The 287,331-nt window shown below is 48.5% G+C and overlaps 2 protein-coding genes across 2 annotated transcripts; both read right to left on the reverse strand.

Moving 5' to 3' along the window:
- Window positions 1-11,632: 11,632 nt before the first annotated feature.
- espn (espin) lies at window positions 11,633-210,656 on the reverse strand. The gene is given in 15 exon segments (XM_072477998.1): window positions 11,633-13,669; window positions 28,541-28,552; window positions 28,661-28,740; window positions 68,237-68,667; window positions 86,467-86,665; window positions 93,306-93,458; window positions 108,162-108,177; window positions 126,876-127,059; window positions 127,062-127,112; window positions 137,827-138,064; window positions 149,660-149,791; window positions 161,722-161,904; window positions 164,245-164,431; window positions 194,147-194,340; window positions 210,163-210,656. Coding segments are annotated over 15 exon segments (2,544 nt in total). The 5' UTR covers window positions 210,496-210,656; the 3' UTR covers window positions 11,633-13,518.
- On the reverse strand, window positions 41,773-47,285 carry LOC140392472 (espin-like protein). The gene is made up of 4 exons (XM_072477713.1): window positions 47,265-47,285; window positions 43,201-43,572; window positions 42,043-43,161; window positions 41,773-41,973 (listed from the first exon to the last, which is right to left on the reverse strand). Exons 1-4 carry the CDS (start codon window positions 47,283-47,285, stop codon window positions 41,773-41,775), a joined length of 1,713 nt encoding a protein of 570 aa, XP_072333814.1.
- Window positions 210,657-287,331: the final 76,675 nt, after the last annotated feature.

The raw sequence follows: 287,331 nt of genomic DNA on the forward strand, positions 1-287,331 counted from the left end.
AGCAGCGGGACTTCGGCCTATCCGGGCCAGAGGATCGCGGGGGGGGGGGCCGCCAAGCGGCGCGGCGTGATTCCCACCCTCGCTGAATCTCCGGTGCCGGAGAATTTGGCAACCGGCGGGGGCGGGATTCACGCCAGCCCCTGCCGATTCTCCGACCCGGCGGGGGGTTGGAGAATCTCGCCCCTGGTTCTAACCCACAAAGCCGGCGGGAAACAGCTCAATGTTTTGGGAGAATCGCCCCCTCCATCTTTATTGCAGTGCCCCGCCCTTTCTATTTTTACGGTCCTCCAAACAGGGATGCCACAGCAGGATTATAAATTATGTAATTAACAAAGTTGAATAAGACATTAATTTCTTGCCCTAATGGCTGCAGTGTGTATCATTCACTCTGATGGGCAGCACGGTAGCATTGTGGATAGCACAATTGCATTGTGGTTAGCACAATTGCTTCACAGCTCCAGGGTCCCAGGTTCGATCCTGGCTTGGGTCACTGTCTGTGCGGAGTCTGCACATCCTCCCCGTGTGTGCGTGGGTTTCCTCCGGGTGCTCCGGTTTCCTCCCACAGTCCGAAGATGTGCAGGTTAGATGGATTGGCCATGCTAAATTGCCCTTAGTGTCCAAAATTGCCCATAATGTTGGGTGGGGTTACTGGGTTATGGGAATAGGGTGGAGGTGTGGACCTTGGGTAGGTTGCTCTTTCCAAGAGCCGGTGCAGACTCAATGGGCCGAATGGTCTCCTTCTGCACTGTAAATTCTATGAAATGGTGTAAATCAAGAAAATAGCACAATCAGCTGTGATTTCACTGGGGGCCTCAAGGACCCAAAAGGACTTTGATCGGATTTGATGGAACTCGGGATGGAGAAATGCAAATTGTCCAGCAATTTGTGGAGAATCTGAAATCATGGCCAATTCTTTATACTCCATGGATTTTCATTTTTACGAATTGCTAACTGAGTGTTCATGCCTCATTCCAAAAGTGTGACCATATCGCGATTTCCCATTCCAAACCTATCATTCCAATTGACCACAGCCACTGTGGTTGGGAAAGGGGAAGGGGCCAGGAGGTTTTTTTTTCATAGAATTTACAGTGCAGAAGGAGGCCATTCGGCCCATCGAGTCTGCACTGGCTCTTAGAAAGAGCACCCTACCCAAGCCCACACCTCCACCCTATCCCCATTACCCAGTAACCCCACCTATCCCCATTACCCAGTAACCCCACCCACCACGAATGGCAATTTTGGACACTAAGGACAATTTAGCATGGCCAATCCACCTAACCCGCACATCTTGAAACTGTGAGAGGAAACCGGAGCACCCGGAGGAAACCCACGCAGACACGGGGAGAACGTGCAGACTCCACACAGACAGTGACCCAAGCCAGGAATCGAACCTGGGACCCTGGAGCTGTGAAGCAATTGTGCTAACCACAATGCTACCGTGCTGCCCATATTTTGAAATATCACAACATCACAGGTCTGCTCACCTGTAACCCTGTGGAGAGAGTAAACCCAGGCCGGGTTCCCATCATTGATTTCCAAGGCTTCCCTGCTGCAAAGTTGTGATTTTTCGGCCCACACTTGAACAGCGTCCATGCCTGATGGGTACCGCAGCGACTGGGGTGCATTGTCGATCCTTTTTAATCACATTTTGTTTTGATATTTGAAGTTTCCTTTGAGGTCCTGCTTATTTTGATGCAGTGTCCCTTTAAGGAACTGCATTTTTAATTAATCCCCCAGTTTGTTGCTTTAGTTTATTTGGTAAACGAACAGAAGCAACACTTAAACAATGGCTGACGGGTATCCAGGTTGATGCATGACGAAGAGACATTTATATACAAGTACCAAAATGCTAGATGTGGAGTTCCATTTCTTATCTTTAATTCATTCACAGGACATGGGCAAGGGCCAGTATTTATTGGCCAATGCTAATTGCCTTTGAGAAAGTGAGCGTCAGTTTCTTTTTCCAGTGGCTGTAGTGCATGTGATGAAGAACCTCTTGCAGTGCTTTTTGGGAGGGAGTGCCAGGATTTTGACACCCTTGACGATGAAGGAACTGCAATATATTTTCAAGTGAGGGTGGGAAGCTGGAGATGATGTTCCCATGCATCTCCTGCCCTTACCTTTCAAGGACGTGAATTTGGAAGGTGCCCAAAATGTTTTGACCTTCCACGAATCAGAATGTTACTGTGGAAAAGTTATGTGAGGAACTGCCAGTCAAATGAAAAACTGATATATGTCTGAAATCCCAATATGTTTAAGCAATGCTTGGCCTGCCAGTACTTTGGTGTGGTTCACTGCAGGAACTCTCCAAATATTCAACTGACATGCTTTTTGACTGTTCTGATGTGTACCACTGCTGCCTCAGTGCCAGGGACCCAAGTTCGATTCCAACCTCGGGTGACTGTGTGGAGTTTGCACGCTCTCCCCCTGTCAGCGTGGGTTTCCTCCGGGTGCTCCAGTTTCCTCTCAGTCCAAATGTGCAGGTTAGGTGGATTGGCTGAGCTAAATTGCCACTTAGTGTCCAAAGGGTTTAGGCGGGGTTGCGGGGATAGGCTGGGGGAGTGGGCCTAGGTGGAGTGCTCTTTCAGAGGGTTGGTGCAGACTCGATGGGCAGAATAACCGCCTGCACTGTAGGGATTCTACGATTCTATGTGACACGTCACAAAATGTAAATAAACAAACTGCTGTGTAGTTGATATAAAATTTCAATAAATTACTTTGTTTTTAATCTAAATCAAGAGTGTTGAAAATGTGAGCAACCAACATAGTCCAAACCAGTTCAAGTCTCCGAATGTCCCTTAATGCCATGCTATCATATCTCTCCGTAGCATCCAAGGATACGGACCACGTACTGGAAAATGGGGTTAGAATAGGTAGGTACTTGATGGACGCCACCTTATGACTCTAATGTCTCTCAGAGATCACCAACTTGAAACATTAACTCCCCCTGCTGAATATTTTGGCTATTTTCTATTGATATCCCGGCAATAGTACTGAATACTTGTGCTCCAGAACTTGCCGCGCCCCTAGCCAAGCTGTTCCAGTACAGCTGCAACACTGGCATCTACCCAGCAATGTGGAAAATTGCCCAGGCAAAAAACAGGACAAATCCAACCCAGCCAATTCCCACCCTATCCATCTACTCTCCATCATTAGTAAAGTGATGGAAGGAACCAATGACTGTGCTATCAAGCGGCACTTACTCAGCAATAACCTGCTCACGGACACTCAGTTTGGGTTCCGCCAGGGTCACTCCTGACCTCATTACAGCCTTGGTTCAAACATGGACAAAGGAGCTGAATGATAGAGGTAAGGTGAGAGTGACTGCCCTTGACATCAAGGCAGCATTTGACCGAGTATGGCATCAAGAGGCTCTCGCTAAACTGGGAATGAGAATCAGGGGAAAACTCTCCTAGTCACACCTGGCACAAAGGAAGATGGTTGTGGTGGTTGGAGGTCAATCATTTCAATTCCAGGACATCACTACAGGAGTTCCTCAGGATATGTCCTGGCCCAACCATCTTCAGCTGCTTCATCAATGACTTCCCTTCCATCATAAGGTCAGAAGTGGGGTGACTGCACAATGTTCAGCACCATTCGTGACTCCTCGGATAATGAAGCAGTCCATGTCCAAATGCAACAAGACGTGGACACTATCCAGGCTTGGGCTGACCAGTGGCAAGTTACATTATTGGCACACAAATGCCAGACAATGGCCAAGTCCTACAAGAGAGGATCTAATGAACTACTGCCCATTGACATTCAATGGCATTATCATCGCTGAATCCCCCACAATCGACATCCTGTGGGTTACCATTGGTCAGAAACTGAACTGAACTAGCCACATTAATACTGTGGCTACCAGGGCAGGTCAAAGGCTAGGAATCTTACGGCAAGTAACTCACCTCCTGACTCCCCAAAGCCTATCAACCATCTACAAGGCACAAGTCAGGAGTGTAATGGAATACTCTCCACTGGCCTGGATGAGTGCAGCTCCAACAACACTCAAAGAGCTTGACACCATCCAGGACAAAGCAGGCCACTTGATTGCTCCCTCTTCCACAAACATTCAAACCCTCTACCACCACATCACAATTGCTTCTTTTGTAAATCAATTTAAATCTGTCAATGATTCTCTTTCTCCCTTTTCCTCCCCTTCACTCTCTGCTGCAATCACCTCACTTTATTGCTTCTTTTCAGTTCTCTCCATCAGTCTAATAATCACAAGCCATTGCCTTCAGGCCCAACGCAAACAGCGGTCCCTAGACACCGACTCCATCCCTCTCCTTGGCAGCAGTCAAACTGTTACTGATCCTGAAATAGTTCTCCAATCCCGTATCCATGGCATCACCATGACTGCCTCTATCCAGCTGCGTTGCATCCCTCGCTCTGTCCCTGCCTGTTTATCTGCTGCTGATATCCTCCTCTGCACCTTTGTTATCTCCAGATTTGCCGTCTCCAACACACTCCTGGTTGGCCTTCTGCCCTCCATAAACCTGAACTCATCCAAGACTCTTTCATCCCATTCCTGACTTGTGCCTAGGATATGGTGGACAGGCTTTGAGAGTCAGGAGGTGTGTTATTTGCCTCAGAATTCCCAGCTCCATGACCTGCTCCTGTAGCCACACTATGGCAACACAATGGTTACCACTGCTGCCTCACTGCACCGGGGACCTGGGTTTGATTCTGGCCTCGGGTGACTGTGTGGTGTTTGCACGTTCTCCTTGTGTCTGCGTGGGTTTCCTCTGGGTGCTCCAGTTTCCTCTCACAGTCCAAATATGTGCAGGTTAGGTGGATTGGCCATGCTAAATTGGCCCGTGGTGTCTAAGGATGTGCAGGTTTGGTGGATTGGCCATGATCAAGGCGCACGTTTACAAGGATAGATCGGGGGAGTGGGCGTAGGTAGAGTGCTGTTTTGGAGGGTCAGCACAGACTCCATGGGCCAAATGGCTTCCTTCTGCATTGTTTTCTATGGGTTCACAAGGGATTTTATGGATTCTTCCATGGACAGAGGCAAAATACTTGCTCAATGTCTCTGCTATTTCCTCCTTCTCCATAATCATTTTACCTGTCTATGCTTCTAAGGGTCCAGGTTCAAGTCTCACTCCGGGCTCATGCCCACGGAAGCTACATTTGTAACACGGCGTTTCAACTTGTAAATTCTTCCAAGATCTGCCAATGGCAAGCAGTAAGAGTTGGGAGAGATTTCTGGTCAGCCGCTTGATGGAAGTTACTAAGAATGTCTGTTTCCACCTCTGCAACATCGGCCAACTCTGCTGAATTTCTCATTCATGCCTTTGTTACCTCTCGACTTGGCTATTCCATTACACTCCTGGCTGCTCTCCCATTTTCTATCCTCCGTAAATTAGAGATCATCCCAGACTTTGCGGGCCATGTGTGGACTCCCATCAAGTCCCATTAGCCTATCACCTCCGTGCATGTCCGCCGACAGTGGCTGCTGGCCAAGCAACATCTTGATTTTAAAATTTGCATTCTCATTTTCAAATCCCTCCATATCTCTGCTATCTCCTCCAGCCCGACAACCCTTTGAGATATCTGTGCTCCTCTAATACTGGCTTATTGAGCATTCTTCACCCCCCCCCCCCGCCCCCATTGATAGCCGTGTCTTCAGCTGCCTAACCCCTAGCTCTGGAATATCCTCCCTACTTCTCGCCACCTCTCTTTGCTCTTTTAAGACACTCCTTAAAACCTACCTCTTTGGCCAAGACGTTGGTCATCTCCTTATGAGTCTCGATGTCATATTTTATTTGATATTGCTCCTGTGAAATGCCTCAGAACACTCTACTCCATTGAAGGTGTCATGTAAAGGCAAGTTGTTGCTGTGTGCCTTTTCTAGTGTGGTCTGGCCTATTTAAATGTCCTGGCTCAGTGGGCCGTACCATTGCCTCTTTAGTCAGAAGTTTGTGGGCCTAAGCACCACCCCACACTTGGACACAAATTCTAATCTGTCGCTCGGTGCTGCACTGTTGGAGCAACTGTATTTCGAATGAAATGTTAAACTGTTGGCCCTCTCTGCCTCGTCAGAATGTAAAAGATCCCATGGCACTATTCAGCAAAGAGCACTGGACACCCTTTGGTCCGAGGCAATTTTTATCCTTCAATCAATATCCCTTAAAAACAGATTGCCCCACCTTCTGGCTGTTTGTGGAAGCTTGATCTGTGTAAATATGTTTGCCACGTTGCCGATATTACAACGGTGAATACGTCCCAAAAGTATTTCATTTGCTGTAAAGTGCTTCTGGACATCATAAGGTTGTGAAAGTTGCTATTTAAATGAAAGCTCTTTTTCTGAAAAAGACACTTTATTATTTTTTTTTAATGTATTTTATTTCTGAAAAAGACACTTTAGAACCTATTCCTGTTAACTTCTGTTTAACTGTTAACTGTTTTTTCACCTGAGGAAGGAGCAGTGCTCCGAAAGCTAGTGTTTGAAACAAACCTGTTGGACTTTAACCTGGTGTTGTAAGACTTCTTACTGTGCTCACCCCAGGCCAACACCGGCATCTCCACATTATTCCTGTTAAGGTAGAACTCGTAAGTGCATTTGAAGGGGAAGTTATATGACTTTTAGAAAATAAACACTCAGAGGAAGAACAGGCAGGGTGTGGATGCTGATCAAAGAGGGTCTGGTGGACTGAAGTGCATTTGTTTCAATGCGAGAAGTGTAACAGGTAAGGCAGCTGAACTTAGAGCTTGGATTAGTACTCGGAACTTTGATGTTGTTGTCATTACAGAGACTTGGTTAAGGGAAGGACAGGATTGGCAGCTTAACGTTCCAGGATACAGATGTTTCAGGTGAGATAGAGGGGGATGTACAAAGAATGGGGGAGTTGCTCCACTGGTTAAGGAGAATATCACAGCTGTACTGCGGGTGGACACCTTAGAGTGCTCAAACAACGAGGCAATATGAGCTCAGGAATAGGAAGGGCCTAGTTACATGTTGGAGGTTTACTATAGGCCTCCCAACAGCCAGCGGGAGATAGAGGAACAGATATGTAGGCAGATTTTGGCAAGGTGTAAAAGTAACAGAGTTGTTGTGGTGGGTGATTTTAACTTCCCCAATATTGACTGGATTCAGTTAGTGCTACGGGTGTGATTGGGGCATAGTTTGTAATGAGCATGCAAGAGGACTTCGTGAAATGGTATGTAGATAGTCCAACTAGGGAAGGGTTGGGGATATTGGGGAATGAGCCCGGCCAGGTGATCGATGTTTCAGTATGAAAATCGCTTATTGTCACAAGTAGGCTTCAAATGAAGTTACTGTGAAAAGCCCCTAGTCGCCACATTCCGTCGCCTGTTCGGGAAGCTGGTACGGGAATTGAACCGTGCTGGTGGCCTGCCTTGGCCTGCTTTCAAAGCCAGCGATTTAGCCCAGTGTGCTAAACCAGCCCCTTAGGGGAGCAGTTTGGGAACAGTGACCACAATTCAGTAAGCTTTAAGGTTCTGATGAATAAAGATAAGTGTAGTCCTCAGCTGAAGGTGCTAAATTGAGGGAAGGCTAATCACAACAATCTTAGGCAGGAACTGAAGAATGTAGATTGGGATCGAGGGAAAATCAACATCTGCCATGTGGTAGGCTTTCAAGTGCAAGTTGATAGGAATTCAGGACCGGCACATTCCTGTAAGGATGAAGGATAAGTATGGCAGGTTTCAGGAACCTTAGATAACGAGCGATACTATGAGCCTCATCAAAAAGAAAAAGGGAGTATTTGTCAAGGCTAGGCGGCTGGGAACACATGAAGCAAGTGTGGAATACAACAAAAGTAGAATGAAACTTAAGCGAGGAGTCAGGAGGGCTAAAAGGGGTCACAGAAAGTCATTTGCCAGCAGAATTAAGGAAAATCCCAAGGCTTTTTATACATATATAAAGAGCAGGAGGGTAGCCAGGATGGGCCACTCAAGGACAGGGGAGGGAATGTATGTGTGGAGCCAGAGGAACTGGGCGAGGTATTAAATGACTACTTTGCATCAGTATTCACCAAAGAGAAGGACTTGGTGGATGATGAGTCTGGGGAAGAGTGTGTAGATAGTTTGGGTCATGTTGAGATCAAAAAGGAGGTATTGGAGGTCTTGAAAAACATTAAGGTAGACAAGTCCCCAGGGCCTGATGTGATATACCCCAGAATACCGAGAGAGGCAAGGGAGGAAATTGCTGGGGGCCTTGAGAGAAATCTTTGTATCCTCACTGGCTGCAGGGGAGGTCCCAAAGGATTGGAGAATAGCCAATGTTGTTCCTTTGTTTAAGAAGGGTAGCAAGGATAATCCACGTAATTACAGGCCAGTGAGCCTTACGTCAGTGGCTGGGAAATTATTGGAGAGATTTCTTCGAGACAGGATTTATTCCCACTTGGAAATAAGTGGACGTATTAATGATAGGCAACATGATTTTGTGAAGGGGAGGTCGTGTCTCACTAATTTGACGAATGTTTCGAGAAAGTGACGAAGATGGTTGATGAGGTTAGGGCAGTGAATGTTGTCTACGTGGACTTCAGTAAGGCCTTTGACAAGGTCCTCATGGCAGACTGGTACAGAAGGTGAAGTTGCGTGGGATTAGAGTCAAGATGCATGCAGAACTGGCTCGGTCATAGAAGACAGATGGTAGCAGTGGAAGGGTGAGTTTGTAATATATATAAATAACTTGGAAGAAAATGTAACTGGTTTAATTAGTAAGTTTGCGGACGACACACAGGTTGGTGGAATTGTGGATAGCGATGAAGACAGTCAGAGAATACAGTAGGGATATAGATCGGTTGGAGACTTGGCTGGAGAGATGGTAGATGGAGTTTAATCTGGGCAAATGTGAGGTAATGCATTTTGGAAGGTCTAATACAGATGGGAAATACAGTAAATGGCAGAACCCTTAAGATTATTGATAGGCAGATGGATCAATGTGTATAGGAACACAGGTCACTGAAAGTGGCAAAGCAGGTGGAGAAGGTAGTCAAGAAGGCATACGGCATGCTTGCCTTCATTGGCTGGGCATTGAATTTAAAAATTAGCAAGTCAAGTTGCAACTTTATAGAACCTTAGTTAGGCCGCACATGGAATATAGTGTTCAATTCTGGTCGCCACACTACCAGAAGGATGTGGAGGCTTTGGAAAAGGTACAGAAAAGATTTACCAGGATGTTGCCTGGTATGGAGGGCATTAGCTATGAGGAGAGGTTGGAGAAACTTGGTTTGTTCTCACTGGAATAACAGAGGTTGAGGGGGCGACCTGATAGAGGTCTACAAGATTATGAGGGGCATGGATAGGGTGGATAGTCAGAAGCTTTTTCCGAGGGTGGAAGAGTCAATTACTGGGGGCATAGGTTTAAGGTGCGAGGGGCAAAGTTTAAAGGAGATGTACGAGGCAGGTTTTTTTACACAGAGGGTAGTGGGAGCCTGGAACTCCTGCCGGAGGAGGTAGTGGAAGCAGATACGTCAGTGACTTTAAGGGGTGTCTTGACAAATAAATGAATAGGATGGGAATAGAGGGATATGGTTCCGGAAGGATAGGGTTTTTTAATTCAGACAGGCAGCATGGTCAGTGCAGGCGTGGAGGGCTAAAGGACCTATTCCTGTGCTGTAATTGTCTTTGTTTGTTTAAGGGTAAGGCGAGCAGGTGGGAAAGTGCAACTAGATAAGGTAGCTTCTGAAGCGAAAACACTAATGGACAGGGAGGATGAATATTCTGTTGATGGGTGGCACATCCTGTGAAGCTATGAAAGTCCATGAATTGGAAATCTAAAGCCCCTTTCGGAGTAATGCGGAATGATATGCTTGGCGACTGCACTGGGCAGCCCAAAACATCGTCACAGTCACATATATTTTGTGGAGAATATGCAAAACTATTGTTAAGCTCTCAAAAGCGGAATTTTCTTAAAATTGTGACGTGCAGAATTCGGAATAGTATATTTTTGCCCTCTGCTGAACTGAAGGAATCAGTGTCACAGGAATGAGACAAGTTACCTTTGATGTGAATGAGAGTGAAAGTGGTTAGGTTGAGGTTAGGTGCTGCATGCAGTGTGCAAGTCCCCAGAATACTTACCGAGCAGGGGCGAGACTGTGATCTAAGATCGAGCGTCCGATCAAGCCCAGGGTGAGGTGCAATGTCAGCTTGTTTGTCTCTCCTCTGGAGACCATGAACTGGGACTCAATTTGAATTTGAACTGTTTTTTGGAGCAAGCAATGAGATGGATCAAGGGATTGCCCTGCCCACCCTGCGCATTTGTAAATTTAAGAATGGAATAAAATTCCAGGGGGAGGCTAACCCATTGCACTCCAGGTGCGCTGAGACGTGCAATGTTGCCAAACATGGGATATTTCACTGCATGATTTCTGATAGTGGGGGACTTCGTCAGCACTTTCCCCTTGCTTATAAATAACGATAGAAGCAATTCTGCATCATATGTATTGAACGAGAATATTAAAGATGCAAAGTTCCCATCGCATTCATAATTCTTTTTTCTCGAGGGGTTGGGGTGTTGCATTCCGCAGTCAATACCATTCCGTTCCAATAGGGGAGCAGGTGTTCACCAAAAGTCATCCTGGACAAAACACAGGTTCCCCAGCGGTTATTTTGCTCAGATTGGAACCACCCAGATTTTAAGTTTAATTAGTGCCCTTCCAACTTTAACCCGAAGGGCGGGGTTCTCCGATTCACCAGCCGTGTTTCTCGGTGGGGCGCTGCTCGCTGGCGGCGGGAGTATAGAATCATTAATGGGAAACCACCCCATGCCTATGGGTGAGGGTGCGTTGCCAGCGGGAGAAGTGAATCCCGACGACAGAAGAATTCTGGATAAAATTCCAAGCATTGCTGTTTTTTAAATCTCTTACAATTATAAGCACTTGCATTTAGAAGGCACCGTTTAACATTTTATAGTGCATGGCTCATCCGGCCGGCCCCGGGGGTACCCACCGCAGGGGAGTGTTCGCCCTATGTGACGCCTTGTTCTGCATTACAAGCCAGCTGTTTAGCCCACTGTGCTAAGCCAGCCCCGATGTGCGTATTTCTCCAATTTTCCCTCTTCAAGGTTCTAACTCATGCTGGGGTGGGGTATCCATAGAAGCCTCAACTGAGAGTGATAACATAGACATCATAATTGACCCCAGTGCCTCCTGGGGAGGAATGGGTTTCCCATTCCTGATATTGCCCCCGAATAGCAAGTGTGTGCATGGCTGGGAGAGGATGGGGTCTAATTGGCTAGGATGCCCTCTTCTATCCCCTTTCTTTCCCTTATCGTGTCTCTTCCCCTCCCACTCAGCGACCAGTGCAGCGCAGAAGGCCATTTGGCCCATCGAAATTATACCAAAATACCTACTGATGAATCAATGAGTATTGAATAAAGAAAGACTTTGCATTGTGCAGTGTCTTTTATGATATTGCCAAAGTGCTTTGCAGTCATTTGGGAATGGCTCGCTTTTGAAATGTGGGGAAACGGGGCAATCAATTTGCACACAGCAAGGATCCACAAACAGCAATGCTCCACCGGCCCGGTCTTTAGGATTAGTGATGTTTAGTGATTGTAGTGCATTGAGCATTTAACGCTGCCTCAGTAAAGCCCTTCATTCCCTTCACTCTCTGGTGGCTCTCACTGAAAATGGTGCAAAAACAAAATGGTTATCAGGGAGTTTCTTAAGTGGTTTATTTTAAATGGTCAAGACCCTTCGGGAAATGAAGACATGGTGCTGAGAAACTAACTGCATAGGGTGCAAATAAATTGGTGCACAAAGATCTACAGATGTGGAAAATAGGCTAATGGCAATGTCACCTGCACCACCTCTTTCCATTACATTGTTATGGCATCCAAGAAAATATATAACATTCCATGAACTGTGTTTTAAGGAACATCACGCACATTTCTTTACAAGAGATACATCCCCTCTGTTCACAATAAGGTCTGGAGAACAGGTAAATTGAGTGGCCGTTCCTTGATTATATACAAGATCGATAGGTATGCAATATTCCAGGGTTTCGACAGGAGTTTCTGCAATTGTGTTTGTCATGTCATCACTGATCAGAGGTAAACCAGTCCATTATATTAGGTCGCTAACAGAGTAGTGCTGTGCGGTAAGGTGTTCATGCGTACGCAATTTAATTAACTTGTTTCAGCTACCCATACCTGCTGAACTGCGGCACAAAGCATATTATACATTCAAAAATTGCCTGGCCATTGATATTTCTTTCCCCTCTTGGTGCCCTCGCAAGCTTCTGGCCAATCTGGGGCAGGCAGTGATGTAGCGGTGTTGTCGCCGAGCTGGTAATCCAAAGACCCAGAGTCATACTCTGGGGACCCAGGTTCGAATCCCACCATGTCAGATGGCGACATTTGAATTTAATATTTTCAAAAAAGTCTGGAATTAAAAGTCTTGACGATGAAAGTATTCTCGATTGCTGCGAAAATCCATCTGGTTCTTTAATGCCCTTTAGAGAAGGAAATCAATCCCCCAGACCCAAAGCAATGTGGTTGACTCTTCAAAGCCCTGGGCAATTAATGTTGGCTCAGCTAACGACATCCACATCCCATGAAAGAATAATGATTTTTTTAAAAGAGCCTGGCCACACCTCTTTGCCTTTCAACCCCACTGGGAGCCAGGTAGGGAGCCGCAGACACGTTTCTCAGCTCGGTTCAGATGCCAGCAGCAGTCACAGAGCCCATCCTTACTGGCCACCCGGGTCCACCCATGTCAACGTGCCGCTCTCATGTGTGGCCCTCGGTGGGGTAAATGACAGACCATGGCAGGTTTTGCGACCGATCCTGCTCGGAAGCACGCTCAAGAGGCTTCACAAGAGGCTGATTTTTCCCATCAGCATGCCCGAGGTGTTGGGTCTGTTCCCAGCAGCGTGACCTATGGCAGACCCAGCTGAGATCAACTAACACGGCGCGGACTGTCTTGCTTGTCCAGCTGGGTAGTGCACTCGTCAACTGAGTCAGCGCATGCTCGAATAAACCTTCACTTTGCCCCACCCATTAGCAAATGCAAACTGGATCAATTAGCCAATATTCTCAATGCGCAGCACTGTACTGTGGGCCAGTTGTGTGTGTTTCGCCAGCACTCCCCATGATTTAGAATTGCACTGCCAAATTTTACTGATGGAGAAAGGGATTGATATTACACCTGGAAAACATTAAATCAGAAGTGGGGTTTGTTTTATGTGTTGCAGATCTACAGACTATTATCGCCACAATAGTAGAGAGGTCTGGAACATTTTTCCCACACAAATCATTCTGCCCAAGCAATTAGCCAGGGAATGCTGAGGAATAAGTAGGGGGTAACAGGACAGGTGTGACAGAGGTGAGAGCAGGTAAAAGCATGAAAGGACCCCCTCAAACTGGGAATGTTGGCCTGTGTATTACACGGGTGATACGATCTGAAGAAAGAGCTTCTAACTAGCAATGGGCCCTGCGGCGCCGGCCCGGCATGTTTAGCGGTGAATTAACCCCTCGGATCTGCCTCCTACTGAACAGCACAATCTACGCTACAGCAGAATGGAAGAATGCTCCGAGGGCCCGTTTTATTCCTGCTTTGCCCCGTCTCCTTTCTTCAGGATGATTTGCCGTTGCCATGGTGCCAGTTTCGATTCGTCGTAGCCAAGAGTCCGCAGCATCTCCGACTGCTCCTTAATTTTATCCTCTTCATCCTTCTTCACCTTCTCCTCCTCTTTCCTAATGTACAGGTCACAAAGCGTTACCATCAATCATGTAAAGAGTACCTCTGAGGAAGGTGCATGAACTGGTCCTGAAATCTAGTCATTAATACCTTTGATCAACATTCTTGTGAAACTTCCCTTTCCACCCCCCCCCCCCCCCAAACTAACTTTCTCTCCTCCTCTCCTCAAAGGTCACACTCGGTGAAGCGACCACTTCTCATGTCCAAGTTTCACCAAAGGGTAGCTGAAGGCTTCTTGACTTTGGAACTGGGAGGAACAGGTGACCGTTAACTTATGATTCCCAAAGCTCTCCATTGCCGTGGGATTTCCTCACCTCATGTCTGGGCCTGTTATAGACTAATTATAATCAGCCACGATCACAATGAATGGCGGAGTAGGCTCGAAAGGCCGAATGGCCTCCTCCTGCTTCTATTTTCTATGTCTGTAATTGATGGGAGACTGGTCGCTATGATTACCAACAACCCAATTGTCATTGGATCATGTAATTACCAGGTTGGACTAAATGGACATTGGCCTAAATTTGTCAAACGATTCCTCTGTTTCTATGGAAACACTGGACTGGATTTAGTGCTCCCAACAGGTTGGAGGTTGTAGGCCCGATATGCAGCCTCCTCTGATATTATGCAGGCCTGCCCATCACATTGTCTGCTCCGCTGGGCTTTGTTAAATCCAACCCAATCCTAGTGGCAGAAATCAGACCCCCACAAGACCAACTATCTCCGTGAGGTACTGGCCAATCAGGGGGCTGGCAACTTGCATTTCCCTGTGAGTGCAACTGGGAGCCACTGTTGGTAATGCTACAGGTTGATCAGGGCAAGGTGGGGTTCGGGGGAAAGGGATTGTCGAGGAGAGAGAGGAGTAAGGCGGTTTGGATGATAAGGCTGTATGGTGGGTGTCAGTGGGCAACCCCCCCCCCCTTCCTAATGCCAAATCCCTCCATCAGGCACTAAGTGCTCCTGAAAGAGGCCTTGGGTGGCCTTCAGGTGGCCCGTAAAACCCATGTGACTAAGGAAGGAATCCTCAAGACAACTCAGGGATAATTAAATGGCCTGTTAATGAGCCAAGTTAACCAGTGGATGAGTTCCCTCCATTACCCCACTCCCATCTCTGACTTATGGGGAGGTCAACATCCCCCACCCCCACCGGTGATTATTCAGGCCTGCCCGCCAAACTGCCCGCTCTGGTGGATTCCATTACATCCAGCCCATTGTAACAGCCAGTTTAGCTAAATCCTCTCTTTACCCAATGTTTTCACATGTACATTTCCCAATGGTGATCTACATGAACCCTGGATGTTGCATTCTTTTCTGTAGCCCTTGCCCTAATCTTTGTGCTATTATATCGGAATATCACATTGAGGCCTCTTGGGAGAATTGGGGGTGGTAGTGGTAATGTCACTAGACTAGTAATCTAGCAGCCCAGGCTAATGCTCTGGCGCCAGGCGTTCAAATCCCAACGCGGCAGTGAATGTAATTTAAATTAATAGGTCTGGAATTGAAAGCCAGTCTCAGTAATGGTAAACCCGATAACTATCATCGATTGTTGTAAAAACCCATCTGGTTCACTAATGTCCCTTTAGGGGAGGAAATCTGTGTCCTTACCTGCTCTAGCCTACATGATTCTCCAGACCAGTGGTTGACTTTGAACCACTCTCAATGGATGGACAATAAATTCTTGCCTTGCCGCCGATGTCCACATCACATGAATGAATAAATGATATCATTCACTCTCTCAACCACCCTGAATTAAATGGCCTTGTTATGAAAAAGACCACTGACAATTTTTATTTCAGTTTAGAAGGGGGGAGGAAATGCAATCAATACAAACAGATCACAAAGAATGGGCGGAATTCTCTGTCCCGGGATGCTGAGATCTCCTCCCTGATGGGATGGAGGATCCGGCGTCGAGACAAAATCGGGATCGACGCCGAGTGCTGACCTGAGCACGGTGCTCCGACAACACCGTTGGTGGCAGTAATGAGGTCCATGCCACAAGCCGGCGGGGGGATGTAAATACATGCAAAAGGATCTTAAAGACCCATTTGCACCATTTAGCGGACCTGGCACACCATGCTCCAGCCTTCCATGAATCTCCAGTCCCCGTGGCCGGGAATCATGAGGACGTGAACCACTTGTGGTCTCTACCAGCATGCCCACCCCCGCAACATTTCACTGCCTGCCCACACCTCTGTGGTATTATCATAACTATCAGCATTGCAAGGGTTAATGTAGTATCGGGAGTAGCCTCTAGGGGGAGCTACAGTTACAACTATATAAGGCAGTGATGCTAGACGTTAGGGGAGGAGTGTATGCGGGAGTTAGCTCGTGGAGGTCAGAAGAGCAGATGGTGCAAGTAACGTTAGATTATAGTTTGTACCAGTAGTGAGATTATCAGTAGATGAGTGTAGTTAGATGTTATTGATCACTTGTGTATTCTTAAGGACCACGTGTTGAATCCCAGTTTAGTAGTGCAAACAAAATCATAGCTTTGTTTAAGTTAAAGCTATTTTGTGGACTACGCCAACCATCCTGAAATAAGCAACACAAAAGACATCGCATGGTACCAGGTATCCAATTCTTATAAGAAACAACAGTTAGATTAGGTTGGAATAGCATTGGAGATTGAAGAAGCAATCCAGAAGCTACAACTCAGAAAAAAATCTATGGTAAAGACTGATCAAAAGATGAAAGGTCTCAAGAAGTCTGACCACAGTAAACTATGCCAGAACTGGGCTTTCTTTAAGCAACAGTTTGAAGATTTTATTTCTGCCTCCGTGCTTGAAAATGCCTCAGAGCAACGGAAAATAGCATTCCGACTAAATTTGGCTGGACTGAAAGCATTGGAACTCTTGAATTCATTTGAATTTAGTGCAGATGAGGATAAAAATAAATACAGCATGGTGCTTCAAAAGTTCGATACACACTGTAATAAACAGGTGAATGAGACCTATGAGTGCTACATGTTTCAGAAAAGACTACAGTTAAGGGGAGAGTCTGTAGATTCCTTCATCACAGCTCTAAAGCTGTGAGCGCAGTCCTGTAATTTTTCCTCAGCCTCTGATTCTATATTGCGGGATCAAGTTGTGTTCGGAATAACGATGAACGTTTGCGTGATAAAATGTTAAGAAGACCGGTTTTATCGATTGAAGATGCTATTAATATGTGTAAGGCCAGCGAACAGGCATCGAGCGAATATGCTGAATTTGTGGCAAAGGAAAAGAGCCCGAAATCGGGAAACTTGGCTGACGCCATTAATGCTGTGTCGCAGCAAAGAAAACAGCGTACAACGGCAGGTGGCCATTTTGAAAGTGATGTCACGAGCGTGACGATGTGCACACGCTGTGGACGCGCTTAACAGGTCCTATAGTGATTTCAGACGGATCCAACGTGTACAGAGTGCAGAGAAAATATCCAACATCGTAGCAGATAGGGAGGATTGCTCACTATATTCCCTTTCGGATAGCTTCATGATAGAAGCTATCACTAGGATTGATTTACCTGATCACAAGGAAAGACCAGTAAAAGCACTCTCAAAGATAATTAAAGAGTGGACTGTCTCATTAGAAATAAATAGAGGAGGCCAGCATGGTGGCGCAGTGGTTAGCACTGCTGCTTCACGGTGCCAAAGTCCCAGGTTCGATCCCGGCTCTGGGTCACTGTCCATGTGGAGTTTGTACATTCTCCCCGTGTTTGTGTGGGTTTCGCCTCCACAACCCAAAAGATGTGCACGGTAGGTGGATTGGCCACGCTAAATTGCCTCTTAATTGGAAAAAAATAATTGGGTACTCTAAATTTATTTAAAAAAAGAAATAAATGGAGAATTAATACCATTTAAAATTGACACAGGAGCGCTCACAAATATTATCACCAAACGATCTTTAAAGCAAGCCACTAACAAACCACTAATAAAGCAATCCGCTTGTAGGCTCAAACATTACAATGGTAACAAGATAGTCTTGTTGTTAAGAATGGGAAAATCGAGATACCCATCGACTTCAAGATGGTAGAGGGTGAGAAATCATCATTAATTGGAGTCGATACTTGTGAAACGTTGCAGCTCGTTGAAAGCATTCACTCAACCAGTACTTCAGCTGACCAAGATGAAGAGTCCAGGGAAGACATAGAGGTGTTGTGAACGACCTCTCCAAAACTACCACTGATGCTGACACATCAGAATCCAGGGCAACCACTGATGCTGAAACACCAGAACCCGAGTTAGTCCAAATAGTGGCATCTCAAGCTCGTTTAATTACTGAGATACGTCCAGTGTCTCACCGCAAATTACAGACCATAAAAGTCGAAACTGAAAAGGACTTGATGCTCCAGAAGGTGAAACGATACCTAAAAGAAGGATGGCCTGCTGGATGTCAATCTTTCTTTCAAGATATAAGAGATGATCTTTCTACAGTAGATGGGTTCCTGCTCAAGGGAGATAGGATAGTGATTCTGCAGCAAATTTACGAGGGTCATCAAGGCATCGAAAAGTGTCATAGGAGAGCCAGACAGTTGGTCTATTGGCCGGGAATAAACAGAGATATCGACCAATGTGTTCAAGCATGTACGATTTGTCAGGTGCATCAACCTGCACAGAGCAAAGAAACCATTCAACGGGTGGAAATCGTTACCAGTTCATGGAACAAAGTGGGTGTGAATCTATTCTATTTCCAGGCCATGACTACTTGATAGTCATAGATTTTATTACTCCAACTTTCCAGAGGTGATGATGCTAAAAGATTTGACTTCCAGATCGGTGACAAAGGCAACAAAATCAATTTTTGCACGCCATGGGATACCTCTCAACATTGTTTGTTTCTGACAATGGTCCGCGTTTCTCGCAATGGGAATAGATACAGTTTGCAGAGTAGTATCACTTCAATCATGTTACTTCTAGCCCATGTTATCCTCAGTCTAATGGGAAAGCAGAGAAAGGAGGAGGGAGAATTAAGAAGTTATTTTGCCAAGTGAGTGAAGGTGGTCAAGACATATCGTTAGCGTTGTCAGCATACCGAGCAACACCGTTATCAACTGGTCTATCCCCTGCTCAAATGTTGATGGGTAGACGGCTAAGAACCACTTTACCCAGAGATCACCAGTCATGAAACTGATAATAAAGAGATACGTGAACGAATTACGGCAACTAAAAATAAGCAACAAGAGGCCTACAATAGACAAACCAAACCTCTGTCTGAACTGCGAGAAGGTGACTTCGTGAGAATTCAGGGGCGAAATTCTCCGTTATCGGCGGAAAGTCCGCTGATCGGCGCAAAAAACGGCGCAAATCCCACTTGCGTCACGTCATAAAAATGGGACGATAGTCTCCGGCCCGAAATGGGCTAGCAGCGACGTAACGGGATCTGCGCTTGCGCAGTGGTTCACACCGTGCAGCGTTATACGCGCTGCACGGCGTGACGGCTCATAAGGCCGCGCAGCTCCCCCCCACCCGACCAGAACACCCGACCGCAACACCCGACTGGATGGCTGGCCGTCGCTCAGCCCCGAGGTTCGAGTCACGCGATGTGGAGGCGCTCCTGGACGCGGTGGAGCAGAGGAGGGACGCCCTGTATCCCGGGCACGGCCGCAGAGTTGCCCCACGCCACAGCCGGCGTCTGTGGAGGGAAGTGGCAGAGGCCGTCACAGCTGTGGCCCTGACACCACGGACAGGCACCCAGTGCCACAAGAAGGTGAACAACCTCGTCAGAGCAGGCAGGGTGAGCCTCCCCCATATCCCCCCTCTCCCATATCCCCCCCCATATACCCCCTCCCCCATCCCCCATATCCCCCCTCCCCCATATCCCCCATATCCCCCTCCCCATATCCCCCCTCCCCCATATCCCCCCCTCCCCCATATCCCCCCTCCCCCATATCCCCCCTCCCCCATATCCCCCCTCCCCCATATCCCCTATATACCCCCTCCCCCATATCCCCCCTCCCCCATATCCCCCGTCCCCCATAATCCCCCATATCCCCAAGTGAATCCAGCCCTAACCTTAACCTCTGCAATGCACGCGCAACCGATGGCGTGCATTCATATACCTGCCTAACACTGTTGCCTTTTACCCCTGCCACCCCCCCCCCCCCACAGGAGAAGCGCGCACACAACAATAGGGAGCATGTGAGGACTGGAGGAGGGCCCGCTGATGAGAGGCCACTGACCGTACACGAGGAAAGGGCCCTGGAACTGGCTGGCGGACCTGAGGACCGGGAGGTTGCTGATGCAGAGGTCGGGGGCCCACGAGCAAGTGAGCCACCAACAGCCCGTCCCCATATCCCCCCTCCCCTATATCCCCCTCCCCGTATCACCTGATCACTGCCTGATGTCTAACCATGCATGCTTCATTGTGTATCGCAGGACCAAACGTCCAGGCACCCATCCCCGCAGATGCACACCGCCCGCAGGATGCCCATCGGAGACCACAGGAGACGGAGAGACCCGCACCCTCCAGCATGCGACGCCCGCAGGATGCCCCTCGGAGACCACGGGAGACGGAGAGACCTGCACCCTCCAGCATGCGACGCCCGCAGGATGCCCCTCGCACACCACGGGAGACGGAGAGACCCGGACCCTCCAGCATGCGACGGCCGCAGGATGCCCCTCGGAGACCACGGGAGACGGAGAGACCCGGACCCTCCAGCATGCGACGCCCGCAGGATGCCCCTTGCACACCACGGGAGACGGAGAGACCTGGAGCAACAGGGAGACGACACCCCCGTCACGTGTGGGAGCGACCACCCAGCGATGAGGGGGGCAGCCACAGGCCCCCGTCACATCCGAGCCAGGACACCACTACCCAGGACACCACTATCCAGGACACCCCTACCCGGGACAGCACTACCCGGGACAGCACTACCCGGGACAGCACTACCCGGGACAGCACTACCCGGGACAGCACTACCCAGGACACCCCTACCCGGGACAGCACTACCCGGGACAGCACTACCCGGGACAGCACTACCCGGGACAGCACTACCCAGGACACCCCTACCCGGGAAGACGAAATACCGGACAGTGACTCAGAGTGGATGGGTGGAGACGAATCCCCACCCCAAAGTCCCATGGAGTCAGAGTGGGACGAAGAGCACGACACAACGCCACTGCTGTCACCAACACCCTCCACTATCGCAGAAACACTCACCACGGTTGGGCACTTTAGTGATGAGGCGTCTGGTACACTCACTGGTGCGCACAACACAGCCGTCCCGGTACAGCAGGTGGAGGTAGGAGCAGCAGAGGGACCGGGCGGTCGGAGGGCAGCCCAGGCCAAGCGAACATCTGCCGCCCAGATGGATCCCGGGTTCCTGCAGTTACCACACCCACACATAGATCCGATGCAACCACCGACACGGAGACGAGCGAATAGGGTGACGGGTGGCTTGCGGCAGCTGCGGTCGCAGGTGGAGGAATCCACCCGCGTCCAGGAGCTGGGAGTGGTCCCGGTCATGCGTGCCACCCAGGCTGACACCGCACGGGTGGCGTCCGCGGTGGAGGCAATGGGTGCGACGGTGTCAGACATGGGGAACGGTTTGCGAGGCCTGGGGCCTTCAGTGCAGGCGGCGTCTGTGGCCCAGGAAATGGCTGCCCTCTCACAGGAGGCCATGAGCCAGTGCCAGCGCCAGATGGCAGAGGCGCTCAACGCCATAGCCCAGTCTCAGCAGGCCATGGCCCAGTCTCTGCAGGCCATGGCCCAGTCTCAGCAGGCCATGGCCCAGTCTCAGCAGGCCATCGCTGAGGGCATCGGCGCCAGTGGCCATGTGCGAGCCGGCGTCGCACTGTCACAGACAGGGTTTGACAACCCCCTGGGCTCCATGGCTGCAAACCTGCAGACCCCTGTCGATACCAGCACGGGCCTCCAGGACTGGCAGCGCCAGATGTCGGGGGCGCGTCGGATGGCCAGTCCGTTCGCATCCCCCACCCATGTAGAGGCCTGGGGGCCATCGGGCACCCCGAGGGAGGAGGAGGTGGTGTGGTCCGTCCCGGCTCCCTCTGTAGGGGAGGTCCCGGTACACCGCGACACCTCGGACTCCCCCCCTTCCGTCCCAGGTGCATCGGGTGGGCAACGGGCAGGACAGGCTGGCAGCTCGCCATCCCAGTCGCCCGGGCCGCAGCCTGGCCCATCTAGGCCAGGACGCCCAGGAAACGGCCGCCAAAGGGATCCAGTGTCAGAGGGCAGGAATCACAGGAGTCCACCTCCAGTTCTGCTGTACCGTCTGGGGAACCACGTAGACGTAGTCAAAGGGCCCGTAAGGCCAAACAATTAGACACTGAGTAAGTTGGCACGGGTGCAGGGCACAGATGAGTTTTAGGGGCTAGGGCACGTGCATGAACTCCTTTGGTTATTAAAGTCAATGTTACACCTACCGAAGCTGCCTTTGTGCTCTGTCCAAAGTGTGCGGGCGTGTCATGTACGTTGAGCGCAAGTGTGTGTGTGACGGGTGGTCTTACCTCAGCCCCAGGTGAGTCTGCCCCCTTCCCCCTGGGCCGCCATCAACATCCCCCGGGCAGAGGACGGGACCGTGCGCTGCAGTGTCACAGCCGCATGCAGGGATGGTCCGGGTGGATGGTGGTACTGTGGCCATGGGTCAGACATAGTCCAACGATGTAGAGCCAGGAGCTCATCGCAGGGCGGGTTGTCATCATCCTCCATGGCCTGCGATAGACACGCGTCCACCCGCAACTGGGTGAGCCCGGCCCGTTGTGCCGCCGGTGGATCGGCAATTGGGGGGGGGGGTGGTGTGCATGCGGGTGGGGTGTGTGGGGTTGGGGAGGGGGGTGAGGGTGCTGGGTGGGTGGATGGGTGGGGGGTGTGGGTGGTCAGCTGTTGCCATGGTGTGCGGTCTGTAGCCATACTACCCGATTCCCACGCCCATCTAGTCAGTGAAGCGGGCGGCTATCAGTCTGTCCCGTGCCCGCTGGGCCAGCCGGTAATGGTGGACAGCCACCCGCCTGTGTCTACCCCGTCTGCCCTGACCATTGCCCCCATTCCCCTCATCTGGGGAGGACTGCGCCTCTTCCTGCTGCTCCTCCACTCCGCCCTCCTCTGCCTGCGGCACATCGCCCCTCTGCTGGGCTATGTTGTGCAGGACGCAGCACACCACAATGATGCGGCCGACCCTATCTGACCGATACTGGAGGGCGCCCCCAGAGAGGTCCAGGCACCTGAAACGCATCTTCAGCACGCCAAAGCACCTCTCGATCGCTCCCCTTGACGCTACATGGGCATCATTGTAGCGGTTCTCCGCCTCATTGCGTGGCCTCCGTATAGGCGTCATCAGCCACGATCGCAATGGGTAGCCCGTCGCCCAGCAACCAGCCCCTCAGCCGGGGATGGCGTCCCTCGTACATGCCGGGGATGGATGACCGCGACAACACGAATGAGTCGTGTACACTGCCTGGGTGACGGGCGCAGACGTGCAGGATCATCATGCGGTGGTCGCAGACCACCTGTACGTTCATCGAATAGGTCCCCTTCCTATTAGTGAACACGGCCCTGTTATCTGCAGGTGGCCGCACGGCGACGTGCATCCCATCGATCGCGCCCTGGACCATGGGGAACCCGGCAACGACAGAGAAGCCCACGGCCCGGGCATCTTGGCTGGCCCGGTCCACGGGGAAGCGGATGTAGCGGTGCGCCATGGCATGAAGGGCATCTGTCACTGCCCGGATGCACCGATATCTGCGATATGCCGGACAGGTCCCCACTCGGTGCCTGGAATGACCCCGTTGCATAAAGGTTCAGGGCCACCGTAACCTTGACGGACACGGGGAGAGGGTGTCCCCCGCCAGTGCCACGCGGTGACAGGTGTGCCAGCAGGTGGCAGATGTGTGCCACGGTTTCCCGGCTCATCCGGAGTCTCCTCCTGCATTCCCGGTCCGTGAGTTCCTGGTATGACTGCCGGGGCCGGTACACACGGGGCGCCCTCGGTTGCCTCCGTTGCCGTGGGGCCGCGACGTCCTCCTCCCCCTCCTCGTCCTGTAGGTCAGGTGTCCCTCCAGCCTGGGCGGCTGCCGCCTGCCCCTCTGCGGCAGCCTGCGCCGCCTCTCTGGCACGCTCCTCCTCCTCCTCCTCCTCCTCATCCAGGGCAACATAGACATGAGCGGCTGCCACCACGGCGGCCAACATCGCTGGATGGTCTGAAAACATGATGGCCTGGTGGGGGGGAGGGGAACGACGACATGTCATCATTGCCCATATCCCCTCCTCCCCCCAGCCAGGTGGCATGAACCGCATGGGTCCAACTGTTGGAGGCTGGCACCTGGCCAGGTGGACCAACTCATTTGCCCTCCCATCACCCTCCTCGGCACGGACCACCTCACCAACCCCCAACCTCCACCCCGGCACGGAACCCCCCCCAACCTCCACCCCAGCACGGACCCCCCCCCAACCTCCACCCCGGCATGGACCCCCTCCCCAACCCCCAACCTCCACCCCGGCACGGACCCCCCCCAACCCCCAACCTCCACCCCGGCACGGACCCCCCCCCCAACCCCCAACCTCCACCCCGGCACGGACCCCCCCCCAACCCCCAACCTCCACCCCGGCACGGACCCCCCCCCAACCTCCACCCCGGCACGGACCCCCTCCCCAACCTCCACCCCAGCACGGACCCCCCCCAACCCCCAACCTCCACCCCGGCACGGAACCCCCCCCAACCTCCACCCCAGCACGGACCCCCCCCAACCCCCAACCTCCACCCCAGCACGGACCCCCCCCCCAACCTCCACCCCGGCATGGACCCCCTCCCCAACCCCCAACCTCCACCCCGGCACGGACCCCCCCCAACCCCCAACCTCCACCCCGGCACGGACCCCCCCCCAACCCCCAACCTCCACCCCGGCACGGACCCCCCCCCAACCCCCAACCTCCACCCCGGCACGGACCCCCCCCAACCTCCACCCCGGCACGGACCCCCTCCCCAACCTCCACCCCAGCACGGACCCCCCCCAACCCCCAACCTCCACCCCAGCACGGACCGCCCCCCCAACCCCCAACCTCCACCCCGGCACGGACCCCCCCCAACCTCCACCCTGGCACGGACCCCCTCCCCAACCTCCACCCCAGCACGGACCCCCCCCAACCACCAACCTCCACCCCAGCACGGACCCCCCCCAACCTCCACCCCGGCACGGACCCCCTCCCCAACCCCCAACCTCCACCCCGGCACGGACCCCCCCCAACCCCCAACCTCCACCCCAGCACGGACCCCCCCCAACCCCCAACCTCCACCCCAGCACGGACCCCCCCCCAACCCCCAACCTCCACCCCAGCACGGACCCCCTCCCGGCACTCCCCCGGAGCCCAGCCTACTCTAACCACCCCCCCCCCGCCGCACACACACACACACACACAAGCCGAGACACACCTCTCCTCACGCAATCAGTCTGCGGCCACGCCATTTCCTGCCCAGAGCCAACCCCCCAGGCCGTCACTCACCTCCTCGCTGGTCGGCGTGAGCCTGGAGCACCGGGTCACGCCGATGAAAAGGAGGTTTGATTCACGTCGACGTGAACGGTCATCACGTCGACGGGACTTCGGCCCATCCGGAAGGGAGAATATCGGCAGGCCGAAAATCGGCTGCCTTGCGCAGACCCGTGACATTCTCCGCGGCAGCGGCGCCATTAACGCCCCGCCGACTTTTCTCCCTTCGGAGACTTCGGCGGGGGCGGGGGCGGGATTCACGGCGGCCAACGGCCATTCTCCGACCCGGCGGGGGGTCGGAGAATGACGCCCCAGAATCCAAAAGGAGGATGGCAAAACGTTGCAAAGGTTCTGAAACAGGTAGCACCTAGGTCGTACTTAGTAAAAACAGAACAGGGATCACTGTTCAGGAGAAACAGACGGACATTGCTGTGTGTCAAGTATAAGGTTCAACCTCAGCTTTCGGATGTTGTATCACGTGGTAACATATTCAAGGACATTGCCTTTCCAGATCCTTACTTAGCGTAGCCACAGCAAGAAGATGTGGCAGAGCAATCCAACGCCTTAAACATTCCACTGAGGCGATCTACGAGAAAAAGATGACCGCCAGAGAGACTTAATTTGTGATGACTGTAAAATGAAACTTTGATCATCTAAGTGATGTCACAGTTATTACGAATTAATGTACTGTATTATAGTGAGTTAGTGATAGTAACTGTCTAATAGTCAGAATAACACCTGTAAGTTCAGGGTTAAAGAAAATATCACAACCAATGATATAATAATTTTCTTTTACAAAGGGGGATGTGATATTATCATAACTATCAGCATTGCACGCGTTAATGTAGTGTCGAGGGTAGCCACTAGAGGGAGCTACAGTTACAACTATACAAGGCAGTGATGCTAGACCTTAGGATAAGTGTGTATGCAGGAGTTAGCAAGTGAATGTCAGAAGAGCAGATGGTGCAAGTAAGATTAGATTATAGTTTATACAAGTAGTGAGATTAGCAGTAGATGAGTGTAGTTAGATGTTATTGATCAATTGTGTATTTAAAAAAAATAATTAATTTAGAGTACCCAATAATTATCTTTTTCCAATTAAGGGGCAATTTAGCGTGGCCAATCCACCTAACCTGCACATCTTTGGATTGTGGGGTGAAACCACGCAGAACCGGGGAGAATGTGCAAACATCACACAGACAGTGACCCAGGGCCGGGATTCGAACCCGGGTCCTCAGCGCCGTAGTCCCAGTGCTAACCACTGCGCCACGTGCGGCCCTCAATTGTGTATTCTTAAGGACTACGTGTTGAATCCCAGTTTAGCGGTGGACATAAAATCATTGCTTTGTGTAAGTTAAAGCTATTTTGTGGTCTTTGTGAATACTATGCCAACCATCCTGAAATAAGCAAGACAAAGAACACCACACCCTCCTCTACCAGACCCTCACATCCCCACATAGGGACCCCTGAAATAGGAAAAACCCCTGGGATGCCTGTAATAGGGCCACGCCCTCCCAGTTACCCCAGTAATAGGGGGACCCCCAGGGAGCCCTGTAATAAGGGGACACATGTAATAGGAAGACCCCCCCACAGGGACCCCTGTAATAGGGGGATGCCCCACAGGGACACCCTGCCTAAAGGGACCAACCCCACAGACTTACCTTTCAGCTCCATGTGAAATCACACGCTTGAGTGATTGGAATGCATGTAGTCTTTGTAATGCACTTACCTCTCTTTGATGTGGTCAATATTTACAAATATTGGCATTTCAACACTAAGGCCACTGAACAGTTCGTGCATTCCAATCACTCAAGTATGTCATTTCACATGCCTCTGAATCATGAAATGAACGATTGAAAGCTGCAGATGGTTTGTCGAAGCTGCCAATCACAGATCACTACTAGAAAGCTATGAATTATTTGCAGCGAATGGATCTGTGGGAACCAGGCGCAGGTCACAGCTGCTCTCCTTCCAGGAATGGAGATGATGAGCTGCAAGGCAAGTGTTACAGCTGTAATCCCTCTCGCCGCCCTGTCTGGACTGCTCTCTAGCTTCCAGACAGGAGTCTCTCTTCTTATGAGGGTGGGGCGGAGCATCTGTGGGGGGGGGTGCCTTTAGGCAGAGGGTCCCTGTGGGGGGGTGCCTATTACAAGGGTCCCTGGGGGGGGGGGGGGGTCACACTATTACAGGGGCCCCTGGGGGCATCTTCCCCATGCTTGGGGGTAGGGGACACACCCAGGCAATTCGGGCATGGGGGGCTATCGGGCACCCCGAAAGTGGGATTCCCTTGGAATTCCTTGTATTCCATGCCATGTGTAAATTGGCATGGCGTGGAACATCGAATCACTTGCCAGTTTGCGCTCCCAGTAGGATTGTAAGCCAGTTGCAATTCAGCTCCGGCGGGAGAACATAGGGCAGGATTTTCCGTGACACCGATTTTGAAATCGGTGATCGGACGGAGAATCCCTTTTTACGACCATATTGGGGGCGGTGCCTGTTTTCACACGCTCCGCCCCCTCCAAAATGGCATCATCGAGGAACACGGAGCACGTTGTTGGGGCAGCTTCAGGATGTTACCTGAAGGCCCTCCCCCCAATAGGCTAAGTTCCCGACTGCGCAGTTGACTCATGGTCTCAGCGATCGGGGACCCAATGTGGCGTCTGCGGACTGTATCCAGTGCCTCCAACAGTCGGGCGGAGGCCATGCTGCTGGCCGGGGCAGTGGGGGAGCTTCAGCGAGGGCTGGGGGGACTGGTGCAGGGTGGCCTGGGGGTGGCGAGGGGTGTCCGGGGGGCGCACAGCCGGTGCTATGTTGCACGGCGCGGGCGCTGCAGGTCGTCGTCATGCGCATGCACGGCCATGGATCCAGCAATTCTCCAGGCGTTTATATCGGGAAGGCTGGGCCCCTCACCAGTCGAAGGATCGGGGCTGGTGCGGCGCAACTTTTTTTTTTTTAATTTAGAGTACCCAATTAATTTTTAAGGAACAACTTAGCGTGGCCAATCCACCTAACCTGCACATTTTTGGGTTGTGGGGGCGAAACCCACGCAAACAAGGGGAGAATGTGCAAACTCCACACGGACAGTGACCCAGAGCCGGGATCGAACCTGGGACCTCGGTGCCGTGAGGCAGCAATGCTAACCCACTGCGCCACCCTGGCGCTGATTTTTTTAACGTAAAACGCCACGGATCCTCCGGACCTAGCCTGAAAATCATAGAATCTAGCCCATAGTCTCCCAAACGGAGAATCCTGCCGAATAACGTACGGATTTTGCGGTCGCCGCACCCCCCCCCCAACCACAAGACCAAGATCAATGGTCTGTCAAATTGTCCGTCCCACCTGCGACAATTCCCACGGCCGACGGGATCACTAAATCTAGCCCAGTTTCAACAACAGAGGTTTCCGTTCACTATTTTATATCAAAATGCAGAAAATTAGTAAACAAACACTAACCTCTTCTGCTCCCTGGGAGGAAGTGAAAGAAAACAAAACATGAAGTTAGATGTTACAAAATGTTTCAGTCAGATTACAATTTTGGACAAAAGATTCTCTTAATGTCTCGGGAACGTGTACCTTTCATCATCCCGTTTCTTTTTCACTATGTCTCTCTTCCATGCAGGCATATTAGCGAAACGAGCCACTTCTTGCTCTTCCTGCACAGAAAAATGGAGACAAGGTGAGTATTGACCTTCCTTTGGTTTGAATCAAAGGTGGAGGCCATTCAGCCTATCCTCCCTGTGCCGGCTCCTCGAAAGAGCTGTCCAATTGGTCACATTCTTTTTCTCTTTGCTCATCACCTTTCGAATATTTCCTTTTCAAGTCTTTGTCCAATTCCTTTTTAACAGTTACCACTGAAACTGCTTCCAACGCTTTCAGCATTCCAGATCATGACAACTCACGATTTAAAGAAAAATCTCACCTCCACTTTTGCCAATTTTCTCAAGTCCACATCTGGAGAACATGTAAAGTACCAAGTGCTCAAGACAGTAATGGCTTGACCCAATAGTTTCACCTGGTGTTTTCAGTCTTTGGTCAAAATGGCCGCCATTTTGGTGACAAGTCATCGAGCTGAAATGTCAACTCTGTCACTCTCTCCACAAATGCTGCCTGACCTGCTGATCACCTGCAGTATTTTGGATTTGAAATAACATTTTCTTAACATTTCCTACATTACAACAGTGGCCACACTTCAAAAAGAACTTCATTGGCTGCAAGGAAACTTGGGATGCCCAGGCGCTAAATAAATGGAAATTCTTTCTTTCTTATCTGCCAAGCCCTACTATATTGAGTAGTTACACTGCACATGTGACATCTCTGAAAAGCAATTTCAGCTGCTCAGCTATGTAACCCGGTGCCGTGTAACTGGGTTTGAGTTTGAACTTCTTCCCTCTGGCGTGGGATTACTTCAACAAGGTTCAGCTTCACACAAATGGACAAAAACTTGCAAATTGTGCAATAATTTTTTCAAAGTTCTCTCAGACCTAAAAGGTTTCCAAGTGGTCTGCTGGATACTGGATAAGAGGCTTCTAGTGTAATTGAAACACCCAAACGAGAAAACATACAACTTGCATTTATATAGCGCCTTTCATGGCTTCGGGTTGCTCCAAAGCTATACAGCCAATGAGGTACTTCTGAAGATGTGATGCAGGAAACGCAGTGATCAATTTGCACACAGCAAGCTCCCAGATACAGCAATGTGATAATAAACAAATAAAAATCGTCCAGAATAAGGGGAATATCCCCCTTGCTCTTCTTTGAAACAGTGCCGTGGGATCATTTACATCCACTTTAATCGATTCATCATCTCATCTGAAAGACAGCACCTCCAACAGAGCAGCACTCCCTCAATAATGCACTGGCGAGTCAGCCTCAACACCTTGCTGAATTCACTGCAATGGCACTTAACCCATCACAATGTTCCGACTCCGAGACAAGGGTGCAATCCACCGTCCCACAGCTGAGCTGTCCTGTAAACTCTTTTCCAACTCTAGGAATATCCCTGCCTTTGGGCATTGGTTAGCAGAGCTCCATTTAAATTATCGCACTCTCACTGTTGGCGTGGAATCAGCAATATAGCCCAGGGGACCACACCCAACTGAGAAAAAGTTACAGCTCCTTAAAAAGCGATGTTTTGACACAGAGAAGTTCGGGTTTGCTGAGCCGCTTAGCCTGATAAACTTAAGGGACCCGCACACAAATACACCTTTTCTACCTTACCTAGTTCCCGTGTGCATGCCTATTTTATGGATAGTTTTATTTCTGAAACCTAAGCTAATAAATTATATGAGGAAACGCTGCGAGGAAGAATGCTGGAGACAACCTTCGAAGATATACACCAAGCTGCCTCTAAACGTAATTCACCATTATCAGTAAATGGGGTTGGTTTAGCACAGTGGGCTAAACAGCTGGCTTGTAATGCAGAACAAGGCCAGCAGCGCGGGTTCAATTCCCGTACCGGCCTCCCCGAACAGGCACCGGAATGTGGCGACTAGGGGCTTTTCACAGTAACTTCATTGAAGTCTTCTTGTGACAATAAGCTTTTATTATTATACTTGCATCAAGTTACGTGACGCAATTTAGTGATATTCGTTGTGTTTTCATTTCAAAAATGTGGTATATATGAACGCTAGGCCAATACAGGGTTTTAAATGCCCTAAATAATAGAGAACGCTCTCATTAATGAGGTACTTCTGAAAGATGAGAACTGGACGCCAAGCCTCCATGCTGTGAGCACTGAATGACTCTGCCTCAAGTGGCAGTGATCGGACCTGGAGAGTCGCGACTCCATTTTGACGGATTAATTTTCAGTTTCCAGTAAGAAAAGCCAGGATTTCAATAATTAATGATTCCCCTGGGAATTACAGCAATGTAAAAAAAAGACACGAGTGAAGACCTTGAGCAGCTTGGCAAAAGCCACCAGACAGGCAGTGCTTTATTTCAGAATGCAAGTTACACACCATCGCTACGTCAAGTGACTGCCAATTCGCTACAAAACATCATGAATAATAAATAGCTTCTTCATGCAACTTCAGTAAGACATTATATTACTGCTACTGTATAAATAGAATCATAGTTGTCGGTTAAATGAAAATTCCCCTTTCCCCCAAAGGATACGTTTTGGTTTAAACGTATCACACACCTGACCCACACTCTCTCGTTTATGAGGTATCTTGATTATAAAGAGATATTCTCATGTTTCGCAAGTTTGGAAATCGATGCCCTACTGAAGGTTACTTAAAGTGTTAGTACCAGATCTGTCATTGTTACTTAGATGTCAGCTTTGGCTCAATGGTAGCACTCCCCCCCTCCAGGAGGTTGTGAGTTTAAACTCCACTCCAGGGGAACTCAGAATAAAATCTAGGATGACACCAGTGCAGGAAGGAAGGAGCACTGCACTGTCAGAGGTGTCACCTCCCGGGGGAGACGCTAAGCCAGTTGAAGGTGTAGGATTCTGTGACACTATTCGAAGGAGAGCAGGAAAGTTCTCTCAGTGTCCTGGCCAATATTTATCCCTCAATCAACAACTTTGGACTCCAGGCAGGCCGATCAGCAAACTTAGTTTGGGTCCCTCGATTTATCTTAGTCTACTAGAACTTGAACGTAGTGACACCTTCGATTTCTGAATAAATAAAAATCATTCTTTGCTAATCTTATTTTTTGTTTGTTGCATAATATAGACTATATTGATAGGAAATAGAGCAGCAGAGACGAAAGATTGAACACATTGTCCTATTGTACCTATATTGTTGTCCTGACAAAGGAAGACTGGAGATAGGTTATAACTCTAGGACTATATGGCAAATCCATGCTAAAAGGTTGAGAAGTCCATGCATTACTCCTAGGGAAAAGTATAATCATTCACAGTTGTCCTGGAGACTCCTACATGGAGCTCCATATTATGGCACCAGGAATCCGCTCAAGACAGTGGAGAACACCAGCTCACGCCTAAAAGAAGTTACGATACTTCCGCGTAGATATGAGTCGGGAGACCTATAGAAAAAAGAAATTGTTGGGATTATTAGGGAATATCGATTTGCTTCTCCAAATAGAACGTGATGTAGATAGAACATTAGATAGAATGTTGTTGTTTATTGCGAGGGGAGTAAAATGGCAAAAGTAGGGAGGTTATGCTTCAGTTCTACAAGGCATTAGTGAGACCCCATCTGGAGTACTGTGTCCAGTATTGGTCTCCTTATTAAAGGAAGGATGTAAATGCGTTGGAAACAGTTCAGAGAAGGTTTACCGGGCTAATACCAGGAATCGGAGGGTTGTTTAATGAGGAAAGACTGAACAGACTAGATTTGTATCCACTGGAGTTTAGAAAAGTAGGGAGTGACTTGATTTAGAAATGGCAAATGGAGTTTAATCCAGACAAATGTGAGTTAATGCATTTTGGTAGGTCTAAAATAGAGGAGAAATACACAGTAAATGGCAAACCTCTTAGGAATATAGAAAGTCAGAAAGATCTGGGCGTGCAAGTCCACAGATTGTTGAAAGTGGCAACAAGTGGACAGGGTAGTCAAGCTCGCATAACGGAATGCTTACCTTCATTGGATGGGGCATCGAGTATAAAACCTGCCAAGTCGAGCTACAGTTGTATAGAAGCTTGGTAAGGTCGCACTTGGAATATTGCGCACAATTCTGGTCGCCACACTATCAGAAGGATGTGGAAGATTTGGAGGTACAGAGGAGGTTTACCAGGATGTTGCCTGGTCTGGAGGGTGTTAGCTATGTGGAGAGGCTGAATAGACTTGGACTGTTTTCATTAGAAAGACGGAGGTTGAGGGCTGACCTGATAGAGGTCTACAAGATCATGAGGGGCATGAATAGATTGGATGGGCAGGCACTCTTTCTCAGGGTGGAGGAGTCAGTCACCAGGGGCCGTAGGTTTAAGGTCCATGGGGCAAAGTTTAGAGGAGATGTGCGAGGCAGGGTTTTTACACAGAGGGTGGTGAGTGCCTGGAACGCGTTGCCAGGGGAGGTTGTGGAAGCAGATACATTGACAGCGTTCAAAAGGCATCTCAACAAACATGTATAGGACGGGTTTAGAGGGATACGGCACAAGGAAGTGCTGAGGGTTTTGGCCAAGGGTGGTATCATGACCGGTACAGGCTTGGAGGGGTGAAGGGCCTGTTCCTGTGCTGTATTGTTCTTTGAAACATGTAAGATCCTGAGGGGTATTGACAGGGTGGATATGGAAAGGCTGTTTTGTCTTGTGGGAGAATCTAGAACTAGAGGTCACTGTTTAAAAATAAGGGGCAAAATTCTCCGGTACCAGCGCGATGTCCGCTGACCGGCGCCAAAAACGGCGCAAATCAGTCCGGCATCGCGCCGCCCCAAAGGTGCGGAGTCCACCACCCCTGACCGGCCGAGTCCTAACATTGAGGGGCTAGGCCCGCGGCGGACTGATTTCCGCCCCGCCAGCTGGCGGAAGTGCCCCGCCAGCTGGCGCGGAAATGTCACTGCCGGGCGGCGCATGCGCGGGAGCGTTAGCGGCCGCTCACAGCATCCCCGCACATGCGCTGTGGAGGGAGTCTCTTCCGCCTCCACCATGGTGGAGACCGTGGCGAAGGCGGAAGGAAAAGAGTGCCCCCACGGCACAGGCCCGCCCGCGGATCGGTGGGCCCCGATCGCGGGCCAGGCCACTGTGGGGGCACCTCCCGGGGCCAGATCGCCCCGTGCCCCCCCCAGGACCCCGGAGTCCGCCCGCGCCGCCTTGTCCCGCCGGTAAGAGAGGTGGTTTAATCCACGCCGGCGGGACAGGCATCCTAGCAGCGGGACTTCGGCCCATCCGGGACGGAGAATCATGGGGGGGAGGGGCCCGCCAACCGGCGCTGCGCGATTCCCGCCCCGCCGAATCTCCGGTGCCGGAGAATTCGGCAACCGGCGGGGGCGGGATTTGTCTCGGAGAGGATTCTGAATTTTTGAATTCCCTCCCTCAAAGGGCGGCAAACGTAGAGGCTTTGAATATTTTTAAGGCAGAGGTAGAGAGATTCTTCGTAAGCCAGGGGGTGAAAGGTTATCGGGGATAGGCAGGAATATGGAGTTGAGGTTACAATCAGGTCATTCCTGCCCCTAATTTATATGTTCATAGTCTTTAGTGGAAACTATTGACAAGTGTTTTCTACAGCCAATGTTGCCCGGCACAATTTCTGGTCACATAAGCAAATTATTCAGCTTTCTTGTCATTTCTCACATCAAAGTTTCAAATATCAAACAAGCCCAGGATCGGGTAGGATCTGCACCATTTTTCCCCTGAAGTGCTCGGTAAGGCATTACTTTGATCTTGTCTTCTGTGTGACCTTTTCATTTGGAAGGTCTGCTTTTTACCACATTTGCTCTGTCAAGTTGGTTCCGTTGTGCTCTTTGTATTGTTCTTCAGGATGGTGAAGGTTGTAGTGTTGAGAAAGAACAGCAAGCAGTGTTTAACAAACAAAGCTAATTTATTACACTACACTTAATTAGATTCGAACATTTGCTAAGGAATTAGATAAGTAAAGAATACACTACACTTCTACAATATTAAACTATGCTGTCAGCTAAACTATTTCACAACTACTCAGTCTGGCTCCGTTCCAGTCTCTCTTGCCTCTCTCCCAGAAGTTAAGGAGGCATGTGATATTTATATGGTTGCTCTATAGCACCATCTAGTGACTGGAGTAGTAACATTACATTAACCCTTTATGTTCCTTACAATATCCACATATTGTGACAGGTTCTGCTCCAGCTGCTCTCCCCTTTCTATAGACAGTTCCAGGGAGCCATCTCAAGGTGTTCCGTCCTGCCATTGATCTCTGAATAAATAAACCTGCTGAGGAAGTCCTTTCCCCTTCCATGTGCATTCCATGACCAGCCTTCGCCGTAGATAGTCCCTTTTTGTTTCTATATCCCAGAACCTGGGAATGGTATATGAGGAAAGATTGACGACCTTGCGTCTTTCCCCACCAGAAATGAGAAGACGAAGATGGGATATGACACGAGTGTTTAAAATGATGAGCAACTTGGATCCAATCAGGCATTTTCGCTCTCATGAAGAATTTAAGTGCAAAGGGTCATGCACACAAATGAAGGCTAGCACAAAAAAAAAGAAATGCAGGAGGATCTTGTTTTGACGACAGGGTGGCAAGAATGTGGAACCATTTTCCATTACTGTTCATGAAACAAGGAACAACAGATTTCAAGGAGGAACTACTCAGATTCTTATCAACAATTGGCATTCAGGGCACTGGTCAGGCATATAATGCTTTATCAATCACTACACTAGGTAGTTTAAAAATGGTTTCCTTATCACTGAGTTTCCTGCCAACGCAAGATTGCCGAACAAGATTGCCACCAAAATCAGTGTGTGCTTTGTTGCTCTCTGCTTTAATTTACCTGGATGGCTTGGATGTGTAATGTAGAACAAAGAACAACAAGCTTTGTAAACAAACAATTTATTAACACTACTAAATAAGATTTGTACGTATTCCTAAAATATAAGGCTATTGAATTAAACTATGCTATCTCTAGCTACAGAGTCTCAAAAACACAACTGATCTCTCTCATGCCGAACCATCTTCTGCCCCTTCTACCCAGAATCCCATAAGTCACATGATATATTTGGATGACTGTTCTGTGGTTCCCTCTCGTGGTAAGAAGCATTATCATTAACTTGTTAACTTTTACATCCCAGTCAATATAAATATCATGACATGTGCGTGTTCGATGGTCAGCGCATGTGCAAAAATTCAATGATGTCACCCTGCTGCGCCCAACCTGCTAGAAAGGAACAAAATGCTGGGGTGACAGTTTAATTGACAGACACATGGGCGCAATAGGCTGTTGGGGGCAGGGGGAGGGAGCCAATGGGCAGGAGGCAGGGGCGCTATCCAAGTTCGGCCTCAGTTATTAAGCTGTCCCAAACCAGGATTTTTTTTTTTTTGAAGCGCTGCGGTAGGCGGCCTCGTCCAGAGATCACCGAGGAGAACTTGGCCGAAAATATGTTTGTGTATGTGCTGCCACCTTCCGCCAGCCCCCATTAACTGGTTAGTTTGAAGCTCCCAGATGGACTTCACTCTGGCAGTGAAGGCAGGCCCGGGGAGGGGACAGGGCAGACAAGGACGGAGGTAGGCAGAGGCATCTCCACAAAGAGGGTGAGGAGAGGAGGAACATTCCAGTTTCCTGCTCTTCGCTTCCCTAAAGAGGCCAAGTGGCCATGTTGCTCCTTGGTTATTTATGGCCGCTGCCGCTCTGTCACTCGCAGGGACATAACAGAGTAAAACACTAAAGCTCCACGGGCACATCATGAACAACAAATGTAGCCTTTTCTTATCCACTGCCAGAGCTCACTGTGCACAATTCAAACCTAACCAGTTCCATAAACAGCAGTTGCTAAATACCAGCTCCATGAGGCAGTGAACAGTTCTCTAATCATGCTGGCCTTGGACAGATGTGGTAAATCACAAAGTATGGGTTTGATTCTAATAGGGCTGATGGGACAATAGGTGCAGTCAACAAATCCCATTGCACTTTGAGTTAGTAATATTGTGCCTATTTTTGAAAGTTGGTTCTTGGGATGGGAGGAGGACCAGAACCTATTGGCCATCCCTAATTGCCCCGAAGAGGTGTTGGTGAGCCATCTGCAACTGACTAGCTTGCGCGACCCTTTCAAAGGGCAGTTAAGAATCAACCATTCAATCAACGGGAGTCACACATAGGCCAGACCGGGTCAGGATGGTAGTGAACTGGATGGATTTTTGCAGCCATTTTGTAGGTTCATTAATAAGACCGGCATTTAGTTCCAGAATTATGAATTAATTGAATTTAAATTCTAAGCGCTGGGTCCTGGAATTTAAACCAATATCTCCGGAGTATTAGTCCAGGCTTCTGGATTGTCAGTCCAGGAATAGTAGCACCGCATCCCATTCTCCATACATGTATACAGCCATGGAGGGCGGCGCGGTAGAGCACAGTGGTTAGCACTGTTGCTTCACAAGTCCAGAGTCCCAGGTTCGACTCCCGGCTTTTTGAAAGGAGTGTAAAAACCCCGAGTGTGATTCTGTGCCAGGGCAGTAGCAATCTAACTGATCAATGGTGACCTGATCAATGTTTATTCCTTAACCATTATCACTGGAATAGGTTATCTGTAATTCCCACACCAACATTTATAAGTTACATTACAAGTGATCAAACTGTTCATCTTAAAGGAATGCACTGAGATCGTGAAAGGTGCTATACAGATGCAAGTCTTTCTTTTTTTAACAATCTGTAATATCAGGGATTCTCACACATTTGCTTCATCTTCCTGTGGAGGTGACCAACCAAAGGTCAAAGGGAACTCTTCTACTCTGCTGCCATTAAAGCGGCTGAGGAAAGACTGCAGGGTGCCAAACTTCTGGGAGCGGTGGTCTGGCAGCGGATGGGTGGCAGAGCGGAACTGCCCTCCCACCGAAAAGGGACACAGACCCTGTCTCAATTTACAAGGTCAGAGGTTATTAACCTCGTCAGGAGTGGGCAGCCCACACCAGGGGTGCGGCAATTCCACACCAGCTCCACTCAGGGAACCCTGCGGCCCTTCCTGGACTGAAGCAAGCAGTAAATAATTTGTTCTTCGGATCCTGAGGGAGTCATTAAGCATTTAAATAAAGGTAAGCAAACCCCTCTGGGATCGGCTTAGAATATTCTGCAGCTTTGCCAATGGCCTCTGTGGAACTTGTGTCGGCTTGCAGCTGATGAGAGCTGTATTGAGGCCTTACAAGGACATAATGGACACGGTTTCCATGGTACTGTGAGAACTGTCCCAGACGCGCAGTCTTAAGATCATAATCTTGATGCAAGAGGGATGGACAGAAGTCTCACCTGCACCACCACGCTGACGAATCCCGGTTAGAATTTAGGGTGGATTAGGCAAAATTGGGTTTCCACCACAAGTTCCACTAGAAGGCAAGCAATGGGTTCTTTGGCCACCCTCTCTGACCCCCGAACTTCCAGATCCCAGGCCTTACGTATCATTATCACTTTGGAAGCAGCTGCGCACCGATGCAACGGGGAGCATTGTTTTTGTCAACAATGACTGAACATTGGAGACGCTAAATTCAAGAAAAACACTGGGTGGCAGCAATGGCACTAGAAATATCCTCAAACTGCGTGGGTTAGGAAGAGGAACAAATTTAGCTCAATGCTACCCCTAAGAGGCATCTGGTGACCAGAGCGGATAAGGTGTAGGCGGGGACATTGGACAACAACCGGTTCAAATCAACTTACGATTTACTAATTCATAGCAACCGACACATGACCAAGCCTCATGTTTGAGGAATGGTCATTGGGGTGGGATTGGCCAGAATTTAACCAACGCAACAACAATGGTCCCAGGCAACAAGCTTCAAAGGCTTTATCCTTTTACTGTTTGGAATGGATTCAAATCTTAGTGCCTGCAGTATATAACCCACATTATAAGACACATAGGAAAACGGAGCATGCTCCCTCCAGCATTCACATATGATCATAGCTGATTTTCAACCTCGACTCTGCCTTCTGGTCTGCTGCCATATCCAAAGCCCTAACTCATAACATTGAGCTTTGTAAGGCTCCAAAGTAATCTGGACTGCACCATTGGTAGAGGCTTAGATCGCTAGAATGCATCAGGCCAAAAGGAGTTTGTGGCAAGTGTGTGTCAGGAGAAAAATCCAGAAGTGAAGCAAAGTATTTGGGTCAATTTTGCATTTCAGGTACACTTTGAAAGATACTTTGCTTTATATTCCATGTTGACTCTTTGGGCAGTTTTTGTGTTTAAAAAACAAAGTAAATTAACCAAAACTGAACATGTTTTAGAGGAGATGAAGGTTAAACAGACTTCAGAAGAATTGGAAACAGATTCTCCGACCCCCCGGCCGAGCGGCCGTCGGTTTCTGGCCAGTCCCACCGGTGTGGTTTGGACATGGTCCCACACGGCGGGACCTGGCTGGGAGGCCGGCTGGTGCGGTCGTCGGGGGGGGGGGGGGCAAGGGGGATCCGGCCCTGGGGTGGCCCCCACGGTGGCCTGGCCCGCGATCGGGGCCCACCGCTCTGCGGGCGGGCCTGTGCCGTGGGGGCACTCTTTCCTTCCGCGCCGGCCTCTGTAGGGCACTGCCATGGCCGGCGTGGAGACGGCCCCCCCCCCCCTGCGCATGCGCTAGAATACGCCGGCCGATCTGCGCATGCGCGGATCCACGCCGGCGGTTCTGCGCATGCGCTACTCGCACGCCCCTTTGGCACTGGTTGGCGCGGCGCCAACCCCTCCGGCGCCGGCCTAGCCTCCGGGAGTGTGGAGGATTCCGCAACTTCCGGCGGGCCCAACGCCGGAGTGGTTCACACCGCTATTTACGCCGGCATCGGGCCATCGCGGGGATTCAGGAGAAATCCCGCTGCATGATTTCCAATTAAAACCAGAGCAAACATGCAGCCAAATTATGATTTGAAAATTAAGCACTTGGGCTGAGCTGGGTCTTCGATGAGAGCAGACACCATTACAAACATGCAAAAAGGTAATATTCAAAACAGACCCTGATTGCAAACACAGTCACGTTCTATGTCATTGCTCTCCTGATGATGCTCATTTAACCTAAACATGTTTTACAAATCTTCAGTAACAGGGAAGTTGGGAATGGGCTGTTCATTGTGAGGGTGAAACAAGGAGTAAAAAGTGGAGGCGGGTAAATGCAGGTGAATTCTTGACCTTTTACAGGCTGACCCCTTTATTTTTTGTTGCTAATAATAGCATTAATTGCTCCTTTTTCTCTTTGTTATTGGTTTTTTTTCGTCCTCACTTTTCTCCATTCCCTCTCCTGGCAGCATAGGCTATATACAGGAAGAAAATCACCCTCTCACAACTTGCCCACGTGGCTTGCATGTGACAATGGATGTGGGGGTTTGGCAAGTAAATGAAGTACATCCTGGACAAGAGTGACCTCATATCCCGCCCATCCCTCCAGAGCTGAGGCACTGGGAGAGACGATTTGCTCTTTTAACAATTATTTTCACATCAATACCACTTCTTTATTCCTTTAACTTGAGATGTAATTGTCAGCATTCATCATCTAAAGATATGCTTTCACTTACCCTGGGCATGTTGCAAAGCCAGTCCAAGACTGCCACGTTAAGAAACTTTAAGTCTGAATCAAAGGAATGTATCCCTCTCTGCACAACACAAGGTCAGTTCGCTACCTAGAAGACCTTCCTCGTATATCGGCAAATGAGTGCATTAGTACAAGGTCAGGAGACTGCATCAGGAAAATACAATACCTTCAGTCGAAAGCAAACTACAACAAATATGTGAGGCAAATAAAAGTTTCTGGAAAAATGTTATATGGGTTGCTATTTAATCAGAAAAAAAAACCCTATTAAATTGGTGCCAGTGGGAGGCCCGAGCTATACCCTCAGACCATCATGTAATTCAACATCACTTCCGCCATTTAAGATGGGGAACTTCTGCTTTGCAAGATTACGTGATGGAAATTTGCACAAATTGTGGTTACTTCTTCAAGTCGGAATATTTTAATACTGCTGGAGCTTCAAACCTACCAGTGAGTAGCACAAGAGAACCAAACTAACTGCTGGTGGTTGAATATTGAGAGCAATGGTTACATATTTCAAAAAAAGGCCATGGCCAAGTTGTTAGACTGATTCATGGCCCTCTACCTGCAAAGGGGGGGGGGGGGGAGAGGGGAAGGAGTTGCCATTTCACTCCCATCGTACAAGAATACCGCACTAGCCTAGCATTCAGAGGCCACCGCTCTCAAGCACTTTCTGTAGATTTTGGTTAGAGATCCTGCTGGTCTGATCTTCCAGTCCCAGCGGTGGAGGAGGGTGCAAACAATGGGAAACGCCGTCGGCGACGGTGCACTGGCAGATCCCACCTCCAGCCAATGGCAGGCTGTCTCCACCACTGCCATTCACACCACTGGTGGGGGTTAGGAAACCCTCCCCACACATACCAACCTTGCAACAAGAAGCAATTAATCTTACTCTTAAATGCGACAGGAATAAGTAACTGCACGCTAGATTGGGGCTCTGTGGTGGTACAATCCAACTGTAGGCAAAAGATGAAAGCCCACCCAGAGCTCAGCAGATCCACTGTTTGTCTTCATAAGGAGCAAATTATTAAGGAAGAGGGGAAAATTGCTGGAATAGTGATGGACTAGAAACCCTGGAGTGGTGGTTGCCAAAGAAATTCACACCAAGCCATGCACAAGTTGTATTTTCCGACAGAGACTGGGTTCTCTCAGTAAACCAATGAGAAGTTTTACTCTCTTCCTGATAATGATTTTAAACTTGGATATCCTGGGGTCAGGTGCTTGGCTTCTTGGCTCACTGACAACTTTAAACACACATTCCAATTGATGTCAGTGATTGGAGATAAAATCACAGGATTATTTTTTTACTCAGAAGATAAATACACTTTGCAAGTTACAATATTTGTTCTTGCGTAACTCTATGCAAGCAGTTTAATCTACTACAAATCAATCAATATTTGAAAATGATGTGCCCCAAAGTGTCTGATTATCCAGCTCAGTCTTGCCCCCGGATAACCGAGTGCAAACTGGTTTGGAGTTCATCTGCTAACACTTACAATACCACCTCCTCTCATCTGTCGCTTGAAAAGCAGTTATCTCCCCTTGGACACCAAAGAGGCATTAGCTTCATAACCTAAAAAATACCGATTCATCAGTTTAAATAACAAATAACTCTGCTTCTTTCTCCTTCCAAAATGAAAAACTACGGTCAATGTATCGACAGATCTCTTGGTTGCAGAATTCTCCAAGTTCGGAGATGAGTTGAATCGATTCTTTTCTAATTTTGTTCCTTCGCCTCTCCTCGTCCACTGTATTGTCACTGACTGGGAAACGGGTGGAGTTACTCGTGAGTGACTCCTGTCGGGATAATTCCACAGGCTCCGATTCTGTTTGCTCATCCTGGACTGCGGCATTGTGCTGGTGGACCTCAACTCTGTCACCAAAGAACTCCTGCTTAATATCCTCGAATCCATCGGCCCAATCTCGTTTCCCAGACTCAACCTCTTCCATGACGACTTTGTGGAATTTTCGGATCAGTTCCCAACTGTGGCTTCCCAGGCGGTCAAACATCTCGTAGCAAAGGATGTGTCGGAATTTCCGCTCGGCGCGAGCAATGTTCATTTCCAATAACTGGAAGTAGCCAAGCATGAAAAGGTCAAGGCTCAGGCTACTGTAATCGACGGGAGTGCCATTAACATGAGGAAGAAAGTGTTCAGGCCAGTACATCTCGTGATGCCGACTCAATCGTCTGATTTGCCGAGTTGGGACCTGGGAGATAATGGTCCTCCAGTGGCCTAACAGCTTGCCAACCACTTGCCTCTGCTTCATGAAGAAAAGAAGGCGATCATCATCGCTTCTCCCTCTCATCATTTCAGACTGTAATTCCGATGGTTTATACAACAGCCCATCAGCGTGCTGTATGTCTTTGAAGTCCTCAGCTAAAGCACCCGAAAGACTTGACGCCATTTGCTTTTGTCTGAAAGATTCGGTAAATGTCCATTTCCTCCAGTGTTCAAGGAAGAGGAACACGATCCGTTCCTTCCTCGTGTCTATGTACTGCTGCACGCAGCTGAGGTCTGTCTGGACTGGGAGACTTCTGGTCATGAAGTCTGGACTAAATAAAGTTTCACTGTCTTGACTTAAACATTGGCCTACATCATTCTTGTCTGTTGAACCAGAATACATTAATGGTGCATGCGAAGGCATGATTAATGGTTCTTCCACCACCATTGGCCGATGATTGCCAGGATACTGTTGTTGTACTCTGTGTTCAATGCCTCGAGTTTCATTGATACTAAAGTTATAGGGTTCTTCCAAAATGGTTCCTGTATCATGAGGTACAACAGGCAACGATCTCTTCCTTTTATAAACTCTATGCTGCATGTCATCAGTCATTTTTGATTGCAGTTGCAACTCGTAGTTTGCTTTTATGTTTTTGACTGACACACCACATTGCAGGATTTCTTTCTGGACATCCTCCCTAGTCGAACTGAATGACTGAGACCTTCCTATATTAATTTCCTTAGCTGGAGCAACCTTCATTGGCTCAGCCGCCGGGCCCCCAAATTGGTCACGGGAAGTCACTGTGTCCAGAATGTCTATCTCCTTCCCACCGAGACTAGCCAAAAGGATAGCCATGCTCTTCAATAGGGTCGAAATCTTGTTGCACCAGGCGGGTAGGTCATCTGCCTGTCCGTGGACCTGTTTCGGGTTCACAGTAAAATGGTCAGGGGCCAAGGCCACAGACATGGGCAAGAGTTGCTGAAGCTCAAGCTCGAGCTGCTCCAGCTCCGTCTCCACTTCCTGCACTTTGTGCATGACTTGGAGGTTTTCGATCTGCTTTTCTATACGGATGATATCGTCTTCCGTCATAAGTTCTCCAAATGGTCCCAGAATAGCATTGTGTGCATGGGAGTACCTCCACCCCTCAGGTTGGCAATAGTTACTGCCGTAAAACTGCCTCAGGAGAAAGCACAGGGCACAAATATCTCTCTGAGCAAACAAAAGACCCAATATTCTCTTCTATCTATACGTCTTCAATCCTTCACAGGTTAGTGGTGCAATGGGGTGATATACTAGACATCTCTTCCTTATTTCCATGTTTAGCTGTGCATGGTCAAATTTAAGTGAATTTAGCTTAAATACAACTTTCTGCTGGCTACAACTCAATTAGTCATTCTTCGTTCCAATTGATTGTTCATTATAGGTAATGCAATCAAAGACGCTTTATGGCCTTTGAGCTAATCTTCTGTCAAAAGATGTTTCTATCAGAAGAAAGAAATTGGTACCCAATCAATAATGAATAAGGAAATATGATTTTCCAATAAAAACATTCATTGCACCACTCATCGTGTTAAAGCATTTAAAGTCGAAGTACCCGTTTTGTATGTCTACATGGATGAGCAAGCGCACTGCATTTTTCTCTTGAAATGTTAGCATGTCAAAATTTAATGTGCAGCAAACATATTGCATTAGGATCTTAGTTTACATTATGTCCATAGTTGATGCTCGCAGGGAAATACATTCCTACAAAGCGCTATAAAAGTAGTCCCATACACTGGGGTGGATTCTAACTTTGCACCCACTTCAGATCAATACTATTTGGGTACGTGAGCTTTAGGGTTGTGTCAGTAAACAACATGGTAGCTATTCCAAAGAGAATCATTCGCTAATCCTCTCGGCCTCAGCCACCAAGAATCCTCCATGAGAAAGTTATCATGTTTGATAACCCATACGAGATACTGAAAAGTAGGCATACGAGTGCTACATGGAAGTATCAGCATTCGTGAATGCATTAAAGGGAAGCACAGTTAAATTCAGGAGGGGACGGCCTCCAAATTTCTGAGTCCAGACCCGGGTTGCCAACCCTCCAGGATTGGTCTGGAGTCTCCAGAAATTGAAGATCAATATTCAGGATGCTGCTGTGTGCGACCCTGGGGAAACTGATTTTTGTTTTGTCATTTTTCTTGATCATTTTGCTTTGCAAGTTCTAAAGTTATTGAAATTTGGGGGTGGGGGGGGGCGGGGGGAGAGGCTGTTTGGATGACATTCAAGCATTATAGAATTTACAGTGCAGAAGGAGGCCATCAGCCCATTGTGTCTGCACCGGCCCTTGGAAAGAGTGCCCCTCCTAAGCCCCCCACCTCCACCCTAATCCCCGTAACCCAACCTAATCGTTTTGGACACTAAGGGCAATTTAGAATAGCCAATCCACCTAACCTGCACATCTTTGGACTGTGGTAGGAAACTGGAGAACCCAGAGGAAACCCACACAGACACGGGGAGAACGTGCAGACTCCGCACAGACAGTGACCCAAGCTGGGAATCGAACCTGGGACCCTGGAGCTATGAAGCAACTGTGCTAACCACTATGCTACCATGCTTTTCAGTTATGTAGAAAGGCAGTGTGTCACAAGGAAAATGAAATAATGAAAATCGCTTATTGTCACAAGTAGACTTCAAATGAAGTTACTGTGAAAAGCCCCAAGTCGCCACATTCCGGCGCCTGTTCGGGGAGACTGTTACGGGAATTGAACCGTGCTGCTGGCCTGCCTTGGCCCATTTAATCGCGATTGGCAACTCTCATCCAGACCATTGAGTACGCCAAGAATGCGCAATGAGAGGTTTTGAACTGCATGCTTTGAAGACTCCCAAGTGTCTTCTTAATGTTTTACAAAGCTTATGGTTTTTTCCACACAATTAACAATGGGAAATAAACTGTACTCGTGTCGGGTTTTTTAATGGTCCCGAATGGAAGTGAACTGGAAAACGAGGCAGGAGGCTGAGAACACCTCTGGCCTCGATTAAATCCCTAGATGTTGGCTGGTCTCCTCCACTGGGAAAGCCCCAGTAAATAAATTAAAGAAATAGAGATGCAGTTATCTGGGTTTCTTCCCTATTCTGTGCTCTCAAGAAACTCGGGGCAATTATATCATCCCTGTTTCAGCTCCCCCCCCCCCCCCCCCCCCCATGCTGCCTTCCACAGCAGCACAATGGTCAAGGAATCAGGTTCTTGATTAATCTATTGTTCTGCTTTCCGGGTCATTTTTAGTCAGCGTTCAGAATGTTGGACCCCACTAGCATCAAGTATGCTGGGATTGAATAGGTCTTCATAATGATGGGTGAATTCAATGCACACCACACCAAATGCTGGAAGGTCATGTGCAACACAATATAAAATGGATACTGCAGCTTTATCTTAGCAACACTCCAAACAGCATCGAACCCTCAAACACATGCAATGCAAACACACAATTTGATCTTAACAACAATCGATTGAATAGGTGCTAAAGCATTACAAACTTGGGTCTGAAGTAGACAATGGGCAATAGGAGAATGCATCTTGCAGGTTCCCTGTCTTTATGCCAACATTTCTTTGGGCCCAGTCTGAAGCAGCAACCTCTAATTATTGGGTTGCCAACCCTCTAGGATTGTCCTGGAGCCTCTAGAAATTAAAGCTTCATCCCCTGGGACACAACTGCAGGCAATCCCAGAGAAAATTCATCCGGTCATTGGGGAAAATAGCTTTTGCTCTTAATCTTCCTCGAAGCTTACTTTTTTTTTGCCGTAGTAAAGAAAACTGGGGAGATGTAACAGCTTGGTGAATCCTGTTACGCAACTGGAATTGGTAACCCTGTTTATTAACAGTTTCTGGTCCCTCTCCAAAACAAAAACTACCCCAGCAGCTTTGGAGAAACTGCATGGATGTTCTTGTTGCTTTCACTTAGCCCACAATACAAATAGGAGGGTAGGTGGTTGCTCTCTGGGCCAGGCCTTACCTGCTGGAAGTGCATTATGGGAAACCATAGCCACCGCCCCCCCCCCCCCCCCCACCCCGTCCCACACCTACTATTCTCTGTCCAATTAAAGATTGCAAAGCGTTGAAGTGTGGTCCTGCAATTTCCCAGTATGCACCTCATACTGGTAACTCCCTGCTGGGGGATGAGTTAAGGACAACCAATGGTAAACAATGTAGCAATCCAGTAGACACGAATATTGTGGTTTAACTAATTTTATTTTAAACTCAAAAGTAAAGCCCCCCCGCCCCCCCTCCCTGCATAGCGTACGAGACAATTATTCCAGCCTGGGACTAACGGAATTCCCGGTCCGGGTCTGGCATTTAAAGGGCTCAATAACAAATCCCAGCTGGGTGAGCCTCCACCCGTTACCATGGGAACTTGTGCAACACGAGTCCCACGGGGAGTCACTCCCCGTGGTCCTCGTGAGGTTCTCACAAAAAGGAATGGATTTCGGAAGAGTCTTAAATTACAGCATCCAGCAAATTCACGACAGGCAGATATCTAAGAGCCCTCCAGATCTATAAACCCTTCCAAGAAGCATTGCATACCAAGAACCCTAAAGAATGCAAATATTCTTATGTTTTGTCAAATTATAAAGGAATAAAAATATAGTTCCCGATTAATTTCTTCAAGAGAACATAAATGTACGGTGAATTACGGATACTGGTGAATTTATCCATTTACTGTATTAAATATAATCTCCTGAAAGACTGAAGGCTGTAATATATCCAATGTAGACTTTTTACTGATATGTTAAAATATACAGCCCTGAGGCAGGCCACCGGCCCACGTGCCCTGTGCTTGTCTTTATGGTCCATACGAGCAATCTCCTATCCCTCGTCATCTTACCCCATCAGCATCTCCTTCCATTCCGGCCACTCCTATTTACCTATCTAGCTTCTCCTTCAATGTATCAATGTTATTTGTTCAGCTATTCCTTGTCGTATTAAATTCCACATTCTAAACTCTCTTGGGGAACAAGTTTCCCCTGAACTCCTTATTGAATTTATTAACGCCTATGCTACATTTACTAGTTGGGCCGGTTCCGCTGCCCGTAAACGGAGGCTCGGAGTACCAATTTCCTCCTGCCGTTGGGAGGCAGAAGGCCCGAAGGAAAGTTCTGCCCATCTTCTCTAGATCTATCCTCTTGACTTGCTTCACAATGTTGAAAACCCCGGACTCCTCCTCTCACTTCTCTAAACAAAAGAGTATCAGGACAGAACTTTCCAGTTATTGACGCCAGCGGGATCTTCCGGTCCCGCCAATGGCGCATCCCCACTGCGGGTTTCCCGGTGGCGAGGGGAGCATTCAATGGGAAACCTCATTGACAATGGCAAGACCAGAAGATCCTGCCACTGGCCAATAGCAGGCCGCTTCCCACCACCGCAAAACACAAGGCGGGTTGCGTGGTAAATCCCGCCCCTAGTCTTTTCAGTGATTCCTAGTAGTGGGATCACCCCAACTGCCATCCCAGTTCATGCTAAATTATTTAATTACAATTGGGCTGGTGTCACAGATGGCCGTGTCCTAGAGCTATAACAGCGAGTATAGAATCAGTCACAGTATCTTCCCAGATCTTGAAGAGCATGCTTCTCCCTTCTCCTCAATAATAATAGTAGTAATAATAATCTTTATTGTCACAAGTAGGCTTACATTAACACTGCAATTAAGTTAGGGCAGCAATGTGGCGCCGTGGTTAGCATTGCTGCCTCACGGCTCCGAGGTCCCAGGTTCGATCCTGGCTCTGGGTCACTTTCCGTGTGGAGTTTGCACATTCTCCCCCACGTTTGCGTGGGTTTCGGCCCCCACAACCCAAAGATGTGCAGAGTAGGCCACACTAAATTGCCCCTTAATTGGAAATAATTAATTGGGCACTCAGAATTTATTTTTAAATAAACTCTGGAATGAAGTTACTGTGAAAAGCCCCCAGTCGCCACATTCCGCCGGCTGTTCGGATACACTGAGGGAGAATTCAGAATGTCCAAATTACCTAACAGCACGCCTTTCGGGACTTGTGGGAGGAAACCGGAGCACCCGGCGGAAACCCACGCAGACACGGGGAGAACGTGCAGACTCCACACAGACAGTGACCCAAGCCGGAAATCGGCACTGTGCTACCATGCCACCAGTTATTACACTGTTATTATTCAATCAAACAGGCCACCTCTGAAACTTACTCAAGCCCTACTCTTGTTCTCTCTGCTGTTCCATTTCAGGGCTACTAAACATTCCCTAACCCCTCCCCTACTGGCTGAACCAGCAATCATTATATCATCTGCAATCTAGACATTGCTCTCTAAACCCCTTGACACTTCCATATATCTTCTCATGACAACAACTTGCATCCAGGGCAGCACGGCAGCATGGTGGATAGCACAATTGCTTCACAGCTCCAGGGTCCCAGGTTCGATTTCCAGCTTGGGTCACTGTGCGCAGTCTGCACGTTCTCCCCGTGTGTGCGTGGGTTTCCTCCGGGTTCTCCGGTTTCCTCCCACAGTCCAAAGATGTGCGGGTTAGGTGGATTGGCCTTGCTAAATTGCCCTTAGTGACCAAAAAAGGTTAAATGGGGGTTCCTGGGTTACGGGGATAGGGTAGATACGTGGGCTTGAGTAGGGTGCTCTTTGTAAGGGCCGGTGCAGACTCGATGGGCCAAATGGCCTCCTTCTGCACTGTAAATTCTATGATTCTATAATTCTATGATTTGACACTGGGCATCACAGGGAGATATATGGTAGGTGACCAAAAACCCAAAAGGCAAGTTGCATCTTAAAGGTGGAGGGTGTGAGATATGTAATCAGTGTTAAACATACAGGTTTGTGTCCAGGTGGCTCAACTGATCTCATGGAGGACTTAGCCATACCATGCAGGCTTGAATGCTGACTTGTGCCAGATTAGCTGCCCCGAGTTAGAGCAGGGGTTGTGAGAGCACTAAATTACTTCAGCTCATCTGACAGCAGCCTTGCTTTCTCCTTGCTAATTTCCAACAAACTCTGCTAAAAGCTGAACGAGAGTGCCCGTCACGCAGTGTTAGCTGCTGTGTACCAAGTATGTGCACAAAGAAAAAGTCACAACATAAATCATTGATAAAGACCATTCCCCAAGCTGAGTGAACACTTTCAGATGAGGGGAAAAGATTTGAAAGAAATAAAATAAAATAAGCTAAGGACGTTGAAGCCACTAGCATGAACAAACAAAACTAATGTTTATAGCAATGTTTACAGAATGGAAGAAAGCCTTTGTTTACACTTCAGTCTCTAATTTCTATTAATAGGGGCATAGAATCCAAGAGCATGGAGATTCTGCTGAACTTAAACAAGACACTAGTTCGACCTCAACTGGAATATTGTATAGAGTTCTGCGTTCCACACTATAGGATGTGAACACATTAGAGAGAGTGTAGAAAAGGTTCACAAGAATGGTTCGAGGGATGAAATACTTCAGTTATGAGGATAGATTGGCGAGTTTGGGACTGTTCCCCTTGGAGAGAAGGCGGCCAAGAGGGGGCTGGACAGAGTAGTCAGGGAGAAACTGTTCCCACTCGTAAAAGGATCAAGAACAAGGGGACACAGATTTCAAGTGATTTGCAAATAAAAAACCCAAAGCAAACGTGATGTGAGAAAAAACTTTTTCACACAATGGGTGGTTTGGATCTGGAATTCTCTGCCTGGAAATGTGGTGGAGGCAGGTTCAATCGAGGCATTCAAGAGGGCGTTAGCTGATTATTTGAATAGAAACAATGTCTAGGGGCACTGGGAAAAGGCAGGGGAACGAGTCATGGTGCCCATTTGGAGAGCTCGTGCAGACACGGTGGGCCAAGTGGCCCTGTTACAATTCTGTGATTCGGTAACTTATTCACCAGAGCAAACGGCCACATTATTTATTAATATTTCAGCCGGTTTGTGGACATGTCTCCAAAAATTCATGCCCTGCCCCATATGTCGCAGCACATAGTTTGCAAACCAATGTGCAATGTATGTCTTGCATCTGGACAAAAGGTATTAAAAGCCTTGGACCAATTAAAGGTGCGACGCGAATGCAAGTTGTTGTTGTAGTAACTGTGCGCATTGTTTTTGTTTCTGTTGGCAGCGGATTTTTCCACGTAAACATACCCCAGGTGGTATTATTAAACTAAGCAAAAAACAACTGGCCCAGTCCTGGTGACCAAACCGGCACCCGTGTTTACCGAGTGTAATTTTTAATTTGGCACTGATTTAAATAGATTCCCAAGGCTGTTTGTTTTCAACGTGGAGCAGCCTGTTTTCATGCACACTGTCTTTTTCTTTAATCATTCCTCGGATGTGGCCATCGCTGGCTGGGCCAGCAGTTATTGCCCATCCCCAGTTGCCCTGAGTGGTTTGCTAGGTCAAGGGTCAACCATATTGACTTACTTATACGAAATAGCCGACGGGGTCCCCATTCTTTTCCGGGTTCCAGAGCGAGATCCTTCTGCAGACTTTTAAAGTGACTGGTCGGCCTGGTGGCCAACAATACTGGGGACCAACGTCGTAAATTTAGGGCATGCCGTGAGAATGGATCACGCTTTGAAGCACCAATAAAACTTAACATTCCCTTGAAAAATAAAACCCGACGAGTAAAGCGGTGGAGCTGCAGGGAGGATTTACAGTTTGTGCAGAGGGGAACTGCTTCCTAATGAACGGGTGCACAATGTTGCTGTGTCCAGTGCAGAGGAAACCTGACCCCTCACTGTCACAACGTGTATTCAAACCTCACAGCGACATTGCGGCCCACGAGCACAACACATTTACCTTGATACCAAGCAAGAGTAACCAGCAGCTAAGGTCAGTGACGGTCTTTGCCCAATGCAACTCCAGCTCTACAGATTCCAAACTCTTCAGAATGTGGACCCCTCCCGCCAACTGAAAATGTTACCACACTCCAGAGACCATTCCCCCCCCAAGCTCAGGCAAATGTTAGCACGCTCCAGAGACCCTCTGAAAATGTTAGCGCACTCCAGAGACCATTCCCCTCCAAGCCCCGGCAAATGTTAGCACGCTCCAGAGAAACCCCTCCGCAAACGTTATCACACTCCCATGGACCCCCCCCCCCCACAAATGCCATCCCAATCCAGGGACTCCCAGCAAACGTTATCACACTCCCACTGACCCCGTGCAAAGGCACACACACTCTCAGGAACCCCCTCAGTAATATTAACATGTTCCCAGGGACTCCTTGCACTAGTGTCCAGCAGACATGCATGTCTACCTCACCATGACAGAAAATGTATTGAAATCCACAGAGATAGCTGAGCTGTACTGGGTGGGATCAAGCCCCAGGTGGAGCAAATGTACCATCACAGGCCAGCTGGGCCGAATGGTCCGTCTCTATGCTGCAACTTCTATGGGCGTCGGTGGAAAAGAAATAATGAACCTGAAAAAGGATGGGCAGGAATCTGTGAAACCAGTGCTCTCTACTTTGTTCTGCTAATGGCCCTTTTGAAGAAGCTAACGCAGCCATTAAATATCAAGAAGGTAACTTGGGAATGAATTTCTGCAGCGGATTTCCCACTTGCCCGCCGTAACTTTGGTGTCTCTCCTAGCTTTCTTTGGCCCTTTTGCCAAACTCACGGAGATTGGGTCGCAGAATTCCCACGGAAATTCAACTCCTCGAAGATTGTAACAGCCATTTGGCACATCAATCCACTTCTTCCTCAGACACGCAGCATAGATTGAACCATACGTGTTTAATCTTCACATGGCAAGCTCCACATGAACCTTGTCTCCATGATTATCATGCTAGACCTCCAAAATATTTATCTGTTGCACTCCTCCATTAGCCAACCCTGGTCTGTTACCAGCTCAGCCATGATCTCATTGAATGGTGCGACAGTATGATTCCGACAACAGTACTGAAGACCTGTGCTCCTGAACAAGCCGTGCCCCTCGGCAAGCTGTGCCAGTGCAACTGCAATGCTGGCATCTAACTGGCAACGTGGACAATTGCCCAGGTATGGCCCATACACAAAAATCAGGACAAATCCCGACTTACTCCTGCCACATCAGTCTACTCTCGATATCAGTGGTGGAAGAAGTCATCGACAGTGCTATCAAACGGCACTTACTCAGAAACAACCTGAACACTGATGCTCAGTTTGGGCTGTATCAGGACCAATTAGCTCCTGGCCTCATTACAGCCTTGGTCCAAGCATTGACAAAAGAATGCAAGAGGTGAAGTGAGAGTGACTGCCCTTGAAGGCAGCATTTCTCAGAGTGTGTTATCGTGGTGTCCAAGCAAAATTGGTCAATGGGAATCGGGGGAAATTCTTCCCTGGTTGAAGTGATACTTACAGGAAGGTAGGAACAGGAGTAAGTCATTCAGCCTGCATGCTCTTCCATTCTATCAGATAATAACTGATCACCTACCACCAGCCACTTTCCGGCGCTATCCTTATATCCCTTGATGTCATTGGCATCAGACTGGAACATGATCAATGACTGAGCTTCCACAACCGCCTGGGGCAGAGAATTCCAAAACTTCACCACCATCTGATGTGAAGAAATTCCTCCTCATCTCAGTGTTGAATGACCTGCCTCTTGTACTGAGATTGTGTCCCCTGGTTCTAGGTTGACCAGCCAATGGAAACATTCTATCCACATACAAAATTCTTACAGGGCACAACAGGATGTAAGTTTCAATAAGATCACTCCTCATTCCTTGAAACTCTGAAGAATGCAGACAGTCTCCCCAATCTTCTCCTCATAAAACCATCCTGTTGTCCCAGGGATTAGTCTGGAGAACCTTTGTTGCACTCCCTCTCTGCAAGAATATCCCTCCTTAGATAAGGGGGCTAAAACTGTGCACAATAGACCAGGTATGGTCTCACCAAGGCTCCATATAACTGCAGCAAGACATCTTGACTCCTGTACTCAAATCCCCTCACGACGAAGGCCAACATACCATTTGCCTTCTGAACTGCCTGCTGCATCCACATGGTCATTTTTAGTGACTCTTGAACAAGGACACCCAGGTTCCTTTGGACATCAGCCCTTCCCAATCTTTCACCATTGACAAAATTCTCTGCTTTTCTGTTCGTTGGTTGTGGTCAACTATCAGGACCGTGTGCTGGGCTCAACCCTCTTCAGCTGCTTCATCAATGACCTTCCTTCCATCAAGAGGTCAAGGGTGGGATGTTCATTGATGATTGTACAATGTTCAGCACTATTCATGACGCCCCAGATTCCAAAGCAGTCCACGCCCACATGCATCAAAACCTGGACAACATTCAAGCTTGGGCTGATAAGGGGGAAATTAGATTTTCACCACTCAAGTGCCAGGCAATGACCATCTCCAACAAGAGTCAATATAGCCCTCTCCCCATGACATTCAATAGCATTACCGTCACTGAATCCCCCACTATCTACATCCTGGGGGCTACCATTGACCAGAAACTGAAATGGACCTTCATATAAATACTGTGCTGCAAGAGGAGGTCAGAGATTGGGCATTCTGCTGCAAGTAACTTACCTCCTAGCTAACTAAAACCTGCCCACTATCTAAACAGCTGGCTTGCAATGCAGAACAATGCCAGCAGCGCGGGTTCAATTCCTGCACCGGCCTCCCCGAACAGGCACCGGAATGTGGCGACTAGGGGCTTTTCACAGTTACTTTATTGAAGCCTACTTGTGATAATAAGTGATTATTATTATTATTATTATAAGGCACATGTCAGGACTGCGATGGAATACTCGCCACTTGCCTGGATGTGCGCATCTCCAATAAGACTCAAAGAGCTCGATGACAGAGCAGCCCATTTGTGTGGCACCTCAAACACCACCTTGAACATTCACTCCATTCACAACCGACACACTGTGGCAACAGTATGTACTGTTAATTTTGGAGTTGCGCTGCAATGGAGAACATGCTTTAAGTTGATAATTAAGGACAACTTCCCTAATTGAGGATGCATCAGGACTTTATTACTCGAGTTTAAAAGGGAGTTCACACTGGGTGGTTGGTGAACTGGAAGGGTCTGTATTTACACTGCCGTCTTGGTAATAACTGTCTGAAGGTATAGGCTGCCTGCAGACTCAGTCTTTCCTCAGCCTCCATGTGGTGGATTTAGCAATGTACCGTCTACAAAACACACTGCAGAAACTCCCCAAGGCTCCTTCATCAGCACCTTCCAAACCCACGGCCACTATCATCTAGAAGGACAAGGACAGCAAACACATGGGAACACCACCACCTGGACGGTCCCCTCCAAACCACACACCATTCTGGTTTGGAAATATATTGGCCGTTCCTTCACTGGCACTGGATCAAAATCCTGGAACTCCCTTCCTAACAGCACAATGGGTGTACCTACACCATATAGACAGCAGTGGTTCAAGAAGGCAGCTCACCGCCCCCTTCTCGAGGGCAATTAAGGATGGGCAATAAATGCTGGCCTAGCCAGCTAAGTCCACAGCCCATGAATTAATTTTTTTTAAAGGGTCGAAGAGTCGAATGGCTCACTGCCACCCGTGGCAGCACGGTAGCACAGTGGTTAGCACTATGGCTTCACAGCGCCAGGGTCCCAGGTTCGATTCCCGCTTGGGTCACTGACTGTGCGGAGACTGCATGTTCTTCCCGTGTCTGCGAGGGCTTCCTCCGGGTGCCGTTTCCTCCCACAGTCCAAAGATGTGCAGGTTAGCTGGACTGGCCATGCGAAATTGCCCTTAGATTAGATAGGGTTGCGCGGATAGGGTGTAGCTGTGGGCTTAAGTAGGGTGCACTTTCCAAGAGCTGGTGCAGACTCAATGGGCCGAAGGGCCTCCTTCTGCACTGTAAGTTCTAGGATTCTATGATTATCTCGTATGTGCTTATGATCCATAGACAACTTCTGTCCCAGTGTCAGCAGTTCAGGAACCTGCACCACCTGTACGCTATTATAGAACATAGAATATAGAACATTACAGCGCAGTACAGGCCCTTTGGCCCTCGATGTTGCTCCGACCTGTGAAACCACTCTAAAGTCCATCTACACCATTCCCTTATCGTCCATATGTCTATCCAATGACCATTTGAATGCCCTTAGTGCTGGCGAGTCCACTACTGTTGCAGGCAGGGCATTCCACGCCTTTACTATTCTCTGAGTAAAGAACCTAACCCTGACATCTGTCTTATATCTATCTCCCCTCAATTTAAAGTTATGTCCCCTCGTGCTAGACATCACCATGCGAGGAAAAATGCTCTCACTGTCCACCCTATTCAATCCTCTGATCACCTTGTATGCCTCAATTAAGTCACCTCTTAACCTTCTTCTCTCTGACGAAAACAGCCTCAAGTCCCTCAGCCTTCCCTCATAAGATCTTCCCTCCATACCAGGCAACATTCTGGTAATCTCCTCTGCACCCTTTCCAATGCTTCCACATCCTTCCTATAATGCGGTGACCAGAATTGCACGCAATACTCCAAATGCGGCCGCACCAGAGTTTTGTACAGCTGCAACATGACCTCATGGCTCCGAAACTCAATCCCTCCACCAATAAAAGCTAACACACCGTACGCCTTCTTAATTAATTAGAGATAGCTGGTCAGGTGATGTGCTTGAGCTGCTTGATGTGGGAGCTGGCAGATCCCATTGCGAGCTGCAGCGACCACATCTGCAGTAAGTGTTGGCTGCTCGAAGAGCTCCGGCTCAGAGTTGATGAGCTGGAGTCTGAGCTTCAAACACTGAGGCACATCCGGGAGGGGGAGACTTACCTGGACACTGTGTTTCAGGAGGCAGTCACACCTGTCAGAGTAAGTAGTTTAAATCCTGCCAGTGGCCAGGGACAGCAGGGTGTGACTGCAAGTCAGGCAGGTAAAGGGAACCAGCAGTCAGGATCTCAGGAGCCTCAGCCCTTGACCCTGTCCAACAGGTATGAGGCACTTGCTCCCTGTGTGGATGGCGAACAGGGCTGCAGGAAGGATGAGTCAGCTGACCAAGGCACCATGGTTCAGCAGGCCATTCAAGGGGAGGGAGTAAATAGGCAAGCTGTAGTTGTAGGGGATTCTATTATCAGGGGGATAGATAGTATCCTTTGTGAGCAGGATAAATAGTCCTGCATGGTATGTTGCCTGCCCGGTGCCAGGGAGCTTGAAAGGATACTGGAGAGGGAGGATCCAGTTGTTGTGGTCCATGTCGGTACCAACAACATAGGCAAGTCTAGGAAAGAGGACCTGTTTTGAGATTATAAAGAGCTAGGATTCAAATTAAAAAACAGGTCCTCAAGGGTCATAATCTCTGGATTACTGCCCGAGCCACGTGCAAATTGGCATAGGGAGGCAAGAATAAGGGAAGTTAACACGTGGCTGAAAGAGTGGTGTGGGAAAGAGGGTTTCCTTTTCATGGGACACTGGCATCAGTTTTGGGACAGGGGGGACCTATACCGTTGGGATGGTCTCCACCTGAACCGAGCTGGGACCAGTGTTCTGGCGAAAAGAGTAAATAGGGTGGTCAATAGGACTTTAAACTAGAGATTGGGGGGGAAGGGAAAGTCAGGGAACCAAGAGGTGAAGTAATCAGTGGGAAGCGTAGCTGCTTAGGAATACAAAAAAGCACGAAAAGACAAAACTCAGGAGAGGTTACGATAGTCCCCATCCCACAAAATATGACACAGTGTATGGAAAGGCTCAGTAAACCAAGGTCCACCACACTAAGAAAACAAAAAGGGACGGTCAATAGAGAATTAAAGGTGCTATATTTAAATGCGCGCAGTGTACGGAACAAGGTAGATGAGCTTGTGGCCCAGATTGTGACTGGCAGGTATGATGTGGTAGGCATCACAGAGATGTGGTTGCAGGGGGTTCAGGACTGGCATTTAAACATCCAGGGATTCACAAGCCATCGAAAAGACAGAGAGGTGGGCAGAGGGGGCGGGGTTGCCTTGTTAATTAGGAATGAAATTAAATCAATAGCACTAAACGACATAGGGTCAGATGATGTAGAGTCTGTGTGGGTAGAGTTGAGGAACCACAAAGGCAAAAAACCATAATGGGAGTTATGTACAGGCCTCCTAGCAGTGGTCAGGACCAGGGGCACAAAATGCACCACAAAATAGAAAGTGCATGTCAGAAAGGCAAGGTCACAGTGATCATGGGGGACTTCAATATGCAGGTGGACTGGGTAAATAATGCTGCCAGTGGACCCAAGGAAAGGGAATTCATTGAATGTTTACAGGAGGGCTTTTTGGAACAGCTTGTGATGGAGTCCACGAGGGAACAGGCCATTCTGGACTTAGTGTTATGTAATGAGCCAGACTTGATTAAAGATCTTAAAGTAAGGGAACACTTAGGAGGCAGTGATCATAATATGGTAGAATTCAATCTGCAATTTGAAAGAAAGGTAGAATCAGATGTAAAGGTGTTACAGTTAAATAAAGGTAACTACAGGGGCATGAGGGAGGAACTGACGAAAATCGACTGGGAGCAGAGCCTAGTGGGAAAGACAGTAGAACAGCAATGGCAGGAGTTTCTGGGAGTAATTGAGGACACAGTACAGAGGTTCATCCCAAAGAAAAGAAAGGTTATCAGAGGGGGGATTAGGCAGCCATGGCTGACAAAGGAAGTTAGGGAATGCATCAAAGCAAAAGAGAAAGCCTATAATGTGGCAAAGAGTAGTGGGAAGTCAGAAGATTGGGAAGGCTACAAAAACAAACAGAGGATAACAAAGAGAGAAATAAGAAAAGAGAGGATCAAATATGAAGGTAGGCTAGCCAGTAACATTAGGAATGATAGTAAAAGTTTATTTAAATACATTAAAAACAAACGGGAGGCAAAAGTAGACATTGGGCCGCTCCAAAATGATGCTGGTAATCAAGTGATGGGAGACAAGGAAATAGCTGAGGAACTAAATAAGTACTTTGCGTCAGTCTTCACAGTAGAAGACATGAGTAATATCCCAACAATTCAGGAGTGTAAGGGGGCAGAGTTGAATATGGTAGCCATCATAAAGGAGAAAGTGCTAGAGAAACTAAGAGGTCTAAAAATTGATAAATCTCTGGGCCCAGATGGGCTACATCCTAGAGTTCTAAAGGAGATAGCTGAAGAAATAGTGGAGGCGTTAGTTATGATCTTTCAAAAGTCACTGGAGTCAGGGAAAGTCCCAGAGGATTGGAAAATCGCTGTTGTAACCCCCCTGTTCAAGAAGGGAACAGGGGCGTTATAGGCCAATTAGCCTAACCTCGGTTGTTGGCAAGATTCTAGAATCCATTGTTAAGGATGAGATTTCTAAATTCTTGGAAGTGCAGGGTCGGATTAGGACAAGTCAGCATGGATTTAGTAAGGGGAGGTCGTGCCTGACAAACCTGTTAGAGTTCCTTGAAGAGATAACAAATAGGTTAGACCAAGGAGAGCCAATGGATGTTATCTATCTTGACTTCCAAAAGGCCTTTGATAAGGTGCCTCACGGGAGACTGCTGAGTAAAATAAGGGCCCATGGTATTCGAGGCAAGGTACTAACATGGATTGACGATTGGCTGTCAGGCAGAAGGCAGAGAGTTGGGATAAAAGGTTCTTTTTCGGAATGGCAACTGGTGACGAGTGGTGTCCCGCAGAGTTCAATTTTGGGGCCACTGCTGTTCTCTTTATATATTAACGATCTAGATGACGGGACTGGGGACATTCTGGCTAAGTTTGCCGATGATACAAAGATCGGTGGAGGGGCAGGTAGTATGGAGGAGGTGGGGAGGCTGCAGAAAGATTTAGACAGTTTAGGAGAGTGGTCCAAGAAATGGCTGATGAAATTCAATGTGGGCAAGTGCGAGGTCTTGCACTTTGGAAAAAAGAATAGAGGCATGGACTATTTTCTAAACGGTGACAAAATTCATAATGCTGAAGTGCAAAGGGACTTGGGAGTCCTAGTCCAGGATTCTCGAAAGGTAAACTTGCAGGTTGAGTCTGTAATTAAGAAAGCAAATGCGATGTTGTCATTTATCTCAAGAGGCTTGGAATATAAAAGCAGGGATGTACTTCTGAAGCTTTATAAAGCATTAGTTAGGCCCCATTTAGAATACTGTGAGCAATTTTGGACCCCACACCTCAGGAAGGACATACTGGCACTGGAGCGGGTCCAACGGAGATTCACACGGATGATCCCAGGAATGGTACGCCTAACATACGATGAACGTCTGAGGATCCTGGGATTATATTCATTGGAGTTTAGGAGGTTGAGGGGAGATCTAATAGAAACTTACAAGATAATGAATGGCTTAGATAGGGTGGACGTAGGGAAGTTGTTTCCATTAGCTGGGGAGACTAGGACCCGGGGGCACAGCCTTAGAATAAAAGAGAGTCACTTTAGAACAGAGATGAGGAGAAATTTCTTCAGCCAGAGAGTGGTGGGTCTGTGGAATTCATTGCCACAGAGGGCGGTGGAGGCCAGGACATTGAGTGTCTTTAAGACAGAAGTTGATAAATTCTTGATTTCTCAAGGAATTAAGGGCTATGGAGAGAGAGCGGGTAAATGCAGTTGAAATCTGCCATGATTGAATGGTGGAGTGGACTCGATGGGCCGAATGGCCTTACTTCCACTCCTATGTCTTATGGTCTTAACAACCCTCTCAACCTGGGTGGCAACTTTAAGGGATCTATGTACATGGACACTGAGATCTCTCTGCTCATCCACACTGCCAAGAATCTTACCATTAGCCCAGTACTCTGTCTTCCTGTTCTTCCTTCCAAAATGAATCACCTCACACTTTTCTGCATTAAACTCAATTTGCCACCTCTCAGCCCAGCGCTGCAGCTTATCTATGTCCCTCTGTAACTTGTAACATCCTTCCGCACTGTCCACAACTCCACCGACTTTAATGTCATCTGCAAATTTACTCACCCATCCTTCTACGCCCTCCTCCAGGTCATTTATAAAAATGACAAACAGCAGTGGCCCCAAAACAGATCCTTGTGGTACACCACTAGTAACTGGACTCCAGTCTGAACATTTCCCATCAACTACCACTCTTTGTCTTCTTCCAGCTAGCCAATTTCTGATCCAAACTGCTAAATCACCCTGAATCCCATGCCTCCGTACTTTCTGCAGTAGCCTACCGTGGGGAACCTTATCAAACGCTTTACTGAAATCCATATACACCACATCAACTGCTTTACCCTCTTCCACTTGTTTGGGCACCTTCTCAAAGAACTCAATAAGGTTTGTGAGGTACGACCTACCCTTCACAAAACCGTGTTGACTATCTCTAATCAAATTATTCCTTTCCAGATGATTATGCATCCTATCTCTTATAAACTTTTCCAAGATTTTGCCCACACAGAAGTAAGGCTCACTGGTCTATAGTTACTGGGGTTGTCTCTACTCCCCTTCTTGAACAAGGGGACAACATTTGCTATCCTCCAGTCTTCTGGTGGTATTCCTGTAGACAAAGATGACTTAAAGATCAAAGCCAAAGGCTCAGCAATCTCCTCCCTAGCTTCCCAGAGAATCCTAGGATAAATCCCTTCCGGCCCAGGGGACTTATCTATTTTCACACTTTCCAGAATTGCGAACAACTCCTCCTTATGAACCTCAAGCCCTTCTGGTCTAGTAGCCTGAATCTCAGTATTCTCCTCGACAACATTGTCTTTTTCCTGTGTGAATACTGATGAAAAATATTCATTTAGCACCTCTCCTATCTCCTCGGACTCCAAGCACAGCTTCCCACTACTGTCCTTAACTGACCCTACTCTTACCCTAGTCATTCGTTTATTCCTGACATATCTGTAGAAAGCTTTAGGGTTATCCTTGATCCTACCTGCCAAAGACTTCTCATGTCCCCTCCTGGCTCTTCTTAGCTCTCTCTTTAGGTCCTTCCTCGCTAACTTGTAACTCTCGAGCGCCCTAACTGAACCTTCATGTCTCATCTTTACATAAGCCTCCTTCTTCCTCTTGACAAGTGTTTCGACTGCTTTAGTAAACCATGGTTCCTTTGCTCGACCACTTCCTCCCTGCCTGACAAGTACATACTTATCAAGGACACGCAGTAGCTGTTCCTTGAACAAGCTCCCCATTTCCATTGTGCCCATCCCCTGCAGTTTTCCTCTCCATCCGATGCATCCTAAGTCATGCCTCATCGCATCATAATTGCCTTTCCCCCAGATATAACTCTTGCCCTGCGGTATATACCTATCCCTTTCCATCACTAAAGTAAACGTAATCGAATTGTGGTCACTATCACCAAAGTGCTCACCTACCTCCAAATCTAATACCTGTCCTGGTTCATTACCCAGTACCAAATCCAATATGGCCTCGCCTCTCGTTGGCCTATCTACATACTGTGTCAGGAAACCCTCCTGCAAATATTGGACAGAAAAGGACCCATTTAAAGTACTCAAACTATAGTGTTTCCAGTCAACATTTGGAAAGTTAAAGTCCCCCATAACAACTACCCTGTTTCTTTCGCTCCGAGCCAGAATCATCTTTGCAATCCTTTCCTCTCCATCTCTGGAACTTTTCGGAGGCCAGTCTATAACCTCTCTTACAACCCTTCCGTTCATTTTCCACCCAAATATTTGTGAATTTGGGGACAGCAATTGGCCATTCAGCCACTTAAGCCTATTTGGTCATCCAAAATGATAGTTGCTTTGCACCTCAACTCCATTTACCCATCGCGAGATCCTTACCTGATGAAAATCTGTTGTTATTGGTCAATTAACTCGGAATCCACAGCCTTTGGGATTTTCCCCACCCTTTGTGTGAAACAATTCTTCCTGATTTTACTCCGGAATGGCCTGGATCTAATAGTAGATTTTGTTCCCTTGTCCTGGATTCCAGAAAAATACTTTCTCTTTATCCCCGCTATTAAATCCTAAAGCAGCTTAATTAGATCAACCCTGAATCTTCTAAACTTGAGCCAGGTTTGTACAATCTGTCTTCATAATTTATTCTTTTAAAACCCTGGTGTTATTCTGGTTTAATCTACATGATTCTCTCTCATGGAATCCCTACAGTGCAATAGGAAGCCACTCGGCCCATCAAGTCTGCACAACCCCACCCAGGCCCACTCCCCCCACCCTATCCCCGCAACCCAGCAATCCCAATGAACCTTTGGACAAAATGGGCAATTGATCACGGTCAATACACCTAACCAACACATCTTTCGACTGTAGGAGGAAACCCACGCAGACACAGAGAGAAAGTGCAAACTCCACACGGACAGTCACCCAAGGTCGGAATTGGACCAGGGTGCCTGGTGCTGTGAAGCAGCAGGTGCTAACCACTGTGTCACCGTGCCGTTAGATATCGGAGGCTAAATATCCTTCCTGATTGTTGGGGCCCAAAACTTATTTTTTTAATTTAATCTTTCACAGGGTGTGGGCATTGCTGGCTGGGTCAGCATTTCTTGTCCATCCCTAATTGTCCTTGAACTGAGTGGCTTGCCCAGGCATTTCAGAGGGTCATTAAGAATCAACCACATTGCTGTGATTCTGGAGTTACATGTCGGCCAGACCAGGTAAGGATGGCAGATTTCCTTCCCCGATGGACATTAATGGACTTTTGTAAGTTACTATGGAATCAGCCTTCACCACAACAACACATTGTGCAAAAGAATTTACATTTCCTCTTGGATCGTTTTGCCAATTATCTCAAATCTGTGTCCCCCGGTTACCGACCCTTCTGCCAGTGGGAAACAAATCTTCCCTATCAACAACCCTTTATATTAAATCCCCCCCTTAACTTCCTCTGCTCGAAAGAGGAGAATCCGGCTTCTCAAATCTCTCCATACAACTGAAGTCTCTCATTCGGGTATCATTCTGGCAAGTCTCCTTCACACCCTCCCCAAGGCCATGACATTCTTTCTAAAGTGTAATGCCCAGAATGAATACTCCAGCTGAAGCTAAGTCAGTGATTTATGCGCGTGGTGAAGAACTGAGGGCCCTGTGTAGTTGCTGGGGGAACATCTCGTGTCACATCCCACAATCAGGGTCCAGTCCCATTATCTTTGCTCCTTGTCTCCCAATCGCAGCCTAAGTCAGGTAGGCCGCTTCCATTTGCTTCATTTCAAATTTATATCAAAGAGTCGGATTATGTTTCCCCCTCAGTATTCTTTGATGCCATGAAAATAGGTCCAGTTCTAAAAGTGTCTGCTCAATACCTGAAGCCTAGGTCCCAGAATCAGAATGCCACACAATTTTGAAAGCTTCACGCTGATTTACACGAAGCTTGGATAAATTATTTTAGTTTAGAGTTCAATGCTGATAGACATTCCCATACTCAATTGGGCTTATTACTAACAGCCTCGGATTGAGAAGACAATGTTGGTATATATTTATTAATCACACCAAATCACATCCTTTTTACCTTTACTCATTGATACCCTTTATCACACACATATTTGCTGTCTCCGCTCCTGCATGTATTACCTCTTGTTTATCTACATTAAGCTCTGTATGCCGTTCCTTGGGCTAACGTCTTAAGTGCTTTTTAATCAGCCTGAAAGCTGCTACCATTTCTCATATCAGAGATTAACTCTGGGCACTGATTCCTGCAAAATGCCAAGCGATCCTGGTCTTGAAGTGAAAAATTGTGTGGTTTGTACTCCCAACACCATCATATTGTGAAGAAGTGCATGAGGTTTTGCAATCGCACCGACTATACACAACCAGGAATTTTCCTTACATTTCTAATACTCAAATATATTTTATAATTTGATAAATGGGTCATACTTTCAGCATCTCAGGCACTGACACTGTTTGAATAACCTTTAAACATTGGTTTTAGGTCAATCCTTTCAACTGTACGGTGTAAAAGGCGCATTCAGGTACATTTTTATGTCGATGAATTGGGACCAGCACGGAATATATTTTGTGAAAGATGAACATTAATAATTTAGAATTGGCGTGCAATGGATTCAAGCTAATGCTTGCTATTTGTAATCAATAAAATAAAATGCAATATTTAAAATATCTAATTACTGAAATGTTACACACGTACACAGCAATCCAATTCACACTAGCTATGCCAAGCAAGTTTTGTCAGATAAATTCTCAGCAGCTAGCCCTGTGCTCCACATGTTTAAACTGTGAATAGCTTATCCTTTCCAAATGATTCGGTGAATTTATTTAGTTAATGCTATTGTCTGAAAGGCATAAAAAACTGGATATTTGGAAGTTTGCAAGAAGTATCCAGGTTAAATTCCTTAAAAGTAAATGTTAAGGAATGCTAGATTTCAGTGCAACAGTCGCCTCGTGAACAACTCTCTAGTGCAAGAAAGTGCAAGAAGAGACATTGGAACAGAAAATTTTGACGCAACCAGAGTGTACAAACGAGGTAACATTTTCTACTGAGGAAATTTGGGTGTGATTGGTTGCAGCTGGATTTACACTGAAATGTTGCTGCCTATGAATTTCCTCAGAGTTCTGGAACCTGTGACTTCTTCGCTGAATATTTCTTACCGAGGTTTGCACGACGCTCAACCAAAGTGTTGTCAGTCTCAGAACATCCTTGATTTTTGGGGAAGCCCCTCTGTCATGCGTTCTGAAGGAATATTCAGGTGGATTGGCCTTACCAATGGGAATACCCTTGTTCCACAGAGGAAACAGAGGGAGAAGTGAAGCAGGAGGTCCGAATTTCAGTCAGTGGGTACAGGCTGAGATAGGAGTCGGGGTGGGCAACCCTGGAACAAGTGTGGAGGCTGCCAGTGCAGAGGTGAGCTGGGTGAAGGGTCTGCTTCTGTTCACCAGTATTATGTTTAAATAAAAGGTTAAAACAAAATACAGCCCTTCCATCAACGCCCCCATACACTCCCTATGCCCCATCCATGACAGCCTATGCCAACCCATGACCTCTGCTTCTATGGCCCATAACATTGCCCATGCCACCTCTCATAACAATCATGCCAACCTATGTCTCCACCCATCACTCTTTGCCTTACTCCCTTCATGCCAACTCACATTACCTTGAGAGTTTTGACTCTTCCTTGACAGTTCATTGACAGCTGGGCTGTTCTTTGACACTTTCTTGAGCGCTGGACAGTTCCTCGACAGCTGGACAGTTGACGGCTTTAAAGTTCCAATACGTTTGTGCATAAAAAGCGCATCATCATGTCTAATTTTAACAATCCCCAAGGGTGCTTACCTCTCCCACTGTGTGGTTTACCTCTACCAAAAGTGTCTTGGGACCTTATCCAAATGAGTACCTTGCCTCTCCAAATTAATCCACGAAGTTCAGACTTCCTCTTACCTCTTTTAACCTGAATACTCTGGGTTTCACACACCTGACCTTCCAAAATCCCCCTTCACTGGAGGCAGCTGGTGATTAAAATGGTCACCTGCCTCGGTGAATCGTGCCTGCGCGAAACCCTGACCTGATTCCACTCCCGCCCCCGGCAAAGATGGGAAATTCCGGGTTCGGGGGGAGGGGGGTTAGGAATTTAGGATTTTCGAGCATATCCAGGGCTTTCATGAGAAAGAGAGCCTCTACCACCATGGTAAAAATCTGGCCTTCCATTTTGTACAGGGGAAGATACACAACTCAGAGGTGCCTGGATTATCCACAATAATGAAGCGGCCATTCTGTACCTGTAGTTGATGAGAATTGGTTTAGAAATTCACTACCTGTAAAATGCCAGATCAGCAGTTCCAATTTGGCGATTAAAGGCATCTCAGCAAAGGAACCGGCCCAAGCTGAAGTGTGTTTAAGGATTCTGTGTGGCTGTTATTCTGAACGAACTTTATACATCCCTGAATGAGGTTCAAATCCTTGAGACAACCTGACTCCCAGGCTTGTAAGTAAATCGAAGTACGCACAAGACCCTGCTTGAGGTGACAGCAGGCAGACTAGAAAAATATCCAATACTAAAGACCCGACTCCGTGAATCTTGTTCATTAAATGTTGGGCACCATGTGAGAATAAAACAAGAATCCTACTGCTTCCAACTTGTTACAGAGGAATCTTCAGGACTGTATTTGGTTTGATTCATTTCTATGAGTGGGATTAGCTAAATAGTTCTTGCAGCGAGCTGGCATTGTCTCATCTAGCTGAATGGCTTCCTCCTGTGCTGCAACCGTCCTATGATTCAAACCCAATAAGGTGAGACATGAGGCTGGATTTTCAGACAAAGCTAGGATTCCAAATAGGAATTTAGGAACAGATGGGGGCCATTCAACCCCTCAACTATGCACACAGGACTGCGTGGCAAAATTTGTTTCGAATTCCATCCACAAGTTTGCTGATGATACGACCGTAGTGGGCTGGATCTCGCATAACGACGTGTCAGAATACAGGAGAGATATAGAGAACCTAGCGGAGTGGTGCAGCGACAACAATCTGTCTCTCAATGGCAGCAAAGCTAAAGAGCTGGTCATTGACTTCAGGAAGCAAAGTATTGTACGCACCCCTGTCTGCATCAACAGGGCTGAGGTGGAGATGGTTAGCAGTTTCAAATTCCTAGGGGTGCACATCTCCAAAAATCTGTCCTGGTCCACCCACGTCGACGCTACCACCAAGAAAACACAACAACGCCTCTACTCCTTCAGGAAACTGAGGAAATTTGGCACGTCCACACTGACTCTTACCAACCTTTACAGATGCACCATAGAAAGCATCCTATCAGGCTGCATCACAGCCTGGTATGGCAACTGCTCGGCCCAAGACCGCAAGAAACTACAGAGAGTCGTGAACACCACCCAATCCATCACACGAACCTGCCTCCCATCCATTGACTCCATCTACACCTCCCGCTGCCTGGGGAAAGCGGGCAGCACAATCAAAGACCCCTCCCACCCGGCTTACTCACTCTTCCAACTTCTTCCATCGGGCAGGAGATACAAAAGTCTGAGAACACGCACAAACAGATTCAAAAACAGCTTCTTCCCCGCTGTTACCAGACTCCTAAACGATCCTCTTATGGACTGACCTGATTAATACTACACTTCTGCATGTTTCACCTGATGCCGGTGTCTATGTATTTACATTGTGTGCCTTGCGTTGTTTTTTGTGTATTTATTTTTTATTTTATTTTATCCTCATGTACTAAATGATCAGTTTGAGCTGCTCGCAGAAAATACTTTTCACTGTACCTCAGTACACGTGACAATAAACAAATCCAAACCAGTAGTTGTGGGATTGCACCACAGAATCTAAAATCGTGACCGGGAAGAACTTCATCATCGGCAGAGAGAAGAGGTAACCATGGTCAGTATGGACGCAAACTCATAGGATCAACCAGACAGCACAGAGTCATTTGGCTCTTTATCTTCTTTGTAATTCCAAAGAGCCGCCCAATTATCCTACCCGTCTGCTCTTTCCCATAATTCTGCGGTTTTCCCCTTCATGGGTATTATAGTCAGTTCCCAGTGTGTTCCAGCATGTTGACGTAACTCAGAAGACAGGAAAATCCTCTTCACACAGACAATTGTAAATCACTGGAATTTACTTCCCAGGTTTGTTGGTTCAGACAGAAGTCGAGGAATGTTTCAAGATTAGATTGGACAGGTGAATGACAGAGAAGAGGTTAAAGAGATATGGGGATGGTGGGATGGGGGGAAACATGAATGGTCTATTTGCTCGCATGATGGGTAAATGCTGACACAAATTAGTTGGGTTGAATGGCCTGTTTTCATGTTGCAATGTCTCTGTATTTAACCGCACACTAAGAAACAAGACTTATTTGGTGTTTTTTGTAATCTTGCTTGACATGACTGTGAGAAATTACACTTCAGACAGGTTAGCCCTCTTGACTAAGTTTTTTTTTCCCCCTCAGATTTCCCTCAACTCAAATATGTTTCGGTGCTACCCAATTTGATAAAAATCATGCTTCATTAATCCTGAAGTGGATCAAAAAAACGCAGCGAAGAGGGCGCTAACCACAAAGATACAATTAGAGTGTGTACTTCTGAAAACTCACTCTGCGCTTCTGTTCTTCCTCCTCCTGGACCTTCACCTGCAGCTTCCGCGCCATCACCTGCCTCTTCCACTCTGGGATTGGGGTTCCCTGCTCGTCGTGAGTCGGGATGAGAGACTCGACATCCAGCATTGCTGTCGGTGGCATTGCAATACCGTTGAGAACCAGATCATTCGGACTGCCCCCCTGACGCTTAAGGAAACAAAGGAAGAGACATTAGTGAGACATTGAGTTTTTGTTACAATTTGGGGTCTGCAATGATTCAATGCAATGCCCTTCCTCCCTGATATTACTTACTGTTGCTCCAGAGCTTGCGTAGACCACCGTACATCCTTTACTCTGCACGGCTGGCTTCAGATTCCTCCCGGCTTTGATCTCAGCTAGTAACTCAGAGTTATCACCAGTAGGAGACATCATGTTGAAAGATCTATTACCTGTGTGAAATAAATATGAGAAATTGGGAATCCTCTCTGAACAGTTCTACCAATCCATTTATTCACAGCAGGCTTCAGACTGTTAAAACCTCTGGTGTCCATCCTTTCTCATCCCTGAGCCTCACTGTGACCTTTGTTTGGTTTGAAGTCAACAAATCTTGGCAATATTTCCCAAGTCAATGGAGAGGCGGGTTTAGCACAGTGGGCTAAACAGCTGGCTGGTAATGTAGAACAAGTTTTAATATTTAACAGACAATGTCCCCTTTTTTTTGCTCTGTTTTTGTGTGTTTTAATATGGCTACATTATTCACATATATTTTTAATTACTTTCGCCTGGGAAAAACTGGGTTTGAAAGGGGAGGGAGCTAAAATAGAAGCAGTTCATTCTCTCCCAGCCGCTGACCTGGAGTGATATTGAAATGTCTGATGTTTTTTGTTCAGGCTCGTGATTGGTGCCCACCCGGATCAGGTCCTTGCAACCTCACATGGGAAGAATGTTCCTCCCCTGTTTCCAAGTGTGCAAACTCTCAATCTATTTTACATCTTGGAATGCTAAGGAAAGGCAATTTATCAAAATGCAGACAGTTAAATGCCAAATTATTTTTGGCACAGGTACAAGGGGTCTACTTTTGTGCTTAATCATTTCATGCATCATTCTCTGGGCAGGATTTTCTCCACAGGCTTCTGAACAACAGGCTCAAATGGAGCTCAGGAGCCTACACTGAGTGGGAAGCAGTCGGTGAATTTTCCCGAATTGGCCAATTAGTGGCCAAAGGGCGGGTTCACTATGCTTTTAAGGACGGCATGTGTGCTCTCAAAGCTGGGATGCCAGCAGGAGGCCCTCCAGACTGGCAGAAGCAGCAGGTTGCCTTTCCGAGTAAGTGAGAAAGAGGGGACCCCTCTCCCCAGCCCCATCAATTTCATTCGGAGAACCACCTGAGCAGCCGGGCCTCCATTGTTGAAGGGGGTCTCTAAACCTGCCTGGAGAACTGGGCCTACCCAATCTGCCCATCTCCTGGCAGCAGCACAATTCCCAATGTCTTTGAGGACACAGATGGCATCCAACAGAACTTTCATACTTATTAATTAGATACATCGGCTATCCACTGCTTGCGAGGAGGTAATCATACCATTCCCCGGACATTATACCTTTGGAGAAATTGCCCAGAAATTGGATGGAACCAGGAAACTAGCACAGAGTGGACCTTTGTGCCCACCAGCTTCTTGATCATGCCCGTCAAGGGCTAAAATTCCTCTCCAAATATTCTTTAAGTCAACCATGCAATAGCACTCCCAATGGTATCTGTTAAACTTATATTAAAGGAACATCAATCTCTCCCTCTGATATTCCCAATAAAAATAACAAGTAGCATTAGAACCCTCAATCCCTCCTTCAATAGATAGCAATCTGGCTCCTTTTGAAAGGTAACAGATCCTGAACCAACTACTTTCTCCTGGAGTCTGTTCTACACGTCCTACATTCCGTGTGTTAATTGTTTGTTCAACCTCTAACCTTGCTCAAAACTTGCAAATTTTGCCCTTGTGTCTGCCCACCCTATGCTCATTGTTCAAGTTAAATATCTAGCTTGTATTCACCTTACCTTTCATTATTCTGAAGACCCGCATCGCATTTCCCCAAAGTCCTCTTTTCCCCAGTGAAAATGTGCTTAATCACTGGAGCCTTTTTGTCACCCCTTTGAACCAAAGAAAGAATAAAAGGCTCGAAAGACTCGAAAGAAAGGAAGTTCCGTGATGTTTACGTGAGTGACGCCTAATGAATTGTGAAGACAAGGCAGATGAAATAGGTATGACTGGAAGGATTTTTCCAAAGAGCTGTGGGAAAGGGGTCACAGCACTTTGACAGCTTTCCATTCAGGCACTTAACATTTTAAACCCTTGTGGAAACTGGTGCAACCCTTAAGAGCTTTGTGTTAATCGGTGTCACGTCACAGTGTCGCGACTTAGTACCAAACAGGCCATATTGCTGGCAGTTTAGTCAGTTAACACTGGGTCAGTCGGCAGGTACATAGCCTTACATAACCTAATGTGTTGACTATGTCCAAATGAAAGTTGTTAATAAGGTGCTAGTTTATTTAAAATATACAGCCTTTGCTAAAATCGTCAGCAAACAAATTGCTACAAGCGCGTCTGTGTGCCCACTATAAATATCACACTGTGCTAGTCAACCCACTGATTTTTAATGAGTTGTTAAATGTTAATTTGAGGAATGAAATGCAAATTTAATAGCATACCCCAGTTATGGGCTTGTTGCAAACCTTCAGTTCAACTGAATCAAAATTTGTGAAGAACCCAAGGCCAATGGGAAGAAAGGTTAAACGATTAGTAGCTCCAGATTGATTACTCTTTGTGGGAAAGCTCGATTTGAAACAGGAGGCCTTTTTCATCTGACCAACATGATCGAACTTGAGAACTACCTTGAAGAATATTTTTAAAATCCTGTCTCAAGAGCCCAGACGTTTATGGAACAAATTACAGTGCAACTGGCTGGAAGTTGGTGCAAAAGAAAATGAATACATATCGGCATCAGATTGATTTTCATCTGTGAAATCTGCGTCCAGTGACAGTTTTCTAGACAAACCTCTTCCTGAATGCTCAGGATCATGTTGCACAATGACTGATACGCCAATCCTCAGTGGAAAAGGAGAAGTCATTAGGTGGAGTTTTACGATCTAATCTAGTGAGAATCAGCACTAATTGGAACAGTTACTGAGTGGTTGCCAGCCTGCAGTAACCCTAAACTGTTGTGTTAACTGACGTGTACATCAGTGTTCCGAAAGCCGTATGCAAGCAGGTATTTCAGTGGGTAAATTTCAAGGTAAGTTTCCTCTCCCTGTTCACAGCTTTGGCAAATGTGGACTCAAGGGGCCTCGAGAGATTTTGAGCCGTTCTTTATAAGGAACAAGGTGGGATTTAATCATTCTTCCCCTAACTCCTCATTCCATTGGTCAACACATTTAGTAAAGGGACCACCACTCTGTACATCATTCTGCACACACAAAAAGCAAAGCAATGCATTTTTTGTGGAGTGAGCTGTACTTAGCACACTTGCCTCTGGGTCAGAAGGTTGGAGGTTCAAGTCCCACTCCCAAGAGTTGTGCACACAAATTGATGCTCGGTTCCCAAGTTCTGCAGATATCACAGAGAGCAGACTAAGCGAGTGACTGGGCGGGGTTTACCGGCTGTTCATGCTGGTGGGATATTCTGGTACCACGGCTGCGCACAGGATTCCCGGCGAAATGGGAAATCCTGTTGACGACGGCGGCCAGTAAATCCCGCTGCCGGGCCACCTCTCCGCTGAAAGGCCGGCCCATAATTTTACCAACACCCTCTGGATTAGGGAATGCACATGTTCTAGGGATATGGTGGAGACGCCGGCGTTGGACTGGGATGGGCACAGTAAGAAGTCTCACAACACCAGGTTAAAGTCCAACAGGTTTGTTTTGAATCACTAGCTTTCGGAGCGCTGCTCCTTCATCAGTGTCCGAGAGCTAGTGATTCCAAATAAACCTGTTGGACTTTAACCCGGTGTAAGACTTTTACTATTCTGGGGACAAGCATGCTTGGGAGGGGGAAAAAGTGGTGATGGGCCTGTGGTCCCAAAGCCTATCACCACTGGGGTTTTTATCTGCATCATTTCTGTACACTAATTAGTGACAGGTGGATCGGCAGGGTAAGACAATGGCTAGGATGGCACGAGGTGCATTAGACTGATCTCGGCCTTTGATGGTCTAGCAATGGGTGAGGCACCAGTAAGCAACAGCGGAGCTTTTCGGTACCCCAGCAAGAATCAGCAGCTTCAGGAGAAGTGGAGTGACATTTGGAAAAAGCAAGACTTGAAAAGAAACACTTTTGTGCACAGTTCATGCGTACATGAGAATAGACACGGAGTCGCTCTTTCCCTAACCAAATGGCATTGTGCGGCTGGCAGTGCTCACACAGAGCAGCGAGCACGAGAGTACCAGCCAATTGGCTAAATGGGCTCGGCAGTTTGTGGGTTCCACTCCAGGTTCAGAAAATTGAGTGCCACGCCTCAGCTGCCACTCCAGGGCAGTACTGAGGTAGCGCCGCACTGCTGGAGATGCTGGGCTGGATTCTCCGGTTTCCCAGCATGCCATTCACTGGCGGCGGGCATCTCTGCTCCCGCTGCTTGTCGATGGGATTTCCCATGAAGCCACCCCACGCCGCCGGGAAACCCGTGGGCGGGACTTCGCTGCCGGAGGGATCAGAGAATCCCAACAGCCGGAGAATTCCGGCAGCTATCTTTCGGATCACACTCATCACCCCCCACCTCAAGAAGGCTTCAAAGGATCTGTGACGCTATTCAACGAGCAGGAAAGTTTGCCCCGGTATCTTGGCTAATATAATAATAATCTTGAATTGTCACAAGTAGGCTTACATTAACACTGCAATTAAGTTATTGTGAAAAGCCCCTAGTCGCCACATTCCGGCGCCTGTTCGGGTACACTGAGGGAGAATTCAGAATGTCCAAATTACCTAACAGCCCGTCTTTCGGGACTTGCGGGAGGAAACCGGAGCACCCGGAGGAACCCACGCAGACACGGGGAGAACGTGCAGACTCTGCACAGACAGTGACCCAAGCCGGGAATCGAACCTGGGACCTTGGTGCTGTGAAACCACAGTGCTAACCACTGTGCTACCGTGCCGCCCACACTGAAGAAAAGATCATCGGGGCATTTAACTCATTTGCTCATCGTGTCGTTTGGGATATCCTGAGGTTGTGCCAGGTGCTTTGTAAAAGTTCAATTTTCATCTTTCATTTTTACCATAACCAAACCGCTACCTGTGATACAATGAGGCCACTGGAGACATTAAAATGCTGGCAGGCTATTATATTGTATGTTTCAGCCCTTGCACTTCAGCCTGCTGTTAGCACACAAATGAATAATTAATACTTTAAACGCCCTCAAACAAGACAGTCAAAGCAGCCTGGAGCCTGCCTTAATCTCACAAGAAGTTACTGCAGTCACACAGAATGGATTTCATTTATTATTTACTGCTCCAAAGATTGAAAACAACAGCGTCCACCCGTTCGCATCATTTCATAAGCTTTTGCGACAGATGTCCTGCTATTCAGGGTAACTCAGCTCTACCATCCCACTAATAAGAGGCATAATCTACAGAAACAACTCAATAAACCCGAATAAAATATTTAGTGACTGATTTGTGAATGTAGCTTTGTCTGTCTTCATGAGACGATGAGGTAAGTACAAATCTTACAGTTACTGCTCGCAAATCGTGGCTCACTGCAATGAATACCGCAAAAGACTTTTGATGCTGCTTGTCCCTCCAGTTTCCCCCTTTTCTTTCTCCCAAAGTCACCTGACAAGGATTGTACCATGAAACTCCCTGTCACTTTACCAAGTAATCATCGTGTAAACCTGGAAAGTCACTTTTAGCAAGTTATTCAAGTGTGGAGAGCATCGGATTTAAGTGCTGTCCCCACCCAATTATCACCCATTCAATAAAACTTGCATTTAGGTGACAAAAAAAGACAACATCTGGCACTTCACAGGAGCATTAGGATCACACAATTTGTACAGTGCAGAAGGAGGCCATTCGGCCTATCGAGCCAGCAGCAACACTCTGAAAGAGCACCCCAGGCAGGCCCGGTCCCCCGCTCTGTCCCCATAACCCCACCTAACCTACACATCTTTGGATACTAAGGGGCAATTCAGCACGGCCAATCCACCTAACCTTTCTCAGGTATTTCTTTTTAACTGAACCACATAAGGAGGTATTAAGACTAGAGTCTAACAGTCGGGCCAAGATGGTAGGTTCGAAGGAGTGTCTTAAAAAGGAGAAGAGGGATGGAGTGTTTGTGGAGGAAATTCCAGATTTTAGGGTCTAGGCCGCTGAAGGCACGCTCGCGAAGTGATGGAAACCAGGGGTGCACAAGATGCCAGGCTTACAGGAATGTGGATATCTCAGAAGTTTGATCAGCTGGAGGAGGTTACAGAGAAATGGAGGGAGTGAGGCCTTATAGAAACATTTGAAAACAAGAGTTATTTCTTTACATTCGAAGCACTGCTGACTGAGAGCCAATGGAGGTCAGGGAACACAGAAGTCCAACAACTGGATTGGAAAATGGCCATTTTTGACAAGGAGTACAACACTACTCACATCCAGTTTAGAAACCTTTCAAACTCCATTTTATTGTATTATACATCAGTATTATGCTCTGAAGGAGGTCTTGTAGCACAGTAGGTAGCATCCCTGCCTCTGAGCCAGAGGCTCCAGGTTCGGGTCACACCCCAGGACTTGATGGCCAGGGACGATGCGTTCCTAACACAGTCAAACAGGTTGGAAATCGTTCCAAAACACGCCAAGGGCTGGCGGTAAGAGTGAGAGAGACTCCTGGTCAACCATGCTTGCGGGGGTGGGGTGGGGGGGGGGGGGGGCAGCACGGTGGCACAGTTGTTAGCACTGCTGCCTCACAGCGCCAGGGTCCTAGGTTCAATTCCTAGGTTGCCTTGGGCAACTGTCTGTGTGGAGTTTGCACTTTCCCCTCGTGTCTGCGTGGGTTTCCTCCGGGTGCTCCGGTTTCCTCCCACAGTCCAAAGATGTGCAGGTTAGGTGGATTGGCCATGATAGAATTGCCCCTTAGTGTCCAGGGATGTACAGGTTCGTTGGAGTTACGGGGATAATGCAGAGGAATGGGCCATGGTACGATGCTCTTTCAGAAGGTTGGTGTAGACTCAGTGGGCCGAATGGCCTCCTCCTGTAGTGTAGAGATTCTACGTGGAGAGGTGAATCTCAAACTAGCGATCTGTTCGAAGAATTACTAACTGTGGAAACGGACAAAAGTCTGCCTTAGCGCAACACTAGGTGGGTAAAGACAACTGGAAATGAGAGTCTCAACATGAAACTCTTTGATCGTCCAGCTGGCAGCAGGTGACTTGCTCTCAGTGAAACCACCTGAGCGGCTGAATATATTCAATTATTTAACTGGGTGCGGTTGAATCTCACAGCTGATTGTGAGGAAAAAGAGAAAGAATGGTGGAAACTGTAATAGAGACAAATAAAAGCGATGCAGAGGCAAGTTGGAGAGTGTCTCTCTGGAAGGTCAATTACCCAGTCTCTCAGTGAGAAAATGAAAGTGGCTTCTGAACAGCAACTTATATTTATGTAGCGCCTTTAACATAATGAAACATCCCAAAGCACTTACAGGAACGTAATTAAACTAAATTTGACACCAGGCCATACTGGAGATATGAGGGCCGGTGATCAAACAACATTGTCAAAGGTGGCAGGTTTTAAGAAGTGTCTTAAAGGAGGATTGTCAGATCGAGGTGGCGAGGTTTAGGGAGGGAATTCCAGAACTCAGGGCCCAGGCAACAGAAGGCTCAGTCATCAATGTTGGAGCAATTATAATTGGGAATGCCCAAGAGGCCAGAGTTCGAGGAGCACGGATATCTTGGAGGGCTGTGGGTCCGGGGAAGATGGCAAAGATAGGGAGGGATTCGAAAACCAGGATGAGAATTTTAAAGTCAAAATCTTTCTTAATGGGGAGCCAATGTAAGTTGGTGAACACCGGGGTATAGGGGAATGTTAAGTTCCCGTTAAGGCACGGGCAGCGGAGTGACCTGAACAGAGGGTAGAATGTGGGAGAGTAGCCAGGAGTTGTCGGACTGGTTGAGTCTAGAGGTGACAAATGCATGGATGAGGGTTTCCGCAGATGAACTGAGGCACAGGTGAAGTCAGGCGATGTTATGGAGGTGGAAATAGGTGGTCTTAGTGTTGGCACAATTTAGGTTATTTTGGGATCAAATGTGATATCAGCATTGCAAACAGATAGGCTTTAGCTCTCAGACTACCGGCAGGAAGGGGGATGCAGTCAGTAACTAGGAAACGGAGTTTGGAGCAGGGGCTGAAGATAATGGCTTCAGTCTTCCCAATATTTAAGTGGGGGAATCAGCTACTCATCCAGTACAGGATGTCTGGGCAGCACGGTGGCACAGTGGTGAGCACTGCTGCTTCACAGCGCCAGGAACTCGGGTTCAATTCCGGCTTTGGGTGACTGTCTGTGTGGAGTTTGCACTTTCTCCCCGTGTCTGCATGGGTTTCCTCCGGGTGCTCTGGTTTCCTCCCACAGTCAAAAGGTGTGCAAGTTAGGTGGATTGGCCGTGCTAAATTGTCCCTTCGTGTCCAAAAGATATGCGGGTTAGGTGGGGTTTTGGGGTTACGGGGGGTTTTGGGGTTACGGGGATAGGGTGGGGAGAGCAGACCTAGATAGGGTGCTCTTTCAGAGTGTTCGTGCAGAGAGGATGAGCATAATGGCCTCTTTCTGCCCCAAATGGTTCTGTGGTTAAGTAGGTAAGTTAGCAATAGCGGAGGAGTTGAGAGTGGGTGTTGTGATTGATCTGGGTGTCATCAACATACAGGTGAAAAATCATGCTGCACCTTTAGATGATGTTGCGAGGGATAGCATGTAGATGACAAATAGTAGGGACAAGGTGTTCTCTCATTATGAATTATCTGTTCAGAGCCACTAGGTGGAGACAGCAATAAAAATTACATTCCCTCAACATAGTAATGGTGCTTCAGAGGAGTGTCATCAATCAAAACTTGATACCTAGTTACATAAGAAAATATTAGGACAAATGACCAAAGCTTGGGAGAGGTTGTTTTTATGGGTTTTCTCCAAGGAGGAGTGGTGGAGAGATGAAGAGGATTAGTGAGGATATTCCAGAATTTAAGGCCTAGGATTTTAGGGATTAGCAACAAGTTAGGCGTCAGAATTGGAATAATGTTCCCTTACCAGATTGTATCTAATTTAAGATTGCGCAGAAAACCCATTTATTCTCACACCATCCTTGATCCTGTGTTCATGCGTTTGAAGAAATCTGATGCGCCAGGTACTTTTTCCTCACTCAACATGGATGTAGGCTAAAATTAAATGTTATTGGCACCCCGTAACCCAGACAGTCAAGACTACAAAATGAACATCGTTTTGGATGGGCCCAAACAGCGTGCCCTCCTGTTTTTGACCGATACACCCAGACAGCTGGCAAACCTGACCGTGTGCATTGCTGAACCAACAATTCGCATCGAGGAGCAGCTGCTTCCAATACTCAATTGAGTGGGTGGGAGATTAAATAGCTACAAAACGTCAGTGCATTGTACATGGTATCATCCAGGAAACATGTACGGCAAAACTTGCTTCAAATAAAAACATGTCTTTCCTGCAGTGTCAACGCATACACATGAATTTCCTGGGAAATTCATCAGTCCATCTTACTGATATGGCCCCCATCTAGTTTCCATCCTGGACAATTTACACCATTTATACATCATGCCCTACCTCTATTATTATTATCAAATAATGGGATAAGAATTCCTCGGGTACCTGTGGGGAGTGACACTGCCCGCAACTGCATTTATGAAGATTCCTCCATTTGGAATTTGATATAAGCCATAGCAGCTTACAGTACCGAGACAGGGCATTTAGTCCATCCTATCCTCTTTCCCAGCGCACTCCAAAACCCAATTCGCTGCTCCGCGCCCTCCCCCCAGTCCTGCGCTGCAATTACTCATCCATTTCTTTCTTTAAGACATGCAACCGTCTATTACCCAGCCACTCCTTATTGCAAAATATACCAAGCTCCAACGACAGTCTGCATAAATATATTTCTTCTCACTCTCTCTTCACTCTCTCGTAAACAATTTTCAGCAGTCACTTTCTAAAACTCCTACTGAAATCCTAAGGTCTGTCCTTACAAACAGAATACTCAACGGAGGTGGTTTTCATGACTGATTTATAAGTTGTTATATATTAGGCTTACCTCAATACACACCCTATCCTCAATTTTATTTTTATCTTTACATTGTATATATACTATATATAAAATGTATCATATATCAGATATATATCTTTGAATTTAGACTTGGAACAAGAATAAGCACTGATATAAAATGAATTTGTGAAGAAAACAGTACACATAACCAGGGCACTTTAAAAATACAGGTGTTGCTGCATTTATAGTAAACACATTACAACACGTAACAGGGTTTTCGAGCATTTCTTAAGTAATTTCTTAAGGAAACAGATCAAGCTTAAAACTAATCTTCTACAAACTAAAGGCCACTTGCACTGTACCTATTTAGCAAGGCAGCTGGAACAACACAGTGAAAACCTGATAAGTTCAGAATAAAAAATAGGAAGTCTGAATTAATTCCCACCCACCTTTGGTGCAACAGGGGATCGGAGCAGGTTGCTTTAATGCAGCGTTTCCTCCAGCTCTGGTAGCGTGGTCTCACCTGGTTTTCACCGCCTGACCAAGGACTAACTAGCTTGTAGGCACGACTACGATTAAATTACTTACCCTTAATTAGCGTCAGCCCTTTGCCTCCTGGATGGGGAGAAATATTAGGAGAGGAGAAGCAGGCATGGCAAGGGAATTGCCCAGCCCGTACGCAGCGACCATTGACAGAAATGTTGCACAATAGGAAATCACGTGGCAGTATGTGCGAGATGCCGTGATCCAAGCAAATGATGACACGAGGGAGCATTGTTTATCAGTACAGTGTAGCGAGAGCAGGCGGGAGGAACGGAACAGTTCCACAACAACAGAGAGAAATCAAAGAGGCGGCAGAAGGAGAAAAAGAAAAGCTGTTAGAAAGGTCAAAGACACAACATAATAGGTACACAATTATCCAAATGATTCTGGAAGTTCTGAAGAGACGGGGAGTGCAATTAAGTTCAATAGGTTTATGGACTTAAAACCATTAAACCTGAAAAACAATCTTCAGGTCCCTCCGCAATTCCACCTCATCCTAACCTGTTCTGACAACTAGCTGTTGTTGCCATGGAAACGTCCCTCAATGTTTCCACTCAGTTAACTGATACTGATTCAACAGACTGTTTATAGGCTGTCCTTCCAGAGATAACCGCTCTGGATGTCTCTCAGTGATTGCGGCGTTCCTATTCCACTCTCGCCAACTTGCATCTTCTTCCCATTCCTCCCGATGGGCCAGGAAATCACGAGCAAAAACCCCCCCGCTGAGGTCCTGAGGCATGTGCCTGGTTCCAGACATCACATGTGTGCCCCTTAAGTGCCCGCTGAATTGGCCTCAAGCCACTCAGCTGCATCGTTATCAGCAACTCCAGAGAATGGTCCACCACCAACGTCCCAGGGCCACTGAGGATGGGCAATAAATACTGGCCTTGCCAGCAACATGAGAATGAGTTTTAAAAGTTCTTTGTTATCAAGTCTAAATGAATTGCGTATATCTCCGTCAAAACAGAAAAAGCAGCTGGACGTTTCATGTGTAACCTTTTTCATCAGAATGCACCTGCATTATTAACCCATCTTTGTCCTTCACACACAGAAACACCTGCCGTGCACGTCCTGTATTCTCTGTTTACATTGCAGGTGTCCAGCTTTTACCTTTTTTTGGCAGGGTCTGGTTTGTTCTCACAAGTGCAATTCTTTGTTTCTTTAAAAAAATAAATTTGGGGTACCCAATTCATTTCCCCCCCCCAATTAAGCGTGGCCAATCCACCTACCCTGCACACCTATAGGTTGTGGGAGCGAAACCCATGCAAACACGGGGAGAATGTGCAAACTCCACACGGACGGTGACCCAGAACCGGGATCGAAACTGGGACCCTGGCGCTGTGAGGCAGCAGTGCTAACCACTGCGCCACCGTGATGCCCCTCAGTTCTTTGTTTCTGACAGAAATTGGATTTTACAAGTGGGTAAATCACTGTGACTTAAACATTGAGTTCATTAAGCAATTTCTCAATGGACAGGGTTAGAAATTGTATTTAGGCCTATTACAAAGCAGGAGTGCAGTCTTTTTTTAAAATTTAGAGTACCCAATTATATTTTTTTCCAATTAAGGGGCATTTAGCGTGGCCAATCCACCTAACCTGAACATCTTTGGGTGTGGGAGTGAAACCCATGCAGACACGGGGAGAATGTGCAAACTCCACATGGCCAGGATTCAAACCCGGGTCCTCAGCGCCGTAGGCAGCAGTGCTAACCACTGCACCAGCGTGCCGCCCTTCAGGAGTGCATGCTTGATGAACTGGTCTGTTATGTTTGAAGAGAGAACGTGAATTTTAAAAACGTCTTTCCTAACCTCAAGATTCTCCACATTCGGGCCTATTGCTATTGAAGTGAGGCAGCTGTTATGGAGAACATCGTAGCCAATTTGTACACAGAATGCTCCCACAGCAATGACCAGATGGTGTGATGGTACTTAAAGGAAATGCTCCCCTTCCCTATTTTGAAGAGGGCCTCTTGGTCTTTTACATTCGCCTACTGCTGGGTCAGCAGTCGGAGCACAATTAGATTCAGCAGCCCTGGCCTGAAAACTGAGAAAGAACTCAGAATTCTGTGTGTTCATGGATCTTCTGTAATGGTCAGACTGAGATCACAAAAATACCCTTCATGATAAGACAAAGTGGGGGTTGATGGCATGGTGGTATTGTTGCTGGACTCGTAATCCAGAGACCCAGGGTAATTCTCTGGGGACCTAGGTTCAAATCCCGCTGTGGCAGATGGTGCAATTTGAACTCAATAAAAAATTTGGAATTAAAAGTCGAATAACGATTATTTGTTTGAAAAACCTATCTGGTTCACTATCTGGTACAGATACACAGCAATGGCCACTCAGTTCAAGGGCAATTAGGGATGGCAATAAATACTGGCTCAGTTAGCGTGGGGCGTCATTCTCCGACCCCCCAGCGGGTCGGAGAATGGCCGTTGGCCGCCGTGAATCCCGCCCCCGCCGGTTGCCGAAGTCTCCGGTACCGGATATTCGGCGGGGGCGGGAATCGGGCCGCGCCGGTTGGCGGGCCCCCCCGCTCGAGTCTCCAGCCCGGATGGGCCGAAGTCCCGCCGAGAAATTGCCTGTCCTGCCGGCGTAAATTAGAGTACCTATTTACCGGCGGGACAAGGCGGCGTGGGCGGGCTCCGGGGTCCTGGGGGGGGGGGGGGGGGGGCGCGGGGCGATCTGGCCCCGGGGGGGTGCCCCCACAGTAGCCTGGCCCGCGATCGGGGCCCACCAATCCGCGGGCGGGCCTGTGCCGTGGGGGCACTCTTTCCCTTCCGCCTCTGCCACGGTCTCCACCATGGCGGAGGCGGAAGAGAATCTCCCCACTGCGCATGCGCGGGAAACTGTCAGCGGCCGCTGATGCTCCCACACATGCGCCGCCCCGACATGTCATTTCCGCGCCAGCTGGCGTGGCAACAAACGCCGTTTCCGCCAGCTGGCGGGGCGGAAATCCCTCCGGCGCCGGCCTAGCCCCTCAATGTTGGGGCTCGGCCCCCAAAGATGCGGAGTTTTGGGCGCCAGTCGGCGGACATCGCACCGTTTGGGGAGAATTTCGCCCCTCATCCCAAGAACAAATGAAAAAAATAAAGTTGCCTTGAATGTTTGAGTGTTTTTTTGTTATTCTTTTCAAATAAAGATATTAAGGAATACATTAAAAGGAATTAAATTATATTTAGGTAGAACCTTATCTTATCAAATCTCACAGAAATATTTCAAAGCAACTAATCTGTAATCAAATACACAGAAGTCTATTTACTATTGTTACATAGACAAATAAACGTAAGTACAATTCTCAATCCCAGTATGATTTCAGATTAGATTAAATGCTGTTTAAATGTTTGAAGTAGCTGGAGCTCAAATTGGTTCAAACGTTATTTCAAAACTCTATCAGTAGTTTGTACTATGACGGCTTAAAACACTAAAACATGTTGCGAAGGAGCATTAAGGATCCAGGTTTCAGGTACATCTCCTAAATTCTTTTTCCTTGCAGTCCCAATCCTGCGTCTCACTACAGTTTAGCGACATCCACTATTATAATGTTACGGGTCAGTCGTATTGCATAAACATACCAATAGTTAGAAAAAGGTCAGTAATTCAAGTTTGTCTTCAGAACCTATTGAAAATGACCGCCACAAACAATCATCCATTGATATATCTCATTGATACATGGATGTGGAGGAGCCCATCACAGTTCCAATCATGAGAGACAGAGGATATAATGAAGAGTTGGACTTGCAACCTAGCAGCCAGATTAATGTGATGTCAGTGGAGGCACTGCATAGGAAATAAAAAGTTCCACAGTCCCAAATAATTTTTTGTTGTTGAAAGAAACCTGAGACATACAGTGGGTGAAGCAATCTCCTTGGCTCTTTTCGTAAGTATTAATAATTTGGTGGCATTTGCCAACCGCATTGCAAAGAAAATACAATTCGAGTGAAACACATCTAGTTATGCATCGGGAGCTTTCAGGAATGGCACAAAAATGGACCAATTGTTAACCAGGTGAGATTTTAGCAAATCGTTCACAGTTCGATGCACAAAATTACAACACAAAAGCGTATTTTATCCATTAGAGGAAAATTAACACTCTACTTCTCATCAGCTGCAGATGTTAAACTTCCACACACAGCGTGCACACAGGGCAGTAATCCACGTCAGTGTTGATCGGCAGAAATGTATAGGGCAGAGCATCACTCTCAGAGGACATATGGCAAAACTCACCCCACTGTACCGGGTCAGAAAAGATGGCATTCCAGAGTGGCACATCACCAGGGTATACAGCGGGCTATTAATGACACAGCCCTCCGATTATAGCTAGGACAACGGGCTGGATTCTCCGCCGCCCCCAACGGCGGAATCGCGTTCGCAAATCGGCGTACTTGTGCCATACCGTACTCGGCCGAATTCCCGACGGCATGGGACTCTCATGATCCCAGCCGTATGGGAACCTCGCGAGGCGGCTGCAGACTCAGTCTGGGGCCGCCACAGTCGGGGGAGGGCCGATCGGCAGGCAGAGGGGGGCTTCATTCGGGGCTGGGGGCAATGTGTGCGGGCGGTCCAGGGCGCGTGAGCGGCTGATGCGGGGCACTACATCGGAGGTCCAGGTCCGCGGGCTGAGTCCACAATGGAGCTGCAGGTTGCCGCCGTGCGCATGCGCGGCCTCTGAACTGGAAGTGCTGGGGGCCGTATCGGCAGCTAGAGCTGTGAGCTCTACGATGGCTCCCTGCTAGCCCCCAGCAAGACGGCAAATCTGTGGTCTTTTGACGCCAGTTTTCCTGGTGTAAATGACCACAGTTTTCACGACAGCGTGGGGATTCTCCAAAAACGGAGAATCCAGCCCAACATTTCTGATACTCTTCGATTGTATATGGCTACACACGATTATAACAGTATCTAGCATTTAACACCCATGTTAAATTACCAGAGATGAGAAAATACAGAACAACAGAGGGTTTTTTTTTCAAAACATTATTTGATACATACTCTGTCAGTAGAGTGCCACTATTAAGACAACTCACACCACACCATAAGGGTTCTAGCCTGACGTGCAATCTCCGGTGATAATATTAACACACCGAAAGTAGCATCACATAAGTGTAACATTTGCTTTAAAAAAGGTCAAGAAAGAAGAACAATCAAATATGTTTTCACAGGCTGATACAAAATAGACTCGTCTGACACAAAAATTATTTAATTGGCCCAATATTCAACCACAGAAGGACATTCACTCTTAATTTATTGTTAATTAGATTTCTCCTCGACCTGAAATATTGGTACATATGAATCCAATAGAAAACCATGGTAATCACTCTGAGGAACTTTGGAGAGACACGTGCTTCTTTCTACTTTGATAACCTGTCTCCTCAGTCCGTCCCTCTCGATCTCTGCTTGCCCCAGTCAATCTGGATGCATTTTTCACTTTCAGGTTGCTCGTAGGAGGAAAAGCGATGGAGGAAAACATTCATGTAAAACCTTACTGTGAATCAGCTTTCATGAATTTGCTAATCAGCCATTGTTAAGTGATGTCAGATAAGACCTTATGTATTCATACCATAAATCAATAGCATACCATTCTTAAAAGGATATTCGATACACAAAGAGAAATATTTACTTTGCTAATACAGGGATATATCAATGGATGATGGTGACTCATTAACAAATTAAAAGGTCAAGATGAGTTTCTGTTTACTAGTTTTGTGCAGGATGACAATACTGTTCTCAACATGTTTCACAGTACCCCAGCTTCGCCTCATACTGACCCCACCAGATCCACACAATACCTTTTGCAGTGATGTGGTTCTCAGGCACCGTGTCCATGGCATGTAGCTCCACGAGCAGCCTGCACCCACTGTAAAATGTGGGTTGCAATGTTATAGCACTGGTTCCGCTATCCCGTACAGCAGTAGCAAGACCTTCTAATGGGATCTTCGACTCTCACCATTACCCCCCACATTGTGGTAAAGGCCAATGTATCTATTATCAATTAATATTGTAATGTTCTCCAGCAAGAGAGAATCAAACGATCGGCCCTTGACATTCAATAGCATTACCATTGGTGAATCCACCACGATTAACACCCTGGGTGGTTACCATTGACCATGAAACTGAACTGACCGTATTGATACTGTAGCTACAAGAGCAGGTCAGTGGAATTTGCAGTGAGTCACTCACTTCCTGACTCCCCAAAACCTGTCCACAAATCAGGAGTGGGAATCCAAGGCACAAATCAGGAGTGTGATGGAATAGTCTCCCCTTGCCTGGATGGGCGCAGCTCCAACAACACTCAAGAAGCTCAACACCATCCAGGCCAAATCAGCCCGCTTGATTGCTCCCCATTCAACAAACATTCGCTCCCTCCACCATCAACGCACAGTAGCAACGGTGTGTACCATCTACAAGATGCACTGCAGGAACTCACCAAGGCTCCTTAGACAGCACCTTCCAAACTGCTACCATCTAGAAGGACAATGGCAGCAGATACATGGAGACACAACCACCTGGAAGTTCCCCTCCATGCTCCTCACCATCCTGATGTGGAAATATATCGCAGTTCCTTCACTGTCGCTGGGTCAAAATCTTGGAACTCCCTCCGTGACAGTACTATGGGGGTACCTACACCTCATGAACTGTAGCGGTTCAAGAAGGCAGCTCACCACCACCTCGTCAGTCACAATTAAATGGGCAATAAATGCTGTCCTAGCCAGGGATTCCCACATACCTTGAGTAAACAAAAAGAGTGAATAAAATGACCAGAATTGAACAAGGAAGAAGAGTCTTAGTTTAATTCGATGTCAAACCATCTCAACCCGAGCTTTTAATTAATAAACACACAGGGACAGTTTGGGGAATGTAGCTGTTGGTATGAATGTCGCTGGATCAATTCTTGCATGTCCTATGAAAGAATTTTGAAAAATCCAACCAACCAATTTAATGGTTAAACTCAGTTTTGGTCATTTTAAGAAGGGAAAGGTTAAACAATGACAAAATGTTCCTTAATCATGGAATTACACAGACTTTGCTGCACAGGAACAGGCCGGACAGCTCCACTGGCCTCTGTCAGTGTTTATGCCCCACACCAATCTCCTTCATCTTGCACAATTGTATTTCCATCTGTTCCTTTTTCTGTCATGGACTTCTCCAACATCTCCTTAAAGATATCCATTCTACCCATCTCAGCAGCTCCAACTGACAACAGATTTTACATTCTAACCACTCTCTCAGTGAACAAGTGTCTCCTGAATTCTTGTTTTTACGCCCCCTCAGTTGGGTCTCCTGTTCAAGTGGAAATATCTGCATTCTGTCCACGCTATGGAGCCCTTTTTAAAGATCTCTATTAGATCGCACCACCCTGCCCTCCACTCGCTCCCCCCCCCTCAGCCACGTCTTGATCAGCAAAAGAAACCCAAACTCTTTCACATAATCTATCCAGATTGGCAAAAGGATGTCCGCAAACCAAAATATGAGTGAATACTTACTTCCCCCAGATGATGAGGGTCTACGCTGTTGGTTGCTGGGTGGTGGGGTCTCTGTTGGCAATGGAAGGGGTGGAGGAGGAGGAGGGACTGATCCACTTTCAGGGAGTGGGGGAGGGGGTGGGGGAGCAGGGATTTCATGGGGTGTGTGGGTTTCTGCAACGTTTCCATCCCTCTGCACCTCTTGAGGTCCAAGGGAACCCTGGTGAAAATAATTAACAAACTGTTATTAGAAGTGCTGAGGGTTAGAATGAAAATAGAAAACACAATTCTTAGCTTCCTTCTTTTTATTATGACGGAGGATTCCAAATGCCAGGGTTTAATGCATCCACAACAATGACAGTGATGTTCAACCTCCCATAGCAAGCGGCATAGCAACTATTTTACTGGACAGGTAATCTCGAGACTAATAATCCAGCACATGTTTGGTCAAATTCCATCAGAGCATTGAAGAAATTGATTTTTAAAAGATAACATGTAAATAAATAATTGTAGCCCAGTATATTGATCTATCAGTCCTAACACGTCATCAAGGAAAATGGAAAATAACTGACATCAGCATAAGTGACCAGGAAGTTGCCAGACCGTTGTAAAAACTCAACTGGTTCAATGGTGTTTTTCAGGGAAGGAGTCCTGCCACTCTTAGCTTGTCTGCCCTATATGTGATTCTGGTGCCACGTCAATGTGGCTGACCTTTAACTGTCCTCTGTAGAGGCAAAGCCACTGATCGTACGGATTGCTGTGGTTCAAAAAGATGGGCCGGAATTCTCCAGCCGCTCCCTGGAGGCGGGGTTCTCTGTTTCCGCCGGCATTGCATTCCTGTCCGCGTGTTTCCCGCTGGGAGACGGGCGGTTGGGAGGCTGGAGATTCCCGCCCATGACCAACCAATAACTTCTTAAGGCCCACTAGGGATGGGCAAGAATTGCAATCCATGCCAGTGAGACTCAGAATAGATATTTAAAAAAAGGCCCAAACCAAAAGTAGCAAAAACCACCTGATAAAAGGAGATTTCTGTCCCATTGCAAATGCCATTCAATTGGCTGTTCTACAATAACTTTAATTCCCACATTTCCTTCATCAAAATACCACCAATAGTGATAAAAATATACCAATAGTCGTCTGAATAATGTTGAAAGGAATTGGAAGTAGTTCGGTATTTTTTAAAAAGTTATTAGGTAGCTCATCAGTAAGTATTTATTAACTATTCGAAACTAGATACACAGGGAGAGTAAAGGTCCAAGCTAGGAGCTGTCTCCATGCTTGCCTCTACACACGGCTCTGTCCAACACTACACTGACCCCGAGGTGCACGTCGCGTATTCTCTTACACAACTGTGTGGGCGTGATGTGCCATCAATTACAACAAAGACGAGTTGTGGAACAAAACTGTGGCTTTAATAAGCTAAACGAGATCCTGCTGGTAACTGATCCCGAACTGGGGCAGGGCCAGAGGTCGGCCACCTTTATACAAAGCCTGAGGGGAGGAGCCAGCGGAGACAACAAACAATATATACAATACACTAACAGTGGTTTACCATAATATATATAATACAGGAAGTGGTTCACCACAATATATCTAATACAGTAACAGTAGTTTACCATAGGGTGGTACTGTACTCAGTCCCATGTTAACCCTCAATATGCCAAATCCTATTTTACACCTCCCACCAAGTCTTTATCCAGCGTATTTACAAATGATCGCAGTTTACCCCATGTATGTTTTACACCATTATTACTACCCAAGATTCCTCCCACTCTCAAGTCTCTGAGCTCATAGGGTCAGGTGGTCTGGGGGCCTCATGGCCCTTCCGTATCTTGTTCCCACTACTACCAGAGGAGTGGTAGGCTCTGTTGCTGAAGGTAAGCTTTGTTGAATTGATTGTTCTGGTGTCTTTCCATCCTCTTGTTCCGTTCTTTGACATTAAATTGTTCTTTGCGGATTTCCCCAATTATAGCGATAGATGCCGGTTGATTTATTCCAGTCTTTACAGAGTGGACGTACACTCAGCTTGTCTCTAAGGTGCTTTTTCCTCTTGTTCCTTCATGCAGCTCGGCCTGACGTGCAATGGAACGGACAACCCTCTACTGCGAGGGTGTGACTTGGTAGTAAGCTTACCTTTGTGTTTGGCTGTGCGACGTGCTTTCATCAATGCGACTCGGTTCCAGTATCGATTTAGCATTATTGTGCCAGCTGGGGATTGCAACATCTGCTCTGTGGTCTTAGGGTTTGTCTCTCCAACTGACATCGGGGTTGGAGGTTGAGGCTCTTTTCATTGCTCTTTGGCCTCTTGACTGTCATCTACTTGAGGTGTCGTGGTAACCATCTGTGAGGTTGGCTGGTCTGACCAACGAGGGGCTTCTGGCACCTATAAAGAACGTGGACAAACCTGCCCGGCAAAGTGAGGAGACAATTCAGAGCGAATGTCCCAGTCAGGAAACTCCCTCTGGTTTCAGCTATCAGGAATTTGCAGTCCTGATTGTTTTACCCGCCGGAAAGCGGTTTCTTGCGGCTGACCCCAAACCCAGGTGTGATTTTTCTTTAGCTGAAGATGAAACGGGGCCAGCGTAGTTGCCAGATTGGGGAGGAACTTCCCGCAATAGTTTACGAGGCCGAGAAAAGAACGATGATGCGAAGTGTCAGGTGGGCGGGGGCCTGTTGAATCGCACGCACCTTCTCTGAGACGGGGTGGAATCCTTCGCGGTCCTCCCGATAACCCATGTAGACTACTTCCTTCGCCTGAAAGACGCACTTTGTGCAATGTAAATGGACTCAGCCTCCGAAAAGCGTCTAAGGTCAGCCTCCAGAGTTTCCAAATGTTCCTGCTCCGACGTCCCTGTGATCAAAACGTTATCTAAGTAGACAGCGACACGCGGAAAACCTCTCAAAATGCCCTCCATATCGCGTTGAAAAATAGCGCAGGCATAGGATACTCCAAAGACAAACGTGCATATTCATACAGGCCCTGGTGTGTATTAATCATTACATATGGTCGGGAGGCAGGGTCCAGTTCCAACTGTAGGTAGGCGTGACTCATATCTAATTTTGTGAACGAGAGTCCACCTGCAAGTTTTGCGTAGAGATCCTCTATGCGAGGCATTGGATATCGGTCGAGTCGGGAAGCCGTATTCACTGTTAAGTTTATAGTCGCCGCACAAGCGAACTGTGGCATCTGGCTTCATTACAGGTACAATTGGTGCTGCCCAGTTAGCGAAACGGACGGGCCTGATAATACCCAAAGTTTTCAAACGAGTGAGCTCCCCTTCTATCTTCTCGAGTAAGGCATAAGGCACCGGGTGCACCCGGAAATAGCACGGTGTGGCTCCTGGTTCGACTTGGATATGGGCTATGGCCCCTTTTATTTTCCCCGAACCGGGCTGGAATACATCTGGGTATCGTCCTAGCACCTCAGTCAACCCTCCAGAAACTGTTTGGAGGATGTGCTGCCACTGCAACCACAAATGGTGCAACCAGTCCCGACCCAACAGGCTGGGCCCATGGCCGCGCACCACGATAAGTGGGAAACGCCCCTCCTGGCGTCCATAAACAACAGGGGTCATCGTAGTTCCTGCAATGTCCAATGGTTCCCCCATGTAGGTGGCCAACCTGGCCTGTGTGTCGGTTAATGTAAGGGTCTGTATACCCTGCTTGATGCGGTCGAATGTCCTCTGGGCGATCACGGAGACCGCTGCGCCAGTGCCCAACTCCATCTCGAGCGGGTGACCATTGACCCATAATGTCACCTTAATGGGGCCACACGGGGAGCTGCCACACAATGCAGCTGCAGGCACTCGTCCCCCGTCTCCACGTCCTCAGGAGTAGTCGCCGCAGGTTCATCCACATGGAAGGTACGGCCCCTGGGCTGGTCCCAGTTTCGGTCGGAACGACGGCGCCTCTGGCACCCCCAGGACCGCCGTCCGCGACGGGGTCGGCGCCTACAAGTCTGACACGGACATGGCTCCTCATCCATTGGTTCTGGAGAAGGCTCCCTTCGGGGAGGAATGTCCGACGGCCACTGGCGTAGATCCGGACGTCGTCTCGCCCAAGGTACCGCAGGAGTGCAGGGGGACGTTTTCGGATGGAAGGGGTTGCGCCCCAAGGCATGCACTTCCATTCCCTGTATCTCCTGCACTCCTCGTTCTGCACTCTCTCGGGCCAATACTATTTGAATGGCCTGTTGAAACGTCAATGTTGGCTGAGCTAACAACTTTCTCTGGGTGGCCGCATTGTTAATACCGCAAACCAAACGGTCGCATAACATTTCTGACAAGGTCTCACCATAGTCACAGTACTCCGCAATCCTGCATAGCCTGGATAGAAAGTCGGCAAGGGATTCTCCTGGGGTCCTCTCAGGTCAGCGGTATTAAACCAGTAACGTTGGACTATCGTGGACCGGGTTGGGTTAAAATGCAGCCCCACTAAATTCACAAGTTCATCAAACGTTTTGGTGTCCGGCGCAGCTGGGTACGTAAGGCTCCTAATCACCCCAAACGTATGCGGGCCGCAGGCGGTGAGCAATATGACCACCTGGCGCTCGTTTTCGGTGATATTGTTTGCCCGGAAATAGTAACGCATCCGTTGTGCATACTGGTTCCAGCTTTCCAGCGCAGCATCAAAAACATCCAAATGTCCGTACAGAGGCATGGTGTAATAGAAAACAACTTCCAACCTGTATCCAACAAAAATCCAGGGAGGTGGCTTCAGCAGTGTAGACAGCTATTTATAAATGCAAATCTTTCTTTTTTGTTTTCCAGTATTTACACAAAAGGTTTGTGGGCTACGAGGTTTCAAACAGGAGTGGCTAATCATGGATATCCAACGGTCTATAGAAACAAAGACAGGTGCTGCTGAAAAATCTCAGCAGGTCTGTCAGCATCTATCGGGAGGCAAACATTTAGAAATGTTGCCCGCCCAGTTTAATGGTGCAGGGAAAGGAAAGGTGAAGCGCTTTGTCATTTTGCTTCGCTGTTCCCGGGTGCATATTGAGATTTCTTTAAAAGAAGGGCTTGCATTAATATCATGTGTATCATGATCTCAGGTCCCCCCAAGTATTTGACAGCCAATGAGGCACCTCTGAAGTATTTGGCTGTCACAATGTTGAAAAGGAATCAGTGAAAGGCTGCAGAAAATGTATTAAAATGCCACAGTGAAAACTGACTTCTTGTGACTGAAAAATGTGTCCATGAATACACGCCTCACATTTTTCATGGAGGAATGCACAATATTCTGGCAGACTTGAAGACAAGTTGAAGATTATTTACTCAAACTGGAAGCAGGGACACTCCCATCACCTTTCGCCTTGCTGTCTCAGATGAAAGTGTTGATAGCTGTTTCAGCAAGAAGGAGGTAGATGTTTCAGCAAGAAGGAGGTATGGTAAGAGTAGCATGTTGTGGAAGCAGAGGTGAATGAACTTGGCAGTGGATAGGGTACGGGATTTGAAGTTCAGCTCTGGGTAATAATAATCTTTATTGTTGTCACAAGTAGGCTTAAATTCACACTGCAATTAAGTTACTGTGAAAATCCCCTAGTCACCACACTCTGGCGCCTAATCGGGTACACTGAGGGAGAATTCAGAATGTCCAATTCACATAACGGCACGTCTTTCGGGACTTGGAGGAAGCCGGAGCACCCGGAAGAAACCCACCCAGACACGGGGAGAACATGTGACCCAAGCGGGAATCGAACCTGGCGCCGTGAAGCAACAGTGCTACCCTGCCACCCACAGGCACATAAGGCAGCACATCGTAGCTGGGTGCAATTACAGTGACGAAGGGGAGGTTACTGTTGCCCTGCCTGCAATTACGGGGGTTGCAAGGAAGGTGACACCAGACACCTCTTCACACTCGGCGACAGGGTGAAGTGGGAAGGAATTTGAAGATGCATTTTGTGAGACAGAAAATGAGTCCTGGGCAGTCTTTGCTTCCCAGGGGATCCTGGGACACGAATAGGTTAATATAGGACGTGCAGCAATGCTCCGGCCAAATCTGGTGATCGACCAAACCTCCAATTAACTTCATCTAGTCTTTGCAACTTTTCACCCGGGTTGCTGAATTTAAAAAAGTGTGTCCTGTCTTTCCTAGCTACATTTCACAAAATCGTAGAATGGAACAGCACAGGAGACCATTTGGCCCATCATATCTTTACTCGTGCCAAACTTATAAAGTGTTTTATCATTGCTAAAATAATGATATTCCAGTCGATAAACAGTGTGTTATCACGGAAGGGGGTAATAAAATAGCAGACAGAGGGACCTCACACAAACATGTTCGTTCAATCGCTACTAACATTGATGAGTAGAATCGTGGACTGCATTCCTTCGCTCTCACGTTTAACCCCAGCTACAGATTGGCACAAACCCAAGCAGCTGTTGTTTCCTTCGCAATAAAGGCTGTAAATTAAGTTTTTTTTAATTTCAACCTTCATATGACATGATGCAGAAACTGAAGATCAGTGAATGAATTGGAGAGAGTGAAGTTAGTCGAGAGTTAACTGTGTGCAGAATTTGTTCTAGTCCGGATGAACGGTCATCGTCCTGAGATGTGAGCTCTCTTCCTCCCACCACACAGGCTGCCTGACCTGCCGAGTGTTTCCACCATTTTCCAGTTACGTTTCAGCGGTTCGTTTCTGTTGATTATTTCGCTATTCTGACTCAAGACATTACTCAAAATCTATTCTGGATCGGGGTACCTGACCCGTGAAGGGATCGAGGGATGTCGTGATCATGTGGGACGACGAGCCACCATCTATTCGAATGGCGGAGCAGGCTGGAGGGGCTGAATGGCCTACTCCAGCTCCCATTTCCAATGCCCCTACCTTGTTTAGCCGCATAGTGGGTAAAACTCACCTCCTCATTGGGTGCCATCCGACTGTCTTGCACCGTGTCGTTTCCTAGGCTCTTGTAGTAGTCTGCTGTGCTGGGTTCTTTGTTGAAACTCCTTGACTTCCGATTCGATTCGACCCTCCGCAATCTATTTGGATTTATTTCATTGGGATTTAACTGTATGTCGAAGTAAGAAGGACAGAGGTAAAGAATGAGAGAGAAAATCAATAACGTGAAAGCACAGGTATATTTATAACAGTCAGTCCACAAAGATAATTTCCTGCAAAGTATGAAGGTGCACAGCTGTACACCAAGGTGCAAAGTAAATCACTAGCTGCATCCAGATATGGAATAGCTGGAGGATCTGAGTTATGCATATTTGCTTCAATTTGGTCTTGGGATGTTGGCCTGTTTAGGTTGATTGTCCACACTTGCCTCCTGAGAAGGTGGGTTAGCTTTGAAGAGATTGTTTTGCAACTAAGTAATCACTTCATAATAATGAGTTAGCCACTCGATGTGGGACAGTTACCACGGGCGAAATTCTCCTACCCGCCCCGCCACATTTCTGCGCCGACCGGCCGGCGGGAGTCTCCGTAACACCGGCCGGTCAATGGGGTTTCCCATTGTGGGGCACCCCCACGCCGTCGGGAAACCCCCGGGCGCCGGCAGAACGGAGATTCCCGCCGGCGGAGAATGACGCCCCACATGTCGGCTAAAGCAGGTTCGCTTCCCGAAAGATCACACAGCCCTATCTGAAGAACGTATTTCCCCCATGTCCTAGCAAACAAAAACCCCCCAAAACGACATCTCAGACCCGCCATAGTTGACGGAATTTACAGACCAGTTAGGCCATTGAACTCAATCTCTCAACTGGCCATTATGAGATTTGAACTCATGACCTCTGCGTGGATAGCACAGTGTACCACAAAATAGCTGTATCCTCTGATGTAACAGCTCAAGAACCCAAGCCACAAGTGAGAGCTAGCGCAACACTTGAGATGCATCATGTAACCCTCTTGCCAAATTCACTGTTCCTGAAGTGCTGCCGCATCCAGAATGAGCAGGAAGAGAGGATGGAGATTGTGGCCTGTATTTGGTCTTATTGTCATGGGGTGGAAGGGGGTGCGACTTGTTGGTGGGCGCAGAAGTCGCTGGGGATCTGACGTGGGTCTGGGGTGGTGGGTGGGGGTAAGGGGTTTAAAATGGGGAGGTGGGATGTGAGAAGTGGGCGGCATCAGGGGAGCAGGGGGGAGTGGGTGTTGGTTGTTTATTGAGTTGTTTGGTTGTTATTCTGCTTCTGTTTGTATATATGGAAATGCCTTGAATAACAATATTTTTAAAGAAATGAATGTGGTTGATGTGGACTTGCTGCCGGATCACATGGGGGGGGGTCGGGGGTCCTGACACCGGGAAGCCCCCCATCACGCAATGGCCATGCGGGAGCCGCCATCATATTGAAAGGGCAGTCCGCGTGTGTTAAGAGTTGGAAATCGCTTGCGGGCTTCTTACGAAGGTTCTACAGTTTAAATCTCCCGCATCAGAATTTCTGTAGCTCCAGCACAAAAAGACATTCCAAAGTCCAGGGAGAAGGTTCCTCTGCTGTCATCACCTGGTGGCATCAACGGGTTCAACTGAGGTCTGGGACGTCACCGTCCAGCTAACCCAGCTCCTCCAGTGTTCAAATCTGAGTAAAGACAAGGCAGATGATTCTCATGCTGACCTCCCCTTCAGGACTCAGATCTGCGATGCCACTTTAAGGGATGACTCCCCTGCACCTCTGTTGTGCGCTCCTCCCTTTAAATTATGGAACCATACTAAATTCCCGCCTCTGGCTCTGGCCCTCGGTGTCAGATCAACATGTTTTTACACAGAGAAAATGTCTCCCAAGACCATCCAGGGCCCGGGGTCTCGATCTCCTGGAAGCCAAAAGGGCTCTTACAGTGAGCCACGGAAGCCACATGTAAGTTGCCAGCTTTCACTGGGCAGGTTACCGAAGGTGCAAGAGAAACGTGTGAGTTTCAGCAAGTCAGGGAATCAGGATTGAATCGTGTTGAGTTGCATTCAAATTATATGCACGTGGTTGATTAAGCATGTCCATCAGCTTCCCGCCGCTAACAGACCAGTTTCTCCTTTTGTTACCTTTCCGCCACTGACTGAAATCACTTACAGATTTCCCACAAGGGGGAGTCTGATGTGTGGCCTCCTGCCCAATTCTCCGTACTACCCACCGGCCACCTTGCGTGCTCCAGCCCTGTGAGTGTGAGTCCCCTGTTGTTTTGGGCAAGGTGCGTTTGTTGGAATAACTATTTTCTGTTTGCGTGTTGAATTGCAGTAAGTAATTACAGCGGAAGGGCTGGAATTGTGTTACATCGCCGAGAAACTACTTCGCTCCTCCTTTGACTGCGCTTACAGCAGCCAGGTCTTCCTTTTGGTAATACTGAGAAGAACAGGCTCAAGAAACGGAGCTGGCTCTGTCAAGATCACCTGTTTAAGATTCCCCTCAAACTCTTTTCTTTGCCCATAGATTACTCACAGAAAGGAAGATAGAAATGACAAGAATATCAGATATATCCCACCTACACAATGACCCATTGCCATGACTGGCTTGTGTAGGTGTCCGAAGTGGAGGCCTCACCTATTAAAAAGGACAGCAGCCATAACTGCACTGTATTACACATTGGACCCACAGCTGTGCACTCAAACTTGGCAGTCTAGCCAATTAACTGCAGACAACAGGGGACTGAATCATTTCATCCTAATCCCAGTGTCCCCTCTTGGTTGAACAGGAAAGCAAGTTGGGGGCAGCACGGTGGAGCAGTGGGTTAGCTCTGCTGCCTCACGGCGCCAGGGTCCCAGGTTCGAGCCCGGCTCTGGGTCACTGACCGTGTGGAGTTTGCACATTCTCCCCGTGTCTGCGTGGGTTTCGCCCCCACAACCCAAAGATGTGCAGGGTGGGTGGATTGGCCACGTTAAATTTCCCCTTAATTGGAAAAAATGAATTGGGTACTCTAAATTTATAAAAAGAAAAAAAAAAGGAAAGCAAGTTGGAACCTCACGGCTCCATAATAACTTCAACCAGTCCTACAATCCAATCTGGGAGGACATGATAAGGAATGAACAGCAAATAAAATGCAAAAAATCCTTCCTTTCTTCAGCATGAAGCAACAACAAGGTTGATTGTAGGAAAGGAGGGCCTCTCGTTCTTTAAGTGGCAAAAGCCTAATTTGCCAAACGTGGTGTTTTATGCCAGGGATGTGCCATGTTTCCCATCGTGGAAAAGTTGCATAACTCTTCAGAGTTTGTGGTCTTTCTTCTATCCTATATCTCTGTCAAATCCATAGAATAGAATCCATCGAATGATGTGAAGTATCAACAGACACTCATTTGCCTCTCAGCCCCCACAGCAAGATCGGAAAATTCATATTCTTATTCGATGATGCTAATAGTATGACAATAAATCAAAATTCATGTCCCCTAACTAGGGTGTGGGAGGGGTAGTTGGCTGGTTGGGGGAGGGGTGGTTGGCTGGACGAGGTGGATGGGGGTATAGCTGGTGGGTGGCTGGGGTTTTTGGGGAGGGGGTATAGTCAGGGATCGGGGAGAGTCGTCAGGGTGGTGGGGAGTAGTTCGGGATGGTGGGGGAGTCAGGAGAGATAATCAGGAGATGAGGGGGAGTAGTTGGATGGTCAAGGGGGTGGGGGGCAGGGGGGAGTTGCAAATTCTAACCACATCCTGGTTAAACAAGTTTTTCCTGAATTCCTTCCTGGGTTTATTAATGACTGCCGTATATTAAAAACGTTTAGCTTTGGGCTCTTCCCAGTTGGAAGTATCTTCTGGACATTTATCTTATCAAGCTCTTTTATAATTTTAAAGATAGAATCATAGAATTTACAGTGCAGGAGGAGGCCATTCGGCCCATCGAGTCTGCACCGACCCTTGGAAAGAGCAGCCTACTTAAGCCCACACCCCCACCGTAACCCAGTAACCCCTCCTAACCTTTTCTTTTGGACACTAAGGGCAATTTAGAGTGGCCAATCCCCCTAACCTGCACATCTTTGGACTGTGTGAGGAAACCGGAGCGCCCGGAGGAAACCCACGGGGAAAACGTGCAAACACCACACAGTCATCCGAGACCGGAATTGAACCCGGGTCCCTGGAGCTGTGAGGCAGCTAACCACTGTGCCACCGATCTCTGTGAGGTCAGGCCCAAGCCTGCTCCTTCCTAGCCAAAACAGCCCAAGCCTGGATAGCCTTTTCTGATAGGGAAAGCCTCTCATAACTGGCATCACCCTGGTAAATAGTTTTTTCTTTGTGACCCTCCAGTGCCTCTACCTCCCTCTTGTAATTTGGAGAGCAGACCAGTCCTCTAAATGTGGGTCTAACAAAGGTTGGATACAGATTTCAACATAACCTTTGTGCTTTCCAATGATATTCTGCTCCCACTCGCCCTCCAGCCCCATGCACACAGAACAGGAACTTGGAAGGGGTGACAGTGGGCAGCCATTGCCTGTGGAACCCTACCCCACAGGGGATCAGCTCATTCGAGAAAAGAAGGGAAACAAAATATGTAGAAGTGAAATCCTTGGACAGGATTCAGCAGCGCTCTGGGAATGAAAAACCACACCTGTGATCAACGCTTATCAGTAAACCACAGACTGCCCACAAGAAGGGAGCATGTTTAAGTCACACCTTGTGTCTATACCATGTACAGTAGCCTGTACAGTGGCGACTTCAAAATTAAGATGAAGAATCCAGATTAAAGTATTTATGTGATTCGCTGTGATTGAAATAAAAGCAGTGCAAGGCAGAGAGATGAGTGGGAGGGATTTCAGAATTTCTACCCTCAATGGAAAAAAACATCAATCCCTTCTGGGCCCCAAGGTGCCAATACCTGAAAACTGGTGGTAAATCATATGTCCCAGGAGGAAACTTCACACGATAAATAAAAATACATTATGTAAACCTGGCCTGGTGAGGTGCTAAAGCTTAGCAAAAATCAGGCTTCAAGTCAACTGTTTGTCCCTTCAAACCAATTGTACTGCACTTGGAGATGTCAATAACAAAATCAGAAATCTGGGCTTGCATCGTCTGCTCCTCATGAATGTTGGGCATGCTGGCCGGTAGAATTCACACCAGAAGTCCTGAATAACGTAATCATTTCAAAGTGACAGATTAACTCTTCAACTCCTTTGGGGATAAATCAGTCCATCTTTCATTCTGTAATCGGTTCGAGGAGCAGAACACTGGGGATGTTGAGCAACTTCTTTAACAATTGCCTGAAGTTGTTTGCAATGTTTGGAATGATCACATGAGCCCGCGCACACTCACCACAGGTTTACCATGCAACAGCCAGAAGGGTAGTTAGCTACATGTCTGCAAAATGATGTGAGCAGATAGCTCCCTCCTCAGCACATCGGAATACTATTGCCCTGTCATTCAGTCCGAGCATGCAAATGATAGTTTAAAAATATTCCTTCTTGCGATAAACTCCTTTCCCGCAATGTTTTAAAATTTATGCGGCAATTATAAGCTGGAGGGTGAAATTGATGAGCATAAATTCGTAAAATGTGTCCATTTAATGTCACAGTGCACATAAGCGGCACAATAGCACAGTGGTTAGCACTGTTGCTTCACAGCATCAGGGTCTCAGGGTGGATTCCCAGCTTGGGTCGCTGTCTGTGCGGAGTCTGCACGTTCTCCCCGTGTCTACGTGGGTTTCCTCCTGTTGCTCCAGTTTCCTCCCACAAGTCCCGAAAGATGTGCTGTTAGGTGAATTAGACATTCTGAATTCTCCCTCAGTGTACCCGAACAGGGGCCGGAATGTGGCGACTCGGGGCTTTTCACAGTAACTTCATTGCAGTGTTAATGTAAGTGTTATGGGCCAGGGTTTAGAGAACTCCAAAGTGTATCATGGAATTCACCTGGCCCACAACTTTTAATAGATTGTGGTATGAGGAGCACACGGCCCACTCTACAGGTGTGGTCCAGCAGAAATGGAAAAGTATTTTTTAAAGCAAAACAATGTTTATTCTATGAACTCAAGTTAACCTTTTAAAACATACAGTGAACATCTTAGCAACCATTAATTCAAATACAACCCTCAAAGAATACAACACTAAGTAATTCTTAATACCTTCCCAAACAACATCCAGAAGACCTTCTAACAGAAGCACATTAGGTTTACATTCACTATTGAGAACATTTATAATTCTGAATTCACCAAATGATCAAGAGATAGTCTTTTCATGGCAGAGATATCAACAGTACACCTGCTCTGTCTGGCTTCAGCTCCAACAGTGAAAACGGAACTAAAACACACCCTGCAGCAAACAGCCTAAAATGAAAGGAAAAAGCCGACAGACAGCCCAGCTCCACCCACACTCTGACATCACTGATAAACACCTATTTCTTAAAGGTACATTTCTTAAACACCCATTTCTTAAAGATACATTTCTCAAACACCCATTTCTTAAAGGTACTCTCACATGACAGTAAGCCTACTTGTGACAATAATAAAGATCATTATTATCTGGGGAGCTGTGTTTAAAAGGCAAGTCACCTCTTTCACACGCGTGGAGAAAACATCACAGTAAAGTGATATGGGAAGACATCAGGAAATTCTAAGCTGCGCAGGAAAAGCAGCTCGCCACGACGCAGCGTGGCCAGAGAAAGCCGGGAGACCCCGCTCCCGGGATCTACCCGGCTCGCAACACCTCGCGTGATTGCGTTGAATCTTGCGAGACGTTGCAAGGTGGATCCCGGCCATAAAGGACGGGATCAGTTTTTGGCACATCTGCATATTAGAACGAGGTAGTAAGCCTTACTCTAAGGTGCAGAATCCTAAGGTAACCTGAGGCTTTGGGGTTCAATCCCTTCACCTCAGGGACCTTGGGCAAGCGCCGTTTGGTACTGGTCCCCACAAACAGGGATCAGATGAACAGCACTCGTGGGGGTCTCCAAGGGGATTGAAGGCCCCCAACTGCATACTCTTTCGGCAGTGTGTGCCCTGGCACTGCCGGTGCCATCTGGGCACCCTGGCAGTGGCAGCCTGGCACGCTGGCACTGCCAGCTGACACGGACACTGCCATGGTGCCAGTGGCGCTGCCAATGTGCCAAGCTTCCGGCGAGCAGAGCTCCCCATTGTAAAAAACAGGTCTGTGTGCAGCCTTGGCCGCGCGTTGCCCGTTCAGGCCCCTTATTGAAAGCGAGTCATGTTGTATAGCCATCTCAGCACTGCGACTGCCGTGAAACACGCGGCTAAACATGCTCCCTCGGGAACTTGGTTAATTTTTGGGAAGATCGTGCCTTGAGCAAAGCTTTACATTAACTGCAGCTGTTTCTTCCAATTAAATATTGATGAATTAATTTTTTAAAAAAAATATTTTATTGAAAATTTTTGGTCAACCATCACAGTACATTGTGTATCCTTTACACAATAATATAACAGTATAAATAACAATGACCTGTTTTATAAACAAAGAATAAATAATATATAACAAAAACTAAAACTAAAACTAAATGGCAACTGCCTCTCTCGCCTCCTGTACTCCCGGCTCTTGTGCAACCCCAAATATAGCCAACCCCCAGCTTGGTTCGACCTGAACCCCCACTACTTTCGAAAGCACCTTTGTCACCCCCATCCAGAACCCCTGTAGTGCCGGACATGACCAGAACATGTGGGTGTGATTCGCTGGGCTTCTCGAGCATCTCGCACACCTATCCTCTACCCCCAAAAATTTACTGAGCCATGCTCCAGTCATATGCGCCCTGTGTAACACCTTAAATTGAATCAGGCTTAGCCTGGCACACGAGGACGATGAGTTTACCCTACTTAGGGCATCCGCCCACAGCCCCTCCTCAATCTCCTCCCCCAGCTCTTCTTCCCATTTCCCTTTCAGCTCATCTACCATAATCTCCCCCTCGTCCCTCATTTCCCTATATATATCTGACACCTTACCGTCCCCCACCCATGTCTTTGAGATCACTCTGTCCTGCACCTCATGCGTCGGGAGCTGCGGGAATTCCCTCACCTGTTGCCTCGCAAAAGCCCTCAGTTGCATATACCGGAATGCATTCCCTTGGGGCAACCCATATTTCTCGGTCAGCGCTCCCAGACTTGCGAACTTCCCATCCACAAACAGATCTTTCAGTTGCGTTACTCCTGCTCTTTGCCATATTCCAAATCCCCCATCCATTCTCCCCGGGGCAAACCTATGGTTATTTCTTATCGGGGACCCCACCAAGGCTCCCGTCTTTCCCCTATGCCGTCTCCACTGTCCCCAAATTTTCAAAGTCGCCACCACCACCGGGCTTGTGGTGTATTTCTTCGGTGAGAACAGCAATGGGGCCGTCACCATAGCCTGTAGGCTAGTCCCCCTACAGGGCGCCCTCTCCAATCTCTTCCACGCCGCTCCCTCCTCTTCTCCCATCCACTTACTCACCATTGAGATATTGGCGGCCCAGTAGTACTCACTTAGGCTCGGTAATGCCAGCCCCCCCCTATCCCTACTACGCTGTAAGAATCCCTTCCTCACTCTCGGGGTCTTCCCGGCCCACACAAAACTCATGATACTCTTTTCGATCCTTTTGAAAAAAGCCTTCGTGATCACCACCGGGAGGCACTGAAACACAAAGAGGAATCTCGGGAGGACTACCATTTTAACCGCCTGCACCCTCCCTGCCAGTGACAGGGATACCATGTCCCATCTCTTGAAGTCTTCCTCCATTTGTTCCACCAATCGCATTAAATTTAACCTATGCAATGAACCCCAATTCTTGGCTATCTGGATCCCCAAGTAACGAAAGTCCCTTGTTACCTTCCTCAGCGGAAAGTCCTCTATTTCTCTGCTCTGCTCCCCTGGATGCACCACAAACAACTCACTTTTCCCCATATTCAGTTTATATCCTGAGAATTCTCCAAACTCCCGAAGTGTCCGCATTATCTCTGGCATCCCCTCCGCCGGGTCCGCTACATATAACAACAAATCATCCACATATAGAGATAGCCGGTGTTCTTCTCCTCCTCTAAGTACTCCCCTCCACTTCTTGGAACCCCTCAATGCTATTGCCAGGGGCTCAATCGCCAGTGCAAACAATAATGGGGACAGAGGGCATCCCTGCCTTGTCCCTCTATGGAGCCGAAAGTATGCAGATCCCCGTCCATTCGTGACCACACTCGCCACTGGGGCCCTATACAACAGCTGCACCCATCCAACATATTCATCTCCAAAACCAAATCTCCTCAGCACCTCCCACAGATAATCCCACTCCACTCTATCAAATGCTTTCTCGGCATCCATCGCCACCACTATCTCCGCTTCCCCCTCTGGTGGGGGCATCATCATTACCCCTAGCAGCCTCCGTATATTCGTATTCAGCTGTCTCCCCTTCACAAACCCAGTTTGGTCCTCATGGACCACCCTCGGGACACAATCCTCTATCCTCATTGCCATTACCTTGGCCAGAATCTTAGCGTCTACATTTAGGAGGGAAATAGGTCTATAGGACCCGCATTGCAGCGGGTCCTTTTCCTTCTTTAGGAGAAGCGATATCGTTGCCTCTGACATAGTCGGGGGCAGCTGTCCCCTTTCCTTTGCCTCATTAAAGGTCCTCATCAATAGCGGGGCGAGCAAGTCCACATATTTCCTGTAAAATTCAACTGGGAATCCATCCGGTCCCGGAGCCTTCCCCGCCTGCATGCTCCTAATTCCTTTCACTACTTCCTCTATTTCAATCTGTGCTCCCAGTCCCAGCCTTTCCTGCTCCTCCACCTTGGGAAATTCCAGCCGGTTCAGAAAGCCCATCATTCTCTCCCTCCCATCCGGGGGTTGAGCTTCGTATAATTTTTTATAAAATGCCTTGAACACTCCATTCACTCTCTCCGCTCCCCGCTCCATCTCTCCTTCCTCATCCCTCACTCCCCCTATTTCCCTCGCTGCTCCCCTTTTCCTCAATTGGTGGGCCAGCAACCTGCTCGCCTTCTCCCCATATTCGTACTGTACACCCTGTGCCTTCCTCAACTGTGCCTCTGCAGTACCCGTTGTCAGCAAGTCAAATTCTACGTGTAGCCTTTGCCTTTCCCTGTACAGTCCCTCCTCCGGTGCCTCCGCATATTGCCTGTCCACCCTCAGAAGTTCTTGCAGCAACCGCTCCCGTTCCCTACTCTCCTGCTTTCCTTTATGTGCCCTTATTGAGATCAGCTCCCCTCTAACCACTGCCTTCAGCGTCTCCCAGACCACTCCCACCTGGACCTCCCCATTATCATTGAGTTCCAAGTACTTTTCAATGCACCCCCTCACTCTTAGACACACCCCCTCATCTGCCATTAGTCCCATGTCCATTCTCCAGGGTGGGCGCCCTTCTGTTTCCTCCCCTATCTCCAAGTCCACCCAATGTGGAGTGTGATCCGAAATGGCTATAGCCGTATACTCCGTTCCCCTCACCTTCGGGATCAACGCCCTTCCCAAAACAAAAAAGTCTATTCGCGAATAGACTTTGTGGACATAGGAGAAAAACGAAAACTCCTTACTCCTAGGTCTGCTAAATCTCCACGGGTCTACTCCTCCCATCTGCTCCATAAAATCTTTAAGCACCTTGGCTGCTGCCGGCCTCCTTCCAGTCCTGGACCTCGACCTGTCCAGCCCTGGTTCCAACACCGTATTGAAATCTCCCCCCATTACCAACTTTCCCACCTCTAGGTCCGGGATGCGTCCTAGCATACGCCTCATAAAATTGGCATCATCCCAGTTCGGGGCATATACGTTTACCAAAACCACCGTCTCCCCCTGTAGTTTGCCACTCACCATCACGTATCTGCCCCCGCTATCCGCCACTATAGTCTTTGCCTCAAACATTACCCGCTTCCCCACTAGTATAGCCACCCCCCTGTTTTTCGCATCTAGCCCCGAATGGAACACCTGCCCCACCCAACTTTTGCGTAGTCTCACCTGGTCTATCAGTTTCAAGTGCGTTTCCTGTAACATAACCACGTCTGCCTTAAGTTTCTTAAGGTGTGCGAGTACCCGTGCCCTCTTTATCGGCCCGTTCAGCCCTCTCACGTTCCACGTGATCAGCCGGGTTGGGGGGCTTTTTACCCCCCCCTTGTCGATTAGCCATCCCCTTTTTCCAGCTCCTCACCCGGTTCCCACGCAGCTGTGTCCCCCCCAGGCGGTGCCCCCCGCCCATCCCACCCCATGCCATCTCCCCCCTCTCCCCAGCAGCAGCAGCCCAATAATTCCCCCCTCCCAACCCCCCCCCCCGCTAGATCCCCCACTAGCGTAGTTACACCCCCCATGTTGCTCCCAGAAGTCAGCAAACTCTGGCCGACCTCGGCTTCCCCCCGTGACCTCGGCTCGCACCGTGCGACGCCCCCTCCTTCCTGCTTCCCTATTCCCGCCATGATTACCGAGCCCGCGCTTCCCCCTTGGCCCCGCCCCCAATGGCCAACGCCCCATCTCCTCCACCTCCTTTCCTCCCCCCACCACCTCCTGTGGAAGAAAGAAATGTTACCACATCGCAGGATTAATAACATAAAACTCCTCTTTCCCCCCTTTTTACCCCCCTCTTCGCCCCCCATACTCGCCCCACCACTTTGTTTCAAACGTTCTTTTTTTAATAACCCGCTCATTCCAATTTTTCTTCCACGATAAAAGTCCATGCCTCATCCGCCGTCTCAAAGTAGTGGTGCCTCCCTTGATATGTGACCCACAGTCTTGCCGGTTGCAGCATTCCGAATTTTATCTTCTTTTTGTGAAGCACCGCCTTGGCCCGATTAAAGCTCGCCCTCCTTCTCGCCACCTCCGCACTCCAGTCTTGGTATACGCGGATCACCGCGTTCTCCCACTTACTGCTCCGAGTTTTCTTTGCCCATCTAAGGACCATCTCTCTATCCTTAAAACGGAGGAATCTCACCACTATGGCTCTAGGAATTTCTCCTGCTCTCGGTCCTCGTGCCATCACTCGGTATGCTCCCTCCACCTCCAGCGGACCCGCCGGGGCCTCCGCTCCCACTAACGAGTGCAGCATCGTGCTCACATATGCCCCGACGTCCGCTCCCTCCGCACCTTCAGGAAGACCAAGAATCCTTAGGTTGTTCCTCCTCGCGTTGTTCTCCAGCGCCTCCAGCCTTTCCACACATCGTTTATGGTGTGCCTCGTGCATCTCCGTCTTCACCACCAGGCCCTGTATGTCGTCCTCATTCTCGGCAGCCTTTGCCTTCACGACCCGAAGCTCCCGCTCCTGGGTCTTTTGCTCCTCCTTTAGCCCTTCGATCGCCTGTAATATCAGGGCCAACAGCTCCTTCTTCATTTCCTTTTTGAGTTCTTCCACGCAGCGTTTTAAAAACTCGTGTTGTTCAGGGCCCCATATTAAACTGCCACCTTCCGACGCCATCTTGGTTTTTGCTTGCCTTCCTTGCCGCTGCTCTAAAGGATCCACCACAATCCGGCCACCTTCCTCTCCTTTTTTCATCCGTATCCAGGGGGGATTCCCTTCTGGTTCACCGCACAGTACTTTTAGCCGTTAAAATTGCCGTTGGGGCTCTTATTAAGAGCCCAAAAGTCCGTTCCACCGGGAGCTGCCGAAACGTGCGACTCAGCTGGTCATCGCCGCACCCGGAAGTCCATTGATGAATGAATTAATTAATTAAAATTACCTCAGCATTTATTCTGAAAACTAGCAGCCTTTCAACTTAACATATCATGTGATAAATGCTTGTACTCAGCCAATGATTATATCCTGTAAAAGTTGTCGTAGCAACACAAGGGAAAAAAGCTCACAACCCTAAACCCCACTCAGTTCACATGCCTTGTCCAATCTTCCGTATTGTGGATTGTGCCCATTCACCAGATAGAATCTCTGTGCCAATACTCTGATCCCCAATCATAAGTAGGTGAATGAAAAAAAGCATTCACTGGGATGGAGATGTGCTGGAATCGATGAAGTGGAGATGCCGGCGTTGGACTGGGGAGAGCACATTAAGAAGTCTTACAACACCAGGTTAAAGTCCAACATGTTTGTTTCAAAACTAGCTTTTGGAGCACTGCTCCTTCCTCAGGTGAATGAAGAGGTGGGTTCCAGAAACATATATATAGACACGGTCAAAGATGCCAGACAATGCTTAGAATGCGAGCATTTTAGTTCTGGGTCTGTAAAGAGTTAATTACCTGCAAATGCTTTGACCTTGTCCATATATATGTTTCTGGAACCTACCTCTTCATTCACCTGAGGAAGGAGCAGTGCTCCGAAAGCTAGTGTTTGAAACAAACATGTTGGAATTTATCCTGGTGTTGTAAGACTTCTTACTGGAATCGATGAAGGCACAAAGGCGAAGTGAAAGTTGAGACACCTGTGTTGGCTTTTGAAAGGGAGAATGGAGGAAAGGACTCAAGATATTGGGAGAGCGTTCAAGTGGGCAGGACTGTAAACGTTAAAGAAGAGTCTGTAGATGACAAAGAACATTGAGAATGAAGAGTAAACCAGTGTCAGAGAAGAAAAAATGAGCAAGGTCATAAGATTGAGGGAGGTCACTATACTCGGTTCGGGCAAGGTGATGGAAACATTGATAGATGAGAATAGGGATTTTGAAAATGATTCATAAAGGCACATGGAATCAATGCAGCCTGCTGGGAATGAGGTTAATTCAGGGTGTTGGTAGGCACAACACAAGCAACAACAGTTTGGATGGGTTGGACTTAGTGGAGAATGGAGGTCAGCAAGAACAGGATTTGAAAAATTAAGCCCTGACATGATAAAGGAATAAATGGGAGAGTCGGTGACAGGAGGGCGGAGACAGGACATGTTACTGAGAGGTGATCTTGTCAATAGAACTCGTGGAGAAGGACGTTGAGTTTGAGAACCAGCTCCATGCTGAGATCCCGCATTGTGAGCTTCACTGAGGGTTTGATGCTCAGTTCCTGACTGACTTCTGCACCGCACTTATCCTGCACCATGGTTCATCGGCAATTCTGGCTGTGCAGTTCCATGGGGCTGGCTGCAGCTGTGCCTAAACAAATTGCTCTCAACACACGTTGCAGGGGTGAGATTTCAGGTGTGAGAAACACCTAAATGGCTGCTTGCACCTCCAATTTGAAAGGACTTTTCTTTTAGGTGGATGTCGGGGGGGGGGGGGGGGGTTCACAAGGAAAATCGGTCATGTCATAGTATCATGGGGGGCAGAAAGAGGCCATTTGACCCATCGAACCGCTGCAGCTTCTTTGAAAGAACAAACCATTTAGCCTGAATTCCCTCTTTCCACATAGCCAAGCAATTTTTTAACTTCTGAAATATATATCTAATTTTCCGTTAAAAGTTACTATTGAACCAATATCGATTTGTTTCGAATCACTAGCTTTCGGAGCGCAGCTCCTTCATCAGGTGAATGCTGAGGAAGGAGCTGAGCGCCGAAAGCGACGAAAGCTCGTGATTCGAAACAAACCTGGTGGACTTTAACCTGGTGTTGAAAGACTTCTTACTGTGCTCACCCCAGTCCAACGCCGGCATCTCCACATCATCAATATCGATTAAACAGATGATCTGGTTATCATCATGTTGCTGTTTGTTGGGTCTCATTTAGGGAAATGGCAGCATTTCCTATGTTACACAGTGCCGACTCTTCCGAGGTGACAAAGCGTTTTGCCCTGAGGTCGAGGCTATTTAAATGCAAATTCCGTTGTTCTCTACTGACCCTTGGTTCAAACAGTCTCACAGCGCCATTTCCCTCTTGTCACCCATGCTAAATAAAATAAATAAATAATCTTTATTGTCACAAGGAGGCTTACATTAACACTGCAATGAAGTTACTGTGAAAGGCCCCTAGTTGCCACATTCCGGCGCCTGTTTGAGTACACAGAGGGAGAATTCAGAATGTCCAATTCACCCAACAGCACGTCTCTTGGGACTTGTGGGAGGAAGCCAGAGCACCCGGAGGAAACCCACGCAGGCACAGGGAAAATGTGCAGACTCCGCACAGACAGTGACACAAGACGGGAATCGAACCTGGGGCCCTGGAGCTGTGAAGCATCAGTGCTAACCACTGTGCTACCATGCTGCCCTCTCTCTCATCTTGTGTGTCACACTTTATTAAAATTCATTGACAGGGGGCGCGATTCTCCGCTCCTGCGCCGGTTTGGAGAATCGCCTGGCCCGCCATTTTTCCACGGGATGCCGGTCCGACGCCCTCCCGCGATGCACCCAAGCGGCGGGAACGGCCCCGTCGAGTTCTGCGCGGCGCAGGCCGGAGAATCGCCCGGGACACCCAAAATGGCGATTCTCCACTACACCCGCTATTCTCCTGCCCGGGTGGGCCGAGCGGCCTGCCCAAAAAGACGGCTTCCCGCCGGCGCCATCCACACCTGGTCGCTGTCGGCGGGAACAGCGTGGGAACGCTGGGGGTGCGACCTGTGGGGGGGGGGCGAGGGGGGTTCTTTCACCGGGGTTGCACTCAAAAGGGGTCTGGCTCGCGCCCAGCAAGATCCATCCGACGACATCTTGCGGGGCGGCCTCGGGGAGGACGGCAACCATGCATGCGCGGGTGACGCCAGTTAGGTGGCAGATGACGCTTTTATGCGGCGCCAATGCCCGGCGCGTGCTGACGACGCTGCTTTAGCGACTCGCCCCCCCCCCCCCCAGCGGCAAGGAGCCAAGCAACAATGCTTTGCTAAAGTGGCTCTCCACTCATCCTGCAAGTTCACCTTTTTTAGTTATTAACTTTTCCTCAGCAATATTTCATGTGTTTCAGAAATAAATGTTAAATAAAACATTTTTTAAAAAGTAATTATGACATACAGGGTACTGGTTTTAGAATATTTCCATTCCCCTGGTTACCATTGCAGTTGAATTTTTTTTTTAAACGAATTGAAGATATTTTTTAGATATTTCCACAGGAGAAGGAAGGTAGCAAGAAAGATTTGGTGCTGGAGGGGGAATGGAGTCTGGCAACAATGACTAAAAGGTCAACAAGACTCCGCAGGAGCGCGAAGGCTTTAAATACATTTCACTTTAACCAGTCTGGTTGGGAGCAATCGTTATTGAAAGCAGAAAATCGTCAGACAAAATGACAAAGAAGGAAACAGCAGACGATCTGTGAAGCTGCTTCACTGAACAAATGCCCCAAAACCTTTGCAGATGTCAAGTAGGATTATAGGATATTACGTAGGATTACATAGGATATATGGCACAGAAACATGCCATTCAGCCCAACCCAATATTGGTGTTCACGCTTGACTCAAACCTCCTCCCACCTTTTCTCATCTAAATCTATCATCAGAACCATCTATTCTCTTCTTCAAATGCTTGTCTAGTTTCCCCCTTAATTGCATCTCTACTATTCAATCCAACCACTCCCTGTGGTAGTGAGATCCACATTCTCCTTACTCTTTGGGAAAGAAGTTTCTTCTCAATTTCCTGTTGGATTTATTGATGACTACATTGTGTTGACCACCTCTAGTTCTAATCTTCCCCACGAGGAGAATTCTCTCTGTGCCCACTATATCGAAACCCTTCAGCATTTCAAAGAGCTCTATTAGGTCATCCTTCAGCCTCCTATTTTCAAAGAAAAGAGAAACCCCCCCCCTCAGACTGTCATTCCTTTCCTGATATACTTACTCACCCATGACTGTTATCACCATCGTAAATCTTCTCTACACCCTCACCGTTGCCTCTACATCCATTTTATAACGTGGCCAACATGGGGAGACTTTTCCCTCACCCCCCATGGCGTCTTTCCCCGTGACGGTCATCATTGACCACGACAGGGCCTTCCAGTCTCGCCAATGTCAACGTCGTTCGCTGGCTGTGCCGTCGGGGAAACTGCTATTTGCGGGGCCCGAAGACCCCCACTGTGGGAAGGGCTGGAAAATTCAGCCCCTTAAATCTGCACTTCCTAAACTTGTCCTGTTTTCCCGCGAGTATAAAAAGATCGAGGGTTTAAAACATACAAAGGATTTGCCTACAGATTTCACCTGGCGTAAGGTACTAAGGTCAGGATGCTAAGGGATATGGAACTAAGGCAGGTAAACGGAGTCAATGTGATTGAATGGAGAGGCAGGCACATGGGGCTGAATGGCCTGAATCCCTATGCTCATCCAGTTCATTTTGATACACGGCAGGAATTGAAACCGCCCCTTTGCTGATTCTGATTTTGGCTCCATTCAAACGTTCGAGAAACAGAAGTGATTACTGTCACATTCCTGATGCTATTGCCATGAAACAGTAACAAGCCTCGCTTTTCACTTAGTTTTCCAAGTGCAATCTATCCTTCGATTCCTATGGCTGGGGGAAACAGTTGTAGTTTGACTATAATTGTGACTGTGGCCATTCAAGTCGAACCATAGCCTTGACATCGCCTCATGCTCTGAGTATTGGAAGGTGACGGCTGAGGCACCACCGGAGGATCTGCGCACAATCCAGGCTGGTAATTCAGTGCCACACTGCTGGTGCTATCGCGTCAAACTGGCAAGGCATGCTACAGTTGTACAAAAAACATCCACGGTAATACTTCTCTCATTCTTTAGCGCGGGGCTTTTGGTGGTCAGTTTTCACACTGGGTGTTCAGAGTGTGAAGCCTTTTTACACTGGGATACAATCGAGAAAAATCAGTGGGGGGTGTTAATGCACGATGTGCTCGGGGGGGTTGTTAATGCACGATGTGCTCGGGGGGGGGGGGGGGGGGGGCGGGGGGTGTTAATGCACGATGTGCTCGGGGGGGGGGGGCGGGTTAATGCACGATGTGCTCCTCATGAGGATGAAGCAGACCTAAAGCGTTCCAATTTAGCAGTCTGCTGCCCTGTGCCCAATCTGTGCACCCGTATTGGTCCCACGGCTGAACCTGTGATGCACTTGTTTTAGATGTATCAACAAATTTGATCTTGATGGTTTTAGTCTGATTTTAAACGAATCATGCAGATATGTCGGCATCGGATGAGGTGAGGATTGAACTTGGCCCTGGTGCTCCCCATGCGTGAATAGGCCACCGTCTCGCATTAAGCCAAGAAGACAAGCCACAGCGCACGTTTCAGCAATTTTAAGGGAAAACTGAGGCTGTAAAAGAAGCTCGAGGCCTGGTCAACGGATTTATTCAGAAAGACTTTATTCAGATTTACAATAAAGCATCTAGCGTGACATCTACAGGTGTCAGCTAATGAAAAGGTCTGTTGTATGCAGTGTTCAGGCCAAACAGCATTCGATGGGTTCAAACAATGAGTATGGGTTTGTATGTTAAAATAAACACAGCTGCAGGTTCCACAATAGCTAGCCTGCTCTACGGCAATGCACTCAGAATTTCAAGCAGTTAAGAACGACTTACATTTGTAGAGCACCTATTACCACATCGGGAGGTCCCCAAGCGCTTTACAGCCAGCAAGATACTTTTTAAAATGCAGTCGCTGTTGTAATGTGGGAAATGCCCGCCGCCAATTCGTGCACAGCAAGCAGCAAGCTCCCTCAAATGGCACTGAAGGATCCATAGAATCCCTGCAGTGCAGAAGGAGGCCATTCAGCCCATCAAGTCTGCACCGACCCTCCGAAAGAGCACTCTACCTGGGCTCACTCCTCTGCCCTATCCCTGTGACGCTGCGCAATTTAGCATAGCCAATCCACCTGACCTGCACACCTTTGGACTGTGAGAGGAAACCGGAGCACCCGGAGGAAACGCACGCACACACGGGGGAGAACGTGCAGACTCCGCACAGACATTCACCCGAGGCCGGATTCGAACCGGGATCCCTCACGCTGTCAGGCAGCGCTGCTAACCACTAGCCGACCAGATAATCGGTTGGAAGCCATGTTGGTTGCGGGCAGCGATTTCAACCCAAGAATAAATTGTTAAAATGAGGTTGTCAATCCCAAGAGAGAGTAGATCAAGTCTGTGTTTTCCACCTTCTCTCCCCATGGCATCATTCTTTGGGTTTAAATCTTTATTATATTAAGACATGATGATCTAAATCGGGTGAGGCGACTTCTGTTCAGGTTTATTGTTTTGTTAGGTGGCTTCTCCCCTTGTCAGCTGAACGAAACCCAGCACCTTCATTTATTTCTTTTTCCAAATCTTCACCCAATTCTACTTTGAAAGCTACGACTGGAACTGCTTCAATCTGCCCTCCAGGTCAGAGCGGGGTACTTCCCTCCATCTCCCACTCTCTGAATGGGAAAGGCCAAAATCAGAGCTTGATAGTCAGGAGCTTGTCTTTCGGAGCAAATACAAAAGCGAAATGGAAAGTCGGATGTTAAAACTGTTACTTTCAGCGGACGACGAGAGGAATGAAAGTGACAGGTTCTCACCTGCCTGGCTCCGCCCTGTTCACTTATCCGTCTTTAGGACCCGCATTTACGAAGAGAATCTGCTTTTGGAGGGTCATTTACATTCACCTGTGCTCCCATCTGTTGCAGGAGCCTCCAGCAATGCATCAGTCACAGGCTCGGGTTCAATGCTGGTCACGAAAACATTTTTGTAAATTTAATATCGACTGATTTTTAACTCACAAATTTCAATTTTGCCAAATAGGGTGGTTGAGATGAAACAGTCTGTTTAGAAATGTTGCCACGTGTAAAACGGACTCCTGAGTGTCCAATATGGCATGCACACGCACATTCCATTCTGAAATGAAATGAAATGAAATGAAAATCGCTTATTGTCACAAGTAGGCTTCAAATGAAGTTACTGTGAAAAGCCCCTAGTCGCCACATTCCGGCGCCTGTTCGGGGAGGCTGGTACGGGAACTGAACCGTGCTGCTGGCCTGCCTTGGTCTGCTTTCAAAGCCAGCGATTTAGCCCTGTGCTAGTACCACCCCTGCCAACGTGGCAAAAGCTCCAGTGTAGTGGTCAGGACCTGCCCCTGAAATAGGCGTTAGGCCCCGAGCAGGCAGGGGGGCCTAAACCCTACGTGAGGGTCCCGTCCTGAAACTGGGCAGCCCCGCGCTGGGCCGGCTGCATTCAGGATAACCATGTGATCTAACCTGTGATTCTTAAAGGGAACCAATTCCCTTTTGAAAGGCGCTACTGAATCTGGATCTGGCTTTGTGCAGCCGGCAAGCTGCTTCTGACCACCTGATTGACATCTGCAGCTCACTGGCGATACACTGATCAGACCCACGACGGAGTGTCAGGCTTTCCAGCTGCTGCTTTGAATGACCAGCGCATTGAACAAAGCACAAAGAGGACATTTGGACATTTTTTTTTACACTCCCTTAATGTCCATCATGGATTGGTCTCTTCAGCCATTAGCAAAAGTGCACTTTATGAAGCTACCCCACCCTCCAATGGATTTCTCCATCAATTTAAGTGGATGGAAGGACGCTGATGACAACTTCCACCCAGAATAAAGGAAAGGGCTCCGATATTTTTCATTTCAACAATCTAAATTCAGCTGATAACACACATTCTTTGCACTGCTGGCTTACATTCCAATGGGAATCACATCAAGATTATCATTCATTCAGTTACTGGGAGTAAAGATACAAAGGCAAAAGTACCTCTGTCAAAAAACAGTGTCATAATAAGACTGCTGCATTCTACAATCCAGCTGGTCTCATTTACCACATTCCTCAATGGACCTTATAATCGAAGGAAGTTTTTTGTCAAATAGGGATAAAGTTAGGAAGTGAAAAAAGGACATTCAAAACCGAGGGGAACAATTATAATGTAACTGCAATATTTTAATTCATATTTATAATAATAATCTTTATTTGTGTCACAAGTAGGCTTACATTAACACTGCAATGAAGTTGCTGTGACAAGCCCCTAGTCGTCACATTCCGGTACCTGTTCGGGTACACAGAGGGAGAATTCAGAATGTCCAATTCACCTACCAAGCACGTCTTTCAGGACTTGTGGGAGGAAACCCACGCAGACACGGGGAGAATGTGCAGACTCTTCACAGGCAGTGACCCAAGCCGGGAATCGAAACAGGGTCCCTGGCGCTGTGAAGCAACAGTGCTAACCACTGTGCCAATACCTCCGTTTGAATGCTTCTTTGAAAAGACAATTGTTTCTTAAATTTTTTCAGTTAGATGTGACTTCATTTTTGCTAAGTCTTCCAAACACAAAGACTAAAACATTTCTGCATCGAAATCGGGCATCAATGTTGTTAAACTGGTATCAAGTTTGAAAAGTGAAGTGTTTCACTTACCTGAGGTTGCATCGGCACAGTCTAGAACCTCCTGATCCTTTGATAAAGTGGGATGATTGCACAGTAACGCAGAGTTGATATCTGACACACCAGCTACACGCTAGCTACCTTCTACTGTTACCATGATCCTAAATTAATTATTTAAACCTATCAGCTGAAATGTCAATGACATCATTCATACTTACTGCCCAATCGAGTCCCTCCATGCTTGTGTGTGGGTTTTTTTTTTCTTTACATATTGAACAATAAGTAATGGTTAGGCTATTATCCCAGTGCACACACAGCATCACTGATGCAAAACATGTACAAGCTAATATCAGGGTGTAAGCAATAAAAAGCCAATTACAAGACTTTAACATGGAGGAATGGATCTCTCTTGATGGCAAAATTGAGAAATCTGACGGCTACCCTGGATAGGGGGGGAGGTGAGGAAAGTTCCATGTTTGACACCTCCCCCCCCCCCCCTCCCCCCTACCCCCAACCCTCTCACGAGCGGACCAGGATGCAACAATTAGCCTTAACACGTCTGATGGTCAAAAAATAAGCAGCCAGCGTTGTCACTCTTGATGGCTCTGCCGTGCCTCCAGCTGGAAGGTGCACAGGTGCCTCAGCGAGTAGTCCCTCTGAGTCAGAGGTCACGGGTTCACATCCCACTCCAGAGCCTCGGGCACATAGTCCAGGCTGAGAGAGAGAGAGAGTGCTGCACTGTCAAAGGTGCCAGATCCCTCTCAGCTGGATTTAAAGGACCCCATGGCACTATTCAAAGAAGATTAGGAGAGTTCTCCCAGGAGCCTTGACCAATTGTTATCCTTCATACAACATCACTAAAGTTTACCTGGTCATCACTGCATTTGGGACATTCTGGGATTGTCAAAAACATTGCACAAAAATGAGTCTGTCATTCATTCTTTGTGTGGGTTCTATGTGAGGACAGTAAGGACAATAGATGCATCCTCAAAGTTGAACGGCCTATGATCACTGAGTTGATGCACACATGAAGACCGACAACTTGGATGGGGTACAAAGACAGATGCTAGCGTGCGGGGAAGGGGAGGGTAGCTTGTTCAATGATACCCCTGGGAGACAGAAGTGGAAAAAGTATTCCAGTTATCATCCTTGAACTCCTTTCACTTGTCAGCTCCAATCTACTCCTCATTGACTTCCCAATCTCCGTACTGCGTAAGAATATGCAACATCTTGCCCTTAAGTCCCTCTCAGTCACCAGCCCTGACCTTGCCAACTACCCGTGGCATTTTCTTTCACACGGCACTCATTTCAAAATCCTTGTCTGCGCCCAGAAATCCCTCCGCAGTCTTCTCCCACCTTCCTTTCCCTCTTCAACCTCTTCCAGTCAAAAACTCTGCACATTGATTTCGCTCCTCCAATTCTGATGCTTCCTCCTACGTGATTGACTTTTCATCCTTGTTTCCGAACTCTCCTGGAACACTCTTCCGAAAGCTTTACACCTTGTCACATTGTTTCCACTCCCAAAAGCCTGCAAATGTACATCTTTAACTCTGCCATCTCCTAACCTTCCTCTCCGATTCGTGTCACGTGCCTGGTCTCACTTTGCGAGCCGATTTGGGGATGTTTGCTCCAAAAACACAAGGAATTGTTTTTGATAGGTACAAAGGACAGAGAACATTGTAACCAGCAAAACAGCGCAGGAACAGAAAACAAAAATAGACCTTTGGTGGTAAAACCTATTTCCTCAAAGTTCGAAGTAAGACTGATAGTGTGCAGGTGCAACTCTTCAGCATGCAGCTAATCACATGATTGGCAAAGGCTATGAGTGGGATTTTCCAGGCCTTACCGCCGGCAGAGTCTTTCAGCTTAGTCGGAGGTGACCGTCACCCCCCTCCCCCCGCTCTATATCAGTAAAGAATGCAATATTTTAGCTATGTGCTTCATAGCCTATGAATTACTTTTTCATAGAATCATAGAATTTACAGTGCAGAAGGAGACCATTCGGCCCATCAGGTCTGCACCGGCACTTGGAAAGAGCACCCTACTGAAGCCCAAGCCTTAACCCCTATCCCTGTAACCCAGTAGCCCCACCTAACCTTTTGGACACTAAGGGACAATTTAGCATGGCCAATCCACCTAACCGGCACATCTTTGGACACTAAGGGACAATTTAACATGGTCAACACACCTAACCTGCACACCTTTGGACTGTGAGAGGAAACCGGAGCACCCGGAGGTAACCCACGCAGACACGAGGAGAACGTGCAAACTCCACACCGTCACCCGAGGCCGGAATTGAACCCGGGTCTCTGGAGCTGTGAGGCAGCAGTGCTAACCACTGTGCCACCGTGCCACCCAAACCGGGAGAGAAACAGGAACTTTGAGAGTGAGCGAGACAAACCAGATTGCAGGTGGGAGAAAGAGAGAGAGTAGGTGAGGCTCCAATAGATTGAGTGAATATGCGAGTGGAGAGGAGGAAATGCAGTTCGAAAGGACATGCTGGAAACACAGCAGTGCTAAACTTGCTGCGTCAACATAACAGAAATGTTTACATTCAACCCAGCCCCCCAGTATTACAGTAGTAATGTTGAATATCTTTTGTATCTTGGTGCGTTAACAAAATAAACACCATAAGGTATGTTTTAAAGAGTTGCAAAAGGCATTGATTTTGCATCATTTGTAATATTTGTATACTTTTCAAATCAGCACAAAATCTCAACTGGAAGTACATACGAGCACCAATCACACCAAACCGCTCACGGAGAGATTTGGGGTCTCCGTACGTTAGGAGTCTCTGCTTTGCTATGTTGCAGTCTGGCTGGCCGTTCTTGTAAACAAGGCGAGTGTTTGCTTGGACCCAAATCCATACGTTCTGTTTCATCAGGAGTCGAAAGAAACTCATTCCATTCTTTTCAAAATAGTATTGCTAATGTTATGGAGACAACCAATTTGCACATTGTTATGTCCTACAAAATTAAATAACTAACTAGGTAATCTGTATGTTAGCTGGAGGGAGGAATATTGATCATGGAGAACTCCATGAGAGAAAATGCTGGAAAATCTCAGCAGGTCTGGCAGCATCTGTAGGGGGAGAATAGAGCGAACGTTTCAAGTCCAGATGACCCTTTGTCAAAGCTAAAAGGCATGGAAAGTGGGAGATATTTATACTGTGGGGTGAGGGAATGAAGGATGAGTCATAGCCACAGAAACCAATGCTTAACATCCCAGACCCAAACCACTCATTCCAGGTTAAGAAACATTTCACTTGCACCTCTGTCAATTTGGTCTACTGCATTCGCTGCTCCCAATGTAGCCTTCTCTGTATCGGAGAGACCAAACGTTGACTGGGTGAGATGTAGACTTTGCTGAGCACCTTCGGTCTGTGCGCATTCAGGACCCTGACCTTCCCGTTGCTTGCTATTTCAACGCAAGACCCTGCTCCCCTGCCCACATGTCTGTCCTTGGCCTGTTGCAATGTTCCAATGAAGGAGGAACAACATCTCATCTTCCGGTCAGGCACGCTACAGCCTTCCGGCCTGAACATCGAATTCAACAACTTCAGATGATCAGCTCTACCCCACCTCGACCCATTTGTTTTCATTCCATTTCATTTTACCTGTCTTTTACATTTTATTTCTTTTTTGTCTTTCTCTCTATATATATTTCCTCCCCTATTTTATCCCCCCCTGTCCTTACCTTTCTCCCCTTTGCTTCTCCCTTCCCCCCCCCCCACATCTGTCACAGCTTACCCTCTGATTTTAGTTTCTCTGCCGTTTGGCCTTTCACACACCTTTTATTCTCTCTGGGGACTGCCATTAGCGCTCTTTTCCCTCGGTTTCTGTGGCTATTAACATTCTTTTCCCTTAGTTTCTGTGGCTATGACTCATCTTTCATTCCCTCACCCCACAGTATAAATATCTCCCACTTTCCATGCCTTTTAGCTTTGACAAAGGATCATCTGGACTCGAAACGTTCGCTCTTTTCTCTCCCTACAGATGCCGCCAGACCTGCTGAGATTTTCCAGCATTTTCTCTTTTGGTTTCAGATTCCAGCATCCGCAGTAATTTGCTTTTATGGAGAACTCCATGTCCTCTTTAAATTGTGCCCTGTGATCTTTGAATACACAGTCTTTGGTTTCAAAGTAAACTCTCACTTGAAAGATCCATTTACAGTGGCTTCATCTCGCCATTAGTTCCTTGTAACTAATTCCATCACCCTTCCTGTCAGTGTGAGGGATTGATTACCATCTCCATCTTCTCCATTGTGGGTTGGCTAGTTACAGCTATTCAACAGAAATTTGCACATTCACAAGTTTACCAATAATGACTTTGTATATCTGGCAACAGTCTCTGAGACGGAGACAGGTTATTTTCAACCTCCAGGATATGTGACCCCGGAGATGAGTTTTCAATCATATCTGTGCAACACCTAATTACACCTGCCTGACGTCGACTATCTCCAAAATCCCCTCATCATTTCAAGTCTCTCTGTGGCCTGGTTCCGCCCTCTCTCTGTAATCCAGCCCCACCGCTCCACTATGCGTCTGCACCCTCCTAATTCTGGTTTCTTCAGCATCCCTGGTTTTAATCACTTCATCATTGGTGGCCATGCCTTCAGTTGCCTCGGCATTGAAACTCTTAAATTCCCACCTTAAACCTATCCCCCTAACTCTACCTCGCTTCCCTTGTCTAAGAGTCTCCTTAAAACCTACCCCTTTGAACAAGCTTTGCTCATCTGCCCTAATATCCCCTCATATTTTGTTTTATAATGCATCTGTGAAGAAGTGGTTTAGCTCAGTTGGCTGGACAGCTGGTTTGGGATGCAGAGCAAGGTTCAATTCCCGTACTGGCTGAGGTCATTTATAAAGACCCTGCCTTCTCAACATTGCCTCACGCCTGAGGTGTGGTGATCCTCGGGTTAAATCACCACCAGTCAGCTCTCCCCCCCTCAAAGGGGGAGGACTACCGTGACATCTGGGACTATGGTGACTTTATTTACCCATGTAACCAAGCTTTTGGTCATCTGCCCTCATATCCAGAAGGACAAGAGCAGCAGATACATGGGTACCCCACCACCTGAAGGTTCCCCTCCAAGACACTCACCACCCCGATTTGGAAATATGTTGACGCTCCTTCACTGTTGCTGGGTCAAAATCTTGGAATTCCCTCCCATAACAGCATTGTGGGTGTGCCTACACCTCAGGAACTGCGGCGGGTCAAGAAGGCAGCTCTCCACCACCTTCCAAGGGCAATTAGGGATAGGCAATAAATGCTGGCCTAACCTGCAACGCCCACATCCTACGCCCCGTTCCTCCCTGCCCCCTTCCCCCCCTGCCCTCTTCCACCCTGCCCCATTCCTCTTTGCCCCCCTTCCTCCGTGCCCCCCTTCCTCCCTGCCCCCCGTTCCCCCCCTGCCCCGAATCCCCCTGCCCCCGAGTCTCCCCGCCCCGATTCCCCCTGCCCCCGATTCCCCACGCCCCCAGATTCCCCCCACCCCCCCGTTTCCCCCGGCCCCCATTCTCCCCCAGCCCCCATTCTCCCCTGCCTCTGTTTCCCCCTGCCTCGATTTCCCCTCTGACCCTGTTTCCCCCTGCCTCTATTCCCTCCTGCCTCTGTTTCCCCGCTGCCCCTGTTCCCCCCCTGCTGAATTGGTAAGATAGGGCGCATGATTGTAACAGGGGATAGGGAATTCCAGTTCACATTTTGTTTTGTAATGCCTCTGCGAAGAAGCCTTAAGACATTTAATTGCAGTCAAGTTGCTTTCTAAATACAAGTTGTTGTATTTGCTTTCACGCTGCAAGCAACTGTGCAAAACCTTTCATAGATAAGTAGTAGAAGGAGCTTTTGTTGTGCTATTAACATCCACTTTGACTTCTCGGCAACTCGGGAGTGTTGGAATGCGAAGAGAGTGTGAGGGTGAACATTATCCTGTTTACCCTTTCATTTCCCTTCAGCAGTCACTCTCCCTCTCTGTTTTTGTTTTGCCTTCTAACTTTGCACAGCATTTGTCTCTAATGACCCAATTTAAAAGTATCTTTTTCCACCACCCCGAATAATGAATTGTCACCAAATACTTGCAGAAGGGAGATTCAATTTTTAATGAGTTGCTAGCAAGCTGGAGGCACGGGCAGAGCCACAAGGGGATTGCTGAGACAGGCAGAAAACTGTTACACTCAGGACTAATTTGACCAAACATAATTTCTAAGTGGATTTTTAATTAAGTAGAGTGTTCGCAAAGGGAAGGGGCAGCTGCGGATATACATCCCGTCCTGCTACCCGGCCTGTAGTAACCATGGCTTTTACTCTCTCCTTTGAAAGATAAAATATTGTATCTACACAATTACATCTCGTGCAGGTTCCAAATCTGCCCCAAAGCACTTTACAGCTTTTCTTTTCCAAGTGCAGTTACTGTTGTAAAGTGGGAACCATGGCAGTCAACCGGAGCACAGCAAGATCCCACAACCAGCAGCGTTGAGGTCGACAGGAGCTCCACAGTACAGGAGGAGGCCATTCGGCTCCTCGATGTCTGCACCGACCCTCCGAAAGAGCACCCTCAGCTCGGCCCTATCCCCGTAAACTTGCGCACTGATCATGGTCCAATCCACCTAACCGGTACATCTTTGGACTGTGGGAGGAAACCGGAGCGCCCGGAGGATAACCCACGCAGACACGGGGAGAACGTGCAGACTCCGCACCGACAGTGACCCAAGCCGGAATCGAACCTGGGACTCTGGAGCTGTGAGACAGCAGTGCTAACCACCTGTGCCACAGTGCCATATTCCTTTCAGGTAGGAGGTGGAGGTAACTGAACGTTAGAGGAACAAATTTTTTAATCTACACCCAACCCTATGTTTGCCCCTGCCCTATTCCCCCTCGCCCCCGATTCCCCCCGAATCTCACTGCCCTATTCCCCCTCGCCCCCGATTCCCCCCGAATCTCACTGCCCTATTCCCCCCCGCCCCCGATTCCCCCGAATCTCACTGCCCGATTCCCCCCGCCCCCGATTCCCCCCCGCCCCCGAATGTCCCACCGCCCCCGAATCCCCCGCCACTGAATCTCCCCCCCCCGAATCTCACCCCCGCCCCCGAATCTCCCCCCGATTCCCCCCGCCCCCGAATCTCCCCCCGCCCCCGATTCCCTCCGCCCCCGAATCTCCCCCCCGCCCCCGAATCCCCCCCCCCCGATTCCCCCCCCGCCCCTGAATCTCCCCCCCGATTCCCCCCGCCCCCGAATCTCCCCCCCGGTTCTCCCCACCACCGATTCCCCCCCCGCCCCCGAATCTCCCCCCCCCCCGATTTCCGCCGCCCTAGATTCCCCCCGCCCCCAATTCCCCCCCGCCCCTGATTCCCCCGCCCCCGTTTTCCCCCCCGCCCCCAGTTTCTCCCCGCCCCCGAATCTCCCCCCCCCCCCCCGATTCCCCCCCCGCCCCCCGGTTCCCCCCCGCCGGTTCTCCCCACCCGCCCCCGAATCTCCCCCCCGATTTCCGCCCGCCCCAGATTCCCCCTGCCCCCAATTCCCCCGCCCCCCAATTCCCCCACCCCCCGATTACCCCCGCCACCGTTTCCCCCCCCGCCCCCGTTTTCCCCCCCGCCCCCCGGTTTCTCCCCTGCCCCCGAAACTCCCCCCCGCCCCCGGTTCTCCCCGCCCCGATTCCCCCCCCCCGATTATCCCCGCCCCCGATTTCCCCACCCCCGATTCCCCCCGTCCCCGGTTCCCCCCCGCCCCCGATTATCCCCGCCCCCGAATCTCCCCCACCCGCCGGTTCTCCCCACCACCGATTCCCCCCCCACCCCCGAATCTCCCCCCCGGATTTCCGCCGCCCCAGATTCCCCTCGCCCCCAATTCCCCCGCCCCCAATTCCCCCCGCCCCCGGTTTCCCCCCCCGCCCCAGGTTTCTCCCCACCCACGAATCTCCCCCCGCCCCCGGAACTCCCCCCCGGTTCTCCCCATTCCCCCGCCCCCAATTCCCCCCGCCACCGTTTTCCCCCCGCCCACCGTTTTCCCCACCCCCGATTCCCCTCGCCCCCGGTTCCCCCCGCCCCCGATTATCCCCGCCCCCGATTTCCCCCTCCGTCCCCGATTACCCCCGCCCCCGATTTCCCCCTCCGCCCCCGATTCCCCCGCCCTCGATTCCCCCCGCCCCCGATTATCCCCGCCCCCGATTCCCCCCCGCCCCCGATTATCCCCGACCCCGATTCCCCCCCCCACCCCCGATTCCCCCCACCCCCGATTCTCCCCGCTCCTGATTCCCCGCCCCCGATACCCCCACACCCGATTCCCCCCCCGCCCCGAATCTCCCCCCCTGCCCCCGAATCTCCCCCCGATTTCCCCCGCCCCCGATTCCCCCCCCGCCCCCGATTCCCCCCCCGCCCCCGATTCCCCCCCGACCCCGATTCCGCCCAACCCCGTTTACCCCCACGCCCCCGATTCCCCCCGCCCCCGGTTTCCCCCCCGCCCCCGGTTCCCCCCCGCCCCCGGTTCTCCCCGCCCCTGAATCTCCCCCCGATTCCCCCCCGCCCCGGTTTCCCCCCCCGCCCCCGGTTTCCCCCCCCGCCCCCGGTTCTCCCCGCCCCTGAATCTCCCCCCCGATTCCCCCCGCCCCCGGTTTCCCCCCCCGCCCCCGGTTCTCCCCCGCCCCCGGTTCCCCCGCCCCCGGTTCTCCCCCGCCCCCGATTCCCCCCGCCCCGATTCCCCCTGCCCCCCGGTTCCCCCCCGCCCCCGATTCTCCCCGCCTCCGATTATCCCCGCCCTGATTCCCCCCCGCCCCCGATTCCCCCACCCCCGATTCCCCCGCCCCCCGATTATCCCCGCCCCCGATTCCCCCTCCGCCCCGAATTCCCCCCGCCCCCGATTATCCCCGCCCCCGATTCCCCCCCGCCCCCGCTTCCACCCCGCCCCCGATTCCCCCCCGCCCCCCGGTTCCCCCCAACACCGCTTATCCCCGCCCCCGACTTCCCCACCACCCCCGGTTGCCCCCACTTCCGATTCCCCCCCGCCCCCGGTTGCCCCCACCCCCGATTATCCCCGCACCCGATTCCCCCCCTCGCCCCCGGTTCCCGATTCCCCCCACCCCCGATTCTCCCCCCGCCCCCGATTATCCCCTTCCCCGATTCCCCCCCGCCCCCGATTCCCCGCCCCCGAATCTCCCGCCCCCGAATCTCCCGCCCCGATTCCCCCCCGCCCCCGATTATCCCCGCCCCCCCGATTCCCCCCGCCCCCGGTTCCCCCTGCCCCCGATTCTCCCCGCCCCCGATTCCCCCCCGATCCCGATTCCCCCCCGATTATCCCCGCCCCCGATTCCCCCCCGCCCCCGGTTCCCCCGTCCCCGAATCTCCCTGACCCCGGTTCCCCCCGCCCCCGGTTCTCCCCGCCCCCGATTCCCCCCGCCCCGATTCCCCCCGGCCCCCGATTCCCCCGGCCCCAATTCCCCCCGCCCCCGATTCTCCCCGCCCCCGATTCCCCCCCCCCGATCCCGATTCCCCCCCGATTATCCCCCACCCTCGATTCCCCCCGCCCCCAATTCCCCCCCGCCCCGGTTCTCCCCGACCCCGACTCCCCCCGCCCCCGATTTCCCCCCGCCGTCGATTCCCCCAGCCTCCATTCTCCCCTGCCTCTGTTTCCCCCACTGCCCCTGCTCCCCCCTGCTGAATTGGTAAGATAGGGCACATGATTGTAACAGGGGATAGGGAATTCCCAGTTCATCATCTTGCGCCTATGACCATGACCACCGACTTCCACAATAAAACAAGTCCATGTCTCCCCTTGATGGGCAGCCTAGTCAAAGGGGAGTATTCTGGTAAATACTTGGCCCTCAACGCACGTCACTGAAATCAGATTATCTGATCGTTGCTGTTTGTGGGATCTTGCTCTGCACAAAATGGGCTGCCATATTTCCGACATTACAACAGTGACTACATTTCAAAGTTACTGGGCGGGATTCTCCACTCCCGCGCCGAAGTGCCCACGCCCTCGTGAATGCCGTCGAGGTTCACGACGGCGCGAAACGGCCCCTATCCCGACCGATTCAGGCCCCGACAATGGGCTAGGATCGGGGCCGCAGCATCTACACGCGCCAGGCCTTGTCGCCGCGTAAAGGCAGCGCCGCATTGGTGACGCAGCCGGTGCCGCATAACTGGCGTCACCCGCGCATGCGTGGTTGCCGTCCTCTCTGAGTCCGCCCCTGCAAGAAGATGGCGGACGGATCTTGCGGGGCCGCGGAAGGAGGTCCTCCTTCAGAGAGGACGGCCCGACGATCGGTGGGGCACCGATCGCAGGCCATGCCACGTTTGAGGTACCCCCCCGGTGCTGGACACCCCCCCCCCGACAGGTCGCCCCTCTCCAGCACTCCCGCGCTGTTCCCGACGGCAGCGACCAGACGTGGACGGCGCCGGGGGGAACCCGCCGTTTTGTGCTGGCCGCTCGGCCCATCCGGGCCTGAGAATAGCGGGGGCTGCCGGAGAATCGCCATTTTGGGTGTCTCCGGCGATTCTCCAGCCTGCGGCCGCGGAACTCGACGGGGCCGTTCCCGCCGCTTGGAGAATCGCGGGAGGGTGTCGGACCGGCGGTCCCCGGGAAATTTTGGCGGCCCGGGCGATTCTCCCAAACCGGCCCAGGAGTGGAGAATCTCGCACACTTCATCAGTTGTAAAGCACTTTGGAACGTCATAGGGTGTGAATGACACTGAATTCAGGAGGATCTTTCTCACAGGAGTTAAGCTGTTGTTGTGTTGATTTTGCCTGTAAATTCTGTCTTGGAACAGTATAAACTCGCAACAATCTGCCTCAAACATTCGGTGTAGGCCCTTTAATGAATGGGAAGGCCGAGACAGCTAACTTTCCCATGGCTGGGTATTAAAGTTTTGAGTTATTTTGTTACAGCGGCCCAGTCTGCTGCTCCAGAATGATGTTAATTAAACAAGTGTAGATTTTCCTAAGTGGATGGGTTAGTTGGTGCTCACTGATGAGTAAATAAAAGTGACCAGGGCCTCCCAGTGCCCCAGGAGAAATCCTTCAACACCTAACACGATTAATCAAGGCTCATTGCTTTGACACAAATGCATTTTGAGATTGCTGCTTTTAAAATTAGTTTAATTGCAAAATAAACAACTTATTTTGTAACATCTGATCGCCGACCGTCATTCGTGATGATATTGTTCCAGCTGTCATTTGTTCAACAGTGTAAGTTGCACTTATCTCCAGTCAAAATCTTTACTCTCTTGCAACCCAACCCATCCCCATTATCGCCCCCAGCCTTTGCTCTTCCAAGACTTTATTGTATCTGCCGCACAACTGGTTTCACCTCCAGGTCTGGCTGGTCCACATCAGATGCCATTAAAGTCTCAATCCTCCTCCATTAATTATTCCAGAGTTATCCCCTAGACTATTTAAATCCAGGTCCAGGGTCCTTTCCCCAGTATCAACTGCCCCCCTTCAACCTCCCTCCTCTGCTCCCCTCTACCCTTATCTCCAACAACATACACGGAGCTCAGAAGCTGAGGTTGGAATCATCTATCCAGCCGTCTCTGTTGCCTCCCCTTGTCCATACAGTGACAGTGCCCCACAGGATGCCCTCTGTGCGAAGATGCATCCCTCTCCAATTTTTCCCTTCTCCCCCACCCCCCACCCCTCATGCTCTCTCTGAGCTTATCTGGTCCACCAGACCCACCACCTTCGCTCCATTCCCACAAATCTGCTGGCCACCCAACGCCCCTTCCTGACTCACCCCTCCGTGCCGGCTGATATTGTAAATGGTTTCCACTTCTCCCCCCCCCCACCAAACCCCCCTCCCTGTGTTCCAAACCACCATCATCCTCAACATCCGCACCCTTGGCGCTTCTATCCGTGCAAAGTACTGGCTCATCCCCTTTCCTCTCCAAACTCCATGAAAGTGTTGCCACCTCTCAAAATCCCGTCTCCAGCTTTCCGGCAACTGTCAGGATCTTACAACCGGGTTTCTGATGCTGCCGCAGCCCTGGAAGGGCCCTGACCAAGGTGGCAAACGGCATCCCATGTGAAGGCAAACATGATGCTCTATCGTCCCCTTTGACCTCTCTATAACCTTTGGCACAGTTGGCCCCGCCTTCCTGGTGCCTAGCTCAGGCAGGGTGACCTCTGATCCATGTAACTGCGGTCAGAACATTTCCAGCAATGGCTTTGCTTTGTGCCTCCTGCACTGTGACCGCGATCTAGCCGTGGCCGCCTCCTCTGCCCTCTACCCCCCTCGGGATGATTATTCAAGCCAGTATCTGAGAACTGCCTGACCCCCTCGGGTATTCTACCTGCAACTGAACCTCTTTTCAAGCTACTCTTTTGTTCCTGTGATTAATGCTGTGTTTCGGTACTTGGTTAGACAATAATCGTGTACTTTACACATTTTTCTAAATATTGTTTCCGTGTGTCAACCCCCAGCTTATTCGGCTAAACACAACATATTTCTTTATTAACAGATGCTTACCTGTCTGGTTGCCATAGTAACTAATACAGTGCCCTCACCTCGTGTCTTTTTGCGCTTCGTTGTCGACATGGCGAAGATTACTCTTCGCCTGCACGTTTACTTCTGAAGGAGGGTTTGCCTCTGGAGGAATTGGCGCTGGATATGGTTGGGGGTGGCGGCGGCGGGGGTCGGAGGTCACTGGCGGAGGCGGTGCAGGAAAGGTGGGAGGCGGCGGAGGGGCCTTGCCCCCGGCTGCCTTGTTCTTCTTCTGCTCAGCTCTGGATTCAACATGTCCATGTACGTGTCCATGTCTGATGACCCTGTGAACGAGGGAGTTCAGTCAGAATCCAGGAGAAATATGGATGCCACGGTAAAGACAAACTATGATTAGAAGCTATCATTGCACGCGGGATCCACCAAAGATGGGTAGGTTGGGATAGGGCGGGGGTGAGGGCCTAGGTGGGGTGCACGTTCGGAGGGTCAGTGCAGACTCAATGGGCCGAATGGGCCTTCTTCTGCACTGTAGGGATTCTAAGAACTGTGTTTATTTCCCCGAGTTGAAAGGACTTCATCTTAATTGCTTGAAATGCAGTGAGTGGTATCACTTTGCACATACTGAGTCTGTCAATCTATCTGTGTTTGGTTTTCTTTATTCTTTCACGGGCATCGCTGGCAAGGCAGCAGTTGTCACCCACCCCTAATTGCCCTTGAACTGAGTGGTCTACAAGGTCAAGTCAGAGGACAGTTGAAAGGTCAACCAGAAATAAATCCAGAGGTCCCTGGATGAAAAGGGAGATAGAAATTAAGATAAGGGAGAAAACCTGTGGCTGTGACAGGCGTCAAGCAGAAAATACAATTGAGAACCAAGAGGAGTACAGAAAGATCAGAGGGGAGGTAGAGAAGCTCATTAATGAAGTGAAGAGGGATTGTGCGAAAAGACTGGCAGCCAACAGAAAGGGGGAATCCCAAAGTCTTCCAGAGGCACATAAATAGCAAAAGGGTGGTAAATGGTGGAGTAAAAAATAGGGGCCTAAATGTGAAGTTATACATGGAGGCTGGAGGCATGGCTGAGGTATTACATTAATACTTGTTTTTTTATCAAGGAGGTAGAATCTACCCAGGCCACGGCAATGGATAAGGAAACTCTGTCCCCGAAACGGGTTACTTAACGTTGGCATGGCAGCGGGACTGGATGAGACGCATCCGAGGATACTGAAGGAAGTGAGAATGGAAATTGCAAGAGCGCTGGCAATGATCTTCCAGTCTTCACTAGATGCAGGGCAGGGGCCAGAAGACTGGAGAATTGCAAATGTAACACCCTACACACTCGTTCAAAAGAGGTTGTCAGGATAGCCCCAGCAATCACAGACCAGTCAGTTTAATGTCAGTGGTGGGCATGCCCCTAGAAACTATTATTCAGGATTGAATTAGGAGTCACATGGAAAAATGTGGGTTGATTAGGAAGAGCCAGCATGGATTTCTAAAGGGGAAATCGTGTTCAACTGACTTGCTGGAGTTTTTTGAAGAGTTAAATAAAGGGTCGATGAGGATAACATTGTTGATGTGGAGTACTTGGACTTTCAGAAGGCATTCGATGCAGTGCCACACAACAGACTTGTGAGAAAAGTTATAGTTTGTGGAATAAAAGGCACAGCAGCAACGTGAATTCAAATTTGGGTGAATAATATGAATGGATATTTCTTCCCGCTGGAGGAGGGTTTATAGTAGTTGTTCTCATGGGGTCTGTTCGGGATCCTTGCTTTTCCTGATGTTTATACATGATCTCGGTCTTGATGTTCACGGGGCAAGTTCAAAATTTGCAAATGATACAAAACTTGCAAGTACTCTAAACTGTGAAGAGATCAGCTCGGAACTTCAAAAAGACACAGACAAATAGGTGGAAGATGAAGTTCATTGCAGAGAAGTGTGACGTGATACATTTTGGTCTGAAGAACATGGAGAGACAATGTAAAAAAGAGTTAAGATTCTCAAGGGACAGAGGAATCTGGGTGTATATGTACATAAAAGGTCATTGAAGATGGCAGAACAGGTGAAGAGAGAAGTTAATAAAGCAGATAGTATTCTGGACTGTATTAAAACAGGGGGACAGCACACAGGAGTAGGGGGGCTATACTGAACTTACACAAGCTACTAGTTAGGCCTCAGCTGGAGTATTGTGTACAGTTCTGCGTCCCACACTATCGGAAGGATGTGGACACATTGGAGAGAGTGCAGAAGAGGTTTACAAGAGGTTCACAGCAAAAGAGAAACTTCATTTATGAGGATAGATTGCAAAAGTTGTGACTGTTCCCCTTGGAGACAAGAAGGTTAAAAGCAGATGAGATGTTGAAAATCATGAGGGAGCTGGTACCTTCACCACACCAACTGCAGCGGTTCGAGAAGGCAGATTGCTATCACTTTATCAAGCACAATCAGGGATGGGCAATATACTGTGACCTTGCTGGCACTGCCACATCCTGTAAATGAGTACATTTTAAAAATAGCCTCATACAGTCCTGAACTAGAAAATATAGTGTGGGAGTGTTGGCCGGGGGGGGGGGGGGGGGGGGGCATCAGTGGAATAGACATACCAGAAAAAAACCAGCAAACAAATGATGGAAGAAACAAAACTTTCTTCCCAACACTAAAATGACTATTCATTCAGACAAATATGTTTCCTGTTCAACAATTGAACATTTCGGGGCAGCAAGTGGCACAATGGTTAGCACGGCTGCCTACGGCGCTGAGGACCCGGGTTGGAATCCCGGCCCTGGGTCACTGTCCGTGTGGAGTTTGCACATTCTCTCCGTGTCTGCGTGGGTTTCGCCCCCATAAGAGCCGGTGCAGACTCGATGGGCCGATTGGCCTCCTTCTGCACTGTAAATTCTATGATATGAAAACCCAAAGATGTGCAGGTTAGGTGGACTGGCCACGCTAAATTGCCCCTGAATTGGGAAAAAAAATAATTGAACATTTCTCTGTGTGAATACGAATGGAAAGATTTTAGAGATCTGGGGCGAAATTCTCCGTTATCGGCGCAAAGTCCGCCGATCGGCGCAAAAAACGGCGCAAATCCGACTTGCGTCACGCCGGAAAAATGGTTGAAAAGTCTCCGGCCCGAAATGGGCGAGCAGCGACGTGACGGGATCCGCGCTTGCGCACATGGTTCACGCCGTGCAGCGTCATACACACCGCACTGCGTGACGGCTCATAAGGACGCACTGCTCCCCCCCCACCCGACCGGAACACCCGACCGGAACACCCGACTGGATGGCTGGCCGCCGCTCAGCCCCGAGGTTCCAGTCACGGGATGTGGAGGCGCTCCTGGACGCAGTGGAGCAGAGGGGGGAGGCCCTGTATCCCGGGCACGGCCGCAGAGTTGCCCCACGCTACAGCCGGCGTCTGTGGAGGGAGGTGGCAGAGGCCGTCACCCGCTGCGGCCCTGACACCACGGACAGGCACCCAGTGCCACAAGAAGGTGAACGAACTCGTCAGAGCAGGCAGGGTGAGCCTCCCCCCGCCCGATATCCATATCCCCCCTCCGCCATATCCCCCCTCCCCACATCCCCCCTCCCCACATCCCCCCTCCCCATATCCCCCCTCCCCCATATCCCCCATATACCCTCCCCCATATCCCCCATATACCCCCCTCCCCCATATCCCCCCCTCCCCAATATCCCCCCCTCCCCATATCCTCCATATCCCCCCTCCCCCATATCCCCCCTCCCCATATCCCCCCTCCCCATATCCCCCCTCCCCCATATCCCCCCTCCCCCATGTCCCCCCTCCCCATGTCCCCCCTCCCCATGTCCCCCCTCCCCATGTCCCCCCTCCCCCATATCACCCCTCCCCCATATCCCCCCTCCCCCATATCCCCAAGTGAATCCAGCCCGAACCTTAACCTCTGCAAAACACGCGCAACCGATGGCGTGCATTCATATACCTGCCTAACACTGTTGCCTTTTACCCCTGCCACCACCCCCACCTCCCCCCGCCACCCCCGCCACAGGAGAAGCGAGCACAACAATAGGGAGCATGTGAGGACTGGAGGAGGCCCCGCTGATGAGAGGCCACTGACCGAACACGAGGAAAGGGCCCTGGAACTGGCTGGCGGACCTGATGACCGGGAGGTTGCTGATGCAGAGGTCGGGGGCGTACTAGCAAGTGAGCCACCGACAGCCCGTCCCCATATCCCCCCTCCCCCATATCCCCCCTCCCCCATACCACCTGATCACTGCCTGCGTGTCTAACCATGCATGCTTCATTGTGTATCGCAGGAGCAAACGTCGAGGCACCCATCCCCGCAGATGCAGACCGCCCGCAGGATGCCCCTCGGAGGCCACGGGAGACGGAGAGACCCGGACCCTCCGGCATGCGACGCCCGCAGGATGCCCCTCGCACACCACGGGAGACAGAGAGACCCGGACCCTCTGGCATGCGACGCCTGCAGGATGCCCCTCGCACACCACGGGAGACGGAGAGACCTGGAGCAACAGGGAGACGACGCCCCCGTCACGTGCGGGTGCGACGACGCAGGCATGTGCCACCCAGCGACGAGGGGGGCAGCCACAGGCCCCCGTCACAGCCGAGCCAGGACACCACTACCCAGGACACCACTACCCAGGTCACCACTACCCATGACACCACTACCCAGGACACCCCTACCCGGGACACCCCTACCCGGGACAGCACTACCCGGGACACCCCTACCCGGGACAGCACTACCCAGGAAGACGAAATACCGGACAGTGACTCAGAGTGGATGGGTGGAGACGAACCCCCACCCCAAAGTGCCATGGAGTCAGAGTGGGACGAAGAGCACGACACAACGCCACTGCTGTCACCAACACCCTCCACCATCGCAGAAACACTCACCTCGGTTGGGCACTTTAGTGATGAGGCGTCTGGTACACTCACTGGTGCGCACAACACAGCCGTCCCGGTACAGCAGGTGGAGGTAGGAGCAGCAGAGGGGCCGGGCGGTCGGAGGGCAGCCCAGCCCAAGCGAACATCTGCCGCCCAGATGGATCCCGGGTTCCTGGAGTTACCACACCCACACATAGATCCGATGCAACCACCGAACCGGAGACGAGCGAAGAGGGTGACGGGCGGCTTGCGGCGGCTGCACCACGGGTGGCGTCCGCGGTGGAGGCAATGGGTGCGACGGTGTCAGACATGGGGAACGGTTTGCGAGGCCTGGGCTTTCGTGCAGGTGGCGTCTGTGGCCCAGGACATGGCTGCCCTCTCACAGGAGGCCATGAGCCAGTGCCAGCGCCAGATGGCAGAGGTGCTCAACGCCATAGCCCAGTCTCAGCAGGCCATAGCCCAGTCTCAGCAGGCCATAGCCCAGTCTCAGCAGGCCATAGCCCAGTCTCTGCAGGCCATAGCCCAGTCTCTGCAGGCCATGGCCCAGTCTCAGCAGGCCATAGCCCAGTCTCTGCAGGCCATAGCCCAGTCTCTGCAGCCCATGGCCCAGTCTCAGCAGGCCATAGCCCAGTCTCAGCAGGCCATAGCCCAGTCTCTGCAGGCCATGGCCCAGTCTCAGCAGGCCATCGCTGAGGGCAGCGGCGCCAGTGGCCATGTGTGAGCCGGCGTCGCACAGTCACAGACAGGGTTTGCCAACCCCCTGGGCTCCATGGCTGCAAACCTGCAGACCCCTGTCGATACCAGCACGGGCCTCCAGGACTGGCAGTGCCAGATGTCGGGGGGGCGTCGGATGGCCAGTCCGTTCGCATCCCCCACCCATGTAGAGGCCTGGGGGCCATCGGGCACCCCGAGGGAGGAGGAGGTGGTGTGGTCCGTCCCGGCTCCCCCTGTAGGGGAGGTCCCGGAACACCGCGACACCTCGGACTCCCCCCCTTACGTCCCAGGTGCATTGAGTGGGCAACGGGCAGGACAGGCTGACAGCTCGCCATCCCAGTCGCCCAGGCCGCAGCCTGGCCCATCTAGGCCAGGACGCCTCAGGAAACGGCTGCCAAAGGGATCCCGTGTCAGAGGGCAGGAATCACAGGAGTCCGTCTCCAGTTCTGCTGTACCGTCTGGGGAACCACGTAGACGTAGTCAAAGGGCCCGTAAGGCCAAACAATTAGACACTGAGTAAGTTGGCACGGGTGCAGGGCACAGATGAGTTTTAGGGGCTAGGGCACGTGCATGAACTCCTTTCGTTATTAAAGTCAATGTTACACCTACAGAAGCTGCCTTTGTGCTCTGTCCAAAGCGCGCGGGGGTGTCATGTACGTTGAGCGCAAGTGTGTGTGTGAGGGGTGGTCTTACCTCAGCCCCAGGTGAGTCTGCCCCTTCCCCCTGGGCCGCCATCAACATCCCCCCGGGCAGAGGACGGGACCGTGCGCTGCAGTGTCACAGCCGCATGCAGGGATGGTCCGGGTGGATGGTGGTACTGTGGCCATGGGTCAGACATAGTCCAACGATGTGGAGCCAGGAGCTCATCGCAGGGCGGGTTGTCATCATCCTCCATGGCCTGCAATGGACACGCGTCCATGGGCATCATTGTAGCGGTTCTCCGCCTCATTGTGTGGCCTCCGTATAGGCGTCATCAGCCACGATCGCAATGGGTAGCCCCTGTCGCCCAGCAACCAGCCCCTCAGCCGGGGATGGCGTCCCTCGTACATGCCGGGGATGGATGACCGCGACAACACGTATGAGTCGTGTACACTGCCTGGGTGACGGGCGCAGACGTGCAGGATCATCAGACCACCTGTATGTTCATCGAATAGGTCCCCTTCCTATTGGTGAACACGGCCCTGTTATCTTCAGGTGGCCGCACGGCGACGTGCATCCCATCAATCGCACCCTGGACCATGGGGAACCCGGCCACGGCAGAGAAGCCCACGGCCCGGGCATCTTGGCTGGCCCGGTCCACAGGGAAGCGGATGTAGCGGTGCGCCATGGTATATAGGGCATCTGTCACTGCCCGGATGCACCGATGTCTGCGATATGCCCCACAGGTCCCCACTCGGTGCCTGGAATGACTCCGTTGCATAAAGTTTCAGGGCCACCATGACCTTGACGGACACGGGGAGAGGGTGTCCCCCGCCAGTGCCACGCGGTGACAGGTGTGCCAGCAGGTGGCAGGTGTGTGCCACTGTTTCCCGCCTCATCCGGAGTCTCCTCCTGCATTCCCGGTCCGTGAGGTCCTGGTATGACTGCCGGGGCCTGTACACACGGGGCGCCCTCGGGTGCCTCCGTTGCTGTGGGGCCGCAACGGCCTCCTCCCCCTCCTCGTCCTGTCGTTCAGGTGACCCTCCAGCCTGGGCGGCTGCCGCCTGCCCCTCTGTGGCAGCCTGCGCCGCCTCTCTGGCACGCTCCTCCTCCTCCTCCTCATCCAGGGCAACATAAACATAAGAGGCTGCCGCCACGGCGGCCAACATCGCTGGATGATCAGAAAACATGACGGCCTGGTTGGGGGGGGGGGGGGGGGGGGGCGTGGGGGGGGGGGGGTGGGAACGACGACATGTCATCATTGCCCATATCCCCTCCTTCCCCCCAGCCAGGTGGCATGGACCGCATGGGTCCAACTGTTGGAGGCTGGCACCTGGCCAGGTGGACCAACTCACTTGCCCTCGCATCCCCCTCCCCAGCACGGACCCCCCCAACCCCCTCCCCGGCACGGACCCCCCTCCCCATCCTCCTCCCCGGCACGGACCCCCCCCCATCCTCCTCCCCGGCACGGACCCCCCCCCCCCATCCCCCTCCCCGGCACGGACCCCCCCCATCCTCCTCCCCGGCACGGACCTCCCATCCCCCTCCCCGGCAGGGACCTCCCATCCTCCTCACCGGCACGGACCCCCCCCCCCATCTCCCTCCCCGGCACGGACCCCCCCCTATCCTCCTCCCCGGCACGGACTCCCCCCCCCCCTATCCTCCTCCCTGGCACGGACCCCCCCCCATCCTCCTCCCCGGCACGGACCCCCACCCCCCCATCCCCCTCCCCGGCACGGACCTCCCAACCTCCTCCCTGGCACGGACCTCCCATCCCCCTCCCCGGCACGGACCTCCCATCCTCCTCCCCGGCACGGACCTCCCATCCTCCTCCCACGGACCCCCCTCCCGACACTCCCCCGGAGCCCAGCCCACTCTAACCACCCCCCCCCCCCGCACACACACACAACCCTAGACACACCTCTCCCCACACATTCAGACTGCGGCCACGCCATCGCCTGCCCAGAGCCAACCCCCCAGGCCGTCACTCACCTCCACGCTGGTCGGCGTGAACCTGGAGCACCGGGTCACGCCGATGAAAAGGAGGTTTGATTCACGTCGACGTGAACGGTCATCACGTCGACGGGACTTCAGCCCATCCAGAAGGGAGAATATCGGCAGGCCCAAAATCGGCTGCCTTGCGCACACCCGTGACATTCTCCGCGGCAGCGGCGACATTAACGCCCCGCCGACTTTTCTCCCTTCGGAGACTTCGGCGGGGGCAGGATTCACGGCGGCCAACGGCCATTCTCCGACCCTCTGGGGGGGGGTCGGAGAATGACGCCCCTGTTCTTACCCTTATTCGAAGTTGCAACTTTCACCAGCTTTACAAATTTTAGGCACCACGATATATACTCGAGTAGAGGTCGATCTTGTGTATAGGTCAATCCCAACTGTAAATCGCCGAAACCTTGCCTTCTCCAACCCATACACCCGAAATCACCCTGTCCTGAATCCCACGTGCTGGAAGATGCGGGAATTCCCTCACCTGCCACCTCACAAACGCCCTCACTTGCATGTACCTGAAAGTATTTCCCGGGGGTAGCCCAAACTTCTCCTCCAGCACCCCTAGACTCGCAAACATCCCATCGATGAACAGGTCCCCCATTCTTCTAATCCCTGCCCGATGCCAGCTCCGAAACCCCCCATCCATCCTTCCCGGGACGAACCGATGACTCTCCCGAATCGGGGACCAAATCGAGGCTCCCACCTCGCCCCTGTGTCACCTCCACTGCCCCCAGATCTTCAGCGTCACCGCCACCACCGGACTCGTGGTGTACCTTGCCGGCGAGAGCGGCAGTGGAGCCGTCACCAGCGCCCTCAGGCTCGTGCCCACACAGGACGCCATCTCTAGCCTCTTCTACGCCGCCCCCCTCTCCCTCCATTACCCACTTACGGATCATTGCCACATTGCAAACCTATTCATTGATAGAATCACACAATCGCGCACCATCGAAGACAGCTGTTCAGCTCCTCGTGTCTGCATACACCAGCACGGGATGTCAAGACTACCACCTCACTGGTGTGTGCTGCATTCCTGCCAATCCCACTCTCTAATCCTCATATGTTAGTCCCACCAGCCCAGCAATCCCACCCTCACAAAGATTAGCACTCTTGCCTCACGGCGCCAGGGACCCGGGTTCAATTCCGGCCTCGGGTGACTGTCTGTGTGGAGTTTGCACTTTCTCCCCGTGTCTGCGTGGGTTTCCTCCCACAGTCCAAAGACTCACAGGTTAGGTGGGGTTATGGTGTACGGTGATACAGCGGGGGAGTGGGCCCAGGCAGGGTGGTCTTTCGGAGGGTCCGTGCAGCCTCGATGGGCTGAATGGCCTCCTTCTGCACTGTTGCAATTCTAATTCTCTGGTAATATGGCAACATGGTACCAAGAAGGAACGCGAGGCACCCAGCCCGACTGAGGCCGCAGACCAGGCAAATCATTGTGCAGCAGCTGGAGAATTCAAGATATCGGAGAAGATTGGAGGAAGTTCTCTGCACAGCTAAGGCTCTTTCTGAGCTACCTTTGGGCCAGGGTTGCCAGGAACAGTCTCCAACCTGGCAATTCTTCAACAGCAAGACGATGGGAAGTGTGTGGATTTCATGTGAAAAAGTCAACCTTCTACTTTTTGGGGGGCTACTTCGCGGTAACTGTGAGCTCTTGTTAAATCAGAGGAGGAAAAAGAGGTTTGGCTGCCAGATCACAATGAATCATGAAGGCACCAGGCTTGATGTGATAACATTACTCGAATACTGAAATCCCTGTTATCCACTCTGTGAGAGAATATGAATGAAACTTATTCAATTTGTATGTGCAACCCTAACATCTGTGAGAATGGGTTTGTTAGATGCTGTGACAGGGTCGGCACCTCAATTCACTGTTCGACGTTGTTGCTCATTTAAATGGAAATTGTTCCAAAAATCACTCAATTCACAATAGATCATTCAAATTATTCTCAAGCACCAAACAACTTTGAACGAACACAAGCAGAATCCTCAAAGAGCGAATGGTGGCGATTGTAATCTTTCATACCACCACTAGATGGAACCAAAGCCTCACTATCAACCATAGTCGCGACTTCATGGATCATAGAATTTACAGTGCAGAAGGAGGCCATTTGGCCCATCGAGTCTGCACCGGCTCTTGGAAAGAGCACCCTACCCAAGGTCAACACCTCCACCCTATCCCCAGAACCCAGCAACCCCACCCAACACTAAGGGCAATTTTGGACACTAAGGGCAATTTATCATGGCCAATCCACCTAACATGCACATCTTTGGACTGTGGGAGGAAACCGGAGCACCCAGAGGAAACCCACGCACAAACGGGGAGGATGTGCAGACTCCGCACAGACAGTGACCCAAGCCGGAATCGAACCTGGGACCCTGGAGCTGTGAAGCAATTGTGCTATCCACAATGCTACCATGCTGCCCTTGTTTGGTCTTGTTTGTAACGGTATACACAGAAGAGAGCCGTTTCTAACTGTCTTTGCTACCTGCAGAGTAAGATTTCAATGATCCTTTAAATGCATTCTTTCTTTCGCGCCCAAATCAAATGCACTGATGTGCATCAGCGGGCACAAAAGGACAAGGTGGTTTGCCAACAGTAATTGGCACATTTTAATTCCTGAATGATTGCAAAGAAAGTTTTTGGATAATAGAATCAAACAGCACAGAAAGAGGCCATTCAACACATTATGCCTGGTCATTCTCCAATAGAATTATCCACGCCCTTGCTCTTTTCCCATACATTTCCCGTACATTGTCTTCCTCCAAGTATAAATTCAATTCTGGCAAAGTATCGATGATCACCTTTTCTCTGTACTGGACCCTGGCTCTGCCCCTGACGACTGCTCCTCTTCTCTCTTGTGTTCGACTGGCTCGAGTGGCAGGAATCGTAGTTGGACAGGGTGCTGGACGGTGAACCCATGTCAAGCCCGGCGTGCTGCTGCGACGAGACGGTGGTGTTGGGGGACGACATTCCCGAGTCGATCTGCTTGTATTCCAGATCCAAGGACGGGTCTCGGGACAAGACCCGGTGCTCCACACTCTGAAAGAAGACAGAAGGTTGTGGTGAAAATCATTTGCGCTGCCAGTAAGGATGGAACTTACAGGGTACCACGCGGCCTGGATAGAGTGGACATGGAGAAGATGTTTCCACTTGCAGGAAAAACTAGGAGCAGAGGACACCATCACAGACAAAAGGGACGATCCTTTAAAACAGAGATGAGGAGGAATTTCTTCAGCCAGAGGGTGGTGAATCTGTGGAACTCTTTGCCGCAGAAGGCTGTGGAGGCCAAATCACTGAGTGTCTTTAAGACAGAGATAGTTAGGTTCTTGATTAACAAGGGGATCAGGGGCTATGGGGAGAAGGCAGGAGAATGAGGATGAGAAAATATCAGCCATGATTGAATGGCGGAGCAGACTCGATGGGCTGAGTGGCCTAATTCTGCTCCTGTCTTATGGTCTTATGGTAAGGTATAATTCACTGTTTGTGTTTCAGTGCCTTCCCATCGTGATCACTAAGGCCTTTTTTAAGAGAGTAGGCAGGAGTATTATGGGGTTTGTGTGGGCGAATAAGACCCCGAGAGTAAGGAGAGGGTTCCTGGAACGCAGTAGGGACCGAGGAGGGTTGGCGCTGCCAAACCTGGGGAGCTACTACTGGGCAGCAAATGTGGCGATGATCCGCAAGTGGGTTATGGAGGGAGAGGGGGCGGCATGGAAGAGGATGGAGATGGCGTCCTGTAAAGGAACGAGCCTGGGGGCGTTGGTGACGGCACCGCTGCCGCTCTCGCCGACAAAGGATACCACGAGCCCGGTGGTGACGGCAACGCTAAGGATCTGGGGCCAGTGGAGACGGCACCGGGGTGCAATGGGAGCATCGGTGTGGTCCCCGATCAGGGGTAACCACCAGTTTGTCCCGGGGAAGATGGACGGGGGGTTCCAGAGCTGGCATCGGGCGGGGATTGGAAGAATGGGGGACCTGTTCATCGACGGGACGTTTGCGAGCCTAGGGGCACTGGAGGAGAAGTTTGTGATACCCCCGGGAAATGCCTTTAGATATATGCAGGTGGGGGCTTTTGAGAGGCGACAGGTGAGGGAATTCCCGTTGCTCCCGGCACAAGAAGTTCAAGACAGGGTGATCCCGGGTATATGGGTCGGGGAGGGCAAGGTGTCGGAAATACACCAAGAGTTGAAAGAAGAGGGGGAAGCGCTGGTAGAAGAGTTGAAGGGTAAATGGGAGGAGGAGCTGGGGGAGGAGATCGAGGAAGGTCTGTGGGCTGATGCCCTAGGTAGGGTTAATTCCTCTTCCTCGTGTGCCAGGCTCAGCCTGATACAACTTAAGGTGGTCCACAGAGCGCACTTGACAGGGGCGAGGTTGATTAGGTTCTTTGGGGTAGAGGACAGATGTGGAAGGTGCTCAGGGAGCCCGGCGAACCATGTCCATATGTTTTGGTCATGCCCGGCACTGGAGGGGTTCTGGAGAGGAGTGGCGGGAGCAATATCTCAGGTGGTGAAAGTCCGGGTCAAGCCAAGCTGGGGGCTGGCAATATATGGAGTAGTGGACGAACCGGGAGTGCAGGAGGCGAAAGAGGCCGGCATTCTGGCCTTTGCGTCCCGGGAGGGGGGAGGGGGGGAGGGGGGACTGCCTGGGAGGGTGGATGAGCAAGAGATAACATGAAGGGTTGGGGAAACGGGCACGTACGGGTGAGGGCCAGTGTACAAAGCTGTGTAAATATATCATTTTGCCATGTATATATCTTGCTCTGCGCGATTTCTCGTTTTTTTTTGTTACGAGGGGGGCGGGAGTTATTGTTTGTAAGGGAGAAAAATTGTGTTAAAAAACTTTAATAAATATATATATTTTTTAAAAAAGGTATAATTCAACATTTCTTTGGTTACTTCCCTTCCTTTGTTCGATGAGGCCAGTTACTCCTGACAGGAGTTTTATTCCTCATTTGTTACCTAAATATACCAATCATGCTGGGTCCAATCTTCACGTCTACACTGTTCCCCACCTTCTGACAAGACTCACTGAGGTGGGAAGAGGATTCACTAGATAGCTGTCCAGACAGGGCAGAGGAATGATTATTCCATTAAATAGTGACCAAGGATCCTGATTGGTTTTCAGGTGGGCCTCTGACTGAGGCCAATTTCTGTCCACACGCAGTTCAAAACGAATGAGCAGAGGCCCAGGTTTGAACGTGGATCTTCCTGATGGGAAACCCGTGGGTCAGGCACATACTTTGTGAACTTAAATTTAACAATGCAGGCAAGTTCCTAATACATCTATAGCGAAGGGAATAAACAGTTAGATACGGTGCTGGAAAACATAACACAGCAAAGCCCCCACATACATGGTGTTGCCGCCATTTCCCACTCGTAGAAAAGGAAGCTGTGTAAATGTCCACACTACATTTTCAAAATCAAATAAGTTAAAATTAAAAGCGAAATACTGCTGATGCTGCAAATCTGAAATAAAAACAGCAAGTGCTGGGAAAACTCAGCAGGTCCAGCAGCTTCTGTGGAGAGAGACACAGAGTTCAAAGTTGGGATGTTTCAGCCCCACCCGCCGCCAGAATCATCTGGTCCTGGCGAAAGTCAATGGCCAGCGGCATTCCCCGTGATGCATCCCACCTCGGCCACGCCACAGAAAACCCCGGCTAATGGTTCAAATCCAACATAACTCTTATTTCGAAACTAGAAAAGGCTTTTCCGGAGCATCTCAAAGTGCCTTTATAGGCAGTAAAGGACTTTTGAAGCGTAGTCACTGTTGCAATGAACATACACTGGGCGGCACGGTAACTGTTGCTTCACAGCGCCAGGGTCCCAGGTTCGATTCCCGGCTTGGGTCACTGTCTGTGCGGAGTCTGAACGTTCTCCCCGTGTCTGTGTGGGTTTCCTCCGGGTGCTCCGGTTTCCGCCCACAAGCCCCGAAATACGTGCTTGTTAGGTAAATTGAATATTCTGAATTCTCCCTCTGTGTACCCGAACAGGCGCCGGAATGTGGCGACGAGGGGCTTTCCACGGTAACTTCATTGCAGTGTTAATGTAAGCTTATTTGCGACAATAAAGATGATTTAAAAAATGTTTTTTTAAAGTGGCAGCCAATTTGTGCACAGCAAACTCCCACAGACGGTGATGTGATCACGACCAGGCAGTGTGCTTTGGTGATGAATATTGGCCAGGGCATTGCGGCTAACTGCCCTGTGAACAGACGCAAAACAGCCCTTGCAGGCTGGCACACCGACCATCTCCACCTCCAACCCGAAAACAAAATATTAAACCTGTTTGAAATTAAAATCTTCTCAAGCCTTACTACAGTCGGAATAATGGTAAAAGATTCCAGATACCTAGAACTGTCAGTGTCTCAGCCTGCAATTCAACGACAAATCAATGCAGGCTTTGTTACAAGGCTGGAGTCTGCCTGAAATCATTACACTGCACAAGCACCAATTTGCACTAACCTTCTCGCTCTTTCGATCTTAAGGTACAAAAAATGTTAAATCGAGAGTCCCACATTTCCAGCTGAAAGTCATAAAGTTAACTTGACCTACCTTTACTGTGTCCACTAAACTATTTCCAAAACGTGCCATCATCTTCATTACCCCCAAAAATAGTTCAGATAAAAGTTGCTTACGTTGCCCATAACTTGCTGAATACTGAAAGCTTGCAAGAAAGATTGTGTTCCTTTGCAATCTTGTATGGTCCAGGCTGGAGTTAGAGATTCCATATATGTGTGTGTGTGTGTGTGTGTGTGTGTGAGCGAAAGCTACAGCCACCTGGGTATCCTCAGGAAGCGAACATAATGTTCGCTCAGGGATTCATGGCAAAATAATTAGGCCTTTTGTTAGCAGTTTTCTCAGATGTCACATGACCAGCCCCGTTCATTAACACCTTCCCGGCTGTGGCTGTCACGGTTTAAAGAACTAACTTTTAATAATTTGCCCTTTTGAGGCTGGCTTAACTCTCTCACGTACCTTCAGAAAATTGCAACTTGGCTACTTGTCAATAGAACATTTCAATTGGTCAGTGCAAAGAACGGTTCTGTTCTCCATTCTGCACTCGGTGTGACCCTGCTCCTCGTTTTAGTTCTTTGTGAACAATCAAACAGTAAACTTGGCACATTAGTACAGACTGCGACGCTGCTTTGCATGCTAAAACCTAGAGAAGTCTTTAAACAAGAACAAAAAAGAACAAAAGAACAAAGAAAAGTACAGCACAGGAACAGGCCCTTCGGCCCTCCAAGCCCGTGCCGACCATGCTGCCCGACTAAACTACAATCTTCTACACTTCCTGGGTCCGTATCTCTCTATTCCCATCCTATTCATGTATTTGTCAAGATGCCCCTTAAATGTCACTATCGTCCCTGCTTCCACCACCTCCTCCGGCAACGAGTTCCAGGCACCCACTACCCTCTGTGTAAAAAACTTGCCTCGTACATCTCCTCTAAACCTTGCCCCTCGCACCTTAAACCTATGCCCCCTAGTAATTGACCCCTCTACCCCGGAGAAAAGCCGCTGACTATCCACTCTGTCTATGCCCCTCATAATTTTGTAGACCTCTATCAGGTCGCCCCTCAACCTCCTTCGTTCCAGTGAGAACAAACCGAGTTTATTCAACCGCTCCTCAGAGCTAATGCCCTCCATACCAGGCAACATTCTGGTAAATCTCTTCTGCACCCTCTCTAAAGCCTCCACATCCTTCTGGTAGTGTGGCGACCAGAATTGAACACTATACTCCAAGTGTGGCCTAACTAAGGTTCTATACAGCTGCAACATGACTTGCCAATTCTTATACTCAATGCCCCGGCCAATGAAGGCAAGCATGCCGTATGCCTTCTTGACTACCTTCTCCACTGTCTTGCCCCTTTCAGTGACCTGTAGACCTGTACACCTAGATCTCTCTGACTTTCAATACTCTTGAGGGTTCTACCACTCACTGTATATTCCCTACCTGCATTAGACCTTCCAAAATGCATTACATCACATTTGTCCAGATTAAACTCCATCTGCCATCTCTCCGCCCAAGTGTCCAAATGATATAAATCCTGCTGTATCCTCCAACAGTCCTCATCGCTATCCGCAATTCCACCAACCTTTGTGTCGTCTGCAAACTTACTAATCAGACCAGTTACATTTTCCTCCAAATCATTGATATATACTACGAACAGCAAAGAAGGGGCAATGTATCCCATCGAGGCTGCTCCCTGTTCTCTCTTCCATGATTCCGTGAGGAGCAGCTGTCACGATCCCAAATGCAAGAACCAGATCGCCATTCCTCCCTTTTTTGTATTCATTCAAGCGATTTGGGCTTCGCTGGCTAGGCCAGCATTTACTGCCCCTGAGAAGGTCACGGTGAATTGCCTTCTTGAACCGCTGCAGCCCATGTAGCGTAGGTACACCCACAATGCTGATAGGTAGGGAGTTCCAGGATTTGGGTTACTGTCTGTGTGGAGTTTGCACTTTCTCCCCCGTGTCAGCTTTAATTTCCTCCCATGGTCCAAAGATTTGCAGGTTTGGTGGATTGGCCATGCTAAATTGCCCCGTAATGTCCAGGGATGGATAGGTTAGGTTACGGGGATAGGGTGGGGGAGTGGGCCTAGGGAGGGTGCTCTCTCGGAGAGTCAGTGAAGACTCGATAGCCTCCTTCTACACTGCAGAAATTCTATGGTTCTTTTCTCTGATTTTTTACCCAGCGATAGTGAAGGATATATTTCCAAATCTGGATAGTGATTGGCTTGGAGGAGAATTTCCAACATGGGGTTCCCATGTGTCTACTGCTCTTGTCCTTCTAGATGGGTGTGATCGCGGGGTTGGACGATGCTGCCGAAGGATCCTTGGTGAGTTCCTAAAATACATCTAATAGATAGTACATATGGCTGCCACTGTCTGTGGATGGTGCAGGGAGTTAATGTTTTTGGATGGGGTGTGAATCAAGTGGGCTGCTTTGTCCTGGATGGTGTCAAGCTTCTCCAGTGTTGTTGGAGCTACACTCATCCAGGCAAGTGGAGAGTATTCCATTACACTCCGGTCTTGTGCCTTGTAGATTGTGGACAGGCTTTGGGGAGTCACGAGGTGAGTTAGTCGCTGCAGGATTCCTAGCTTTGACCTGCTCTTGTAGCCACAGTATTTATGGTTCAGTTAAGTTTCTGGTCAATGGTAACCCCCAGGATGTTGTTAGTGGGGGATTCTGTGATGGTAACGCCATCTTCAAATGGTTAGGTCTGCTCTTGTAGGAGATGTTCATTACTTGTGTGACGTGAATGTTACTTGCTACTTGTCAGCCCGATCCTGGATATTGTCCAGGTCTTGCTGCATTTGAAGCTTCATTATCTGAGGAGTCGCAAATGGTGCTGGAACATTGTGCAAATATCCGCACTTCTGACCTTATAATGGAAGGAAGGTCATTGATGATGCAGCTGAAGATGGTTGGGCCTAGGACACTACCCTGAGGAATTGCTGCAGTGATGTCCTGGAGCTGAGATGATTGACCTCCAATAACCACAAACATCTTCCTTTGTGCCGGGTATGACTCCAACCATCGGAGAGTTTTCCCATTGATTCCCATTGACTCCAATTTAGCTAGGGTTCCTTTTTGCCACACTGAGACAAATGCTGCCTTGATGTAGGGCAGTCACTCTCACCTCACCTCTGGAGTTCAGCTTTTATCTCCATGTTTGAACCAAGGCTGTAATGAGGTCAGGAGCTGAGTGACCCTGGCGGAACCCAAACTGAGCGTCGGCGAGCAGGTTATTGCTGAGTAAGTGCCGCTTGATAGCACTGTTAATGAGTCTGTCCATCACTTTACTGATTATCGAGAGTAGACTGATGGGGTGTATTTCGCTGGGTTGAATTTGTCCTGCTTTTTGTGCACAGGATGCAGCTGGGCAAGTTTCCACATTGCCGGGTCGATGCTCGTGCTGCAGCTGTACTGGAACAGCTTGACCAAGGGTGTGACAAGTTCTGGAGCACAAGCCTTCGTGACTGTTTCTGGAATATTGTCAGGGCCCGGAGCCTTTGCAGAATCCAGTGTCTTCAGCCTATTCTTGGTATCACGCGGAGTGAATCGTATTGGCTGAAGGCGGACAAATCTGTTGCTGGGGACCTCCGGAGCAATCCGAGATGGATCATCCGCTCCGCACTTCTGGCTGAAGATTGTTGGGAATGCTTCAGCCTTATCGTTTGCACTGATGTACTGGATTCCTCCATAATTGAGGATGGGGATATCTGTGGAACCTCCCCCTCCAGTGAGTTATTTAATTGCCCACCACCATTCACAACTGGATGTGGCAGGCCTGCAGAACGTAGATCTGATTGGTTGGTTGCGGAATCACTTAGCTCTGTCTATTACTTGCTGCTTCTGCTGTTTGGCACACAGGTAATCCTGTGCTGTAGCTTCACCAGGTTGACACCTGATTATGCGGTATACCTGGTGCTGCTGCTGGCATGCTCTCCTGCACTCTTCATTGAACCAGAGTTGGTCCCCTAGCTTGGTGGTTATGGTAGACTGGGGGATATGGCTGGGTCATGAGTTAGATGGTGTCTGGGACATTACCTGTGAGGTTCTGATTCCGTGAGTATGACTATGTCAGGCTGTTGCTTGAATAGTCTGTGGGGAAACTCTCCCCATTTTGGCAGAAGCCCCCAGATGTTAGTAAGGACGACCTTGCAGGGTCTAAGGGCTGGGTTTTCCATTGTCGTGTCTCCGGCGCCCAGGTCAATGCCAGGTGTTCCGCCCGACTTAGTTCCTTTGGGATGTTTTTGTGGTTTGATACAACTGTATCAGTGGGTGCCTGGAACTCGCTACCGGAGGAGGTGGTGGAAGCAGGGACGATAGTGACATTTAAGGGGCATCTTGACAAATACATGAATAGGATGGGAATAGAGGGATACGGACCCAGGAAGTGTAGAAGATTGTAGTTTAGTCGGGCAGCATGGTCGGCACGGGCTTGGAGGGCCGAAGGGCCTGTTCCTGTGCTGTACATTTCTTTGTTCTTTGTTCTTTGAGTGGCCTGGGCCACAGAGAGGGCATTTAAGAGTCAACCATATTTCTGTGAATCTGGAGTCGCCTATGGACCAGACCAGGTAAGGATGGCAGATTTCCTTCTCTAAAGGACATCAGTGGGGTCTGTTATTGAAAATATGGAAAGATGTGTAATTTGAAACATGGAAGTCTGGCAATATCTGGTCTGAGAGAAACATGAGGGGATACAGGAAAATATCCCATCAAGGGTTAACAGCAGCTGCCAGGGCAGGATTGTAAAATGCAGGTAGCCTCAGTCAAGCAGGCTTAGAAAACAAGACAAACAGGATTTTGAATGAAGCCAAAAACAATGGCTCACACCTTCATTGAAAGTAACTATCTTAGTGAGCAGCTGGAAAAGAATGGATGAGGTTCAGTTGAATTTGGTGATAATTCTAGGTGTGAAAATTTGCTGACACCAGGTAAATTAAAGATAACTGGAGACTATCAGTCTACGAGAAACATGATTCAAAGCCAAAATCAAAGTCAAAATTATGAGCTGAGGACACAATTGGAAAATAAAACTATAGAAATGACAGGAATTAAAAGTAACACCTCTTGAAGTCAAAGCATTTTGAACATCACAAAGGACACAATGTAATCAGATCTATGAGATGAAGTCATGTCAAAGTGAATACTTAGTTGCCTTAGAATGTTTAGATCAAAGATACTTTTTACAATCAAAGTGAAATAAGTTACTTTACAATAAAGTCATAAAAACTAGGTAACTGTTAGAAAAATATATAAACCCAGAGACCATGGCAGGAACTACGAGAACCAGAACTCAGAGGGAGAGAGAGAGAAGCAGAGAAAGAACAAGCAGGTCAGAGTCAGATTACAGTCAGCTCGGCCATGGGAAAGAGACAGTGCCATGGGAAAGCAGCCGAGCTAAAACAGCTAATACATCAAATGAAGACTAGAATTTAAAGAGTAGGCAGAGTCAGCTCAGAGTCAGCTCAGAGACAGCCAGCAGAGTCAGCTCTCACAGCTCGGTACATGGGAAAGACAGGACACAGCAACAGAGCTAACCAGCAAATACATCTAAAGAAGACCAGACTTTAAAGAAGATTGATTGTCAAGTTGGGCCTGAAGGTCCCTTCAACCAACTAGAAGGATCCAGAAGCAAGATCTTTTTTCCTTTCTGTAAAGAAAGTATTTTGCTTTTAAAAGAAATATAATAATAAAATAACGTAATTTAACCTGAAATAGTGTTTATTCCAAAGTCTACTTTACTTACTTAGCAATGCGGGACCCAGCTTCGATGCTACTAAGTGGTAAGTAGATGAAATCTTCGGTGAAGGTATGGGTTATACCAAGGGATAACTTGAAAACATAGTTTGACCTGAATAGCACCCACTGAAGCTTGCATCGGAGTCGAGGAGTGAGAATCCCTGATCACCATTTAGAATGTCGGCCCTTTTTGGTATAGGGGGACTTCTAAGAATAGTGGTGAGTTTTCAAAAACAGGTCCCAGTGATTTTGAGTTGAAGAATCAGAACGGCCATGCCCTCGCTCCACCTCTGATCTTCACTATGAGTGTGGCTCCCCGGTGGGAGGGTGGCTCCTCGGAGGGAGGGGTGGCTCCCCGGAGGGAGGGGTGGCTCCCCGGAGGGTGGGTGGCTCCCAGGAGGGAGGGTAGAAGCGTGGGCTAACACCTCACTATTCACCCAGTCATGGTTACTGTTGAAGCTCACTGGGGACATTTAGTTAAAACTTTGTTTTTTTTAACTGAAAATTGGCTGATGCCAAGGCAAAGTGCTTTCCACGTCTTGGGTGATGCCATGCATAGGATGCCAGGCTATCGCCATGGTTAGAAGCTGGAGTAATACCCTCTGTTCTCATCTCTGGTCTAAATAACCCGATACAAATGCTGTCCTGAAGTAGCTCTTTGTCACACCAAATTCGGTCCGAGAAGTGACCAACGAGCGCTAATACCCGTGGTGTGGCTCCTTTAATGGTTTTCACCACTGCACGATCTTTACTGTCCGACATGAAAAGAATAGTTTGTTCACAGTGGCTGATGGAATCATAATGGCTGCATTTAAAATAATTTTGCTCACCTAGACTAACCTCGAGCCAGCCAATTGATTCAAAATAACACATTAATAGGAGGCTAGTTGTGAGTTCTCGATTCCAAACTTCTGATGCATTTATTCACCAATATTGACAAAACTGACTGCGCAACCATCTAAACTGACACAATGACAGGCAGAAGAAGCCAATTCTCTCCATCCACTGCATAGCATTAATCAATGTTGGTAACCAGTCCTTAATCCTAAGATCCCTCACCTATTCCGTGTGGAAAGAAAATCTCCCCCTCAAAGCAATGGCAGAATCTTCAATGAAACAAGGGATTCTCATCCCCAAAATATGCAATGGCGACACAAACATCTTTCAATGTACAGTTGAGCTGTACAGAATGAGAATGGTCTTTCTTGTGGTAAAATAAAGGCCTTAGTTTTCGGCCTAAATGTGCAAACCGACCCTGGCTGATTGAGTCCGATCCCACAAAGCACCAAGTGTGTAACACACAAGTGCAGCTATAACTGGATCTCTGGGCTGTGCAATTGTTACTATCCGTATATACCAGAGGCTGGAGAGAGCATTATATTAGGCTTCAATAGTAAATAAACTATTATATTAGGCTTCAATAGTAAATAAACAACTTCATTATTTGCCCAATTCTGTGAGTTTCAGATAGAACTGTGTTCTGATACTGCCACAAAACAAGGAAATGGCACTTGTACCTACAGGTTTTGGAAATGTTGAAGAAATGTTTAGGATTAATAATTGTATGTAAAATAAATGGGATTTAAATTATTTTTAATCCCATATCCCTTAATCGGGATGGGTGGCACGGTGGCACAGTGGTTAGCACTGCTGTCTCACAGCTCCAGGGATCCGGGTTCAATTCCAGCCTCGGGTGACTGTCTGTGTGGAGTTTGTGCGTTCTCCCCATGTCTGCGTGGGCATCCTCCGGGTGCTCCGGTTTCCTCTCATAGCCCAAAGGTGTGCAGGTTAGGTGGATTGGCCACGCTAAATTGCCCCTTTCGTGTCCAAAAGGTTAGGTGGGTTTACAAGGATAGGGCGGGTGAGTGGACCTGGGTGGGGTGCTCTTTCAAAGGGTTGATGCAGGTTCGATGGGCCGAATGGCCACCTTCTGTCGGGATTCTATGATTTCTAATTATAAGCCAACTGGGAAAATTTAGAAAACGATAAAAGTCTTGACCAATCTCAGGACTGACCTCTCTGTATTAATGTTGAGGTGACTGATTTCAGCTGAAGTGCTAGTTCAATTCGAAAACAATGCAGGAGGGACAAGATAAGAAAACATTGGCCAAAGTTAGTTACTTCTACCGGTCACGGACGCGTGTGAACACTCCAGAGAGGACACGTCTCATGGCTCACAGCTGAATCATCACTGCTCAGGATGGACTTTTGAATCAGGCAAAACTTGTACCCAAAAACACGGTGCTACGATGAGGAGAAAAACTGAAAAATGAAGGAGGTACGATTAATTTGTTGTTCAAACTGGAACTGTGCTCTTTTGTGGCATTGAGCACAGGAACTCCCTCATAAATATATAAATATGGTTGCAGTTCTCTCTTGTTTTTCTTACCATGTTCTCAACTGTCTTGAGGTACTTGGCGCATTGACTGTGTCCATTGTACTCGGCTAGGTCAGCGGATGTGCAGCCATCATGGTCACGAGCAGCCAGGTCCACACCATTGACCACGAGGATTTGACAGCACTGGGGAAACAAGTGGAATAGTAAGTACTTCTCACACCTGTAGAAACGTATAACAGATGTTGCTGCTTTGACGACAGCACAACGCTTGATAATTCTCCACACAGATAACTATTAGTTTCGGTCCCTATTTGAGCACGGAATGCAGTTATTGTATTCAGACTAGAGAATGACAAAGTAATGCTGAATATTGTCAAGTGCGCTGCATACATTGTATACCCGTGTGGTAACTGAGTCACGGCATGGCGGCACAGTGGTTAGCACTGCTGCCTCACAGCGCCAGGGATCCGGGTTCGATTTGGATCTTGGGTGACTGTCTGTGCGGAGTCTGCACATTCTCCCTGTGTCTGCGTGGGTTTCCTCCGGGTGCTCCGTTTTCCTCCCACAGCCCAAAGATGCGCAGGTTAGGTGGATTGGCCGTGATAAATAGCCCCTTAGGGTGGGATTGCAGGAATAGGACGGGGGATTAGGCCTACATCGTGTGGTCGTTCAAGGGGCCAGTGCAGACTCGATGGACCGAATGGCCTCCTTCTGCACTGTTGGGAGTCTATGATTCTATAAATACATGGTTGTGTCATTTTGCTTAACACATCTAATGTGCACTCCTTCTCTCACGATTAGCTAATCTCCCTCCATGGGAAACCTATTATTTCCCTTTTTAAATAATTCTTTCCTCTCTTCTTCGTTTTTATGCTCCTAAAAAGTACACTTGCAAACTCTCCCTTTTGAGGTGCACCATATTGCCCCGTGGCCTTTTTCTTTTCCAGTAACCTCAAACCTCTTGTCCCCCTCAGTATTCCCTTTCCCCTGCAACCGACCATCTTTTAAAATGCCATAGCAACCCCGCTAGAATGTTACTTCCGGGTCTGCCTCGTCTTCTCTCCAAATTTCGCATAATGGCTTCAAAGACTGAAACACACTTGTACATTATTCCACAAAGGATTTTATGCATGTGCTTTTGGTCCACTGTGCTACCGTGCTGACCTTCTGTCCAATCAGTTGTTGTAATATAACAAACATATTTGTGTCTGGGCCTCTGTAAGGTGAGATGAACAATATCTTCCGTGCCTCATTGCGCTTTCGCATTGAAAAAAAGATGCCAACTAACCAATTATATGAAAGAAAAGAACGAGAAAATGCTGGAAAATCTCAGCAGGTCTGGCAGCATCTCTCGGGAGAGAAAAGAGCTAACGTTTCGAGACTGATGACTCATTGTTTCATGATGAGAGGTTCATTCTTTCATTGGGGCATCAGATTGAACACCAAATCGAAGCTGAGGAATTATTTCCTAGTTTTAATCCTGATTGTCAAATTCTCTCAGATCACCCAGATGCCGAATAAATCTCCAGTGCTGCCCAAGTATTTGACATCTTGCTCTCTGAATGCGCCAGTTCCATTTCCATAGTCCCGATGTTCACGCACTCCTGGCACTTCCCCGCTATCATTTCTATCCAGATTGACATCGGGCGTGATTCAGCCACAGTGCAGAGCAACGGCTGAAACCTCAAATCAGGCTTCGTGTCAGGCTGATCACGAGTCATCTGATTCATTCTGCCGCGATCTGGATCACACCCTCGCTGGGCATGATCCAGATAATGATATTTAAATGAGCCATTAGGCACCCAGGCATCATGGGCACTGCCAGAGTGCCTGGTTGGGGGGCGGGGGGGGGGGGGGGGGGGGCATGCCCATGAAATGGGAGGTGAGGGGAGGGGGTGGTTTGAGGGGACAAAAAAAGGTTTGGGGGCTGAAAAGGGTGGAGGGGGGCATTCTGAAAACGGGGGATCCTGAAAAGGGGTTGTGGTGATATGCATCACTGTGAATACACAAGGGGTTCATGTAAATACATGTAGACTAGATAGACACTAGCGCGAGCACCAGAGACATGACACACAGACATTCAACCAATAGGCCAGTAAGATAGGATACGACCAATGGGCAGTCACGATACACACAGAGGTGACACTACCACAGGAGGGCATTACACCAACCCATATAAAAGGACACAGCACACATGTTCAGTCTCTTTCCAGTGGAGACACTTAGTGAGTACAGACACAGGGTTGATTCAACACATCACACCCACCACGTGGATTGTAGCAGACTGGTTCGTCAGTCTGAGTAGCTATAACAGGATTAACAGGAGAGTCAAATCCAAGTAGGAGAATTTTTAACAGTTTAATAAATGTGTTAAAGTTATCTCCAAGTCTGAACCTTCCTTTGTCAGAGTGCACATCAAGGAAGCAGCTTATACTACGTCAAGAGAATAACAAAACAGGGGTGGTGTTTAGTGATTGGGATAGTCATTCAAAATGGTGCCCCGATTTTCTGGGAGCCATTCCTGTTGGTGAGCCCAGCTCCCCACTGCAGGGAAACTGCCAAAGTGCGGCCTAGATGGGGAGAAACTCCCTAAGATCCCCAAAAATGGCAAAGTGCCATTGTATGGTGATGTCAATCTTGGTGCTGCAGTGTCTGATAAAGACCCTACCAAGGGCGCCCAAAACAGGACGCAGAAATGTTCCGGGTGAATCGTGCCCCGTAGTCTCTGGCCATCGCGCTGGATCTCAGTCTCTCACACCTGTATCTGTGGCCCATAGTCAGCCCAAATTAAGAGCCGACTTCTCACTTAGTGAGAGCAAGTTTTAAAATTAATTTATGGGATGTGGGCGCCGTTGGTTCGGCCTAATTGCTCTTGAACGGCGCGGCTTCCTGGGCCATTCCTGAGGGTATTTAAAAGTCAACCACATTGCTATGGGTCTGGAGCCACATGTAAGCCAGGTAAGGATGGCAGATTTCCTTCCCGAAAGGGCATTGGTGAATCTGATGGATTTTTATAACAATAGTTTTGTTAGACTCTTCGTTACGTATCTGGGAATTCTTGCTGTTATGCGTCACATGACGTGTAGTGACGTTGCATGGGCTTTGAGCACATCACCATCTTGATTGTACTGAGCAACACCCTGAATGAACCTCTCATCGTGATTGACAAGAATCCAGAGTGTGGGCACCTCCAGACCTTTTCTCTTTGCGGCAACAAAGAAATTTAACAGGGGAGAGAACTGGCGACGAGGATGGAGGCAGCAAACTCACCGGAAAGAAGACTTTCGTCAACTAATTGTGGGACGGCATCGGGAGCAACGGGAGATTCTCTGGACCAGGTTCGCGCCCACACAGACGTGGGGTGAAGCACTGCCATCAATGCCAAGGTTTAACAAAACCTTTCGATGGCAACTGCGAGTGACTAGACCGACATTCGGGGATGACATGCGTTGAGGTGAGTGGGGTCTTGCAGTGAGTGCAGGGACCGCGCACATGGCGAAGCAGCGGGCCACAGGGATTTCAAAGTCTGCAGACTCTGCACGGGCCACAACGCGGTAGTGAAGTCAAAATACTCAGACAAAAAGGGGAAGCATTTCCCAGTTGCACATGGAAGGAACTGTTTGTGCCAGACTTTCCAATACAGTCAGAAGGGAAGAAGTGTAGACCCTCGTAACTGGGCTTCAAAAATGTAGGGGGAAAACAAGGGCCATGGACACATTTGATTAGGATTATGAAATATGGAATTCATAAGAAGAAAGATTCCAATTATTTTTAACAGCTAATCAGACACCGGAGGACCAAAAGATCGCAGCATTTTGCAGCTCCCCCCGGCGATTCTCCGGCCCGCGATGGGCCGAAGTCCCGCCGCTGTCAACCCTCGCCAGCCGGCGTGGATTGAACCATCTACCTTACCGGCGGGAGCAGGCTGCGGGGGCGGGCTCCGGGGTGCGGGGTGATCTGGCCCCGGGGGGTGCCCCCACGGCGGCCTGCCCCACGATCGGGGCCCACTGATCGGCAGGCGGGCCTGTGCCGTGCGGGCACTCTTTTCCTTCCGCCTTCGCCATGGTTTGGTCTCCTTCTCTGAGGAAGGATGTTCTTGCTCTCGAGGGAGTGCAGCGAAGGTTTACCAGACTGATTCCAGGGATGGCGGGACTGTCATATGAGGAGAGATTGAGTAGGTTGGGATTGTTCTCGCTGGAGTTCAGAAGAATGAGGGGGGATCTCATAGAGACTTACAAAATTCTAACAGGACTAGACAGGGTAGATGCAGGGGAAATGTTTCTAATGGTGGGTGTGCCCAGAAACAGGGGTCACAGTCTGAGGATTCAGGGTAAACCATTTTGGACAGGGATGAGGAGACATTTCTTCACCCAAAGAGTGGTGAGTCTGTGGAATTCATTACCACAGGAAGTAGTTGATGCTAAAACTTAGAATATATTCAAGAGGCGGCAGGAAAGAGCATTTGGGGAGAATGGGATCAAAGGTTATGGGGAGAAAGCAGGATTAGGCTATTGAGTTGGATGATCAGCCATGATCGTGATGAATGGCAGAGCAGTCTCAAGAGGGCCAAAACGCCTCCTCCTGCTATGTATCTATGAAACATGCTGTTACAGAATCTTATTCACCCAGCAAATCCAAGAGACAAGTCCCTCAGTGAATTAATGAACATTTTTGAGGGTAATTCCTCTCCTGAACCATTATTGATTGTAGAATGGTTCCGATTCCACCACTGTAGTCAGGAAGAAGGTCAAACCATGGGCGCGATTCTCCGACCCCCCGCCGGGTCGGAGAATCGCCGGAGGCTGGCGTGAATCTCGCCCCCGCCGTGTCCCGAATTCTCCGCTACCAGAGAATCAGCGGGGGCGGGAATCGCGCCGCGCCGGTCGGCGGGCTCCCCCCGGCGATTCTCCGGCCCGCGATGGGTCGAAGTCCCGCCGCTGTCAACCCTCGCCAGCCGGCGTGGATTGAACCACCTACCTTACCGGCGGGAGCAGGCTGCGGGGGCGGGCTCCGGGGTGATCTGGCCCCGGGGGGTGCCCCCACGGTGGCCTGGCCCGCGATCGGGGCCCACTGATCGGCAGGCGGGCCTGTGCCGTGCGGGCACTCTTTTCCTTCCGCCTTCGCCGTGGTCCTCATTATGGCGGAGGCGGAAGAGACCCCCTCCACTGCACATGCGCGGGGATGCCGTGAGCGGCCGCTGACGCTCCCGAGCATGCGTCGCCTGGCGAAGTCCTTTCGGCGCCGGCTGGCGTGGCGCCAAAGGCCTTTCCCGCCAGCCGGCGGGGCGGAAATCACTCCGGCGTGGGCCTAGCCCCTCAAGGTGAGGGCTTGGCCCCTAAAGGTGCGGAACCGCACTTTTGGGGCGGCCCGACACTGGAGTGGTTCCCGCCACTCCATTACGCCGGAACCCCCCGCCCTGCCCATTTTACAGTTTATAGCGTCTTGAAGATGATTAGCTAAAAATTGCAAATTTGGTACAACATGTGATGATACTCTTCAAGACAGGCTGGTTTGTGGATTATGCAGTGATGCAATTCAGAGGAAGCTGCTTACAGTAAGTGATGATTTAACTTTGAAAGCTGGTGTGGAAGTTGCCACATATATAGAGCTTGCTATGAGAGACATTTCGCAGATGGGGGTTGGAACAAAGACCTTCAAAATGGATACCTCAAGGAACAAGGCTGAAAAGGTGCAACCATATTACCGTTGTACACAGGTTGGACACTTAACAGGGAAATACTGGAGTAAATTAAATACATGCAAGAACTGTGGCAAGAGGGGCTATACTACTAAGGTGTGTCGGACTCAGAAAACCTCTTCTACACCAAGAAAGCGCAAGAAGAACAATATTTGTAAACAAGCTAGTTATGTCTACAAATTGATGGATGAAGCTCAAGATCACTCTAACGACAACAAAACTGAGCTACAGCAAAAGCTAAATGCCGGGTGAGGAACAACATTTTGAGCATATCCAAAACTTGAAGTTCATGAATTTAAAATGGAAGTGCACATATCCTGTTGTGGTGAAGATAAAGAATTAGCATGCCAGGATTAGATGTTCAAATTGAAGAGAAAATTGGGCAATGCCAATTTTGTGCAAAACTAAGGAACACTCCACCAATACAACCATTACATCCGTGGGAACGGCCAACACAGCCATGGCAGAGAGTACACATCGATTATGCTGGTCCACTGGAGGGTCACATGTTCTGAGTGATTGTGGACACGCACTCGAAATGGCCAGAAGTTGTGCGAATGAAGTCAATGATGACTGAGCAGACCATTGAGAAACTAGATGAAGTATTCGCAAGATTTGGAACGCCAGAGCAGATTGTCAGTGATAATGGTCCGCAGTTTACTTCGAAGGAATTTGAGGACAACTTGAAAGGTGTACACCATAACAAGTCAGCCCTTATCATCTCGCAACTAATGGATAGGCCAAACGTTCTGTGCAATCATTAACGCATTCTATCGAGGCATCGAAGGACCAGGGAACATTATCAAGAAGAGTAAACAAGTTTGTAATATCTTAGCGGAATATTGTACATGTCACCACACGAATTCACTGACAATGCTGTTGTTCAAGAGAAAACTACGAACACAGTTTGACTTGTTAGCTTCACCTGAGACTTCAGAGGTTGTTAAACGCAAACAACAAGTACAAATTGCTAGGAGGGAGAAAATCTCTGAAAGACGGGTATTTAACCAGGGGGAGAGAGGGTTAGCCAGGAATTACACCACTCACGAGAAATGGGTACCAGCTATGATCCTAGTGAAGACAGGTCCGATATCACACACCGCACAGACAATGCTGAAAGAGTTTGACGACATCATGTTGATCAGTTAGCTTCTGCACAAAGTGAGTTTGGAAAACTTCTTAAGGGGTTCTACCTCTTGAAGATCTGGAGAGCTATACTTTGGAACAGAGACCAGAGACAGCGATGAGTTCAGATTCTGTTTCTGGGGATTTTTCAATGCCTGTAGTGACAGGTATTGAAATGACGACTCAAGAACTACCATCTACAGAAAGGAATGAGGTCCCTCCCAAAGCATCCTGGTTCTAGAATGACAAATTCTATCAAAAGGAAGAGATGTATTGTTTATTGTTGATTGGTGTAAATGCGGGAGAAAATGTGAAAAAGGAGAATAAAAATATTTATATTTTTAAAAAACATTTTTTTTTAAAAGGAAGAGATGTCCACCTCAGAGATTGTTATTGAATTGTATATATGTATAGAAATAACACATCAAGGGACCTGTTGCATAAATATTAATTGTTGTTGTTGCACTAATGAGGTAATGAGGGAGGGGTGATATGTATCTGGGAATATATTCTTGCTGGCTATGCGTCACGTGATGTGTAGTGACGCCACCAGAGTGTTTGCGCGGGCTTTGAGCAGATCACCACCTTGACTGTACTGAGCAACATCCCTAAATAAACCTCTCATCGTGTTTGACAAGCCTCCATACCTTTTCTCTTTGCGCCAACAAAGTACAAAATTCTTAATTCCAGATTTTATTCCACCATCTGCCGTGGTGGGGTTTGAATCCTGGTCCCTGGAACATTACCCTGGGTTACCAGTCCAGTGACAATACCACTCCGCCACTGTCTCCCTAATTATACACCGACTGTGGATTTTTTAAAATGTGCTTTTGGTAGAAATGTGCAGACGGTCAGTCTAAATGCAGATGTCTTGTCCATGACATGGACCCCGTCTCCGGCCGAAAAGGTTGCAGATTTCACCCATCAAGTGCCTTTGCAGATTTTTCCTCACATTGGAATTCTCGGCATGGCTGAAGGGTGTTTTCACCTTGAGACAATGGGGCAGAAAACACACTGTACACAATCCTGGCAATTACAGTGTCCACCCGCGCCCTCTGGAGTTTACCAGGTTAATGATCTCCCCCGGTCTATTACTGACTCACACTGCCCGGCCATGCATCTGTCTGCCTCGGCGCAAAGATCGAGAATTTTCCCTTCAAAATTCTCCACCTCTCTCTCCTTCCTTTAGATGCTCCTTAAAAGTGGCCGCTGGAGAGCAGCACGGTGGCACAGTGGGTTAGCCCTGCTTCCTCACGGCGCCGAGGTCCCAGGATCGAATCCCGGCTCTGGGTCGCTGTCCGTGTGGAGTTTGCACATTCTCCCCGTGTTTGCGTGGGTTTCGCCCCCAAATCCCAAAGATGTGCAGTCTAGGTAGATTGGCCCCACTAAAAAAAAAATTGGCCCTTAGTTGGAAAAAATGAATTGTGTACTCTAAATTTATTTTTTAAAAATGCAAATACATTAAGTACAGGCGCACCGAATCACAAGACAGTGAAACCCAACTAGATGACTCATACTAAAGTCATGTTGTGCCACATGGCTCAAACGAGTCACATTGTGCCTTGTGTAGCAGTCTGCAATGTCTGCTCAGCAATAACGTTACACCGTCTATCGCTTACTGAATTTACGAGCGGCATTTATGTCCACCTTCAGCACTGTGCTTTATTTCAGAAACTATTACAGGGATGGAGTGTGCTCTGGATGTTTTATAATGTGTTCTCTATCATCTGTTTCCCGAAAACAGTCGGTCCCCAAGTGTTACTCCACCGGGAATATTATGTAACTGGAATCTGCCCAATTATGGAAGTGCCACCTGTTGCCGTGGAGCTCGATGACAGTAATTTACAAGATCACAGCAGGAAGTATGCGACAGGAAGTGTGGGAAGGAGGATGACACAGATGTGCATAGCTAACCTGGCACAGGCCATAGAGTGAGAGTTCTAAAGGTGAAGGGAGGCCTGGGGGAGTACAACGTGCTGTGCCATCCGTGTTATTAAAATAAAGAACATCTCTTTGTTTCACTAATTCGCTTCCTCTGTGCCAGGATTTGCCAATGCCAGCTGGGTACTTTAGGGCTGGCTCCAGCTTTTCTTGCTCGGGTCACTTCTGGATTGTTGGTCCAAAGTAGCTGCTGCCCGAGCGAATGGTCAAAGTGGTTCAGGGACGCACAGAGATCCCGTGCATCATTAACGTGTTGCTGGTTGTACGCTAAGAGCCAAGAATTGTCGACCTTGGACGGGCTGCAGCTCCGATTCACTAGAATGATGCAGGGCTATAAAGAGTTAAATTATGAAGACAGGTCACATGGATCATAGAATCATAGAATACCTACAGTGCAGAAGGAGACCATTTGGTCCATCGAGTCTACATTGACTCTCTGAAAAAGCACTCTATGTAGGCCCATTCCCCCACCTTATCCCCATAACCCTGCAACCCAATTAACCTTTGGACACACAGGGGCAATTTATCATGGGCAATCCACACAACCTGCGCATCTTTGGACTGTGGGAGGAAACCAGAGCACCCAGAGGAAACCCACGCACACACGGGGAGGATGTGCAAACTCCACACAGACAGTGACCCAAGGCCGGAATTGAACCCGGGTCCCTGGTGCTGTGAAGCAACGGTGCTAACCACTGTGCCACCTGTAATATTCCCCTGCTGCATAAACTATTAAAGGATGGTCTCATTGAGAGTTTTTAAAAATGATTAAATGATCCGATAGGGTAGTTAAAGAGAGATTATATCCTCCAGAGCAGGGCTCCAGAATGACATTATGAGTCAGATCAACAATCATCTAACTGGATGGCACAGCAGGTTTGGAGGCTGAAAGACTTATTGTCTTGTGTCTCTGTTTTCCGAAGAATTTCAGTGTAAAAGAAATAACTGTTTAATTGCTAATGTAAGAACCTTGAATTGACTGGAAGCAACATTGGAGAAAGTTTGAATTCTGTATTGTCCTATTACATATTTTCTTTTCATGTACAAATGATCTGTTGAGCTGCTCGCAGAAAAATACATTTCACTGTACCTCAGTACACGTGATAATAAACAAATCCAATCCAAACAAATCCAGTCCACCTTCTTTTTCATCTATCTCTCTGATCTGTTAACCATTCTAAAGCTGAAAGCTCTGGGCCCCATCACAGCCCAGATCCATTGGCGATAGATAATACTGTGGCTCAATACTCTCTCCCAGATGAAGATTCACCAGCACTTTCTCAAAGCCAATTGGGGATGGACAATAAATGCTGTTCCTGACAAAGGAACCCACATCCCAATGAACAAATGAAAATGAAAGGAAAATACAGAAACAGCCTTTCCGCTGAAATAACTGCATCATCGTGCATGCTGAGTGAAATATGTGAATAATGCTGCTTCCATCCGTCAAGAAGCTTGAATCAAATAAAGTTTTAAGAATTGGATAAAATAAAAATTAAAAAGCTTGTGTAAAATAAAGTTGAAAGAATTGGATGAAAGGGAATTGATGAGAGTGCAGCTTCCTGGAGGGTTTTTCAAATGCGAATTCGTTCAGCAGCAAGGAGAGCAGATATTTACTTAAGTAAAGTGGAGAACAATAGGGTATAGAATTGTAAGTGTTAAAACTATAGAAAACGTGAGTTCAAAGTGGAGACATAAGAATGCATTTCAAGGATACAAAGATATGCATTGGGACAGGTAGTATTGAGGAAGCAGGAGGCTGCAGAAGGGTGTGGGCAGGCTAGGAGAGTAGACAAAGAAGTGGCAGGTGGATTACAATGTGGAAAAGTGTGAGCTTATGCACTTTGGTTTGGAAGAATGGAGGCACAGGCTAACTCCAAATCACTGAGTGTCTTTAAGACAGAGATAGATAGGTTCTTGATTAATAAGGGGGTCAGGGGTTATTGGGCAAAGGCAAGAGAATGGGGATGATTGAATGGCGGAGCTGACTCAATGGGCCGAGTGGCCTAATTCTGCTCCTATATCTTATGGTCTTACGGTCTTCACACTTACTGAAAGTGTGACTTCTAAGGCGAGTTGTTTAGGCAGGGTGAGTTTGAAAGGGAAAACGACATATAAGTAGCAGGGTTAACTCTGTACTGCGGGAGAAGAAGAGATGATTGAACAGCTAACGTCATAGCCACGCCCGACTGGAAACAGGAGATCTCCCGAAAGCAGGATTGTATACTACAGGCTGCTGTTCGAAAACCTCACAAAGTCTATACTGAATCAGAAGAAAGGCTTCCCAAAATTAAAGATGCAGCTCGCGTATGGTATTATTTGCTGCATTTGGCTGATGCAGTTATACCATATGTGATGTCGTTTTGGAACAAGGGACATGCTCAGAGATTAGGAATGTAGATAGATGTGGAACGGGATTAATCCAAGGACACTGTTTGTGTGTGTGTAGTCAATATTGTAGTTAAGTAGTGTACCTTTGCTCTGTACTGTGGTCTTTCTTGTGTGTTTTTATAATTTAATAAACATTAATTTATTACGACTAGACTGGACCTTTCCTCGCTGGTTTGCATATCCTTTCTCAAATTATGCCGAACTGCAAAATAAATAACTAAGAACAGGCGTTCCAAGCTTTTCCATCTGGGTTCCGGAATACCCTTGCTTACATCTAACATCAGTGGGATTCTTAACACATCACAAATGTTTGTATCTTTGCCTGCCTTCTCACAAAGTTTGATTCCACAAGACCTGGCAATTCTCCAATAACTACTTGAGAATCCACCCTCCACACATGGACCTTGCCAGTGAGTTTTGTTGGACTTTATGAATGTAATCACCATCACTGGACAACCCGGTCTGCATTCACTATTCCCAGACCTTGCTGGATGAGTAATTAAGAGCAGAAACCATTTGGGATATCTCCCCTCAAGACATGTTGGGGCAAATGACAGTTTGCTCACTGCTGTCCTACCAGAGATTGAATAATGCAGTGAATTCAGGAATTTAATTTGGGATTCTATTCCCCTATCCCATACCATCCAATGTATTTATAACAACTAAACCTGGAGGGGGTGATCTGTACGACACATCTTTAATATTTTACCTCATAACACACATACATGTTATTATATTTTGATTACATCTTATGTAATCCTGAATAAAGATATTTTAATGAAAAGTGCCCTTGATTTTTGAATTTGGTCAAGGACACATTTGAATGTTCCCTGAAACACACTGTGCTAGCGTAATGGATTTTAGAAAGCATGCATTAAATATACTTTCAAGTGTTTAACTGACACTCAATAATCTGTTATTCGACACTTCAAAATGCATGCCGTGTTGCAAAACTTGCCTCTAATTCCCCATTCTCTGCAGCATCGTGTAGCGGGGTACCACCCCAGTTGTCCGTGACGATCTCACCTCCGTGTAGCAATAGCCAGCTGAGAACCTTGGCATGGCCTCGACTGGCAGCAAAGTGTATCGCTGAGGCCCCTTCGTCATCCTGGTCTAACAGACTAATGTCTGAAAAGCTTACCTGTGCGGAGAAGATGGAAGGAAATGTAAGCCAGCAAAATGATCTGGAGAAAAACAATTTGTCCACCTGACGCGGGCAGTATGGCGGCACAGTGGTTAGCACTGCTGCCTCACAGCGCTTGGTTCAATTTCGGCCTTGGGTGACTGCCTGTGTGGAGTTTGCACTTTCTTCCCATGTCTGCGGGGGTTTCCTCCGGGTGCTCCAGTTTCCTCCCACAGTCCCAAAGATGTGCAGGTTGGGTGGATTGGCCATGCTAAATTGCCCCTTTTGTTCAAAAGGTTACATGGGATTAATGGGTTAAGGGATTGAGGTGGGAACATGGGGTAGGGTGCTCTTTCCAAGGGCCGGTGCAGATACGATGGGCCAAATGGCCCACTTCTACACTGTAGGGATTCTATGACTCTGTGATGTGGAGAGCCGTGTTAAAATTGCAACAATATTTGTTCATTCACTCGATTGGTGTTAAAGAAAGGATGGTCATAATCTTTGATCAGCCCCATGGGAATTCGCTGGAGTTCAGATCCAGGCCTGGAGTAGCCATGGGACAATACAGTAAATGTAAACATTCCCTGATGTTTCCTTTTCCTACGTTACTCCTTTTCCCGAATTCCAGGTTTCCCAAACAATGCCTTGCATGTCAAGCAGGAAAGCAAGCGGATTCCTAATTCTATGCCTGTGGTAGCCCACAAACAGCCCCAGGAGTGCACAGGAGAGGAACCTATGGTTCTGGTCAGCCTTCTCATGTATCCTTCCTCTACGCAGGGAAAGCCCTTGTGCTCCATCATCTAACACCAGGCACTGACCAATATCTGGCCAGTTGTCGGCACAAATTAATGTCCGATGATCCCATGGTGCCCTCTGTTGCTCTTTCCACTCTCATTTCAATCAGTTCTGGTTGAGGGAACCTTACAAATGGAAGTAGTTATTATCTTTGCCCCTTGTAAATTGCTGCTTCTAGGGAGATCCTCTTGGGTTTCACTTACTGGTCAGGTTATGCTCACTCCCAGAGTTCAGTACCAGTTTGTCTTTCAACCTGTAGCCCTCTCTGCTTAGAGCAAGCAATGATCTGGACCAAGAACTCCTCCTTAAGCAGTGACCATAGCATTAGGCACTTCAAGAACAAACAAGCACCCCATGGAGCAGGAGAAGTCTCCTGATGTGTTCCCCGAAATGGAATTGTTTGATATTCCGCACGCCAGCACTGATCGAGATGTACACGGAGGTCAGCTGCATTTGAAATGAAGATATGGGTTGAGACTCAAAAATGGGTATTCTTCACAAGATGCCAGTGGTCATTTCCATCACCCATGTCCTCACTACATTAGCCTGCCATCACTCAACACATTCAATTTAAAATTCTTATCCTCACTTTTAAATCTTTCCATCTATGGCATCATCCCACTCTACCTCCGCAAGCTCCGGCCCGCAATGCCCTCCTCCCAACTCTCCATTTCTCTGGCTTGTGCCTTTTTGTTTAACTTCTAACTTCCTTCATCCATCCATTGCTGGAACAACTCTCAGCTGCCTGAGCCACGCAACTTGGAATTCCTTCCTTAAACCTTTCCACTCTCCTCCCTCTTCCTTTGAAAACCTTCAGTCACTCTTTCAAATTTCAACATTCTGGGCTCAAGATCCATTTTCCTCTGCAGGAAATGCTTTGGAGATCTTGTGGCTCACTGAGAAGCAGCCCAGCCTCTGAAGCCAGAAGCTCTGGGTTGCAATCTGGCTCCAGGACGTCATGGCCAAGGAAGGTGCGATCATAACGTGGTCAAACAGGTTGAGTAACAACGTGAAAATCCTTCGAACATATACCTATGGCCGGTGGCAAAAGCGGGAGAGATTCCTGGTCAACCATATGATAGACGTTATTGGAGCCTCGACCATCACAATCCATAGCACCGGAATACAACATACATGTAAAACAGTATGTGCCACAGCAACTTTGACTCTTTGGGATCCAGCTAGCTCAATTGGCTGGATGACCGGCATGAATCAGATTGGTACCAGCAGCATGGGGTTCAATCCCTGGTTAGGCTGCCCTGCCTCCTTGCCCTACCTGTGGTGGAGGTCACGGTGTTGTAGGCTGGACCTGTCTTCAGGCACAAAACTGAGGAAGAAGAAATGCTTTGGAAAATGCTTTTCTTTAAAGGCACTATATAGTGGTTGGTGTATGCATTTGAACGACTTGTAACAGATTGAAAATTCATCCGGACATTTTGTAAAGATCCACACCTTGGAACACCAAGCTGGTGAACACTCAAACCTGGCCAGTTTAAGCTAAAGTGGTTCATCAGCCCAGTTTGTCCCACCCCAGCCAGGTTTTCCAAGAATGTAACTTACCAGCCAGACAATTACAGTATTGTGTCCCATCTGTGCAGCTGAATGGAGCGCAGTCATCCCATCGTTGGCTCGTATATGTGGATCTGCTCCGCATTCTTTCACAAGGTATTGCACAGCCTCCAGGTGGCCCTCCTGGCTAGCCAAATATAGGGGAGTGGCACCATTTTTCATTTTTGTATTTACAACACTGAAAGGAGAAAAAAATGTCATTTTAGCAATTTCTTTGGCACTATCGTCAAAATTGAGGTACAGATGTAGGGCCACTCACCCATGTTGTCGTGTGGTGCAGTTTCACATTAGATTTAATCCCATTCCTTTTCCGTTTCTCCTTAATTTGTAATATCAAAAATTTGAAGTCGCTATCTAATAACTTCTTAAACACTGCAACTAAATTAGTTGCAACAGCTACTTCTGTCCATTGTGTCCATTCTGCCCCAGGACAGAGGCTCTTGCTGGGAAGAATAGCTACGGTGATTCTCTAATTGCCTTTAATCATCACAGTACCTACTCCGAGGTCAACTGCAACCAATGTTAAAGTTCCCCAGATTTTGCAAAAGTTCCATTAGATTGAAAAAAGTGAATATAAATCCTTTCTTCAAAAAGGGAAGAAGACGGAAGGCAGGAAGCTACAGGCCAGTTAGCTTAACATTCGTCATAGCAAAAATATTAGAGCCTATTATTAAAGATGTTATAGCAGGACACTTAAAATTCAATCAGGAAGAGTCAACATGGTTTTGTGAAAGAGAAATCATGCTTAACAAATTTATTGGAGTTCTTTGAAGAAGTAACAGGTGTTGTAGAAAAAGGGGAACAAGTAGATGTACTACACCTAGATTTCCAGAATGAATGTGATAAGGTGTCGCATCAAAAGTTATTTCAGAAAGTAAAAGCTCTGGGTTGCAATCTGGTGTAGGGGGTAACATATTGACTTGGATAAAGATTGGCTAGCTCACAGGAAACAAACTAGGGATCACTTTCCAGTTGGCAAGATGTTGCAAGTGGTGTGCCACAGGGATCAGTGCTGGGATCTCAACTTTTTATAATTGAGAGAAATGGTTGCTAAATGTATTGATGATACAAAGATGGGTAGGAAAGTAAGTTGTGAAGAGAACATAAGGAGGTTAAAAAGGGATATGGATAGTTAAGTGAGTGGGCAAAGATCTAGCAAATGGAGCATAGTGTGGACAAACATCAAACTGTTCATTTTGGCAGGAAAAACTTTAAAAAGCAGATTACATAAATGGTGAAAGTTTCTAGAGCGCTTGGATGTAGATAATCTGTGTGTCCTTGTGCATTAATCACAGAGTTAAGGTACAACAAGTAATTAGGAAAACTAATAGAATATTATTCTTTACTGCGAGGGGAATTGAAAGAAAAGTAGAGAGGTTATACTTCAGTTGGAGTCCTGTGTACATTATTAGAGAGGTTATACTTCAGTTGGAGTCCTGTGATCATTATTGGCCTCCTTATTTAAAGAAATATGTAAGTGCATTGGAAGCAGGGCAGAAATGATTTACTGGATTAAAACCTGGAATGGGTGGGTCGGCTTAAGAGGAACAATTGGCCAGGCTGGGCTTGTATCCACTGGAGTTTAGAAAAGTAAGGCATGTGGCGCAGAGGTGGCATGTGGCACAGTGAATAGCACTGGGACTGAGGCGCTGAGGACCCGGGTACGAATCCAGGCCCTGGGTCACTGTCCGTGTGGAATTTGCACCGTCTCCCCGTGTCTGCATGGTTTTCACCCCCACAACCCAAAGATGAGCAGGTTAGGTGGATTAGCCACGCTAAATTGCCCCTTAATTGGAAAAAAAAATAATTGGGTGTTCTAAATTTTTTTTTAAAAGTAAGAAGTGACTTGGTTGAAACGTATTGGGCTGGGTTCTCCACTTCCGGGATGCTCCGTTTTGCCGTCAGCCCAGGGGTTTCCCACGGCGTGGGGCTGCCCACAATGGGAAACCCCATTGAACAGTCGGTGAAACGGAGCATCCCGCCGGCGTGCTGAACCAGAAATCTGGGGCGGCGGGATGGAGAATCCAGCTCATAATGTCCTGAGTGAACTTGACAGGGTGGATGTGGAAAGGATGCTTCCTCTTGTTGGAAAATCTAGAATCAGGGTCACTGTCTAAAAATAAGGAGTCGCCCATTTACGAGAGTTGTGAGCATGTTTTTTCTCTCGTCCTCAAAAGGCAATGGAAGCAGAAGTTTTGAATATTTTAAAGGCAGAGCTGGATAGATCCTTGATAAAACAAGAGGGTGGGAATGTGGAGTAGAGGCTACAATCAGATCAGAAATAATCTTATTGAATGGAGGCCCAAGGCGCCAAGTGGCCTACTCCTGTTGCTAATTCACATGTTTGTATTTACGTTCATATGTCTGTATAACTCATTGAAAAACTGCCAGGAGAGCTGTCAAAAGCAACTGTCAATAGTATCAAAAGGAACTGTCCAAAATGTCTAAACAAAAGGTCAAAAGTAACTGTCACAAACTCCAAAAGCAATTGTAAAAAGCCACTGTCAACCTGTCAAGGCATTTAAAATTCCTGCCCTTTAAAACTTAGCGAAAATTGTGTGGAGAATTAAAAAATAAATTGCTTGCTATTTCACTCTTTCTGTTGACACAAGCCTGAGGGTTGCCATTACTGAAATGGTGTGTGCCATTTCACAGTTTGATTGCCAGCAATATGTGGTTCTACACTCTTGAAAATTGGACTATATTGCAATATTTGTTTTCATCAGAGAAAATTTGCATTTAAAAGAAATGTTTGGTTTTATAAGGAATTATGTAGTCGAAGGAGTGTAAATGTAATGAATGGGCTTTTATGAATGAGAGGGTTTAAAAAAAAATAATGTCTGCCATAGACACTTAGAACTTTATTTTATTGTATTCAGCATGGTCCTGAGGTATGCCCACGGTGGGGACTTGGTGAGTTGGCATGGAGGTTGAAAGGGCAAAAAGTGGTGGATGGAAGGGGAGCAGATGGGGGGTCCGAGGGTAGAATCAACTGGGAGAGGAGGGCGTTGCTAATGTTGGTAGGAGAACCTAAAGAAACCATAAGATGGAGGTCGCTAGTTCTGGTCAGTCACCTCCACCGGCAAAAAGCACTCGGGGAGCAGCCTCCAAGTGGAATTCTCTCGTTTCGTTCCCTGGTTCTACCTCCAAATCCATACCCGCATGACCAGGAAAATTCAGCACTTGTGTCTCTCAGCCATCTCTTGGTGTCATGTTTCGGCATGCCAGAGGCAGGATCGGGGGAGACATTTTGAGGTAATTTCACAAGGGGCGGGATTCTCCGTTGCGAGTCGGCCCCACTACCGTAGCTAGCGAGGACGGAGAATTTGGCGCTCAGCCAAATCTCCCATTCACCTCAGCGGGACCGGAGAATCCGGCTGCGATGAGCAGGTGGAGGATTCCACCCAAGGCTTCACTGTAGACGGTTGCTTGAAGCATGCTTGCAGAGCTGAGATGAAGGGGCAATTGGGGAAGTGCATGTCAAAACTGAGACCAGCTGATGCGAGGGAGGAGCTGATGTTACGACTTTTGACTGTTCTTCTTCCATTTGTTGCGGTTTACTTGATGAACTGATATCTCCATGTGAGAGCTCCAGTGACAAGGTCAGAACCCATTGTAACATCACTGTGGGGAAAACCCAACTTCAAACAATGGTGTGAAGATGCACTTTCTCAGACTTCATTAATGAACACAAAAGGTATTTATTGTTAAGAATTGTTCAGCAGCCTCATGCCTGCAGCTTTCTCCCTGTGTGTTTGCTGCCTAAGAGGGCTTCACCCCCTGGGTGATTAGCCAATCTGACCCTTTTTGCTGTGTTGGCCTTAAGGGGACACCACCGTTCCTTGTCATTCCAGGTCCTTGTCCCTGGCCAACTGATCTCTGCTGGAGTTCATGTTTCACACGCATTCATCTCAACCCATCAACGTAACCTTCTAAACCTTTCCACCTCACGTCATTCTCATGCAGCTTTCCCTTAATGCATCCTTGCTATTTTCCTCAACTACCCACTCCATGCTCCGTATTCATAGTCTCTGGGTAAAGGAGCTGCCCCTGATTAACATCTTCTTTCACATGAGGTTAATTAATTATTGAAGGACCATTTTCATTGTTGACTATAGGATTCCTGGTGATGTTTACACACAGTGGGCTGGATTCTCCGCTCCCCAAATCACATTCGGCGACAGGGCGGAGAATCTTTTTTGGCCCCGAAATCGGGAGCGGCGCCGGTTTTTAAATACTCCGCCCCCTGACAATCGGCGTTCTCGAGGAGTACGGCGCGCCGAGTATCCACCGCCTCTGGCCATTGCCGGAGGCCTGCCCCGCGATGCTCCGCCCCCAACCGGCTGAATTCCCTACAGCATTGCTTACGTGTGCGCACACTGTCCGGGATCCTCGAGCGGCGGCTGCGGACTCAGTCCAGGGCTGCCACAGTCGGGGGAGAGCCGATCGGCGGGCAGGAGGGGGGGCTTCATTCGGGGCTTGGGGCAATTTGGCCGGGCGTCCCAGGGCACGCGAGCGGCCAATGCGGGGCACTATTTTGGCGGTTCATGTCCGCGAGTTGAGTCCACCGTGCAGCATGCCGCAGCCGCAGCAGGCTGTCGCCGTGCACATGCGCGGTCTCTGGCCCAGAAGTACAGAGGGACCATATCGGAAGCTGGAGCTGCGAGCTCCACAACAGCTCCCTGCAAGCCTCCAGCAAAACGGGGAATCTGTGGCCTTTTGACGCCAGTTTTTCCGGTGTAAAAGACCACAGTATTCCCGATGGCGTGGGGACTTATTCTTCAAAACGGAGAATCAAGCCACATGTATCTGGCACAATGACCTCCAACTGAGACTCGGCATTAACCAAGCACTCAGCAACTCTGACTCAGAGCAATTATAATCTTCTTACGCATTGCAGCGGACAAATTCTCAGCTGCAGATGAAGAATATTCCAGATGGCCTGGATTACAGAGATTCTTTTACTTGCTGCCACGCCAGTTAACACAAATCCCCTCAAATCACCAGTGTTCAGGTGTTTGCTCCCAACATGCCCTGTCCACGTTGAGACTCCACCTATCTCGCTGATTGTCATCGTCCCAAAGAAAAGGAATATTTAGCAATGTCGTGAGAATCCTCCGGAGAAAAGAATATGAGTAGAAACGCCAGTCTCTAAACTCTGTTTTGCGTGTTCACTCATGTTGAATGTACATTACTTTCACGCCAATAGGGAGTGCTTTTAGCTTTAAACCTTTGCTGCACTCCCTCCATATCAAGAACATCTTTCCAACCATTTTAGCTTTGTACCAGGTTACACTGTAAATCCTGCAGTACCCAATCAAACCCCAACACAAAGCACAATAAGATTCCTTGGAAAAAGGCACTCTCTCTGGACACAATCAACCTGTGGTGCCAGTGTAAAGCAAAACTGCTTCGCACACAATGCTGAAGAACATTTGAACAATGTTTAAAGAGCTTGGAAGCGGCATTTCAATTAGAAACATATGTTCCCTGCGGGAAGTGCATTTTCAATGGCATGATTATCCTGTATGATTCTATAAAAGGTGTGAGTTTCTCCCTGCTGGGTTAACCCCCAGGCAGCAAGAGTGCAAATTACCCCCTAGTTATCGAGCAGAAAACCGCTACAACGAATGTATCAAAGAAACCTGGAGTTTGCCCTTTCTCCCCGTGTCTGCGTGGGTTTCCTCCAGGTGCTACGGTTTCCTCCCATAGTCCAAAGATATGCAGATTAGATGGATTGGCCGTGCTAAATTTGCTTAGCATGGGGTTGCAGGAACAGGGCAGAGGATTGGGCCTGGGCAGGGCGGTTTTTCCAAGGGTCGGTGCAGACTCGATGGGCCAAATGGCCTCCTTTTGCATTGTAGTGAATCTATGACTCTATGATGGAATGTATGGATCACGGCGCATTAATAATTGAGTTTTTGAATGGTTGTAATATGCTTTCAGATGAGCTTCAAAAGCAGTACTGACAACACTGCATTATATAGTAATGTACCCTGTATAATAGAAATATGCAGAATGGCACAGTGGTTAGCATTGCAGCCTACGGCGCTGAGGACCCGGGTTCGAATCCCGGCCCTGGGTCACTGTCCGTGTGGAGTTTGCACATTATCCCCGTGTCTGCGTGGGTTTCACCCCCACAACCCAAAGATGTGTAGGTTAGGTGGATTGGCCACACTAAAAATTGCCCCTTAGTTGGAAAAAAAAAATTGGGTACTCTAAAATTAAAATAAAGAAGAATAGAAATAGAAGATGCAGTATAATGTGGATAAATGCGAGGTTATCCACTTTGATAGCAACAATAGGAAGGCAGATTATTATTTGAATGGGTGTAAATTGCGAGACCTTGGTGTCCTCGTCAGTCGCTGAAAGTAGGTACACAGGTACAGCAGGCAGTAAAGAAGGCAAATGACCTTCATTGCAAGAGGATTTGAGTATAGGAATAGGGCATTGGTGAGGCCACACCTGGAGTATTGTGTGCAGTTTTGGTGCACTTATTGAGGAAGGATGTTCTTGCTGTGGAGGGAGTGCAGCGAAGGTTTACCTGGCTGATTCCTGGGATGGCGGGACTGTCATATGAGAAGAGACTGAATTGGTTAGGATTATATTCATTGGAGGTTAGAAGAGTGAGAGGGGATCTCATAGAAATTTATAAAATTATAACAGGATTAATAATAATCTTTATTCTCACAAGTAGGCTTACTGTGAAAAGTCCCTAATTGTCACATTCCGGCACCTGTTAGGGTACACAGAGGGAAGTCCAAATTACCTAACAGCATGGCTTTTGGGACTTGTGGGAGGAAACCGGAGCACCCGGAGGAAACCAAGGCAGACACAGGGAGAACAGATAGGATAGATGCAGAAAGGATGTTCCTGGTGGAGGGGGAGTCCAGAACCAGGATTATAGTTTGAGGATAAGCCTTTTAGGACTGAGGTGAGTAGAAATTTCTTCACCCAGAGAATGGTGAATCTGTGGAATTCACTACTCCAGAAAGTAGTTGAGGCCAAAACATTGTGTAATTACAAGAAGAAATTAGATATAGCTCTTGGGGCTAAAGGAATCAAGGTTTATGGGGAAGGCGGAATCAGGATATTGAACTTGATGATCAGCCATCATCATAATGAATGGCGGAGCAGGCTCGAAGGGCCGAATGGCTTCCTCCTTCTATTTTCTATGTATGTTCCTGTGTATAATTGTGAGGTTAATGCAGTCTCTGTACTTAATAATAATAATAATTTTAATCATTATCTGTGAATATATCTGAGGGTCCGTACGTAAACAGCCTCAATCCTACAATTCACCAAGTTAGTTACTATAGAACGTGCAAACGCTACCAGCCAAAATAAGAACACAATTAGCTGAATGTTTTAGCCAGTAGAGCTATTAGTTATCATGCTCTGATAATGAGCACAAACCGTTCAATAATTCAAGGAGGTAACGGAAATCTGTTACACTCTGAAACTGTGTCTTATTGTGAAGGAGCATTGACCCCTGCGCTGGCCCCATTCAAGCAAAGCGGCACTGAGGAGATCTTTCAGAATAAAGGACTCAGAAACGCACGTTGTACTCGTTCCCTTGTGAAATGAGATATATATAGCTGGAACACTGAGCACCAGTAACAGCACTGATTGAATATTTGATGCTTCCTCGGGATGACCAATCGCTAACAACACTGAAAGGTCAATCAGTTAACAGCACTAAATCCGTAATATGCATTAATTGATTAATTTGTTCAAAGAAATGACTGGCAGGTCAGTTGCATCGCTAATTGGTCAGTCGGTGGCAGACACTGATTGGTCAACCAACAGTGTGCACTAATTGGTCAGCCTATAATAAGATAGTGAATGGCTGGTCAGTGTTGTGACTGATTGACGATGGACACTAATTGGCCAATCAGTACGAGCACTGGACGGTCAGACAGTGACAGTCCTTTATCCCCTATCAACAATGGCATTGAATGATTAATCAGTCAATGAGTGTGCTGAAATACGGCTCAATTCTCCAAATTATTTATGCTGTTTCTTTAGTTATTAGTTTATGCTGCATTAATCTACAGCAAAATCAAATGGATTGATGTGGATTAACGTGATTCAAAGTAGATTCAGTTATTACAGGTAGAATAAGTGCTCAGGAATTACAGCATGAATAAAAATAGCATAAAGTGTAAGGAGAGAAAGCAGTAATGTTATATTCCAGTCTTTTTAATCTCCTTAGTTGTTCAAGGAAAATGATTGTGTAAAGATATATGTAAATTAATGAACCTGGTGACAAATTGCTACTCTATTATCAGCCACTTATAATTCTGTTTATAATACTGCTTTGTTTACATCGGATTACATCACATGTACTGCGTGGAAACAGGCCATTCAGCCCACTGGTCTCTGCAGGGTTTATGCTCCATGTGAGCTTCCTTCCACCCCTCTTGTTTAACTCCATTAACATATTCTTCTTATCCATTCTACCTCACCTGTTTACCTCACTTTTCCTGTAATACACCTCTGCCATTTGCCTCAACAACTCCATGTGGTCGTGAGTTCTACATTCTCAACTGTGTATAAAGAAATTATACTGTATTTCTTATCGGGTTTATCAGTGACGTTAAATCTTAAACCGGGAGATCGGCCAAAAGATAGCATAACTGGCAATGCAGCATTCCACCAGGATTCACCAGCATTTGTGATGTTCCTTGTATAGTCCTCCAAGATGGCTAAAAGTTGTAGTGTTGACAAAGAACATCAAGCTATGTATTTGAAACAAAGCTGGTTTATTTTACACTGCTTCAAATGGTATGCACACTTCACTAAGTAATAACTAATAAAACAGTATAAAATCTACATTACAGAAATCTATATTTTTTTAATACAACTAACACTCTATCTCAACCTCTCACTATCCTTCTTCACAACCTTCTCCCAGAACACCTAGAGACGCAGCCTTTTATAAGACTACTCTGTGGTGCCATCTAGTGTTGAGATACATGAACATCATCTTGTTAACCTGTTACACTCCATACATTTTACATATCATTATTAACCAGCATATCCATCGGCATTCCACCAGTTGGTTGGACAGCTGGTTTGCGATGCAGAGCTAAGGCCAACAGCTCGGGTTCAATTCCTGTACCGGCTGAGGTTATTCGTGAAGACCCGACCTTCTCAACCTTACCCCTCGCCTGAGGTGTGGTGATTCTCAGGTTAAACCACCACCTGTCAGCTCTCTCCCTCTATGGGGAAAGCAGACTATGGTCACCTGGGACTATGGTATCTTTACTTTACTGAAGTATCAGTATAGATTAGATGCTTCAGCCCTGAGAAGGGGTTTAAGCCCACAAGCTTCTGTGTGCCAAGCTGAATCTTAAATAATATTTCACAAAACGTTCATACAAGCATTTAAAAGCAGCAGGTACTGCCGGAATGACAGTCTGGGGCAGGAGCACTGAGTAAACCTTTCTTAAGCCCTTTCAAACGTCAGCTAACAGCTCCAGTAATTGAATCTGGGCCTTTCATAATCTATTTGGTTTTGGTTCATACTGGGCTACATACTTCAAAGTTTAAAATGCTATTGACCTCATCTGTGTTGCATCTGCCATGAAGTTAAAGGATATAATTCAGAGGATCGACCTGGCCATTTGGCCCATTGGGTGTGTACTGGCCCTCAGAAAGAGCTACCCAATTAGTCCACGTCCCTCGCTCTTTACCCCAATCACAAACCAAGAATTATAAACTTCAAGAAAGCCAGTGATCATAGAATCATAGAATTTACAGTGCAGAAGGAGGCCTAACCAGTGATTTATAAAAGTTCAGTATAACCTCTTTGCGTTGTGCTCTGTGCTTCTACATCTGAGGCTGTGAATTAGCTCTTCTGTTTAATAGCAATTTATAGACATCTACAGACCGACACACACTATCGGGCCAATTCCCATATGGTGAGTTTGAAGTTTGATACCACGCTGCAACAGTCCCATTGCCATACTTTGCTAGCTGTTGTGCTAATTCACAGGAGTGAAGTGACCTCCTGTCTCCGTATTCACAGGAATGCTCATTATGCCGGAGAATCACTTTCGTCCACAATTCCAATTCCAACTTTCAGAAGGTTTGCTGAACACAGCATACAATAGTTGTTATTTTTGATCATTATTGTCATGGGAGTGCTAACCTGACTAACTGGGGACCAAAACACATCAATGGAAATGTTTTTTTGTGTTTATCTGTGAGAATGCAAAATACTTCGCTATTTTAAGCAACTAGTTCCTGCAGCATTCACACATGCATACGAGAGCTTGAATGGTCCAAAAACTTAGTCAGATCTCAAGCTCTGAAGGGCACTCCCTCCTGCCCCAGCACAACATGTCTATTCCCCAAACAGTCATCAATGCCACCTCTCAAGAGTCAGAATGCCAAGCTACCTCACATAGGGCAGAAATGCCCTTTGCCCCCCCCCCCCAAGGTTTCCCCTCTCCTCACCGCAAGGCACTGACTCTCATTGATCTTCTTGAATAAACCTAGATGGTGAGTGTAGGCAGAATGATCCATTTCTGGGAACAAAGAGGGGAGCAGGCAGGAGTAATGCAGAAGGGAGCAGCCAGGAGTAATGCAAAGAGAAGCCAGGAGTAATGCAGAGGGTAGCAGACAGGAGAAATGCAGAAGGGAGCAGCCGGAGTAATGCAGAAGGGAGCAGCTGGAGTAATGCAGAGAGGAGAAGCCAGGAGTGGTGCAAAGGGGAGCAGCCAGGAGTAATGCAGAAGGGAGCAGCCAGGAGTAATGCAGAGAGGAGAAGCCAGGAGTGGTGCAAAGGGGAGCAGCCAGGAGTAATGCAGAAGGGAGCAGCCAGGAGTAATGCAGAGAGGAGAAGCCAGGAGTGATGCCGAGGGAACAGCCAGGAATGGTGCTAAGGGGTGGGAGAGGGATAGTGGCAGGAATGGTTCTAAGGGGAGAAACTGGGAGCTAATATAATTTCTACACATTAACATACATCTGAAAGTAGAAGCAGCACGGTGGCTCAGTGGGTTAGCATTGCTGTCTCACGGCGCCGAGGTCCCAGGTTCGATCCCGGCTCTGGGTCACTGTCCGTGTGGAGTTGGCACATTCTCCCCGTGTTTGCCTGGGTTTCACCCCCACAACCCAAAGATGTTCAGGGTAGGTGGATTGGCCACGCTAAATTGCCCCTTAATTGGAAAAAATGAATTGGGTACTCTAAATTTAAAAAAAAACATACATCTGACAGTGGCGATTGTGCATTAAGTGCAGACATTGGTGCGTATTTAGGCAGGCCAGTGAGGCATCCTGTGACTATCATAGAATTTACAGTGCAGAAGGAGGCCATTCGGCCCATCGAGTCAGCACCGGCTCTTGGAAAGAGCACCCTACCCAAGGTCAACACCTCCACCCAATCCCCATAACCCAGTAACCTCACCCAACACGAAGGGCAATTTTGGACACTAAGGGCAATTTATCATGGCCAATCCACCTAACCTGCACATCTTTGGACTGTGGGAGGAAACCGGAGCACCCGGAGGAAACCCATGCACACACGGGGAGGATGTGCAGACTCCGCACAGACAGTGACCCAAGCCGGAATCGAACCTGGGACCCTGGAGCTGTGAAGCAATTGTGCTATCCACAATGCTACCGTGCTGTATTATTCCAAAAGTGCTTTCTGTAGGCACCCACTTGACAATGCAGAATGTGCAGGAATATTCTGAACTGCATGGCACATCCAAACATTTTGGAATCTGGAATGGAGCCAGAGGTTGCCAATGGAACTTATTTCTTTTTGTCTTATGAGCCCTGTGCAGCTTAGCCTGGGCTATAAACCATCTTGTCCCATTAATTGACAGCATTTACTGTTTGATTGTTGCCCTCAGAACAGATAATGTCCAAATCACTCGTAGAATTAAATAGCAACTGTTGGATGGCGATATCCCGTTGGCTGTTCTTGTTGAATTTGGTGTTTTCAAACAATTTGCTGTTGTATCAGATTTGTTAGTTTTGTTCTCTGCTTTATGGCGACCATTAATTCTTTCTACAGATACAGATAAGGCTGAGCACAGTAGAATCATTGCTACTTAACTGTTATCAATAGAAACAGAACTGTCAACATATTGGATAGAAAAAAACAGTTAATCTGTTGCATTAGCATCTGCCAGTGTTTGAATATTCAACTGACCGTTGATAACTGCTGGAAGCAGGACCTGTTTTGATAGAGGGTCTTTCATGTCTTTAGAACACTCCAAAGTGCCCCACAGCCAATTAATTACCCTTTGAAATCCTGTCACTGCCAAGTAGAAAACGACAGCATCCATTTTGCAGTTAACGCGGCCCAGCAAACAGCAAAGAGATCGGTCCACCTGGCCTTTTCGCTGGTATTATTTGAGGGAGAATTGTTGACTGAGATGTCTGAGAAAGCTCTCTATTCTTCTTTGCGAGAAGGTACCACCGGATCGTTTAGGCCCAAGAACAGGCAGATGAAGCCTTGATAAAAGCAAAATACTGCAGATGCTGGAATCTGACGCAAAAACAGAAAATACTGGACAATCTCAGCAAGTCTGACAGCATCTGTGGAGAGAAAAGGGAGCTGACGTTTCGAGTCTGGATGACTCTTTCTCAGCTTTGACAAAGAGTCAGCCAAACGCAAAACGTTAGCTCGTTTTCTCTCCACAGATGCTGTCAGGCCTGCTGAGATTGTCCAGTGTTTTCAGAAAAAGCCCTGATTTGATGGGACGGTGAAACGGTGAAATAACCGAGAACCAGGTCAGTTCGGCTCCCTAATGCAGTCCCATCGCCAGAGAGCTTTCCGAGTCCCTTCAAGCAGGCAGCAGCTGATATGCATAGTTTAAGGTGCTATTAAGTTCCATTTTATGGAGCCACAATTTGCCAATTCTGGGCTGCGAGGTTGTTGATTGGCAAGTCGACTCTGGTTGGCTGCCATTCCCAAGCTCCCAGGTAATTCAAAAAGATTCAGGTTTGAACATATTCCTTTTTTTTTTTCAGAGAATGGGGGCGAGATTCTCCGACCCTAATCGCCGGGGGCTGGCGTGAATCCCGCCCCCGCCGTTTGCCGAATTCTCCACCACCGGATATTCGGCGGGGGCGGGAATCGCAGCGCGCCGGTTGGCGGGCCACCCCCCGCGATTCTCTGGCCAGGATTGACCGAAGTCCCGCCGCTAAAATGCCTGTCCCGCCGGCGTAGATTAAACCACCTACCTTACCGGCGGGACAAGGCGGCGCGGGCGGGCTCCGGGGTCCTGGGGCGGGCGCGGGGCGATCTGGCCCCGGGGGGTGCCCCCACGGTGGCCTGGCCCGCGATCGGGGCCCACCGATCCGCGGGCGGGCCTGTGCCGTGGGGGCACTCTTTTCCTTCCGCCTTCGCCACGGTCTCCACCATGGCAGAGGCGGAAGAGACTCCCTCCACAGTGCATGCGCGGGGATGCCGTGAGCGGCCGCTAACGCTCCCACGCATGCGCCGCCCGGAGATGTCATTTCCGCGCCAGCTGGCGGGGCACCAAAGGCCTTTCCCGCCAGCTGGCGGGGCGGAAATTCGTCCGGTGCCGGCCTAGCCCCTTAAGGTTGGGGCTCGACCCCCAAAGATGCGGAGCATTCCGCACCTTTGGGGCGGCGCGATGCCCGACTGATTTGCGCCGTTTGGGGCGCCAGTCGGCGGACATCGCGCCGTTTCCGGAGAATTTCGCCCTGGGTCCCTGTTTAGGAATGTCTGTCACTTGCAGCCCGCGTCAATGAGCCACACTACCAGCGCAAATGATTGCCTTGAGATCATTTTGAATTATTTTGGAGTTCTGGGAGCCGAGATTACCCCATTGCAACACCTCAGCCAATCTGAGTCAAATAGCCAACAAATCATCACCCTTCTCTCCTGTAGTATAAATTGTTGTGATTGTCTGAAATTTGGCACTCTTACATTTGTCCTGATGAGTGGCAAGGTGAAGAATGTTGGCCACATGTATCTCTCTTCTGAGCATTATTGGTTAGTCTTAGTTAGTCTTGAGAAGGTGGTGGTGGTGAGCTGCCTTCTTGAACCCCTCCAGGCTATGTAGTGAAGGTACTCCCACAGTGCAGTTAGGAAGGGTTAGGCCAATGCAGTTGGGTCAGGAATGTGACCCAGCCATGATATCTGCCCACACTTGGTGCCTGTAACGAGAAGAGAACTCCACTCCTGAACAGTGACCTCCCACACGTTGTTGAACTGAAAATTCACAAGAGCAGTAACAACATTTCAAAAGCATGAACTTGAAAGAACCTGTATGTCGACGATATCCTTAATGTCCTTGGGACAGCTCGAATCACCACACAGCCGGTTAATGACATTGGGCACTGTGGTGTTGTGGGAAAACACGGCACCCTGTTTATGCACAGCAAGCTCCCACCAACAGCACAGAGATGAAATGCCAGTCTATCTGTTTTGGTGGTGTTAGTTCAGGGATAAACTGTGACCCAGCCACCAGGCTCTCTGAATAATATTACAGGATTCTCTACCTCACCCGGCAGAATCTAAAATCTCATTTAAAAAGATGGATCCCCCTACAATGCATCACTCCTAAAATACTGCACTGCCAGATATGCCAATGGATCGGTGTTCAGTGTTCCTTGCCCTCGTTTAGAGACAGGGGTCTGGATTCAACAAGATGGCCAAGGTTACGCTGGAGCACGCCCATCCCATTGATGGGTCAGCTGGGGCCAGAGGGTACCTGGGGAGGAGCCTGGGGGAACACCTATACGGCCCGTGGCACTAAGTTCACAGTGAGGATTCAGAGGCGTGCGCAGCGTCGTCCACCCCGACCCCACGGCCCACTACCTGGTCGCTCCTCCACTACTCCCACCGACCCTGGCAGGCGTCTTCCCATGGCCAGCGGAACAACTGTCAGCACACTATAGCAATGTTGGGACACTTTTCGTACCCCCTCTCTCTCCCTCAGCAGCCACGGTGCCTGTTCCCTGCTTTTTAAAACCACAAGTGAAACCCGCCGTCGGTAATTCCTCCTGACGGAGGCAGAGCATAACCGGAGCCCCGGAGAATACCGGGTCAGGTCCGCGAATGATATGCCAACGGAGTTTACTGTGCTCGCGGAGTAGAACGCATTGACGCTGCTGTCGCGGCATCGGAGCATGGCATTCTCTCGGGCGCCCGACGCCAGCGATGATTTTCGTCTCGCGTGCGATTCTCCATCCAATCGCATTATCTGATTTCAGCGTTGGTCGACGGACAATCCCGCCCGGGACGTCTGTTGATACAAATACTTTCTAATGTCATCATTTTCTCCCTTTTCTCTCTGCGCTGAACAGAACACAAAAGATTGGTGATAGATGGACAACCTGAATTTGATTCACCAGGCAAGGGCCTTCTGGTTGCTATAGCAACCTCAGCAAACAATACCAGGCAGAAAATGCTTCCACCAAAAGCTGCAAACCTCCAGCTAGGCTAATTAATTGTTAACGAGTCAACATGGATGGCAGACAGCCTGCCTGCTGTTAAAGAGACTGAAGACTGGATTCACCCACCTTAATCATCCAAGCTAGATTGCAGTGCAAGGCGCCACCATTATACAACGAAGAAAAAGTGTAGTTATCACTGATGCCAAATCATTAATAAATGCTACAAGCTCCTCTTGTGATATACGCCCAAGTGATTTCCAAATACAGCTCAAGCAGCTTAACCTATTTTAATTAAGCGTCACTCCCAGCATGTTCGGCACATAAACCTAAACTACGCCGAGTAGATTAAGTGATCACACACTTGTTTGCACAACTATTGGTAAACACAAGGCAAAGAGAGAGGCACCAAGCTCGGATTTCCTGGTCTAGTAACTGGAGCTATTCCATTTCAGCTGCTCAAAGTAGCAGAATTGACTGATCTTTGAATAATTTATCTAATTTCTTTACCAAGGGACAAGCTAAAATAAGATTAAACCATACCTGAGCTTAGCTAGTAGCGTATTCAAATTTCAAAAATCTCACGCTATCTGCCTCTTGCCTTGCTATCATTTCCCCTCTATTCCTTGTGGCAATAATAATCTGTCTAATTCTTTTTAATAATAATAATAGCTTATTGTCACAAGTAGGCTTCAATGAAGTTACTGCGAAAAGCCCCGAGTCGCCACATTCCGGCGCCTGTTCAGGGAGGCTGGTTCGGGAATTGAACCACGCTGCTGGCATTGTTCTGCATTACAAGCCAGCTGTTTAGCCCACTGTGCTAATCTATTCTTTGAATTATATCTGATGTGAATATCTTTCACTTATAATCAAGGGCAATTGTTTATGGTTTATGATTTTCCAAAATTCCCCGTCTCAGCGGATTGGAAGCTAGCGAGCATGAAACTGCTATGCAAGAAGGGGGGGGGGGGGGGGGGGGGGGGGGGGGAGGTGAGATTTAGAAAACAGGGAACTACTGCCGTTTTGCCTATACTACCATCAATCATTGGAAAAGTGTTGGAATCTATTACTAAGGATGTCCTTACAAAAGCATAAGACGATTAGAACAAGTCAGCTTGGTTTTATGAAAGGGATAACTTATTTGACAAATTTATTTGGGGTTTTCTGAGGATGTAATAGGATAGATAAAAGGGAAACAGTAAATGTGGTATGATTTTCAAAAGGCATTCAATAAGATGCCACACAAAATTCACAAGATTAGGGCTTGCGGAGCTGGGGTAATATATTTGCATGCATAGGGAATTGTTCAACAGACAGAAAGCAGATATGTAGGGATAAATGGGACATTTTCAGGTTGGCAGGCTGTGAGTTGTGGGGTGCTGTAAGGATCAGTGCTGGGCTCTCAGCTCTTTATAATCTGTATTAATGGCTTAGATAAAGAGACAAAGAGTAATGTATCTAAGTTTGCTGACAATAGAAAGTTAGGTGAGAATGCGAGCTGTGAGGAGGACACAAAGAGGCTGCAAAGAGGTATATAGAGGTAAGTAAGTTGCAACAAAGTGGCAGATGGAGTATGATGCAGGGAAGTGTGAGGTTATTCATTTTGCCGCAAGCATAGAGAAGCAGAATATATTTTTTAAAGGCATTAAACTTGTAAATGTCGATGTTCAGAGAGCATTGGGTGTATTCGCATAAGGAACACAAAAAGCTAGCATGCAGTTACTACAAGCAATTAGGAAATAAAATGGCATGTTGGCCATTATTGCAAGAAGATTGGAGTGAGTTTAAGAATAGGTAAGTTTTGCCACAATTGTGCGGGCTTTTGGTGAGACCACACCGAGAATACAATGGGCAATTTTGATCTTTATATTTAAGGAAGGATATACTTGCAAAGAAGGCAGTGCATCTAAGGTTCGCTAAATTGGTTCTCATGATGAGAGAGCCGTTGTATGATAACAAGCTGAGTAAATTGGATCGATATTCTCTGGAATTTAGAAAGATTAGAGGTGATCTCATTCAAGATTCTGAAGGAGCATGACAAGGGAAATACTGAGATATTATTTCCCTGGCTGGGGAATCTAGAACAAGGAGACATAGTCTGAGGATAAGGGGCATATCATTTAGGTCTGAGACGAGGAGAAATTTCTTCATTCAAAGGGTTGGGAACCTTTGGAATTTTCTACCCAGGGGTTGTGAATGTGCCATCATTGAATATATTTAAGGCTGGGAGATATTTGGTCATTCCGGGAATCAAGGGATATGGGGAGTGGGCAAGAAAATGGAATGAAGCTCAAGATCACTCATGATCATACTGAATAGTGGAGTAGGCTCAATGCGCTATGTGGTCTACTCCTGCTCCTGTTTCCCATGTATGGTGACTGAATGAGTAATATTCCAATATGTTTATGCTTTGGGAATTGCATTCTGCAGTTTTGCTTGTTTTTGCCAAAGGCAGCAGACTTGTTGATAACTGAGGCTATAACTTCGTCACCGTCTTCAGGAAAATCACTGATATTATGATTTTCGTTCTCTTGCTTCCTTCATGGAGGTCCAGAAAGACTCGATCTGTCACATGTAAGAGACACACTAAGTTGGACATGGCATTTGGATTTAGCACACCATCTAAAAGCGGAAAAAGCTTTGCATTTCTTTCTCACCTCTCACAGCCAGAGGATCTTGTAAAGGGCTTTAAAATGCTTAATATCAGGAATCTTGCATAAGGATGAATGGATGGATGTCTAAAAGTGATTGAATCCACCAGATGCTCTTCACTGTAATGTGGCACACTGGATCAAATACCTTTAATACCTCTAACACTGCAATGAAGTTACTGTGAAAGTCCCCTATTCGCCACATTCCGGCGCCTGTTCGGGTACACAGAGGGAGAATTCAGAATGTCCAAATTACCTAACAGCACTTCTTTCGGGACTTCTGGGAGGAAACCGGAACACCCGGAGGAAACCCACGCAGACACGGGGAGAACGTGCAGACTCCGCACAGACAGTGACCCAAGCGGGAATCAAACCCGGGTCCCTTGAGCTGTGAAGAGACTGATTAGTCAAGTCCTCTTAAAGTGGGAAAATACGAGTGAACATTGGGGTGACCAGGAGGGGTAGAGGGCAGCAGTCAAGGCCAAGATCTCCTCTGTTCACTTAACTAACGTTTTGTGCGAATTGACAGAAGGAGGGAGGTGGCGAGCCAGCCTGCCGGGATTCAGAAGCATTCTGTCATCGAGGGAACAGGGGCGACGCGACCCCCAGGCCACATCTGAGGAAGACTAGGCAGGCCATAGCCAGGCAGCCAGCAGCGAGGTGAATTGTTGAAGAAAGCCAGAAGGGAGGTGCTCAGCCAGCCAGCTGGTCGGGACTTAGGGCGGGTGTCGTCGAACAACGAGGGGAAACAGTCGACTTTGCCCCAGGGCTGAGGAGTGCAAAAAAACCCTGCTCTTTCAGAAAATTCATATTCATTAAAATCAAGAAAGATCGGTCAGTATGAAGTGACACTATCAATCTGACGGTCAAAACGCAGATCATGGAGGGTGAGGCAAGCGGATGAAGTCCGGAAAAAAGACAGATTGTCATTTTACTTTAAAAAGTTTGAAGTATTGAACAGCGCACAAGCTGCACATTCATCCTCACCCGCCAACGGTATGGGTGAATTATCTGATAACTTAGGCTTGCGAATTTCTGGAGGAACCACATCGCCTGAAAAAGTTGAAGAGGTGGAATCTGAAATGGCAATGGTGCTACAGGCTATTTCTCCTGTTGAAGTGAGGGAAGACGCCTACCCTGAAGATATTCCTTATGGCCAAAATCTTGTCCACTGGGTATGTTTGAATAGTTTGTCCTAAGTAAACCAGAAAACATAGATCATATGGAAAATGTGAGAAAACCGTTTGAGGCTGGAGGCTGTAAGCAGGTTAGAAGTTTTCAGAGTCCCATTTTATGAGGGTGAAGGGAAATGGGTTGAAGGAAATTAGAAATCAGTTGTTTTGTTTCAGAAATCTCTAAGGTTGTTATGTTTGCAAATTACCCCTGACCCTAGTTAAGGAAAACAAGCATTAATCGATGTGGACTCTAACTGGAGAAATGTTGGAAGAGATATTGCTGATCATGAAACTTCCAAAGTTCATATTATGGCTATGTGGTCATTCATTCAAAGATGTGAATTATCTGGAAGAATTGATTCTGTGTTATTGGCTCAGTTTGAAAAGGAGTGTTCTTATTTGAGGAAAGTGCTGAGATGTGTTTCTGCCACAGTCAAACTGCTGCCTTCTTTGGGACTACCGCTAAGAGAACATGACGAGTCATCATTGTCAACTCGAAGAGGTAATTTTTTAGCCTTCCTTGGATATCTCAGTGAATTAGATGAGCTCCTCGAAGATCATTAGAAAAGTTATCAGTAATGTAGCCCAAGGAAGCCGAATTTTATAACGCACAGAACTTACGATGACTTAATCGCTATCATGGAAGAGCAGCTCAGAAACCAAGTAAAAGATCCCAAATACTATCCATAATCATTGATTCAACACCAGATATGAGTCATGTGGACAAATTAACATTAGTTTTAAGATATGTGACCAGCGATGGTGAAATTGTAGAGCGATTTCTTTGTTTTGTCCAGCTACAATCTCGCACTTCTGAGGGGTTGGAGGCAACTCTTTTGGAAATCATTGCAAATTTAGGTTTGGAGATTTTGTGGAACCGTTTACTTCAAAGAAGTTACTGCAAAATGTCAGTCCAATTTTATTGAATGTTGCACAATTGTTAGCCTCAGTTAAACGTTTTGTCATGGAAGTTTGAAATGGCCATAACTCAGTGGAAGCAGGGGCACTAGCATTGGCAAAGAAATACCTGTCCCTCTAATGATGAGAAGCGTACAAGACACAGGAAGTTATTTTTTGATGAAACTAGAGATAATTAAATCACTTTAAAATGGAAAGAGAAGATCATTGTTGAGACTGTCAATGCTATTTGTGACACAATAATGATGCAATTGCAGAGTGTAAGTGAATCTCTGAAGGAAACTGTTGACATATTTTGCATGCTTTTTGACAAGTTTGAGTGAGAATGCTAAAAGCCAATGCAGTAGGGAATTAAGTGAATTCTACTGGGAGGAGATGGACACAAATCGTTTTGAAGAGGAAGTAGGACAGTTCATTCATTTAATCGATAACGATGAGTTTTATGCTTCGGGATCACCAGCTGATTTCTATAGACTTGTATGTGATGGTTTGCAGGCAACCTTTTGAAATGTGGAAACTATTCTGAAAATATTGTCAACAATACCTGTCACAAATGCTTCCAGTGAACGCTCTTTTTCTGTATAGAAAAGACTTTTAAAAATTATTTGAGAAGTACGATGAGTCGGTAACATTTGACAAGTTCAGGAATATTGACAATTGAAAGTGAATCATAACAAAATGTTACCTACAATGATGGAATTGATCATTTTGTGAAGAAAAGGTATAGAAGAAAAGCCATCTAAATTGCCGTGACAGCAAAGGATGAGGCAAGAAAATCTCAAAAATCAGTCAGTCTTCCATATTCTCTTGTTAAAATTCTGTTTTTCAAAATGATCCATTGCTGGTCTGATACAATGGCTGCAGCTGGACATAGTGATAGTTCTAATCACCATCGTTCTCAAGACTGGCACTGAAGAAGTCTCCTCTCGGACAAAGGTTGGTTTCCTGCAGACAGAGCCACTGATATTGGACTTGGATGCACTGGGCACTCCACTCACATGAATATACGGTAATAATTTTGATTTTGTCAAAGGAGGTAGAGAAGTAAACTTTTGAAACTGACTGACACTCTGAAATATACATGCAAATTTACTCCTGCACTGGACTAGCTCATTCTGTCCTGTACTGCACTGCACTGGAATGATGTCATCGGCTGATTTTCCCATCTTGTTGCTCATCAGCTAGTTCCACGTTTTCTCATCCCATGACACACATCGCAATACTCACCATCGTTACCCTAATTCCGACAAGAGGTAAGCTTGGATTTCAATTCAGCAATTGTTCATACAGATATGTTTTTGTAAAAATAAATTTAGAGTACCCAATTAATTTTTTCCAATTAAGGGGCAATTTAGCGTGGCCAATCCACCTAACCTGCACATCTTTGAGTTGTGGGGGCGAAACACACGCAAACACGGGGAGAATGTGCAAACTCCACACAGACAGTGACCCCAGAGCGGGGATCGAACCTGGGACCTCTGCGCCACAGTGCTGCCCATACAGATATGTTTTTACAAGTTAAAAAGCACTAAAGCAGTTAAACAGTGATCAATTTGTGTATTTTGGGGGCTTGTGCCTTTGTGTTCTGTGGGGTGAGGGTAGGTGGGGCCTGGAAGGGCGTGACATCATTGGGGGGGGGGCATGACGTCATTGGGAGGCAGGGGCATAGCGTCATGGGGGGCGCGCTAAAATGAAGGTGAGCGGAGGATCCCACAAAGTTTAAGTCCGCCACGGATCTAAACACGTCTCGTCTTGACGTGGGTCTCCCCATTTTGCTCTCACATCCACAAACTGGAAAGAGTTCATTGTAGAAAGTCACACCTCCCTGCATTCCAGAAGATGAGTGCTGAAGGCCTCTAAGAGATACCGAGAAAGCAGGAGGAAAGTAGATTGCTGACAGTGTTGAGGTGGGGATGTGAATTCAGGTTCAAACTGATCATTTTGGATGGGAGTCAGGTTAGGGCTGGCAATCACAAGAGTCAGGATGGCACGGTGGCACAGTGGTTAGCACTGCCGCCTCACAGCGCCAGGGACCCGGGTTTGATTCCGACGTCGAGTGACTGTGTTGTGTTTGCACTTTCTCCCCATGTCTGCATGCATTTCCTCCGGGTGCTCCGGTTTCCGCCCACAATCCAAAGATGGGCAGGTTAGGTGCAATGGCTGTGCTAAATTGTCCCTTAGTGTCCAAACGTTCAGTGGGGATACAGTGCTAGAGTGGGGATTTGGCCTAGTGCTCTTTTGAAGGGTCGATGCAAACTCGATGGGCCGAATGGCCTCGTTCTGCACTGTAGCGAATCAATGATTCCAGTTCACAGTGGGTACCAGGTCTGGATACAATTAGCGGCTTGGAAAGGGACACCGAATTGCTAAGTAACTATTGTAAAGTGGATATTTCTGAATGAAAGTGGATCCATTCAGTTCTGCAATATACCAAAATTAAACATCTGCATTTGTCAGGTCAAGGGTTTGTGAAATGGAATTGTCCGCACTCAGTCCTCGACAGTGGATCCCAGTTCTGTGAGAAAGTTGAACCTCTCAAGTATTCAAGTAGTGCCTTCCCCGCAGAAGCAGTAAGCTGTTTACATAACCAAAGCATGAACAAAGAGGGTACTGTTATCACCCTGCACCACAAGCGCTCAGCAGTCGCTGATCGCAGATTAATCAGCACTGGACTGCTGCAGTGGGAATATTGATGTCCAGGAAGTCATTAACAATGTTGTTTGCTTCCGACTGTAACAGGAGATATTCCCATCCACTCTTTCCTTCCCAAGGTGGCGTGCTGAAACACAGAAGTTGCTATTATCTGGAGTCAGTGAGGCGTTTGCACTGCAGAGTCCCGGCAATGGTTTACGTTTAGCCGCCAGCAACTACACAGGAAAGCTGCCACATTCAATCAAGCCGAGATCTGACCCAGCATAAAACTGGTCTCTGAGTGGCCAGAATCGGCAAATAAGGCAGGGTTTAATTGGGGTCACCATGAGCTCCATATTCAGTGCCATGTGGCTCTACACATTAACCCAGATCGGGAAAAAGAAATAAAGATTCTACAACTGCAGGACATCCAATAAACTTCCCAGTCAATGAAGCATATTTAAAATGCAGTCACATGGGGCAATGTGGAAACCACGGAGGCCAATTTATACACAGCAAATTCCCACAAACCGCAATGTGATTATCACTAGATAGCCTGTTTTTAGTGATGTTAATCAAGGGATAAATATTGGCCCTGACAACACTCATCTTCAAAATTATACCATCGGACTACTTAGATCCACCTGATGGTGCCCCAGTTTAACATCTTGGCAGTCGGAGGGGGGCGCCCCCCTCCCTATTGTCCGGCGCCGTTTTTTGGGGCGCCGATGGGATCGCCGCCTCGCCGGTCGGGGGCCGTTGACAGCACCCCCCCGGGCGATTCTCCGGGCACCGATGGGCCGAGTGGCCGACGAGTTTTGCCCAGTCCCGCCGGCGTGGATTACTCACCTCACACACAGCGGAACCTGGCAGGTAAGTGTGCGGGGGCCGTCCTGGGGGGGGGGGGGGGGGGGGGGGGGGGGGTTGGGGGGGCCGCGGTGGCCTGGCCCACGATCGGGGCCTACCGATCGGCGGGCAGGCTGGTTCCGTGGGGGCCTACTTTACTCCACGCCGGGCCCCTGTAGGGCTCCGCCATATTGCCCGGGGGCCGGCGCGGAGAAGGGAACCCCCTGCGCATGCGCGGAAATACGCTGCCCGTTGCGCGCCTGCGCAAGATCACGACGGCCGTTCCGTGCATGCGCTGACTCGCGCAGGCTGTTCCGCACCAATTGGAGCTGTGGGGACTACTCTGGCGGCAACCTAGCCCCCTAGAAAGGTGAGAATTCCTCACTTACGGGGGCCGATGACAACGGAGTCGTTGGTGCCGGTTTTGCTGCCGGTGTGGGGACATAGCCCCATTTTTAGAGAATCCCGCCCCTTATCTGAAAGATGGCACCTCTGACAGAGCAGCACTCCCTCAGCACTGTGCTGGAATGTCAGTCTAGTAAATCCTTTACTAATTGACTAATACAGTGATCTTTAATTTTCTTCTTCAAGATTGTATTCCAGGTCAAATCCCAGGATGACCAACAGAAATGAAGGGGGTATGCACCATTCTTGTTTTTGGTGTCACTGGAGCGATTGAAGGGACTGATCTGAATAGAGACATACATTTGAAACAGGTCACAGATACACATTCACTATCAGCTTCTACAAGGATTCTCCTGACTGTCCAGAGTAGCTTTCGTGAAAACCCTGGAGAAATGGGGGGCTGGATTCTCCGCACTCTGACGCCGAAATCGCGTTTGGCGACGGGGAAGAGAATCCATTTTCCTGCACAGAATCGGGACCACCACTGGTTCCGCTATTCTCGGGGAGTACGCCGCGCCGAGTATCCACCGCCTCAGGCCATTGCCTGAGGCCCACCCCGCTATTCCCCATACCGGCCGAATTCCCAACAGCGTGTTTCTAATCTGGTCCTGCCGTTCGGGAAACCCGCGAGGCGACTGTGGACTCGGTCCGCGGCCGCCCCTGTCGGGGAGGGCCGTCGGATAGGGAGGGCCTCATTCGGCACTGTGGGTATGTGCGCGGGCGGTCCGGGTTGAGCAAGCGGCCGATGCGAGGCACTATTTCCGCAGTCCTGGTCCACGGTCTGAGTCCGCCATGGAGCGCAGCGTGGCCTCTAACCCGGAAGTGCAGGGGGGCCGCAACGGCAGCTGGAGCTGCAAGCTCCACGACAGCTGTCTGCTAGCCCCCTGCAAGGCAGTGAATCTGTGGCCATTTGACGCCAGTTTTCCTGCCGTTAAAGACCACAGTTTTCACGAAAGCGTGGAGACATAGAGAATCCAGCCCAGGATGTAGATGGTTGAAAAATCTCTGGGGTGTCTGTCAAAATCCGGGCATAAGATTTGGAAACCCTCACTGAAACCCCTTGGGAGTCGACACAGACACACTTTGAACAGGGAATATCCCCACTCTACATTTTTTTGAATGTGAACTTGAGCTTTCCCAAAGGAAATGAATCATAAAAAGGAATGAAAGAGAGGTGTCTACCTTCTCAATCAAGGAGCTGGTCAGTGGGACCAGGCCAATATTACAAGTTGAATGGATAAATCAAATTTGTTCTTATTGAGAACATTTCTGTTTTTTGCCATATTCTGAGGATGCCATCCACGTTCCTGTGAAAAGCTTTGCCTGTCGGTAAGAGAATTAGATGCAGTATGCAAAGCTGGTGTCACTTGTGAGCGAGTGAATCACTTTGTGTTGCAGCTTAGCAAAGCGGCAAAGTAGCTTACCTCTGGCTGGCTGACAACTGGAATTTTCCAGTTCTGTTTCTCGTACAATCGCTCTCTCACTCACACACATCCCCTCTCCATCTCTCACACATGCACATTCTTGACAGTCTATCTCTCCACAACCACACACACACACACGTGTTCTGGTTCTGCTCTCCCTTCCTCTCTGTCTCTATCTCTCATTTATAATCTATAGAATCCCTACAGTGCAGAAGGAGACCATTCGACTCATGGAGTTTGCACCGATCCTCTGAAAGAGCACATCTACCTCGGCCCACTCCCCCGCCCTATCCCCCAAACCCCATCTAACCTGCACACCTTTGGGCTGTGGGAGCAGACCGGAGCACCCAGAGGAAACCCACGCAGACACGGGATGGAAGTGCAAACTCCACACAGTCAGTCATGGCCAGAATCGAACCCGGGTTCCTGGCGGAGTAAGGCAGAAGTGCTGCTACTCTGTCTCTCACTGATATCCATCTCCTCTCCATCACAGATACACATTTTGCAGGGGTGGAATGGTGGCGCACTGGTTCAATGCCAGCCTTGGGTCACACTCTGTGCGGAGTTTGCACATTTGCACTGTGTCTGCGTGGGTCTCACCCCCACAACCTAAAAAGATGTGCCGAGTAGGGCAATTAGCCACGCTAAATTCCCCCTTAATTGGAAAAAACAATTGGGTACTCTAAAAAAAATTTTTTTTTTAAAACAGATACACGCTTTGCTACGCACTCTCTCACACTGAACAGATCTGTCATCTCTGGATTTGGAGAAAAACTTACAAACATTCTAAAAAGAACCCCAGTGGACCTAAGAACATAGGAACAAGAGGAGGCCATTCGGCCCGACGAGCCTGCTCCACCATTCAATCAGATCATGGCTGACCATTTCCCTCATCACCACTTTCCTGCGCTTATTCCCATATCCCTTGATGTCATTACCATCCAGAAATCTATCGATTTCTAACTTAACATGCTCAGTGGTTGAACTTCTACAGCCCTCTGACGTAGAGAATTCCAAAGATTCTCACCACCCTCTGAGTGAAGAAATTCCTTCACATCTCAGTGGTAAATGGCCTGTCCCTTGTCCTGAGAATTTGTCCTCTGGTTCGTGACTCACCACCCAGGGGAAATATCTTGGGCGGGATTCTCCGGTATCCGGCGGGCGGGTCGTACCGGCGCCAAAGAGCGGCGTGAACCACTCCGGCGGCAGGCCGCCCGGAAGGTGCGGAATCCTCCGCACCTTCGGGGGCTAGGCCAGCGCTGGAATGGGTGGCGCCACGCCAACTGGCGGCGAAGGGCCTCCGCCGGCCGGCGGGAATTGGCGCATGTGTAGGTGCGCCAGCGTGTTCCCAGAACCGCTGCCGTGATTCTTGCGCATGCGCCAGGGGTTTCTTCTCCACGCCGGCCATGGCGGGGCTTTACACAGGCCAACGCGGAGGGAAAGAGTGCTCCCACGGCACAGGCCCGCCCACGGAACGGTGGGCTCCCCACGGGGCCAGATCCACACGTGCCCCCCGAGGACTCCACAGGCCGCCCGCAGAGCCAGGTCCCACCGGTACAAACCTTATGTGATCTACGCCGGCGGGATTGGACGAAAACGGGCAGCCGCTCGGCCCATCGCGGAGCGGAGAATCGCCAGGGGGGCCACTGCCAACGGCCCCTCGACCGGCGCGGCACGATTCCTGCCCCCGCCAAAAAACCGGCGCCGCAGAATTCGGCAGCCGGCGTCGGGGCGGGATTCACGCCGCCCCCCCGGGCGATTCTCCGGCCCAGCGGGGGGGTCGGATAATCCCGCCCCTTATCTACATCCACCCTGTCATGCAGTGTAACAATTTAGTAGGTTTCAATGAGGCCACCCCTCATTCTTCAAAACTCGAGGAAATACTGACCCAGTCTCCTCAATCTCTCCTCATAGGACAATCCTGCCGTCCCAGGGACTAACCATTTAAAAAATTAATTTAGAGTACCCAATTATTTTTTATGCAATTAAGGGGCAATTTAGTGTGGTCAATCCACCTTACCTGCATATCTTTGGGTTGTGGGGGTGAAACCCACGCAGACACGGGGAGAATGTGCAAACTCCACGCGGACAGTGACCAGGGCCGAGATCGAACCCGGGTCCTCAGCGCCGTAGGCAACAGTGCTAACCACTGTGCCACCGTGCTGCCCTAATCCCAGGGATTAACCTGGTGAACCTTCGTTGCACTCCCTCTCTGCAAGTATATCCCTCCTTAAATAAGGGACCCAAAACAGTGAGCGATACTCACGGTGAGATCTCACCAAGGCTCCATATAACTGCAGCAAGATATCTTTACTCCTGCGGCCAAGTCCCCTCGCAATGGAGACCAATGTGCCATGTACCTTCCTAGTTGCTTGCTGTACCTGCATGCTAAATTTAGCGACTCATAGTCAAGGACACCCAGGACCTTTGTACACTCTCACTTTCCAACCACTCACCACTTAACAAATTCTCTGCCTTCTTACTTTTTTCTTGGGCAGGTGTCCTGCTGTCAGCTCCAAAAATCTTGACAGATTAGCTGCAGGGCTTTAACCAGGTTTTCACAAGGTTTACGGGATAGGATATCTTTCCCATCTCCTTACGATGCCTTGCTTAATTTGACATTTTTGACCCCTTTTTCCCTCCGTTAAATGGGGGCCTCGACCAAATAGGCAGATACCTGTCTGTCACTTACATATTCATCGGTTCACTAGAACACCAATGTGCAAACTCGTGGGACTCGTGCCACTCACATGTCCTCCAGGGCCCAGGATTTAGCTCCAAGGAGCGCCCTGCAGTACCTCTTTTGGCCACTGCAGCGCTGTGCCTGGAAGGGCTGGAGAATTCTCCAAGGCGAGACTTCCTCTCCAGCGAGGGTGCATATCTCGCCATGCATCAATCACCACTCGTTAGAGCATAATACGACATTGGGGCTCTTGGGGGTCCCACACACCTGTTCTTTCCTCAAAGGCCTGCAATTTTTTCTTCCTTCAAGTATCTTTTCAATTGCCTCTGGAAAGTTTGGATTTTGAGGAAAATATTTGAGGTAAAAGTCTAAAAATGAAGCAACAGCCAGGAATTTCCTTGGAGCTATCCCGCTCTTTGCCATGGTAACTTCACTGGAGGTTTAGCTGAAGGCTGTTTAGGTGCATTTCTGGTGGAGTAACAGTGATGGGGCCGACAGCTGGAGAATTCTTCTGGAGGATTCCCGGCGCAGTCTGTTTCAGGATCAATGACCATCGTTGTTTTGATTCTCAGAAAAGTTACATTGTCTCCTTACCTCAGAAGTTAAACTTACTTTAAGTCCGTTTTCTCACAGGTAATTGCTCATTTTAATTTGGTGGTGAAAATAAAGCGACCACTCCTGAAAATCCACAAAACCAACGCTGGGTGAAGCCTTATCTTTCTCCCGCCATAGCTCAGCGTCTTTACTTACTCACTCTGATGGGAACAGTGTTCAGAGCAGTAACGTAAGAGATGTAAATATTTTAAATTGGTGTTCCCCACACAAGAGGAAACATTCCTCTTGAGCGGCATGGTGGCACAGTGATTAGCACCGCTGCCTCACAGCAGCAGGGACCCGGGCTTAATTTCGGCCTTGGGTGACTGTGTGGAGTTTGTACGTTCTCCCTGGGGATTTCCTCTGGGTGCTCCAATTTCCTCCCACAGTCCAAAGATGTACAGATTAGGTGGGGTTACGGAGATAGGGCCGAGGTGAGGTGTTCTTTCGGAGGGTCAGATTTGATGGGCTGAATGGCCTCCTTCTGCACGGTAGGGATTCTATGGTTCTATCCTCTCTGTCTCCACTCTAGCAAAACCTTACAGAATTTTTTTGAAATTTAGAACACCCAATTAAGGGACAATTTAGTGTGCCACCTACCCTGCGGATCTTTGGGTTGTGGGGGTGAAACCCACGCAGTCACAGGGAGAATGTGTAATCTCCAAACGGACAGTGATTGAACCCGGGTCCTCAGAGCCATGAGGCAGCAGTGCTAAGACGCAGCCTGTCAATCCTTTCCTTATATGTACATCCATATATTTCCGATATCATACTTATAAACCTTCTCCACACCCTCTCCAATGCCTCCAATGCCTCCATTTTCTTCTTGTGCTCAGAGAGTTGCCCAGCCAAGGTTTGATGTAGGGTGAGCATAACTTTACTAGTTTTTAATTCTATCCCTCTCGAAATAAAGCTGATCTTCCAACCACATCAAGAAAGCTAAAGGCACTGAGAGACACGGCACCCTGACTGATGTTTCTCCATTTTCTGCGTTGGATCCTGCGTTGGATAATTGGCATTCGGAATGGATCTCAAATCTGAAGCATCCAGAAATAGTTCCACTTGAGCTCACTTCGCCACAAAGGTGTGAAAAAGCTGCCCGGACATTGCAACCAATGGCCTGTTTCAAACACACTGCACCGAGCCACTATCTCAACACAGCTCTGCTTTCTTGTTACTTACTTTGGACGGTGTTTAAGCAGCAGCCGCAGTGATGGGAGGTCGCCCTTGGCCGCAGCATAGTGCACGGGAAGTGCTCCGGTGTCTGTCGCTGCTGCTGGATCACTGCCTCCACCTTTCAGTAGCCACTCCGTGATATCCTGATGTCCAAACCATGCAGCGAGGTGTAGAACCGTAGCTCCGGAACTGTCTTTATCCTGCGGACATGGAAAAGGGAAATACATCAGTCTTTCAGATCCATGCAGAGTTTGAAAGCTATTTTCAAAATGCTGACTAGTGGTCTCAGAATATGTCTCCACTTTTGCTGACATGAGATTAATTTCTAAATTGAATAACCTTACATATAAAGCTGCGCTAATGACTTTGGAACTCTACACTGTGGAGATGTGTAGGCTTCAAGGGTGATTTGTTCGAGATTATGGAGAGATTGTTTTTCAGTTGACCTCTTGTGCCAATGTAAATAAGATTGGGAGGACTAGGACACAATTTTAAGTTGAACACAGGGAAGATCTAGGTTAGATCAGGGTATGGTTGGTCGGCACGATGGCGCAGTGGTTAGCACTGCTGCTTCACGGCGCTGAGGACCCAGGTTCGATCCCAGCCCCAGGTCATTGTCCGTGTGGAGTTTGCACTTTCTCCCCGTGTCTGCGTGGGTCTCTCTCCCCCCCCCCCCCCCCCCCCCCCCACCTCCCCCTCCAAACATTCCTTCACTGTCGCTGAGTCAAAATCCTGGAACTTCCTCCTCAAAGGCAGTGGGTCTATCTACACGTCAGGAACTGAAGACGTTCAAGAAGACAACTCACCTCCACCTTCTGAAGGGCAACTAGGGATGGGCAATAAATGCTGGCCTAACCAACGACGGCCACATCCCATAAATGATTTTTTAAAAACATCTCTAATTTGTTTGGGCAGGACTAACAAGGGAATGGAATACATGATAAACGGCAGGACCCTGGGAAGCACTGAGGATCAGAGGGACCTTGGTGTGCATGTACACCCGTCCCTTAAGGAGCAGAGCAGGTGGATACAGTGGTTAATAATAATCTTTATTGCTGTCACAGGTAGGCTTACATTAACACTGCAATAAAGTTACTGTAAAAATCCCCGTGTCGCCACACTCCAGCACCTATTCAGGTACACTGAGGGAGAATTCAGAATGTTCAATTCACCTAACAGCACGTCTTTCGGGACTTGTGGGAGGAAACCGGAGCACCCGGAGGAAACCCACGCAGGCACGAGGAGAAGGTGCAGACTCCACACAGACAGTGACCCAAGCCGGGAATAGAACCTGGGTCGGTACTGTGCTACCGTACCACCCTAAAAGCATATGGTGTACTTGCCTTTATTAGCCGAGGCATAGAGTTTAACAGTAGGGAGGTTATGCTGGAACTGTACAAAACATTGGTTAGGCCACAGCTAGAGTATTGTGTGCAGTTCTGGAATCCACATTTTAGGAAGTATGTGATAGCCACTGGAAAGGGTGCAGAGGAGATTTACCAGGTCGCCTGGGCTGGAGAGTTTTAGTTATAGACTTGGGTTGTTTTCCTTGGATTAGAGGAGACTGAAAAGGGACATGATTGAGAGGTATAAAATTGTGAGGGGCATAGATAGATCAGACAGGAAAAAACATTTCCCTTAGGTGGAGAGATAATATAATCTTTATTAGTGTCACAAGTAGGCTTACATTTAGACTGCAATGAAGTTACTGTGAAAATGACCGGGGGCACAGATTTAGGGTAAGGGGCAGGAGGTTTAGAGGGGATGTGAGGAAAAACTTTTTCCCCCAGAGCGTGATGGGAGTTTGGAACTCGCTGCCTGAAAGGGTAGTGGAGGCAGAGACCCTCAACATTTCAGAAGTATTTAGATGTGCATCTGTGATCCAAAGGCATACAAGGCTATAGGCCAAGTGCTGGATAACGGGATGAGAATAGTTAGGTGGTTGTTTTTGACTGGCGCAGAGACAATGGGCTAAAGAGCGTTCTCTGTGCTGGAGGACTCTATAAAAGACAGCGCCTCCAACAGTGCGATATTCCCTCACTGCTTCACCAGAGGATCAACTTTGACATTTGTGTTCCAGTCCTGGAGTGGGACTTAAATCTGGAGCCTTTTGGTTCAGAGGCAAGTGTGCTACCAACTGAGCTTTGGTTGTCACGCAAGAACACTCAAGCGAAACACAGACCCTGTTTCTGAATGCGGCAGAAATTACGTTTTCAAAAACAGAAGGCGCAACATAAAATCCTGGGGCAGAGTGGTTTCTCAGACTAGTTTCGATCATCAAAGGGAGTAGGAGAGGAATTTTCCAGATTTGATTGTCCGACTCACCCCTATATGGGATAGCAATTTTGTTTTTTGTTTTTTTGCCTGCTTCAGAAGCTCCCATGTTTTTGGATGGGTTAGTGAGTGTACATACTGTGATGCTCATTGTGTGAGACATGTTGCATTAACCAATAGATTATTTCCCATTTGACATTGTTTGCATGTTCAGAAATCCGGCCCAGTATAACAACATAAGAACTAGGAGCAGGAGTAGGCCATCTGGCCTCTCGAGCCATCTCCGCCATTCAATGAGATCATGGCTGATCTTTTGTGGACTCAGCTCCAGGTGCAGCCTCACTAACACCTTATACAGTTGCAGCATAACCTCCCTAGTCTTAAACTCCATCCCTCTAGCAATGAAAGACAAAACTCCATTCGCCTTCTTCATCACCTGTTTCACCTGTAAACCAACTTTTTGCGACTCATGCACCAGCACACCCAGGTCCCTCTGCACAGCAGCATGTTTTAATATTTTATCATTGAAATAATAATCCCTTTTGCTGTTATTCCTACCAAAATGGATTACCTCACATTTGTCAACATTGTATTCCATCTGCCAGACCCTAGCCCATTCACTGAAACTATCCAAATCCCTCTGCAGACTTCCAGTATCCTCTGCACTTTTTGCTTTACAACTCATCTTAGTGTCGTCTGCAAACTTGGACACATTGCATTTGGTCCCCAACTCCAAATCATCGATGTAAATTGTGAACAATTGTGGGCCCAACACTGATCCCTGAGGGACACCATTAGCTACTGACTGCCAACCAGAGAAACATGCATTAATCCCCACTCTTTGCTTCCTATTAATTAACCAATCCTCTATCCATGCTACTACTTTACCCTTAACGCCATGCACCTTTATCTTGTGCAGCAGCGTTCTGTGTGGCACCTTGTCAAAAGTGTTCTGGAAATCCAGATATACCACATCCATTGACTCCCCGTTGTCTACCGCATTGATAATGTCCTCAAAATTTTTGACTAAATTAGTTCGGCATGATCTGCCCTTTATGAACCCATGCTGCATCTGTCCAATTTCCATCCAGACGTCTCACTATTTCTTCCTTGATGATAGATTCCAGCATCTTCCCTGCTACCGAAGTTAAGCTAACTGGCCTATAATTACCCGCTTTCTGCCTACCTCCTTTTTTAAACAGTGATGTAACGTTTGCTAATTTCCAATCCGCCGGGACCACCCCAAAGTCTAGTGAATTTTGGTAAATTATCACTAGAGCATTGGCAATTTCCCTCGCCATCTCTTTCAGTACCCTGGGATACATTCCATCAGGGCCAGGTGACTTGTCTACCTTTAGCCCCATCAGCTTGCCCGTCACTATGTTGAGTACTTCAGCACTGCTGACACACAGCCATTGTAAGTGTAGTTAAAATGGGAGTCGATGGAGTCAAGGTGCAACTGGGATTGCTACGGCATTGTTTCACTTCCAAGAGTATTTCAGGCTGATGGGAAGAAACTCTCTTCTCTTCTGCCCTTGAGATGACTGCGGTGAGGGATGAGACTGCCACCGCAGTGGCACCTTCTGGAACGTGCATTTGCAAAGCATGTCTGGAAAGAGATGCATTAGTTTTTGATGAGGTTCATCCCCCACAGCTCTGTAATGAAGGTCTCAATGCTCCGTGGCCTTTTCCCCTCAACTGCTGCCGGAGAACCATCATAGATTACCATAGAATTTACAGTGAGAAGGAGGCCATTCGGCCCATCGAGTCTGCACCGGCTCTTGGAAAGAGCACCCTACCCAAGGTCAACACCTCCACATCTATCCCCATAACCCAGTAACCCCACCCAACACTAAGGGCAATTTTGGACACTAAGGGCAATCTATCATGGTCAATCCACCTAACCTGCACATCTTTGGACTGTGGGAGGAAACCGGAGCACCCGGAGGATACCCACGCACACACGGGTAGGATGTGCAGACTCCGCACAGACAGTGACCCAAGCCGGAATCGAACCTGGGACCCTCGAGCTGTGAAGCAGTTGTGCTAGCCACAATGCTACCGTGCTGCCCATCAGCATGGAGGAAGACCCTCTTTGGCTTTCCGGAAACATGCTGCCTCTCCAATGCAAAGAGCTGTCGATGACTGGGTGTTGCAGACTGGCACAGCCCAAGGTCCAGGACCACATGTTGAGGGGACCCACTAAATTTTGGGGCAGCCATCGGGGAAAGGCCACTATCTGAGGTTTAGGGTTAGGAAGGTTAGAGGGGCTAGAAACCACATGAAACCCCTCGGGTTGTGTGCACCAGAGAACATTTGACATCAAATGTAATTACATTGCAAATATAACATTTGATTAGTGTAGTGAGACACCTCAGATTCTGCACTGATAGAAACTACTCTGTGTTGCACTTTATGATACAATTTGAACTATTACGTCATGGACTTCTATAAATGTTATATATTGGGGAAAAATAAATCTCTCTTCTCTTGTGACTGTAACAGAACTACAAAAGATAATTTTGGATATCTTAAGTTCTTATAGGCAGGACAACACATCCCACAATCTGGCAACTTCGCCAAATGGCCTTAATGACAATTTACAATTGCCTCCTTCTCTCCACATATTCCTGTATGAGGGAGAGACCCTTAGAGAGGAATTTAAAAGCATAGGAAGTGGGGTTTGAACTAGCTTTTGAAAAAAAAAGGAGGGGTGGCATTATAGAAATATTCAGTATGCAAAGGGTTAATGTCATATCATAATTAACCACTAGATGGAGCTAGATGCAATATTATATAATGCACTGATTCTCAGGCTTCTGGGAGAGGGAAGGCTGGAGTAGAGTGCATAGGAGAGGTCTAGAGAGGATAGAGTACAGTTAGAGTTAGAATGTAGAGACGAGTGTTCGTAGGGTGTAGATTATGATAATTATTGTTTACTACAGGAGTAAGTAAGTGGTCGAGCTTAATTTAAGTTGTGTAAATAAAAGTTAGCTTTGTTAATGAATTTAGCTTCTGCGGTCATTGTGAACACTACAACATCCATCCTGATAACAGCATTACAAAGAACACCACAGGGGGCGCAAAATGGTACCAAAGTAAATTTTAAAAATTGAGAGACAGGATTTAAAGTTGCATTCAGCAGCTCAATGTTGGTAAGGGATAGAAACCTGAGGGTAATAATAATAATTTTTATTGTTACAAGTAGGCTTACATTAACACTGCAATGAAGTTACAGTGAAAAGCCCCTAGTCGCCACATTCCAGCACCTGTTCGGGTACACACAGGGAGAATTCAGAATGTCCAAATTACTTAACAGCACGTCTTTCGGGACTTGTGGGAGAAAACCGGAGCGCCCGGGAGCAAACCCACACAGTCACGGGGAGAACGCAGACATAGGGAGAACGTGCAGACTCCGAGCAGACAGTGACCCAAACCGGGAATCGAACCCGGGTCCCTGGCGCTGTGAAGCAACAGTGCTAACCACTATGCTACCATGCAGCCCATTCACTTATTCCAGTAGAGTGCCCATTCATTTATTATAGTTACACCAGCACAATCCATGGGAAATTGGTTGAACCAGTCCAAAAGTTGTGGAATTTTGAAGGTAAGAGAGCTAGAGCCAGAATTACTGTTGTTTATTTTCCATGACGTTGGTGAAAGATTTACTTTGTTTGGATAAGGCCCTACCCACCAAACCGGCACGGCCCCCAGGTCAGCGTGAGCAGATTTCACAGATTGCACTGGCTCAGAAAGTTAATTTTCTTATGCATACAGGCGCTGATAAGTATATCTTAAAGGTCCTCCATTACAAAGTATTTAGTTTGCTCAGTAACTGATTAGTGAACATCAATGAAACCATTAAACTGTTCAGTATGGTTCGCTAAAGTAATTTTCACTGCTCTTATTTCCGATGACTGAGGGCTGAGCACGCCTTTCAAAAACATTTACTTTTGGAGATACGTTGGGGAGACTTATCATTAATTTGGAGATAAGATTTAGCCGTGCTAAGACTGTACCTTAAATACATCTAGGAGTATTTTCTAATGAAAAAAAATGAAATTATTATGTTCTATTAGGCTGTCCAGCTACATTGATTAAAGGGAAAATTTACATTTGTGATTACTTGAGTGAGTTTTACCTAAAACTTGAACTGTGAGTTAGTTTGTCCATTAAGTAAAAGGGAAAGTGCATTTTGGATGCAATTTCCCGATTATGCACAATGCAGGAGCTCGACCCTCTGGGCTGTAAATTGGGTGGCAAGACCCAAATAAAATGCCAAACAAATTGGGAAGTACCTTGTCCTCCAGACACACTCTCACTCGATATGGGCTGCACTTAACACTTTAACTGCAAAGACAAACCACTTCAGGGATCTTTGAAGATCAGGCCACAAAATTAGAGGGGATCAAATCTGGCAGCCATAAAACCCCACCCCCTAGTCTCACTGACACACCTTAAATCCACAATGCTTCCCCCAGCACCATCGACCTACAGACACAACCAGACTTTGGTACATGACAGGCTTTATGAGATCTGTTACAATTTTAAAATGCCCATACCCCAGCATCTAGATATATTCTAGTCCATCCAATGTACTGATGCTACATTATTGCATTGTCTGTAATCTACTTTCACTAAATATAGATGCTTATAAATCTGCCGCAACATGACAGCAGTTTATTGTTGGATTACGCAAACTGACAAGCTATGCCTGATATTGCTTTATCGCTCAGTGTATCTAATCCCCTCCGAGCCACTCACCATCCTGATTGGAAATATGTCACCGTTCCTTCAATATCGCTGGATCAAAAGCCTGGAACTCCCTCCCTAACAGCACAGTAGGTGTACCTACACCATATGGACTGCAGCAGCTCAAGAAGGCCGCTCACCACCACCTTCTCATGGGCAATTAGGGATGGGCAACAAATGCTGGCCTAGCCAGCGAAGCGCACATCCCATAAAAATGAATTTTAAAAAGAACACATTAAATCTGTTGATTGCTCAATGACCTATCAAAATAGATCCAACCATCCTCCGCAGTGCACAGCTCACCTTTCGGATATTTTCCGATGCTAAAGGTCCTCCACATCTACAAGCTGCTGCTGACTAAAATCATTTGGTATCTCAAACACACATATGCACTCACACACGCATACATTCACACACACATGCACACATACACACACGCACACACACACCCCTGCACAGGCACACACATGCACACATAATAATAATATTTTTTATTAATGTCACAAGTAGGCTTACACTAACACTGCAATGAAGTAACTGTGAAAATCCCCTAGTCGCCACATTCTGCCGCCTGTTCGGGTACACAGAGGGAGAATTCAGAATGGCCAATTCACCAAACAAGCATGTCTTTCAGGACTTGTGGGAGGAAACCGGAACACCCGGAGGAAACCCACGGGGAGAAGGTGCAGACTCCGCACAGATAGTGACCCAAGCCGGGAATCGAACCTGGGTCCCTGGCGCTGTGAAGCAACAGTGTTAACCATGGTGCTACCGTGCTGCCCACACACAAACACACAAATGCATGCACACATGCTGAATTTTATTATTTGTTTCATTTTTATCTGAAAAATGCTGAAGCTTCAACAAATTAAAAAGATTGACTGATTCTCTATCCCTGAAATTATTTTTGAGACAGTAATGAATCAAAAGGTGTTAACATTCAGGGATTCAAGTCAGTCACAACATTTAACATTTTGGCATTCCTGCCTCACTAGGCAACGATGTAATTACAGTGGTTTCACACCAGGGAACGACAACTTTAAATGACAGCACGTAAAAATATAATTAAGATCTTGACGAGACCGCAAATAGATTCCAATTAATCTTGTGTTTTCCACTGGCCCCAGGGGGGCATTTGAACAGTTCCAATTACGTCAGCAATAAGCAGAAGTTTAATTGCAGGGGAGCAATGTTCTTGTGCTTTCCGACGCTTATTAAATAACTATACACGAGAAGCAAATCTCAGCATTTCCCGGGTGACGATCAGATCCTTCATTCATTTCTGCCTCTGTAAATTGTCTGCTTCCTTAATGGCTTCTCCCTATATTTCCCAGTGAGAATAAGCATGTACCAAGGGAAGTGTGGAGGCTTCGCAATTCTTCCAATATGTTACTCGTGGTTTCAAGAGCCTTGAGCATACAGCCTGCACTGACTAACCCAGTGCCAGTGCCGAGGGAGTGCCGCACTGCCAAGCGTGCCAGCCTTCAGGTGAGACCTTCATCCGAGGCCCCCTCTGCCCACTCAAATTAGTTTAAAGGGTCCAACTGTCCAATTCTGAAGATGAGCAGGGAGTTTTGCCCAGTATTCTGGCCAATATTTGTCCTTCATTCAACATCACTAAAAGCAGATTATCTAGTTATTATTTAAATGTGGGAGCTGGCTGTGCGCAAATCTGCTGCTATGAGGCAACAACCGCTACACTTCAAATGTATTTAATTGGCTGTAGAGTCTCGGGGTCTCCTGAGATTGTGAAAGGTGCTGTATCAATGCAACTTCTTGCTTTCTTAGTCATATAGTCAAGATAACTAATGGCAATGCTTGTTTGGGCTTTTTAGACACTGTTAGCTCACAAACACCATTTTTTAAATTATCCTGGCCACTGGAGGTTTTCGATCTTGCCTTTGAAGTCCCATAATAATAATAATCTTTAGTATTGTCACAAGTAGGCTTACATTAACACTGCAATGAAGTTAATGTGAAAAGTCCCCAGTCGCCACACTCCGCCGCCTGTTCGGGTACACTGAGAGAGAATTCAGAACGTCCAATTCACCTAACAAGCACATCTTTCGGGACGTGTGGGAGGAAACCGGAGCACCCGGAGGAAACCCACGCAGACACAGAGAGAACGTGCGGACTCCGTACAGAGAGTGACCCAAGCCGGTAATCGAACCTGAGACCCTGGCGATATGAAGCAACAGTGCTAACCATAGTGCTACCGTGCCATCAATAGGCACAGAAGGTACAGATACCAGGGCTGATGTTGTCAATTTGCACTCCCAGTAGGGGGAGCCCACCGCGAGCTTGTGCCAACGGACTGAGGGCACTCTTTATTTTAAAAATTTAGAGAACCCAATTCATTTTTTCCAATTAAGGGACAATTTAGCGCGGCCAATCCACATAGCTTGCACATTTTTGGGGATGTGGGGGCGAAACCCACACAAACACGGGGAGAATGTGCAAACTCCACACGGACAGTGACCCAGAGTCGGGATCGAACCTGGGACCTCGGCGCCGTGAGACCGATGTGCTAACCACTGTGCCACCGTGCTGCCCTGACTGAGGGCACTCTTGACCATGATTTCCATTTATTGAATAAAATCTCCCATAATTCACAGGTATGCACTCCCATTGGAGGAGACTTCCATCCTGCCCCTGGGTCAGGAATAGCCCATTCATCCATCGAGACTGCTGCACCATTCTTACCGGTTGTAGCAACTTTAAAAAACTTAATTCATGGGATGCGGGCTTTGCAGGTTAGGCCAGCATGTATTGCCCATTCCTAATTGCCCTTGAGATGATGGTGGTGAGCTGCCTTCTTGAACCGCTGCAGTCCCTGTGGTGTGGATACACCTACGGTGCTGTTCAGCAGGTAATTCCAGGATTCTGACCCAGCAACAGTGAAGGAACAGCAATATATTTCCAAGTCAGGATGGTGAGTGACTTGGAAGGGAACTTCCAGGTAGTGGTATTCCCAGGTAGCTGCCGTCCTTGTCCTTCTAGATGGTCGTGGTCGTGGGTTTGAAAGGAGCTGTTGTAGGAGCGTCTGTTTCTAAATGTGTTGTTTCATAGACCCTGTACTGTTACAGTATTCCAGTCATTACAAAGCTGCTGACAGGAGACTGGGACATCATAAGAAAATAAAGACTTGCATTTATATTTGTAAGATAGCTTATTTGAATTATGCCAGCTTATTTGAATTATGCCATCAGAAACAGGGCCGCACTCCCTTGATCTTTTTTTCCAGGTGCAAGTAAAGTGTTCTCTGAAATTATATTTTGGAGCCAGGCGATGAGTTATAAAGAGGCTCACTATGTGTTTTATGTTTAGGCCGCAGTGCTTCTAATCCAGCTAAGTCATAAGATCCCATTGGGATTTCAATTGCAAAATATGTTATGAAATCACAAGTGTTCCAGGCACAACAGGTAAGCAATCACTACTGATGCTTTCACTAGCTGCATTTAGTTGATTAAAATGGGAACAGGAGGAGACCATTCAGCCCATCGAGCCTGCTCAACGGGGACATCAAATTACACTCAGTCCAACACATTTTACAACTGTGTCATTACACATTTTACAACTGTGTCATTAGCCTTCCTGTGTCATACAATGATGTCCTCTTTATCACATTGCAGGTCACCTTCAACAGCAAGGGTAGCATCATTGGTGCATTATTTTTTAAAATATAAATTTAGAGTACACAATAATTATGTATATATTATTTTTTTCCATTTAAGGGGCAATTTAGCGAGGCCAATCCACCTACCCTGCACATCTTTGGGTTGTGGGGGTGAAACCCACGCAGGCACAGGAAGAATGTGCAAACTCCACACGGACAGTGACCGAGGGCCGGGATTCGAACCTGGGTCCTCAGCGTCATAGTCCCAGTGCTAACCATTGCACCACCGTGCTGCCCTTTCACCGGTGTATAAATGATCAAATCCTTTTGTTAATAGAAAACAAAAGCACAAGAAATCGAGGCCTCCGACTGGTCTCTTCCAACCAGCCACTAGACAGGGATAGGATTTGGTGCTATGTGGCCATTTTGGATAGGCCTGCAGACTGGCTTAACCCTTAGTCCATGAAGACAGTGAAGAAAGACTGGCTTGTAGTGGACTATCTCTGAAGATAGCTCAGAATGGTAAAATTACAGCAGTGATCTTGCACGGATTTTTGCATGCATTAAAGTGCTTTATGACTTGGCTAAAATCACAAGCACAGATTTAACTGTCAATAAATATACTCCGCAAAATAATCCTGTCAGCCGTAGCTCAATAAGTGGCACTCTCACCTCTGAGACTAAAGGTATTGGTTTAGGCCCCCCCCCCTCCAGAAATCTGAGCTTCCATTTGAGGACAACACTCCCACCGCCAATATTGAGGTAAAACGGCACTGTCAGGTGAGATGTTAAACAAAGGCCCTGTCTTCCCTCTAAGGCGGATGTGAAAGATCCCATGGCAGTATTTTTAAGAAAAGTAGAGGAGTTATCCCCAGTGTTCAGGTCAACATTTTTCTGTCCACCAATCAAAATCAGTTATCTGGTAATTATCACATTGTGCTTTCTGGGAAATTGCTGTTTGACAATTAAATTGGCTATTGGCCTGAGCCAGTTTAGTGGGGGAGAGGGGGGGGGGCGATGTTTGAGAATGTGGCTATTGTGAAACAGAATGCTTTCCCTTTGGGGTCACGCAATGTCAGAATCGAGCATTCCCAGATCAGGCTTGGTGCAAAATAAAGCTTGTTAGGAAAGAGGACCAGGAGGAAGTCACTCACCCCCTCATGCTCGTCCTGCTGCCATTTAATTATAGATCAAGAGCTGACCAGTATCTTACTGTCAACCCACCATGGTTCCACGTTCCCTCAATGCACTTATCTAATAAATATTAATCAATGCCAATGTTGGCATTTTCAATTGAAAAACCACCCCCGCTCACCACCCCCCCCCCCCCCCCCACAGCTTTTTTGTTAAAGTGAGTTCCAGAGTGCCTGTCATGTTCTTTCCCAATTTCAGATCACCACCCCATCCAGTTCCAATGTCAAACATCTATTTCCCATACCAGCCATCCACTGAACATAATCAAAGGCAGTTGCCAACTTAACGCTTGATCGATTCAGATTTGTGCATTGGGCCCAACCCTGAAAAAGCATGGGTTAAAATTGCTCCAAATTCCTTTCCCCTGTGATCCCTACAGCCACTGAATGAAGGAAATTTTCATTCCATGAAAACAGCCTGGACCTGATCCAATACCCTAGGCATAAAAGACCGATGTTTAAACTCACGCATCTTGAGTGATTCCGAATTGCCTTTTATTTTTGTTTCCACAACTAAACCTATTTTGAAGGAGTTAATGCTTCTTTCAGAACAGCACAGAGAGGAATTTGGTACAAGCATACTCAAGGCTGGATTTTTCCTGCGTGCTTCTGAAGCCGTCTGTGAGGTTCAAATGTGGGTCAGAAACTGCACTGTGTGGGGAACAGTGGTCGTGATTTTCCCTGTGGTGGCCAATTAATGGCCAAAGGACAGGCTCGCAGTCTAGTTAAGGCTCTTGAATCTGGAGAGCCAACAAGAGGCCTGGCAGCTGGAAAACAGATTGAAATTTCATAGAATTTTCATAAACTTTACAGTGCAGAAGGAGGCCATTCGACCCATCGAGTCTGCACCGGCTCTTTGAAAGAGCACCTACCCAAGCCCACATCTCCACCTTATCCCCATAACCCAGTAACCCCACCCAACACTAAGGGCAATTTTGAACACTAAGGGCAATTTAGCATGGCCAATCCACCTAACCTGCACATCTTTGGACTGTGGGAGGAAACCGGAGCACCCGGAGGAAACCCACGCACACACGGGGAGAACGTGCAGACTCCGCACAGACAGTGAACCAAGCCGGGAATCAAACCTGGGACCCTGGAGCTGTGAAGCAATTGTGCTAACCACCATGCTACCGTGCTGCCCCTCGATGGTACCTAGATGGTAATTAGGGCCGAGGGCTCTTCACAATGGAGGGACCCTCCAACTTTTTAAGAGCTTAAATTTAAAACATGAGCTTTGGAGCAGGGCCACTGGGTTGGGTGGGGAACCCTTCTCCGGAGTGACGTGCACAAACAAACATGGAGGCCTGAGGCCTGCCTGGAACACTTGCCCGGCTGCCGCCTGTCTGGTGCTAGGAGGCTGCCTTGAGACAGCTAAGCTGGTCCCTGCCTCCCACGGAACCGAGAGGCTGTGTTGGAGTATCCCAGTCAGCCTCCTTTATTTGGGCTTGTGGTATTTCACAATCAAATTGGCTACCTGCCTCTCGTAGGCCACCACCCCACACCCAACCTGCCCAGTGACAGAATGGGGCCGGGGAAATGGCACACAGGCCGGCAGCGCTATCATGAGGCCGGGACGAAATTTCACGCCCGAAGTGTATTGACATAACCCAGCAGCAGTAACTTCCACTTGTCCTTGTGCCTATGGAAATGGGGCAAGCATGTGTAAAACTCTAAATTCTGCGGTAAATCTCATTCATAGATGAGCAGATAGCTCATCGTCAAGGTGGAATGGGTTGCTGGGAAATAGAGTTCCGATTTAAATCTCTTAACATCAAGCACGTGCAAGCCTGTTTAAAAAAAAAACTCTTCAAGTTACAAAGCCAGTCCGCAGAATGGACAGGGCCAGCCCATAATCCATCCCATTGCCTGCTCCAAAAAACAATTCAAATTGAATCCAATTCATGGTCTTCACAAAAGAGACAAACAAGATCCAAACTGACAAGAAACGGCATTGAAACTCATCTTAGGCTCGAACTGACACTTGATCTTAGCCAAAAGGCCAAATGCAGAGGAAAGGGCCCTATACATTGACACGGCAACATGTTTCAGACCTCAACTGCAGAATGCTTTGCATAAGTCTCGTCTCCATATTACAAAAGAAGATATGGAGTCATTGGAGAACATGCAGAAAGGGCTTCCAGAAATTATACCAGAGCTCAGAGGTTGTGTGTGTTTTCTCTCCAGGAAAGGGAAGGGTGACATCTGACCTGATTGAGGTCTTTAAAATTATGAAGAGTTTGATAGGTTAGGTTTCGAGAATATGTTTGGATTAGGGTTAGGGTTACCCAGAGAGCAGTTACTACCACGGTAGAGTTGAGGTGAATAGCAAAGATACATTTAAGAGGAATCTGAATCAGCTGCTTAAGAGAGAGAAACACAGGCCACATTGATAGGGTTAAATGAAATAAAGTGAGAGGAGCATGAACCCCAGCATGGACCAGATGGGCTGAGTGGTCTGTTACTGTCCTGTGAAAACTGTTATTCTGTCTAATTTATAATCAGTCCATATTCTTGTACTAAATATACATTTTTTAATCTTTCTATTCAATGAGTCCCCTTTATCCTCTTAGTTATAGAAGGCAGTTACAGAATAAATAAGCGAAGGAGGAGGAAGTTAGAGCAGAAAGGCAAGAGGGAGGTTCAAAGAGAACATGGAAAAGCAGGAGAGAATCACATAGAGAAACGAAGAGGGGTAGGAAGAAAGATTGAAGGATGGAGCTGCATAAATCAAGGAACAGGTAGGAGAGGATGAAGGAGATCATTCATTGGCTAAAGAAAACTGCACACAGAATCATGGAAAGCTGGTTGTCGTCACATAGGCAGGAGGAAACATTTATTTTATTTGTTTTAATTTAGAGTATCCAATGCACTCTTTTTTCCAATTAAGGGGGAATTTAGCATGGCCAATCCACCTATCCTGCATATCCTTTTTGGGTTGTGGGGGCGAAACCCACACAAACACGGGGAGAATGTGCAAACCTCACACGGACAGTGACCCAGAGGCAGGATCGAACCTGGGACCTCGGCGCCATGAGGAAACATTTATAAGGGGAGCAGAAGGAGCCACAAGGAGACAAATAAAATTCAGAATGATTAAATGGAGATTAACAGGACAGAGAAAGGAATCACAGAGGTAAATTGAATCCAAGAGGGAATTACACGTGGAAAAATGAAGCATGGGAGAAAATTGTGCAAAGATCAACTAAATGAAAGCGACAAAAATACTGGAAAACAGCAGATTGTATGAAGAATAAATGGGAGCTGTTATTCAGCTCTCCCATATTCCATTGCAGAGTTGGAGCTCACATCCTATAGGACCAGACTCTATCTTATCAAAGGCAAAATGTATTTGTTTTGCACTTTATAAGACAAACACTATTCTATTGAAATGAGATTAATGGGAGATTAAAGTGAGGGATTAATCACCCACACTGTAATGTTCCTAACTCTTCTGAAGTTCACATAGGCTCCACTGGTTATACATTGCAAAAATGATTCATGACACAGTTAAAATTAGTTTGAAGCACATTCCAATCTTTGCATCCATCTCAGAGTTTGAGTTTCATTGGCACAATTCACCTTTACCCAACATATGATTGTACTGTTACTCGAATTCTAACCAGCATGATTGTGACCATTGGGAAACAGAACTGTGCAGGGAGTTATTCCCATCAATCAAACCATCGTTGTCACTTAGCGCTTACTCCTACGATCAGAGACTTACTGGAAAGGTTTGAATGAGTTTTCCCCTTCCAGTGAGCCATATCTTAGCAATCGCATTCAACCCTCAGCACCACCTTTGCCAGTCCCAAGCTCCTCCCCTAGTTCCTGGTCCATTTCCCCAGCTCTTACCTCAATGCCCCATTGCCTCCAGCTCCTGTCCCCAACTCCAGCCTCGTTGCCCTCAGCTCCAGCCCTAGTGCCCCTATTCTGCCCCAGTGCCCCCTGTTCCAGCACCAGTGCCCCCTGTTCTGCCCCACTGCCTCCATTCCTGCCCAGTGTGCTCTATTCCTGCCCCATTGTCCCCTGTTCCTGCCCCACTGCTCCCTATCCCAGCCCTAGTGCCCCCTGTCCCAGCCCCAGTAGCCCCTGTTCCAGCCCCAGTGCCCCCTGACTGAGCCCCCTCTCCCAGCCCCAGTGCCCCCTATTCCACCCCAGTGTCCCCTATCCCAGTGCCCCCTTACCTGTAGCTGGCAGTCCGCTGAGTTGAGCAGCCACTGTAAACAGACCAAGTTGCCGGTGGCCGCCGCATCGTGCGCCGGAGTTGCCCCATTCTTGGCTTTCCTGTTCCCGGGAAGTTTCGCTTCTTCCACCAGGAATTTCAGAGCGTTGAGTTTCCCGGAGCGAGCGGCGTGATGGACGGGAGAAGCTCCCAGATGGTCGGTCACTTTGTGGTGGATCAAACCCTGTTTGTGTAACTCCTGCAGCGTCTGCAGGTCGCCGCTCTTGGCAGCGAGCAGAGAGCGGTCCAACACCATTGTCTCAGTGTTGTGGTCCTCAGATCTCGAATCATTCATTCCCTGCTTTTCTTGCCATCTTTCACTTTCTTACGCGTGACCATTTTACCCTGGCGTCTGCTCCCTTGCAAATCCCTCTGGGCTGTACCATGCTGAATATTTAATTACAGGAGATTTGAATAATCTATGAAAGAGGCGGTACCGGATCAGCCAGGAGGCAAATGGGAAGAGGCGGTGCTCCTCCCCAGCATTACCTGGCTGAAGTTAACAGTGAGGAGGGGGCAGGAAAGAGGGCTTCCTCACTGTGCTTGGTTTTACTGAACTGCCCTTTCGCAATTCTCATTTTGACTGCAACACCCATAGTTCAATGGTGCTTAAAAGAACATCCAACTCCCTTGTAAATTCATCACCGGCTCCTTCAGGGAAAATGTACCATGGGACCAGCAAGGGATTTTTTTTCGACAGTCAATTTTAAACTTCGCATCCTGCTGCTGGCAGTACAGTAGCACAGTGGTTAGCACTGTTGCTTCACAGCGCCAGGGTCCCAGGTTCGATTCCCGGCTTGGGTCACTGTCTCTGTGGAGTCTGCATGTTCTCCCCACATCTGCGTGGGTTTTCTCCGGGTGCACCGGTTTCCTCTACCGAGTCCGGAAAGACATGCTGTTAGGTGAATTGAACATTCTGAATTCTACCCGAACAGGCGCCGGAATGTGGCAACTAGGGGATCTTCACAGTAACTTCATCGCAGTGAAAATGTAAGCCCCCCTTGTGACAATGAAGATTTTTTTTTTAAAACAAGTCTGCGGATTGGGAGCAGAAAATTCAGCAAAGGAGGAGTAAGGAATTGATCAAGAAAGGGAAAATAGAGTACCAGACTGAGCTTACAGGGAACATAAAAACTGATTGTAAAAGTTTCTACAGGTACGCAAAGAGAACAGGATTGGTGAAGACAAATATCGATCACTTCCAGTCAGAAACAGGGGGATTTAGAATGGGGAACAAAGAAATGGCTGACCAACCTAATACATACTTTGGTTCTGTCTTCACAAATGAGGACGCAAATAACAGACCAGAAATGTTGGGGAACACAGGTTTTTTAGAGTACCCAATTAATTTTCCAATTAAGGGGCAATTTAACGTGGCTATTTCACCTACCCTGCACATCTTTTGGGTTGTGGGGGCGAGACCCATGCAGATACGGGGAGAATGTGAAAACTCCACACGGACAATGACCCGGGGCTGGGATCGAACCTGGGACCTCGGCACCAGGGAACACAGGGTTTAGTGAGAAGGAAGAACTATTCAATATTAGTAGCAAAATGATGTCGGGGAAATTGATGAGAATAAAGGCTGATAAATATCCAGGGTCTGATAATCAACATCCCAGAGTATTTAAGAAAGTGGCTCTAGCTACTGGCCCACCAATTGAGGAAGAGGGGAGCAGCGAGGGAGATAGGTGGGGTGAGAGATGAGGAGGGAGAGATGGAACGGGGAGCGGAGAGAGTTCAAGGCATTTTATGAGAGGTTATATAAGGCTCAACCCCCAGAAGGGCAGGAGGGAATGATGTGTTTCTTGGATCAGCTGGAATTCCCTAAGGTGGAGGAGCAGGAGAGGGCGGGACTGGGAGCACAGATTGAGATGGAGGAGGTGGTAAAAGGGATTGGGAGCATGCAGGCGGGGAAGGCCCCGGGACCGGATGGATTCCCAGTGGAATTTTATAGGAAGTGTATGGACTTACTGGCCCCGCTTCTGACGAGAACCTTTAATGAGGCTAGGGAAAGGGGGCAGCTGCCCCCGACTATGTCGGAGGCAATGATATCACTCCTTTTGAAGAAGGAAAAAGACCCGCTGCAGTGTGGGTCCTACAGGCCCATTTCCCTTTTAAATGTAGATGCTAAGCTCTTGGCCAAGGTGATGGCGACGAGGATAGAGGACTGTGTCCCCGGGGTGGTCCACGAGGATCAAACTGGGTTCGTTAAGGGGAGACAGCTGAACACGAACATACAGAGGTTGCTAGGGGTAATGATGATGCCCCCACCAGAGGGGGAGGCGGAGATAGTGGTGGCGATGGACGCCGAGAAAGCATTTGACAGAGTGGAGTGGGATTATCTGTGGGAGGTGCTGAGGAGATTTGGTTTTGGAGAAGGGTATATCGGATGGGTACAGCTGCTGTATAGGGCCCCGGTGGCGAGCGTGGTCACGAACAGACAGAGGTCGGATTACTTCCGTCTTCATAGAGGGACGAGGCAGGGGTGTCCCCTGTCTCCGTTACTGTTTGCATTGGCGATTGAGCCCTTGGCCATAGCACTGAGGGGCTCCAGGAAGTGGAGGGGAGTGCTCAGGGGAGGAGAAGAACACCGGGTATCCTTGTATGCAGATGATTTATTGCTCTATGTTGCGGACCCAGTGGAGGGGATACCTGAGATAATGCAGACACTCAGGGAGTTTGGGGAATTTTCGGGGTACAAATTGAATATGGGTAAGAGTGAGCTGTTTGTGGTGCATCTGGGGGAGCAGAGCAGGGGAATAGATGACTTACCGCTGAGGAAGGTGACAAGAGATTTCCGGTACTTAGGGATTCAGATAGCCAGGAGTTGGGGAACCTTACATAGGCTTAATTTAACAAGATTGGTGGAACAGATGGAGGAGGATTTTAAGAGATGGGACATGGTGCCCCTGTCACTGGTGGGTAGGGTGCAGGCGGTTAAAATGGTAGTCCTCCCGAGATTCCTCTTTGTATTTAAGTGCCTTCCGGTGATGGTCACAAAGGCTTTTTTCAAGAGAATTGAGAAAAGTGTCATGAGTTTTGTGTGGGCTGGGAAGACCCCGAGAGTGAGGAGGGGGTTCTTGCAGCGTAGCAGGGATAGGGGGGGCTGGCACTACCGAGCCTAAGTGAATACTACTGGGCCGCCAATATCTCAATGGTGTGTAAGTGGATGGGAGAAGGGGAGGGAGCGGCGTGGAAGAGATTGGAGATGGCGTCCTGCAAGGGAACCAGCCTACAAGCAATGGTGACGGCGCCGTTGCCGTTCTCCCCGAAGAAATACACCACAAGTCCAGTGGTGGTGGCAACACTAAAAATTTGGGGGCAGTGGTGATGACATAGGGGAAGGACGGGAGCCTCGGTGCGGTCCCCGATAAGAAATAACCATAGGTTTGTCCCGGGGAGAATGGATGGGGGATTTGGAGCATGGCAAAGAGCTGGGGTTGTGCAACTGAGAGATCTGTTCGTAGACGGGACGTTTGCGAGTCTGGGAGCGCTGACGGAAAAATATGGGTTGCCCCAAGGGAATGCATTTTGGTACAGGCAACAGGTGAGGGAATTCCCGCAGCTCCCGACGCAGGAGGTTCAGGATGGAGTGATCTCAGGGACATGGGTGGGGGATGGTAGGGTGTCGGATATATACAGGGAAATGAGGGACGAGGGGGAGATCATGGTGGATGAGCTGAAGGGGAAATGGGAAGAAGAGCTGGGGGAAGAGATTGAGGAGGGGCTGTGGGCTGATGCCCTACGTAGGGTAAACTCGTCATCCTCGTGCGCCAGGCTAAGCCTGATACAATTCAAGGTTTTACACAGGGCACATATGACCGGAGCACGGCTCAGTAAATTTTTCGGGGTAGAGGTTAGGTGTGGGAGATGCTCGAGAAGCCCAGCAAACCACACCCACATGTTTTGGTCATGTCCGGCACTACAGGGGTTCTGGGTGGGGGTGGCAAAGGTGCTTTCGAAGGTGGTGGGGGTCCAGGTCGAGCCAAGCTGGGGGTTGGCTATATTCGGGGTTGCAGAAGAGCTGGGAGTGTAGGAGGCGAAAGAGGCTGATGTCTTGGCCTTTGCGTCCATAGTAGCCCGGCGAAGGATATTGCTTATGTGGAAGGAAGCCAAACCCCCGGGCGTGGAGACCTGGATAAATGACATGGCAGGGTTATAAAACTAGAACGGATAAAGTTTGCACTAAGGGTTTCGGCTCAAGGGTTCACCAGGCGGTGGCAACCGTTCATTGACTACCTCGCAGAACGATAAAGGAAATGGGAAGGTAACAGCAGCAACCCGGAGGAGCGGGGGGGGGGGGGGGGGGGGGGGGGCCCGGGCAGGTCCTCAGGGTTTTTTTTTGTATAAGTATTTGTATTAGGCTATGTATATTGGATTACTTGATTTTATTTTTGGAGAGTTATTATTTTTGATAGGGCAGTTACCATTTAGTTTATATATTATTTATTTATTTGTTAAAAATGGCCACTGTTATTTATACTGTTTTACTGTTGTAAAAAGGGAAAACCTTTGTATTGTTTTGTTTGGCCAAAAAATTTGAATAAAATATATTTTTTTTAAAAAAGAAAGTGGCTCTAGAAATAACATATGGTCATCTTCCAGGATTCTCTCGACTCTTGAACAGGACCAACAGACTGGAGGGTAACTAATGTAACCCCACGATTTAAATAGGAAGGTACAGCAAAAACAGAACAGGGAAGTATAGGCCAGTCAGCCTGATGTCGGTAGTGGGGGAAATTCTGGAATCCCTTCTCAAAGATTTTATAGCAGGGCACTTAGAAGGATCGGACAGAGTCAGAATGGATTTCTGAAAGGCAAATCATGCTTGACAAATCTACTGGAATTCTTCAAAGATGTAACTAGTAGAGTTGACGAGGGGGAGGCAGTGGACGTGGTTTATTTGGACTTTCAGAAGGCTTTCGACAAAGTCCCACATCAGAGGTTAATGTGCAAAATTAAAGCGCGTGGGATTAAGGGTAGCATATTGAGATGGATAGTAAAGATGTTGGCAGACACGAAACAAAAAGTAGGAATTAACAGGTCTTTTTCGAAATGCCTAGTGGGGTACAGCGTGCTGGGACCCCAGCTATTCACAATATATATTATTGATTTAGATGAGGGACCAAAATGTAATACCTCTAAATTTGCAGATGACCCAATGTTGAATGGGAGGGTGAGCTGTGACGAGGATGCAGAGATCCTTCAGTTTGATGTGGACAGGTTGAGAATGGGAAAATGAATGGCAGGTGCAGTATCATTTGTGAATGTGAGGTTATCCACTTTGGTAGCAAAAACGGGAAACCAGACTAATATCTGAATGGTCATAAATTAGGAGAGGGGAATGTGCAATGAGATCTGGGTGTCATCATACACCAGTCACTGCAGGTGCAGCAGACGGTAAAGAAGGCAAATGGTATGTTAGCCTTCATACCAAGAGGATTCGAGTACAGGGATGTCTTTCTGCAATTATACAGGGTCTTTGTGAGGCCACACCTGGAATATTGTGTGCAGTTTTGGTCTCTTTATCTGAGGGAGGATGTTCTTGCTCTAGAGGGAGTGCAGCAAAGGTTTACCAGACTGATTTCTAGGATGGCAGGATGGGCCTATGAGGAGAGATTGAGTTGGTTAGGATTGTGTTCGCTGGAGTTCAGAAGAATGAAGGGGGGGTGATCTCATAGAAACCTGTAAAATTCTACCAGGATGAGACAGAGTAGAGGCACAAAGGATGTTCCTGACGGTGGGTGTCTCCAGAACCAGGGGGCCAGTCTGAGGATATGGGGTAGACCATTTAGGACAGAGTTGAGGAGAAATTTCTTCAGCTAGAGAGCGGTCAGCCATTCAGCCCCTCGAGCTTGCTCCATCACTCAATAAGATCATGGTAGATCCATATCTGTTGAGCTCCACATTCCCCATCCACCCTGATAATTTTTAATTCTCTTGCCTACAATCGGTTCATTTCAAGTATCAATCCAGTAAACTTCCTTTGAACCATCTCCAAAGCATTTACATCCTTACTTAAATAGGGAGACCAAAACTGCATACGGTATTCTAGATGTGGCCGGAATTCTCTGACCGTTGGGATTCTCTATTCCCATTGGCAGCATGCCCCACCCTGCGGATTTCTCCATAGTGTGGGGATGCTTAAATGGGAAATCCCATTGACACACAGCGGGAATAGGTAATCCTGCCACCAGCGAACGGTGCACCGCCAAAAAACACGCGGCTGGGGAACCGGATGACTCAGCCCTTGGTCTTACCAATGACCTGAATAGCTAAAGCATAGCATCCAATATATTATTACTGTATATATTTGTATCATCGCTAAGACCACCTATTTCCACCTCCGTAACATCGCCGACTCTCACTTATTGCTCAACTCGCCTGCTGCAGAAACTCTCATTCCATACCTTCATTGCCTCTAGACTTGACTATTCCAACACACTCCTGGCTGCTGTCCCACATTCTACCCTCCGTAAACTTGAGGTTATTCAAACCATTGCTTCCCCAGTCCTTAACGCTCCCCAAGTCCCTATCCACCTATTACCCCTGTGCACACTGACCTACATTGGTCAAGCAAATCCCCCCCTTATCCCTGTAATCTCCTCCAACTCTACAGCCTTCCTGTGCTTCTTTAATTCTGGTTTCTTGAGCATCCCTAACTTTAATTGCTCCATCATTAGTGTTCATATCTTCACCTACTAAAGCCCTAAGCCCTTGCCTCTACCTTGCTTTCACTCTTTGACACACTTCTTAAAACTTACCTCTCTGACAAAGCTTGTTGTCATCTGACCTCGCATCTTCTCTTCCGGTCAGTGTCATATTTTGATTTATAAAGCTCCTGTGAAGCACCTTGGGACATTGCACGCTGTTAAAAGTGCTATATAAATGTAAGCTGTTGTGTTTGACAGATAATAATTGCATAAAAATGTAGATAAATTTAAATGAATGCTGAATTTCATAAGGTAGTTAAGTTTTGAAATGTAAGTTTAACTCAAAATAAAATACAGAGAATTCTGGATAAACATATCCGCCCGGAGACATGCCCATGTGATCCAGTTGCCATGGGGCGAGAAAGCCAAACAGAAACTTATTGAAATGTCAGGTGCCAATTTCAACATTTTCACAAGAAAAGTACAGCTGCTGGGGACCAAGAAGCAACTGCTGTGGAGAAACAGGTGGACTGTTGTGTTCTACCGACCAAGCAGGATGGTGATGTGAGATTGATTCCTGTTCAAAATAAAGGAACAGAACAAACAGGGCTCTTGTAGATTTCGGGAAAGGGGCGTGTGCTTTGCTGATATTAATCATATCCAGGAAAACACGAGTGTACGTTTTGACCTGAAGTAGTGGGGAACATGGAGTTGCTGGTAAGCTGGACGTGATCGTGTGACAATTCCTGTAACGTTATGTTTGCCAGAAGTGCAGTGTCCAATGAAAGGGTTTGTAAGACATATTGGGAGATGGTGACGATGGTGACAAAGCGGTAACGTCACTGGATTACATCCGAACAATTAGAAGCAGGAATAGGCCACTCGGCCCCTCGAGCCTGCTCCTCCATTCCATAAGATCATGGCTGATCTGATTGTAACCTCAACCCCCCATTCCTGCCTGCCCCGATAACCTTTCGTCCCCTTGTTAATGAAGAATCTATCTAGCTCTCTGCCTTACAAATATTCAAAGACTCTGCTTCCACTGCCTTTTGAGGAAGAGAGTTCCAGAGACTTAGGACCCTGTGAGAGAGAAAATATCTTCTCATCTCCGTCTTAAATGAGCGATCCCTTATTTTTAAACAGTGACCCCTTAGTTATATATTCTCCAAGGGAAACATCCTCTCCACATCCACCCTGTCAATACCCCATCAGGATCTTATAGCTCTCAATCTAGTCGCCTCTTACTCTTCTAAACTCTAGTGGATACAAACCCAACCTCTCCAACCTTTCCTCATAAGGCAACTGCCCATTCCAGGTATTAGTCCAGCAAACCTTCTCTGAACTGCTTCAACGCATTTACATCTTTCTTTAAATAAGGAGATCAAAGCTGTACACAATACTCCAGATGCGGCCTCACTAATGCCCTATACAAGTGAAGCATAACCTGCCTACTCTTGTAATCAATTCCCCTCACAATAAACAATAACCTTCTATTAGTTTTCCTAATGACTTGTTGTACCTGTATTCCAGCCTTTTGCGATTCCACATGCCCCCTGGTTTTTGACCCCTCTGATAACGGTCCTTCCAATCCACCATCAAGAGACCCTCATAATTTTATGCATCTTAATCAAATCTCCCCTTAGCCGCCTGGGTTTCAAAGAAAACAACCCCAGCCTATCCAATCTTTCCTCATAGCTAAATTTATAAAGTTGTAGAAACATAATTAAAATCTCCCCTGTACCTCTCTAATGTGATCATACCCACCCTGTAACATAGTGACCAGAACTGGGTTCTGAGTGCAACCCATGAGACATTGTGTTGACTGTTGCCCACGTGCAGAGTCGCCACATTCCGCTGGTTTCCATCCGCATAGTTTTTTTCCTGCCGGTATGACTGAAATGATTCGCACATAAAGCGAGGGTGAGTGAAGTGAGGTGCATGCTGATTGCTCACAACATTAACTGTAAGAGCCATGCACTCCCTCTGTGTCCAAAGTGTAAATATATATTTTGTTTTTATCATTTGTAGTTGATGACAGTTCTATCAGTAAATAAATGATTAAGCATTTTCTATAACTTGTTGCAAAGTATTTGGCGTATATTAAACGTGTTACATCTTATTCATGGGGTCATGGTAAGTGAACAAGCCTGATTTCAATCATGCAGCCCACTGAGATGAAAGAACGACATTCATGCGACCCACTCACTCAGAGCTGTATCCTGCGCTTCAATTGACAACACTCTTACCCCTGAGCTACAGGGTGATAGGTTCAATTTCTACTTCAGTAACTGAGAACAAAAATCATAGCTGACATTCCAGTGCAGTACGACAGGAGTACCACATGGCACCATGAGAGGTGCCACCTTTCAGGTGAGACATTAAACTGTGGACCCTGTCTGCCCTCACAGATGGACAAAAACGATCCGCACATGGTACAACATGGAAGAAAACGGAGGAGTTCTCCATGTTGCCCTGGCCAATATTCACGCCTCAATCAATACCACAAAACAGCAGGCTTTCTGATCATTATCACATCGCTAGTTGTGGGAACACTGTGTGCAAATTGGCTGCTGCGTTTCCTACATTACAACTGATTACACTTCACGAGTACTTCATTGGCTAGAAAGCATGGTGAGACATCCAGGGTTCATGAATGGCACTATATAAATGCAAGGCTCGCTTTCTAACAAAATCTCCCTGCTCTTTTATTCTATGCCTTGCCTGGTAAAGGAAAACATCCCATAAACCTCCTTATCGACTTGTCCTGCTGCCTTCAGGGATTTGTGGGCATGCCCTCCAAGGATTCTCCTCACAAGTCCCTGGATTGAGTTCCAGTTGCCACTTTCAGCTCACCTGACCCATCCAGTAGAATTGATAGATTGGGGCAATAATGCCCTTTAGTCCTGTGGTATATTCGGCTAATAATAACCTGTGGTTATGCTTGAATAATAATCACCTTTAATACTCTGGAACAAAAATAGGTTTTGGTTCTGTTTTATGCAATGGAATGATGAGCTTCCGCACCGTGGTTTACAGCCTTTAGTGCTGTGTTATAACATAGACCAAATTAATATAATGTTGAGTAACATTGGAACAAAATATAAATTACTGTGGGTACGACGCATCTGAAAGAAAAATAGAAAATGCTGGAAACACTCAGCAGATCAGACAGGATCTGTGGAGAGAGAAAAACTGTTAATGTTTCTGGTCAATGACCTGTCATTCGAACTGAGAAAAATTATGGATCTCACAGATTTGAATTGAGTACACAGCAGGGGGAAATGGGGAAGGCGGAGGATTGAACAAATGGAAAAGGTGAAGAGCAGGGGTGAGTAAATCATCGCATCCCTCCAGAGCAGAAGGAGGCGACATTCGGCCCATCGAGCCTGCACCGACCCTCCGAAAGGGGACTCTACCTAGGCCCACTCCTCCACCCTATCCCATATCCTAACCAACACATTTTTGGACATTAAGGGGCAATTTAGCATGGCCAATCCACCTAACGTACACATCTTTGGACTGTGGGAGGAAACCGGAGCACCCAGAGGAAACCCACACAGACACGGGGAGAATGTGCAGACTCCGCACAGACAGTGACCCAAGCCGGGAATCGAACCTGGGACCCTGGAGCTGTGTGCCACCATGTCGCCCCATGATGATAGAAGCGATCATGGTGCATAGTGAAAAGTGGGTGATAATGAAACAGATATGTACACAAAGTGGGCGTCCAGAGGAACTTTGAATGGTTACAACAGAACCATTTTGAGAAGAAGATCATCCTGAGGTCCCCCTGCATTGCCTGATTGCTAACCAGCGCCACCTGCGGGATAATACATGCATCTGCAGGTCAGCTGGGGGCAGGGTTCGGTTTAACTGTGTTATCTTCTACCAGCAAATAGTCTGCTGCCGTTCACTGTTTGTATTTACACGTGAAGTATGGCTCTTGGTATCGTCGGGTCAGAGCTTCTGGGGCTTGATCTTTCAGCGGCAGAGAGAACAATAATGGCCAAGAAACCACATTTTTAAAAATTCAATCTCGAGACGTGCTGATCGAGAGCACGGCTGAAATTTATCCCCGTTCCTGGTTGCCCTTGAGAAGGTGGTGGGGGATCTTCTTCATGAATCGCTGCAGTACATATGATGAATACTGCTAGGTATTAAACTCTGATTAGAATATCTGTCCAAATGGTCTTTATTTAACATTGATACACAGTCTGATTGGAGACTTTATTCTTCAGTTTTATTGTAGTTAATACAAAATTGTCTGCTTTCCCACTTATCTGCCTTTAATCCCATTAGATTATTCAAGACCTTCTCCCTAGTGATGGTTATTGCACCACTTTCCTCTGTATTAACTTCAGTTTGGGGAATTTATTTATTATGTATCCTCCACCGTGAAGACAGAGGCAACATTTTGGTTCAGTGCCTCTGCCACCTCTGTGTTCCCCATAGAAACATAGAATAGAATCCCGACAGTGCAGAAGGAGGCCAGTCGACCCATCGAGTCCGCACCAACCCTCTGAAAGCACCCTACCGCGGCCCAATCCCCCACCCTATCCCCATAACCCCAGCGAAGGCCAATTTAGCATAGCCAATCCACCTAACCTGCACATCTTTGGATGTGGGAGGAAACCGGAGCACCCGGAGGAAACCCACACAGACACGGGGAGAACGTGCAAACTCCACACAGTCACCTGAGGTCGGAATCGAACCCGGGTCCCTGGAGCTGAGAGGCAGCAGTGCTAACCATTGTGTCACCGCCCATTATTACTGTCATAATATACACCAGTATATCATGGTGCAGACACACACACACACTGATGGACATGCAGTGGGACCAATCAGCAGACACAACACCGCAGCCAATCACCAGTGAGAGCACACGCACTATAAAGACAGAGGACAGGAGAGTTCCCGCTCATTCTAGTAGCAGCCAGCTCGGAGCACAGAGCTCACAGCCTGCAACACAGACATTCACCATGTGCTGAGTGCATCACCTGGTTAGGATTGGGAAAGGGTCAACAGTTAAAGCTGGTATTGCATTTACCCACAGTTCAAGTATGTTAATATAGTTAACCTTATAAGAACAGAGAACATTACAGCGCAGTACAGGCCCTTCGGCCCTCGATGTTGCGCCGACCTGTGAAACCACTCTAAAGCTCATCTACACTATTCCCTTATCGTCCATATGTCTATCCAATGACCATTTGAATGCCCTTAGTGTTGGCGAGCCCACTATTGTTGCAGGCAGGGCATTCCACGTCCTTACTACTCTCTGAGTAAAGAACCTATCTCTAACGTCTGTCTTATATCTATCTCCCCTCAATTTAAAGCTATGTCCCCTCGTGCTAGACATCACCATCCGAAGAAAAAGGCTCTCACTATCCACCCTATCTAATCCTCTGATCATCTTGTATGCCTCAATTAAGTCACCTCTTAACCTTCTTCTCTCTAACGAAAACAGCCTCAAGTCCCTCAGCCTTTCCTCATAAGATCTTCCCTCCATACCAGGCAACATTCTGGTAAATCTCTTCTGCACCCTTTCCAATGCTTCCACATCCTTCCTATAATGCGGCGACCAGAATTGCACGCAATACTCCAACTGCGACCGCACCAGAGTTTTGTACAGCTGCAACATGACCTCATGGCTCCGAAACCCCTCAATCCCTCTACCAATAAAAACTAACTCACCGTACGCCTTCTTAACAACCCTCTCAACCTGAGTGGCAACTTTCAGGGATCTATGTACATGGACACCGAGATCTCTCTGCTCATCCATACTGCCAAGAATCTTACCATTAGCCCAGTACTCTCTTCCTGTTATTCCTTCCAAAGTGAATCACCCCACACATTTCTGCATTAAACTCCATTTGCCACCTCTCAGACCAGCGCTGCAGCTTATCTATGTCCCTCTGTAACTTGTAACATCCTTCCGCACTGTCCACAACTCCACCGACTTTAGTGTCATCTGCAAATTTACTCACCCATCCTTCTACGCCCTCTTCCAGGTCATTTATAAAAATGACAAACAGCATTGGCCCCAAAACAGATCCTTGTGGCTACACCACTAGTAACTGGACTCCAGTCTGAACACTTCCCATCAACCACCACCCTTTGTCTTCTTCCAGCTAGCCAATTTCTGATCCAAACTGCTAAATCTCCCTGAATCACATGCTTCCGTATTTTCTGCAGTAGCCTACCGTGGGGAACCTTATCAAATGCTTTACTGAAATCCATATACACCACATCAACTGCTTTACTCTCATCCACCTGTTTGGTCACCTTCTCAAAGAACTCAATAAGGCTTGTGAGGCATGACCTACCCTTCACAAAACCGTGTTGACTATGTCTGATCAAATTATTCCTTTCCAGATGATTATACACCCTACCTCTTATAAACCTAAGGTAGATAGGTCCCCAGGGCCTGATGGGATCTACCCCAGAATACTGAAGGAGGCTAGAGAGGAAATTGTTGAGGCCTTGACAGAAATCTGTGGATCTTCACTGTCTTCAGGTGATGTCGCGGAGGACTGGAGAATAGCCAATGTTGTTCCTCTGTTTAAGAAGGGCAGCAAGGATAATCCAGGGAACTACAGGCCGGTGAGCCTTAAGTCAGTGGTAGGGAAATTACTGGAGAGAATTCTTCGAGACAGGATCTACTCCCATTTGGAAGCAAATGGACGTATTAGTGAGAGGCAGCATGGTTTTGTGAAGGGGAGGTCGTGTCTCACTAACTTGATAGAGTTTTTCGAGGGGGTCACAAAGATGATTGATGCAGGTAGGGCAGTGGATGTTGTCTATATGGACTTCAGTAAGGCCTTTGACAAGGTCCCTCATGGTAGACTAGTACAAAAGGTGAAGTCACATGGGATCAGGGGTGAGCTGGCAAGATGGATACAGAACTGGCTAGGTCATAGAAGGCAGAGAGTAGCAATGGAAGGATGCTTTTCTAATTGGAGGGCTGTGACGAGCGGTGTTCCACAGGGATCAGTGCTGGGACCTTTGCTCTTTGTAGTATATATAAATGATTTGGAGGAAAATGTAACTGGTCTGATTAGTAAGTTTGCAGACGACACAAAGGTTGGTGGAATTGCGGATAGCGATGAGGACTGTCAGAGGATACAGCAGGATTTAGATTGTTTGGAGACTTGGGCGGAGAGATGGCAGATGGAGTTTAATCCGGACAAATGTGAGTTAATGTATTTTGGAAGGTCTAGTGCAGGTAGGGAATATACAGTGAATGGTAGAACCCTCAAGAGTATTGAAAGTCAGAGAGATCTAGGTGTACAGGTCCACAGGTCACTGAAAGGAGCAACACAGGTGGAGAAGGTAGTCAAGAAGGCATACGGCATATGCTTGCCTTCATTGGCCGGTGCATTGAGTATAAGAATTGGCAAGTCATGTTGCAGCTGTATAGAACCTTAGTTAGGCCACACTTGGAGTATAGTGTTCAATTCTGGTCGCCACACTATCAGAAGGATGTGGAGGCTTTAGAGAGGGTGCAGAAGAGATTTACCAGAATGTTGCCTGGTATGGAGGGCATTAGTTATGAGGAGCGGTTGAATAAACTTGGTTTGTTCTCACTGGAACAACGGAGGTTGAGGGGCGACCTGATAGAGGTCTACAAAATTATGAGGGGCATAGACAGAGTGGATAGTCAGAGGCTTTTCCCCAGGGTAGAGGGGTCAATTACTAGGGGGCATAGGTTTAAGGTACGAGGGGCAAGGTTTAGAGTAGATGTACGAGGCAAGTTTTTTACACAGAGGGTAGTGGGTGCCTGGAACTTGCTACCGGAGGAGGTGGTGGAAGCAGGGACGACAGTGACATTTAAGGGGCATCTTGACAAATACATGAATAGGATGGGAATAGAGCGATATGGACCCAGGAAGTGTAGACGATTGTAGTTTAGTCGGGCAGCATGGTCGGCACGGGCTTGGAGGTCCGAAGGGCCTGTTCCTGTGCTGTACTTTTCTTTGTTCATTTTTTGTCTTCCATTCGCCGCCGCAATCGGCGTGCCCTTCGTCCCGTTCCATGCTCGCTACGTGATCCTCCACCGGCGCCACGCCCTCCTGTTGTCCCCATCCTGGACTATGTGGAGATTCCGAATACTCTGCATCCTCCTCACTCTGCCGTGGCCCAGCCCATTCCTCAGCCGGTGGCTCCTGACACACCCTTGAGGCGGTCAACCAGAATTCATCGCCCACCTCAGAGACTTGACTTATGAGTTTTACAATGTTGGACTCTTTGATCTGTTCTGTTATCCTGTTTCATCGTTCCAGTAGTTTGTATATAATGTTCATTTTGTTGTTGGTGTGGCACCCCATTTCTCTGCACCAGGCACCTTCCCGTGTAAATAGATTAGCCTCATGTACATAGTCATGTAAATAACACGCACACACATAGCCAGGTACATTCACTACACGATATTTATTGTCACGCAGGCACATATTCTTTTTCTAAAAGGGGGGATGTCATAATATACACCAGTATATCATGGTGCAGACACACACACACACTGATGGACATGCAGTGGGACCAATCAGCATACACAACACCGCAGCCAATCACCAGTGAGAGCACACGCACTATAAAGACAGGGAACAGGAGAGTTCCCGTTCATTCTAGTAGCAGCCAGCTTGGAGCACAGAGCTCACAGCCTGCAACACAGACATTCACCATGTGCTGAGTGCATTACCTGGTTAGGACTAGGCAAGGGTCAACAGTTAAAGCTGGTATTGCATTTACCCACAGTTCAAGTATGTTAATATAGTTAACTCTATAATAAAATAGAGTTGCACCACTTCCAGTGTTGGTGACCTGTTTGTGATCCAGAACACTCAACACATCAATTACCTCACCCGTATCGTCCTTTAATGGTCCAACATTTACTTTAGCTATTCTCTTTTTCAACAAGATGTGAAATGAAATGAAAATCGCTTATTGTCACAAGTAGGCTTCAAATGAAGTTACTGTGAAAAGCCCCTAGTCGCCACATTCCGGCGCCTGTTCGGGGAGGCTGATAACATGCAACATTTGGGCATATCATTAGATGTAAGCTTCATTTATTCAAGGAGTTTTATGTTGGTATTCGGGAGCTGGAAAACCGTCAAGTGCAAGGGGCCTACTACCTGTTTTAGGCATTCTCCCAGATGCCTGAAATGGGGTTGGACTTTTATCAAAAATCCTTCGGACACAGGACACTGCCCTGTGAAGTTGGTATTCCTGGCACTTGTTCCACATCCAGAGAAGTTCTACTCCACACCTAGAGTGTCAGCAAGTTAATGCTTTGATTTTGATTTTTGGTGTTTCAATCATGATTCTATCTCACAGTGCAGTTTCGTCGAGAGAATTTGGCCAAGGTACGATGTGCTCGCTGCATCTGAAATACGAGCAGAATCTGGCACTCTGGCCGTCGAGCTTGTTCCACCATTCAACAGAATCAGAAGGAATTCTAAAGATTTCACCTCCCCTTGATCCTGAGATGATGGGCTGGATTCCCCGATTGTGTGGCAATGGCGGGTCCGTGGCAGCGAATGCGTACGGCGGGGGCCTGCAGCAGCCACATCGTGCAACATGGCTTTAGTTCTAGGCTATCCAACCCTGGAAACAATCTCTCAGCATCTATCCTGGTGATACGGTGGCACAGTGGTTAGCACTGCTGCCTCACAGTGCCAGGGACCTGGGTTCCACTCTGGCTTTGGGTGAGTAGGTGAAGTACTCACTTTCCCCACCTGGCTGCCTGGGTTTCATCCGCGTGCTCTGGCTTCCTCCCACAAGATGTGCAGGTTGGGAGGATTGGCCATGCTAGATTGCCCCTTCGTGTCAAGGGATGTGCAGGTTAGCTGTGGTTACCGAGTTAGGGTTTGGGAGTGGGCCTGCATGGGGTGCTCTTTCGGAGGGCGGTGCAGGTCTGATGGGCCGAATGGCCTCCTTCTGTACTGTAGGGATTCTTATTTTTATTTATTTAAATTTTGAGTACACAATTATTTTTTTTTCCAATTAAGGGGCAATTTAGCGTGGCCAGTCTACCTATCCTGCACATCTTTTGGGTTGTGGGGGTGAGACCCACGCGGACACGGGGAGAATGTGCAAACTCCACACAGACAGTGACCAGGGGCTGGGTTCGAACCCGGGCCCTCAGCGCTGTAGGCAGCAGTGCTAACCACAGTGCCGTCCTAAGTTATTCTATGGTTCTACGGTAAGGCCTCTAAGTATTGTATCTTTGCACCCTTCTCAAAAATTGACAATTAGGAACTTGCTTCAAGTTACTTATAGTTATGTGGTGAGCCACGTATGGCTACGTAAGGCTGTTGTATATATGTTCTACTGTTCTATTAGTCTTGTTATCTCCACTGTTGTATATACTTATTGTTATTGCTGTTCTGTTATTGGTTGTTGCTGTTGTACTGTTGGAATGTTATTATTGGTGCTGCTGTTGGCTCCGCCTGTGGCTCCGCCCAGCTGTGGAGGTATAAAGCCTGTTGACCTGGGTCAGCCCTGCAGTGTGGGAGGAGCTACAGGTCGGCACATATTTAGCTTATTAAAGCATCGGTTCACTGCTTCTCAGCGTCTCGTCTGAATTGATGTCTATCAAGTTATTCGGGAGTATGGATTTTGAGTATTGCTTAAAAAAATACATTTTGTCAAAGTTTTGTGTCTTGCAATCAACAGAAGTATCACAGCAAGAATACTAATGTCAGGGGAAACAACAGAAGAGAGTGTTGATTGGTTGGCAAATGGGCTCTGATTAGTGAAGGCTTTTCCATGGAGAATGCACCAATTAATGGTGACTGACAGTTAACTGTCAAGCATTGTTTGAAAATTTGAACAATTTAAATACATTGGAATTCTCACGATTGTCCTGATGAGTGACAGATGCAAAGCTTCCATGAAATGTCTTTTGTCAGCACTACTGAAGTTATTTAGGATGTTCAGTGCTGAAAGAACACACCAGGATCTCAGTGCTGTGGTGCACCTCGACTTCATTGCTGGGTTTCTATGGAGACCTTGGAAGCAACCTTTGAAAAGCCATGTCAAGGATGCCTGCAGTCACTAAAGATGACCACTGAGTGGAGGTATTCTCCAAGGAGTGAGAATTTTAACCCAAACAGCGGAAAGACACGACAAATAAATTGCAAATGCTGGAAACCTACACACAGAAACTGCTGGAAGTGAACAACAGGTTGGTACTCGAAAGGAGTTTGCAATAAAAATCACTTTGTGTTACAAAGTTTGGGCAAAGAGCCTCCATGGAATTGTTAATCTGCTTTTTGTCTTCCAGAATACTTCCAAATTCTGATTTCAGGAAATGTTAATTTCGTGCTGGGATCCATATTTTGCTGGGAGTAATTGTTTACGTATTTAAAGTAACTTTTGGTCACTCTGTGCATGTGGAACCTTCGTTTTATTGAGCTGTGGAAACATGACCCGGGAAGAGAGTCTCCTTGCTCACATTCTCCAATTGTTCAGCTCGCAAGGTAACACCCGTCAAAGGCACAGTTTTCCCAGATCTGCTTCATTCTAGGGGATGGGTGTGACAGTGACACCCGCGACTTTGACAGCTTCCCTCCGCACACCCACGTGCTGAGGACTAACCACACTAAACAAATGTCCCCATGGCAACAGTCAATTAGCAGCCACTGCTGCACCCACCACTGCCAAGGTAACAAGCCCGGCAGCAATGGGAAATGAGGTGGTGGCAGAGCTAAGCTGGGGATGGATGGCAGGAGATGGGGAGATGGTGGAGCCCACTCCCAGCACCAGGGGTCTGCCGAGCTCATGAGGTTGCCAACGCTCCAAGGTTGGCCTGGAGGCTGCAAGAATGGGAGATAAATCTCCAGGACACCGCTGGGAGCAAATTCAAATGGGAAAAATCATCACTGGGGAGCAGCGGGGGGGGGGTTAAATTTGTGTTTCTTTAATATTTTCTCTGTAAACGTGAGGTATAAAAATACCAGAGTTCGCGGGCTAATGGTTGTTTGACTGATGGTCAAGAATGATCTTGCACGGTAACACAGTGGTTAGCACTGTTGCTTCACAGCACCAGGGTCCCGGGTTCGATTCCCAGCTTGGGTCACTGTCTGTGCGGAGTCTGCACGTTCGCCCCGTGTTTGTGTGGGTTTCCTCCGGGTGCTCCGGTTTCCTCCCACAAGTCCTGGAAGATGTGCAGGTTAGGTGAATTGGACATTCTGAATTCTCCCCCTGTGTACAGGCGCCAGAGTGTGGCGACTGCAGGATTTTCACAGTATCTTCATTGCAGTGTTAATGTAAGCCTACTTGTGACACTAATAAAGATTATTATTAATCTGGTTTTCAGTTGCTGTAGGAAAGCCAATTTGAGAAGAATAACCCCTTCTGGTGGCGCAGTGCATAGTGAAAATGAATGAAAATGAAATTGAAATGAAAATCGCTTATTGTCACAAGTAGGCTTCAAATGAAGTTACTGTGAAAAGCCCCTAGTCACCACATTCCGGCGCCTGTTCGGGGAGGCTGTAACGGGAATTGAACCGTGCTGCTGGCCTGCCTTGGTCTGCTTTCAAAGCCAGCGATTTAGCCCTGTGCTAAACAGCCCCTGGGAGCCCTGGGTTCACGTCCCACCCCAGGACTCGATGGCCAAGGAAGATGGGTTCACAACGTGGACAAACAGGTTGAATATAGACTTGTAAATCCTTCCAACTCACACCAATGACAGATGGTGAGAGAGGTCCCTGGTCAGCGTAGTGGGGACAATGTTGGATCCTCGCCATCACCATCCATAGCACCACACTGTCCTGTACCAGGGCCCCAGCAGCTCGGTCAATGACACACCACCCAAGTGGTGCTGTCCATGTGACAGAGTCCAAGAATTAAACAGCATAGAAAGGAAAAGCCCGTTCTGCTCCGAAATCTCACTCTCAAATTCTTTTCGACACAAAGTCAGGATATTCGGGTCCTGCTCAGGACAGGAATGGTGGTGGACACAGAGGCAAATATATTGAAACTGGCTGGACCCCTCCCCCCACATCCCCCACCCCCGCGCCCACACCCCCGTCTCTGCCAATTGGCCTCCAATTGCCTGTCATGTGAACGATCCCTTGAAGGGATGCACTTGGCGGCTTGCCAGCAGGTCAGCAGTCCAGCAAAGCCCGAAGATAGGGGCACAGCCAAAGAGCACCCTGTAATGGGACTCCAACCCCACCCACTACCCCTCACACACACACACACACGCACTCACGGCGCTGGTCTGGCAGCTTTCTGTACTTTTTTAAAGTTTTAAAGTGGTGAAGCCATGCGAAGGCACCTTCAGTGGCAGCACCCATCCAATCACGGACCTTATACCGTCCCTGGCAGCTCCTCGGATACTGAAAGGCCTCTGGTTGGCCCCTCCGGCTTCCAAAAGCCCAGCCACCCCATAATTGGACAGGAAAGCCGTCTCCATGCCAATTAAGGAGGGTGCACTGGTCAAAATGGTCAATTACTGTGTCCATGCCGCCTCCCCCCCCCCCCCCCTTCCCCCCTCCCCCCACAGTCCCTGACACCTACACGGGTGGGTTCGGGACCTGAAAACAGTCCCGTCTCTGGCTTCCTACCCGCAAAGTGAAAACTCAGCACAAAGTGTCAGTGTTCAGCATCAATTGTCTGCTGTTGGTTTGGTAAATGTAGTAACTTCTAATTCAGGATTTTCAGAACGGCGCATGTTCAAAATACCCAGGTTTTGTGTCTCGACATGTTGCAAAAAAAATGGTGAATTTCCTGCAGCTCTGACGGGGTTAACTCGCTCCCTTCATTGTTTGACACATGATGTCATCGGTGGAGAAGGAGCTGCCCAACCCTCTGTGTCAGTAAAGTGAGAGACATCTTGTCCCAGCATGTTGATCCAGTATTGCCCATGGATGCACTTGCTGTCTGTGTGACTGAGGGTGTACTGCTCTGACTCTGCACAAACATGAGACATGCAGACATCTCTCTGTCCAGCTTCGTCTCTTGTACCGCTGGAAAGTGAGGGTGGGGGTCGCGAGGGCAGAATTCTCCCGTGGCCCCTCCAGCAGGTTCGAAGGCGGGCATTCAAAAATCATTTTTAGTCCGGAGTGTATTTCCCCCGGGATCGTCCGCTGGTGCCCGGCATGGTGGATCGGGAAACCCACTGAATGCCGGAATGAAACTGATTTACATCCCGCTAGTGGGTTGCAGATGAAGGCCCCACCGGAATCTTCTACCGTTGCCCAGTTCTCCGTGACGCCAGCGGAAAGTGATTCTAAGTTATTCGCCTGCCGTCGGCGTCACAATAAAGCTCAGTGCTGATATCATCCACACGTATGCCATTCTGAGTAGGTGTGGCTCATTAGCAGATTTCCCTCCTTCCCAATCAAAGGAGCCCTGAGGTCAGTGTGGTAGTCTGCGTTCGAAGGATTACGGTACCTGGTAATGCCGGAATACCATTGGTGGAGAATGTACTTGTTCCCATTGGTTCAGCCTGTATGTTAGCTCCGCCCTGCAAGGCGGGGTATAAGAGCCTGTGCCGCCCCAGCAGCTTTCTTCTGTACCTGCGCTGCTGGGGGAAACATCTAGCGTATTAAAGCCTTCAATTGTCTCCAACCTCGCTTCTGGAGTTATTGATCGTGCATCAATTTAATACGCTAGTTTTCAAGAATGGAGCTCCGAATCAAGCCGGAGTGTCTGCAACTCAGCCCCCACGCGGCAAACTCAGCGGCAACCTTCAAGCACTGGCTGGCGTGCTTCAACGGATATCTCGAGACGGCCACGGGAGAACAGAAACTACAAATTCTGCACTCGAGGGTGAGCCCAGAAATCTACACCCTCATCGAGGACGCTGACGATTTCAATGCCGCAATGGAGCTGCTGAAAGGGCATTATATTCGCCCTGTAAACCAGGTCTATGCCCGACATCTACTAGCGACGAGGCGACAAATCCCTGGGGAATCACGGGAAGAATTCTACCGTGCGCTCCTGGTGTTGGGGAGAAACTGCAGCTGCCCGTAAGTTTCAGCAAACGACCACACAGAACGTTTGATTTGGAACGCTTTCGTTGCAGGTATGCTGTCCTCTCAAAGCACCAGCGATTGCTGGAGAAAAAGATACTAGGCCTCAAGGAGAGACGGGCCCTTGCCGACTCCCTGGATGTGGCCTCCTGAAACGCCCGTGCCTACGTCCCCGACCGCGCGGCAGCCCCCTGGGCAGCGTGGAACCCTCCCCGCGGCCGACCCCGAGGCATCTCCCATCCCCCCACAAGCTTGTGCTGCGAGACGGCCTGGCAACCCCGGGCGCCCCCATTGCTTTTTTTGCGGGCAAGCCAAGCACCCCCGACAGCGCTGTCCAGCCCGATCATCCATCTGCAAGGGATGCGGCAAAAAGGGCAACTTCGTGGCGGTATGCCAGGCCTGGGCGGTCGCTGCGGTCTCCGGAGGCGAATATGGACTGCCACCACAATCCTCTCCACGGACCCCATGCGGCCAGCGGGCGCCGCCATCTTCCTCCTCCAGGGCCACGTGTGGCCTCCGGGTGCCGCCACCTTGTCCCGCGGACGCCATGTGCGATGGATGGGCGCCGCCATTTTGTGCACCCCGAACCATGTGCGACCAGTGGGCGCCGCCATCTTGGATGGACTGCCAGGACCCCAGTTCGGCTGACCACACACCGCCCAAAGAGAACATCCAACTGCTGCCACGATTAGCCTCCGTGACCCTGGACCAGTCTCGACCCCGAACACTCTCGACTGCTACGACGACGGTGCTTATCAATGGGCATGAAACGTCCTGCCTAATCGACTCTGAAAGCACGGAAAGCTTCATACACCCCGACACGGTAAGGCGCTGTTCTCTCCCCGTCCACCCCGTTAATCAAAAAATCTCCCTGGCCTCCGGATCTCACTCAGTCGAGATCAAGGGGTTTTGTGTAGCTAACTTCACGGTCCAGGGAAGGGAGTTCAAAAACTACCGACTCTACGTCCTTCTCCACCTCTGCGCGGCCACATTCCTAGGGTTGGACTTTCAGTGCAACCTCCAAAGTCTAACTTTCAAATTCGGTGGCCCTATACCCCCCCTCACTGTCTGCAGCCTCGCGACCATCAAGGTCGATCCGCCTTCCCTGTTTGCGAACTTCACCCCGGATTGCAAACCAGTCGCCACCAGGAGCAGACGTTACAGTGCCCAGGATCGGATCTTTATTAGGTCAGAGGTCCAACGGTTATTGAGGCTAGCAACAGCCCCTGGAGAGCTCAAGTAGTGGTAGTAAAGACCGGGGAGAAGCATAGGACGGTCATCGACTACAGTCAGACCATCAACAGGTTTACGCAGCTTGACGCGTACCCTCTCTCCCGCATATCCGACCTGGTCAACAGGATCGCGCAATACAGGGTCTTTTCCACGGTGGATCTTAAGTCCGCCTACCACCAACTCCACATCCGCACTGCTTTCGAAGCAGATGGGCTGCTCTACCACTTCTTAAGGGTTCCCTTCGGTGTAACTAATGGGGTCTCGGTCTTCCAACGAGAGATGGACCGAATGGTTGACCGGTACGGTTTACGGGCCACATTCCCGTACCTTGATAATATCACCATCTGCGGCCACGACCAGCAGGACCACGGCACCAACCTCCGAAAATTCCTCCAGACCGCAAAAATCCTTAACCTCACATATAACGGTAAATGCGTGTTCAGCACCGACCGCCTAGCCATCCTCAGCTACGTAGTGCGTAATGGACTTATAGGCCCCGACCCTGAATGCATGCATCACCTTATGGAGTTCCCCCTCCCGCACTGCTCCAAGGCCCTGAAGCGCTGCCTAGGTTTTTTTTCCTACTATGCCCAGTGGGTCCGCAACTATATGGACAAGGCCCATCTACTGCTCCAATCCACAGTTTTTCCCCTGTCGATAGAGGCCTGCCAGGCCTTCAGCCGCATCAAAGCAGACATTGCTACGGCCACGATGCACGCCATCGACGAGTCCCTCCCCTTCCAGGTCGAGAGCAACGCGTCCGACGTAGCTCTGGCGGCCACCCTCAACCAAGCGGGCAGACCCGTGGCCTTCTTCTCACGCACCCTCCACGCTTCCGAAATCCGCCATTCCTCAGTCGAAAAGGAGGCCCAGGCCATAGTAGAAGCTGTGCGACATTGGAGGCAATATCTGGCCGGCAGGAGATTCAATCTCCTCACTGACCAACGGTCGGTTGCTTTCATGTTCGATAATGCACAGCGGGGCAAGCTAAAAAACGACAAGATCTTACGGTGGAGGATCGAACTCTCCACCTACAACTATGAGATCTTGTATCCTCCCGGGAAGCTAAACGAGCCTCCTGATGCCCTATCCCGTGACGCACAAGTGGACTGCCTCCGAGCCCTCCACGAGGACCTCTGCCACCCGGGGGTCACTCGATTTTTCCATTTCATCAAGACCCGCAACCTGCCCTATTCCATCGAGGAGGTCAGGACAGCCACCAGGAATTGCCAAATCTGCGCAGAGTGCAAACCGCACTTCTACCGGCCAGAGAAAGCGCACCTGATAAAGGCTTCCCGTCCCTTTGAACGCCTCAGTATGGATTTCAAAGGCCCCCTCCCCTCCACTGACGACAACACGTACTTTCTGAACGTGTTGCCGAGTACTCCCGGATCCCATTCACCATCCCCTGCCCCGACATGACCGCAAGCACCGTCATAAAAGCCCTCCATAGTATCTTTACGCTACGAAGGATTACGGTACCCGGTAATGCCGGAATACCATTGGTGGAGAATGTATTTGTTCCTATTGGTTAAGCCTGTATGTTAGCTCCGCCCTACAAGGCGGGGTATAAGAGCCCGTGCCGCCCCAGCAGCTTTCTTCTGTACCTGCGCTGCTGGGGGAAACATCTAGCGTATTAAAGCCTTCAAATGTCTCCAACCTCGCTTCTGGAGTTATTGATCGTGCATCAGTCAGATATAAAACTCTGACTGCTACCCCCCCCACCCCACCCCCAAGCTGACTGACCAACAAAAACACCTGGGATCTTGCCAAAAGAGCAGAAAATGCTTTTACATATTGTTATGGGCCAGGGTTTAGAGAACCCTAAAGTGTATCATGGAGTTCACGTGACCCACAACTTTTAATAGATTGTGGTATAGGGAGCACATGGCCCACTCTCCAGGTGTGGTACAGCAGAAATGGAAAAGTAATTTTTAAAGCAAAACAATGTTTATTCTATGAACTCAATTTAACCTTTTTAAAACATATAGTGAACATCTTAGCAATCATTAATTCAAATACAACCCCCAAAGAATACAACACTAAGTAATCCCCTGAGCTTTCCTTTTCAACATCAATACAACTTAAACAAAACCTTTATCAGAAGCACTACTGTTATTAGTTTTAAATCACCAGGGTCGATTTACAGTCTTTAGATTACAGAGAGAGACTCTAATACACCTTCTGGCTGTGACTGCAGCTATCCAGCTCTGAAAACGAAACTAAAACACACCCTGCAGCAAACAGCCTAAAACGAAAGTAAAAAGCTGACAGGCAGCCCAGCTCCACCCACTCTCTGACATTACTGCAGTAATAAAACACCCATTTCTTAAAGGTACTCTTACTACAGATACTTCTCTACACACCCATTTATAAACACCCATTTCTTAAAGGTACTCTCACATGACTATATTGGGTGTCACGCCTCATCGAATGCACACTATTACTTGTGTTAGGGACTCTGTGCCTCACTTATACAAGTGAAAGGCACTGGCTATACTTTGCTCTAATAATGAAGGAACCACACACAGTACTGTGTCCGCAGTCCCATATTAAGCAGATGTCGCATTCCAATCATTTGACTTCTTTAATTCATTGATGGGATGTAGACGTCATTGGCTTTTGAACTACTCAATTCTCAAACCGAGTATCTTGCCAGGTCATTACAGAGTCAACCATTTAGCTGTGGACCTGGAGACATGAAGGCCAGACGAGGTATTCATCTGCTGTGGTGAGATTCTAACGCCACATCAATATCCTCGATCTCGGGATTACTAGTCCAATGACAATGTCACTACACTCCCCATAATGAAATTACAGAAGCCTATCATTATGTCACTAAATGTAGCAGGTTGTTTATGTTACTGGACGAGTAATCCAGATGCCTGGACTCATGATCCAATGAGATGAGTTCAATTCTGCAGCTGGAGAATTTAAATTCAATAAATTAAACGAATCTAGAATAAGCTAGCATCAACACTGAAGGCCGTAACACAACTGGATTGTCACAAAGCCTCATCTGGTTCACTGATCGCTTTTAGGGAAGGAAATCTGCCGCCCTTACCCTGTCTGGCCTACACGTGACTCCAGATGCAGAGCAAATTAGTTCCCTTTAATCACCCTCTGAAATGATCCAGCAATCTACTCAGCTCTATTCAAGGAGGCAGTTCACCGCCACATTGTCAAGGGCAATTGGGGAGAGGCAATAAACCCCAGCCTGGCTAGCAATGCTCGCATCCTGTGCAAACAAAACAACTAGAGTGTGGCACTATCGAGAGCAAAATAACATGAAAACAAGGCAGAAACTGAGAGCCCATCTTAAGACATAAATGGTTCTCTCAAGACTGCTACAGGACAATGCCGTCGCTTTAAGAAAATTTATGATGTCGCAAGTACATCTAACAGTATCATGACCTCAATGTGACACATATATGGGTCATTGAAGTGTCAATATTTCCCTCTGCTAACCAAAATATAAAGAACATTCTGTTGTAACTCTTGTGTCAGCTTTGGTTCAGTGAGAAACTCTCTTGTCTCTGAGTCAGAATGTTCTGGGGTCATCACCTGGAACTTCCTCGCTGAAAGCACCTGGGATGTACTTACACCAGGTGGACTCCAGCGGCTTAAGGGAGCTCACCACCACCGTCTCAAGGGCAATTAGGGATGGGCAATAAATACTGGCCTAGCCAGCAATGCCCACATCCCATAAAATAGTAAATTTTCGAAAAATGATCTGCTCCAGAGATTTGAGCATAAATTCTAGGCTAACGCTCTAGCATTGCGGCGTCAACTTTCCAAAGAGACATTAAAAATGAGGCCCCATCTACCCTCTCAGTTGGACATAAAAGAATCCCACAGTCTCTCCTGGAAGAAAAGCTGATGAATTCTCCGTGGTGTCCTGGTCAATATTTTTCCCTCAATCAACATCACTGAAATTGATAATCTGCTAATTATCCTCACTTCAGGACAATGCCTTGAGCAATTTGAGCCAAGCTGCCTGGTTTAAAGTTGCAAAAAGTGCTTGGCAGTTAACTGCCAGTCACCACCAACTGGTGCATTGTCCATGACAACACCTCTACCAATCAGAGTCCACTTGCCAACCAATCAGCACTCTCTTCTCATACAGTTTACATCAGTTGCCTCTCTTGGATTAGCGAAGTGTCCTGATGAGGGCGCGATAAAAAGCTTTGACAAAGTGTCTCTTTTTTCAGCAATTATCTTATTGTTGCTTGCGGAATTTTACTGTGAACATGTTGACTATTGAGTTTCCCACCTTACTGCTATTACTGAAGGGATATCATCTCCAAAGATGCACGGTTAAATTCCCATACCAGCCTCCCCGATGCCTTGGTCTGCTTTAAAAGCCAGCGATTTAGCCCTGTGCTATACCAGCCCCTGTGCTACACTGAAAAGTGTAAAGGAGCAGTGGGACCTTGGCATGCATGTCCACTCATCCCTGATGGTAATTAGGGCCTATGGGATATTTTCATTCATTAATCAAGGCATACAATATAAGAGCAGGGAGATTATGTTAGACCTGTATGAAATGTTGATGAATAGCCATCAACTTGAAACATTTACACTGGCCGGAATCTTCCAGCCCTTCGTGCCAGTGGAATCTTCTGATTCTGCCGAAGTCAATGGACATTGGAATAACTCACCACGTGCCATGGTAGGGAGAGAAAATCCCGGTGACTGTTTCTCTCCCCATGGATGCTACCTGACCCACTTTTCATATTGTGGAAAATGCTAGTTGGGTCACAACTAGAGTATCGCACACAGTTCTGATCACCACACTCCAAGAAGCATTGGATGGACTTGGGTTGTTATTTCTTTGGTATAGAGGAGGTAGGGGAAAGATTTCATGAAGGTGGATAGAATGAACGTAATTCCCTTGATAAATCTGCCAAAAACCAGGGCACAGACCTTATAGTAATTGGTAGAAGCTTCAGAAGGGACAGGAGGAGAAATGTTTTCACCCAAAGGATAGTGGTCATCTTGAACTCACTGCCTGGAAGGGTGGTGGAAGCAGAAACCCCAATTGCATTTTTATCAGTACAGGACGTGGACGTGATCTTGAAATGTTTTAACTAAGGACCAAGGACTGGAAAGTGGGATTAGGCTGGTCCGCTGTTTTTCAGCTGGCATAGACATGATGGGCTGAATGGCTTCCTATTATGCTGTAAATTTTCTATGTTTTCCATCTTGTTTCAGAATGTTTGACCTGGCCACGTAACCTATCCAAATGACCAAGGCCATTAATCCATTGTTTTATTATAGACAAGTGGATAGAATTGCAGAATTGGATTACCCCTAATGGAGCATTGGTTAAAAAAAAATCATAGTGCTCTTTAAAATAATGAGGGTTGGCTGCCGTGCCTCGCACCTTCAAGCATTGCCGAGGCAATACGGTGGACAAAACAATTAAGGAATTTATTGGGACACCTTGGGCAGTAAGTATGTTTGTAAAGCATCTGCCACCAATTTGCAAAATCTCACAAACAGCTTCAGCCGACTTGTGACAAAAAGCGATTATTATTATTTAGCTTTGTTGGTTGAATGGGAAACATTGGTCAGGACACTAGGGTGAAGAACTCCATTGTTTTTCTTCAAAATAGTGCCATAATATCTTTAAGTTTACTTGAAGGGGCAGACAGGGGGCAGGATTCTCCATTTGGGCAACTCTGGGGCTGATTTGCCTGCGGTTTGTGTTCCCGTTGGAGGGTCTATTCGGGGAGGAATTCAGGACACGTTAATGGGTCAGAACTCTGCCCCCGTGAATCTAGAGCAATTCCCATTCCCATTCTGATTCGCTGGGGCCGGAATTGGTGCTGGAGAGCTTGACCAGTTAGAGCTACTTATAAGCACTCCACTTCCCACATACTCTCATTCCAATGAAGAAAACAGCACAGAGGAGATCTGCACAATGCTTTTTCAAAAGTGAAGCAATAATAATAATAATAATCGCTTATTGTCACAAGTAGGCTTCAATGAAGTTACTGTGAAAAGCCCCTAGTCGCCACATGCGCCTGTTCAGGGAGGCTGGTTCGGGAATTGAACCCGCGCTGCTGGCATTGTTCTGCATTACAAGCCAGCTGTTTAGCCCACTGGATGCTGGATGCAGTGGAGGAGCGGTGGGGCACCCTATTCTCCAGGCGTTTCAGGAGGCTCCAGCATGTCATCCTGAACTGGGCCTGGGAGGAGGTGGCAGAGGCAGTCCGTGCTGCCAACCTGACCAGGCGGACTGACACCCATTGTCAAAAGAAGATGTATGACCTCCTTAAGGCAGCTCGGGTGAGTCATCACCTCTGTTCGCCTGGCATCACTCCTGTCCCGCACTCCTCGCATCACCCCCTCACTCCCCTAGAGTCCAGCCAAATCCCACCTGCCTGAATCTCCCTCACATACCACCCTGCACCAAACCCGAACACCTTATTGTCCTCTTTGGCCAGGGGCCTTGCAAGCACATGCCACCAGCTAAAAGCCTCCTGTCCATACATCTCACCAGTTCTCTTCTGTGTCCCCGAGGAAAAGGGGGCTCACAATCGAAGGGAGCGGGGGAAGACCCCGGAGGGGGCATCACGGAACTCATGGCTCACACCGCCGCAGAGCAGAGGGCATTAGAGTGAGCTAGGCAGGTCCACAAAAGGGCTGTCTCTGAGGTGGAGGTCGGCGTGCGTCAATCAAGTGAGCCCCTAATGCAAAATGATGTCCTTCGAGCAAGTGAGCCACCCCTCTCCCACAGTCTACTCCTTCCCAAGATCTCACCACGTCTCTTGTGCTTTGTCTTGCAGGTCCACCATCAGATCAGGCCGGCCTGTTGGGGTACCTCACTCCAGCCAGATCCCCAGTGTACCTAGGAACACCACTCCGGAGAAGACACCGACTTCTCATCACTGCATTCACCTGAACCCTCCACCATCGCAGAGAATATCACCTCGTTGGGGCATTTCAGTGATGAAGCTCCTGGGTCACCTTCCGATGCGCACTTCATACCTGCTGCAGCACATCAGGTGGAGACTGGGCGGGATTCTCCCGCAATCGGCGGGGCGGCCCGTACCAGCGGCAAGAGCGGCGCAAACCACTCCGGCGTCGGGCCGCCCAGAAGTTGCGGAATCCTCCGCACTTCCGGGGGCTAGGCCTGCGCTGGAGGGATTGGCGCCGCGTCAACCGGCGGCGAAGGGCCTCCGCCGGCCGGCGCAAGTTGGGGCATGCGCAGGACTGCCAGCGTGTTCTGGCGCATGCGCAGGGGGTTTCTTATCCGCGCCGGCCATCGCGGAGCCTGACAGAGGCCGGCGCGGAGGGAAAGAGTGCCCCCATGACAATGGCCCGCTCGCAGATCGGTGGGCCCCGACGCGGGCCAGACCACCGCGGCCCCCGCCCCCCCGCCCCCGGGACCGGATCCCCCTGCGCCCCTCCGAGGACCCCGCTAACCGCCCTCCAAGCCAGGTCCCACCGGAATGGACCATGTCCATTCCACACCGGCGGGACCGGCCGAAAACGGGCAGCCCATCGGGGCCCGGAGAATTGCTGGGTGGGGGTGGGGGGGGCGACCGGCACAGCGCAATTCCCCACCCCCGCCCGAAAACCGGCGCTGGAGAATTCGGCAGCCGGCGTCGAAGCGGCGGGGTGGGGTTCACCCCCCCCCCCCCCCGGCGATTCTCCGACCCGGCGGGGGGGGGGGTCGGAGAATCCCGCCCCCTGAGTCCTGAGGGAGTGGGCAATCAGACGGCTGCCCGATCCCAGGAAATAGCTGTAGCCCGGGCAGGAAAGATTAATCCCATCACTGGTACCGATGCAGAAGCAGAGCCAGGATCTACAGGAATGGATGGCAGCAACTTTCCAGCGCCTGCAGGTGCAGCTGGAGAAGTCCAACCACCTTCAGGTGCAGGTGATGTTGCTGACAACGTGCGGTACCCAGGCCAGCACCTAACGGGTGGCGTCCGCAGTGGACAGCCTGGGACAAGATGTCAGAGCCATGTGTCAAGACGTCCCAGGCTTGGGGCAATCTCTGCAGTCGATGGCTGAGGCTCAGGACAGGGGAGCCCAGACACAGGCAGACATGTCTCGCTCGGGTCCACGTGAACTTTGCTGCGGAGCTCCAGAGCTTAGCCCAGTCACAAGGAGTCATGGCCGAGGGCATCAAGAGCATTGTCCAGTCGCTGACTAACCTGCGCCAGTCACAGAGGGACGTGTTCCAGCCTCAGAGCTCCGTGGTTGATGACATTGAGGCGCTGGTTCAGACGAGGGCGGGCTCCAGGACTGGCCGCGCCAGGAGACAGTGGAGCCTCCAGAGCGCACTCCAGACTCCGTCCAATGGAACAGCCTGAGGGCAAACAAGCACCCTGAGGGAGGAGGAAGGTTTGCCACCCGTGCCAGTGCCTCCCGCAGGGGGTGCTGGGACACCTCAGTGCTTCAGAATCCCCCTCCACGTGACACTGGCACTGGGCAGTGGGCAGAACAAGGTGCTACTTTGTCACCTGTGGCACCCAAAAGTCGGCTGGGCCCACCCAGGTCCAGGCCGTCCAGGCGATGGCTGGCAAAAAAACCTCAGGTCAGAGGACGAGAAATGCAGCAGGCCGCCTCCACGCCTGAGTGTTCCAGGGAGGGTGCCAAAGGCTACAGTGCATGTGTCTTTTGTTAGGGTGAGCTCTGCTCTTCCCCTGCAACCCCTGCAGTGGGGCTGCGGTACTGATGAGTGCACTGAATGCCAGTACCTGGTATGTCACTGATTGAACTTGGCCACGCCCATCCCCTTGATGGGTAAGGTGGGATCTGAGGGTGTCCAGAGGGGTGGCCTGGGTGGACTCTCAAATGACCAGAGGCTCTGTGAACATTTACAGGACACACAGTGAGGAGTCAGCAGAGTGAGCAGTCAGGGGCCTGTAACTTGTCCCAAATGGGTGCATTAAATACTGCAGCCATGGAGGCCTGGGCCAGGCCACCCCGATCCTGAGGGGGACACCCCGAATCCATGAAGCTGTCACCAAGTTGCTGCCCGGTATATCTCCATTCTCCTGCCCTCTCCCCATAACCCCTGATCCCCTTGTTAATCAAAAACCGATCTATCTCTGTCTTAAAGACACTGAGTGATTTGGTCTCCACAGCCTTCTGCGGCAAAGAGTTCCACAGATTCACTAACCTCTGGCTGAAGAGATTGTGTCCTCTGTTTCTAGATTTTCCTACAAGTGGAAACATCCTCTCCACGTCCAGTCGATCCAGGCCTAGCAGTATCCTCTAAGTTTCAATAAGATCCCCCCTCATCTTTCTATACTCTGAATACAGACCCAGAGTCCTCAACTGTTCCTCATACGACAAGTTCTTCATTCCAGGGATCATTCTTGTGAACCGCCTCTGGACCCTTTCCAAGGCCAGCACATCCTTCCTTAGATACGGGGCCCAAAACTGCTCACAATACTCCAAATGGGGTCTGACCAGACCCTTATACAGCCTCAGAAGTACATCCCTGGTCTTGTATTCTAGCCCTCTCGACATGAATGCTAACATTGCATCTGCCTTCCTAACTGCCGGTAGAACCTGCACATTAACCTTAAGAGAATCTTGAACAAGGACTCTCAAGTCCCTTTGTGCAGGGCGCAAACATCACTTTCGCCGCCTGGGAGGGATGAGAGCATGGTACCGGGCACAATCCTCGATTTTTGCTGGACGCCCTCCGCCCGATCGCGATTTACGTTTCTGGCATCGCTAGGTGGAGAATCCAGCCAGGGTCTCCCCTCAACTTAGGGGCTGGTTTAGCACAGTGGGCTAAACAGCTGGCTGGTAATGCAGAACAATGCCAGCAGCGCGTATTCAATTCCCGTACCGGCCTCCCCGAACAGGTGCCGGAATGTGACGGCTAGGGGCTTTTCACAGTAACTTCATTGATGCCTACTTGTGACAATAAGCCATTATTATTATTATCAATGTCCCCTGAAAAATTACACCTCCAACAGTATGGCACTCCCTCTCTGGGATGTTGGTTAAAAGGTTGAATAATTGGATCCGATTACAGGAGAACTTTGTGTTCCGCTTAAAACAGGATCCTTTACATGAATCAGAGCGCAGAGCCTCGTTTAATATTCTCGTCTGAAAGACAGCTCCCCTGACAAGGAGGAACTCCCTCACTATAATGCTGGAATGTTAGCTTTAATTATGCACATTTTCACTGGATTGGATTTTGCAACCAAGTCTTCCGATTGATAGACAAGTGTGCTATTGACGGAACCAAACATGTATATGTTTTATAATCTGCCAGTTTTAATATAGGAAAAACTGAATCACATCCCCAAGTGACAGATAATGACCTGACGACAGGTAGAGTTCGAAATTATCTTCCTCATTCTGTGGTTTACAAATGCATGAGCCTTGATCTTAGGTAGCAGTTTGCCATATCTGTGTGAGAGAGAGAGAGAGACAAAGAGCGAGAGAGAGAGAAAGTGAGAAGACAGAGGTCTCAGCAGTTATGGCAGCTCTGCCCCCTGCCCAGGAGCTATTTTCTGTGAAGAGTCCTCTTTGGCAAGACTTGAATCCGAAAGGAGAGATGAGTCATTGGCTAGAACCAAGATAATTAGCTCACATATCTGTCATCATCTTCCACAAATCACTTTTCCCTTGTACTTTGATTGAACAGGAGCCTTTCATCTTACCCTTAACAACCAATCTGTAGCAAGTGCACAATGTGTCGACATTCTTAAAGAAAAACAGAAAATATTGGATAATCTCAGCAGGCCTGACAGCATCTGTGGAGAGGGAAAGAGGGTGAGCATTTTGAATCCGAGAGTGTGCGCTTCAGAGCTCTTAATGCAGATTTGAAACGTTAACTCTGTCTCTCTCTCCCTCTCTCCACCGATGCTGGCAGACCTGCTGAGATTATCCAGCATTTTCTGTTTTCTTCACAGCACCAGGGACCCGGGTTCAATTCCCACCTTGGGTGACTGTCTGTGTGCAGTTTGCAAGTTCTCCCCGTGTGTGTGTGTGGGTTTCCTCCGGGTGCTCCGTTTCCTCCCGCAGCCCAAAGATGTGCAGGTTAGGTGGATTGGCCGTGCTAAATTGCCCCTTAGTGTCCACAGGGTTACCGGTTTGCGGGGGAGTGGGCTACGGTAGCGGGAACTTTCAGAGGGTCTGTGCAGACTTGCTGGGCCGAATGGCCTCCTTCTGCACTGTATGATCACAGTCCACAACCCTTGGGACAGAGTGCAAATCACCTGGAAAGGGAGAATGTGGGGAACGTTAATGATCTCATTGTGGTACCAGAAAAATAAAGAGAGAAAGACTTTCATTTATATAACGCCTTTCACAACTTTACGATCAAAGCCACTGAAGTACTCTTAAAGTGTAGTCAATGATAATGTAGGAAAATAGCCAGAGGTCCCCCTGGTGTCATGGACAACAGTTCCCTCAACTATTTGAAACGTATATGGCCTCCTTCTGCACTGTAAATTCTATGACGATATTGACCCCATGTGTCTGTCTCCAAAGCAGCTTAATTAGTTGACCATATCATTGGTGATTTGTTATGTTGTAGGTGTAACATAAGCGGCTTCCTTGTGGTGCACTTGGCAAAGGAAGGTTCAGACGTGGAGATAACTTCAACACATTTATTAAACTATTTACACTTCTATTACTCGGGTTCGACACTACTGCTAATCCTACTGTAGCTACCCAGGCTGACTAACCAGTTGCTGCAATCCACGTGGTGGGTGTAATATTGAATCAACCCTGTGTCTGTACTCACTGACTGTCTCCACTGGAAAGAGGCAGATCATGTGCGTGGTGTCCTTTATATATGGGTTGGTGTAATGCCCCCCTGTGGTTGTGTCACCTCCTTGTGTATCGTGAATGTCCATTGGTCGCGTCCTATCTAACTGATCTATTGATTGAGTGTGTGTGTGTGATGTCTCTGGTGCTCCCTCTAGTATCTAGCTAGCCTACATGTATTTACATTAACCGCTTGTGTATTTACAGTGCTGCACATCACCACATCCTCCTTTTTTTATATGTTACATATTTTCTGCACACTTTAAGAAAATTGAACAAACAACAGGTAGATACGTTAAGGTATATACAAGTCATGGGAACAGTGATTAAACCATAAGTCCAAATCATTCGTGTGAGTCCCATAAACCATCAATCATCATGGTCAAATGTCTCTCTTGGTTATGAACGACATCAACGTCCCTGTGCCACAGGAACCAAGAAGCGGTCAAATCACTTCGCTGTCTGATTTGGAGTCCCTTTCTTTTTTCGATGTTTGTGATGGTGCTGTCGGATGGCATCTTGACGTTGAAGAGGTACCATCAACAGTATCATTCCAGGTCATGGATGTGCCATATGTTGAAGTTGGATAAGACTGTACATACTGGTTCTGGCCACGTGCTGTGCTGGAAGGGTGATCCTGCTGAGAACCGTTGAAGCTTGTCGAATTGGAAACAGAATTGCTGCTCGCATAAATACCTGGTGATGGTGTGAAACTAGAACCTTGCATCAGACAGGCCGCCTGGCCAGGCTGGGGTGCAGCAAATCCTGGGCTGTAACTAAGGCATCCAGTCTGTAGTGCAGATTCCGCTTGCGGTAGTCCTCCTTCGGTCTTGATTCCATTAGTGGGCAATCCGTAGTGCTGGCCTGTTTGAGAATATGCTGCATAGACTGCTTGCATGCCTGAATACTGGGTTTGTCCAGCATGAGCTGTCATTGGCTGCACTGCTGGTGTGGAAAAAATGTGTGGATATAGCGGTGGTGAATATTGGTGTATTCCTCTTGGACTGTGGCCGCTGCTTGTTATTACTGACCCAGTGTAATTGTTAAGTGATCCATCTCCTGTCATTGTGGCATCTGCTGTCACCCTGAGCGTGCCATCACTGAGGTTGCGGCACTCCCTGTCTGGAGTAAAGTCCGGCTTACATGAATCAGAGTCAGCATTTGGTTGCTCCCAATCTGGAGTCTGGTCTGTTTTAGCTGAGTCAGTGTTGGTTTGTTGATGCTCCCCGTCCGGAGTCTTAGCAGGTTCGCTGGAGTCAGCTGAGATTTCTAGGAGCTGCATGTCTGGAGCCGGAACATGCAGGAATGCATTGACTTGTGGAGAGGTTCGAGTGATTGAGAGTGGAAGTATCATGGTGTTACCGGATTCACCAGTGGTCTCACAGTAATCGTCAAATGCCTCTGTACACACTAGCTGAGGTCTGTCACTTTGCACATCTTGCATGGGAAGTGGGATGCTGTCGTCACTCGTCTCACATACCATGGGTAGAGCCTCAGTAGCTGCTTGTTGTTTACTTGGGTTGGGTAAATTGTCAGAGTCTTCATCTGATGGTGCAAACAATGTGGGTGGACTGTCATTGTCTTACTGTTATCCTTCATTTGGGCTTGGACTGTCATCGTCGCTTTGTTCTTCACTGAAGCATGATAGACCGTCATGGTCGTCCTGCTGTGCACTGGAGAATGGTAGACTGTCACAGTCCTCTTACTGTTTACTTGAGCATGGCAGAATCGCACCGACTACCGCTAGTTGGTCAGAGGAGGTTGCTAGACCCCATGGTCTTGTTCCTGCAAGGACTGCGCATCGGAGTCTTGCATTGCTTCTATCGTGGAGTTTGTCCATGAGCTCGCTGCGGAGGCTTGTGACACTGGAGTCACTTCTTGTTCGTGCAAGGACTGCGATGTGGAGTCTTGCGTGTCTTCTTTCGTAGAGTCGGGAACCCTGAGCGGTGCGTGGACCACGCTCTGTGTGGCAGCAGGCCGCTCTCTGTGGGCTTGTACCACTGTCTGTCTCTTGGTGTTAGGCCGCAGCATAATCCTGCACTCATGAGTTGGGATGTCGTAGATGCTGGGCTGAAGATCCTCAAATCCGAAGAACGAATCCGCATCTGCGTCGGATTCAATACGGGGGTCGCCAATGTGCAACACGTCTGGTTGCGGTTTGGATTTGGTACTGGGGTAGCCTCCCAAGGTGAAAGGTTCGTCCGAGTTGTAGTCTTCTAGGACCATATCACTGTTTGGGTCGGAGCTGGCATTGGGCGCGCCAGGTCCAGAGAAAATTTAAAGGTCGGTATCGAAGTATTCAAGGTCGGAATCATAAGTTTGGGCATAGGTAACTGCTTGTTGCAGGGTTCTTCGGAGGTTAATTTCATTTCCTGGTTCAATTTGAGGCATTTTGCTGTCATTCCAGGTGAAAGAAGGTTGTTTTACTGCTTTAAAAGATTTTTTCTTTGATTTGGGATGTTTCCCCTTTAAATGGGCGTGGTCCGGGGCCTCTGACGTCATGATGCATGCGACGTAGCGCGTAGGAAGCGATTGTTCATGCACAGATCGCTGTTCCTTTACCGATGGCTGTTTTCATGATTGCGCATGCGCGGCGTCTTGCACATGCGCAAGTGGACCTTCCCGTTCTGCGCGCTTCTCGCGCAACTGTGCAAGTGCAGTCCCTGTAGAAAGATGGCCGCCGATCAAAATCGTTCTCTGCTCTGGGATCTCAGCCTCGAGGTGAGTACTGGCGCTTCTCTTACCTTTTCTTGCTGGTTGGAGTGTGTTTTCCTCACAGTATTTTCTGAAATTGTCCAGGACTGCCTGGAAGTCGCTCCTGTTTTGCCCCTTGGAGAACTTGAATTTTTTAAAGATTTCATCTGCTCTGGCACCGGCGATGGCGAGGAGAAGCGCTGTTTTTTCAGGATCGGCCACTTCTTCTAGTTCGGCTGCCACCAGGAAGATTTCAAACTTTTGCCGGAATGCCCGCCAGTTTTCACGGAGATCGCCGTGGCACTGGAGCTGCTGCGGAACCCGGATCTCGAACATCTTGCCTGGGTATCGTTGCTGGTTGTCACTGTACGCTGAGGTCTGGCTATCTGGATTGAAACAGTTCACTCCTGGTACCATGATTTGTTATGTTGTAGGTGTAACATAAGCGGCTTCCTTGTGGTGCACTTGACAAAGGAAGGTTCAGACGTGGAGATAACTTCAACATGTTTATTAAACTATTTACACTTCTATTACTCGGGTTCGACACTGCTGCTAATCCTACTATAGCTACCCAGGCTGACTAACCAGCTGCTGCAATCCACATGGTGGGTGTAATATTGAATCAACCCTGTGTCTGTCCTCACTGACTGTCTCCACTGGAAAGAGGCAGATCATGTGCGTGGTGTCCTTTATATATGGGTTGGTATATTGCCCCCCCTGTGGTCGTGTCACCTCCCTGTGTATCGTGAATGTCCATTGGTCGCATCCTATCTAACTGATCTATTGGTTGAGTGTGTGTGTGATGTTTCTGGTGCTCCCTCTAGTGTCTAGCTAGCCTACATGCATTTACATTGATGCACATCACCACAATTGGTATCTGACAGAAGTTATAAAATGGCTTCTGTTGCCTACATCATACACAGTGTTTCAAAGTTACTTGTTATGAGGGGTTTTGATGGAGTAAATGGGGTTAAATTGTTTCCACCAGCAAGAAGGTCAGAACAGATGTGCGGATGACCAGAGCGGGCCACGGAGCAGGCTCCAGAAAGTGGAGCCAGAGCGGGCCTTGGAGCAAGCTCCAGAAAGGGGAAGCAGAGCGGGCCTTGGAGCAGGCTCCAGAAAGCAGAGCCAGAGCGGGCTTGGAGCCGGCTCCAGAAAGCGGAGCCAGAGCGGGCTTGGAGCAGGTTCCAGAAACGGGAAACAGAGTGGGTCTTGGAGCAGGCTCCAGAAAGGGGAGCCAGAGCGGGCTTGGAGCAGGTTCCAGAAACGGGAAACAGAGTGGGTCTTGGAGCAGGCTCCAGAAAGGGGAGCCAAAGCGGGTTTGGAGCAGGCACCGGAAGGGTAGGACAAAGCGGGCCTTGGAGCAGGGTCTGGAAGGGGCAGCCAGAGCGGGCCTTGGAGCAGAGTCTGGAGTGGGCCTCATGATATGAGAAGAAGGGGTGGTGTGTGTGAGAGAGTGGGGTACAGTGTGTGTGTGAGAGAGGAGGGATGTGTGTAAGAGAGCGGGGGAGAGGGAGAGGGGGGTGTGAGACAGGGGGGATGAGAGAGGGGGTGTGAGAAAGACAGGGTGTGAGAGAGACAGGGTGTGAGAGAGAAGTGGTGTTTGAGTTGGGGGTGTGAAAGAGGGGCTGTGAGAGAGGAGGTTGAAGTGTTGGGTACTCTGCTACACAGATGAATCAACACAGTTGCGAATGGTACAACGCAGTTTTATTTCAAACATCTATTTACACTGTCAAACTGTTTACTGAGGTTCGATCATGACCCTTGATTCTGTGGACCTATTCCTAATTCTATCTTGTAGTGGCACTCAGCACATGGTGGGTGTCTGAGTGGCTTGTAATGAGCTCTGTGCCCTGAGCCGTCTCCTGCTCGAGTGCCCAGGAAGTGTCGTGTTCCCTGTTTTGTACTGTGTATGCTCTTGCCTGTGATTGGCTGTTGTGTTGTGTGTGTTGATTGGTCCGTTGATCTGTCCATCAGTATGTATGTATGTATGTGCTATGATGTTTACCTGAATATCATGACAGAGGTGTGTGAGAAAGGGGGTGTGTGAGAGAGAGGGGGGTGTGAGAGAGGTGTGTGGGGTGGGGGGGGGGGTGAGAGAGGTGGGATGTGAGAGGGGGTGGGTGAGTGTGTGAGTTGGGAGGGAAAATCTGGACATGAAAGATCAATTGGCGCTATTTAAAGAATTACAGGCGAGTTTTCCCGGTCAAGGATAATTGTCAATTTTACGTCCAACCTTTGAAAGAAATGTCAGATCATGGAACGTGCAGAACAGGAGGAGGATTCAACCCATTAAAGCTGTGTTGGCACTTTGAGAGAACTCAACCATGCAGTTCCAATCCTCCAACTCTTTGCCCAGAGCCCTGCTGTTGTTTTACTTCTAAAGTGCACAATGCCCTTTAGACAGTTACTGTTGAACCAATGTCGCCTGAGCAGATGGTCTAGTTTTTTTTTAAATAGAAATTGAATGTACCCAATTCGTTTTTTCCAATTAAGGGACAAGGGTTGCGGGGATGAAACCCACGCAAACACGGGGAGAACGTGCAAACTCCACATGAAGAGTGAACCAGAGCTGGGATCGAACCTGGGACCTCAGCACCGTGAGGGAGCAGGGCTAACCCACTGCGCCACCGTGCTGCCCTCAGATTATCCAGTTCTGATCACATTGTTATTGGTGGGATCGTGCTGTGCACATTTGGCTGTCAAGTTTCCTACAGTACAATAGTGACATATCTCAAAATTAATTCATTGGCTGCAACTTGTTTTGGGACGCCCTGAAGTTGAGATGAAGATAAAGTGCGCTGAGCAGCTGTGGACGTATAGGGAACAACAATAACTCTGGTTAGTGAGTCTGTGTCTCACTTTAATTAGTGATACATATGAGATGTTACCGTGACACCAATAAATGGAATGTGTCGCAATGCTACCTCATGTACAAAGCACTTTAAAAGTGATAAGGCCAGAATTATAAGAGGTGTATTGACAGTAAAATAAAATGAACAGGACAGCACGGTAGCACAGTGGATATCACTGTAGCTTCACAGCGCCAGGGTCCCAACTTCCATTCCCCGCTGGGCCACTATCTGTGCGGAGTCTGCACGTTCTCCCCGTGTCTGCGTGGGTCTCCTCCGGGTGCTCTGCTTTCCTCCCACAGTCCAAAGACGTGCAGGTTAGATGGATTGGCCATGCTAAATTGCCCTTAGTGTCCCAAAAAGAATAGGAGGGGTTATTGGGTCACGAACATCGGGTGGATAGGCTTAAGTGGGTCAGTACAGACCCGATGGGCCGAATAGCCTCCTTCTACACTGCATGTTCTATGTTCTATTACTGCAGGTACCTGCTCTATAACTGGTAGTAAGACTTTCATGCCAATCTCGTATGTTTATTTTTGCCTCTGCTGCCTCCGCTGTATCTTTGAAAAGCATCTAAATTCGGGAGCGGCTGGTAGTTTTGGTATTTGCCCTAATTGCCATATTCTGCCCAGGTGGATGATGAGGCTGCCACCACCAGCAGTGTGGCACTAAATGTACAATAGGTGTCCCTGGCAGGGAGCTGGGAAACACAATACCTGCAGGAGGACCCAGGCTGCACAACAAATTAAAATGAATATCAGAGACAAGACCCGAACACTTTAGTTTGGCACATTAGCCAATTTTGCTGGCAGCCTCACCCCTCATTCCTGCCAGGGACTTCGCTCATGTTTGGCAAAGGTGAAGGTGGCACTGCTAACTGACAAGTTATGGCCACGGTTACGGCACTGAGTGTGCGTTTGGTTGTGTCATGGATTGTGGCCTGGCTGTCATGTTGAGGGACATAACAGCTTGAGTATTAGCGTGGCTCACTGTAACCGCCGACTCAGAAGGCTGGTGCTTTAGTGCAGTCATGAAAGAGGGTGCATTACCAGCAGTCCCATCATTCAGGTGAGAGATTGAATTGTCTGTGTATTCAAGTGGATGTAAATGACCTCGAGGTATGATTCAAATCTTGGCGCTGTAACCAAAAAACGATTAACCAGATATTAATTGCAATTGCTGGTATTTGCTACTCTATTCGCCTCTATAACTACACTGCACTCATATAGTAATTCACTGTGAAACATTGAGGGCTAAGCTAAGCTGTGATACAAGATGTCATCATGACTCAGTTGGTAGATATCTACGCTCTGAGTCAGAAAGTTCTGGGTTACTTTAGAAAATTGATTGAGCACATTATCCAGGCTGACTCTTCAATAAAGTACTGAGGGAGCACTGCACTCTTGGAGGTGTCGGGCCCGATCGAACGGCCTCGTTGTGCTTGGCTTGGCGACACAACGAGGTGGTTCAATCTCACGAGTTCTCGTGAGGTGTCACGATCTGGATCCCGTCCTCGCTGGGTGGAATCCAGATTTGCATTTTCAAGTCAGCATTTGGCCTCACTTCAATGTGTCGGCGCCGGAGCCTCCCAAGGCCCGGGATCGAATGCCGGTACCTGGGAGACCTCGCCCGGTGCCGTTTAGCACTGGTCCACACAAACCAGGCATAACAGCACATTTGGGGGGGGGGTGTGTGATGGTGGGGGAGGTGATGGGGGCTCCCAGGACATTGGAGGCTTCCAGGTGGTCGGGCTCTGGGCAGGGTGGTACCCTGGCACTCCCACTGCCATCCAGGCACCTTTGCACTGCATTCCTGGCACATTGGTACATTGGCAATGCCACCTGGGCACCCTGGCAGGTGCCCGGAAGACATAGCCAAGCTGGAAAGCGGCTGACGGCCTTCATCAAGGATGAATTTTGCCAGCAAAGAAAGGAGGATCACTCAAAGGCCATCAAAGAGGCTGTGGCACCCCTGAAAGGCTCGATGGAGAGGGTGGAAAAATGTTTGGCGGCGCAGATTCGAGAGATGGGGAGAGTGATGTCGGATCACAGCGATCGGGTGGTGGCATTGGAGGTGGAGGTAGGGCTCTTCGGAGACCTTTGTAAGACGTTGAGAGCAAAGGCGGAGGAGCAGGAAAATAGATCGAGAAGGCAGAATCTGCGGATAGTGGGTCTGTCTGAAGGAGTAGAAGGTGCGAGTTCCATGAGGTACTTGTTGAGGATGCTGACTAGGCTGGTGGCGGAGGGGGTGTTGGATAAGGCCCCTGAAGTGGACAGAGTGCACAGGTCTCTGAGGCAGAGGCCTAGAGAGGGGGAGCCGCCGCGGGCGGTGATCGTGAGATTCCAGAAGTTCGTGGAGAAAGAGAAGATCTTGCGGTGGGCCTGGGAGAAGCGGAATTGTGAATGGGAGGGGAACAATGTCCCAAAATACCAGGACATTGGAGCGGAGCTGGTCAAACGGTGTGCGGGGCTCAACAAAGGCGTTGCTGTATCGGCGGCAGATCAGGTTTGGGGTGCTCTACCCGGGGAAGCGCTGTGTGAGGTATCAAGGCCGGGAATCCTATTTTGAGGCTCCAGAAGTGGCCAATGGCTTTATCAAGGAGCATAAACTGGGGAAGAACTGAACTGAACAATTCTGGGAGACTGAGGTGCTGGCACTGAAGTAGTTGGGAGGGTGGAGTGGGGGTTGGAGAGAATTGGGGGGGGGGGGGGGGCTTACTTTTCCTCCGATGTGGATGTTTTTGTTTTCCCGTTGGATTGACAAAGGGAAGCAGGGGAGAAAGATTTGTAAGGGGACTGCTGTTCCCCCCCCCCCCCCCCACCCCCCCCCCCCCCACCCCTACTGTTGCCTGGGGCTGTGCATGTTTTTCTGTTTGTTTGTCTTAGGGGAGGGTGATCTGTGGTTCGGGGTGAGTTTCTGTTTGGGTGGGGGAGGGGGTGGTCAGCAGGGAGCCTTCTTCACAGAGCAGAGAGGTGAGGGCGGGGAGGGGTGGTGGGTCAGTGGGAGAAGCCCTTGGGCAGGAGTTGCCATGCTGGCAGGCTATGATGGTGAACGGAAATGAGGGGAGGAGAAGGCCGAGAGAGGTGGCCGTACGGGGGAGGGGGCGGGTGGAGAGGCAAGGGAGAGTGATGCGACGAGGCGAGGTTGGGGAGGAAACATGGTCAGGGGTGGGGAAAGGGGCCATTTTGGATGGGCCAGGTTTAAGGTGAATTAACAGGGGAAGAGCCAAAAAGGGAGGATGGCGGACGGTAGAGGGGAATGGAGGCGTAAGCCCCCGGTAAGGCTGATAACATGGAACGTACGAGGGCTCAATGGATCGGTCATAAGATCTCGGGTCTTTGCGCATCTTAGGAGCTTTAAAGCAGAGGTGGTCTTTCTGCAGGAGACACACCTCCGCATGAAGGTCCAGGTTAGACTAAGGAAGGGGTGGGTGGGTCAAGTTTTCCCCTCGGGTTTGATTTAAAGTCGCGGGGAGTGGCAATTTTGATGAGTGAGAAAACGGGTTTGTGAGTGCGAAGGAAGTGAGGGACTCGGGTGAGAGGTAGGTGATTGTGAGTGGGATATTAGAGGGGACGTCGGTGGTACTGGTGAATGCGTATGCACTGAATTGGGATGATCTATGTTTTATGAGAGGGTTGCTGGCAGCAATCCCTGACTTTTGCCACACACCAGTTGATTATGGGAGGAGATTTTAATTGTGTCCCTGTGCCGAGGATAGATAGGTCGAGCCCCAGGTCAATGGGTAGGATACGAATGCAAGGGAGCTGGGAGGGTTTATGGGGAAGATGGGAATGGTGGACCCGTGGTGCTTCAAGAACCCAGAGGGAAGGGAGTATTCCTTTTTCTCACACGTTTATTGGGTGTATTCGAGAATCAACTATTTCGTGGTTAGCCGAGAGATTTTTTTAGGGGTGGAGGGGGCAGAGTAGGCGGGTATAGTAATCTCAGACAATGCGCCACATTGACTAGAGATTCGGTTTATATCTGACGGGAGCAGAGGCCTGGGTGGAGGGTCGATTCGGGGTTGTTGACAGATAGAGGGTTTTGTGATAAACGCGGGCTGTGATTAAAGATTATATAGAATTGAACTAAAACGGGGAGGTGTCGTTGGCCACAGTTTGGGAAGCAATAAAAGCGGTGGTCGGGGGGGAGATTATTTTGTTCAAGGCACACGTGGATAGGAAAGGAGGGAGTAATATGAACGGCTAATGAATGAGATAGTGGAGAGAGATAGGGAATATTCGAGGCTGCACACCATGAGGGATTGGTGAGGAGGAAAAATTTACAGGGGCAATTTGATAGGCTGACAACATGGAGGGCGGTAGGACAGCTGCGTAGGGCAAAGAGGGGTGCAGTACGAATACGAGGAGAAGGCGAGTCGAATGTTGGCTCATCAGCTACGGAGGCAGGCCAAGTCCCGGGGAAATATTGAAGATACGGACAGGGATAGGGGATGTGGTGTCAGAGCCAGGGAAGATAAATGAGGCTTTAGGGATTATTATAAGGAGCTGTACAGGGCAGGCCCGGGGGGGGTGAAGACGGGGGGGGGGGGGGGGGGGGGCATGGGACGTATCTTAGAAAACTGGAGTTTCCATAGTTGGAGGAAGGGAAGAGGCAGGTGCTAGAGGAGTCCCTGGGGCTGAGGGAGATATTGGGCAGTATAAGGGGTATGACGTCGGGGAAAGCCCCGGGGCCCAATGGCTACCCGGTGGAATTTTATACGGAGTTTACGATGGAATAGGCACCACATGTCTTGGGGGCGTTTAATGAGCTGTTGGAGAAGGGGGAGCTGCCGGAGTCGATGATGCAGGCAGCGATCGCATTAATATCGAAAAAGGGGATGGACCGGTTGGAATGTGGATCGTGTAGGCCCATATCACTGTTAAATACAGACGTCAAGTGTTGGCTAAGCTATTGGCAGGTAGGATGGAAGGTTGTGTCCCGGGGGTGGTTATGGAGGACCAAACAGGCTTCGTGAAGGGTAGGCTGCTTTCTAGTAATATAAGGAGGCTGTTAAATGTGATTATGACCCCGTTGGGAGCTCAGGTACTGGAGGTAGTGGTGTCCATGGATTCAGAGAAGACATTGGACCGGGTGGAGTGGCGGTACCTGTTTGAGGCCTTGAGAAGGTTTGGGTTTGGGCCAAAGTGTGGTATGGGTGCGCCTGTTCTATGTGGCACTGAGGGCAAGTGTGCGGATTAATGACATGGGTTCACGGAACTTTGAAGTACACCAGGGAACAAGGCAGGGGTGCCCACTGTCGCCGCTGCTGTTTGCGCTGGCTATAGAGCCTCTGGCAATGGCTCTTAGTGGGTCGGCAGAGTGTCAGGGGATTACGAGGGGATGAAGGGAGCATTGGGTGTCGCTCTATGTCGATGACCTCCGATTGTATGTTTCGGACCCGCTGGAGAACATGGAGAGGATCATGGGCCTGTTGGGGGATTTCTCGGGATACATGTTAAATGCAGGGAAAAGCAAAGTGTTCCTGGTGAATGAGTTGGGTCGGCGAGCCAATCTAGGGGGCTAGAGATACCCCTCCTCACCTGGTAGTGAGGGAATGGATGATGCTTCACAAATGGAATTTAACAAAGCTGGTGGAGGAGGCCAGAGAGGATCTCAAGTGGTGGGATACGCTGCACTTGACTTTGACAGAGAAGGTCCAAGTGGTGAAGATGAATATTCTGCCGAGGCAACTGTTCATATTCCAGACACTCCCGATCTTCATACCGAAGACCTTCTTTCAGAAACTGGACAGAATTATTTCAGACTTTTTATGGGCAGGAAAGGTGCCAAGGGTTAAAAGGACCCTGTTACGGAGGCAGAGGCAGCAGAGAAGGTAGGCATTGCCGAATCTGTTCATTACTATTGGGCGGTGAACGTGGAGAAGGTGAGGCGATGGTGGGAAGGAGAGGGGTAGAATGGATTAGGATGGAGGAGGAATCCTGTAAGAGGTCCAGCTAAAGGGCTATGATGTTGGGAACATTGCCAATGGCGCCGAGCAGATACTCAGGAAGCCCGGTGGTGTAGTCCACGGTGAAGATCTGGAACCAGCTGAGGAGGTATTCTAGGGTGGAAGGGATGTCGGTGCTAACACCGTTGTGTGAAACTCAGGGGGCGGGATTCTCCGCTCCCGCTCCGGTTTGGAGAATCACCTGGCGTGCCATTTTTCCCCACGACGCCAGTCCGACGCCCTCCCGCGATTCACCCAAGCGGCGACAACGGCCCCGTCAAGTTTTGCGTGGCACAGGCCGGAGAAACGCCCGGTACACCCAAAATGGTGATTCTCCACTACACCCGCTATTCTCCGGCCCGGATGATTGCCCAGCGCTGAATCTCATTGGAATAGCGGTCGGCAATGCCACCGGGGGTAGCGGCCTGGCTGGGGGATTTATATGACATTCTTCAGCTGGAAAAGGTCAAACACGGGTTAAGGGGTTCGGCGGAGGGTTTCAAGGCAAGATGGGGAATATTCGTGACCATGATTGAGGAATTGGTCTTCAGCAGGGGCTGAAGGGTGTGAGGGGAAAAATGGGGAAAAATTTGTGCAAACTATATAGTCGGGTGTTGGGCAGTTTGTTTCCCGAATTGGTTGTGTTGTAACTTTTCATATACGTTTGGAATAAAATACATTTAAAAAAGAAAAGAAGTGTTGAGTCTAGCGGTGCGGTTGGGGAACAGCGCAGAGTGGCTGAACCTGTTCGACTGATACCTGGAGTGGTGCCCAGGAGGAGGAGAGAGAAACTTGTATGAACAGCTGGACCCCACACTGTTCAGCGAACAGGAAAAACCTGGTCCTTCAACAGGAGATGTTTTGCAATGAATTACTTCATGCACCTTTAAAGGAGTAGGCTTTACACCTCAAATAATTACAAAACATCTCCCTGTCTCCAGCAACAACTTTCTCTGTTACGCAGTCACCTGCCCTGCTCAGGCACTAACCTGAGCCAGGGTCCTCTTCCACACGCACCGATTGGCTATCTCATCCAATGGTCACCCTTGAAGTGCAAAGTTCTGCAGTCAACATTGCTGGGCTCATTGACCGTGGGGGGCATCACATTCGAGCTTGATCCCATCCTCACTCAGTGTCCACGTATGTACATCCTGGGGAGGGGGTTGCTGGATAGCAAAAAAAACCTTCCACAGTCCAGTTGCTCTGGGTTGAATCCGCTTGTCCCAGAACCTCTCCCCCCCACCCCTCACCCTCTCACCCCCATCCCAACTATCTCACTGACTTGGGATCCTTTTCAGCCTATGTGGTTCGGCCGCTCAAATTCTGCCAAAGGGAGACCCTTGCTTTTTTTTGCATGGACCAAAGGGCCTCCTTCTGCACTGTAGGGATTCTATGATTACACAGACTTCATGTCACTGAGCCTTGGATTCAACTAGGGACTGTTAAGCAGCGCGTCAGTGTCATTTTTACCAATGACAGTGACTGAGACAAACACTTATCCAAGAAAATCATTGACAATTATCAACATCAGCTTGAAATTATGTAGCACCTTTGAAAACCCAACAAGGTACTCCACAGAAACATCATCAGGCTTTAAAAAATCAGCACCGGTCTGAAGAAGCAGACATTCTGGCGAAGACCTGGTCAGAGAAGTAGGTTTGAAGACGCTAATCACAAAGGAAGGAGGGGTGGAGAGGTTTAGTGAAAGAATTCCATAGCTCAGGGCCTAGGCAGCCGACAGCACAGCCGTCAATGGTGGACGACGGAAGTCAGGGCTGTGCAAGACACCAGAGTTGGAAGAACACAGAAATATCAGAGGGTTGGAGGAGTTTAGAGGTAGAGAAGGGGCGAGGTCATGGATCAATTTGAACTCAAAAAGGAGGATTTTTAAATTGCAGTGAGGCACAGGTATGACGGGAGAATGGGGCAGGCTGCGATTTAGGGGAGGAGCAGCAGAGATCTAAATGGGTTCACTTTGGCCGATGCTGAGAGATCGAACAGCAGAGACTGGGGAGGAGTAAGTCCTTGGGTGAGAGTTTCGGCTGCACGTGGGGAAGGGGCTGAGACGAGACATGTTATGCAGGCGGGCCTGAGCTCAGTCGTTGAACCAGGCATTGTGTAACCGTGAAATTCCACTTTATTCAGCAGAATTAGAGCAAATAAAACAATTATCTAAAGTGCTGCTTGTGAGGAAGGGATCTGGGTGGAGTCAGGGTTGTCGCGGGCCACACCAGTGGAGGTACAGTGTACAGGTGAAGGCCTGCGGTGGTTCCGAGGCACTGCTTGTTGCCATACATTCAGTTGCCTGAAGGCACAGAAACTTGGCTGCTCCTTCGAGTTACAGACTTATGTGGTTTTAGGACAGACAGCAGAAGCGACATTTCAGAGCACTGGGGCACGCCTTCTCGGTGACTTCATTTCAGGTGGTGCCAGCACCTGTCTGCATTTCAAACCAAAGATCAGAGGCAGCACACAGAAGGAAGGAAGCTCTTAATGGTGGACCGGGCACATTTTATAGGCCGGCACAGTGGCTGAAAAAGATACAGTGCCAGCTGTGGCTGCGTCCAAATGTTGTGAGTCACGTCCCACTCCGTGAAATCTAATGTGAAGCTCCAGTGCGGGACTGAGGGAACGCTGCGCTGTCGAAGGAGCTGTGTTTTAGATGAGATAACTTAGTCAGCTCTCTCAGGGGATGTAGATGATCCGAAGGCACTATTCAAAGAAGAGCACGGGAATTCTCCCAATTGTCCTGGTCAATATTTATCTTTGAATCTACACTTTGAATCACTCTTATCTGATTTTGTTGAATTGCAGTGGTGTGACCTTGCTATGTGCAAATTCTGTGCTGAGTTTCCTACATTACCTCAGTGGTTACATTTCAAAAATACTTAAGGGGCATAGACAGAGTGGATAGTCAGAGGCTTTTCACCAGGGTAGAGGGGTCAATTACTAGGGGGCATAGGTTTAAGGTGAGAGGGGCAAGGTTTAGAGTAGATGTACGAGGCAATTTTTTTACGCAGAGGGTAGTGGGTGCCTGGAACCTGCTACCGGAGGAGGTGGTGGAAGCAGGGACGATAGTGACATTTAAGGGGCATCTTGACAAATACATGAATAGGATGGGAATAGAGGGATACGGACCCAGGAAGTGTAGAAGATTGTAGTTTAGTCGGGCAGCATGGTCGGCACGGGCTTGGAGGGCCGAAGGGCCTGTTCCTGTGCTGTACATTTCTTTGTTCTTTGTTCTTTGTAATTGTCTATAATGTGCTGAGGAAATCCTGGGATGATGCAAGGTGTCAGATTGATCCAACTCTTTCTTTACCTTTCTGATGTGTAATGGAATCATGCTGATTTAGTACGATGGCTGGCTTGCACATTCATTTCTTCACGTCTTCTTTTGTGGGCACTGGTTCATGGTGGGGGACAGTTTAAAGAGTGCAAACAGCACTTTGCTACCTTGTCCTAGTATCATTCCTCATGTATCTATCTGCAGCTTTCTCCATCTATTGCCATCAAATATTCGGCAAGGCAATCTGTTGTCCTAAACCAGAGGGTCTACATATAACTGTTGAACCTTTGATGAAGGTTCAGTTGGTGAAGGAGGAGAGCAGGGGGCTGAATTCTCCACTCCTCACCGCCGGCAGTGAGCATCGCGACTGGGCAGAGAATTGCGCCCAGAGCCGGTTACTAGCTCAGTGACAGGACCACTCCACCACCGTCTCCAATTAACAGTCACACCAGTCCTGTAGCGATGGGATGAGACTGAACTGTCCTGAGTAATTAGGAATGGGCAATAAATGGGATGGGTAATAAATGCTACCTTTCTGTGGTTTTAGCAGCTTTGAAGGTTTTTGTTTCCGTAGGAAACCACGGGCGGGTTTCTCTGAGCCTCCGTGCCGACCTCGCGCTCAGCGCGGGCGAGGAGAATGGGGCGTCAGACCCGTGATCGGGTCCGACACCTTCCCGCCATTCTCCACGGACCGGAGAATCGCTGCCAGTCGCGCACACGTGGTTGACGCAGCGCAGGTCGGGGTCGATGAAAGAGGCCCCCGCAGCAATTCTCAGCCGGCAGCTGGCTGAGTTTCTGCTGGCATGGTTCCACCCAGCGGGAGCTCGGAGTGGCGACTGCGGACCCAGTCCGCGTTCACCCTGGTTAGGGGGGGGGGGAGTGGGTGGGGGGATCCAACATCGAGGGGGGCCTCCAGGACGGCCAGGCTCGCGATCGGTAGGGGGGTACGCACGATCTGGGGGGGGGCCTATATTGTTGGGGCCGGCTTGCTGTGTGGGACCGCCATGTTGCGCAGGGCTGCCGCCGCAGTCCGCTGCCGCGTACATGCATGAACCCGCGGCTGGATGTGCAGGGCTGCGTATCGGCAGCCAGAGCTGCACGGAGTACTCTGGGGCCCTGCAAGCCCCTTCAAAACGGAGAATCACTCTGGACTTTCTCCAGGAAGGTCCAGAGTGATTTGCGCCCATTTTCTCACGGGCCTGGGGACATTGCCCCATTTTCAGAGAATTCCGTATATCCCTTCAAATTTACCATTGCCTCCTTTGTCTGCAGACTGGCAAAAGTGCTTATTGCCCCTCTCCTCCCCACCGTGACTGTCAACTGGACAGACAATCCGGCATCGACCTAGATATTGGCACACCAGCCTAGTGCACCCAGCAAAACCGCCTCACTGATATCTCCGAACATGTGGCAAAATTAGAAGAGCTGTCCCACAGACTAGTCAAGAAGCAGCCTAACAAAATCAAACTCATGGAATCAAATCTTTCAACCAACATCCCAGACTTCTCCATTACCAGCCTCGGTATATCCCATCCCACTGGCATCACCAAAATACAGTGGTGGACAACTGGGAGGGACATAGTTGCCGGATTGAGCTCGTAAGAGAACCAATATGAGGGGGAAACCTACCAGACCTCGTCCTCACCAATCTAGCTGCGGCAGTTACATTTTGGCAACACAACAGTGTTGGCAGGAGTGACCACCACGCAGTCCTTGTGGAGATAAAATCCAACTTCACATTGTGACTCTCCATGCTGTGTGGCACCACCACTGTGCTGGATGGGCAAGGTTCAGAGTGTATCTCGCAGCTTAAAATTAGGCATCTATGTGACTCTGTTACAGCAGCAGAATTATATTCCACCCATGATATTTAACATCAGGGCTCAACATATCCCTCACTCTATCATTAGAATCAAACTAGTTGACTAATCCTGGTTCAGTGAAGAGTGTAACAACATGCCAGGATCAGCACCGGGTATGTGTAAAAATGAGGTCCCAACACAGAACAGTAAACATGCCAAACAGTGGGAGGAACATGACAGAAACAGAGCTACGTGATCAAGCTGACTGAGCGGGCCATAGCTCTGTAATTTTGCCACATCCAGTTGTGTTTGTTGTTGGACAATTAACGAATGAGGGAAGGAGACTCCTTGAATACTCTCATCCTCAATGGTGGCAGAGCCCAGGACACGAGTGCAAAAGATAAGGCTAAAGAATTCGCAATGATCTTCAACCAAAATGCCAAGTGTTGATCCATCTTGGCCTCCTCTGAGATCCCTAGCATCACAGATGCCAGACTTCAACCAATTTAATTCGCTCCACCTACCAATATGCAGAACCTACCAATAACCTGCACAATGAAACTCAGTTTACATTCCATCACAATCATTCGGCTCCAGTCTTCATTACAGCCTTGGTCCAATCACGGACAGAAGACAAAACTAAAATACTGCAGATTCTGGAAATCTGAAATACGAAATGAAAGAAAGAGCTGAATTACTGAGGTGAGCGCCTTTGTCATCAAAACAGCCTACGACCAAGTGTAGCACCAAGGAGCAATAAAAAGTCAATGGGAATCGGGGAGAAAATGTTTCACTGACTGGAATCATACCAAGCACAAATGGATATGGCTGTGGTTGTAGGAAGACAATCATCACAGACCAAGGACATGTCTCCAACAAGCTTGAAGCCATCCAGCATAAAATAGGCGGCTTGACTGGCATCGCCTCCCCCACCTTAAGCATTCACTCTTCGACCACCGACACAGAGTGGCAGTATTGTGTACCATCTACAAAGTGCACTGCAGCAACTCACCGAGGCTCCTTTGACAAGCACCTTTCAAACCTGGAACTCTTATCCTCCAGAAGAACAAGGGCAGTAAGCATATGGGAACACCCCACTTGCAGGTTTTCCTCCAATTCACACACCACCCTGACTTGGACATTTATCGCCGTTCCTTCACTGTCGATGGTTCAAAATCATGTGACTCTCTCCCTAACAGCACTGTGGGTGTATCCAGGCCACACAGACAGCACAGTTCAAGAAAGCAGTTCAAGGGCAAATTAAAATAAACAATAAGTGCTGGCCTTGCAGTGAACTCATGAATAAATAAAAATAAAGGCGAATGACTCAATAGATTAGACAAATGCATCTTATTCCATGTAGATTTCTGCAGTGCCTGCCCCAGAACTGGCTGGAGAAGCACCTACTTACTCATTGCTCGAAGGTTGGAATCTGAGAAGGAGTAGGGAAACTTTTAAATCTTCCGAAACTAGAATCTTGGTATTCATTGTGTGCACCGTCTACAATCCCAATGTTCCCAGTATCACCCCCCGCTCTGTCGTTTTGCCTGGCATTCCCCCATTGGAAAGGTAGTCATCCCGGTTCTGAGCTGTTACCTAGTTCTGCTTTAGCCTGGCAGTAATGAGTTGCTGAGATGTGGATGATTCAGGCTCCAATTCTCTCTTTCTTCTGCTCACTGACAGATCCAATCTAACCCAACCCAAGGATGAGAACTGGCGTGACCTTGGTTTGCATGTCGAAGGCAATGGCCTGTGAAGCTGTGGCGGTGTGACTCTGTACTTATCCTGTGATCTGAAATGGTCAATTTAGGAAAGTGATCTCACCGCACATTCATAGCAAAGAGAGAGATTCATCTCAACACTGCGCCAAGGTTAATAAAATAATTCTGCGGTATAATTGAAAGATATATACTCAGCAAAGCAACTGCAATGAGAGGGAGAAAACAGGATATTGGCATGTTAGCGAGTGAGTCATTGCCCACAACACCTATCCACTAATCCTGCATGTCTAGACCTGCTCATCTTATATCCAGGGATTTATTTGAATTGTGCCTCAGCTATGACAGGCCCACCGATTTCACAGAGATGCATCTGACCTGTTGTTTCTGAACACGTTGCCATAAAGTGACAAAGGAGCTTGAGGACTTGAGGAAATTAAGATAATGGTATGTGGGAAGGATGGAAGAGTGAGGGTGGGCTTTTTGAAAAGAGAAATAAGGATAATGATGATGATGGGAACAAAACCAAATGCCAAATCACAAAACCCAGAGGCAAGAAATAAACTCGCCGAGTGATCTGAAGTTTGGTAGGGGAGGGGCTGGGGGTGGTATAAGAGCACAGGAGACCCGAGAAGGTGAAGAAAGACAGCAGTTTATTTTCAGCCGAAAGAAAAAGCCGCAATGCAGCAGACAGCGCCTAGGTCCCAACCGAGACTGTCGATCATGCCGGTCTCAATCTAGGCCGGCTTTTAAAGGGTTGATTCTAGGGGCCCCAGCTGATGGGCCTCTGCCCATTTGCAGGGGAGCTCGTATTCCACGGGTCCCATGGGGGAGATTAATCAGATCCACCCCCCGCCCATGGGTCTCTCATGAGGTTTATGACATCCCTCCTCCCCAACACCCAACGATCCCAACCTCGACGCCAGTATAAAAGCTCAGGAGACCTGAGAAAGTGAATCAAAATGGCCATTTATTTTCAGCCAAAGAAAAAGCCACGACGCGGCAGACAGCACGTAGGTCCCAACTGGACTACCGATCGTGTCGGTCCCAATGCTTGCCGGCTTTTAAGGATTGATTCTATGAGCCCCAGCTGTTGGGCCTCCACCATTAGCGGGGGAGCGTGTATTCCACGCGTCGCCTCGAGAGATCAATCTGATCATCCCCATGTGTCTCATGAGGGTTATTACAGGAGGAGAGGGTGGATCATATGAATGAACTAAGAAAGAAGTGAAGTAAATAGCTCACAATCCAGGTATGGCCATTCCCATCATTACACGCTGCTGAATTCCCAGCGATTCCTCTCCACAGGAGTCTCCTCTCAAATTAATTTGTGGCCAAGAATTGTGTACCTTATATAGGTATATCTTTTCTCCAACTTAGAAATACTTCTGGGGCAGCACGGTGGCGCAGTGGGTTAGCCCTGCTGCTTCACGGCGCCGAGGTCCCAGGTTCGATCCCGACTCTGGGTCACTGTCCGTGTGGAGTTTGCACATTCTCCCCGTGTTTGTGTGGGTTTCGCCTCCGCAACCCAAAGATGTGCAGGCTAGGTGGATTGGCAACGTTAAATTTCCCCTTAATTGGAAAAAATGAATTGGATACTCTAAATTTATTTTTAAAAAGAAATACTTCTAAATTGGTTTACTGGAGAAACCACAGGAGTGGATGGGATCCCAGCGGAGATTTTCAAACTTGGAGGAGAAGAGATCACCCATCATCGCCATCAGCTGTTCCTGAAAATCTGGGACAGAGACTGAATCCCTGCCAACCTCAAGGATGCCGTCATCAGGAAAGGAGATAATGCAGACTGTGGGAACCACCAAGGAATCTCCCTGTTCTCCATCGCCAGGGAGATCATTATCACAATACTCCTGAGTCACCTTCTCCCAGTCTCTGGAGAAATCTTTCCAGAAAACCAATATGGCCTCCGACCAAACCATGGAACAGCAGACATGATTTTCACTGGTTGACAACTTCAAGAGAAATGGAAGGAGCAACATCAACCACTCCACATGGCATTCATCAACCTGATCAAGATTTTTGACTCAGTCAATTGGGAAGTGCTATGGAAGATTCTGTCAAATGCTCTTTGTCCAGAGAAATACAGCAACATCTTCTGACTCCTCCAAAACAAGATGGCGGCGACAGGCCTCACTGATGGAAATAAGACTGAAACCTTCAAGGTCAAGACTGGAGTCAATCAGGGATGTGTCATCGCCTCCTATCCTTTTCTCCATCTTCATCACTACCAGCCTTCACCTTGTCAAGAACAAGCTTCCAAGTGGAATTGACATTGTCTACAGGATGGACGGAAAACTTTTCAATCTCAACGGTTGAAATCCAAGAAGAAAACAACACTGACATCTTTCGTGCGGATGACGTCTCCATCTCCAAACCATGTTTGATGTCTTCGTGGATACCAAAGTATCAGTCTCAGCCTCAATTCAAGATGATTCAAGACTTTTACTAATCTGCCGCAGGGCAAGATCCAGTCTCTCCCTCCACCAGGGTTAATGGAAAAACCCTCCCAAATGTAGAACATTTCCCCAACTTGTGGAACCATCTCTCATCTAAGCCTGACATTGATGCGGAGATCCAACTTGTATCCAATCTGTGAGCTCTGCCTTTGGTCGCCTCAGGAGGAAAGTCTTTGACAACCATGACATCCATGCTGATACCAAGATCCTCGTGTACAAGGTAGTCATCCTCCCAATACTTCCAAATGGTTCAGAAACTTGGACTATGTACACACACCACCTCAAGGCCCTGAAGAGGTATAATCAATGCTGTCTGCGATGGACTCTCCACATCAGCTGGGAGGACAAACGTACTAACATCAGTGTCCTTGAAAGAGCCAAGAGCACCAGCATTGAGGCCATGACCATCCAAAACCACCTCCACTGGGCTGGCCAGGTTCTTAGGATGTCAGAGTCCCGACTGCCAATAAAAATCCTCTTTGCCCAGCTCAAGGGAGGCTCCTGAACAAGGAGGTCAAAGAAAGAGCTTCAAAGATATCCTGAAGGATTACCTCAAGAAATGCAACATTGACGTCAACACCTGGGAGACGCTGGCTCAGAAGAGACCTACCTGGAAGAACCTCCTGATTGAAGGGACACAATTCTTTGAGAACCCCCGTTGGCAAGAGAAGGTCCGGAAAAGGAGCCTGAGAAAGGAATACCAGTGACCTCGAATCCAAGGACCAATCCCACTTCCCGGAAACACCTGCCAAGTGTGCGTTTGGAGATGTGGCTTTAGGATCAGGCTCATCAGCCACTCAAGGATATACAGGACCCACAGCCAGCGACACGGAGTTTCTTCGGTGGACAATCATCCTCATCAGCGATGATCACCAGAGCACCCGGAGGAAACCCACAGGAAGAATGTGCAAATTCCCAATGTCAGAATGGAACCCGGGTCTCAGGCGCTGTGAGGCAGCAGAGCTAATCACTGTGCCACCGTGCCACACATGACACATGGTCAGAATGCTGTTTCGGCTAGCCAGAGAGTTGTGCAGAGCCAGCAGTGTGACCCTAGCATGTGATAAAGTGCTATATGAATGCAGCTCCTTATTTCCTTGCTCTGTATCAGCAATGTCTGCAAAAAGCCTGGAAACTGTGACCCAGATTTTCTTGCAATGGAGAGATTTGTGGCAGCAGATGGTAAATTTTGCCATGTAACGCTATCTCACCACCGATAACAAGCTCCATGTTTTCCTATGTTTCTAATCGGAATGCACCATAGCAAGAATGACAGCATGAACTGGAAGCATAGCAATCACTTATGGTAACGAGCAATATGATGGATTCATTTGATGCAAAGTATTTGATCACCTTGGGAACAGGGATAAGTAATAGGATCTCCCAGAGTATTGTCATCTTCACAATTAACGCTCGAGACAAATTAAAACCTTGGATATAAGCGGGTTGGAGTTCAAATTAATTCCAGGTCTTTTCTAATGTTGGATACCAAGTGTAGCAAATTTTGTTAGATCACCAAATCCATTAAATTGGTGTTTCACACAGATACAGAATATTAATCTAAATATTTGTTATTTTTTATTCTCCTTTTTCACATTTTCTCCCAAATATACACCCAACAATAAACAATAATCAGTAACGAATGTAATGTCTATCCCCATATCAATAACAGCGATCCCATCCCCCCCACCAAACCCCAGACATTGGCCCGCATGTTAACATAAACAAATGACAAAAAAGAATCAGGAATCACCCATAGTCACCATTAACACACACAGTCCCCCGCCCCCCAATCCTCCCAGCCCCCAACACCCCTAATGTTCGGTGATCCAATTCTCGAAAGTGCACAATGAATAACGCCCATGAATTGTAGAACCCCTCCAGCCTTCCCCTCAGTTCAAATTTGACCTTTTCAAGTGTTAAGAATTCCAGCAGATCCCCCCGCCATGCCAGGGCACAGGGTGGAGAAGTTGATCTTCGGGCGATCAACGAGGCGAAGGCTACAACATCTGCCTCCATGCCCATTTCCAACCCCGGCTGGTCCGACACCCCGAATATGGCCTCCTGAGGGCCCGGGTCCAGTTTCACGTGCACCATTTTAGAGATTGCCCTAAACACCTCCTTCCAGTGATCCTCTAGCTTTGGACAGGACCAAAACATATGAACGTGGTTTGCGGGGCCTCCCCCGCAACGTTCACACACACCTTCCACCCCACCAAAGAGCTGGCTCTACCTCGCCATTGCAAGGTCCGCTCTATACACCACCTTCAGCTGTATCAGCCCCAACCTCGCACTTGAGGTGGAGGCGTTAAAATTAATCTAAATATGAGTCAATCAACGTTGTGACTTCCACTAACATTCTTTGGAACAATTTTTGCTGCACCCTCTAACCCAGTTTATTTGTGTCACCGTTTCAGAATCGTGGAACAGGGGTAGGCCATTCAGCCCCTCGGTCTCCTACTCCAAGCAAGTAAATTATGTTGATTAAAATGCATTCAACTCCATTTTCTTGGGCAGCACGGTGGCGCAGTGGGTTAGCACTGCTGCCTCACGGCGCCGAGGTCCCAGGTTCGATCCCGGCTCTGGGTCACCGTCCATGTGGAGTTTGCACATTCTCCCCGTGTTTGCGTGGGTTTCACCCCCACAACCCAAAGATGTGCAGGAAGGTGGATTGGCCACACTAAATTGCCCCTTGATTGGAAAAAATGAATTGGATACTCTAAATTTTTAAAAAACAACTCCATTTTCCTGTCTTATCCACCACATCACCGTGATGTGAGTGGTGTGAGTGGCTGGAGCAGCACAGCAACACCTCAATGTCAAAACGATGATACTCTAGCAATAATTAATGCTGAAAAATTATGATAGTTAAAAATGTATTTGGAAGAAATGAATCATCAATGTTAATTTATTTAACATGACAATGACGAGATTTACAAACCTACTTTTCAACACGAACCAACCTGCAAATATGTTTGCACGCCATTTACATGTATAACCAATGGCATTGTCACCTAATCCATAATTTCCACTTTCTTCTCCACCTCTGTTGGCTTCCTACATTCCTGGTGCAGGTTCCGAGGAGCCATGTAATCTTTAATATCCATTTGAGGGAACTGGCAGGACCTAGCTTAATGGAAAGCTCACACTGAGGAAGAATGCAACCGAATGCAAGAAGACATTAGAAAATTTGTAGATTGGGCAGTGAAGTAGCAAGCAAACTTTAACATCGATAATGATATGGCGTGATGCTTCGGATCAACAATGCTATACCCCAACCTAGACAATTAGAAACTGGGTGGGGTAAATGAGCATAGGGCACACAGGTGAACAAATATGAGATTTGTCCATATTTGAACTGGGATTTATTTCCAGAGGTATTGAATTCATGAGCAGTAAAGTTATGCTTAACTTGCATATGGCCCTAGTTAGACAACACTGAGAGTACTTGCACAGTTCCAGTCTCCAAACTACAAAAAGGACATTAAAGTTCTCAAGAAAGTGCAAGAAATTTACCAGGATAGTTTCTTAGAACTGAGAGATTACAATTATTGGGAAAGATTGAATAGGTTGGGGCATTTTCTCTTTAGAAAGATTCAGATGCAGATGCCTTTAAAATTATGCATGTGATGGACAGCGTAGATGTGGAGAGAAAGTTTTCATTTGTGGGGGAAGCCAAAACTGACGGCCTTAAATACCTGGGGCGGGATTCTCCGTCTCGCCAGTAGGCCAGTGGGGTTTTCCATTGTGGGTAGCCCCACTCCGTCGGGAAATCCCCAGACTGCAGCGCAACGGAGAATCCCAATAGCAGAAAATCCAGCCCATGATATCGCTACTCATAAATCTAACAGGAAAATAAGGAGAAATTCCTTTGCTCAGATAGTGGTTAAAATATGGAATTCCCGACCTCAAGTGACTGAGTCAAGTGGCCTAGAAATGTTCAAGCACATGGCGACTGAGACGACACATGAAATGAACGAGAATAGAAAAATATACTGACAGCCGGAGATGAAACAGAAGTAATGGGAGCTGACTCATTGTTGAGTATAATTTGACAGCACAAACTAATTGGACTGAATGGCTTCATTTCGCACTGTATATTCTGCGTAATGTAGGCCTAATTTCCGTCGCTAAGTCCCTCTGGCCATGCAATGGTAAAATGACAGTGATTTTCTGATCAAACGGGGCCTTAACAGAATATATATACTCGTCATCCCAAAAGTATATCTGACAAATTGAAAAGATTTCTGTGACTTAGTTTCCAATCTGAGTCAGAAAGTCATTGCTTCAAGACCTTTAACTGTAATGTGGGCAGTCAGTGCGGCAATGTAGAATAAAATTGGGTTTGTTGCAAGGAAATGAATGAATAAAGGAAGAAATGTAACATGGACTCGGATCTGGTTGTTACATTGAGTTTCAGGGGCAGGAACCATCTGTTGTCAGACAATGGGAAGAAGTGGCACGTGCCAGAAGACAGAACATGGTTCTAATTAACAGGGGGGAAACTGTCAATGATAATTTTCAGCCAGCCTGCCGAGGCTGTTTGGATGCTCCCTGGACCCCATCTGGTGCAGTTGCTTTTGGCTCGTGCAGGGCACGTGCCATCAATTGAACTCAATTATTCCAATACACAGACCATGAGGCACAGAGAGAGGGAGAGAGAGTGTGTGCACAATACACTTCACTCAATCCAAAAGGAAGAAGATGACACATTTGATATGACTTGTAGCATGGTATCTGAAATGTCAGCTGGGATAATTCTGCTTGCTTTGACCTAATGAACAATTTGTAGATAAAATGACAGTCATGCTTCCATTTAAGGATCAGAATTTATTTTAATTAGAATAGCTTGAAATCTCCATTCTGGACCAGCTCCACAGTGGCAGACTATGTGTGTCCCACTTGTTCTGTATTATTTTGGAAATGTCTCCCATTCCCTTTCCTGAAGGCTTTTCATGCCCAAGCATGGCATTATGTAATAAAATCTTCTCAATTCATTGTGCAATCTGTCGTGATAGCTGTTTCCCTGTTGAAGCTCCCTGAGAAGCAACAGGGGCAATGATCACGGGGAGGTTACAGAGCGGAGCAAATGGTAAAGTGGGGGGGGGGGGGGGCGATTTTCTCAGTGAAGAATAACGTTGACTGGGACACCAGGAGAAGCAAGTTGTTTTCAGAGGTTACTGCTTGGCGACCACTTCAACAAGGATTCTGTATAAAAAAGACTTCACATTTTGCAAACAGTTCAGAAACCTTCACCACACAGGGGCTTAATTAATATGAAACATCTTCACTCAAACAGAAATTGGAAAGTCAGCACAGTCCCAAAAACCAATTTTGTCCATTTCTGCTGCATCTTTCACTTTGACATAGGGAGGAAGTTATTTACTATTGACAGTAAGCTGCTCTGGCATCTCCCAGGGAAGCTCCTAGCTTCAGATTATACAATGTATTGGAAATGACAAGGGGGACCAGGACTGGGGTGTAGAAACATAGAAAACAGGAGCAGGAAGAGACCATTCGACCTTTCGAGCCCGCTCCACCATTCATTATGATTATGATCGACCATCCAACACAATAGCCTGTTCCCTCCTTCCTCCCATGTCCTTTGATCCCCTTTATTCCAAGAGCTAGATCTAACTGTTTCTTGAAAAGAATAAAGGTAGGATTCTTAGCCCTGCCGCACCAGTTTTCTGGTGTGGCGCGCCCCCTCCGGCAGTGGGATTCTTCGTCACGCCAGCCGGCCAATGGGGTCTCCCATTGTGGGCAGCCCCACACCGTCGGGAAACCCCCAGGCGTGGGTGCGGTGCCGACGCAACGGAGAATCAAGCCCAAAATGTTTTGGCTTCAACAACATTCTGTGCAACGAATTCCATAGGCTCACCCTTCTCTGGTGAAGAAATTTCTCCTCATGTCAGTAAATGGTCTACCCCGTATCCTCAGACTGTGAGCACCTGGTTCTGGACACCCCCACCATTGGGAATATCCTTCCTGCATCTACCTTGTCTAGTCCTGTTAGAATTTATAGGTTGCTATGAGATCTCCCCTCATTCTTCTGAACTCCAGCAATGTAATCCTAACTGACTCAATCTCTCCTCAAACGTCAGTCCCGCCATCCCAGGAATCAGTCTGGTAAACCTTATCTGCATTTCCTCTATAGCAAGAACATCCTTCCTCAGATAAGGAGGTCACAACTGTGCACAATATTCCAGGTGTAGCCTCACCAAGGTCTTGTATAACTGCAGCAAGATATCTCTGCTGCTGTACTCAAATTCTGTCACTATGAAGGTCAACATACCATTTGCCTTCTTTATTGCCTGCTGCACCTGCATGTCTGCCTTGACTGGAGGACACCCAGGTTTCATTGAACATCCCCCTCTCCTAATTTATGACCAACTTTAAAGCGATGCTGCATTGGTCATGGGGGAGGGAGAATAGAGAAATAGTCCCATGAAATCTTTATGACGGTGCGATATACGACTGGCATCAGCTGTAGCCTTTGGGAGATTTGTCTCTCAGTTAGGTTATGGGTTCACGCCTGTCTTCAGAGTAGAAAATCTAGGCAACAATGCAGTGAATTAAACTGAGGTCCCATCTATTCACCCAAGTGGATGCCAATGATCCCATAACGCAGTTTTAAGAAGAGTCCAGGGCTCCACCCTGGAGTCTTGGGCAATATTTATCCCTTAACCAACATCAATAAAGCAGATCAGTTTGTCATTATTACACTGTTGTTCATGGGAGCTTACAGTGTGTTATTAGCTGTTCCTGCATTACAAAAGAATTTAATTGGCTGGGAGTTGTGAAAGGTGCTATATAAACGTAAGCTCTTTCTTTGTGGCTGATGCAAGGACCTTTGAATGATTCAGTGACACATTCCCATTTTCCCACAGTGACTAAGGCACTGACTGCTCTTGGGGTGTGTGTACAATGAGTCGACTGTCTTCTGTGACCTCCTGACCGTCAAAAGGATATTCAGCATGCGGCGCATCCATACTCAAGCTTTTCCCCACCTTGTGGCTTCACACATGGATTTAACTGAATTAGACACTGGGTAGCTGGCCCAGCAAAAACCAGTGAGCCACTGGATCGCATTCACAGTGAAAACAAGTGAGACACTGCAAAACAAAACCAAGTCACCAGAAAGCTGGCACAGTGAAAATAAAACAAATGATTTTCATCTCTTAATTTATCTGATGGCCACTTGACCGAGGTGAATGATTTGATTCTTGCTGCTGTCCCAGCTCAGAGCTGCCAACTCAAAAAGACTGGGGAAGAAACTAAGAACAGCAAGCTTTTCCAGGACTGTTGATCCACGTTCCCAGCTGCATTTAGCAGTGTAACTAATCGCTAGGCCACAGAGACGGGTTGTAATGAGCATTGAACAATAGCAGGAAGAAACAGTATGTGTGACAAGTACAATACAAACACATCGATCATGAAGACAGGAGAACTGTCAGCAAGGGAAAACATGTAGTGGATAATTAATTTGTAATTAAGGCGTGAAACATTCAGATGCCACACAAATAAAAAGCAGAATCAATGAAAGCTGCTGCAGGATGAGAACTGGAAGAGGATGTTAGAAATCACAATGCCTCGAATGGCCCACTTCTGTGCTGTCACTTTTCTAAGTCAAACCATGAGAATAACAATCATGGTTATCAACATATTCAGTCATTACCATTTCTTACACTATAAAAATGATAACATTTAAATTTAAACTCACCAAAATCTTGGAAAATTCTGGTTCCATTACTTTTTTCCTTGACTGATACCATTATACAGGTGCTGAGATTTCACAGTCAATTATAAAATTACTGTCCTAATATTTCGGGTAGGGACCCAATCGTATATTTTTCAAATCTTTAAGCTAACACAATGAAGTATTGGAAACTTGCCCATGGTTTCTTTTGAAATCAGTTAAAAAGAGGATTACACTCTGTGTGCCTGTGATTTTGCAATCGACACTTGAGCATTGAACTGGTTTGTGTTTCATTGGCATCCATTTGGACCTGAAGTGTCTTTTAGCGTCTGTCTTTCAGCCTTTTGTATGCTGACTGGTTTCCTGTGCACTTCCTGCATTTGTAGTTTTATTTGCCCTTCCCAACATTTGCAATTTTTTTGTTTAGCCTTGAGCTCGAGTAAGGACATTTGGAAACTGACCTGATCACTGGTTGCACAGTCTCTACCTGAGTCACTGTTCGGCACCGGTTATTGACCTAGCATTTTCACAGAAGCCAGTTAAATTGAACATTTCAAATGCAGTTGTGGGTGTGAGCACATGTGGAACCAATGGGAGACAGCCTCCACCCCAAGCACAACTCACCTTCCCTCGTAAACGCCAACACACCATCCGACGTGGCCAGCCTTACCTGGCATTAGGAAAGTGAGACTAAAGTTACAATCTGGGCCAGAAATCCTTGAATGCTCACACCGTTAAAGGTACACCTGTGCCACAAGTGTGAGATCTCTGAGAATTATCTAATTTACTGACTCCGCCAATATTTCCTGGAACTGGTGCCATTCGCCTGTCTGAATGAGTAGAATACTTTTAATTATTCTAACACCAGCACCCCACCACCACCCACCCTCCCAACGCACACAGACAACACACGCACATAGAAAACACACTCACACACACATGGACTCAAGGTGTACATTGATGCTGCCATTTGGACAAGAAAATGAAGTCTGGAGGACCACAATGTCTCAATGTAACAAAGGCCTCAGAGGCTGAACTTTGGGCTCTGCAGTTAGATTCTTGGCGCTGAAGCTCCAAATATCCCTAGAAGTATATTGCATATACTTTGCAAAAAGAAATCTGCCATTCTTACCTGGTCTGACCTACATGTGACCTCCAGGCCACAGTAATGTGGATGGCTCTTAACTGCCCGCTGAAATGACCTAGCAAGCCACTCAGCTCACAGGCAATTAAGGATGAGCATAAAATGTTGGCATTGCCCACACCCCACGAAAAGGGAAACGCTTGCCCTGTTCTTCGGAATTCGAACCTGTTAGCTTTACGGCCTGGAGAGAAAGCCAGAAATCATCACTGTTTGTCCACTGCCACCTGAAAAGCGAAGGAACAGGTTAGTGGTTGAGGGTCTAGCTCAGAACTCAGATTCTATCTCCCATTCCCAACGTGCACAATTTGCCTTCGCAACACGGATGCTGCTGAGGTTGGGACTCACAGTCGATAAAGGGACAGGTTTGGTCCAGATTAGGTTTGCTGAAACTAACATCTCCACAGGGAACCCCATTTTATTCTGAGTTCCAGTGAATTGGGGGAACTCGACAAGACATCAAAAATCTCACTTTCGGTACACTCATAAAAGTTAAAACCGCAACCAAAAACATACATTAATATAGTGCCTTTAATGGCGCAGTGGTTAGCACTGGGACTCCGGCGCTGAGGACCCGGGTTCGAATCCCGGCCCTGGGTCACTGTCTGTGTGGAGTTTGTACATTCTCCCCGTGTCTGCGTGGGTTTTACAGAGATGTGCAGGTTAGGTGGATTGACCATGATACATTGCCTCTTAATTGGAAAAAAAATAATTGGGTACTCTTAAAATATATTGCCTTTAATGCAGTAGCATGCCCCGAGGTGTTCGCCTGGACCATGTCACACAGAAATTGACACCAAGTCAACAGAAGGAAATATTATGACTGGTGACCAGAAACCCGAAGCTGTACGGTTTGAGAGGTTTCCTGAAAGAGTCCTAGGTTCGATTCCCGCTTGGGTCACTGTCTGTGCGGAGTCTGCACGTTCTCCCCGTGTCTGCGTGGGTTTCCTCCGGGTGCTCCGGTTTGCTCCCACAAGTCCTAAAAGACGTGCTTGTTAGGTGAATTGGACATACGGAATTCTCCCTCAGTGTACCCGAACAGGTGCCGGAATGTGGCGACTGGGGGATTTTCACACTAACCTCATTGAAGTGTTGATGTAAGCCGACTTGTGACAGTAATAAAAGTTATTATTATTAATGTATCCACAGAAGCCCTGCAGCGCAGAGGGAGACATTCGGCCCATTGAGTCTGCCCCGTCCCACTCTTGGCCCACTCCCCCCTATCCCCATAACCCCACCTCACCTGCAACACCTTTGGATACCATGGGGCAATTTGACATGGCCAATCTACCTAACCTGCAACATGTTTGGACACAAAGGGACAATTTGACATGGGCCATCCACCTAACCTGCAACATCTTTGGACTAAAGGGGGAGCGGAGGCAAAAGGTTTAAGGAGGTCTCTCTGTAAATCGGCCACCTGATACTAAAAATGAATGAGGAGCGAATGGGCTGGACACAGGGAGTTACCAAGACTGTCGATGTTGCAAGTCTGAAATAGAAATCTTGACGTGGGCACACATTAATTACACCACCGTCCGGTAAATCTTTCAGACTGACCTGGCATTTAAGAACAAGCGGGAAACCAGTTTTTTAAGTCAATCTGGTTACAGGAAGGGGATTGAACCTGCTTTCCAGCGCTGGACGGTTGTGTGCCTGAGATCTGATAACTTGCGGACTCCCATCTGGTGAGGCGGAGCTGCCACGTGCCTGACGCGTGTCTCATTGCAATGAGTGTGAGACAGACTGTACAAGAATGTTGTCAACTATCCCCATTCCCAGCAAACTAGGCAATATCTGGCAATATCCTCCCTTAGTTACACTTCAAAATCAGATCATTCAGCAACGATACTTTAGATAGGATGTGTGTTTAAACCAATTGTTTCGAATGATGCATCCTGTGAATTAGCCATCCCAAATATTTAACAGATTGATATTAAATCAGCCAGTCAGGCTTTGAAATTTTGACTGAATATTGAACACGAATTGATCGTAATTGTCCCTATTAGAAAAGGCACCATTTGTTACAAGAAGCATTATGGCCCTCAGTATAAGTTTGGTATAATTTGCTGCTGCTTTGACATCCAGGTCTTGATGTAAAATCAGAAAGCTGTTCCGGACAGGCTGGAGGGGCAGATGTTTTGCTCCGATAGCGTGGATTTTCGCTTGGGAAGCTGTCATTTCATTCTGGGACAGATTTGATGTCAGTTGGATTAAACCAAAAGTGATTGAGAGAAAAAAATGACCCCTTTATTCATAAACCCTCCTGTTCTGGGATACAAGTGCGCTGTCCATTAACATCTATGTACACTTAACCAGGCAGCATTATTAGAAACCCAATTTCCAAGATGCATCCATCCCAGTGAATTCGTTTCTTAAACGTTTAGATGTTCTGGAGTCAAACGGTTTGTTCGGGGATTCTCTGCTCCGGCAGAATAACTCCTGCACTATGCCAAGCGCATGGCTCCTGTTGTCCCAGGTGAATCCCACAAGAGCTCAAATAGATTCGATTCCCAATGCAACTAAAAAGGCACGAATCCCAAAATATAACATCAATGTTTCAAACCTGCGCCATTAGAGTCAAATAATTTCTCCTGGTGTATGTTTCAGCATTCCCTGATGCCGCTACAATTTGACCCCCTGTGCAACTGACAGTGAGACTCTCTTCTATCTGATGTGTGACACTAAAGGGGACCGCCAGACCCCTCATTGGGCAACCTCTATCACTTCTAAGCAGGCGACATTGTTTAATTATGAAGAGAGATTGGGGTTCTTGAGCTCAGCGCAGAGAAGGCTTTTGAGGGGATCTGATTGAGGTGCACAAAATTATGATGGACATGGACGTGTATTTAAAATGTTAAATTCTCATTCCCGCTTCTACATCATTTCATCATGGCCACCTCCTTCCATATCTCTAAATATTCTCCAGCCCTAGACTCCCCCCGCCCGCCCCCCCCCCCCCCCCAAATACCCATCCCAACTTCTCGCCCCTCTGCATCAGCCCTCTTTTGGATTCCTGCCTTGTCCCACCATGGTGTCAGTTCGAGAGCCCAGGCTTCAATCTGGGCAATTCCCTCCCTAAACCTCTCCACCAACCATTCTTCTTTAAGGGGCTCGGTGATATGGTAGCAGCGCCCGAAACAGCTGGTGGAATTTGCATTCAATTAATAAAATTTGGAACATAAAACTAGTCTCAGTAATGGCGGCCATTCAACCATTGTCGATTGTTGTAAATTCACATCATGTTCATTAATGTCCTTCAGGGAAGGAAATCTGTCGTCCTTACCCGGTCTGTCCTACATGTAACTCCAGACCAACGGCCATGTGGTTAACTATTAGGAGTGAACAATAAATGCAGGGCTTGCCAGTGACACCCACATCTCATCAATGAATTAAAAAGACACAGGTCCTTCAACATGTTTTCCCCCATATCTTTCTTTCTCTCTGTGCTACTAGCCCCTTCTCCATTTATTTCTTCCGTTTCATGGTTTGAAATGTTTTCTTTCTCCCTCTCTTTCTATTACTTCGTTTTGTCACACACTTTCACTCCCATTCCTTTTCTATCTTCCTCCCCATCCCTATTTCCCTTTGTGCATTATAATAAAGTCAGAACCAGAGCTAGAAAGACACTGGTTTTTGCCTTTCCTCCTGAACACTCATGGCGAAACCTTGTCCCATTCAGTTGACGAATCAACAGGAGTTCCAGCACTTTGAACTGTGCAAATTGTTACCTTACATCCCTGTCACTCTGAAACTCCTGTCACCCTGTAGCCCCTGTAGCCCGTTCATCCTGTAGCTCCTGTCATCCTGTAGCCCCTGTAGCCCGTTCACCCTGTAGCTCCTGTCACCCTGTAGCCCCTGTAGCTCCTGTCACCCAGTAGCTCCTGTCACCCTGTAGCTCCTGTCACCATGTAGCCCCTGTAGCTCCTGTCACCCTGTGGCTCCTGTCACCCTGTAGCTCCTGTCACCCTGTAGCCCCGTCACCCTGTAACTCCTGTCACCCTGTAGCTCCTGTCACCCTGAAGCTCCTGTCACCCTGTAATTACTGTCACCCTGTAACCCCTGTCACCCTGTAGCTCCTGTCACCCTGTAGCCCCTGTCACCCTGTAGCCCCTGTCAGCCTGTACCTCCTGTCACCCTAAAACCCTTGTAACCCTGAAGCTCCTGTCACCCTGTAATTCCTGTCACCTTGTAGCTCCTGTCACCCTGTAGCCCCTGTCACCTTGAAGCTCCTGTCACCCTGAACACCCTGTCACTCCGAAACTCCAGTCACCCTGTAGCACCTGTAGCCCTGATGCTTTGTCACCCTGTAGCCCCAGACACCTGAAGGTCCTGTCACCCTGTAGCCCCAGTCACCCTGTAACTCCTGTCACCCTGGAGCTCCTGTCACTCTTTGCTCCTGTCACCCTGTAGCTCCTGTCACTCTGTAGCTCCTGTCACCCTGTAACCCCTGACACCCTGTAGCTACTGTCATCCTGTAGCTCCTGTCACCCTGAAGATCCTGTCACCTTGTAGCTCCTGTCACCCTGTAGCCCCGGTCACCCGCTAGCCCCTGTCACTCTGAAACCCCTGTCACACTGAAACTCCAGTCACCCTGTAGCAACTGTCACCTTGAAGCTCCTGTCACCCAGTAGCCCCTGTCACCCTGTAGCTCCTGTCACCTGGTAGCTCCTGTCACCCTGGAGCTCCTGTCACCCTGGAGCTCCTGTCACCCTGTAGCCCCTGTCACCATGTAACTCCTGTTACCCTGTAGCTCCTGTCACCCTGGAGCTCCTGTCACCCTGTAGCTCCTGTCACCCTGAAGCTCCTGTCACCCTGAACACCCTGTCACTCCAAAACTCCAGTCACCCTGTAGCACCTGTAGCCCTGAAGCCTTTGTCACCCTGTGGCCCCAGACCCCTGAAGGTCCTGTCACCCTGTAGCCCCTGTCACCCTGTAACTCCTGTCACCCTGTAGCTCCTGTCACCCTGAAGCTCCTGTCACCCTGTAGACCCATCACCCTGTCGCCCCTGTCACTCTGAAACTCCTGTCACCCTGTAGCCCCTGCCACCCTGAAACCCCTGTCACCCTGCAGTTCCTGCCTCGCTATAGCTCCGGTCACCCTATAGCCCCTATCACCCTGTAGCTCCTGTTACCCTGCAACCCCTGTAGCCCCATCACCCTGTAGCCCCTGTCACTCTGAAACTCCTGTCACCCTGTAGCCGCTGTCACCCTGTAGCTCCTGTCATTTTGTAGCTCCCGTCACCCTGTAGCTCCTGTCACCCTGAACCCCCTGACACCCTGTAGTCCCTGTCACCCTGAAGCACCTGTCACCCAGTAGCTCCTGTCACCCTTTAGCTCCAGTCACCCTGAAGCCCCTGACACCCTGCAGTCCCTGTCACCCTGAAGTCCCTGTCACCCTGTAGCTCCTGTCACCCTGTAGCTCCTGTCACCCTGTAGCTCCTGTCACCCTGTAGCGCCTGAGACCCTGTAGCTCCTGTCACCCTGAAGATCCTGTCACCCTAAAACCCTTGTCACCCTGAAGCTCCTGTCACCTTGTAGCTCCTGTCACCCTGTAGCCCCTGTCACCCTCTAGCCCCTGTCACTCTGAAATCCCTGTCACACTGAAACTCCAGTCACCCTGTAGCAACTGTCACCTTGAAGCTCCTGTCACCTGGTAGCTCCTGTCACCCTGGAGCTCCTGTCACCCTGTAGCCCCTGTCGCCCTGTAACTCCTGTTACCCTGTAACCCCTGTCACCTTGTAGCACCGCTCATCCTGTAGCTCCTGTCACCCTGTAGCCCCTGTCATCTTGTGGCTTCTGTCATCCTGTAGCCCCTGTCACCCTATAGCTCCTGTCACCTTGTAGCGCCTGTCACCCTGAAACCCCTGTCACCCTGCAGTTCCTGCCACCCTGTAGCTCCTGGCACCTTGCAGCGCCTGTCACCCTGAAACCCCTGTCACCCTGCAGTTCCTGCCACCCTGTAGCTCCTGGCACCCTGTAGCGCCTGTTACCCTGTAGCCTCAGTCACCCTGTAGCTCCTATCACCCTGTAGCCCCTGTCACCTTGTAGCTCCTGTCACCCTGTAGCCCCTGTCACCTTGTAACTCGTGTCAACCTGTAGCCCCAGTCACCCTGTAGCTCCTGTCACTCTGTAGCTCCTGTCACCCTGTAACCCCTGTCACCTTGTAGCACCGCTCACCCTGTAGCTCCTGTCAACCTGTAGCCCCTGTCATCTTATAGCTTCTGTCACCCTGTAGCCACTGTCACCCTGTAGCACCGGTCACCTTGTAGCGCCTGTCACCCTGAAACCCCTGTCATCTTGTAGCTTCTGTCACCCTGTAGCCCCTGTCACCCTGTAGCTCCTGTCACCTTGTAGCTCCTGTCACCCTGTAGCTCCTGTCACTCTGTAGCTCCTGTCACCTTGTAGCACCGGTCACCCTGTAGCTCCTATCACCCTGTAGCCCCTGTCATCTTGTAGCTTCTGTCACCCTGTAGCCCCTGTCACCCTGTAGCTCCTGTCACCTTGTAGTGCCTGTCACCCTGCAACCCCTGTCACCCTGCAGTTCCTGCCACCCTGTAGCTCCTGTCACCCTGTAGCCCCTGCCACCCTGTAGCTCCTGTTACCCTGTAGCCCCTGTCACCTTGTAGCCCCTGTCACCCTGTAGCCCCAGTCATCCTGTAGCTCCTGTCACCCTGTAGCCCCTGACACTCTGAAACCCCTGTCACACTGAAACTCCAGTCACCCTGTAGCAACTGTCACCTTGAAGCTCCTGTCACCCAGTAGCCCCTGTCACCCTGTAGCTCCTGTCACCTGGTAGCTCCTGTCACCCTGTAGCCCCTGTCACCCTGTAGCTCCTGTCACCTTGTAGCTCCTGTCACCCTGTAACTCCTGTTACCCTGTAGCCCCTGTCACCATGTAGCACCGCTCATCCTGTAGCTCCTGTCACCCTGTAACCCCTGTCATCTTGTGGCTTCTGTCACCCTGTAGCCCCTGTCACCCTACAGCTCCTGTCACCTTGTAGCGCCTGTCACCCTGAAACCCCTGTCACCCTGCAGTTCCTGCCACCCTGTAGCTCCTGGCACCTTGTAGCGCCTGTCACCCTGTAGCGCCTGTTACCCTGTAGCCTCAGTCACCCTGTAGCTCCTGTCACCCTGTAGCCCCTGTCACCTTGTAGCTCCTGTCACCCTGTAGCCCCTGTCACCTTGTAACTCGTGTCAACCTGTAGCCCCAGTCACCCTGTAGCTCCTGTCACTCTGTAGCTCCTGTCACCCTGTAACCCCTGTCACCTTGTAGCACCGCTCACCCTGTAGCTCCTGTCAACCTGTAGCCCCTGTCATCTTATAGCTTCTGTCACCCTGTAGCCCCTGTCACCCTGTAGCACCGGTCACCTTGTAGCGCCTGTCACCCTAAAACCCTTGTCACCCTGAAGCTCCTGTCACCTTGTAGCTCCTGTCACCCTGTAGCCCCTGTCACCCTCTAGCCCCTGTCACCATGAAACCCCTGTCATCTTGTAGTTTCTGTCACCCTGTAGCCCCTGTCACCCTGTAGCTCCTGTCACCTTGTAGCTCCTGTCACCCTGTAGCTCCTGTCACTCTGTAGCTCCTGTCACCCTGTAGCTCCTGTCACCCTGTAGCCCCTGTCATCTTGTAGCTTCTGTCACCCTGTAGCCCCTGTCACCCTGTAGCTCCTGTCACCTTGTAGCGCCTGTCACCCTGCAACCCCTGTCACCCTGCAGTTCCTGCCACCCTGTAGCTCCTGTCACCCTGTAGCCCCTGCCACCCTGTAGCTCCTGTTACCCTGTAGCCCCTGTCACCTTGTAGCTCCTGTCACCCTGTAGCCCCAGTCACCCTGTAGCTCCTGTCACCCTGTAGCCCCTGTCACTCTGAAACCCCTGTCACACTGAAACTCCAGTCACCCTGTAGCAACTGTCACCTTGAAGCTCCTGTCACCCAGTAGCCCCTGTCACCCTGTAGCTCCTGTCTCCTGGTAGCTCCTGTCACGCTGGAGCTCCTGTCACCCTGTAGCCCCTGTCACCCTGTAACTCCTGTTACCCTGTAGCTCCTGTCACTCTGTAGCTCCTGTCACCCTGTAACCCCTGTCACCTTGTAGCACCGCTCATCCTGTAGCTCCTGTCACCCTGTAACCCCTGTCATCTTGTGGCTTCTGTCACCCTGTAGCCCCTGTCACCCTATAGCTCCTGTCACCTTGTAGCGCCTGTCACCCTGAAACCCCTGTCACCCTGCAGTTCCTGCCACCCTGTAGCTCCTGGCACCTTGTAGCGCCTGTCACCCTGTAGCGCCTGTTAACCTGTAGCCCCAGTCACCCTGTAGCTCCTGTCACCCTGTAGCCCCTGTCACATTGTAGCTCCTGTCACCCTGTAGCCCCTGTCACCTTGTAGCTCCTGTCAACCTGTAGCCCAGTCACCCTGTAGCTACTGTCACTCTGTAGCTCCTGTCACCCTGTAACCCCTGTCACCTTGTAGCACCAGTCACCCTGTAGCTCCTGTCAACCTGTAGCCCCTGTCATCTTGTAGCTTCTGTCACCCTGTAGCCCCTGTCATGCTGAAGCATCTGTCACCTTATAGTGCCTGTCACCCTGAAACCCCTGTCATCTTGTAGCTTCTGTCACCCTGTAGCGCCTGTTAACCTGTAGCCCCAGTCACCCTGTAGCTCCTGTCACCCTGTAGCCCCTGTCACATTGTAGCTCCTGTCACCCTGTAGCCCCTGTCACCTTGTAGCTCCTGTCAACCTGTAGCCGCAGTCACCCTGTAGCTCCTGTCACTCTGTAGCTCCTGTCACCCTGTACCTCCTGTCACCTTGTAGCACCGGTCACCCTGTAGCTCCTGTCACCCTGTAGCCCCTGTCATCTTGTAGCTTCTGTCACCCTGTAGCCACTGTCACCCTGTAGCTCCTGTCACTTTGTAGCGCCTGTCACCCTGACACCCCTGTCACCCTGCAGTTCCTGCCACCCTGTAGCTCCTGTTGCCCTGTAGCCCCTGTCACCTTGTAACTCCTGTCACCCTGTAGCCCCAGTCACCCTGTAGCTCCTGTCACTCTGTAGCCCCTGTCACTCTGAAGCTCCTGGCACTTTGAGAGTCCTGTCACCCTGTAGCCCCTGTCACTCTGAAACTCCTGTCACCCTGTAGCCCCTGTCACTCTGAAACTCCTGTCACCCTGTAGCTCCTGTCACCTTGTAGCCCCTGTGACCCTGTAGCCCCTGACACCATGTAGCTCCTGTCACCCTGTAGCTCCTGTCACCCTGTAGCCCCTGTCACCCTGAAACCCCTGTCACCCTGTAGCTCCTGTCACCCATAGCTCCTGTCGCCCTGTAGCTCCTGTCACCCATAGCTCCTGTCACCCTGTAGCCACTGTCGCCCTGAAACCCCTGACACCCTGTAGCCCCTGTCACCCTGTAGTTCCTGTCGCCCGGTAGTTCCTGTCACCCTGTAGCTCCTGTCACCCATAGCTCCTGTCACCCTGTAACCCCTGTCACCCTGTAGCCCCTGTCACCCTGAAACCCCTGTCGCCCTGTAGCTCCTGTCACCCTGTAGCTCCTGTCACCGTGTAGCCCCTGTCACCCTGTAACTCCTGTTACCCTGTAGCTCCTGTCACTCTGTAGCTCCTGTCACCCTGTAACCCCTGTCACCTTGTAGCACCGCTCATCCTGTAGCTCCTGTCACCCTGTAACCCCTGTCATCTTGTGGCTTCTGTCACCCTGTAGCCCCTGTCACCGTATAGCTCCTGTCACCTTGTAGCGCCTGTCACCCTGAAACCCCTGTCACCCTGCAGTTCCTGCCACCCTGTAGCTCCTGGCACCTTGTAGCGCCTGTCACCCTGTAGCGCCTGTTAACCTGTAGCCCCAGTCACCCTGTAGCTCCTGTCACCCTGTAGCCCCTGTCACCTTGTAGCTCCTGTCACCCTGTAGCCCCTGTCACCTTGTAGCTCCTGTCAACCTGTAGCCCCAGTCACCCTGTAGCTCCTGTCACTCTGTAGCTCCTGTCACCCTGTAACCCCTGTCACCTTGTAGCACCGGTCATCCTGTAGCTCCTGTCAACCTGTAGCCCCTGTCATCTTGTAGCTTCTGTCACCCTGTAGCCCCTGTCATGCTGAAGCATCTGTCACCTGAGAGCGCCTGTCACCCTGAAACCCCTGTCATCTTGTAGCTTCTGTCACCCTGTAACCCCTGTCACCCTGTAGCTCCTGTCTCCTTGTAGCTCCTGTCACCCTGTAGCCGCAGTCACCCTGTAGCTCCTGTCACTCTGTAGCTCCTGTCACCCTGTACCTCCTGTCACCTTGTAGCACCGGTCACCCTGTAGCTCCTGTCACCCTGTAGCCCCTGTCATCTTGTAGCTTCTGTCACCCTGTAGCCACTGTCACCCTGTAGCTCCTGTCACCTTGTAGCGCCTGTCACCCTGACACCCCTGTCACCCTGCAGTTCCTGCCACCCTGTAGCTCCTGTTGCCCTGTAGCCCCTGTCACCTTGTAACTCCTGTCACCCTGTAGCCCCAGTCACCCTGTAGCTCCTGTCACTCTGTAGCCCCTGTCACTCTGAAGCTCCTGGCACTTTGAGAGTCCTGTCACCCTGTAGCACCTGTCACTCTGAAACTCCTGTCACCCTGTAGCCCCTGTCACTCTGAAACTCCTGTCACCCTGTAGCTCCTGTCACCTTGTAGCCCCTGTGACCCTGTAGCCCCTGACACCATGTAGCTCCTGTCACCCTGTAGCTCCTGTCACCCTGTAGCCCCTGTCACCCTGAAACCCCTGTCACCCTGTAGCTCCTGTCACCCATAGCTCCTGTCGCCCTTTAGCTCCTGTCACCCATAGCTCCTGTCACCCTGTAGCCACTGTCGCCCTGAAACCCCTGTCACCCTGTAGCCCCTGTCACCCTGTAGTTCCTGTCGTCCGGTAGTTCCTGTCACCCTGTAGCTCCTGTCACCCATAGCTCCTGTCACCCTGTAACCCCTGTCACCCTGTAGCCCCTGTCACCCTGAAACCCCTGTCGCCCTGTAGCTCCTGTCACCCTGTAGCTCCTGTCACCGTGTAGCCCCTGTCACCCTGTAGCCCCTGTCACCCTGTAGAACCTGTCACCCAGAAGGTCCTGTCGCCCCGTAGCTCATGTCACCCTGTAGCCCCTGTCACCCTGAAGCCCCTGTCACCCTGAAGCTCCTGTCACTCTGAAACCACTGTCACTCTGAAACTTCAGTCACCCTGTAACACCTGTAGTCCTGAAGCCTTTGTCACCCTGTAGCCCCGGACACCCTGAAGGTCCTGTCACCCTGTAGCTCCTGTCACCCTGTAACTCCTGTCACCTTGTAGCCCCTGTCACCCTGTAACTCCTGTCACCCTGTAACTCCTGTCACCCTGTAGCTCCTGTCACCCTGTAGCTCCGAATGATCCAGAGATGGGGAGAGAGCGGCTCGGGGACACCACATATCATTCGCTGACTGGAAGCTTCCCAGACAGCTGCTCCCCAGCGATATTTGTGGCGGAAAAAACCGGCACGCGACAGCCAGCATAGATGTAGTTAATCATTTCCTGATCGTCAGGAGCGAGGGCAGAACACAATGAATGGGGCAAGGAGGAAACAGACTGGAAAACAATTCAAAGAGACACTATTATTCAGAACCATCTGACAGCAGGAGTGATTGCAATCCAATCCACCCAGACACAGAAATCCCATTTATTCCGAAGATGCTTCAATTAATTTGGAAATGTGATTCATTCCGAAGAGGTTTTGAGTTACTACTTTAATTGGCGTTGGCTATAATGGTTTTAAATGAAAGAAAACACTAACATGATGCAGCACTCCTCCATCACAATTGTAACACATCCTCCGAGTGTTACTCTTTCTAGGAAGGAGCTGCTTCACCTTCCATGGTCGGTTGTCGTCAACCCCTTACCTGCAGCAGAGCCCAAATACGGCATTTACATCAAACTGCACCGCGTCCCACTGAATCCCAGGCGCACGGTTGATCGCAAATCTGATCGATGTGAATAGCTGGAAGCAGATTAGCGATGAGAAAGCATACATCATGCTATTTCCGGAGTGTTCCGGGCATATATACAAGTATGAAACAATAATAAATTCATAACGTCTTCATATAATGAGGCTCTCCTTAAATCTAACAAGTGTTTGACTGAATTCGCAAGGGCTGATTGTATGATATGCAGTGACGATATATTACGATGCCAATTCGCTCTAACTAAAGTTCACGACAGCCCTTGATTCCAGGCTTGTATTTTACCCAAAGGTCCACATTGTAACAATTTAACTGGATATGCAACACCGCCTTCAGTGAGAGCTGAGAATGTATCCTCCAACCTATATATGAGGCGGCTACAATGTTGTATTTCAAAAAGCATTTCGACATTTATATGGGAAAGCTGGGTATAGAGGGATATGGACCAAATGCGGGCAATTGGGAGAAGTTTAGTGGTAAAAAAAAAACTGGACGACATGGGCCGAAGGGCCTCCATGCTGGAAATCTATGACTCTATAAGGATACAGTACTATAGATTGGCTGTCGCTCTGTCCCATAGAATCTACATAAATTACAATGCCCGCACTGAATATACCGCGCTACAAAACTAAAGTTCTACCAATGTAAATTAATGTCGCAAATCTAACCTCTGACAAGATTGACTCTGTCAATGCTCATAGAGAGCAGACAGTTCTAGAAATCCATCTTCCGTGTAGCGCAGTGCATCCCCGCAGTTGGGTGCACACTGGCATGAAGGCGCTTTAATGGGGCTTTAAAATATATTTCACAGTCACGAAAAGTAAAATGTCACAAAATAACCGTAAATCTGGCGTCACAAAACTGTTTAAAGTTACAAAAGGAAAGGGACCGGCGTCTATTTGCAGGTATCTCCTACCCCTCATTCACAGTTGTTGAAGTGGTTGGACACA

This window comes from Scyliorhinus torazame, chromosome 16, assembly GCF_047496885.1.
Source record: "Scyliorhinus torazame isolate Kashiwa2021f chromosome 16, sScyTor2.1, whole genome shotgun sequence".
Lineage (NCBI taxonomy): Eukaryota > Metazoa > Chordata > Chondrichthyes > Carcharhiniformes > Scyliorhinidae > Scyliorhinus > Scyliorhinus torazame.

What these genes read in the sequence shown, in the direction of transcription:
- LOC140392472 (XM_072477713.1), bottom strand. Translation starts at nt 47,285, where the DNA reads ATGGAAGGAGATGCTGATGGG. An exon ending in TGGAAGGAGATGCTGATGGG is followed by an intron (nt 43,573 to 47,264) that starts GTAAGATGACGA and finishes CTCCTGAGGCAG; the next exon opens with TTTTACGGCAGTAACTATTG. An exon ending in TCTTTGGTGACAGAGTTGAG is followed by an intron (nt 41,974 to 42,042) that starts GTCCACCAGCAC and finishes TTATCCCGACAG; the next exon opens with GAGTCACTCACGAGTAACTC.